Genomic DNA, 269,698 nt, shown 5'->3' on the forward strand with positions numbered 1-269,698 from the left:
CGATGGCACATAGAGTTGCTTTGGATGTAATGGTTATTTAGATCTATTCCCAATAGATTTAATTCTGAAATCTATTGGAAATCTGTTCCTAGTGTGTGGCACATCAGATAGATTACTGTCAGATTCGACTTGACAGGCATCTGACAGAAATCTGATGGTCGAATCTGCTGAAAATAAAAGCAGCCTACAATCAGCGGGACAGTTAGCTGCCCCCCCCCAATTTGGAATGATTGCACAGCAGACAATTTGCACCTCTCCCCCAAAAAACGGCTTTAGAGACTCAGTAAAGGTGGGTAGGTATCCAGGTATAGGTGCCCACAGTATAGGAAGTCAGGTGTAGGTGTCCATAGTATAAAAATCCAAGCATAGGTAATCCCAGTATAGGTAGCCAGTTATAGGTGACCCCAGTATAGGTAGCCAGACGTAGGTGCCCTCAGTATAGGCAGCCAGCTATAGGTGCCCCCACAAGCATGTGCTGGTGGCGGCTCACTCACCAGCTCCATGTGTTCCCGCGCTGTCTCCTCCCCCACTTCTCCGCCTCTGCTCCGGCGGAGGCAGAGCGAGAGGCAAAAAAACATACCTGAGGCTGCCCTGACACACTGAACTATAGCTTGCTGAAAGGACTTGGCTGGAACTAAACAAGACAGTCAATCAGTTCCTCAAGTAAAACATTGTGGCGCTGCCAGTAGTAAAATATTGGTAATATAAATTACAGATTTTAAATGACAAAAACAGATATTTTACTGTGCACTACCCAGCACCTATTCTAACCTCAAGCCTCTGCTCTAAGTGCATAACCCTTCCACCTAATACCTAACCCCACCCCTAGGTGCCTAACCCTAATGTGCCCACCTAATACGTAACCCTAGCCTCCCCTGTAAGTGCCTTAAAAGAAGGCCCCCTACCTAATGCCTCTCCCTCTTCTGTAAGAGCCTAGAATTAACCCCCCCCTGCCTATCCTTAATCCCCCCGGTGAGCAACACTAACCTAAAACCAGTCCCCCAAACGATAGACAGTTGTAGCCGACAATGTACAACCATTACTTTGTAGTAGGCGATCGACTACTACCTAGGCTAGACACCTGCCAATTGTAGTGCCCAATTGACCTGATCAATTTCCTGAGTCAGTCAGATGAAGCACCCCAGCTAATCCTGGAGCTGAACAAAGGTCTCCAGAAGCCCTTAAACATCCCCCAGTGAGCGACAGCAGGTGGTAGGTGCACACATCCCACATATACATACATTTATTGGCACAAAAATCACACACAGTGAAGGTCACCGATACACAAAACTCATAATTTCTTCCTATACAGAAAAAGCTGAAAGATAAAATTAAATATGAATTATGGTGTTGTGTTAAAAAGAACAAAAAGATATCCTGTCACTGTCCGAGAGCCACAGAAAAAGAAAGGCGAGAGCATGCATGGCTCTCATGTTGCTTGCCAGTCACAATATCACAAGTCACCACTGTACTCTGTCATAGCGGGGAGACCTCCGGCAGTCATAGTGTAGGTGCACAGAAAATGTAGAGCGACACCTACAGGCTCCTCATTGCCAAGAATTACCACAGGGTAAAAGCTCCTTGTGAGTATCACACTCTTCACCAATACTGAGAGGGGTTAAAGGTTTCAAAAGTCACCCCCATAGAATGGAAGCAAAAGGAACATAATGGCATTTCAATAAAAAGACGTTTAATTCATCGTCGGCCGTAACAGCAGCCCATGTGTCTCAGTTCTGGGGAGGAGTAGAATGATTTGTCACTTCAGGAAGTCCTCCAGCCGGGGCTGGTTTAAAGTGCTGGTAGATGTAGCGGGCGGTCTGGAAACCTTCTTCCTCTTCAGCTTTGGAGGTAAAGGCCGGATGTCAGACATAGAACTCTGTGGAGGGGAGTTATGGAAAGCAAAGTGTGCAAATACAAGCTGTACATACAGCATCTGAAATGTGACCGGGGGGGGGGTGGGGGGGCAATTCTCCAGCACAGATGGTTAGGATGGTAAATGAGATGCAAATAATCCCAAATTGCATGCAAATGTTATGATGCTGTGAGCTCCTAGGCCAAACGAAAAGCGACAGGAAGTGTTCTTGAATGGGTCAATTCTAAGCAGATACACGTTACATTACATTTGTAGGTAGGCCAAAATTAACCTCTTTGGGACTAAAAATTCCAGAGGCGCATAAAGTAGTGACAGTGTGTGTGAGTGTCTCTTACACCGTTATCTGCGTTTCGCAGGTCTGTCACCTGCTTCCTCAGGCAAAACTACAGGAAGAGTCTGAAGCCTACAAAAAAAAATACCTCCTTTTACTAGGCAGTCCTGTTCAACAATAAGGTCATAGCTGAAACACTGCATTGACGCGACAGAATGATCAATTAATACTCCCAAAATCCCCGGGGCAAAATTTGGTAGAGGCAGAAGTTTGTGCAGTAGCTCTGCTTGCAGTCATGTCAATCTCCGCCTCCTCCCGCCCATCTCAGTCTTCTTTCACTGAGAGGGGCAGGGAGAGGCGGAAATCCGCAGAGATTGACTGGAGAACTGGAGGCAGAGCTACAGCGCAAAGCCATGCCTCTCCCGGGCAGCAAAACCCACAACCTCCAGTGATGGAGGCTGCCTGTGCTGGGGACACATACCTAACCGGGGGACAACCTTGCCTGACTATCTATACAGGGAATACCTATCCCTGGCTATCTAAACCAGAGGGACCTGAGCCAGGCAAATGGCTCTGGTCCCGAAGGGGGATAAATTGGCCGGTCCCGAAGGGGGATAAATTGGCCGGTCCCCAAGTGGTTAGTGAGCATGGCATTGACCATCTCTAGAGATGATTCATGAGATGCTAGTTTTTCAGAGTTCATGCAAATGATGCTGCAATTTATATACAGGTTGAAATTGTACCGATGAAAATAGTCCGCCATTGCATTCAGCATACATAAATTGCAACCAGATTTGCATCAACTTGATAAAATTTGCATTTTCATGGCTCATCTCTATTCTAGCGAGAAAAGGAGTTACAGATTGCCCAGCAAGCTCATGGTGAACCAGAACTACCAGGAGTTTGTGAAGGGCTGAAAGAGACCAAAAAGCCTCCTTACTAAAATACTAAGCAAAACAGAAGTTTGCCTTCTTAAAACAGAAGGCATTTGCGATTATTCAGGTTGAAGTGAGTTATGAGACCTCCCACAATGCATCACTGCTGAATATGCAAATCATCTTTGTTGTCTCGGATAGCTGACTACACCTCCATGACCGCAGAAATGCAACGATATGTCAGCTTGTTAATATTACAGAGCCAAACTAATCCAACATGCCTCCTTTTTAATGGTATTTTGCCTTTTTTAATGTGTGTACTCTATTTGGATGTTTAACAATTAATAAAAGTTTTTTTATATTTTTCTAATAGGTTGTTTTTTTGCTTGGAGTATACGACCTGCCTTTTGCACCTCCTATATTGTCTAATCCAACATGCATACAGACTGCTTCGGACTGGTTGATCATCAGTACATGGCATGGATTAATATGTCTTTATGGGGTAGGACATTAAACACCTAGAGAGTTACAGATTGCTCAGCAATATAAAGGATACAGGCTGAATAAACTTTGTTCGCCCACCTAAACCATCAAATCCAGTCCTCACCTGGAAAAAGAAAAAAGCAAACAAACATGGAATTAGTGATAATACCCCAATTTTTTTAAGAAACAGATGCTCCCCCCCTTCATTAAAGAGAGCCCGAGGAGGGCTCATTAAAAAAAAAAAAAAAAGAAGAAAGAAAAAAAAAGTAGGCTAAGGGGGGCTGAGCGGGTCAGGTAGCAGCAAAAGCTGCAGCTATCCACAGCTCCTGTGGGCTGCAATGGCCCACTTTCACTTTCGTGACCTCTGGATCATGACGCTGGAATGAGAGACCGTCTCTCCTTCACAGCGTGCAGGGAGGCGGGGGAGTGGCAGGGGGCGCAGCCAGGGAGAGAACTGTGAAACCCTGTAGGAACACCCCTGGCGGGCCTGTTGAACAGGGATTCCCTCTCCCCTGTGTCTACCTCCAAGACGGCGACAAGTAATGTCAGCGTTTTGGGGCGGATGGGTTGCTCTGACTGAAGTCAGACTGGATTAGCTGCATGCTTGTTTCGGGTGTGAGATTCAGCCACTACTGCAGCCAAATAGACCAGCAGGGCTGCCAGGCAACTGGTATTGTTTAAGAAGAAACATCCATATCCCCTTTTAGTTAAAGAGAATCCGAGGTGGGAATTACTAATACTATTGGGGCACAGAGGCTGGTTGCGCACACTAAAACCAGCCTCTGTTGCCCCATCGTGTGCCTCCATGTCCCCCCTGCTCGCCGCTATAGACCCCGCAGTGCTGGCGACACGCAGCGTGTCGCCAGCACAATGTTTACCTTAGCGCTGTCAGTCAGCGCCGCTCCCCCGCCCGCGTCACTTCCCTCCTATCAGCGGAGGTCTCACAATACAATTTCAGCATACAGGTATGTGTCCTGAACTGACAGTACCCTCCCGAAGCCACCCCCCCCCCCGCAGTCTGTTGACACCCCGTTCTGCCCATAACACACCCCTTTCTGATGCATTACACACCCCTTTTATGCTCCTGTGACCTCTCCTCTTCAGCATGTGCCCCCCCACACAATCGGCACATTAAAGGAGTCATTAGGAAAATCCCGGCTCTACTTACTCAGGGCTTCCCCAAGCCTCTTGCAGCTGACATGTCCCACACTGCAGCTCTGCGCTCAGCTGTCGGCCCGGGGTCCCCGCTGGTGCAGAGCCCGACCTCTAGTGCGCCTGTGCGAGCACCGCTGTCAATCAAGTTAATGTTTGCAGGCAGGCACAGTACACCGTGGACTTGATTGACAGCAGCGCTCATGCAGGTGTAGTAGAGACGACCTCTCCCGGGGCGGCAGCTGAGCGCGGAGCTGCGGCGTGGGACATGTCAGCTGCAAGGGACTGGAGGAAGCCTCCAGTAAGTAGAGTGGGGGAATATTTTGTTTGCCTGATGACTCCTTTAAGTACTCGACTGGCTCCTCCCTTGAATATGAGCGATAAGGAAGAGGCAGTTTAAATCCTTAGTAAAGCAGAGAAGCTGTGCACAGGATACACTATGTCAGCTCACTGGAGTGCTCTAAGCCCAGAACAAGTTCATGAAAGTCTGCACAAAAGAGCAAGTGGCTGGGCAGATCCAGTGTAAAACGCCAATTTTCTTTTTCTGACGAACAGCGGACAATCGGGACACCAAAGGACAAAGAAAATGTGCGGTTTGAATCTACGGAAGGCAAGTATTCGTTGTAGGTGTTTGGTCGTTGTCACAGGAGCCCTCAGTGGCTGACCGCACTTAGCCTTCTAAACGATGCCAGCGCACAGATCGTGCGAACTCTGGTCGCAGTCAATGCGCAGGAACCGTTAAGAATTAGCCGCAGACAGCTCAGAAGGGAGCCTGTGTCAAGTATTTAACATTGTATTCTTTTTATATATCATGAATTTATATCTTTTGATTTATTCCTAACCCATAGTCTCAAAATTACTGTTGTATAACCAGTCTTATATCACGCATAGAGTGTAATGATGTGAAACTATTCTCATGTATTCCCACACTTGGTTTTTCTCATGCTGCAAATGACGTAACTAATAGCTGAAATATTTTAGCAAGTAGCTAATAGTTGGCAAGGTCTCCTAGAATGACTCATAAGATAGAAAGTGAAACCAAAAGCACATTACATCATCGGAATGAATTTCTGGAATGTGATGTGCTGACATACGCGTATGTTAATCAGTAGGAGGAGTTAGATTTCTTTCTTTGTTCTAACATTATAAAGATAGGTAACGAGAGAGAGATTTTTAGGCTGCTGCTCTTGCTTAATCGGTCTCTAGGAACTGGTATGTATCTCATGCAATATCTTTTTTGGTGGACCTTATAATATGTTAGCAGATATCTTAGTAATTGGCATCTTAATCATAACTTGCTTATATGTAATTTTTGTATATTCTCTGTATATTATCACAAGAATACATTATATTTAGTGATAATTCTCTTGTCTGCGTGTTCTGTTTATTTCAACCTGGGATATGCTAAAAACAAATATATGCAAGCTTTCAGTGGCTTAATACCCATTGATATTAACAGATTAAAGTAGTAACGCTAAATGAAGAGTTGCACTTCTTTCTGTTAATAATCCTGCCTAATGTGTAGGAGCTGGCACCTGTGAGACACGGGTGATTACAACGTCACCCACTGGTTCAGAGTAAACTGCCACCACCGCGGTTACTATGGGACCGTGGGGCCCACTAACTGACTGCCTAATCCTGCGAATAAAACGGTTAAACACACGGTATTCTGTCTAGCCAACAACAAACAAACAGTAGCGTATCTTCAGAGACCCGGGATCAGTTCTGTGTGTGCTGATAAGCAGGGTAGCGGAAAGTGAATGACTTGGAGAAAGTCGTTTATTCACGCAATATAAATAATTAATATATACAGACAATTATGAAAATCAACAATTATGAAAACAGTAATAGCCAGTATGAAAAATAAAAGAAGGGAGAAAAATACTTAGTTCCTGGAAAGATGTCCTGTTTGTGGGAAAAATCAGAGTTCTGGTTTCCAATCAAGTTCAAGCAAAACGGTTTCAAGTTCTTAGAGTTCTTTGTTCAGATGGGTCAGCAAAATGGCCACCAGCCCTATGTCCTCTGGCTGGCAGCAGATTGTCAAGAAGATGGTAAAGGGAGGAAGATCTTCTCAGGCAGCTCATTCACTTTTAATGGAGATGAGCTCAGAGGCGGGCTTCCAGAGTCGGCCCCCTAGGCCGGACTATGGTAATCACACCTGGGCAGGGGCTTTAGCAAACTCATAACCCTGACAGGTTCCCTAGGCCGACCTGCGCGGCCGGCACACAGATAATAATTACATATTCTCGATCCCCAGAACCTACCGATTAATATGATATCAAACTTGGGCATGTTTGCATGCCCGGTTACAAAACGGTGGAATTCCCAGCGTTCTGGTTAGGCTAGGGGCCCAAATTTAATATCAAAACACTCACAAGCTCCGGACCAGCAGAATGATATAACTTTCACATTTCTCCGATGTATGGTACTTCTAAAACATGCATAAAGATCATAACTCTATGTTTCCCTATCCTGGCTGAATGGTTCCGCTAAGTCTGCCCCCTGCTGGGATTAGCTTCCTTGGCTCTGAAAAGACTCCTGGTTTGTTAATTAACATCTCCATGAGATCAGCTAAGTGTCACCTGGTTCCCAGAGCCAAAAGGGAAATTGTGCCTTCCACAGGGAATATGTCCAAGCCAATTAACCCCTTCCCCCCAGGCTGTCATTTCAGCTAAGACAGATTTCCCAGCTGTTCCTAAGCAGAGGGATACTGCACATCAGATCTTGGTTTAACGATTTGTGTCGCAAAGCGACCGCAATCGCGTTTTGGCCGACTGGGCGTCGCCCGGCGTCACACCTCCCCTTCCTGACGCTGTGTAGGGGGTTGTCAGCAAGACATCCGCCGTAGCAGCCATTGGCGCTGCTGGGTCTAGTTCCCCCTGACACCGGGACAGCCCATCGGCGTTTTGGTGCCGGCTGCCCGCTTTGTGTTGGATCGTAAAGTCGTACTGTTGCAATGACAGGCTCCACCGTAGGAGCTTGCCATTGGTCCCAGCAGTACGGTTTAGCCAACTGAGGGGGTTATGGTCGGTAACGATCGTGAAAGAGCGGCCGTACAGATACGATTGTAGTTTCTGTAGGGCCCACACGATCGCTAGGCACTCCTTTTCAGTGGTGGAGTAGGCTACCTCTCGGGGCAGGAGCTTCCGGCTCAGGTAGAGGATAGGGTGTTCATCTCCCCTTCCATCCACCTGGCTGAGGACTGCGCCGAGACCGTAGTCAGAGGCATCGGTTTGCACAACAAACCGACGACTGAAATCCGGGGCTTGAAGCACAGGGGCACTCGCGAGTGCCTGCTTCAACGCTTGGAAGGCGTTCTCGCAAGCGGGGGTCCAGCTAACAACCTTGGGGTGTTTCTTGCTAGTGGCATCGGTCAGGGGCTTCGCCAGGGTACTATAGGCTGGAACAAATTTCCTATAGTAACCAGCGGTCCCCAGGAACGCCTGGACCTGCTTTTTCGTGATAGGCCGAGGCCATGCCAGGATGGCGTCAACCTTTCCCGTGTCAGGTTTCAGGGTGCTACCCCCCACCCGGTGACCTAAGTACTGCACCTCGGTCATACCAATCTGACACTTACTCGGCTTAACTGTCAGATTGGCTGCAGCCAGCCTCTCTAGTACCTGGGACAGGTGTTTGAGGTGTTCCTCCCAGGTGGGGCTGAACACCGCAATGTCATCCAAGTACGCTACAGCGAACCCTTGCAGTCCCTCCAGCAGGTCGTTTACGGCCCGCTGAAACGTGGCAGGAGCGTTCTTCATCCCAAAGGGCATCATCGTGAACTCGAAGAGGCCAAAAGGGGTGATGAAGGCCGACTTCTGCCTCGCGTCAGGTGCAAGTGGTATCTGCCAGTACCCCCGGCTCAGATCCATGATTGATAGGTACCTGGCGGACGCCAGCGTATCCAACAACTCATCGATGCGAGGCATGGGGTAGGCGTCTGTAGTGGTGATGGCGTTCAACTTCCTGTAGTCCACGCAGAACCGAGTTGTCTGGTCCTTCTTGGGGACCAGGACAACAGGGGCTGCCCAGGCACTACAGGACTTTTGAACCACCCCTAGCTCCAGCATCTCCCTCACCTCTTTCTGCATGTCCGCTTGCACCTCAGGGGAGACGCGGTAAGCGGATTGCCTGATGGGGGGATGGGTGCCCGTATCTACCCTATGCACTGCCAGACTGGTCCGCCCCGGGACACCGGAGAAGGTGTGCTGGTACGGACCCAGCACCTCCTGCAACTGCTCTTGCTGGGACGAGGAGAGTTGTGGGTTGACGCTTAGGTCGCTGTCCACATCTCGTATGTCAGCCAGCAGGTCTAACAGGGGGTCTGCCTCTCCCTGCTCTAACCGGCTGCACACTGGCAGCACATACTTGGTCCTGTCATGGTGGGCCTTCAGCATGTTGACATGAAAGCTTTTCTGTTTCCTGCCTCCCATGTTCACCAGATATGTCAGAGGGTTTAACCGTTGCACTATAGTGTAGGGTCCCTCCCAGGCCGCTTGCAGCTTGTTCTGCCTCACTGGAAGAAGGGCATACACTTTGTCACCTACTTCAAATGACCTCTCTCCAGCAGTGCGGTCATACCAGAGTTTTTGTTTGGCCTGAGCCTGGGCCATGTTTTCCGTTACCATTTCTGTGAGGGACTCCATCTTGTCCCTGAACCTGAGGACGTAATCAACTACAGAGACATCTGTGGGGTCCCCCTTGCCCTCCCACGTCTCCCGCATCAATTGTAGTGGTCCTCGGACATTCCTACCATACAGGAGCTCGAACGGGGAGAACCCGGTAGATTCCTGCGGCACCTCCCTGTATGCAAACAACAGATGAGGCAGGTATCGTTCCCAGTCCCCACCTTGCGACTCGACAAACGTGGTCAGCATTTGCTTCAGCGACCCGTTGAACCTTTCACACAGTCCATTGGTCTGCGGGTGGTAGGGACTGGAGACAATGTGCGTCATCTGTATCTTTTTGCACAGGGCCTCCATGAGTCCGGACATAAACTGGGTTCCCTGATCAGAGAGCATCTCCGCAGGGAACCCGACTCGGGAGAAAATGTTAAGTAGCGCATCGGCTACCTTGTCCGCCCTCAGGGAGGAAAGTGCCATGGCCTCAGGATAGCGGGTGGCGTAATCCACCACCGTCAGGATGTACCTTTTGCCACTGCTGCTGGGAGTGGGCAATGGTCCAATTATGTCGACCGCCACTCTGTGAAAGGGCTCACCTATGATTGGCAGTGGACACAAGGGAGCTTTGCGGGGATTCCCAGCCCTTTTTACCTTTTGGCAAATGGTACATGAGCGGCAGTAGTTCGTCACATCTATCCGCATTTGAGGCCAGTAGAAATGTCCCCGGATACGATCAAGTGTCCTGTGGATCCCCAAGTGCCCGGCCAGGGGAATGTCATGTGCGGACTTCAGCACATGCCCCCGGAAGGCACTAGGTACCACAAGCAACTTGGTACCCATCCCCATTTCACCTTCGGTGGGGTGTACAGGCTCACTGTACAACTTCCCACCTTCCCAGTATACCTTGAAGGTAGCCTTGTCTGTGAGGGGCTCAGAAGCCTGTTTTCTGAGGGCCTCGAGGCTAGGGTCAGTCTGGAGTGCTTGCACAAATGCAGCACTCTCACTCTCAGCCAGCTGGCCCGTGGCATATGAGGTTAGTGGCTGAAGGGTACCATCCCTGTGGTCAGAGGAGGGGGAGGAGGCCGGAACCTCCTCCACCTGTTCTGAGCCCAGGTTCTGAGCAGTACGGCTGCGTGTTACTGCTAGCACAGGTATACCTTCAGAATGGCACATATTGGCATCACCTACATCATTGTTACAAGCATTAATAACAGTAACAGGAACATTTTCATCACAGACAGTTTGTACATCAACCACAGGTTCCCTTGAACTGGGCACGTTCAACCCACCTCCCCCCTGTTCTTGCCCCTGGGTGCAAAGTACCTGGGTGTGGGCAGAGAGTCCGTCTCCGTTCTGGCATTCCACAGGGCTTGGTGCAGGTTCATAGTACGACACCAGCGTGCCCAAGTCGGTCCCCAGCAAAACAGGGACCGGCAGTTGGTCCAGGATCCCAACAACCTTCTCGTGGACCCCCACCCCCCAGTCGATGGACACCCGGGCTTGGGGAATGTGAGAAAGAGTGCCCCCCACTCCAGTGAGGGTGAGGTACTGGTCAGGGATGATGGCCTCTGCGGGGGACAAGGTGTGCACGCACCAGAGTGACATCTGCTCCGGTGTCACGGAAACCAGTGACAAGCTGGTCATTCACAGTAACCAGCTGGTGATTGCTTGTGATGGGGGAGTTCCCTGTCCCCTTTGCAAACATCAGGTTGGATGCGGCTCCTGGTTGGGGTACGCTGGCGGGTGGTGTCTGCCGCGGGCGAGGTGCGGGTGGTCCAGGTGCTGGGGTGGCCTGCCTCCGCTCCGGACAGGTGAACTTCATGTGTCCCGTCTTGTGGCAGTAGTGACAGGTGACCTCTCCAGGCGCTGCAGGCCTGGGTGCAGAAGCTGTGCTGGGTGGCCTCTGTGGCGGACGGCTCACAGGGGCAGGAGAGTCTGCCGAGGTATTGGGCTGACCTCCCCTCCAGCTGGATGGGACAGTCCTGCGGGTATCAGCCACCCGGGTAGTTGCAAAAGTCTCAGCAAGGTCTGCAGCGACAGTTGCTGAAGCCGGCTTGCGTTCTAGCACAAATTGTCGTACATCAGCAGGGCAAATGTTCAGAAATTGTTCCAGGACTATCAAGTCCTCCAGGACGCCATAAGACCCTTTGGTGAGGCCGAGTGTCCACTGGCGGAGTGTGGTGAGCAAGCTGCTGACCACATCTCGGTACGAATCAGAAGACTTTTTCTGCCAGGCCCTGAACTTTTTGCGATAGGCTTCTGGCGTCAGCTGGTACTTAGTAATGATAGCGTCTTTTATAGCATCATAATCATTATCCTTTTCCGCAGGCAATTCTGCGAAAGCATCAAGCGCTTTGTAGCGCAGCAAAGGTGTCAGATGTCTGGCCCACTGGTCTTGGGACAGACGATACTGACGGCATGCTTTTTCAAAAGACCGCAAAAACAAGTCAATGTCAGTGTCTTTTTCAATATTAGCAAATTTAAATTTTGCACTTACGGGTGCTGCAGCTCCTTCAGCAGGGAGGCTGGGCGGTGAACTCCGGCTGGCCTGTTGCACCTTTGCCATGTTGAGCTCATGCTGTCGTCTCTCCCGCGCCTCTGCGGCATCCCTCTCCGCGTGGCGTTCAGCAGCAGCAGCTTTGCGTTCTGCAGATTGGCGCTCCCGTTCCTCTCGTGCTTCCATGTACTGCATGTACTTGTCCAGGTCAGTCTCCATCAGCTTTTGTAATGCCTGCTGCATTACCGGGTCAGCACCCATGGACAGTCCAGTACTGGCCAGTTCCGGGCGAGTAATGTCAGAAACTCTGGGATTGGGGTCCATACTGACAGTCTCTGGCGTAACTGTTGCAACAGGGCCCGCAGGATGCTCAACCTCTGTACGCCTAAGATCTTCAGCCTCTGGTTCCCCTTGATTGTCAGATGGGCTGGTATCCACCTCAGCGGACACTCCCGGCTCCCGCAGTTGCTGGGCATCCCATCTGGACAAGTCTGCTATCAGGTCCCGTTTTGTCTTGCGGAGGATGCCAATGCCCCTCTCTTCGCAAAGATTTTCCAGGTCTGCTAGGCACATGTTCTGGTAGTTCCCGGACATTTCCATGCCAAATAAAATAAAACTTTGGGGAAGGGGTACTGGCTACACAGTCTCTCTGTATATATAAAAAATATATTGCCTTCCAGCTACACCAACGAATTAGTTCGTTTCTCGATAGCGCTAGCGCTATCGCAGATACTTTCAGCACAACACAGATCCCACCGCTGCCACCACTGTCACAGGAGCCCTCAGTGGCTGACCGCACTTAGCCTTCTAAACGATGCCAGCGCACAGATCGTGCGAACTCTGGTCGCAGTCAATGCGCAGGAACCGTTAAGAATTAGCCGCAGACAGCTCAGAAGGGAGCCTGTGAGACACGGGTGATTACAACTGATACATATATTTTGGAAACAAGCACCACTGTAATACAGGTGAAATAATGAGGTATGGGTGTGCTATAGGCTATGAAAATAGGCAAAATTCACAAAAGAAAAAAGGCAGCCTGACAAGCACCACACCATGCCAAGGTATATAATTATATAAAGGGTATAACTTTATTTAAACATCAAAGGATAAAAACATATAAAAACAAAACCATGAGTCTGGGGTCCCAGATGAATAAAGTAAATTTATGCACCAGCACTAGCAATACAAAACAGGATAATGGCACAGTGCATATATGGTTTGCAAAATGACAAAGACTCTCATCAGTGCCAGATGATGACCATAATGAACAACAATAATTCGATGTTCCAAGATATTGTATATAAAAATATGTGAACAATAGATTGTACTGTGCAAAATAGCAAAGAGGTAGTAGATATAACAATCAATAATACAAGGTAAAGTGATACGTGCAACAGTGAAAAAGATATATATATATATACAAATGTGTACATAAGTATATAACAAATATATGCACCTGTGCAAAATAGACAATACAATGATGAACTCCTGTGAGGGAAACAGAGATGAATCAATAATGAATGCGCCAAGGTGGCGTAGTATAACACAAAAGTGCAAAGGAACAACGAGATACTCACAAATGAATCGCACAAGAGAGAGAAACGGGAACCCCCAGACTCAGGGAACACCTTAGTGCACCTCGCGGGAAAACGCCCGCTTCTGAGGAGGCTAGTGAAATGAGCGTGTGATCTGCCCTATAACCTAACGGGGAAGGAAGTGACGTAGTCGCGAAAAAGAGCCCCAGACATGACGCGGCCGCGTCAAGACGCCGGGTACGCTGGGTTGCCAAGGCAACCCAGACGCAGCGGCGCTGTCAAGAAGAGCCGAATGCGGAGGAAGTGAAACTGGGGCATGCGCGTAATAGGTGGCATACATAAAAGGGCAGAGAAAGAGATGTATAAATAAAGATAAAAGAAATAAGTAAATAAATAAACAATACAATAGGAAGCACTAGAAGATATAAGCATATATACACATAGATCATTCTACTTTATTAAGTCATAGGGGTGGCGACACTGACACACCATGGTGAACACAAACAGCTACTAGAAAGACTGTCCATAAAATATATATGTGGATCAAATCATGCATCTTCAGTCCCAAAGCTCCTTCAATCTTCCATGCGTATATAAGGGCCCATCATCCTAGGAGGGTTGCAAGGAAAAAATAAGATGAAAAAGAGAGGAGAAAAGGGGAGAAAAAATGGGAGAAAAAATATATCATTAAATTGGCAATGCAAAACTCCTGAAAATTTGGCAAATATAAACAATTATATCTCTGCATCTATGGAGCCTCATAGGCAGCCGAAAGGCTACCAGAGAGGAAAAATGAAAGGAACAAACAGAAACCAGAGAGGGTACATGCGAAGGGGTGGTAGGAGATATCAGAAGAAGGCTAACCAGTTACGCACAATCCCCGAACAAAAAGAAAAGACCCTTGGGGAGTCCAGAGGCCAAGCGGTAGCAGAAGATTTACAAATCATCAATTTGTCTGACGAACCCCTCACATCTATTGAAACTAAGGTCTTGAGTAAAGGCTTATCTTTTTCTCCAACTAAAGAGTTTGATTTGTTTGAACTGGTCAAGGATCTTTATCTTTTTTGTCGTAAACTTACTTTAAAATATGCATACCATAACAAGAAGCAGTCGTCCCAGCAATTACAAGATGCTCTGTTTCTCCCTGAAGCAATAGACCGACAAGTCCTGCAAGATCTACTCGACTTGGTAAGTGAAAGTGACCCCTCGCAAGTGGATCGACCCCAGACTGGCTTTAGGTCCCCCTCATATTTTATGCCTTCCCTTGCACTATGTCCACAGGTCAAGGTCTTTTTTGAAATGATGCTTCAGGATCTAAAGAAGATCCAGAGAACTTCGAATACACAGGACAATTTGTCGAGAGATGAAAGGAAAGCACTACAGGTATTAAGAGCTCGGACAGATATAGTCATAAAGGAAGCGGATAAGGGGGGCAACATAGTGATCTGGCCGACCATTCTATATGAGAAAGAGGTCAATAAACAACTTGGCAATAATAAATTTTATCGCAGATTATATAACAATCCAACCAATTTGTTTAAGGATAAACTGGATCTTATTCTTAGGGATGCAAAACAGATGGGTCTTATTTCGCTTAGAGAGTGGCAGTTTCTGACAGTGAAGAATCCAATCACGCCCACATTGTATTTATTACCCAAGGTACACAAAAATAGGGAGGCACCGCCTGGGAGACCTATAGTAGCTGGTATTGGCAGCTTGTTAGAGCGTTGTTGTTCCTTTATTGACTTCTTTTTACAAGACCATGTGACCAGTTTGGATTCATATGTGAGGGATTCGTCTGATCTGATTACTAAATTAGATGATGTTGTTTTACCACCAGATTCTCTGCTCATCACCTGCGATGTCGAATCTTTATATACAAATATCGACCACAGAGATGCCCTATCGTCTGTTAGATACTTTCTCAGGACCACTTCAACTGTGAGGGATGATTTCAACACCTTTCTTCTTCAGCTACTGGATTATGTTCTTAAGCATAATTTCTTCACGTTTAACGGTAAATATTATTTACAAATCCATGGTGTTTCGATGGGGGCCAAGTGTGCCCCCTCAATCGCTAACCTTTTTTTAGGTTGGTGGGAAAGGGAACTAGTGTGGTCCTCACAAATGAAAGCGCATCATGATAACATCTTGGGCTATTTTAGATATGTGGATGACATACTGATATTATGGAATGGGAGTATGGAGAAGGCTCAAACATTTATCTCTGAACTAAATAACAATGACCATAACATCTTTTTGACGGCTTATTATTCTCGAAATGAGGTTAATTTTTTGGACTTGAAAATAACATTAAATGAGCAGGGTGTCATTTACACCTCATTGTATCGCAAGGAAACGGCTGTTAACAGCCTTTTACATTTCGACTCTTTCCATACAGATGCATTGAAACGTAACATTCCGGTTGGCCAATTTCTTCGCTTGAGACGAAATTGCACAAATCCATCCGATTTTGAGAGAGAGGCAGAGCAATTATCACAACGCTTCCAGAAGAGAGGATATCCCAAGAGCTCCATTAAAAGGGCATTATCCAGAGCAAGATCCAGCAAAAGAGTGGATTTACTGCAGCCCAAGGTAAAGAAAAAAGAGGAACTAGTTAGGTTCTGTACGATGTACAATAACCGATGGACCCAGATACGCAGTATCTTAAATAATCATTGGGCAATAATCCGCAGTGACCCAATAATGAGCGAATACACCACAGAACATGCTTCACTCACTGCAAGGAGAGCCCCCACCCTAAGAAATATAGTCTGCAGGAGCCATTATAGTAAGCAACAAAAATGTACAGTCAAAGTAAAAGGCAGCTATCCTTGCAACAGTTGTAACATCTGTCCAACAATGACTCCCACCAAACAAGTATGGAATGCCTCGCATACGAGATACTTTAATATAAAACAATTTATCAACTGTCTCACACCTGGTGTTATCTATTTATTAGAATGCCCTTGTGGCCTTAAATACATCGGCCAAACCAAAAATATGTTGAAACTACGTATACAGAAACACTTCTCGACTATTAGGCTTTCAGCTAAAGATCACTTGGAGGGTAAACAGATTACTCCTGTGGCCTCACATGCCCTCCTACACCATGACAGTAGTACAGTCGGTTGGAAAGTTACTGGCCTACAAAGGATTTTTGTCCCCGTACGAGGAGGAGATATTACCCAATCTTTACTCAGAGCAGAAGCGAGGTGGATCTTTGAAATGGGCACACAAGCACCTGGGGGCCTAAACGAAGATTTTTCGTTTAGTAGTTTTCTCCATTGATTCGCTTATTGAGCCCCTTTTGACCCCTTGTTCTATCTATAAATATGAGTATATGCATATATATATTATGCATACTCTTGATGGGGATATGTCCCACGTCCTGTGAGCGCACAAATTTCCATGTATTTATATGCTGGGTTGTGCGCCGCACATGTTGGATATCCACGCTCGCTCCCTCCTTCATGTGGGCTTTTGGTCTCTAATAATATCTTGTTCTATATCTTGTTCTGCTTCTTTTGGTCTCTAATAATATCTTGTCTGCGTCTTTTTCTTACTTTATAGGTGTCCGTTATCTTGGGATCACCCTTTGCTGCGTTTCTTTATGGTGCCATTTTTAGATGTAGTTTCTTGTTCTTTATGCCTTGGTGTTTTTCCATCTTCACCTGTATTACGTCTACTCACATGTGTGTATACGTATGTGCGGGCTTCCCCGCATATACACATGTATACACACCTTTTTCCATCTGGGCATTGGGCATGTACCCTCTCTGGTTTCTGTTTGTTCCTTTCATTTTTCCTCTCTGGTAGCCTTTCGGCTGCCTATGAGGCTCCATAGATGCAGAGATATAATTGTTTATATTTGCCAAATTTTCAGGAGTTTTGCATTGCCAATTTAATGATATATTTTTTCTCCCATTTTTTCTCCCCTTTTCTCCTCTCTTTTTCATCTTATTTTTTCCTTGCAACCCTCCTAGGATGATGGGCCCTTATATACGCATGGAAGATTGAAGGAGCTTTGGGACTGAAGATGCATGATTTGATCCACATATATATTTTATGGACAGTCTTTCTAGTAGCTGTTTGTGTTCACCATGGTGTGTCAGTGTCGCCACCCCTATGACTTAATAAAGTAGAATGATCTATGTGTATATATGCTTATATCTTCTAGTGCTTCCTATTGTATTGTTTATTTATTTACTTATTTCTTTTATCTTTATTTATACATCTCTTTCTCTGCCCTTTTATGTATGCCACCTATTACGCGCATGCCCCAGTTTCACTTCCTCCGCATTCGGCTCTTCTTGACAGCGCCGCTGCGTCTGGGTTGCCTTGGCAACCCAGCGTACCCGGCGTCTTGACGCGGCCGCGTCATGTCTGGGGCTCTTTTTCGCGACTACGTCACTTCCTTCCCCGTTAGGTTATAGGGCAGATCACACGCTCATTTCACTAGCCTCCTCAGAAGCGGGCGTTTTCCCGCGAGGTGCACTAAGGTGTTCCCTGAGTCTGGGGGTTCCCGTTTCTCTCTCTTGTGCGATTCATTTGTGAGTATCTCGTTGTTCCTTTGCACTTTTGTGTTATACTACGCCACCTTGGCGCATTCATTATTGATTCATCTCTGTTTCCCTCACAGGAGTTCATCATTGTATTGTCTATTTTGCACAGGTGCATATATTTGTTATATACTTATGTACACATTTGTATATATATATATATCTTTTTCACTGTTGCACGTATCACTTTACCTTGTATTATTGATTGTTATATCTACTACCTCTTTGCTATTTTGCACAGTACAATCTATTGTTCACATATTTTTATATACAATATCTTGGAACATCGAATTATTGTTGTTCATAATGGTCATCATCTGGCACTGATGAGAGTCTTTGTCATTTTGCAAACCATATATGCACTGTGCCATTATCCTGTTTTGTATTGCTAGTGCTGGTGCATAAATTTACTTTATTCATCTGGGACCCCAGACTCATGGTTTTGTTTTTATATGTTTTTATCCTTTGATGTTTAAATAAAGTTATACCCTTTATATAATTATATACCTTGGCATGGTGTGGTGCTTGTCAGGCTGCCTTTTTTCACGGGTGATTACAACGTCACCCACTGGTTCAGAGTAAACTGCCACCACCGCGGTTACTATGGGACCGTGGGGCCCACTAACTGACTGCCTAATCCTGCGAATAAAACGGTTAAACACACGGTATTCTGTCTAGCCAACAACAAACAAACAGTAGCGTATCTTCAGAGACCCGGGATCAGTTCTGTGTGTGCTGATAAGCAGGGTAGCGGAAAGTGAATGACTTGGAGAAAGTCGTTTATTCACGCAATATAAATAATTAATATATACAGACAATTATGAAAATCAACAATTATGAAAACAGTAATAGCCAGTATGAAAAATAAAAGAAGGGAGAAAAATACTTAGTTCCTGGAAAGATGTCCTGTTTGTGGGAAAAATCAGAGTTCTGGTTTCCAATCAAGTTCAAGCAAAACGGTTTCAAGTTCTTAGAGTTCTTTGTTCAGATGGGTCAGCAAAATGGCCACCAGCCCTATGTCCTCTGGCTGGCAGCAGATTGTCAAGAAGATGGTAAAGGGAGGAAGATCTTCTCAGGCAGCTCATTCACTTTTAATGGAGATGAGCTCAGAGGCGGGCTTCCAGAGTCGGCCCCCTAGGCCGGACTATGGTAATCACACCTGGGCAGGGGCTTTAGCAAACTCATAACCCTGACAGGTTCCCTAGGCCGACCTGCGCGGCCGGCACACAGATAATAATTACATATTCTCGATCCCCAGAACCTACCGATTAATATGATATCAAACTTGGGCATGTTTGCATGCCCGGTTACAAAACGGTGGAATTCCCAGCGTTCTGGTTAGGCTAGGGGCCCAAATTTAATATCAAAACACTCACAAGCTCCGGACCAGCAGAATGATATAACTTTCACATTTCTCCGATGTATGGTACTTCTAAAACATGCATAAAGATCATAACTCTATGTTTCCCTATCCTGGCTGAATGGTTCCGCTAAGTCTGCCCCCTGCTGGGATTAGCTTCCTTGGCTCTGAAAAGACTCCTGGTTTGTTAATTAACATCTCCATGAGATCAGCTAAGTGTCACCTGGTTCCCAGAGCCAAAAGGGAAATTGTGCCTTCCACAGGGAATATGTCCAAGCCAATTAACCCCTTCCCCCCAGGCTGTCATTTCAGCTAAGACAGATTTCCCAGCTGTTCCTAAGCAGAGGGATACTGCACATCAGATCTTGGTTTAACGATTTGTGTTGCAAAGCGACCGCAATCGCGTTTTGGCCGACTGGGCGTCGCCCGGCGTCACAGTCGTTTTTATTTTTTCAATTCAGGAGTACTTTACACCCTGCTCACATTGAATCTCCATCCACTTCTTATCCATGTTCCCCAACTTAACCAGTGCTGTGTATTGACCCAGTTTTCAAAAACTGACAAGAATATATTTCCATTAAATATTTCCATTGGCTCAATATTAAAGTGGACCTGAACTCTTGCACAAGGAAAACAGAGAATTGTACCCTGTATGTATTTAGTGAGTTTAGCCTGATTCCCCCTCATCTGTGACTAATCACAAGTTGTAATTTGATCTCTCCCCTGTGTCACCTGACTGCCATGGCAGACAGGCTCTTTTGAAAGCACAGGATGTTAATATGTCTGCTTCCATGAAAGCAGTAAGTAGAAACACTGCAGATTTATTGCAGGATTTATATCAGCTGTAACAAATGTTTTTCTTTAAAGGTTATTATGCTGTTGCATATCTTTTATAGCAGAGATGACGTTCTGAGTTCAGGTCCGCTTTAAAGCGAATACCTTTGGTGGGGAACGATCTTTCGATCACCCTTGCCTCTCCAGCAAACATGTATAAACTGCTAGAAAATTACTATTGCTTGCAGATACCTCACTAATCACTATTTACTGATTGAATTGCTAAATCAATTGTTTTAAAGAGACACTGAAGCGAAAAAAAATTATGATATTATGATTTGTATGTGTAGTACAGCTAAGAAATAAAACATTAAGATCAGACACATCAGTCTAATTGTTTCCAGTACAGGAAGAGTTAAAAAACTCCAGTTATCTCTATGCAAAAAAAGCCATTAATCTCTACGACTTTCAAAGTCGTGGAGAGGGCTGTTTTCTGACTTTTATTATCTCAACTGTTCCTGAACTATTTACTTTTTCTCTGCCAGAGGAGAGGTCATTAGTTCACAGACTGCTCTGAAAGAATCATTTTGAATGCTGAGTGTTGTGTAATATGCACATATTATAGAATGATGCAATGTTAGAAAAAAACACTATACCTGAAAATAACAATATGAGAATATTTTCTTTGCTGCTAATCTTCTAATAATTATTCATAGTACACAACCAATTCACTATATTATATTTTTTTTTCCGCTTCAGTGTCTCTTTAAATGTTGTAGCACCTGTTTTGTTTTGTTTTTTTAGCCCTTGTATGATGTATTAATATGTTATACTAATTTTTTTCTTTTTGAAATCACAATAAAAAGTAATAATAATAATAATAATAAATGTAGCATGTATCACCAGCTGTAGTGATTTGGGATCTGGTGATGGGGGTGGAGTGGGCGGAGAGATCAGCATAAAACGCAGCAGATTACAAGGAGATACTCACTACCCCAGTGTTGTGATGAGCTGATAACATGCTTCCGATGGGCTTCTTGCGCAGGAGCGAGTTCTTTATAAATGATGGCAAGACCGGCTCATCTTCCTCATATGTCTGGCAACACATGACAGATAAAGAGAAAGTCAAATAGACAACATAGCGGTACTACAGCTGTACTAAACACAACACAAGAAATCCTGTCTGAAGGAAAAGGGTTGAGGTTGGGGCTCTTTTTTTTTTAGCCTTCTCTGGCAGTAAAAGGCAGCCATGTATCACTAGCTCTTCTTGAAATTCAGATAAAATTAAGTTTAAAACTTCTCAGCCAAACATCCATTCTATCTGATTTCTTGGTGAGAAGTGATTAAAATGCTCCCTGGATTGAAAGCAATTTTTCTTAGCGCCTCACCAGTACTTGGACAATGTGAATGGCTCTCCCTGTGTGACCTGTGCAATTAGGTGCCCACTGCGACTCCCAGTGTCTCTGGCTCCCATGATCCTCTGCACACAATCACACCGTACACTACTCTGCATGTACTGGCACTGATGTACACACAGGCTACATTTGAGCTGTTGCACATGCAATACCACACCGCTTAATTGCCTACAAGCACATTTCATACTTCAGGACCACCTCTAGTTAAAACTACGCTGCATTTGTGGCTGCTTGTGCGGCGTAGATTTAACGCTGGTTGCTCCTATGCACGGGATGCAATACCGCATCTCAACTGAGTTCCATACATCCGTCAGTTTTCATTGGCTCCTGACCCCCTAATCACTGTAAGCCAATCACAATGGTCAGGAAGTAGAGAATTATAAAAAGGCTTTTAAAGTAGTTAAAGAGGAAGCATAGTGATAAATAGTAGAATGTAGTAAATTATTCAGGATACACAATTTTACATTATTTATCTTGGTTTTAAGATCAGAAATACTTCCTCTATGTATTAGGGCTCATTTCCACTATGCGTTTTTCACATGCAAATTCGCATAGCAATACAAGTGAATGGGACTGTTTCCACTTGTCAGGATTCCTTTGCGTTTTTCTGTGCAGAAAATATTCGCATGGCAGAGCCATCAGAATTTGCATACCGCTATGCGAATCGCATACAATGTATTTTATAGGAAATTCGCATGAGGTTTGGGTATGCAAATTTTCATGCGAATTCGCATAGAAACAATGGAAAAGCACACCAGTACTGCCATGGTTAAATTCGCATACATCGTCATCCATGCGAATGCGCATAAAAATTCGCATAGACCCGCATGCGAAATTTGCATCCGCATGCAAATTTTTACCACGGCGATTTGCACCGCACAAGTGGAAATGCAGCCTTACTGTATAGTGTATGAAATCCCACCCTCCCAGTGATGCTTAGTCTAGGCTGTTTAGTTATGCGTAATTATCCCCCTCAGAGCATTCTGGGAGGCCAGGAATTATTTGTACTAGCTTTCGGAAAACAGAGTATACAAACATTCCACAGAGCTGCACCTGACAGGAATAAAGAGGTCACCAATGGTGATAAATTTCAAAATGTGGCGCTACGTGATTCGGAGGCAGCAGCAATAATCGGGATTTTTCAACAGAGCTGACAAAACAAAAAGATTACATTTCTAAACTTATGGGAAACTCAACTCACCTTTATCCCTTTGGATTCCAGTAATGTGTTCTTAGCCGGACTTTTCACAGGGGAACTGTGAGCACAATTTATAAAAAAGAAAGAAGATGAAGAAACAGCATCAGACACAGATAAAGACCTGTTAGACAGACCATTATTACTTACACGCTCTGATCAAGCTTCAATCTCTTAAAGGGAGCGGTAACACTTTAAAGAGAACCCGAGGTGGGAATCTTAGAGTTAAATCTATACACAGAGGCTGGGTCTGGCTATAGTGCCCAGCCTCTGTTGCTAGTTGAATATTCCCTAAATCCCCCCTGCTCTCTGCACAAGCCCATAAATTACAGCCACGCTGGCGACACTGAGCGTGTCGCAGCAGGCTCTGTTTACCATTCTAGTGCCACTCATGCCGCTCCCCCGCCTCCTGCAGAGCGCCGATCCCCGCCCACGTCTCTTCCCTCGCCGCTGATTAGAGAGAAGGGACTCGGGCAGGGAACTGCGCTCTGCAGGAGGCGGGGGAGCAGCGTGAGTGACACTAGAAAAGTAAACAGAGCCAGACAGCGCGGCTGTAATTTATGGGCTCGTGCAGAGCACAGGGGGGATTTAGGGAATATTCAACTAGCAACAGAGGCTGGGCACTATAGCCAGACCCAGCCTCTGTGTATAGATTTAACTCTAAGATTCCCACCTCGGGTTCTCTTTAAAAGGTAGCCATACACTGGCTCGATTCCCGGCCGTTTCGACAGCAGATTCGATCCTGGGATCGAATCTGCTGCCAATCGTTCGCGGTAAACGCAGCCGCCGATCCGATTCCCTCCCGGAATCGGATCGGTCCGTCGATCGCGCCGTGCGGGAAATTACCCTCGATCGCCCGCGGGTAAAGTGCGCGTCGCTAGCGGCGGCCGATCCGATCAGGTATACATTACCTGAGGCTGGCTCCCGGGCATCTTCTCCGTGCTGCACGGCTCTGTTCCGGCTCCATCCATCCCGGCGCTTCCTGTGTCACTGCAGTGACCAGGAAGTTCTAATAGAGGGCGCTCTATTTGAACTTCCTGGTCACGGAGTAACACAGGAAGCACCGTAATGGATCCGGAACAGAGCCGTGCAATGCGGAGAAGATGCCCGGGAGCCAGCATCAGGTAATGTATACGGGGGGGACAGGCGGCAGGAGCAGCTCAGTAGATGGTGAATCGGTTTCAGGCTGAAATCGATTCACAATCTGTTTGCAGTAAAGGCAGCCATACGATCCCTCTCTGATCAGATTCGATCAGATAGGGATCTGTCAGCTGGTCGATCTAATGGCACATCGACCAGTGTATGGCTACCTTTAGGCAAGTTTGGTTCAGGTGTGTCAATATCAAAGGTGATGTCCAGATTAACATCATTACCCATCATTGGCGGGCGGAGTTTTGGTCTTTCCATACCAAGAGGGGCTGGGCTAATCGGGAAAAAAAAAATGAAAAGATGTATCAGGAATTCATTACATTACGACATAATACTCCGTGTTGCAGTTTGGTTGTGTATTCATGAATGAGTTGATTTCTGATACAGTCCGATTGAATTTCTTGCTCGATAAAGGCTTTTGATTTTTTAGGAAATCCATAAAATGGATGATTTTATGGTATCATGTGCGTCCGCCTTTACATACGGTGTTATCAGACACCAGGGGGCAGCACTGGTCCTCACCATTATTTCCTTGTCAGCGTTGTGCAGCTCCTTCTGGGAGGCGTTCAGCTCTTCTCTCACCTTCTGCAGTTCCAGCTCAGTTTTCTGGGCCTGGGAATGAAAGTGAAATGTTTAGATTGCATGAACGGAGTATGAATACAACTAAAGTTAATTCTTGTATTACAAAGTCCAGAAAGTGGACACACTGGGGTAACAGCGGGGAGGGGGTGAAAATATCAGGTCTGCTGTTAAATCTTCCACCCTCAGTGAGCTATTGGGCCTTAGAAAACCCTCGCTAGTAACAGAGGGCAAGGATGCCAAGTTGGAAATGCTAAAAATTATGGAGTACCTGTCTACTCACTTTAGCATCACTTTAAGAGCCCATTCCCACTTGAGCGTTTTGCCGGCGATTTCAGCAAAACGCTCAAACGCTAGTGCTTTTCAAAGCGCTAGTGTAATAAAAGTCTCTGGGCCTGTTCTTACTTGGGCAATTTGCGCTAATCGCCACAAAGCGGCCAAAACCACGAAACGCGAACGCGTCGCCTGCACCATTTTCAGGCGATTTGCATTTCAGTGCTATAGAAGCGCTAATTGCGATCGCGGAAAAACTGCCGCAGTGTTCAGCGATTTTTAAGTGTGAAATTGCGGAAAAATCACTCCTGCAAAACGCCGGCAAAAATCGCTGCCGTTTTGCAAACTCAAGTGTGATTGAGCCCTAAAGGACATAAACAGCAGAAGTCTGTATCCCAAGCTGCAATAGTGCTAATAGCTGTCTGCATTACTTTGAGCATGCAGTTTGTGAATTCGAAAATGGTCGCTTCCAGCAGATGGGAAGTAAGGGCCAGTTCACACGGGCGCTAAACGACAGCTATAGAGCTCGTTACTTAAGCACTGCCCATTCAAATGAATGTGCAAATGTCACGCTCGATCACGATTTTCCCATTGTCCCGTTTATTCATCAGTCAGTCAGCCAGCCTCCCAACATATTTGCACATTATTATGGCAGTTAGACTGAACAACTGCTGTTCAGTTTGAAAATAAAGGAAATCCTAAGGATCCCCCCATGAGGAGATGGACAAGTCCAAACCCTGTCAGCATTTTCCTAATTACTGTAAGTAATTTAAAGTGCCTGCAGAAATGCATATATTACACATATGTATAACAAGCATTTTACATTTTTAACTTTTTTTTGCGATCGTGGTCCTTTAAACTAGAATCAGGACAGCTATGCAATTCACGAAAAAAAAAAATAATCACCTAAACCAAAAACTAAAATGATTGTGCCGACCTTGTGGGTGGAGGAGAATAATTCCTTCTTCAGCTTCTCTGTCATTTCTGTGGTGGATCTGCGTGCCTCTTTCAGGTTCTCATACTCTCTGGGGAGAGAAGGTTCAGACGGGGTTAATAGCAGTTACATCCTCCTGGCCCCGGCTGCGTTCCATCCTACACACCTTGCTTCCGCTCTCTCTCACAGAGTATATGTGGATGGGATGTGAGCTTAGCGCTCTAATATAAATTATTTACTTAAACGAGGTTCTGGTGACCCCAGCGACCCCACAAGTGTCAGACACAAGTGTTTTATCGGGTGTCAGCGGCGAGGAAAGAACATAAACTGTTTATAGAGTGCAGTCTCGCCACCTGTATGCTGAACACACAGCAGAGACCAGCAGCATATAAACCTGGTAGAGTATATTTCTTGGTTATTATATTACACAGACACGGGCGCTGGCACACATGTGTGGCCTCCTATGTTATCCTCACAATCACTCACCAAAGATGAAACTCTCGAAAGTGCAAAAGAACATTCACAGCGTTTTCTAGAGCTTTACCTAAAGTCATCATCATAGCTCTAGCTTAGTGTTCACCAACCCTCTCCTCAAGGCCCACCTGCAAAGCATGTTTTGTGGAAATCCACAGAACTCCTAAAGTGAGAGGAATATGGAGGCTGAGGTGTTTATTTCCCTTTAGACAATGAAGATCGTTGTTCTACTGATCCTCTGCCTCTAATCCTTTTAGCCAATGACCCTGAACAAGCATGCAGTTCAGATCTTTCTGACTGGATTAGCTGCATGCTTGCTCCAGGTGTGTGATGCCAGAAAGCTCACCAGGCAGTTGGTATTGTTTGAATGAAAGAAATACGGCATGTGTGATATGACATGCCGTCAGGTCGTACCAGCGTGATATGACATGCCGTCAGGACGTGCCAGCGTGTAATACGCTGACAGCAGGTCACGTGATGCTATGTAGATGCTGGAATCGGCAATCAGGTGAGTTTTAACCCACTCATCGCCCGCTCGCAACTCTGCAGGGAGGGAGGAAAAGATAGTGCACCAGGGGTTGTAACCCCATCATCCCGTGGGCCATAATTTGCCCAGCGCTAGTGTAGATGTTCTGCAATAAGCCATCAAATAATTCACTTTTTAAAGTACCCGGTCAGGAGTCCTGGTCAGAGATTGCAATAAATCCCCCTAAAAGGGTTTTAACCTATTCTACAATGATCAAAACTACACACACCCATAACCCCCCCCCCCCCCCCCCCACACTCCTCATTGGCTTGCCTAGGCAAACTCTAAACGAATTCTGTGTGGAGTGACCCTTGAATGGCTATCTTATGCACTTTCATAAAATGCAGACATTACTGATTTATATCTGACTATAGAAAGCTGCCCTCTCCAGCCAGGATGGGAACAACCATAGCTTACTTCTTTAAAGGGAACCAGAGACGAAGCACCCTCATGTATTTTACCATAAAAATCAGTGGGAACATTAGAGAAAACATTTACTCTGCTCTCTGTTTCAGCCTCACTGCTAAAAGTGTCTGTTATCTTGCTGAGATAAGAATCCCGGACTGAGCATTGAGTCTGGCTTTGCTATAATGACTCAGCTATAATGATTCCTGAGCAGAGCCAGCAGGGGGCAGGCTTGGACTTGAAAAGACACCAAAGAACACAGTCTCAGCTATAATTATTCTGTAGCAAAGCCAGCTGACTGCTCAGTCGGGATTCTTATCAGAGGTGTTAACAGTCAGATAAAACAGAAATCAATGAAACAAAGAGCAGATTAGGTGTTTACTGTCATGTTCCCACTGATTTATAAGGTAAAATACATGAGGGTGCATTATCTCTGGTTCTCTTTAAAGACACGCAATATATGGCTAGTTGCTCCACCGCAGCTTGTCCGGACCCCATATTCCTAATCATCTCTTCCACTTCCTGCCGCCGAGACTGAAGCAGAACCTCAACGCTGAAATGAAATAAAGAAAGTACAAGTTACAGCTCGGATCATAACCCCCCATCCTACCAGTTGCTCTATCACACCTCTCGAGGGACCGCAGTTTATTTCGCAGTTTCCGGGCCTCTTCTTTGGCAGTTTCGGCCTCTATCTGCTGCAGATCGAAGAATTTCATTTGTTTCTAAAAGTGAATGGATCATATGAAAAGGTCAGTCAGGAAGGAAATAATAAAAGCAGCCCTCTCTATCTCCAAGCAACAAACCTTCAGCGATGTGCACAGCATTTCCAAGTCCCCAATCTTCTTCTCCAGACATTCTATGGTGACGTTTCTGACATCCAGCATGTCCCGAAGGGAGTCCACCAATGTCTGGCATTCTCGCTTCTCCTTTTCTGCCAGGAAATGGAAAGATGCATTTATTTCTTACATCTTGTGTCTAAATTCTTATGAAAATGAGTGCTAGTAACTTTATGGCGTATGTAATGGCTGGCTGGTTTAACCACTTGAGGGCCGCGGTGTTAAACCCCCCTAGTGACCAGGCCATTTTTTTACTAATTCGGCAACTGCAGCTTCAAGGGCTCACTGCAGGGCTGCACCACTCAGCACACAAGTGACTCACCCCCTTCCTTCTTTTCTCCCCACCAACAGAGCTCTCTGTTGGTGGTGTCTGATCGCTCCCTATTTTTTTTTTATTTATTTATAAATATCTGATGATTTTTTTAATAAATGTAACCTTTTTATTTTATTTTATATCCCACCCTCCCTCCCCCCACCAGCCAATCAGCGTGATCGACTGTCATAGGCATGCAGATTGGCTGTAGGGGGGAGGGATAGATATAAAATATCTACAGAGGGGCCTTAGAGTGCAGCGCTGTACAGGGTTATTAGACGGCGGTTTTGTCGTCTACCAGTCTCCGAGCGGAGATCGCTCCGCTTTCAAAGCAGAGATGCGCGCTGCAAGCCCTATAAACAGCCATTCACGCCAATCCGCTCACATGAGTTCTCACTTTAACCTTTTGGGGACAGCTGATCGTAAATCCTACGCCGCACTTAGGAGTTATACCACCTGCCATATCCACTCCCGACGTGATCGTGCGCACCCGAGAGGGGAGATTAAACTCTCATATGACAGCTGACATCTCCCCTCAGTGATCAGGAGCCATCGCGATTAGCTCATGATCACTCCGCTCTGGCCAGCATCCCCGTTCGCTCTGCATTAAGTGTCGAGTTCCGGCTTGATGACGTCATCAAGCTGCGACCCGGAACTTAACGGCGGTGCGAGCGAGGATGCCTGCCAGAGCGGAGGGGGCTAGAGCTGCACATTGCTGAAGCCTGGGAGGTAAGTAAAGGCTGCCGGCAATACGGGGGACACCCGGCCAAACTGGGGAAACCATGCCTAGCTAGCCATACTAGGGATCCGGCAGCCTGACTACCCCCCCCCCACCCAAATGAACCCCCCCACCCGCACATAAAAAGGCCTGGTTTTTAAGGGAAATTAGGCAGCCGGTCCCCAAAGGGTTAAAGTGAGAGGAATATGGAGACTGCCATCCTCATTCCCTTATAAACAACGCCAGCTGCCTGGCTGTCATGCTGAGAATTCAGCTTTAGTTGCATTTGATCTGCATGCCTATTCTGGACCAAGAACATAAAGTGAATGTGAAGCAACATGTGACATGATGACAAACATACTCACATGATACTAGCCCTACTAAGAAATTATGTGAAGTCCCTTTCTGTTTGCCAGTATAGGGAGTTAAAAATAAAAATTGGAGCGGTTATCTATGGAAAAAGAACTTCTATGATTTGTCGACCAACTTGGTTAACTTAGCCCCATTTTCCGAAGAGCTTAAACAGCCAAGAAACCATGCAACTTACCGTCAGGTAGAGGTGTCACATCGATAATTTCCGACAGGTCTGATCACTTTTCCGGTCAGTTCTATACAAAAGTCAATGAGAAAAATGATCAGACCTGTCGGAAATTATCGATTCACCCTTTTACCTGACGGGAAATTGCATGGTGTGCATCAGGCATGAGAGACCTCGAGATAAGGTTCTACTGCAGGAAAGTTCAAAGGGTCATTATTTCTGCTTTGCTTCACAGCTTAAAAAGAGTGAGTGTGGATTCTACGCTGCAACTGTAACAGTGATACAATGTTATGAATAAAGCTATAGAACTGAAAATACGACTTTTCTTTGCTACTAATGTTCTATTTATTATACGCACTACACATACAATTACTCTCAAGTTTATATTCACTTCAGATTTGCTTCCAACCTCCTCAGCGGTATGCCAGACACTGTTGGGCAAGAAAATGCAAAAAGTGATATCCCCGACAGTGTTGCGCATGCCGCTCAGGAAGTTTTGCGATGCACAGGTGTTCACCAGTAAAAGTTTCTTCATTGTAGGGGCTGAAGTAGATGTTAGCTAGTAATAGGCTATCTAGTATAGGTGCCCCCCACCCCTGATCCAGCCGCTACTCACCAAGCCTCCATCTAGTGATCACCGCAGACTCCAGTATTATTTATAGGGAGGGAGGATCGGTACTGTTTAAATCGATTGGGAATCGGCCTGCGGTATATGGGCAGCCGACCGATCTCTCTCTAATCAGATTCGATTAGAGAGAGATTTGTCTCTAGGTCGAACTCGATGGACGTGTGTCTTTTTTCGACCTGGGTAACTATGTAAAAAGATGTAAAAGCATCTGCCCATCATTGCTTGATGTAAGGCTACCTTTACATTCGGATTAGTGCAGGTTGAGCAGCTGCAGCTTGAAAGTATAAATAATCAGAGCTTTTGGGGAGTAATCTTGAAACTTAGTTTAGATTTTGTGTTTCGAGCTTTTATTAAACTCAAAATGTACACGAGACCCCTGCTTGACACATTTTGGTAAGTTACAAGAAAAAAGGTTATGAAAATTAATTGGATCACTTTTTGCACAGAAATCCAGCAGAAACTGAACGGCAGGGAGGTTATGTATTAGAAGCCGAGCATCAGCACAGAAGTCAGGCAACCGGCATTGTTTATTAGAGAATGACGATGGCAGCCTCTGTATTCCTCTCACTTCAGGTTCCTTTTTAGTGAGATTAAACTGCTCCGTCCACTTTGATGACACTTCCCTGGAGGGCTGGGGTGCGGCGACATAGCTAGCATAGCTGCCCCTGTATAGGAAGTTTAGTTACCCCAGTATGGCTAGTATAGTGCCCCAGTATAGCTAGCATAGTGTCCTAGTATAGCTAGCATAGTCCCAGTATAGGTAGGTAGTGCCCCAGTATAGCTAGTGTAGTGCCCAGTATGGGTAGGTAGTGCCCCAGTATAGCTAGTGCCCCAGTATAGCTAGTATCGTGCCCCAGTATGGGTTGGTAACCTCCAAGTATAGCCATCTCCCCCCCAGCCCCAACTGCTGTTACCTTAGCCAGCGGCCGCTTCCTCTATATTCCCTTCTACTGCCCGTGTTACTGATTCACAGCACGGCGGCTGCTGTGAGGAGGCAGGAAGCAGGGCAGCGGCTTCCTGTATCGCCGTTACTATGGGAACCGCTCTCTCCAGCTTCCTGCCTCCTCACAGCAGCCACGGGGCGCGCTGCTGTGAATCAGTTACACAGGCAGGAGAATGAAATATAGAGGAAGCGGCCGCTGGCTATGGTACCAACAGCGGCGACCGCGCGGGAGGGGGGTCAAGAGGACAGTCCTGTGGCCCAACTGCAAACGTCCCATGGAACAGCAGTGGGCCGTGAACCGGTGGTTGGGGACCCCTGCTTTAAGGAGCCATGTCTGCTCTGATACACGCGAGTTTTTGTGTATCCAGAGATGTCACAATAAAAATTGGACTTTTACTCGACCCCGCAGTGTAGCGGGATCCGGTATTTTTCCTTTTTTTTCAGCATTCACCAAACCCTGCTCGGTAGTACAGAAGTCTCTGCAGCAATCTTTGCAGAAATTCCTCTGTCTGTGACAGTTTAGAAGAGAGAAAAAGGCTTCATGGACCCCTTCAGATGTGCTTACATGACACTAGAAGCCACTTCTGCATAAACCTATATAGCCAATCCAAGAAGAGAAAGCTGTCCGGCACTATTCCAAATCTAATAAAACCTCTTTATTACAACATCTACTTCATTACAAAAAAGTCCATAAAAGCGTATACACATACCAGTTGTGATGATGAAACTGCGGGGCAGTTTGGCAGTAGAGCCCGCCTAACAAATGTTTCGCGTATCCTGCGTCTTCAGAGGCTTTGCAGTGGGGGACGCCATCCGTAATGGGTGTATTTATAATATAGACTCCCAACATCATGCGCCACACCCCGTCGCTCACTCAACTGCACTGCAAGAGACTTCCTGGTTAGATAACGTCTCTAACCAATAGCAGACTTGCTCATTTAATTACGTCATTACACGCACGTCCACGCTGGCTCCCCCTAGCGATGCATATCAACAAAGCCATGAGATGCATCGCTATAGGGTAGGCATACTAATGGGCCCGTCCACACATGGTTGCTTAGCAACCAGTCTGTCAAAACCGCTGCTCAAAAACAAAAGTATTTAAAACCATATGCTTCAGGAGGCTTAAAAAGTATTAATAAAAAAAAAAAAAAAAAAAAAAAAAAACGATTGCACACAATATGTCCCAAATCTTTGGGAAAAAGCTAACCGTGGCCATCTTGTGGGCAAATAAGGGAAGAACATTTTAAATATAAACCTGGATGGAATCCATTGCAAAATCCACCCATCCATCCACCCACGACATACCGCTCTTTGTTAAGTGATAGCAAGAAAAGAGGGGGGAGACAGAGCATTGGTTATTAAAAAAAAAGAAACAGAATGGCTCATAAAGGCAGATGCTATGGGTTTCTAAGGCCTAAATGACTATGTGGATTATGTCCTGTTTCCTAAATCTGTGAACTTCCTTAAAGGAACACAGTAGGGGGGAGTTCAATGCATTTTCTACGGGGGACCATAAGAAACCCCGGGTAAGTTCAACGCATTTTCCCCCGGCCCCTACAGTATTCCTTTAAGTTAGCGTGCAGTCTTAACAGAATCTTTAGCGAATATATGCCATGTATAAATACATAGAATTTGTGAAATTATGTGGATATAGGTATTGGATGTATTCACAAGTATGTGCTGGATCCTTTAATGCTGTGATATGGTTAGTCAGTCAATTTATGAGAAGGGATGAGGTCCTACACCTTGGAAAATATTGTTCATTGCATTTAAGGAGTAGTTAGGTTCATGTCATCTTAGGAGGAGTAGTGTGGTAGTGCCCTTTGACCCTATTCACATACTGAAGTAGTTCAAATGTATGTACTTAATCTTTATCCCCCCCCCACCCCCCATATTTGGTGGATGGCTGGGTGGATTTTGCAATGGATTCCATCCAGGTTTATATTTAACATGTTCTTCCCTTATTTGCCCACAAGATGGCCACAGTTAGCTTTTTCCCAAAGATTTGGGACATATTGTGTGCAATTGGTTTTATATAAAATACTTTTTTAGCCACCGGAAGCATACAGTTTTAAATACTTTTGTTTTGGAGCAGCGGTTTTGACAGAGAGCTACTAAGCAACCATGTGCGGACACGCCCATTAGTATGTATACCCTATAGTGATGAGTCTCGTGGCTTTGTTAAAACGCATCGCTGGGGAAGCCAGCTTGGACGTGCACGTAATGACGTAATTAAAGAGACACTGAAGCAAAAAAAAAATAAAATTATGATATGATGAATTGGTTGTGTAGTACGGATAATTACTAGAATATTAGTAGCAAAGAAAATATTCTTTTTTTTTTTATATAACATTGCATTATTCTCTAATATTTGCAGTTTACACGCTACTCAGCAGTCTACATGATTTTACAGAACAGGCCAGTGAACTTTTGAACTGTCCTCTGCAGAGAAAAAGAAAATAGACAGTTGAGATGAGCTTCAGAAGACAGAGCTCTCTGCAACTTTGAAAGTGGTGGAGCTCAATGGCTCTTTTGCATAGATAACTGGAGTTTAACTCTTCCTGTACTGGAAACAATATTAGACTTATGTCTCTATTCCTAATGTTTTATTTCTTATCTGTACTAATCATAATTTTTTTTTTATCGCTTCAGTGTCCCTTTAAAATGAATTAATCTGCTATTGTTAGAGATGCGATCTAACCAGGAAGTCTCTCGCAGTGCAGTTGAGTGAGCGACGGGGCGTGGCGCATGATGTTGGAGGGAGTCCAAAGTATAAATACACCCATTAGGGATTTCGCCCCGCTGCAAAGTCTCTGAAGACGCAGGATACGCGAAACATTTTTTAGGCGGGATCTACTGCCACGCTGCCCCGCAGTCTCATCACAACTGGTATGGTTTCCTGATTTTATGGACTTTTTGTACTGAATTATCAGCACTAAGCAGATTTTGTAATAAAGCAGTTTTATGAGAGGTGGAATAGTGCCGGACAGCTTTCTCTTCTTGGACTGGAAATGTTGATTACTTGCTACTGAGATCCTGAGCACAATCATCGACTCATAGGAGTAGAAGCACTGCCAGTTTGTTTACTACCCCTATCTAATCCACGTAGTTTGTTTTTCTGCGCCTCCTGCAGTGCCAGCTCTGTGCCCTCACTATTACCCATTCACTATAATCCTACATATAGCTGCCCAACTAAAGTGATGCAGAAAAGCCTGTCTCCTTCTCCTCTGCCGCTCGGAAGAACACGCCTTCCAGAGTGTTGGAGCAAATACAACAGAGAGTAGGGACACCAAGAGCCAAATATAGTGTAGTATGTACTGGTAGTTGAAATGAAGTATGACAGAGTAATAAGCTATAATCACAAAGCAGCGTTACCTCCAAGGCAACCACTGTAATAGCAGGTGGGGAGATTAGACCTGACCTCACTCAGAATTAAGAAGTCGCTCTCCGCAGATGAGGAAAAAAAGGGGGCAACACCCCTCCACCAGGGGTGGACTTAATATAGTGTAGTATGGATACAGAGGTGCCAAAAGTATAAGGCTAGTTACACACCGGGACGTTGCGTTATAGTGGACGTTATGGTCGCATAACGTCCCCTAACGCAACACCTGCCGGTGTTGGTAGAGGACGTTGAGTGAGCCGCGATAAGCGGCTCTTTCCGCATTAGGGCAGTGAGAGTGGCGCTGATTGGCCGGCGGGACCATGTGATCACGTGGTACCGCCAGCCAATCAGCGGCCACCAGTGCAGTGCATATTGAGTAGCCATGTGCGCGGCTACGTAGCGGCCTCTCCCCGTCTCCTCTCCGCCCCAACACTGAGCATGTGCAAACAGTCTAATGCGGCTTGAACGCTATAGTATGCTGCACGCTCTGAAGAACGTGCAGCGTTACATGTAACGCAACGTGGGCAGTGTGAACAGCACCATTGACTTTGTATTGCTGTGAGTTGGGGAGCGTTACAGGCTGCACTAACATGCGCCTGTAACGTCCCTGTGTGGAAGCAACCTTAAAGAATCTAAAAAGTTTAAAACATAAAGAGGCAGTGGTGGACCTACCCCCCCCCCCCCCCCCAAGCAGACAAAAACAAATTGCCAATGTGTTTGTCAAATACAACAAGTTTATTTACATACTCCGGAGGACAATGCAACGCATTTCGCAGGTTTGATCCCACTTCATCAGGCAATAACAACGGAGCAATAGCATATTTGGTCAGTAGAAGTGCCAGGCACCTTTGTCTTGTGTGTGTTGGAGCAAATAGGGTAAGGAGGATGTGGGGGAGGCTTTTCCTATTTGCTCTCTGTTGTCCATCATGTGCTAGCCAATGGTACTTGCTATTTTTCGATAGCTCAGAGCTGGAGGTAATTACCGAACATCTCTCCTGGCTTTACCGCATGTTCTAATCTTTATGAATTGACATTTACTGACGTGTTGAGGTATTCACCACAAGTCGGTAATTTACCTCACTGGTGGGAGATTTCAGCCTGCCATGCAGTAACAGCCTTAGTGAATCATTTACTGACTGATCTGTGAAATCAGCTGTTTTCTGCATTCCTGCAAGCAGTAAAGCTTTGTGAATGCTGGCTTTGTGTCTCCTCCCCTCCCATAATGATATATCCTTGCAGTTGTTTGTGTCTCCTCACATCCCGGAGATGAAGTTGTCCTGAAGTTACTTGAATCTTTACCTCTACTGCAATAAGATATCCCAGCAGTCTCATTCCTACCCGCACTGGTGAGAATTCCCTGCACTAGTTTGAGTCCCCTCCACTTCCTCAATGAAGAGATTACTCTGCAGTATTTTGAGTCTCCTCCCATCCCACGCTGGTGAAGTTTTCCTGCAGTAACGTATACCTTCACACCTTGGGCCACAAGTGTCAAACCTAGTACTCAAGGGTCACAGCCATGCCAGTGTTTAGGATGGAACGAGAAATGGAGATGTGTTCTACTTCATGAACAGCACCTTTCCTGATTCAGTCCCATCAATTTGAGTTGTGCCAAAAAAAAAAAAAGGCAAGGACTTCAGCCCTTGTGGACTGAAGTTTGACATCCCTGGCTTGGGGAATAATGAAATATCCCTGCACTAGTATGGGTATTTTCCCCGCCCACACGGTGAGATTTCCATGCTAGAGCCTGAATGTTGAAACCATAAAAAAATTTTACTCACCTTTTATGTGAAGACTGGCTTTCTCTCTGTCCACTTCATTCTGCAGCAAGAGAAGACAGCAGAACATGACTCCAAGGAAATCTAAAAGCACAACAGAATATACCACCTTCTTCATTGTAGTTAGGCTCAGTTCACATCGAGCTGGAACACAAACAGCATGTTCGGAGCGGACAGTGCAGTGTCTGCTCCAATGACATTGTGCAACTGCTTGCATTCAAGAGCAGATGCGTTTCTACCACAGGCTTCTGTGGGCCATGCATCCGCTGTTGCACGTTCCGTGCCTTTAAATTTGCCAGGAGGCTGTTCCCGACAGCAATGTATAAGGTAGGTGCTGCTTGGTAGTCAGCGCTTACCACTAGTTTGTAGTGAGAAATATCAGTATATGTGCTCCTGACATTGTTGGTGATTAGGAACATATTTTGAATAGCGACAGGTTCAATGTACAGCCTTAGTGACGGTTCACAATTGTTTTAAAAACGTATCCGTGTCTCTGTCTTTGGGCCCGGATCAAAACCGGAGACACGGATACCCATGTTAAAAATAGCAGCAGTCTTTACATACTTCAAAAACGGATCCGGATACAAAAACTGAACGGAGTGTCCCCAACTCGTGCAGACCTGGATCGATCCCTGATACACGGAGAAGTAGCGACGGGCAATGCAAAAACGGATCTCCCTCTACACAGAGAACTTTGCACACAAAACGGAGGGAGATCCACATTGCCTACTGCCTGCCCCTTCCCCCTATAAGTGTCCCGCCAGGTAGCCCGAGGGGGTAGCAGCCAGGATGGGGGGGGGGCTGCTGGCACAGCGGCGGGGAGGGGGTCGCCCCCCCGCCCCCAACTGTGCCCACCCATCCCCGCTCCCCCTCCAGCTATGTGCGGAAAAAGTAAAATAAGCGAGCAGGGAAGCACCTTACTTAGCTGGAAAAGGGCAACACAGATCCGTTTGCGTTCCGGTTTCTGAAAACAGGAGCCCGGACCACGGATTGCGTTCTGCAACCGGGTTTAGTGTGGACCGACCCATACCTTTCATGATGGGAAGCAGGGGGAACACTGACACAGAAACAAACTACAATAAGAACCATTACCTTCAGCGATTCCGCATCTAGCGTTGTCTCCTCCTCTAAGCCAACGTCAAAGAATAGTTTGTTGATAATTTGCCGGTTGCTCACCTACAATAATCAAACAACATTTGTTAAAGATGTTACGGCTGGTGAATTAGAAGCCCCATTTTTATTTTCTCAGTGCATTGTGGGAGGACAAAAGCATAACTGAAGGACTGACCAAATATGTTGTTTCCAAAAAGATCTTTTAGTGACTGCTGCCTAAAAGCCTCAGCTTCTCTTTACATTGTTCCTTTTACAAGAAAATTGCAGTTTCCACATCTACCATCATCAATGAAATGCTCATAATTTTGGCTTACATGCATATTTCATGTAAATCAGGGGTCTCAAACTCACGGCCCGCGGGCCATTTGCGGCCATCAATACAATATTTTGTGGCCCTCGCTGGCAAAAGCCTCCTTATAGTTCTCTTCAGTGCTCCCAAGTAATCCGCCGCATGCCCGCCGCTAAACGAGGGCTGCAGAGCCCCCAAATCGCCCGGGGGGCAATCCGCTGGCATTTCCTGTAAGGGGTAGAGCTTTCAGCTTCAGCTCTGCCCCTCCTGACGTCAATCGCCGCCTCTAACCGCCCCTCTCTGTGAAGGAGGAGTGAGAGGGGCGGGCAGAGGCGGCGATGCGCCGCGATTGTGAAATTCCTTATGTGGCCCAGCCTCATCCTGACTTTGCCTCCTGCGGCCCCCAGGTAAATTGAGTTTGAAACCCCTGATGTAATTTGTAAGCAGCTTGGTTGTAGGGCAATAAAAACAAACATTTTAGATTGGCCCAATTGCAAAATACAATTTACATTAACTCTGCATGCAAGCTGGAATTATCTGCGTCTCACTGACCACCTCTATCCCCACATAACATACTCTCTGGGAGGGGGATAAACTGGATTTTGAGAAATTCAGACCAGAGATTCTAGAGGATTTATTTCCACAGCCAGGTGAACTCTATGCGTTTCCTAAAGCTCGGCCAGAAATAATGGTATGCACACACTTGAAAGATTAATGAAAGATCTTAGACCAATTTTACCCCCTTTCATGTAGTATGAGAGCCATACTCTACACAGTCTATTCTATGGAGCTGAACTCCCCATCAGATAAAATTCTTTGCAAAATGCTGCACAAAAAGATGCTGTACACATGCAACAGATCAGTATCTGAAAAAGATCTGATCCTGTAAAAGATCCGTTCCTGCAAAATGCATTCATAGTCTATGAGATCTGCAGATCCTCATACACACCTTGTTTAACAGACATTCATCTGCAGATTACCTGCAGATCAGATCCACCAGGATGGATCTTCAGATCTGCAGATGAATATCTGTTAAACAAGGTGTGTATGAGGATCTGCAGATCTCAAAGACTATGAATGCATTTTGCAGGAACTGATCTTTTGCAGATACTGATCTGTTGCATGTGTACAGCATCTTTGTGTGCAGCTTTTTGCAAATATTTTTATCTGATGGGGAGTTCAGCTCCATAGAATAGACTGTGTAGAGTATGGCTCTCATACTACATGGAAGGGGGTAAAATTGGTCTAAGATCTTTCATTAATCTTTCAAGTGTGTATGTAGCATAAGTCTTCTGGGTATGGAATTACCTGAATTGCTTGGTCTCTGAATGGAGTCAATACCCCAGATTTGTAAAAATCCTGGGAGCCGAAGAAAGTCCAATAACAGACCAGTAGACAGAAATTGCTCCATTTCCAGTTAGAACTGAGGCTCCGTGAGTGAATAGGTATGTTTTTATGTTTAGTTTTTCACTAGAAACACCATTGAATAAAAACCTCCACCTTTCTCCTTGCATAGCAGGGTTGCAAACAATTATTGTACCCCTTTTACTATTACGTTCAAAATAAAATAAAGGGATACTTTATATATTCTCTGTAGTGGTAGAAGACACTTAACGAGAATCTGCAATAAAAAAAAAAAAAAAAAAAAAAATCACTCTGGGGGATAGTTACCTCTGGAGTGGGAAGCCTCTGGATCCTAAAGAGGCTTCCCCCGTCCCTCCGTTCAAGTGCCAGGGTCCCCCGAAGTGCGGTGAGGTAAATATTTACCCACCGTGATCCTGCCCAGGCGCACTAGCCGCTCTTCATTTGAGTTAAGGCGGAAATAGCTGAACCCCATTGATCCACTCTACTACACAGGTGCGAGTCCTTTTGCGTCTGCGCAGTAGAGAGGATACGATCGGGCTCAACTGTTTCCGCCTAGCCCGAACAAAGAGCTGCTACTGCACTGGATCCCAGAGAGGTAAATAAATCATTCCTTGTCAAGCTTGTTGGGGGAGGATTCCAGGAAGTCATCGCTGGATTCCCTGACTGTACAGGGGAGGGGGAAGCCTCAGTGAGACCCCGAGGCATCCTCCTCCACAGGTAAGTATCCCCCAGAGGGTTTTTTTTTTTATTTACAGAGTCTCTTTAAAGTGTACATGAGATCTCGTTACTGGGAGTATTTATACTTACCTGGGGTTTCCTCCAGCCCCATGAGGTGCGTCCTCTGTGGCCGCTCCTTTGCCTCGTAATCTCCTCCGGTAATCTGGCTAGTTGTGCGATTCTGCGCATGTGTGGCCATGCAAGCACAGAACGCGACAGTGGGTGTAAGCGCAGAAGAGCTGGCAAGATTTCCAGAGGAGATTACAAGGTAATGGAGCCACCGGGGAGGACGCATCTCATTGGGCTGGAGAAAGCTCCAGGTAAGTATAAATACCCCCAGTAACAAGATGCCAGATTCCCTCAGTGCAGACAATGAAAATATCACATCAAAACGCGATGCAATTACATTACAATGTCACTTTCACGCTGTAATGCTTGTGGTGTGGTGCATTCTGTCAGGATAATGCAGTGGTTGCACTGCGTTACCAGGCGAAGCACCCGATTCTGGGTGCGGTGCAAGCATAAGTCTATGGACTGTATGCTGCACTGTGTCACATCGCACTGAAGTTGTGTGATGCAACGTTACAGAATAGCTGCAATCCTAATTTTCTGCAACAGATCTAGTGTGAAGGTAGCTTTAGAGAGTCTTAGCTGAGATTTGAAGGAGGGTTGAAGGAGGAAGCATAGTCACTCAAAAGCTGGTGCTTTTCTGCACAACTCGGGTTACAACAGAAGAGGTGGAGAGCTGACAACTGCCGGGTGCTCACCATAGTCAGGTGGAGCACCCAGCTAAAAGAGCCTAGCGAGAACACTTATTTTTTTTTGGGGGGTGGAATCTTTGTGTACTCCCTGGCACTTGTATTTGTAACACAGGAATCATATCCAGGCTCCAACTAAAGATCCATAGTGAATCTGAATGAGGGAATATGGGCTTTTAATGGTAACCTGAAGTGATAAACAGTGCGTTACCATAACGCAACACATTACACCGTAAAGTGCGGTAAGCAACGTTATAAGACTTTATAGCGCTGGACCATATCATCCCACTGTGAGTCTAGCCTCAATGTTCTCTGCAAGGCGCAGTTGAGAAAGAGGATGGTCAGCACATAACCACAAGGGCTGCTTTATTTCTGGACACATCCAGGATCCCCACAAATCAGACAGCTCACATGTTTCGGACAATCTGGTCCTTAATCAGGAACTACGATTATGAACTAGATTGTCCGAAACATGTCATCTGTCTGATTTGTGTGGAACCTGGATACGTCCAGAAATAAAGCAGCCCTTGTGGTTATGTGCAGACCATCCTCTCTTTTGTACATTGCATAGGTTTTGCTGACCTGTTCAAGCATTGCCCTAGGATTGTTTGGGGAGAAGCGGTATTCCTTCTTCATCTAAGATGGCGCCGGATCCGGACGCCACGGCCACAGGGCTCCGGCTTCTTCCCTTTTTTTTCTAGTAAACTCTCACCTTTGCTCACTTCTGAGCCCATCTGCCACCAGGGTGAGATGCGGGGATCACAGGCATGCTCGTCTTCTCTTCACCAGCCATCGGCTCCAGCTGATCGGGACATCGGCGCACGGGGACCCGCGTGCTCTCCGGAATAGGAGGCTCACCACGTGGTCGGCTCAGCTGATGGCCCACATGGTTCCAGGTCTGCCATCGTTTCTGCCGGCACCGCCGTTCCAACTGTTCGCCTCCACCGCTGCCCTGTTCTCCGCTGCTGCCTGGGGACACCTTGCAGCTTGGGGATGCGCCCGCTCACTGCAGATGTGGATGGTCCACCAGATTGCCCCCTCGGCCTCTCTCCCCTGGCCCCTGCTCATCCCGGCCAGGGCTACAGCTCCAGCTGCCTGCTCATCCACCCACCAGCTGTCCCCTCTGCCCTTTGTTCTCCGGCTCTGTGGAAGCAGCCCGCTCCGGCTTGTATCATCCCTCCACTGCACGTGAGGCTGCCGGCCTCCTTTGGCAGACGTGCACCGGCACAAGCAGCTACACAGGGACAGGGACGAACGCCAGACCAGCAGCCGTGACCATGATGCCAGCAAGGGCACGTGGGACACACTCCACGTGCGGAGGAGGCCTAACTGCAGCAGCTTCCCCGGTCTCCATGGAAATGACCACGCTGCCACCACACAAATGGAGGGCCTGTTGCTGCCCCATCGCAGACACAGAGGAGGTATGCTGCCCCTGGCCTGTCCACTACTGCTGCCCAGCCAGGGTGCCCCCGGCCCTATGTCCACCAATGCTGCCCAGCCGAGGCCCCATGCCCACCACTGCTGCCCAGCCCGGTGGCCCCAGGCCCCACGTCCATCACTGCTGCCCAGCATAGGTGCCCACTGGCACCAAAGGGCCCCCCCACTGCGTCTGCACCCTCACTACTCACCGTCACTACTCAGCCGTGCGGACTTTTGGAATTAGGAGCGCTTCTCCTCAAGCAACCTGGCTTAAGTGAACTCTGCTGTCCACCTCCATCATGATCCCCCTCAGCTTTCTCTCTACTTTCGTGGACAATTGGTAGCACCTGTCTTGTTGGGAGCGTGTCGCTGTGTAGCGTCCAGTGCTGAAAATGGCAGCGCTCATATCAGCTCTCAGGCTGCTCCTCCAGTCCCACTCTTTTCTGTTCCTGCTATCAGTGTATGTTTTTTGCTATGTTTGTATTACGTTAACTGTTTGTGTATGCTGAAATGCTCTCTGTTTTTGCTTTTTATTTTGCTTCTATTGCTTATATGTATGTACCATGCTTAACTTTATACGTCGATCTGCTTAATTGTACGCACAAGCTGCAATGTTGTCTTATGTATGCCTGTCCCATGTCTACGTATGTACCATGCTTAACCGTGCTCTTTCTTGTTTTTCATCAACGACCCTGTATGCGCCAAAACCAATTCCGGGTACAACCCACCGTTGTATTTGGCGAAATAAATTCTGATTCTGATCTGCAGTTGGGAAAGCTGCACTAAAGTGTAAGCCAAGAACTGAAATAGAAGAAGCCATGTGTGAATCATAATTTATTTACCTGGATGCGACACTGTGGACATGTGCGGTTTGGAGCAGAGCTGAACCATTGCTGCAGACTGAAGAGGAAATAAATGTTACACTGGATGTCCAAATGCAATACACACAATTTCAGCAGTTATAATGGCTATGAAACAAAGCAAACCAAGAAGTGCAGCAAATAAAATAGCGCATGTGGTAACTTGTATATAAAAAGTCTATGGCTAAAAGTATTAGAGGCAAAGGATCGGCAGGACAGCCAGGGAACTAGTATTGTCTAGAGAGAAATAAATATGGCAGCCTCCATATTCATCTTGCTTCAGTTGTCCTTTAACGCCTAACCTTAACTTTCCCTCCCTCCACTGCTCCTAACCTTGGGGAGGAGGTTAGGGTTAAGTTTAGGAGTTAAGGAGGTGGTATTAGGGTTAGGATTAAGGAGAGGGACAGAGAGGATAAGGTTAGGAGTTAAGGGGGATAAGTTAAGGGTTAGGAGTTAAAGGGACACTTAAAGAGAACCCGAGGTGGGTTTGAAGAATATTATCTGCATACAGAGGCTGGATCTGCCTATACAGCCCAGCCTCTGTTGCTATCCCAAACCCCCCTAAGGTCCCCCTGCACTCTGCAATCCCTCATAAATCACAGCCACGCTGCTGACAAACAGCTTGTCAGAGCTGGCTGTGTTTATCTCTATAGTGTCAGTCTGCTGCTCTCCCCGCCTCCTGCAGAACTCCAGTCCCCGCCTGCATCCCTTCCCTCCCTGCTGATTGGAGGGAAGGGACGGGGGCAGGGACCGGAGCTATGCAGGAGGCGGGGGAGCAGCTGAGACTGACACTACAGATGTAAACACAGCCTCACAGCATGGCTGTGATTTATGAGGGATTGCAGAGTGCAGGGGGACCTTAGTGGGGTTTGGGATAGCAACAGAGGCTGGGCTGTATAGGCAGATACAGCCTCTGTATGCAGATAACATTCTTTAAACACACCTCGGGTTCTCTTTAAGCCAGAAATAAAAAAATAAATCAGTTTTACTTGCCTGGGGCTTCTACTACCCCCTCCAGCCATCCCGTGCCTTCACAGTCACTCACAGAGCCTCCGGTCCCCAGCTAGTTTCGTTTTCGCTGACAAGCCCGACAGGCCTGGCCACGCGTAATTTTCTTCGCATTCCTGTCCGCAACAGCGTCCTGCGCCTGTGCAGGATGTGATTGAGGATGGGAACATGAAGAAGGATATGCGTGGCCAGGCCTGCGCAGGCGCAGAAAGCCCGCTGACTCCCTGTCAAGGCCTGTCAGGGAAAACAAAACTAGCTGGCGGGCAGGGGACCGGAGGCTCCATGGGTGACTGCGAGGGCACAGGATGGCTGCAGGGGCTGGTAGAAGCCCCAGGCAAGTAAAACTGATTTTTTTATTCCTGGCTTAAGTGTCCCTTTAAGGAGGAGAGCTTAAGGGTTAGGGTTAAGTGTTAAGGAGGGGAGGCAAGGAGGTTAAGGTTAGGAGTTGAGGGGGAAGTAAAGGGTCAGGGCTAAAGTTAGTGGTTAAGGAGTGGGGAAGGTTAGGTGCTGAGAGGGGAGGTGAAGGGTTAGGGGTTAAGGTGGGGAAAGTTAAGGGGAAGGTTAAAGTTAGGAGTTAAGGAGGGGATGGGGGGTTAAGGGTTAAGGTTAGGAGTTGAGGAGGGGGAATGTGAAGGGTTAAGGTTAGGGGTTAATGGTTACTAATTTTACGTAAACTTTTTTTCCCCTGATACTTTAGTTATGTACTGTAATTTATTATGTAAGTAAATGTGTTCACTGTGCACAGCCACAGCAAGAAAAGAAAGATTCCAGGCTATAATCAGACATTGACGCCGAAGGGATTGAAACATTGTATACGCTTTTCCTGAGTGTGTAAGGGCCCGTTTCCACTTGTGCTGCGTGAGGCGGCTCCTCCTGGTCTGCGGGTAGGCAGATGAATCCCATCAGCCATGCCATGTAATTTGTTATGGGATTCCAGCCTCCAGCATGGAAACGGATGCCAATGTCGGCCGAATCGCAGAGGTGCCATCGTTTCCTATGGCAGTTTCCCCGCCTGAAATTACGGATTTGCAGCGGAAACCGCGCTAATGGAAACAGGCCCTAACTGCATGGACGGCATATTACGCAAGTACCTATACTAGTAATGGCAGACGTGCTCACAATGAATAAAATTCATAGTGTATATGGAAGCAGAGGCATAGCAATAGCCATAGCAACTGCTATGGGTCCCTGGAGCATAGGGGGCCAGGTGGTACTTAAAGCGAGCCTGAAGCGAAAAATAAAGAACAGATACTCACCTAAGGAAAGGGAAGGCTCTGGGTCCTATAGAGCCTTCCCGTTCTCTGCGTTCTCCCGCAGGCTCCCCCGTTAGCAGTCTGCAGCCAGTCCATTGTAGACTGCCCTTTTCTGCTTCCCCTGGGCTTCGGCAGTCTTCGGAAGCACTTGAGATTTCGAAGACAGGCCACTCTGTACTGCGCACACACAAACGCACTCTCTCGCTCACTCACACGTGCAGTACCGAGCCACCAGGCTTCAGGGGCTCGAGTGTTCCAAAGACTGCCGAAGTCTCCCGTGGCAGGAGATTCAAATGGGGGGGGGGGGGGGGGGCAACGGGGGAACGAGGACACTGTCAGGAGCCCGGGAAGGTTCTATAGGACTCCTTACCTCTCTTTAGGCATATCTTTTTTTTGAATTCCGCTTCAGACTCATACAAAGAGGGCCAAATTGTACAAAGGGACCTAGCTGTGAGACGTATTTGTACACTGGGACCTAGTCGTGGGCTAACTTCAAGGTCTACTGGCCACCTTTCTCCCTTATAAAGTTCTCTGGTGTCTAGTAGTCCTCCCTCCCCTATACAGTTCCCTGGTGTCTAGAGACCCCCACCCTCCCCTTTACAGTTTCCTAAGGTTTAGTGCTTTTCCCTAACCTCCTCATATGGCTTCCTAGTGTTCTAGTGCTTCACCTCCAATATAGTTTCCCTGGTTATGTAGAGCGGGCCAAGCATAATGCAAAGTGGGGAAACCACTTGAGGGCCAAATGTCATGGCTCTGAGCAGGGCTGTGGAGTCGGTCCAAAAATCCACCGACTCCGACTCCTCAGTTTAGGATTCCACCGACTCCGACTCCACGACTCTGACTCCTCTAATTTGCATATTACAATTTTGTTGATTAAAAGTATGTAACATGAAATTCGTCTCTTAACTGCCAACGCTTAGGAATTTTACAAAACAACTGAAGTGAGAAGGATATGTAGACTACTATATTTATTCCCTTTAGACTAAAACTAGTCCTTGGTAAGAGTACTTGTAAAATGTACAAACCGGAACAAAGAACATCTATCAGGCCCTAGGCAATGTAAGTGTAGGTACATGTAAGAATGATGTGCAGGTACTCTGCAGGGGAATGAGGAGATTGTAAACAGACAACACCTCTGTGTTCAATGTGCACAGCATTCTCAGTGGATTCCCTGCAGCTCTGTGGGGAGTGCATATGTAGAGTATAGTACTACTGTGTAACAAAGTAAACCTGAGACAGATGAGATTAAAGTTTTATACATACATGGGGCTTCCTCCAGCCGCCTTCAGGATAATCAGTCCCTCGTTGTCCTCCTCCACCACCTGGATCTTCTGCTATGAGTCCAGGTACTTGAGCCAGTCAGGCGTAGTGCGCATGCGCACACTCCGCCGCCAGGAGCATACTACACCTGTGCAGCACTATTGCGCAGGTGCAGAATGTTCCTGGCTGTGGGAGCGGCATGCGGCCGGACAGCGCTGACTGGCTGAATTACCAGGACTCATAGCAGAAGATCCAGGTGGTGGAGGACAGCGAGGGACTGATTAGCCTGAAGGGGGCTGGAGGAAGCCCCAGGTATGTATAAAACTTTACTTTTCATCCGTCTCAGTTACCCTTTAATTTGTAGTCACCAAACCAAATTTTAATAACATATCAAATTATTTGATTTCATCAGCAAAGTTAGTGCATACATTTGCATAATTCAGCATCAATGCAGAATTATTTCCATCTTGTTGACCATCTCTATTAGTGACACAGCTACACATCAGGCTTTATTCTTACAGCATAGATGTCATTTAGTATATATAAGAGATTCCTGTGTACACATCATATATACAGTCACAATCAGATATGTATATCTGACCTTAAAAATACGGGGACTGCTTTATTGAAGCAGCACAAGTAACTAATTTTGATTGGTTTATTTCATTTTTGTGGACTAAGCACAGTTATTACTGTATATATACTGTATATATACATTATTTTTAATGACTATTATCTGAGAAATAGAACGTTTTATCATATTTTCTATTTTAATTACAGTTACAAATTCATTAGGAGTCGGTGCATTTTTTCCCGACTCCAGGCACCCAAAATTGCCCGACTCCACGACTCCGACTCCACAGCCCTGGCTCTGAGGGACTGGAGTTTGAGATGTATGCTTTAATGTATTCACCATTACCTTTGCGTTCTTCCACCCCCCAACTTTTTCTCAGTTGATTATAAATTGCCCAATTAACTCATACCCATAGGGTAGGGGCAGGTGGCATTTCTTGAGAGTGCCTCCATCTGAGGGCACCATGAAAGTTTTGCTATGGGGCCCCATGATCTCTAGCTACCCCACTGTACAGAAGGATACATAATTTAATTCAGTGTTAAAGGAGTTCTATTGCGGTTTATAAAAACAAAAAGGGTCACTTATCTGGGGCTTCTAACGACATGACTGCCACAGCAGATAAGCTCATTTGAAAGCACTAGATGTTAAAGCGGACCTGAACTCAGAATGTCCTCTCTGCTTTAAAAGATACACAACAGCATAATAACCTTTAAAGGAATCATCAGGCTAAAAATAATCAGCTTTACTCACCTGGGGCTTTCTCCAGCCCCTTGCAGCAGACTGTCCCACACTGACCGCTCCACTCTGCACCACCGTCCCAGGCTCCCCGCACGGTGCAAAGGACAACCGTGAAGCGCCAGTGTCAATCAACGTGGCGTTGTCCGCAGCATTTTGTTTAAAGGAAACATCCAGGCTAAAAAATATACAATAATCAACTTACCTCGGGCTTCCTCCAGCCCCTGGCAGCCGTACCGTGTCCTCGCCGCAGCTCCGCTTCCCACCAGTGGCCCAGGCTCCCCTCTGGTATCACAGGCCATGCTGCGTTCCACTGTGTGTCTCACATCATCCGGACTGTACAGGCACAGTAGTTCTACGCATACGCAGTACAATCTGGATGACGTCAATGCGCCGCACATTAAAGCGCAAGTAGATGCGGACCCGGCGAGGTCGACATCTACATCAGAGGAGACTGGGAGCCACCGGAGCTGCGGCGAGGGCACATGACGGTTGCCAGGGGCTGGAGTAAGCGCGCGGTAAGTTGATTTTTGTTTATTTTATTTTTTGCCTGGCCACTCCCTTTAAAGAACGTTTGCTATTGTGTATCTTTTAGAGCAGAGGACGTTCTGAGTTCAGGTCCACTTTAAGGAAAAGTGTGCATTGGCACTGATAGAGCTACAGGTAGTGATGCCAAAAGGTTATAGCATATATGCATTGGAATACAATTTATACCAGTTACCCTCAGCGAATAAGGGATAGCATATAACAATAATGTATATACACACCTTCTCTTACACACGGAAACTGGGACACAACATGAATGAAAATAAAACAGAAAGCAATGCTTTGCAAACAATGGAAGAGATCTCTATATATACCACTGGTAGTGGAAGGTGTGCCCGCAGTGAATGGCCGCCACATCATGTTGGTGATCAAAGTAATCGGAACAGATGGTGCAGAGGGCAGATCGGCATAGCGCCGCCCTCCAGCAACTTCAGCCTCCACAATCGCGACTTTCCCGTTTGTATTTACCGCGATGTACAACCATCCATAGGAGTCATTACGTCAGGACGGCACAGAACGTCTCAAGCTATTGGTCAAAAAGAGTCGTCTATGTCCCGTACGCAAGCGCAGCAGCGACTGACAGACGACAGTAGTTCTCATTGCATAGGGAGGCGGAGTTATGAGGCTGGTGAATGGGAGCGTTACGCGCTGAGCGTGTATTGACAGGCTGAAAGGCGCGCAGCGCAGGCGCACATTTGTTACCACGGCGAGTACAGTACTACCTCACGCAGATTGGGACTGTCTTCATGGTGCAACTTTGTTGTGTCACCTCCAGATTGACTATCCTATATTCCATTTCGTTATGTGACGGAGGTAGTATGAAACGTGTCACTGCACTGGGAATTACATCAGATTGACCGTTTGTCACGTGTGCCTTTTGGTTTTGTCCGATGTCAGCACAAGAACTTCTGAATAGTGTTCAGACTGACTGAAAGTGTATCGGAAGTGCATAAAAAAAAAGGATAGATAGCTCAGTGGATAGTTCAGAGGCTTCTCAGATCTCCTTACGCCCCTCTGACCCTGCGCTGGGACCTTCTGAGGCAGGGAACACTCTACATGCGTTTTTGCGCGTTTTGCCGCGAACGGCATAACACGCACGATTTTAGAGGCTATTGAAATTAATAGCCTAGCGCAGGAAACGCTGTGGCGCATGCGTTTGTGCGCATGCGTTTGTGCGCGTTTGCGTTCGCGTTTTCAAAACACAGTTTTCTGCTTTTTCCCGCACGTTGCATGGCAGTACATGCCATGCAATCGCGGAAACGCACGCGGAAAAACGCACGCGTTAGATGCGACCGCAAAACCCAGAAACGCAGGGGAAAACGGCCCTGCAAGTGTGTTCCCTGCCTCTTCTACATCAATGTTGAATATTGCTGGCAGCCGTGTTTCACCTTTATGAGTAAGCGTGGCGAACAAGGTGCCGTCTGCGCAGTAGCACGGAACCACTTGTGCATGGCTTTTTCCTCTGCTACTGTGCATGTGCAAAAATGACTGGCGCCTCCGCAGTGTGGCCGTACTCTAACATGGAGGAATAGTAACTGGCCCACCAAACTTGAATTTGCCTGCTACACACTTTCAATTATAATTGGCCAGTCAAGCGATCACCTGCTCAGAAGCGTATTCAAAAATACGCTTCCGCGCAATGCATAAAACTTGCGTGGCTAACGTGACTTGCGTGGCTTCCGGTCCTCCGCAGGAACCGCGTGGTGACAAACGTATGCAGTCAAGTGAGGGCTGCAGCAAAAACGTCACTTCCGTCACATAAAGTCGCACTGCGTCAGTATAAAAAAAACGTATGTGGATGTAGTCCCTTTTTTTTTTTTTTTTTTTTTTTTTTGGGACCCATTGGATGGGAGACATCCCTGTTGCCAGTGACGCGCACCTCTCCCATCACACCCACATATCTACTTTTTATGACGAGTCAATTGCTATTTATACCCCCATATGTCTGTAGTTTTCACCTTATGGCGAGATATTTAGTTTTACAACCCACACGTAGTTTTACAACCCCCAGGCTACACAGATTCATTAAAGAAGTCTTGATCCTGAATATGTAGCCTAAATCTAATGAAAATTAGAAACGATGGCCCTTAACAGGCAAAACAGGCCAGAGCAATGTACCTGTGACTAATTTGCATAACCCCGCCTCCTCCTGATGCTACCCTGTGGATCTATATCAATACATCATGTTTGTTTTCACATGTTGCGTTGCTTGTCAGGATCTGGACAAATACCGGGGGCTTGATTCACAAAAGAGTGCTAACTGTTAGCACAGCCGTTTTCGCGCAAATTTTCACGTGTGTGCGCATTTTTGCGCGCAATTAAATGTTTTTGCGCGCATCGAAATCGTTATCGTTTTTGTGCGCAAACTCGAATTTGCGCGTGAAAACAATAGCGATTTCACGCGAAAATTCGCGATTGCGCGTGAAAACATTTAATTGCACGTGAAAATTCGCGATTGCGCGCAAGCGCGAAAATTTGTGCGAAAACGGCCGTGCTAACAGTTAGCACTCTTTTGTGATTCAAACCCATGGTGTATATAATCTATGTATGAATGAAATAATGATGGAGAAGGTACTTTTGTATTACGCGTCCAGCAGAGCGGCTGATGTAACTGAGCCTGTTACCGGGGCTCACCGCAGCTGAACGGCTGACTGCGGAAGGACGGCGTGGGACTTAGACGTGTTTATGGGGTGGGAGAAAGCCCCGGGTAACTATCAGAGTTTTAGTATTGTTCGTCTCTGAGTCTCTTTAAAGTCCTTCGACAGGAAGTTGCAAGGCCTCCTGGGATTTGACCTCGAAAAAATGCGATCTCCTTGCCTTTTTTGTATGCGATTTTCTAATGCAGTCACTACGATTGCAAGTTTCTAAAATCGCATCATACTACTGTGTACAATTCATCACAATTTTCATTATTTTTAACCACCTGAGCGGTCTGGACGAGCTCAGCTCGTCCAACACCGCCGGAGGCTGCCGCTCAGGCCCTGCTGGGCCGATTTTCATCAAATAAAAAGCAGCACACGCAGCCGGCACTTTGCCAGCCGCGTGTGCTGCCTGATCGCCGCCGCTTTGCGGCGATCCGCCGCGAGCGGCGGCGAAAGAGGGTCCCCCCAGCCGCCTGAGCCCAGCGTAGCCGGAACAAAAAGTTCCGGCCAGCGCTAAGGGCTGGATCGGAGGCGGCTGACGTCGATGACGTCACTCCGCTCGTCGCTATGGCGACGATGTAAGCAAAACAAGGAAGGCCGCTCATTGCGGCCTTCCTTGTTTATTCTGGGCGCCGGAGGCGATCGGAAGAACGCCTCCGGAGCGCCCTCTAGTGGGCTTTCATGCAGCCAACTTTCAGTTGGCTGCATGAAATAGTTTTTTTTTTATTTAAAAAAAACCCTCCCACAGCCACCCTGGCGATTTAATCAGAACGCCAGGGTGGTTAAAAAGGCTTTGCAATTGAAAAAAAATGCATGATGTTATAATAACACAGCGCAACGCAGTCTGTTTGTACAGCCCTAATGCACTAATCCTTAATCTGCACTGACAGCACATGTAAGGCTGGGTTCACATAGGACATAGCGTGAAACGCTGCGTTTTATGTCATGTTGTAAGTTAATGTTGTGTGCAGTGTTTGTGGTGCATTTGCAATGCATTTTCCATGTGTTTTAATGCGTTTGCATATACAAAACGCATATGCGTTTTTCATGCGTTTTTAGATTTCCTTTTATGCAAATCACTTGGAAGACAGCAAGAAACCAAAATACAGCAAAATAAAATATTTTGGGGAAAAAACGCATACCATTGCATTCCCATTGACTTTAATTTTGTGCGTTTTGTGGGTACGCATTACACACAGGGAGTCAGGAAGCCGCTACTGCCACACATCTAACCGAGCCTTTTCGAGCATGCCAGATTGATGCCAGTCTGAACGTAAATCAATCGGGCTTCCAAAGTGCAGTATTAGTCTCTGGCAAATTCAGGCCGGTTTCACTCTGAATGTTGGCGGAAGCCTGGCGGCCGCACTGCCGCCAGCATACTTCGGGGATTACTGTGTTAGTACGCAGTAACTCCTATCTGGCAGCCGGCAAAGCAGGAAATGACACTCACTTCCTATGGCCAAAGCGATTAGGGCTGAGCTCTCGGATTCCGAATTTCAAGTTTGCCATCAGAATTTGGCAGTTCTGAGTAAGCACTCAAAACTCGAAAATTCGGCAATTCCGAGTACCGAATTCGCGTTTACATTGAAGTCAATAGTGCTAAATTCCGAGGTTAATTGTCAAGCCCCCTTACATGCTATCATCACCAAATTTGGCATGTATATTAAGCAGATGAGTAGGAACATGGTAAAAAAAAATTTGTGAAAAGACCTTATAGTTTTTGAAATAAACGATTTTAAAGTTTCATAGGAAAAATGGTTTTTGAACTGTGTAAAATGACACTGCTGCAGTACAGGTTACTGCATTCCGAGTTCTGTATACATATTGTATACATTTCATGAAAATAGACAGTGTGGGGTCCCCCCTCCCAAGCCTCCTTAACCCCTTGTCCCCCATGCAGGCTGGGATAGCCAGAATGCGGAGTCCCGGCCACATGGGACTTCGCACCCTGAGCTATACCAGCCCGCATGGTCCTAGGTATGGGGGGGCTCTGGAGGAGAGGGGCGGCCAACCGCCCCCTCTCCCCCAGAGCCCTTGTCCAATCCATGGATAAGGGGCTCTTCCCCACCTCCGGTGCCCCAGGAGTAGGTGGGGGCCGCCGACGTCCTGGGGGGTTCATGGTGCCATCCAGGGTTCCCCTTTAACAAGCAGACTCCGGAAGCCGCCCCCTCCCCAGGAGAAATTTCAGCAGAGTTAAAAAAAGAAATAAAAACACGACAACGAAAAAAGTCCTTTACGCAGTGCGGCGCCAGGGGGGTGCTTGCACCCCCTAAATTTGTCCAAGCACCCCCAAAGCACAACCTGGCGTGAACTGACTTCAGGCGTCTAAGAGACGCCGAGTCAGTTCACAGCGGCAGCTCCGAAGCAGCAGAGCAGGGCTACGGTAAGATGGCCGCCCCAAGTCTGCAGTGCAGGGCTTCGGGCGGCCATTTTCCCGTAGCCCTGCTCGCCGGGTAATGCAGGCTGCAGGCAGGAAGTCAGGTGAAGGAAGAGGATCGTGGGAGCTGCGCGCCACAAGGAGGTCGGGAGAGGAGGAAGTCAGAACAGGAGGTCTTCTGACTAGGTGAGTAAATGGGTTTTTCTTTTCTTTTTCAGGTGGTGCTGCTGATTGTGGTCAGAACTGCTGAGCATTGTGCATATTGGGGTCAAATCTGCTGAGCATTGTGCATATTGAGGTCAGAACTGCTGAGCATTGTGTATATTGGGGTCAGAACTGCTGAGCATTGTGCATATTGGGGTCAGAACTGCTGAGCATTGTGCATATTGGGGTCAAATCTGCTGAGCATTGTGTATATTGGGGTCAGAACTGCTGAGCATTGTGCATATTGGGGTCAGAACTGCTGAGCATTGTGCATATTGGGGTCAGATCTGCTGAGGATTGTACATATTGGGGTCATATCTGATAACGATTGTGCATATTGGGGTCATATCTGATAACGGTTGTGCATATTGGGGTCATATCTGATAACGGTTGTGCATATTGGGGTCATATCTGATAACGGTTGTGCATATTGGGGTCATATCTTATAACGGATGTGCATATTGGGGTCATATCTGATAACGGATGTGCATATTGGGGTCATATCTGATAACGTTTGTGCATATTGGGGTCATATCTGATAACGATTGTGCATATTTGGGTTATTGAATGTGTTTTTTGTTCAAATCTGCTCACATATCGTGTATTTTCTTGAGAAAACCTGCACAATTATGTGAATTTTCTGGGGAAAGAGTCACCAAATCTTGGGCCCTCTGTCTTTGCGTTGCACTTTTAAAGGGAACCCGAGGTGAGAATAATATTGAGACTGCCATAGTTATCTCCTTTTAAGCAATACCAGCTGCCTGGCTGCCGTGTTGATCCTCTGCCTCTAATTCTTTCAACCATAGACCCTGAACAAGCATGCAGCAGGTCAGGGGTTTCTGACAATATTGTCAGAACTGACAAGATTAGCTGCATGCTTGTTTCTGGTGTAATTCAGTTCACTACTGCAGCCAAATAGATCAGCAGGGCTGCCAGGCAACTAGAATTGTTTAAAAGGAAATAAATATGGCATCCATCATATCACTCTCACCCTGGGCTCACTTTAAAGTACAGTTAGCCCCGCCCTCATCCGGTCATGACCACGCCCATTTTTCACCGCGGCGCACTTTGCGCGCCGCAGGTTGTAGCCTCACCCATTTTTTGCCGCGGCGCACTTTGCGCGCCACAGGTCGTCAGCTCCCCCAGAAATTGGTCCAGCACCTGCATAGCTCCCACTAAAAAAAATTCCTGGAGCCGCCACTGATCCCACGCCAGTATCCTCAGGAGTGGTCCCACGCCAGTATCCTCAGGAGTGGTCCCACGCCAGTATCCTCAGGAGTGGTCCCACGCCAGTATCCTCAGGAGTGGTCCCAGGCACCCGCCCAACTCCCGGGGCTGAATGGCTATAGACAGCCTCTGCAATCTGTATTGTATAAGCTAGAAACACGAAAATTGTTTGCTAAAACAAGAATTTTCGGCAAACAGTGTCATAAACAAAATGGCTGCTGGGGAATTCCCGTTCCCCGGAGGCCACCTCAGAGTGTCAGACTGAGCGTTATTTCACATAAATAGGTGGGTCCAGGGGACCAGGGCACCTCCTGCTCTGGTCACCTGGACCCACCATCTATGTGAAAAATGGCTGGTTTCGCCACTCTAGTGTGGCCTCCAGTGTTCCGGGATTTCCCAGTGGCCATTTTGGTCGCATCACTGTTTGCTGAAATTACCCCTATACTAATTTCTCCTGGGGGGGGGGGGGGGCGGCCTCCAGGGTCCGCTTGTTAAAGGGGAACCCCGAATGGCACCATGAACCCCTCAGGACGTCGGCGGCCCCCACCTCCTCCTGGGGCACCGGAGGTGGGGAAGAGACCCTTGTCCATGGATTGGACAAGGGCTCTGGGGGAGAAGGGGAGGTTGACCGCCCCTCTCCTCCAGAGCCCCCCCATACCATGGACCAGCTCATGGTGCGAAGCCCCACGTGGCCGGGACTCCGCATTCTGGCTATCCCAGCCTGCATGGGAGACAAGGAGTTAAGGAGGCTTGGAAGGGGGGGGACCCCATGCTGTCTGTTTTCATGAAATGTATACAATATGTATACAGAACTCAGAATGCAGTAACCTGTTCTGCAGCAGTGTCATTTTACACAGTTTAAAAACCATTTTTCCTATGAAACTTTGAAATCTATTTGCTCAAAAACGATAAGATGTTTTCACAAAATATTTTTTTACCATGTTCCTACTCACCTGCTTAATATACATGCCAAATTTGGTGATGATAGCATGTAAGGGGGCTTGACAATTAACCGCAGAAGTTGGCACTATTGACTTCAATAGAAATGCACTTGGAACACGAAAATTCGGAACACGAAATTCGGTTTTCGCATGCGGTACACGAAATTTCGACAAAATTGGAATTCAGCTGTTCCGATCAGCCCTACCAGTCACTGACCAATTTTACCACCTCCATGCGTTTGAGGGTCAGCAGTAAGTAGATTGTGTAGGTAAACTGTCATAATTATAATTGAAAGTGTGTACCAGGCTTTAACGTAGTAATACACCTGACGATTATGGGCAGATTCGACAAAGAGACAAATTCATCTCTAATCAAATCTGATAAGAGATAAATTTGTCTCTTTGTCAAAGCTGCCCATTTACTACAGGCCGATTCCCATCCTATTTCAGCATGAAATCTTCAGGGAATCGGCTGAGCCTGCCCCGTCCACCCCGCCGCTGCCCCCCAGTGTGTGCATTTATACATTACCTGTCCTGTAGTAGCCTCCAAGTGGTGTCCGTCCATATCTCCGGGTTCGAACAGCTGCATACATTTCGTAGACGTTGGCGCATAGCGTCTGATGTCAGACAAAATGCGCTGCCAGCGTGGATGCAGAACCCAGACAGACAGTGCAGAGGCTGCTACAGGACAAGTAATGTAAAAAATGCATACACTGGGAGGGCACATTTATACAATACAGTGGCAGCGCTGGGGTTTTCGTCGCTTGTTCCGAATCGGCTGCCGTACCACCGCAAACCCTACCAACCAACTTTGGCCCGACATCTTGCAGCATGTGTGATCGACAATGCGAACCAAAATTCGTTCCGAAGTTGGTTGCTTTTTCGGTTGGGCATGCACTTGGCGGAACCGGTTGATCGATCGGCTGCCAAGTCGCCTGATGTGTGGCCAACTTTAGTCTTTGCTTGACTAACAGATCTAAAGTGAAGTATCACATTGAAGAACAAGAGATTCTGCTTGGATGGGAAGAATTTGATATTCTTTGTTAGTTTACAGTACAGCTGAATTTCCATTTAGGGCCTGGTGGCGGTTTTCCAGACACTACATACATGTCTGCTGATGTTCCTCAATAAACGAATGCATAATTGCAAGCATAATTTGTTACGGAAACAGTACAAATAAAGTGAATCGGAACCATCTACACAAAACAAAAAAACAAAAACTGATACTTACCTAAGGAGAGGGAAGGCTCTGGGTCCTGTAGAGCCTTGCCTCTCCTCTCCTGGTGCCCTCGGTGCAGCGCTGGCTCCCGTGGTTAAATCCCCCGCCACGGGGGACTTTGGAAGTCTTCGGGAGCCGAGCCCTCCTGAACATAGGCGCTTCCATTCTGCGCACACGTGAGTGGGCGCTCGCACATGCGCAATATGGTGTGGCCCGTCTTCGGGAGCACTCGGGCTCCCGAAGACTTTCCGAAGCCCCCATCGGCAACGGAGAGAGCAGTATTTGACCAAATTGGTCAAATACTGCTTCCAGGGACAGCACTACACCGAGGTCACCAGGAGAGGACCTGGCTTTTCTTTTTTTTTTTTTTTTACACACTGTTCCCATTGACTTTAAAGGATACCCGAGGTGACATGTGACATGATGAGATGGACATGGGTATGTACAGGGCTAGCACACAAATAACTATGTTGTGTTCATTTTTTTCTTTCTGTGCCTAAAAGAGTTAAATATCAGGTATGTAAGTGGCTGACTCAGTCCTGACTCAGACAGGAAGTGACTACAGTGTGACCCTCACTGATAAGAAATTCCATCTATAAAACATTTTCCTAGCAGAAAATAGCTTATGAGAGCAGGAAAGAGATAAAAAGGGTCAATAGTTCATAGATTTTAGCTGTGGCATACTTCAATGAATGTGTCATTGAGCAAAAACTATAAAACAGTTAAAACTTCAAAAGTAGATTTAAACATAAAATAAAACTGTGGAATATCTTAAGTCATTTTTAGGAGAAGAACGATAGATATAATTGTTTATTTCATTCATTTATTTTCGCCTCGGGGTGTCCTTTAAGTATAATCCTGCAGCGCCAAAGGGAGAAGAACTATCAGCTCAGTTGTGCTGACATGACGCATTTATACTTTTTTTCTTGCTTGTATATTAAAGGGAACCAGAGACGCCGGAATCCTAAAAAGAAAAAAGATTTTATACATACCTGGGGCTTCTTCCAGCCCCATAAGCCTGCATCGCTCCCACGCCGCCATCCTCCGCTTCCTGGATCCCGTCACTTCCGGCGGACGCGGCCAAATGTCCGCATGAGCAGGGGCTCCCTCCATACCCTTACGCGTGCGGCTGCGCAGTATGCAGCGGCACGCGTACGGGTATGCCGGGAGCCCCTGTGATGCGGACAATTGTCCGCATGCTGCCGCCGACTGGTCGAAACTACGGGACCCGGTACAGCCGGATACAGGAAGCGGAGGAGGGCGGCATGGGAGCGATCCGCAAAACACATTATACTACTTCTCCTGAGTACGGCGGTACCACATGTGTGGCATTTTTTTGCACCTTAAGTGCGCTAAGGGGCCCAAAGTCCAATGAGTACCTTTAGGATTTCACAGGTCATTTTGCGACATTTGGTTTCAAGACTACTCCTCACGGTTTAGGGCCCCTAAAATGCCAGGGCAGTATAGGAACCCCACAAGTGACCCCATTTTAGAAAGAAGACACCCCAAGGTATTCTGTTAGGTGTATGATGAGTTCATAGAAGATTTTATTTTTTGTCTTCTTTCTGCCTTGGGGTGTCTTCTTTCTAAAATGGGGTCACTTGTAGGGTTCCTATACTGCCCTGGCATTTTAGGGGCCCTAAGCCGTGAGGAGTAGTCTAGAATCCAAATGCCTCAAAATGACCCGTGAATATTTCGTTAGGCCCCTTAGCGCACCTAGGTTGCAAAAAAGTGTCACACGTGGTATCGCCGTACTCAGAAGAAGTAGTATAATGTGTTTTGGGGTGTATTTTTATACATACCCATACTCGGAATACCTTGGGGTGTCTTCTTTCTAAAATGGGGTCATTTGTGGGGTTCCTATACTGCCCTGGCATTTTAGGGGCCCTAAACCGTGAGGAGTAGTCTTGAAACCAGGGCAGTATAGAATGCCAGGGCAGTATAGGAACCCCACAAATGACCCCATTTTAGAAAGAAGACACCCCAAGGTATTCCGTTAGGAGTATGGTGAGTTCATAGAAGATTTTATTTTTTGTCACAAGTTAGCGGAAAATGACACTTTGTGAAAAAACACAATTAAAATCAATATCCGCTAACTTGTGACGAAAAAAAAAAATCTTCTATGAACTCACCATACTCCTAACGGAATACCTTGGCGTGTCTTCTTTCTAAAATGGGGTCATTTGTGGGGTTCCTATACTGCCCTGGCATTTTAGGGGCCCTAAACCGTGAGGAGTAGTCTTGAAACCAAATGTCGCAAAATGACCTGTGAAATCCTAAAGGTACTCATTGGACTTTGGGCCCCTTAGCGCAGTTAGGGTGCAAAAAAGTGCCACACATGTGGTATCACCATACTCAGGAGAAGTAGTATAATGTGTTTTGGGGTGTATTTTTACACGTACCCATGCTGAGTGGGAGAAATATCTCTGTAAATAGACAATTGTGTGTAAAAGAAATAAAAAAATTGTCATTTACGGAGATATTTCTCCCACCCAGCATGGGTATGTGTAAAAATACACCCCAAAACACATTGTACTACTTCTCTTGAGTACGGCAATACCACATGTGTGGCACTTTTTTGCAGCCTAACTGCGCTAAGGGGCCCAAAGTCCAATGAGCATCTTTAGGCTTTACAGGGGTGCTTACAATTAGGCACCCCCCAAAATGCCAGGACAGTGAACACACCCCACAAATTACCCCATTTTGGAAAGTAGACACTTCAAGGTATTCAGAGAGGAGCATAGTGAGTCCGTGGCAGATTTCATTTTTTTTTTGTCGCAAGTTAGAAGAAATGGAAACTTTTTTTTTTGTCACAAAGTGTCATTTTCCGCTAACTTGTGACAAAAAATAAAATCTTCTATGAAATCACCATGCCTCTCACTGAATACTTTGGGATGTCTTCTTTCCAAAATGGGGTCATTTGGGGGATATTTGTACTATCCTGGAATTTTAGCCCCTCATGAAACATGACAGGGGGTCAGAATAGTCAGAGATGCTTGAAAATAGGAAAATTCACTTTTGGCACCATAGTTTGTAAACGCTATAACTTTTACCCAATCCAATAAATATACACTGAATGTTTTTTTTTTTTATCAAAGCCATGTAGCAGAATAACTTTCGCGCTCAAATGTATAGGAAATTGTACTTTATTTGAAAAATGTCAGCACAGAAAGTTAAAAAGGTCATTTTTTTTGACAAAATTCATGTCTTTTTTGATGAATATAATAAAAACTAAAACTCGCAGCAGCAATCAAATAGCACTAAAAGAAAGCTGTATTAGTGACAAGAAAAGGAGGTAAAATTCATTTAGGTGGTAGGTTGTATGACCGAGCGATAAACCATGAAAGCTGCAGTGGTCTGAATGGAAAAAAAGGCTCTGGTCCTTAAGGGGCGAAAAGACTGTGGTCCTCAAGTGGTTAAAGGATACCCAAGGTGACATGACATGATGAGGTAGACATGTCTAGTTACAGTGCCTAGCACATAAATAACTATGCTGTGTTCTTTTTTTTTTTTCCTTTTTCTTTCTCTGCCTGAAAGAGTTAAGTTAAAGAGAACCCGAGGTGGGATTTAATTATGCTAGTGGGGCACAGAGGCTGGTTGTGCACACTAACACCAGCCTCTGTTGCCCCATGGTGTGCCTCCAAGACCCCCCCTGCGTGCCGCTGTACCCCCCGCAGTGCTGGCGACACGCAGCGTGTCGCCAGCACAATGTTTACCTAAGCCTGTCTGTTAGCGCCGCTCCCCCGCCTCCTCTGTATCGGCGCTACCCGCCTGCGTCACTTCCCTCCAATCAGCGGGAGGGAACCTCGGGTTCTCTTTAAAGGAATACTATCGATACCCAAGTGTTCTAAAATGACAGTGTGCAAATAATGTCTTAAGTAGCTGTGTAAACATTTTCCTACTTTTCATGTTAAATATCAGAGGCAAAAGCTGTAATTTATTGAGGGTAGGATTTAGCTATATTGGGACAAATCAATTGCAGAAGGGGTGTCTGCTTCAAGCCTGGTGTGACAGACCCAACTCTAACTATAAACGCCTGCTTACGTGAACTACAGCAATGGATGAATGACAACTGGCTGAAACTAAATGCAGACAAAACTGAAGTCCTTCTGATTGGAGGGCAGAGCATGATAACAAAACAACTTAACTTGCAGTCTTCACCACTGGGAATAGGAGGCACGGATCTACGCAGCTCTGATCATGTGCGTAGCCTGGAAGTTCTAATTGATGGGGATTTAAACTTCAGAACTCAAATCTCTGCTGTGGTGAAATCATCCTATTTTCACCTGAAGAACATTGCAAAAATCAAGCACCTCATACCCCCAGAAGATCTGCCAACCTTAGTCCACGCCTTCATCACATCCTGACTGGACTACTGCAATGCTCTCTACACTGGCCTTCCAAAAAAGGCCTTGTACCGCCTACAGCTGATACAGAATACTGCTGCCAGACTGCTAACCAACCAACCCCGTCACTGCCACATAACGCCAGTCCTGCATTCCCTTCACTGGCTACCTATAGAATGGAGGGTCCTATTCAAGATCGGCCTACTGACATTTAAATCCCTGAATAATCTAGGCCCTGGATACATGAAAGATATGTTACAGCTGCGTAGCAATCCCCGCATTCTCAGATCCACAGGTTCTAATAATCTAGTCATACCCAGAGTCCACTTAGAAACTTTTGGTCCCAGAGCCTTCTGTCATGCTGCCCCTACGTTTTGGAACTCCTTACCTCAACAGATCAGGACAGCCCCATCCCTGGACGTGTTTAAATCCAGACTGAAAACCCACCTGTTCAGTCTGGCATTTGCAGAAATATAACTTTTGTTGTGTGAATACTTCATCCTACTAATTACTGAATCTGAGAGAGCCTAAGCGCTGAGTCCTATGGGAGAAAAGCGCTATAGAAATGTTATTGTATTGTATTGTATTGCTTCAATGCGCAGCCAGAGTTGCATATCAGACATATCAGACTACAGAAAGCAAATATCAAACATATCAAACTCTGAAAGCAAAAACAGTATGAAATGGTGTGACAATTAGTTACATTTCCTCTGCTCTCTTCAGACACGTCAGTCAGAAACACAAGACACAGGAGCTGCAGCTGTTGGGAGCTCTCTTCTCTGTCACACACAGAGCTACACATAGAGTTAACTGATCAAGTGTGAGGGGCTCAGTCAGCCGTCAGTTTTGGCGTCAGTAAACTTTGAAAGTATTTTGCTAACAGTAAACAAAGAAGTTGCTACTAAAATGTATACACCAGTACTTAGCAGCACTTCCCAAACAATTCCTGTGTCAATTGAAAAAAATATGTGAATCGATAGTATTCCTTTAAGTGGCAGTTCCTGTCTGAATCAGGACTGGGTCAGACTACAGTGTGACCCTCACTGATAAGAAATTAAAACTATAAAACACTTTCCTAGCAGAAAATGGCTTCTGAGAGCAGGTAAGAGATAAAAAGGGTCAGTAGTTCATAGATTTTAGCTCTGGCATACTTCAATGAATGTGTCATCGAGCAAAACAATATAACAGTAAAAACTTAAAAGTAAAAATTAAAACTGTGGAATATCTTAAAAAGTCGTTTTTAGGAGGAGGATAGATACAGTTGTTTATTTCATTAGTTTATTTTCACCTCGGGTGTCCTTTAACATTCCATTCAAATTTTATACTTCTAAAGAAGACAAAGACAAACACTTATATAGCGCTTTTCTCCTGGCGGACTCAAAGCGCCAGAGCTGCAGCCACTAGGACACACTCTATAGGCAGTAGCAGTGTTAGGGAGACTTGCCTAAGTTCTCCTGCTGAATAGGTGCTGGATTACTGAACAGGCAGAGCCGAGGTTCAAACCAGCCATTACACTATCCAGCCACACCTAGTGGAAGGAGCAGGAGGCAGATACATTATTATTATTTATTTATATAGTACTATCCTCTTTCATAGCACTGCAGTAAATAATTACAAAACAAGGGGTGCCTAAAGCAAGACGCACCAAAAATCGTTAGGTGTAATCGCAAAAGCTTAGTGATTTTGGTAGCGATTTGCAGTAGTGATTCTGGGCATGTGCCTAACGATTTCTTATTTATACTTAGCGATTTTGGAGCGTTGTGTTGTAGTGATTTTCTAGTTCTTGTAAACTTTGTTCTGAAAGTGAACAGCTTTTTGCAAAAAAACTTTTTGAAAATGCTCTTCAGCGCTTTTCAGAGCGATTTTCCACTTTTCCTATACTTGATACTAGACATTGAGGCATGATCGCCTCCAAAATGCTGTAGGGCCCGCGTTTGGGAAAACAAATCATAACGCTCTGGTGTGATCAATCCCATACAAACACATTAGCCTAGTGCTTTTCGAAGTGCTTGCGATTTTAAAAGCCCCCAGAAGCACTCTTGGTGTGTACCAGCCCAAAGCTAGTACAACGTAATTCAGGCAGGGATCATACTTGCATGCATTTTTCAACAATGTAATAACGTATGCAAAAATTACTAGAGGCGTGAAACCCACTAGGGCGTTTTTGGCAGCGTTTTGGGATTGTCAACGATTGCTGGCAATTCCCCAAAACACTTTGCCAATGTAAGTGAGTTAGGGGGAACCCATTAGCGTGATTGCGATTGGGGTAATCACAATTGCAGGACATGCAGCATTTAGAGTGCGTTAGCGCTCAATGCAAAGAATTCAAGCGCTGCATAAATCGCTTATCAAAGTGATTATGCAGCGCTTTGGGGGCCGAGCGATCGTGCTTTGAATAAAACTTTAAATACTTACCCGGTGTCTTGATTTCCTTCTTCTGTCCGTAGCTCCGCCCCTAAAGGAAAAGAAAGGTTACAGGCGCTTCTCTGATTGGACCTAGAGAATATGACTTCTTCCTTTAGGGGGCAGGCCTACGGATGGAAGAAGGACGACTAGTAAGTATAGTAAAGTTTTTTTTTATTAAAAAACGAAACAAAACAAATACACTTTACTATACAGCGCTTCCAAGCGCCTGGGAATCGCACGCACAATCGCCCTAGGAATTGCTGTTCACAGCGCTTAGAGAGATTTTAAAGTACTGCAGCGATTATTAGTGGCTTCCAGGCCTAATGCTTCCCTACGGAGATTTAAAGTAAATTGGGGAGTAATCGTGTGCATTTTGCTGACCTGGGTGCTTTTTATTTTTTCGAACACTGTGTTCGATTCCCTATTACCAGAAGTCAGCTGGCTGTCGGCCAAGTGTGCTGAGACTGCAAATGATCAGCTGTAGAAAAGAGCAGCAGTTTTCCGTGTACTCAAGTGGGATGCCTACCTCAGAAGATTACTACAGACTAGTGCCCTATAAATATACAGCAGCTGTAAGAAACAATTGTAAAGGGAGCCCTGATATTTCACAACGTATGTTTTGGATGGTGGTCATACTTGGAAATTAGCAGGGCCGGATTTAGGGCAAGGCCTCCTAGGCCATGGCCTAGGGCACCACAGGAGTAAGGGCACCAAAGCAGCAGGCTAAACTCATGCAAGCTTGCAAATTCTGCAATGCAGGGATATCAGTACTCTGCTGCCAGCGGCCTGTGCAGCAGCCTCCTTGCTCTCTGTGCATGTTTGCATTGTGGCCAGCGGCGATGGACTTGGGCAGCATTGGAGACGGAAAGAAAGAGGAAGCTTCTGCACTGGAGACGAGCGGAGAAATGAGTGACACTGATGGCTGCTGCGGTGTGAAGGAAAGCTGGCTACCTATACTGAAGGGGGGGGGGGTCGGGGGGTATTAAGGGAGTCATCTGGCTACCTATACTGGAGGGAAGGGGGAGGGGTCATCTGGCTACCTATACAGAAGGGGGGCGGCTGGTGACAGCGGCCTTAGGCGGTAAAGAGTACAAATCCGGCCCTGGAAATTAGTGAATAGATATATGCAGGAGAAAGGTCATGAAGAGCTTTGTAGGTTAGAGTTGGAAGTTTGAACTTGATCTGTTAGGCAAATCATAGCCAGTGGTGAGCTCGACAGTGCGGAGCAGAACTTGAGGAGTGAGAGGAGAGGTGGATGAGTAGTGCAGTCAGTTTCAGTATGGACTGAAGTTGTGCAATTCTCCGAGGAGGAAGGCCACAAAGCAGAAGTTGACTGTAATCAAGGTGGTATTATTATTTGGTATTTATATAGCGCCAACATCTTCTGCAGCACTGTACAGAGTATATTGTCTTGTCACTTACTGTAACTGTCCCTCAGAGGGGCTCACAATCTATTCCTTACCATAGTCATATGTCTATGTACCGTATATACTCGAATACAAGTTGACCTCGTGTATAAGTCGACTCCAATATTCAACCCACTTAAGCTGGATTTTTTTTATGAACTCTAAGTATAAGTCTATCCAGCAAAGTTAATGGCTGCACTTGGGGCCCAGGAGGGGTTAATGACTGCACTGCATACAGTATTGCAGCCATTAACCCCTCCTCTCCCTTAAGTGCAGCCAATAACTCCTCCAAGCCCCCAAGTGCTTCCATTATTCACTCCCTTTTATGTAGCCAAGTATTGCCCCCCCCCCCCCCCCCCCCAACCCTTTCTTTGTTAATTGTTGTGGCCAGGACTTTCAGACCTGTGTTTTCCTGGCATTTCCTCTCCTCAACATATCACTTACCACTAGGTAAATTGCTGCAAATGGGAATGTCGCTATTAGTACACACATAACTCAGTGTGCTCAGTGTTGCCTGTGACCCATGTAGAAGTCGACCCCTATACTTTTATGAAGTGAATCAGACCTACATTTCTAGACTTATACTCTAACATATACAGTATGTATCGTACTCTGGGGCTAATTTAGGGAGAAGCCAATTAACTTATCTGTATGTTTTTGGGATGTGGGAGGAAACCGAAGTGCCACGCAGACACAGGGAGAACATACAAACACCTTTCAGATAGCTCCAGCGCTGTAAGGTGAGAATGCTAACCACTACGCTACCGTGCTACCCCCATATAATGGTATATAACAATGTCATGGACTAGCATTTTGGTTGTCACATACGAAGAATGGACAAATGTAGGAAATGCTTTTAGGTTGAAGATAGCTAGATGTGAATAGTGACTGAAAGTGCAGTTTAACTTGAAGAGAAAAGTCAAACATAAGCCATTAGCAGCGTATTTGGTTAGCTGAAGTAATGTGTATATAATAAATATTTATTGATATTTCCCATAGAGAGATTGAAAGAGTGGGAAAATCATCATTTCCATTTTAAGTCGTACGTATTATAAAAAGTTTGACTGGACATGGTCTTTAAAGACGACTTCCAATTTATAATAGACAAGACAAATAACATTTATATTACGCTCTTCTCCTGATGGACTCAAAGCACCAGAGCTGAAGCCACTAGTGCATGCTCTATAGTCAGTAGCAGGGTCTTGCCCAAGGTCTCCTCACCGAATAGGTGCAGCTTATTGAACAGGAAGAGCCGAGATTTGAACCCAGGTCTCCTGTGTCAGAGGCCAAGTCACTACACTATCCAGCCACTACCCAGCCATAATAAAGAGCCTGCAATGTAAGGTTTTCTATTATGGCTGCACTGATCGTCAGGTGGTAGGGTTAATTACTCACCCCCTCACACGCAATTCATTCATGACAGAAACTCCACCCCCTCCAGTTGTAAGACTGCAGCAGCCATGTTTCCCGAAGCTCTGTGGCCACTCCCACCTGCTTGCCGTGGCCCTCCCCCAGCTCAGCAGCCATCAATTAGGCCCCCATGGCAGCATACATTGAAAAGAGCCACAGCCAAATTCGGCAGAGGGTGAAGCCGAAAGAGGTCTCACCCTGCACCCATTGAAACTCCCGGGTGGCATTAACGCTATTCCCTGTCTGTGTTGTAGCAACTCGGGGTGACACGTAATTTAGGCACTGGCTATTGCCGGCGGCCAAATTACCCTTTTAATATTTATGGGGGGTTAATTACAGCTCCACCCAAATTAGTCACTGAGAGCCATAACTCACATTGTAGCCTATGGGGGCACCCAAATCATCAGCGCTGTGCCGAAATTAGTTTGTCTCACCCACCGCAAGCAGGTGGGGGTGGCCACAGAGCTTCAGAAGATGTTAGACGACCCCCCCCCCCCCCCCCTTCCCATGGTGGCTTTGCTGAGGAGGGGGCAGAGTTTCTGTCATTAATGAATTCCAGGCCAGCGGGTGAGTAATTTACCCTACCAAACACCAATCCTGGCAGCAATAATGGAGAGCCTTACATTGCGGGTTCTCTATTTTATACTGGAAGTATATATAGTGCTAGTACTTTTTTTCACTGCACTTTTAAAGATAACATTGGTCTCCATTAGTTATTTGCTGTTGCATGTTTACTTTGCAGCTCCATGCATAGTACCATGCAGTTTTACCTGGAGTTTCATCGCAGCTAGAAACTTATGGAAGCTATCACAATGCATATGCAGTACTGGTAAGTTTTTAGAAATGCATATCTTCCTTGAACTGAGTATCAAATGCATCCTTATTTTCTGGTTACAAAATGTAATTTTTGATAACGCTTTATTTTGATTTCTTGTAATGATTACCATTTGAATCACTTTAAGGCCAGAAACCCACTAGGAGCGATTTTCCGAGCGCTTTGCGATTTGAAAACTCTTGCTAATGTAATGCTATGGGTGTAATCCCAATTGAGTTTCCTTCAATGGGTAGAAATACATAGGTCCGGCACAGCATCACTGGTGTAAAAAGAGCTTTATTTCTAATGGCTCTTTCAATAGGTAAAAGTACATTACGTTCCATCAGATGTTTAGCACATACCCGTGGTGGTCAGATGAGGTTGTGGGGCATGGTGGTGGTGGTAACGGCCCGCCTAACGTCCGTTTCGCTTTACAGCGTCTTCAGAGGCAGTGTGGCAAACGCGGCTATCCGTTTCCGGGTCTTATAGCAGGGGAAGAAACACTTCCGGTTCACTGCGCCGCATAACGCGTACGTAATTACGCATGCCGTCACTGACGTACGCATGCAAGCGCATTGGCGTCAGTGGCGGACACACCCTTGACAGGAATAAAAAGCGTCGTATCGCGTACGTAACTACGCATACCGCCAGTGATGTACGCATGGAGGCGCAATGCGTCAATGGAAGTTGCGTACCATGTATTGGGTTGCTTTCCCAGATCTTGGTTCAGCACTCCCACTACATGGCCACCAGGTGGCATACCAAACGGGTGTGTGCTAATATACAGCATAAAAAATAGGGAATAAACGTGTAGCATAAGGGGACATATTTCAACCTAGCTAACAGTGCTAGGAAGCCTAATGGAGCTATAAATGGGCGGAAAATCAGAGTTTAAAGAATTTTTAAGTTTAACCTCCTTAGCGGTAACCCCGTGCTGGACACGGGGTAAGCCGCCGGAGGGTGCCGCTCAAGCCCTGCTGGGCCGATTTTCATAATTTTTTTTTTGCTGGACGCAGCTAGCCGTTTGCTAGCTGCGCCAGCACTCTGATCGCCGCCGGCCCCCGCCCGATCGCCGCTATTTGCTGCGGCGCGCGCCCCCCCCCCCCCCCAGACCCCAGCGCTGCCTGGCCAATCAGTGCCAGGCAGCGCCGAGGGGTGGCCCGGGACTCCCAATGACGTCCCGATGACGGTGACGTCATCCCGCCCCGTCGCCATGGCGACGGGGGAAGCCCTCCAGGAAATCCCGTTCTATGAACGGGATTTCCTAATCGGAGATCGTCGAAGGCGATCGAAGCGGGCGGGGGGATGCCGCTCAGCAGCGGCTATCATGTAGCGAGCCCTCGGCTCGCTACATGATTAAAAAAAAAAAAAATTTAAAAAAAACTGCTGCGCTCCCTCCTGGCGGTATTTTTCATACCGCCAAGGAGGTTAATAGTGAATAATATTCAACAATTATTATAGATAGGTAGTAGAAAAATACCGCTTCATTCAGCTCCATTAACCACTTGAGGACCTAGGGCTTTACCCCCCTTAAGGACCGGCCACTTTTTTTCCATTCAGACCACTGCAGCTTTCACGGTTTATTGCTCGCTCATACAACCTACCACCTAAATGAATTTTGGCTCCTTTTCTTGTCACTAATAAAGCTTTCTTTTGATGCTATTTGATTGCTCCTGTGATTTTTACTTTTTATTATATTCATCAAAAAAGACATGAATTTTGGCAAAAAAATGATTTTTTTAACTTTCTGTGCTGACAGTTTTCAAATAAAGTAAAATTTCTGTATACATGCAGCGCGAAAAATGTGGACAAACATGTTTTTGATAAAAAAAAAACCATTCAGTGTATATTTATTGGTTTGGGTAAAAGTTATAGCGTTTACAAACTATGGTGCCAAAAGTGAATTTTCCCATTTTCAAGCATCTCTGACTTTTCTGACCCCCTGTCATGTTTCATGAGGGGCTAGAATTCCAGGATAGTATAAATACCCCCCAAATGACCCCATTTTGGAAAGAAGACATCCCAAAGTATTCACTGAGAGGCATAGTGAGTTCATAGAAGATATTATTTTTTGTCACAAGTAAGCGGAAAATGACACTTTGTGAGGAAAAAAAAAAAAAAAAAAAGTTTCCATTTCTTCTAACTTGCGACAAAAAAAAATGAAATCTGCCACGGACTCACCATGCCCCTCTCTGAATACCTTGAAGGGTCTACTTTCCAAAATGGGATCATTTGTGGGGTGTGTTTACTGTCCTGACATTTTGGGGGGTGCTAAATTGTAAGCACCCCTGTAAAGCCTAAAGGTGCTCATTGGACTTTGGACCCCTTAGCGCAGTTAGGCTGCAAAAAAGTGCCACACATGTGGTATTGCCGTACTCAGGAGAAGTAGTATAATGTGTTTTGGGGTGTATTTTTACACATACCCATGCTGGGTGGGAGAAATATCTCTGTAAATGACAATTTGTTAATTTTTTTTACACACAATTGTCCATTTACAGAGATATTTCTCCCACTCAGCATGGGTATGTGTAAAAATACACCACAAAACACATTATACTACTTCTCCTGAGTACGGCGATACCACATGTGTGGCACTTTTTTGCACCCTAACTGCGCTAAAGGGCCCAAAGTCCAATGAGTACCTTTAGGATTTCACAGGTCATTTTGAGAAATTTCGTTTCAAGACTACTCCTCACGGTTTAGGGCCCCTAAAATGCCAGGGCAGTATAGGAACCCCACAAATGACCCCATTTTAGAAAGAAGACACCCCAAGGTATTCCGTTAGTAGTATGGCGAGTTCATAGAAGATTTTATTTTTTGTCACAAGTTAGCGGAAAATGACACTTTGTGAAAAAACACAATTAAAATCAATTTCCGCTAACTTTTGACAAAAAATAAAATCTTCTATGAACTCACCATACTCCTAACGGAATACCTTGGGGTGTCTTCTTTCTAAAATGGGGTCATTTGTGGGGTTCCTATACTGCCCTGGCATTTTAGGGGCCCTAAACCGTGAGGAGTAGTCTTGAAACCAAATGTCGCAAAATGACCTGTGAAATCCTAAAGGTACTCATTGGACTTTGGGCCCTTTAGCGCAGTTAGGGTGCAAAAAAGTGCCACACATGTGGTATCACCGTACTCAGGAGAAGTAGTATAATGTGTTTTGTGGTGTATTTTTACACATACCCATGCTGGGTGGGAGAAATACCTCTGTAAATGGACAATTGTGTGTAAAAAAATCAAAAGATTGTCATTTACAGAGGTATTTCTCCCACCCAGCATGGGTATGTGTAAAAATACACCCCAAAACACATTGTACTACTTCTCCCGAGTACGGCGATACCACATGTGTGGCACTTTTTTGCACCCTAACTGCACTAAGGGGCCCAAAGTCCAATGAGTACCTTTAGGATTTCACAGGTCATTTTTGTTTCAAGACTACTCCTCAAGGTTTAGGGCCCCTAAAATGCCAGGGCAGTATAGGAACCCCACTAATGACCCCATTTTAGAAAGAAGACACCCCAAGGTATTCCGTTAGGAGTATGGTGAGTTCATAGAAGTTTTTATTTTTTTGTCACAAGTTAGCGGAAATTGATTTTAATAGTTTTTTTTCACAAAGTGTCATTTTCCGCTAACTTGTGACAAAAAATAAAATCTTCTATGAACTCACCATACTCCGTACGGAATACCTTTGGGTGTCTTCTTTCTAGAATGGGGTCATTTGTGGGGTTCCTATACTGCCCTGGCATTTTAGGGGCCCTAAACCGTGAGGAGTAGTCTTGAAACCAAATGTCGCAAAATGACCTGTGAAATCCTAAAGGTACTCATTGGACTTTGGGCCCCTTAGCGTACTTAGGGTGTAAAAAAGTGCCACACATGTGGTACCGCTGTACTCAGGAGAAGTAGTATAATGCGTTTTGGGGTGTATTTTTACACATACCCATGCTAAGTGGGAGAAATATCTCTGTAAATGACAATTGTTTGATTTTTTTACACACAATTGTCCATTTACATAGAAATTTCTCCCACCCAGCATGGGTATGTGTAAAAATACACCCCAAAACACATTATACTACTTTTCCTGAGTACGGCGGTACCACATGTGTGACACTTTTTTGCAGCCTAGGTGCGCTAAGGGGCCCAACGTCCTATTCACAGGTCATTTTGAAGCATTTGTTTTCTAGACTACTCCTCGCGGTTTAGGGCCCCTAAAATGCCAGGGCAGTATAGGAACCCCACAAGTGACCCCATTTTAGAAAGAAGACACCCCAAGGTATTCCGTTAGGTGTATGGCGAGTTCATAGAAGATTTTATTTTTTGTCACAAGTTAGTGAAAAATGACACTTTGTGAAAAAAAACCAATAAAAATTAATTTCCGCTAACTTTTGACAAAAAATTAAATCTTCTATGAACTCGTCATACACCTAACATAATACCTTGGGGTGTCTTTTTTTTCTAAAATGGGGTCACTTGTGGGGTTCCTATACCGCCCTGGCATTTTACAGGCCCAAAACCGTGAGTAGTCTGGAAACCAAATGTCTCAAAATGACTGTTCAGGGGTATAAGCATCTGCAAATTTTGATGACAGGTGGTCTATGAGGGGGCGAATTTTGTGGAACCGGTCATAAGCAGGGTGGCCTTTTAGATGACAGGTTGTATTGGGCCTGATCTGATGGATAGGAGTGCTAGGGGGGTGACAGGAGGTGATTGATGGGTGTCTCAGGGGGTGGTTAGAGGGGAAAATAGATGCAATCCATGCACTGGGGAGGTGATCGGAAGGGGGTCTGAGGGTTTGGCCGAGTGATCAGGAGCCCACACGGGGCAAATTGGGGCCTGATCTGATGGGTAGGTGTGCTAGGGGGTGACAGGAGGTGATTGATGGGTGTCAAGGTGTGATTAGAGGGGGGAATGGATGCAAGCAATGCACTGGCGAGGTGATCAGGGCTGGGGTCTGAGGGCATTCTGAGGGTGTGGGCGGGTGATTGAGTGCCCTAGGGGCAGATAGGGGTCTAATCTGATAGGTAGCAGTGACAGGGGGTGATTGATGGGTAATTAGTGGGTGTTTAGGGTAGAGAATAGATGGAAACACTGCGCTTGGGTGGTGATCTGATGTCGGATCTGCGGGCGATCTATTGGTGTGGGTGGGTGATCAGTTTGCCCGCAAGGGGCAGGTTAGGGGCTGATTGATGGGTGGCAGTGACAGCGGGTGATTGATGGGTGGCAGTGACAGGGGGTGATTGATGGGTGGCAGTGACAGGGGGTGATTGATGGGTGATTGATAGGTGATTGACAGGTAATCAGTGGGTTATTACAGGGGAGAACAGATGTAAATATTGCACTGGCGAATTGATAAGGGGGGGTCTGAGGGCAATCTGAGCGTGTAGGCGGGCGATTGGGTGCCCGCAAGGGGCAGATTAGGGTCTGATCTGATAGGTAACAGTGACAGGTGGTGATAGGGAGTGATTGATGGGTGATTGATGGGTAATTAGTGGGTGTTTAGAGGAGAGAATAGATGGAAACACTGCGCTTGGGTGGTGATCTGATGTCGGATCTGCGGGCGATCTATTGGTGTGGGTGGGTGATCAGATTGCCCGCAAGGGGCAGGTTAGGGGCTGATTGTTGGGTGGCAGTGACAGGGGGTGATTGATGGGTGATAGGCAGGTGATTGACAGGTGATCAGTGGGTTATTACAAGGAAGGACAGATGTAATTAATGCACTGGCGAATTGATAAGGGGGGGGGGGGGTCTGAGGGCAATCTGAGCGTGTGGGCGGGTGATTGGGTGCCCGCAAGGGGCAGATTAGGGTCTGATCTGATAGGTAACAGTGACAGGTGGTGATAGGGGGTGATTGATGGGTAATTAGTGGGTGTTTAGAGAAGATAACAGATGTAAACGATACATTTGGGAGGTAATCTGACGGCGGGTTTGCGGGCGATCTAATGGTGTGGGTGGGTGATCAGATTGCCCGCAAGGGGCAGGTTAGGGGCTGATTGATGGGTGGCAGTGACAGGGGGTGACAGGGGGTGATTGATGGGTGATAGGTGATTGGCAGGTGATTGACAGGTGATCAGTGGGTTATTACAGGGAAGAACAGATGTAATTAATGCACTGGTGAATTGATAAGGGGGGGTCAGAGGGCAATCTGAGCGTGTGGGCGGGTGATTGGGTGCCCGCAAGGGGCAGATTAGGGTCTGATCTGATAGGTAAAAGTGACAAGTGGTGATAGGGGGTGATTGATGGGTAATTAGTGGGTGTTTAGAGGAGAGAATAGATGTAAACAATGGATTTGGGAGGTGATCTGATGTCGGATCTGTGGGCGATCTATTGGTGTGGGGGGGTGATCAGATTGCCCGCAAGGGGCAGGTTAGGGGCTGATTGATGGGTGGCAGTGACAGGGGGTGATTGACGGGTGATTGATGGGTGATTGACGGGTGATTGACAGGTGATTGACAGGTGATTGACAGGTGATCAGGGAGATAGATGCATACAGTAAACAGGGGGGGGTGGTCTGGGGGGGGGGGGGGTCTGGGGAGAATCTGAGGGGTGGGGGGTGATCAGGAGGGGGCAGGGAGCAGGGGGGGGGATAAAAAAAAAATAGCGTTGACAGATAGTGACAGGGAGTGATTGATGGGTGATTAGGGGGGTGATTGGGTGCAAACAGGGGTCTGGGGGGTGGGCAGGGGGGGGGTCTGATGGGTGCTGTGGGCGATCTGGGGCAGGGGGGGGAGAAATCAGTGTGCTTGGGTGCAGACTAGGGTGGCTGCAGCCTGCCCTGGTGGTCCCTCGGACACTGGGACCACCAGGGCAGGAGGCAGCATGTATAATACACTTTGTAAACATTACAAAGTGTATTATACACTTTGTATGCGGCGATCGCGGGGTTAACATCCCGCCGGCGCTTCCGTATAGCCGGCGGGATGTTGCGGCGAGCGAGCGGTGACAGGCGCCGGCGGAGGATCGCGTCACGGATGACGCGATCGCTCCGCCCATGCCCTTAAATGGACCGCCGCCTCTGTGGGTGAGGCCGTCCTGTAGGGCTCCACTTCCCCGCCGCCCCTGTGTAGTGGGCGGTCGGGAAGTGGTTAACCACGTCCCAAAAATGCAGACGTATTACCCCACAACTTTAACGCGCTTACGGATAGCCGCGTTTGCCACACTGCCTCTGAAGACGCTGTAAAGCGAAACTGAGGTTAGGCGGGCCGTTACCACCACCACCATGCCCCACAACCTCATCTGACCACTACGGGTATGTGCTAAACATCTGATGGAACGTAATGTACTTTTACCTATTGAAAGAGCCATTAGAAATAAAGCTCTTTTTACACCAGTGATGCAGTGCCGGACCTATGTATTTCTACCCATTGAATGATCTTGATGCTTGTTTTTCTATCTGGATCCTGAGCACGCTGTGTTGGTACGTGCGACATACCCAGGAATTGCATTATCCACTGATTCATGATATAATATTGATTGCACGCTGCCGTAGTGCCAGTCCTTGTACGCCTTTTTGCCACACGTAATCCCAATTGAGCAATGTGGTTTTATAAAAATCCCCCATAGCATTGCATTAGCAAGAGCTTTTTCAAATCACTAGCGATTAGAAATCACTCATAGTGGGCTTCTGGCCTAATACCTGTTCTTAGATCAATGTCCAATTAGTAACCTTGCTGCACATTTCTGTTTGCACTGTGTCTGTACTATTGTAGTTTTCACTTGAGGTTAATGTTATAAATTAGCTAGGAATAAACTAATTGCTTTCATATTTACAGCCAACTTTGTTGTAATTATCTCTATACACATGGGGAACTATTGTGTATTGATTTCTATGCTTTGTTTCTGACACTCAAATCTTTAAAAAAAAAAAAAAAAACAGGGTTTGCAGCACACAAACGCTCTTTATTTGAGCCAAACAGCAAACAATGTAGCAACAGTTTCGGGTGTCCCCACCCTTTGTCAAGCTAACACATGACAGGAAATACAGGAGTATATATAGCCACCCCTACAGGAAATGTCCTCACAGTCGCCTGAGCAACAGGCTAAACAAAAAAAACAAACCCATATCCAGTGCACAAATGCAGTTGCAATGAATCACACTTATCTGTGTGTGTATGCAAACAGTCAATTCCAATCATATCTTGCAGATCCATGTCGGTGCGATACCAGTGGAGACCTATAAATCACAAAAACAAATGCAAATCAAAATCCCTATTTAAACCTGAAGGGGATAAAGTCCCTAATTTATTAATCCCAAAAAATTCACGTTGTTTCAATTTTGTGATCCTGCCTCCACCTCTCCGTGGTTTAGGAACATGATCGATGATGGGTGGGGACACCCGAAACTGTTGCTACATTGTTTGGTGTTTGGCTCAAATAAAGAGCGTTTGTGTGCTGCAAACCCTGCTGGACTTTTTGTTGTATCATTGAGGACGTGGGGAATCCTCTGTTTGCTTGCACACCTTCCCCACATTATCGGGGTTATTCTGTGGAGCTGCTGATCCCTTGAATATGAATATATATATATATATATATATACATACATACATACATACATACATACATACATACATACATACATACATACACACAAATAAAGAGAGGCTGCAGCACACAACAGGAAAACAGTGACGGGCTCTTGGTTACGCTTTAACGCGCTTAAAGTGAATGTTTACCTCTTTAAAAATAAAAAAGTCAGATACTCACCTAAGGAGAGGGAAGGCTCGGTCCTAATGAGCCTTCCCTCTCCTTCCGCAGCAGAAGGGAGCTTTCAGAAGCCTTCGGGAGCACTTGGGCTCCTGAAGACGGGCCGCTCCATACTACGCATGCGCGAGCGCCCTCTATGACGCACTCGCGCGTGCGTAGTATGGAGCGGCCCGTCTTCGGAAGCCCGAGTGCTTCCGAAGACCTCCGAAGTCCCTGCCGCGGCGAACGGGGGAGCCAGCACAGCACCGAGGGCATCGGGAGAGGAGAGGGAAGGCTCATTAGGACCGAGCCTTCCCTCTCCTTAGGTGAGTATCTGACTTTTTTATTTTTAGATTGGTAACCACTGGCTTTAAAGAGAATCTGTATTGTTAAAATCACACAAAAGTAAACATACCAGTGCGTTAGGGGACATCTCCTATTACCCTCTGTCACAATTTCGCCGCTCCCCGCCGCATTAAAAGTGGTTAAAAACTGTTTTAAAAAGTTTGTTTATAAACAAACAAAATGGCCACCAAAACAGGAAGTAGGTTGATGTACAGTATGTCCACACATAGAAAATACATCCATACACAAGCAGGCTGTATACAGCCTTCCTTTTGAATCTCAAGAGATCATTTGTGTGTTTCTTTCCCCCTGCATCTCTCATGCACTGAAGTTTCAGGCTGCTCTTTTCTTCCTGCAAACAGCTTTGCCCTTGTCTGTAATTCCTCACTATGTGAAAGCCCAGCCAGCTCAGAGGACGATTTATCCAGCTTGTAAAAGATAAGAGAGAAGAGAGAAGCTGCTCTACTCTAAATAACACACAGGCAGTGTGCACAGAGGGGCCTGGAGAGGGGAGATGCATCACAGAACCACAACACTGAAGAACTTGGCAGCCTTCCAGACACAGGCTGACAAGTCTGACAAGAGAGAGATAAGTTGATTTATTACAGAGATGGTGATAGTAGAACATGCTGCAGTAAGCCAGAACACATTAGAATAGCTTTTGGAACTTGTAGGATGCTAAAAAACAGGATGCAATTTTTGTTACGGAGTCTCTTTAAGATCACCAACTGCGCCAAAGTGTCCCCATGCAAAATGCCAGTTTTTATAAGCAGTCTAGTGGGAACTAATCCAAAAACCCAAGAGTCAACTAAATGGGAGAAAAGGAAATTAAAAACACCTCACCTTTCACTAGCTTCCAAATGAAAATCTCTGAGCAATCCACTCATTTATATGCTTAAGGAGACTCTGTAACAAAATTTTCAGCCTTAGTTCTTGTATCCTATACGTTCCTTTGCCTGTTCTAATGTGCTCTGGCTTACTGCAGCTTTTCCTAATTGCACAGTGGCTGTGTTATCTCTGTTATATGATCTAATCTGTTTTCTTCTGTCGGCACAGTCTGGCTAATGCTACGTACACACATGCGACAACGATCGTTCGTTATGAACGACGAACGAACTTTTAATTGAAGAAAGAACGACCTAAGTAAAATTAGTTGTAAAAGGTGTGTAACGATCTGATCGTTAAAACGAACGTTACAACAAATAAAGCAAAGATTGCGCTTGCGCATAAAAATGAAAAGTTCCATGGAGAAATAGTGAAATGCGCATGTCAAGCCTAGTACGAACGATCGTTTCCAACGATGTACTACTTTTGCAAACGATCGTCATTGGGAAAAATCCACCAAGCTAGATCATTCGTTTTGAACGATCTAGCTCGTCCGTCGTTAGACTTCATGGTCGTCGTTTGAAATGATCGGGGAACGATCATTTCAAACGACTATAGTCGCATGTGTGTACGCACCTTAAAGAGGAACTGTAACGACAAAACGGCCCCTGGGGGGTACTCACCTCGGGTGGGGGAAGCCTCAGGATCCTAATGAGGCTTCCCACGCCGTCCTGCGTCCCTCGGGGGTCTCGCTGTAGCCCTCCGTACAGCCGTGACGCAATATTTACCTTCCTGGCTCCTGCGCAGGCGCTCTGATGGCTGTCGGCGCCGAAGTAGGCGGAAATACCCGATCGCCGTCGGGTCTGCTCTACTGCGCAGGCGCAAGTTTCCGGCGCTTGCGCAGTAGAGCGGACCCGACGGAGATCGGGTATTTACGTCTATTTCCGTGCCGAAAGTCGCCACAGCGCCCCCGCTGGAGCCAGCAAAGGTAAATATTGAACTGACAGTCGGCACAGTCGCCGGCTGTTCGGAGGGCTGTGGCGAGACCCCGTGGGACAGAGGACGGCGTGGGAAGCCTCATTAGGATCCGGAGGCTTCCCCCACCCGAGGTGAGTACCCCCCATGGGAGGTTTTTGTTGTTACAGAGTCTCTTTAAGGCTGGAATGTGTGGAATGTGCAGGGCTGCTTGTGATTGGTAGAAGCTATACACACCCCCTGCAGGCTCTGTATGACTCACACACTCTGCTTATGTGAGCCTATCACAAGCTGGTTAGTTTGTTTGTAAACACTGCCTAAAACTGGCAATTACAAGCCAGGTTTGCAGCAGAGAGTGGCAGAAACAGCACAGAGGGGCCCAGGAGAACATATTGAATAGAATGGTATGCTTTTTGCTGTAAAAATTTTAGAGTACAGATTCTCTTTAACTGTGCTAGAGGTGGGCGTGGTTATGCAGGCACACAGGGAAAATTATAAATAAATACGGGGTGAGCAGCACAAACCAAATTTTATGCAATTCTATGCAAAGCATGCACGCAGCACTGGAGGTCCCCAGACTCCATAAGAAATATACAAATACAGAGGGGCTGCAGCACACAACAGGAAAACAGGGACAGGGGCTCTATATGTTGTATGGAGATATAAGTAGTTAGGTAAAGTGAGCAGATTCAGCTGAATCTGCTCACTGTACCTAACTACTTATATCTCCATACAACATATACTTGCACATTATATATTGTTTTCACTATAAGTATATACAATTCTCACCATAACACTAAGCAGCTTCAGCCCACATCAGCCAGCACCACCTCCCCCCTGTTACCCCTCCCCTCCTCCCTATCATGTTTACTAAATCACTTTGCACTCATTCTTTCTGTCAGTTAAATTGAATCTTGCCCTGCTATCCCTCCCCCCAATTCTTGTAATAACAACACCCGTCTCAATTTTTCACACCTAAAAAAACACACCACAACGTAAAAATTGTTTGAATATTTATGATGTTTGTCTGATCACATACCAATACGTGCCTTTTTGTTCTTAATAGTGTACTCCTATCTCCATTGCCTTATGAAGCGGGTATAGACCTGCGAAACGCGTTGTATAAAAACCTTGGAGTGTACTAATAAATTTATTGTTGTCGAACTACACAGTTTTTTGTGTCTGCTTGAAGGAGGTAAGTCCACCACTGCCTCCTAAGCAAATTTTAAGTATTTTAAATACTGTTTTTATCCTTTTGGCGCCTCTGTTCAGTTTACAATACAACACAAAGTGGTGTACACGTGAGAAGTGGAACAAAAATCATACATGATTCCAAACATTTTTTACAAATAAATAACTGCAAAGTGGTGTGTGCATAATTATTCGGCCCCCTTTGATCTGAGTGCAGTCAGTTGCCTATAGACATTGCCTGATGAGTGCTAATGACTAAATAGAGTGCACCTGTGTGTAATCTAATGTCAGTACAAATACAGCTGCTCTGTGAGGGCCTTGGAGGTTGTCTAAGAGAATATTGGGAGCAACAACACCGTGAAGTCCAAAGAACACACAAGACAGGTCCAAGACAGGTCAGGGATCAAGTTATTGAGAAATTTAAAGCAGGCTTAGGCTACAAAAAGATTTCCAAAGCCTTGAACATCCCAAGGAGCACTGTTCAAGCGATCATTCAGGAGTATGGCACAACTGTAAACCTACCAAGACAAGGCAATCCACCTAAACTCACAGGCCGAACAAAGGAGAGCGCTGATCAGAAATGCAGTCAAGAGGCCCATGGTGACTCTGGACGAGCTGCAGAGATCTACAGCTCAGGTGGGAGACTCTGTCCATAGGACTATTAGTCATGCACTGTACAAAGTTGGCCTTTATGGAAGAGTGGCAAGAAGAAAGGCATTGTTAACAGAAAGCATAAGAAGTCCCGTTTGCAGTTTGCCACAAGCCATGTGGGGGACACAGCAACCATGTGGAAGAAGGTGCTCTGGTCAGATGATACCAAAATGGAACTTTTTGGCCAAAATGCAAAACGCTATGTGTGGCAGAAAACTAACACTGCACATCATGTGAAGTGGAGAGAGTCGAGGCACTGCTGCAGTAAAAAAGAGGTACCTTTAATCCACGGTGTTCAGACACAGCGGGGTATACAGTGGGGGTGAGGGGATGCCTGACAGCTGTTTCGCTAAGAAAGCTTCTTCAGAGGCAGAGTGTAAGGAACACTTACACTTTGCCTCTGAAGAAGCTTTCTTAGCGAAACAGCTGTCAGGCATCCCCTCACCCCCACTGTATACCCCGCTGTGTCTGAACACCGTGGATTAAAGGTACCTCTTTTTTACTGCAGCAGTGCCTCGACTCTCTTCACTTCACATGATTACTGTTTGTCTCTGAGTGCACGCTGCAACATGGAGTACATAACCCGGTAAAACCCAGGACCTCTCTACCCGCATTTAGAGCCTGTCTTTCCTCCTCTCACTGCCGTAACACTGCACATCACTCTGAACACACCATCCCCACTGTCAAATGTGGTGGCAGCATCATGCTCGGGGGGTGCATCTCTTCAGCAGGGACAGGGAAGCTGGTCAGAGTTGATGGGAAGATGGATGGAGCCAAATACAGGGCAAACTTGGAAGAAAACCTCTTGGAGTCTGCAGAAGACTTGAGACTGGGGCGGAGGCTCACCTTCCAGCAGGACAACGACCCTAAACATAAAGCCAGGGCAACAATGGAATGGTTTAAAAAACAAAACATATCTATGGGCTCGTTTCCACTATTGCGGTGCCGAATCGCCTGGATTCCACCGCTGATGAAATCGCATGCAGATGCGATTCCGCACGCGTTTTTTGCCGCAAATTCGCATGCGAATTCGCATAGGTGAGGGTATATGCGATTTTAACCATGTCGCTGCCTGTGTGAATTTACATTGGTACCTATGCGAATTCGCGGCAAAAAACACATGGGGAAAACGCATGCGATTTCACTATTAAATACACTGTGTGCAATTCGCCTGCATTCCACACGCAGGCCAATTCTGCAGGGTGTTCCATGCAGATTTTTTCCGCACAATAAAACGCTCCCGCAGACGCATAAGTGGAAACAGGCCCATTCACTTATATTGTCTATTCGAATCCGCATACGCAAGACGCATGCGGATTCGCGATAGTGGAAACGAGGCCTTAGTGTTAGAATGGCCCAGTCAAAATCCAGATCTAAATCCAATCGAGAATCTGTGGCAAGATCTGAAAACTGCTGTTCACAAACCCTGTCCATCTAATCTGATTGAGCTGGAACTGTTTTGCAAAGAAGAATGGGCAAGGATTTCAGTCTCTAGATGTGCAAAGCTGGTAGAGACATACCCTAAAAGACTGGCAGCTGTAATTGCAGCAAAAGGTGGTTCTACAAAGTATTGACTCAGGGGGCCGAATAATTACGCACACCCCACTTTGCAGTTATTGATTTGTAAAAAATGTTTGGAATGATGTATGATTTTCGATCCACTTCTCACATGTACACCACTTTGTATTGGTCTTCCATGTGGAATTCCAATAAAATTGATGCATGTTTGTGGCAGTAATGTGACAAAATGTGGAAAACTTCAAGAGGGCCGAATACTTTTGCAACCCACTGTATATATATATATATATATATATATATATATATATATATATATATATATATATCTCAACATATTTCACATCAGAACAAAACACCCTAATAAACCATAATAACGTTCAGGACTTAAAGAAAACCTGAACTGAAAATTAAAAGTCAAAATAAGCATACACAAGTCATACTTGCCTCCAATGTAGTCTACTCCTCAGTGTCTTTCTCCTGTCCAGCGTCCTGTTTGTTCACTGTGATCAGGGGAATTTTCTGTCCTCCATTTTGAAAATGGCCTCTACCCATAACAGCTTTCTGGTCAGCACACAGTTAAACTGTAACATCGCCCACTTGAGCCATAGGGAAACATGGACATTACCTGGTACATCAGTTTTCCTCTCAGCTATAACTGACAGCAACTGATATTTTACTGACAGCAACTGATATATTTCAGATCTGACAAAATGTTGTCAGAACTGGAAGGGATTATTGGCAGAAGAAAATGGTGAGCTTCTGAGAGGAACTGATGGCCAGGTAACTGTAATGTTAATTTGAAGTTACCTCATGTGTTTATTTTAAATATTTTTACTCAGTTCAGGTTCTCTTTAAGGTCAAGAGTGTTATGAAAAATTTACCAGTGTATATGCTTAGATGTTTTGATTATTCTTTGATTACTGTTTAGGTGTTTGTTTTTGTGTTTTTGTTTTCATTGCAAGTACTTGATATACTTGGTATGTCTTGCCCTATTTTGAAAGTCCACCTGTCCTGGTTGGTGGAACTTGATCCTCCTCTGAAGTTTATCGTTTAACATGGGCATTTCCTCATGTAGGGTACTGGTATATGATGTCATGAGCTGCCAGTGTCCTTGAATACTGAATGTGAGAAAACCTTGTACCGCTTTGTTCTCTTTGTTTTGTAATTCGTTATTCTATTATCTGTTGAAAACTCAATAAAACTTTTTGAAGAGAAAAACTGACCAGTGTATAAACAAAAAGCTCAGCTACTGAGATCTTGAACCATAAGAAAAACAGATACTTACCGAAGAAGAGGGCAGCCTCTGGATGCTGTAGTGGCTTCTCATGTCCTCCTCTCTGCTGCCGCTCACCAGGACCCTCTGGAAGATTCCGGGCCGCCCCTCCTCTTCAGGTACTAGTGCAGTTATGCAGCACACGTGCCAGCATGGCCACGCCTGCCCAGAAGCACGAAGCCACTCGTTCACTCAGTACAGTTGCGCTTGTGCCTGAAGAGGAATGCGGCGCAGATCTTTAATCCTTAGTAAGCTCTTTACAGATTTCTTCAGAGTGTCTGCAAGCGGCAACAGAGAGTTGGAGGCTGGTGCTCTACAGGATCCAGAGGCTTCCCTCTTCTAAGTTAAGGATGTGTTTTGTACACTGTCTGCTCCTGCTGGCCGCACAAGATCCGGAGCAAGTGGGAACCGAGCCTAATGCTACGTACACACATGCGACAACGATCGTTCGTTAAGAACGACGAACAAACTTTTAATTGATGAAAGAACGACCTAAGTAAAGGTAGTTTTAAAATGTGTGTAACGATCTGATCGTTAGAACGAACGTTACATCACAGAAAGCAACTATTGCGCCTGCGCATAAAAATGAGAAGTTCCATGGAGAAATAGTGAAATGCGCATGTCAAGCCTAGTACGAACGATCGTTTCCAACGATGTACTACTTTTGCAAACAATCGTCGTTGGTTAAAATCCGCCGAGACAGAACTTTCTTTTGTAGCGATTTGGCTCGTTCGTCGTTTGCCTTAATAGTCGGTGGTTCGTTTTTTGTAACGATCGTCGTTGGTAAAGATCGGGGAACGATCGTTACAAACGACTATAGGCGCATGTGTGTACGCACCTTTACTCTCCAGTGCTCAAGATTCCACATACACTATTTATTGCTGCCATCTTCATTCAACAACTTGCTGACCGCCTAACGCAGATTGGCGACGGCAGAGTGGCTCTTTTGTTCCTCAGCTCGTGAGAAGCGTGATTGCGAACTCCGGTCGCAGCAATCAGCCTGCCAGCGGCTGATCAGTGCGTGCAGGTTGGTTTTAGTATTTATAATAATAAATGTATTTATATAGAGCTGACATCTTACGCAGCACTGTTCAGAGTATAGCCTTGTCACTTGGCTGTCCCTCGGAGGGACTCATGATCTAATCCCTGCTATAGTCATATGCCTATGTATGTAATGTGTAGTATATGTATTGTAGTGTAGGGCCAATTTAGGGGGAGGGGGGGGGGGAAGGGGGATAAATAAAATGCAAAAAAATTGCTCTCTTTTAAATAAAAAAAAATTACAAATTGCAGCAGCAATCAAATGGCGCCAAAAGAAAGTTTTATTTGTGAGAAGGAAAGGAGGTAAAATTCATTTGGGTGCCAAGCTGTATGACCGAGCAACAAACCGTTAAAGTTGTAAAGTGCCGAATTGTAAAAAATGGTCACTGGGGGTTATAAACCTCTGGTCCTCAAGTGGTTAACTCTGTTCACAGCCTAGTCATGTAAACGCACACAGAGGAGATTCCACACATATAGAACATAACACACTCAAAGGTGCATCCAAAGGGGATGATTTTGGTTTGTTCCATTCAGCGAGCATTTATACAGGAGTTGGGGCAGACAGCACTGGGCCGTATATGGACACAGTGGTTTATGAATTACAATCGCATGATTTAATTCAAGCGATTTTTAGATTATAATAATGGTCTACTGGACTGAAGAGCATACATTCAGTCCATTGTCTTTCAGTTGTGCTTGGATCGGTAGTACCCATAATGTACCACAAGATGTCAGTGTATCACTCACTGTTAGCGCTCAGCAGAGCCAGCCTGTAATGTATCTTATCAGCACATATGTTTTTGCCCCAAGGCCAAATCTGGTCCTAATTCAAACCCCTAGAGGTCAGAGAGTGCGCCTGATGGGGTCTTCACTTTCATCTTTCAGGGAAATGTCAGCTCACAGGGGTCTTTTTGTTAAGTGGCTAATGGGTTGCATCAGGGAGATGGCTTTGAGGAAGGAAAATGATGAGCCTTTTATGTAATAAAACCATTCGTCACTGTCTACATGATGCAGCAATTTATCACTGATAGGAAAACACAGGGGTATCTATCACCTATAACAGAAGACACGCAGCTCCATATCTCTGACTGTAAAACATGCAGCCGCCTGTCACATTTTACCTGACATCTGTCAGTAATCCTGATAAATTAACTTTCTTTACTGCAGCATCTGAAAGCAATCACTAACTCAAGGCTTAACCCTGGGAACTGCTCTAAACACCATATGAAAGCCTAGGGGCCTAGTTATTAAAGTAAAACTGAAGCATTTAAAATGAAATCAGATACTCGCCTATGGAGAGGGAAGGCTCTGTATCCTATAAAGCATTCCCTCTCCTTTCTCGGTCCCTTCGTTTCAGCGCTGTCACTCCCATTCCAGGTATTCGACCAACAGGTTGATTATGCCTTTGGGAGCCCTCGGAAGCTATAGTGTTTCTAAAGACAGGCGGCTCTATGGTTCGTATGCGCCAGAGCCAAGAAGTGGCTGTCTTTGGAAGCACTGTGGCACATGAGTGCTTCCAAGGCCTCCTGAAGGCGGCACATTTGAGCGGGGGACAGAGCTGAAACAATTAGACAGAGAGGACAGGGAAGGCTCTATAGAATCCAGAGCCTTCCCTCTCTATAGGTAAGTATCTAACTTTTTATTTAATGTGGCTACAGATTTGCTTTAAAAAGTGGCATATAACAGGGCTGTGGAGTCTGAGAAAGTTTGGGTACCTGGAGTCGGAATCAGTGGTTTCATAAGCTGAGGAGTCGGAAGATTTTTGTAGTAACTCAACAGCCCTGGTAAGTATTAGACTAAGGGCCCATTCACACTTGGGGAACGCGCGATTCCCGCCAATTGCTAAAGCGCTATAATTTTTTTAAAACGCTAGTGCTATTCTAGCCTATGGCTGGTGTTCTGACTGCCCTCGATTTGCGATGACTGTGGGCGTTTCGCGATTATTGCTAATCGCAAGCGCGTTACCTGCAGCATTTTTCTGGCAATTCTGGAGCGATCACGATTAGCATATATAGAACCGCTAATTGCAATCATTCCAAAAATATGTATTTGTCCACTGATTTTATTCCGTTTTAAATCACGGAAAAATCACCTGCGCAAAATGCTAGCGTTTGCGATTTTCTAGTGTGAATGGGCCCTAAGGAGTCGGAGTCTAGGAGTTGGAGCAATTTTGGGTACCTGGAGTTTCTGAAACTGAGGAGTCGGAATCAGATGATTTTTGAACCGACTCCACAGCCCTGTATAATAGCTGCCTCTTTCCAGTTCTTGTGTTTTGATAATACGCCATATAATACACTATAATTGTGCTATTTTTATAAAAGGGCAGTTATAAGAGTTTCCTTGATGTTCAGTGTCCTGATCGCTAGTACCATAATTCACGGAAACCGCTAATCCCCAGCCCCATTTACTTGAATAGAGTAATGAATTGCCAGCAGCGGCCATTATATCCTGCTAGCGTTAGTATCAGTAAGCCGTCTGACGATCTGTAAGGCTGGATGCCCAATTGCATTTGAAAAGTCATCCACAAAAATGCTGAGAGTGATTTTGCAACTTAAAAGTGAGCGATTCTGAAGTGATTTAGAGGAAAGTTATTTTGAACCATCAATTTCCTCTATTAGATCGCTCCAATCACGCAGGACTTGCAATTGCTATTTTGGCAAATCGCAGTCGCTCCGTGGGCTCCACTCCATTCACTTTAATTAGCCTAGCACATTTGGAATGCCCGGCGAGTGTCACACACAATACCAAGCTTTTTTTGATGACGTGATCTGAAAGAGCCCAGAGGACAAAGTTAACAGCAGGCTCTGTGGGTGGGATTTCTATAGCTGCTTAGCTCCTCCTCTTTATCCTGTTCAGGTTACTGGAGAAGGGGGTGGAGGCAAACATAGAGCTCTCTCAAAAAATCACAGTGCTCCCTCTCTCTATCGATTCCAAACCTCTAAGCCCCCTCGGGGCAAAAGTCAAATACTTTGCTCATGGATTACGTAGCAGAACTATTTGGAAGAAATATGTACCAGTGTTCTCCCCAGGATCTTTTAGCTGGGTGCTCCACCTGGCTAATTTTGGTGAGCACCCGGCTGTCATTGGCTCACCTCCTCATAATCCTCCTATGCGGTAAACAGATAAGCAGAAAAGCACCAGGCCCTGTATTCTCCCGCCCCTTGCGCCCCACCCGGCTACTTTTTTGTACCACCCGGCTGGAAAAAAATTATTGGGAGAACACTGTGTACACAGGGGGAGGAGGCCACACACCACACTATCTATGGATAATGGTGTTGGGGAGCAACGAGCAATGCAGAGCAATGCTGAAGTAGCCAGCACACTAGATCTGGTGTGTGTTTAAATTAGGTTTTGGGATGGGCTAGAGACAAAACCCATGCAAAATATGAGCAGAGAGCGTTGCTAGTTGCTTTCCATCCTAGCTTTGTAAACAAGAGTGATCTCTAATGCACTACACACCTATTGTGAGGACATTACTCTTGTTTGCAAAGCCATATGGCATCCTATAGCAGTTGGATTGCTTTGAGTTTAACAGTAGTATATGGTGGTGCTATCGATGGTCCTCCCCTGGTTGTTACAGTGGATGCTGGGCTCTGGCTGAAAACTGGATTGCAATATATTTTGGTAGGCTAAACCTTTCTGACATTAATATAATAATTACATAACTACTTTGTCATGGTTCTATCAATTTATTTACTGAGGTATAATCAAAAACCATGAGACCTCCCAGCAACAGAGGACCACCAAACCTAGGTAAAGCTGAGCCTTCCCAATGGATATGAGTACACCTAGTAATGTACAATTACATGCAGCATAATGCATACAGTACATGGACACAGATGTGTAATTATTCAGGGGCGTAGCAATGAGGGTGCAGAGGTAGCAATCGCATCAGGGCCCTTGTAGTACTGTCGTATTAGCTCTCTATTGGTCCTGTGCTCATAATAATCCCTTCTATAGATGCTTTGAATAGTGGTAATCCTTAACAAGCTGTTCACCGTCCCCTTCTTGCACCCCTGACACTGTAGTTGCCATTGGCAGGTTTTGGTGCTCCGCATTAATTGTTATGTATAGAGTGCTTGGGGGGGGGGGCCCATTGTAAAGCTTGCATTGGGCCCACAGCTCCTTAGCTACGCCACTGTAATTATTCATCTTATTTCAACATAAAATGGCTAGTGGTACAGAGTAAACCCCATCTGCTCCTAGTTCCCCATTGCAGTTGCTGTGGCTACTGCTTCTTCATACATCCCTATATGAATTATATCCAGCCTTTCTCTAGTGCAGGGTTTTTGTTATATATCTTGTGCTAGAGAATTTGAGCTTAAAATGACCCATCGTGTCAAAAATCCACTACAGCAGCTTGACACTACCTACCTTTACCTGCACTGCCTAATTGCCTAATTCCAGTCTGTTGCCAGACTGCTTCCCAGAGAGGACAAACACACATGCAGAATGGTCCCTATTCTGGGAAATCAGGGATCCATTCACACAGGTCCCTCTTCACCATGTCTGGGTTTGCCTGTTGCGTTTCCAAAAACACAAACCTGATCTGTACAACTTTCTCCTCAGTTTAGTAGAGATATCAGACACTGCTATGTACTGCAGGAATGGTACAGCTTGCCGATGTTGTATGGAAATGCTCTGTCAGAGCCGGATCATCCACTTGGCAACTTACGCTGGTGCCTAGGGTCTGGTGGATGTCCAGGGCCCTGACTGGCACTTTTCTGATCCCTAGTCCCTATCTTAACCCGCCGAATAAGCCAGGTGGCCAGTAGGGGGTCTAAATCTGCTATCTTGCCTAGGGTCCCATTTGACCTGAATCCCTCTCTGCTCCCGGTGCTGCCTTTTACTGGCATACAGTAAACCGGCCCTCAGTGAAACATAGGCCTCTGCTGCTCTCTGTAGAGTTTCTTAGACTTTCCTAAATCTTTCCTACATAAATAGATTAGAGGTTAAATTGCAGAAGTTCAAAACTGCTGCACATTCTAAAGAGAAACCACCCCTGAAGTCATGTATTGTAAAGCATGTGACGTGTTGACAGGCCTCGGTGGGATTGTGTCACAGGAAAAGCTGTAGTTCAGGCAGGGCATTGTCTGTAGCTGTGTGGGTTATTTGTAGCAAGGGGCTGCATCATCCTCCACTCAGCAGATTACCTGAGTAACTTGTGTCAGTATATTTCTCTACAAGGGCTTCAAAGGGCAGCTGTGACATCACAGGGCTGCCGCTGACAGACGTTCAGTCCGTCACCTGCGATAATTTCAGCCCAGATGTCTGTCTGACCAACTGACGTCACATAGAAAGCTCACCAGTGTCTGAGACTAGTGAACTCTGTGCATGGAGGATGGAAAAGCTGTACGCATGTACAGTATAGATTCCTATGCTCTGCAACCTCTTCTGGGAAATTCAAAGCAGAATTTCAATTTTGTTGCGGGGGAAGAACAAGTTTCCTTCAGGTCAGTAGTTTGTATTGCAGGGTTGTTACTATTAGTATTGTAGAGCTTGTAGAGAAGCACCCCGTCAGCTGAATGACGATGTGGATCACCAATCCAAACGCAACAGAAAGAAGCAGCCGACGCCATCCGTGTATTTATAGCTCTAAGTTTGCTTTATTCAGATTTGTCACATATAATTATTCTTACTGATTTATAAAGCGCCAACATATTCCATGGTGCTGTACAAAGTAAGTAACAAACATGGGGTACATAATAACACAAATAATGGTATACACCAAATAAAGACAGCGGTACAAAGTACAGAATTGGTCATTACAGTGACAAATGTAACATGATGAGTACAATCTATAACACTGCAACATGAATAACAAATTATAAGACAAAAGGATAATTGAGCCCTGCCCTTGAAAGCTTACAGTCTAATGGGGAGGGGGGGGGGGGGGACACAACAGGTGGGGTAGTATACAATATGAGTGGCGGTGTATTTGTAGGTTATCTAGTAAGGAGTACTACTTGGCCAGAGGTCAAAGGGGGAATGTCTTAAGTTAGAGCGTATGCTTGTCGGAAAAGGTGAGTTTGAGGGGAGTGGTTAAAGATTTCATAGGTTGGAGAGTGACTGATGTTTTGTGGAAGGGTATTCCAGAGGAGGGGAGCCGCAATTTAGAGGAGGCGGGGGAGGGCTGTGATGGTCAGCACAAAGATAAACAGCCTGCTAGCGACAAGGTGCATGTCGCTAGCACAGCGGCTTTATTTATGGGGGACAGCAGAGCGCCGGGGGGGGGGGGGGTACTGGGTGGACACTGTACAGACACAGAGGCTGGTGATAGTATGCAGAACCAGCCTCTGTGTCCTAATAGCATTCTTAAAACCCACCCCGGGTTCTCTTTCAGCCAATTAGGCTGCATTAGTTAAGTCTTAGAGGAAAAAGAGAAGCAAAAAAGGACAACCCAGAATGCCCTGCAACTTCCCTCTTTGTGTACCATATTTTGTGTGTACCAAATAAGAGTCAAGTAAATTGGGGAATGATCATTTATCAACAGGAAAAGTAAAGGGGCCCATACACTCAGCCGATTTTCTGGCCGACCGATCGATCAATCGATTGCAAATCGGTTGGCCAATCGACCGATCGATGGCCAATTTCGATCGATTTCGATGGATTTCCATTGAACTGGCAGGGTGGAAAATTTAGGTCGATCTGATGAGATTGCTTATCAGTTTGCATTGGCCTTAATGGAAATCTGATGGCAAAAAAATGCCATCAGATCGAATTTCAATAGATTTCAAACTGAAATCTATTGGAATTCTATCCTGGTAAAAAATGTTCTAAAAACACATCAGATAGATCATCAGATGCATTTCTTATCTATCTGCTGCCAATCTGACGAGTGTATGGGCACCTTAATAGTGATTTTTTTTTTTTTAACTGTTGGATTGCCTGATTAGCATCCTTATTACTTGTTTACCAGATAAAAATAAAGAATTGATTTTTGATTTTATGCCCGACAGTTACACTTTAAGAGGGAATAAATATCACTTCAGTTGTCCTTTAACTGCTGCAAATCATTAATATTTATTGTATTTATAAAGCGCCAACATTTATTATTTATAAAGCACAGAGCAACACAGTGTTGCACAATAGATAAATGGGTTAACATACAAGGTAGGACATACATGGAACTCACAACAAAAGAAGATCATGCAAACATGTTTGATAACAGTAGTTCAGTGTCTTTGATCAAAATAGAGGCTGTTCTAGTCCGCAAGAGGGGTGTCAGACAGTACGGCCCGGTTCACATTAGCGTTCGCTGTCCGGATTCGCCGGGTCGGATCCGGACCATATACTGTACAAACGGAACGGACGTAGCAATGCAAAGTCTATGCAGCCGTTCACACGCGTCCGTTCGGTACGGAACGGAGACGGATTGGATCCGGACTCCGGAAACTTTTCCAACATGCTCTATTTTTTGGATCCGGATCATCCGGCCGACGCACCCGGACCGGACCCTGACTGCACCATCCGGCAATAGAACCCAATGGGAAACTGAAAGCACAGAACACAATGGCTATAAAAACCGGATGTTCTACCCCACTTCCTATGCGTTTTCTAGAGGCCATTTTGGATGGGGACACATGGGCCCAGCATTTCTGGAGTGGAGCAGCAGTGACTTTGTGTTGGAGCTGTTTGGCAGTATGTGGGACGTGGAGGTGAGGCCCTACACAGCGGAGGACCTGATTCTACAGGTGCAGCTTCTGCTGACCTCCCAGACCCAAGGAATTTATAGTGTGTTATCTCTTAAAAAAAAACGGATCCGGATCGCAGCCGTATTCATATCTGATGATACGTATGCAAACGGACCGGATCTGATCCGGTCCGGGTATCTGGTCCGTTTTTTTCAAAAACGCAAGTGTGAACGGGGCCTAAGACTGCATAATCAAGTTGGAAACACTAGGGAGGAGGGCCCTGCCAGAGGCTTATAATCTAAAGAGTGGTTGTAGAGGCAATAGGTGGTTCTGTTGAGAGGGTGCCCAGCAGTATGTATTATGGTACTGACGCAGGGGGTTAGGCGAGGGCTCGTTTGAAGGTGTTAAAGGTGGGGGTGAGTTTGATGGCTGGTGGGAGAAAGTTCCAGAGAGTGGGGGCAGCCCTAGTGAAGTCCTGCAGTCATGCATGGGAGTGAGATATGCGCGGTGCAAACAGGCACAGTTTGCTGGAGGATCAGAGGGGGTGGGCTGGTATTTGCTTGTGGACAAGATCGGAGATGTAGATCGGGCAGGTCCTGTGCACTGTTTTGTAGGCAAAGCACTGAATTTTGAAGTTGATTCTGGAGCAGATGGGGAGCCAGTGGAGGGCTTTACAGAAGGGAGTTGTAGAGGCACTGTGATGAGAGGAGTTGATCAGCCTGGTAAAAGGGCTGCTTATACTGTATTTTCTTCAGGACTGCTGTGTATTGTTTGCCAATGTAGATAAATTATAAGCAGCATGCTCTGCCTCTCAGCTGGTATGTGACAGCTAGTTGTCCTCTAGGAGGGCATTTTGTGGATCAGAAAGCTGCATTTGATACCAGACTTGTGTGCTGTGATTCTGGCCTCTCCTCTGGGATAAGAGATGAAAGGCGGAATCTCAGATCCGCTGAGGACACAAGACAGGCTTCACACTATAGAATGGGGACGCTGAATGTGACCCCAGCCAGCAGGGACAGGGTAAACATGATCCGCTCTGTTGTTCTGAACCTTTTCCAAGACTCCCTCACCTGGCGTCTGTCCCCTCCCCCTCCGCCCGGGAAATAAAAGCCAGGTGTCAAGGATTTTTTCTGGCTGAATGGTCCCTTATAAGTTCTGCAATCTGTCTGTTCTTCTAAACACTCACTTCCTGATTATTCCCACATGGCTGGCAATACAGCACTGCTCTCCATGCTATAAACACATTGAAGAAATGGAAATTCTCTATTAATCCCATATGTGTCTGGAGAGGAGCAAGGCTACCTCCAAATTGTGCACCTTTTCCATTGTGCACCCCAAGACTGTATATTTCCCAGTGTGCACAACAAACCTGCACCTCTCCCTGTGTGCACCCCAAGCCTGCACCTCTCCCTGTGTGCACCCCAAGCCTGCACCTCTTCCTGTGTGCACCCCAAGCCTGCACCTCTCCCTGTGTGTACCCCAAGACTATACATCTCCCAGTGTGCACCCCAAGCCTGCACCTCTCCCTGTGTGCACCCCAAGCCTGCACCTCTTCCTGTGTGCACCCCAAGCCTGCACCTCTCCCTGTGTGTACCCCAAGACTATACATCTCCCAGTGTGCACCCCAAGCCTGCACCTCTCCCTGTGTGCACCCCAAAGCCTGCACCTCTCCCTGTGTGCACCCCAAGCCTGCATCTCTACCAGTGTTCACCCCATAGCCTGCACCTCTCCCTGTGTGCACACCAAAACTGCACCTCTCCCTGTGTGCACACCATAGCCTGCACCTCTCCCTGTGTGCACCCCAAGCCTGAATCTCTCCCTGTGTGCACCCCAAGCCTGCACCTCTCCCTGTGTGCACCCCAAGCCTGCACCTCTCCCTGTGTGCACCCCAAGCCTGCACCTCTCCCTGTGTGCACCCCAAAGCCTGCACCTCTCCCTGTGTGCACCCCAAGCCTGAATCTCTCCCTGTGTGCACCCCAAGCCTGCACCTCTCCCTGTGTGCACCCCAAGCCTGCACCTCTCCCTGTGTGCACCCCAAGCCTGCACCTCTCCCTGTGTGCGCCCCAAGCCTGAATCTCTCCCTGTGTGCACCCCAAGCCTGCACCTCTCCCTGTGTGCACCCCAAGCCTGCACCTCTCCATGTGTGCACCCCAAGCCTGCACCTCTCCATGTGTGCACCCCAAGCCTGCACCTTTCCCAGTGTGCACCCCAAGCCTGCACCTCTCCCTGTGTGCACCCCAAGCCTGCACCTCTCCCTGTATGCACCCCAAGCCTGCACCTCTCCCTGTGTGCACCCCAAGCCTGCACCTCTCCCAGTCTGCACCCCATAGCCTGAATCTCTCCCAGTGTGCACCCCAAGCCTGCACCTCTCCCTGTGTGTACCCCAAGACTATACATCTCCCAGTGTGCACCCCAAGCCTGCACCTCTCCCTGTGTGCACCCCAAGCCTGCACCTCTCCCTGTGTGCTCCCCAAACCTGCACCTCTCCCTGTGTGAACCCCAAGACTATACATCTCCCTGTGTGCACCCCAAGACTATACATCTCCCAGTGTGCACCCCAAGCCTGCACCTCTCCCTGTGTGCACCCCAAGCCTGCACCTCTCACTGTATGCACCCCAAGCCTGCACCTCTCCCTGTGTGCACCCCAAGCCTGCACCTCTCACTGTATGCACCCCAAGCCTGCACCTCTCCCTGTGTGCACCCCAAGCCTGCACCTCTCCCTGTGTGCACCCCAAGCCTGCACCTCTCACTGTATGCACCCCAAGCCTGCACCTCTCCCTGTGTGCACCCTAAGCCTGCACCTCTCCCTGTGTGCACCCCAAGACTGTACATCACCCTGTGTGCACCCCAAGCCTGCACCTCTCCCTGTGTGCACCCCAAGCCTGCACCTCTCCCTGTGAGCACCCCAAGCTTGCACCTCTCCCTGCGTGCACCCCAAGCCTGCACCTCTCCCTGTGTGCACCCCAAGCCTGCACCTCTCCCTGTGAGCACCCCAAGCTTGCACCTCTCCCTGTGAGCAACCCCAAGACTGTACATCACCCTGTGTGCACCCCAAGCCTGCACCTCTCCCTGTGTGCACCCCAAGCCTGCACCTCTCCCTGTGTGCACCCCAAGCCTGCACCTCTCCCAGTGTGCACCCCAAGCCTGCACCTCTCCCTGTGAGCACCCCAAGCCTGCACCTCTCCCTGTGTGCACCCCAAGCCTGCACCTCTCCCAGTGTGCACCCCAAGCCTGCACCTCTCCCTGTGTGCACCCCAAGCCTACACCTCTCCCTGTGTGCACCCCAAGACTGTACGTCTCCCAGTGCGCACCCCAAGCCTACACCTCTTCCTGTGAGCACCCCAAGCCTGCACCTCTCCCAGTGTGCATCCCAAGCCTGCACCTCTCCCAGTGTGCACCCCAAGCCTGCACCTCTCCCTGTGTGCACCCCAAGCCTGCACCTCTCCCTGTGTGCACCCCAAGACTGTACGTCTCCCTGTGTGCACCCCAAGCCTGCACCTCTCCCTGTGAGCACCCCAAGCCTGCACCTCTCCCTGTGTGCACCCCAAGCCTGCACCTCTCCCTGTGTGCACCCCAAGCCTGCACCTCTCCCTGTGAGCACCCCAAGCTTGCACCTCTCCCTGCGTGCACCCCAAGCCTGCACCTCTCCCAGTGTGCACCCCAAGCCTGCACCTCTCCCTGTGAGCACCCCAAGCTTGCACCTCTCCCTGCGTGCACCCCAAGCCTGCACCTCTCCCTGTGTGCACCCCAAGCCTGCACCTCTCCCTGTGAGCACCCCAAGCTTGCACCTCTCCCTGTGAGCAACCCCAAGACTGTACATCACCCTGTGTGCACCCCAAGCCTGCACCTCTCCCTGTGTGCACCCCAAGCCTGCACCTCTCCCTGTGTGCACCCCAAGCCTGCACCTCTCCCAGTGTGCACCCCAAGCCTGCACCTCTCCCTGTGAGCACCCCAAGCCTGCACCTCTCCCTGTGTGCACCCCAAGCCTGCACCTCTCCCAGTGTGCACCCCAAGCCTGCACCTCTCCCTGTGTGCACCCCAAGCCTACACCTCTCCCTGTGTGCACCCCAAGACTGTACGTCTCCCAGTGCGCACCCCAAGCCTACACCTCTTCCTGTGAGCACCCCAAGCCTGCACCTCTCCCAGTGTGCATCCCAAGCCTGCACCTCTCCCAGTGTGCACCCCAAGCCTGCACCTCTCCCTGTGTGCACCCCAAGCCTGCACCTCTCCCTGTGTGCACCCCAAGACTGTACGTCTCCCTGTGTGCACCCCAAGCCTGCACCTCTCCCTGTGAGCACCCCAAGCCTGCACCTCTCCCTGTGTGCACCCCAAGACTGTACGTCACCCGGTACGCACCCCAAGACTGGCCCCACAATTACTCTTTTCCACATGGCTTCCCAAGTTCCCAAGATTGTCCCTTTCCGTCAATCCAGACCAATTTTACCACTTTCTATCTGTAGAGCCCAAGATTGCCACTCTCAGTGTGACTGGCAGATAGTTGACCTCTGTTTTCCGCCAAACAATTGCAATGGTTTTTATAATGGTGCCTTGAGTGCCCAGACTTCCAATTCATCTCTTCATGCTGATTGGCCCACTTATGATTGCTTTGAATTGAGTTTAATTTTTTTTTTTTTTTACATTTTCTTAGCGTTTAGCTTGTTTTTTTTGTTTTTGTTTTTTTTTGTGTAATGCTTTCTTCCAAGCACCACATGCTTTCTGTCCCATGACTGAAAATATGTGAAGCAAGTGGTCTGCTTTCCTCTGTACTGCAGGAAGTAATGTAACAGATCGATTGTGAATGTATAAAGTGCAACCCACTCAGCATCATTATGGGCATATATTTCATAAAGTATTTCCCTAGAAATCATTGATGACCTTTTTCTTAATTTCAGCCACAATCATTGATTTATAGAATACCCAGATACCCCGGAACCACCAGGAAAGTACAGGATCTTCTCAAAAAATTAGCATATTGTGATAAAGTTCATTATTTTCTGTAGTGTACTGATAAACATTAGACTTTCATATATTTTAGATTCATTACACTACAACTGAAGTAGTCCAAGCCTTTTATTGTTTTAATATTGATGATTTTGGCATACAGCTCATGAAAACCCAAAATTCCTATCTTAAAAAATTAGCATATTTCATCTGACCAATAAAAGAAAAGTGTTTTTAAAACAAAAAAAGTCAACCTTCAAATAATTATGTTCAGTTATGCACTCAATACTTGGTCGGGAATCCTTTTGCAGAAATGACTGCTTCAATGTGGCGTGGCATGGAGGCAATCAGCCTGTGGCACTGCTCAGGTGTTATGGAGGCCTAGGATGCTTCGATAGCGGCCTTAAGCTCATCCAGAGTGTTGGGTCTTGCGTCTCTCAACTTTCTCTTCACAATACCCCACAGATTCTCTATGGGGTTCAGGTCAGGAGAGTTGGCAGGCCAATTGAGCACAGTAATACCATGGTCAGTAAACCATTTACCAGTGGTTTTGGCACTGTGAGCAGGTGCCAGGTCGTGCTGAAAAATGAAATCTTCATCTCCATAAAGCTTTTCAGCTGATGGAAGCATGAAGTGCTCCAAAATCTCCTGATAGCTAGCTGCATTGACCCTGCCCTTGATAAAACACAGTGGACCAACACCAGCAGCTGACATGGCACCCCAGACCATCACTGACTGTGGGTACTTGACACTGGACTTCAGGCATTTTGGCATTTCCCTTTTCCCAGTCTCCCTCCAGACTCTGGCACCTTGATTTCCGAATGACATGTAAAAGTTGCTTTCATCCGAAAAAAGTACTGGACCACTGAGCAACAGTCCAGTTGCTTCTCTGTAGCCCAGGTCAGGCGCCTCTATCGCTGTTTCTGGTTCAAAAGTGGGTTCATGCTTCCATCTGCTGAAAAGCTTTATGGAGATGAAGATTTCATTTTTCAGCACGACCTGGCACCTGCTCACAGTGCCAAAACCACTGGTAAATGGTTTACTGACAATGGTATTACTGTGCTCAATTGGCCTGCCAACTCTCCTGACCTGAACCCCATAGAGAATCTGTGGGGTATTGTGAAGAGAAAGTTGAGAGACGCAAGACCCAACACTCTGGATGAACTTAAGGCCGCTATCGAAGCATCCTGGGCCTCCATAACACCTGAGCAGTGCCACAGGCTGATTGCCTCCATGCCACGCCGCATTGAAGCAGTCATTTCTGCAAAAGGATTCCTAACCAAGTATTGAGTGCATAACTGAACATAATTATTTGAAGGTTGACTTTTTTTGTTTTAAAAACACTTTTCTTTTATTGGTCGGATGAAATATGCTAATTTTTTGAGATAGGAATTTTGAGTTTTCATGAGCTGTATGCCAAAATCATCAATATTAAAACAATAAAAGGCTTGAACTACTTCAGTTGTAGTGTAATGAATCTAAAATATATGAAAGTCTAATGTTTATCAGTACATTACAGAAAATAATGAACTTTATCACAATATGCTAATTTTTTGAGAAGATCCTGTATAAGGGGCTTAAAGAGACTGAAAAGCAACTCTGAATATAATTTTGCCTTCTGAAAACAGAAGGTATTTGCGAGAATTCAGTTTTAAGTGAGCAACTGTGATTTCCCAAGATGCATCACTCCCAAATGACCCTGGGAGCCAGACACAGAACTGCTGGTGTATAGGGAGCCTTTAGCTTATACATTTTACAAAGCCTCATCAATCCACCATGCATACAGCCTGTTTCCGACTCTCTGATCCTCCATGCATGGCAGGGTTTGATAGGGCGTTCTGGGATAGGGCTTGCTTTGTTTTTTTCAGTCTCTTTTAACCCCTTATACTTTCCTAGTGTTCCTGGATCACCATGATCTCTCTGTGTATTCTGTAGTACTGGTCCAAGCCCTGTCTCATAGAGTAATATCAGCCATACCATGCACTGATGAGGACCAGAAAGTTTGAAACAGGCTGTCTGCATTTTGGATTTAGGTGGCTTTGTAAATTATAATACGCTATAGGCTTGCGAGACAACAGCGGTTCAGAATGTGTGCCTGACTTTCTATGGCATAAAGAGATTATTTGCATATTCAGGTGTGATCAAACGAGCAACGTCGTACAAATGACTTTAACCCTGGACAAAGAGAAACAAGTCTTTCAAACGACCTTGTCCACACACTGATATTCCGAAACAATAGAGGCCATAATCTGCACGACATGGGAGCATGAATGACATTGTACACGTCTGGCCAACTGCACAATATCTGCCCAACAGTCACCTGAGTTGATCTGCTGGTTAGATTGGGCAAAATTTCTGATATCGTTTACTCAATGGCCTCAATTTACTAAGCAGTTTAGACTAGTCTACAGCTACTTGTTTGTGAATTGCATCTTTTGATCAATTCCCCAGCTTTACCCACCTAATTACCAAATGGTTTAGACCAGGTCTAAAAACAGGTCTAAACATTTGGTGATAGTGAATTCCCCTTTGATGCAACTGACCAAACCATCAGTAGACTAGTCTAAACTGCTTAGTGAATTGAGGCCATTGTTGTCGTTGAGGCGAAATGTGTTGTTCGTCGGACGTTTACAATGACTTCTGTATAGCAACTTTTCTTTTGCTAGCAAGTTCAAGATTGCTAGAAGAAATCATGAATTTGCCTTTTCGATGATGTTGCTTCTTTTATAGATGAATTTAGTGTTTTATATGCTATATTACACATAGAATCTTGTTGAAGTAAACTCTGATATAGTAAACATTTGGAAATAGTAAACTCAGTCCTCAGGTCCCAGCAAATGCATCTGTATAAATACACAATGTATGACCAATTCTGACACAGTAAACTTCTGATACAGTAAGCTAATTTTCCTGGTCCCTTGGAGTTTACTAGAAAGGGATTGTACTGTAATACAGTGGCTTGCAAAAGTATTCGGCCCCCTTGAAGTTTTCCACATTTTTTCACATTACTGCCACAAACATGAATTTATTTTATTGGAATTCCATGTAAAATACCAATACAAAGTGGTGTACACGTGAGAAGTGGAATGAAAATCGTACATGATTCCAAACATTTTTTTACAAATAAATAATTGCAAAGTGGGGTGTGCGTAATTATTCAGCCCCCTGAGTCAATACTTTGTAGAACCACCTTTTGCTGCAATTACAGCTGCCAGTCTTTTAGGGTATGTCTCTACCAGCTTTGCACATCTAGAGACTGAAATCCTTGCCCATTCTTTGCAAAACAGCTCCAGCTCAGTCAGATTAGATGGACAGCGTTTGTAAACAGCAGTTTTCAGATCTTGTCACAGATTCTCGATTGGATTTAGATCTGGACTTTGACTGGGCCATTCTAACACATAGATATGTTTTGTTTTAAACCATTTCATTGTTGCCCTGGCTTTATGTTTAGGGTCATTGTCCTGCTGGAAGGTGAACCTCCGCCCCAGTCTCAAGTCTTTTGCAGTCCCCAAGAGGTTTTCTTCCAAGTTTGCCCTGTATTTGGCTCCATCCATCTTCCCATCAACTCTGGCCAGCTTCCCTGTCCCTGCTGAAGAGATGCAACCCCAGAGCATGATGCTGCCACCACCATATTTGACAGTGGGGATGGTGTGTTCAGAGTGATGTGCAGTGTTAGTTTTCTGCCACACATAGCGTTTTGCATTTTGGCCAAAAAGTTCCATTTTGGTCTCATCTGACCAGAGCACCTTCTTCCACATGTTTGCTGTGTCCCCCACATGGCTTGTGGCAAACTGCAAACGGGACTTCTTATGCTTTTCTGTTAACGATGGCTTTCTTCTTGCCACTCTTCCATAAAGGCCAACTTTGTGCAGTGCACGACTAATAGTTGTCCTATGAACAGATTCCCCCACCTGAGCTGTAGATTTTTGCTGCTCGTCCAGAGTCACCATGGGCCTCTTGGCTGCATTTCTGTTCAGCGCTCTCCTTGTTCGGCCTGTGAGTTTAGGTGGACGGCCTTGTCTTGGTAGGTTTACAGTTGTGCCATACTCCTTCCATTTCTGAATGATCGCTTGAACAGTGCTCCGTGGGATGTTCAAGGCTTTGGAAATCTTTTTGTAGCCTAAGCCTGCTTTAAATTTCTCAATAACTTTATCCCTGACCTGTCTATTGTGTTCTTTGGACTTCATGGTGTTTTGCTCCCAATATTCTCTTAGACAGCTGTCACAGAGCAGCTGTACTGACATTAGATTAAACACAGGTGCACTCTATTAAGTCATTAGCACTCATCAGGCAATGTCTATGGGCAACTGACTGCACTCAGACCAAAGGGGGCTGAATAATTACGCACACCCCACTTTGCAGTTATTTATTTGTAAAAAATGTTTGGAATCATGTATGATTTTTGTTCCACTTCTCACATGTACACCACTTTGTATTGGTCCTTCACGTGAAATTCCAATAAAATTGATTCATGTTTGTGGCAGTAATGTGACAAAATGTGGAAAACTTCAAGGGCGCTAAATACTTTTGCAAGCCACTGTAGATGCTATTTTTAATCGCTTGGTGAAGCGTTGAAAAGAAAAAAAATCACTCCATATAACTGTCTGCTTTAAGATACAGTACTACAGTATTCTTTAAGTGCTTGAGTATGACAATTTCTGAATTAGTAAACTTCTGCTACAGTAAACTACTTTTCCCAATCCCTTGGGGTTTACTATAAAGGGATTCTACTGTACGGCCATAATTCAGAGCTGTGATCTGCTCAGCCAGAGACCCCCAACTCCAGTGAATCGTCTTCTGTTTCCCACTTTAGAAGAGAGCGGGCACATCCTCCCCTGACAGTGAGCGAGTGCAGATTTCCTGAATCCCCCCCCCTCCTCCACTCCAGGCCTGCTAACCATTATCCGTCTCCCCTGCTTCTTCTCCTGCCACTGTGAGAACAGCCAGCTACCCCGTCATTATTATTAATTTTTATCATCTATTTAGAGAGAGCCAGACATATTCCACAGCCTTATCCAAATTCTGAAAATTTCTCATATGTGACAAGCTGACGCTACTGACAGCCAATGCCGGGGATGGCGATCAGTAATCACAGTTATGAGAATTTATTTCCATTCTTCCTTCTCAGTGGACACTGACTGCTCTGTATATAATGCTGTCTGGCTGTTATGTGACTGTGCAGGAAAGAGGACGCCATATTACTTGGTGGTTTTGAGATGTGGGAACTCTTTGCTCCTTTACCCTCTGAACTTAACAGGAAAAGCATGGATGAGGAGGGCAAGAGGGCCATTGCCCTTAAGGCCAATCTTTTATTTGCACAGATGGGACTGCCACTGAGGACTGCTCCCTTCACTGGTGACCCCAGTCCAGTGACAGCAGCATGGCCTGTATGCTTGGGACCTCTACAGCCCAGTGGAATAGTCATATCACAAACTGACCACAGGAATTTTGGAGAGGAAATGGTCGTTGCTCATCTTGTGCTTTCCACAATCTCAATGAATGATGCAGACAGGATGACTGTCACCCAATCTGGCCAGAGTTACATCCATCTTTGGCTATATCTTACAACCATGGTTACAGACCATACTCTGTGCAATATTTTTAATTGATAACACATATCAATACAATATGGATCAAATCTAACAAACACCATTGAAAACCAAGGTGTAAGCAGTGGCGGCTCTAGCTTAAAATTTTCAGGGGGCACGATGGCTGGTTGGTGGGGCCTATTTGGGTGATCAAAATCGATGTTTGTATGACGAGCTTTAGAAATTTTTTTTAGCTTAATTCAGGTGATAAAATTAAAGCATCACCAACAAAACAGATTTTTGAGCATAGCAAATTGTCCAAATGATGGTGCTATTATTGAAGAAAAGTTACCTACAGATGTACTTGGCTAGTTTGCTGGCATGCGTTAATCCTTACTTGCTATCAAGCTGCTCCTGTGTGGACAGATCACAGACAAATCATTCCAGCCCCCAGCCTGTGTCTGATGACTCTACAACAGTGGTCCTCAAACTAAGGCCCTCGGGCCGAATGTGGCCCCTGAGGCTTTTTTACCGGCCCCCTACACAAAAAATGTATTACTTATAGATGCAGTCAGCTACATCTTTAAATATGGGTGGTCCGCATATAGAATAGCAGTGCTGGCACCACCCATCCACATGGAAGCCAGAAATCAGTAATTTGCTGGTTTCCAATCAAATTCCACATCAGGTGACACTGCTGTCCAATTGGACTGCAGGTTGTCACCTGGGTAAGCTTCACTGTCTGGTCTGCAAAGACTTCTACATCATTTTATGTATGTTCCGGCCCCCCAGCAGTCTGAAGTATGTTGACCCCTGGCCCTCAACCCAAAGTTTGGGGATCTCTGCTCTACAATCAAGGGGAGGGGGAAGAGGCAGGAGGAAGAGAAACACTGTGTGTGTGTGTAATTCCTTATCTTAGTAGCTAAGCATTGCTGGAGACTAGAGCTTGTATTGTACTATATTAGTATTATCCTTTTGCAAAACCTCCTGTCTGTAAAATACATGCTCTAGTTTATTGGCTAATTTAAAAGAAAAACAGTAAGCTTTCAACTTGCAAGCCTTCATCAGACTCTATTCCTGTTGACGAAAAATATTAGAACATACGGTCAGAAGGAGGGAGAAAGATTTCTTGGCAAATATAAGTGTCATCCAGATACATGAATTACAAGGCACCTTGCAAGGATTGTGAGGTATATATGGCAAATAGATAAGACCCTTCTACATAGACTTTGGCTGACATGGAGAGAGTTTCTATACATACCCTATCCTGTTCAGTGTCTGCTGCTGGAGGCTGGAAACAGTTAACTGTTGGTTACTGATTAGGGGAGTGATTCCCAAGGGGAGCCAGCGCCCCAGCGTGCCTCGATGTAGCTCCGCCCATGGGTGTAAGTAGAATGATCCTGATAGAATTATCAATAAAACATTATTTGGAGGGTTTTGTATGCATTGCATGCTGGGAGGTATGGTTGGGGAGGAGTTTCAACATCTGCCTGGCTGAGTATTTCATCACTTGACACAAAGCTAGTAGCAGTAGTGGTTTGATTGAGTCATTACTTATGATAATGGAGGTATTGATTGTTTGCCGTACCTGATATCTATTGCATAGTGTATGGCCGCATTCAGGTTTCCTTATCTTCTCACCCAGACAAGATTTACCTAAAAAAAAAAAAAAAAAAAAAAAGCCACTCCTCTTCTGCAAAGATGCATACAGAAAGATTAAGCATGACATTTTCTACAATAAATGTTCAAAAAGACATTATTTTTGCCTCTGTGATGTTATTTGGTGACTAGGCTGTGCTGGGCTGATTGAACTTTAACTTCTAGTGACCATTGTACCCTTTGCTAAGTAGTATTGGTACCATTAGCCATAATCAGACGAACTGGCCAAAAGCATTTTTTCCCCTCTTCTAGTGTGATGCACGATAATAGCCTCTCTTTCTAGATGTAATTTTGCCTTCTTTAAACAGGAGGTATTTGTGATAATTCAGGTTTAAATAAGCAATTATACACCAGCAGCGGTTCTGGATGCACAGCCTTGCTATCAGGGGCATAAAGAGATGATTTGCATATTCAGGAGTAATGCATCATGGGAAACAACCACAGATGCTCAGTCAAAACTGAATTATCTCAAATACCTTCTGTTTTAAGAAGGAAAATTACATCTAGCATTGCTTTTTGAAAAAGGCTTTTTGCCCTTTTACACCTTCCAGGTGGTTCTTGGTCACCATGACTTTCTTTAGCCTCTCTTTCTCTCCCAACTCCCCCCCCCCCCCCCTTGCCACCACATCTCAGTAAGGACACAGGATCAATATATATATATATATATATATATATATATATTATCTATAAACAGTGGAGGTGGAATGTCAGGATGTGGTGTGTCGGCGTACTTTACCTGTCTGGCTCTTATCTGGAAATGTTTATTTTGTGCTTTAGTGATGCTTTAATGATGGCTGCAATATCAGCAACATGAGAACCCCACAGTAAACTATGCTGGACTACAGAAAGGATAGTGTGTGAGGGTCAGTGGTGAGTGTGTGTGTGAGGGTCAGTGTTGAGTGTATGTGTGTGAAGGTCAGTGGTGAGTGTGTGTGTATGGTGTGTGAGGGTCAGTGGTGAGTGTGTGTGTGTGTGGTGTGTGAGGGTCAGTGGTGAGTGTGTGTGTGTGTGTGGTGTGTGAGGGTCAGTGGTGAGTGTGTGTGTGTGTGGTGTGTGAGGGTCAGTGGTGAGTGTGTGTGTGTGTGTGTGTGTGTGTGTGTGTGTGTGTGGGGGGTGTGTGAGGGTCAGTGGTGAGTGTGTGTGTGTGGTGTGTGAGGGTCAGTGGTGAGTGTGTGTGTGATGTGTGAGGGTCAGTGGTGAGTGTGTGTGTGGTGTGTGAGGGTCAGTGGTGTGTGTGTGTGGTGTGTGAGGGTCAGTGGTGAGTGTGTGGCGTGTGTGTGGTGTGTGAGGGTCAGTGGTGAGTGTGTGTGTGTGTGTGTGTGAGGGTCAGTGGTGAGTGGGTGTGTGGTGTGTGAGGGTCAGTGGTAAGTGTGTGTGTGTGTGGTGTGTGAGGGTCAGTGGTGAGTGTGTGTGTGAGGGTCAGTGGTGAGTGTGTGTGTGTGAGGGTCAGCGTTGAGTGTGTGTGTGAGGGTCAGTGGTGAGTGTGTGCGTGTGTGTGTGTGGTGTGTGAGGGTCAGTGGTGAGTGTGTGTGTGTGGTGTGTGAGGGTCAGTGGTGAGTGTGTGCGTGTGTGGTGTGTGAGGGTCAGTGGTGAGTGTGTGCGTGTGTGTGTGTGGTGTGTGAGGGTCAGTGGTGAGCGTGTGTGTGTGTGTGAAGGTCAGTGGTGAGTGTGTGTGTGTGGTGTGTGATGGTCAGTGCTGTGTGAGGGTCAGCGGTGAGTGTGTGTGTGGTGTGTGAGGGTCAATGGTGAGTGTGTGTGGTGTGTGATGGTCAGTGGTGAGTGTGTGTGTGGTGTGTGAGAGTCAGTGGTGAGTGTGTGTGTGAAGGTCAGTGGTGAGCGTGTGTGTGGTGTGTTAGGGTCAGTGGTGAGTGTGTGTGTGTGTGTGTGGTATGTGAGGGTCAGTGGTGAGTGTGTGTGTGAGGGTCAGTGGTGAGTGTGTGTGTGTGTGTGTGTGTGTGGGTCAGCGTTGAGTGTGTGTGTGTGAGGGTCAGAGGTGAGTGTGTGTGTGTGAGGGTCAGTGGTGTGTGTGTGTGAGGGTCAGTGTTGAGTGTGTGTGTGTGTGAGGGTCAGTGGTGAGTGTGTGTATGTGGTGTGTGACGGTCAGTGGTATGTGAGGGTCAGTGGTGAGTGTGTGTGTGGTGTGTGAGGGTCAGTGATGAGTGTGTGTGGTGTGTGAGGGTCAGTGGTGAGTGTGTGTGTGTGGTGTGTGAGGGTCAGTGGTGAGTGTGTTTGTGTGTGTGTGTGTGTGAAGGTCAGTGGTGAGTGTGTGTGTGTATGGTGTGTGAAGGTCAGTGGTGAGTGTGTGTGTATGGTGTGTGACGGTCAGTGGTGAATGTGTGTGTGGTGTGTGAGGGTCAGTGGTGAGTGTGTGTGTGAGGGTCAGTGGTGAGTGTGTGTGTGTGTGTGTGCAGGTCAGTGGTGAGTGTGTGTGTGAAGGTCAGTGGTGAGCGTGTGTGTGGTGTGTGAGGGTCAGTGGTGAGTGTGTGTGTGAGGGTCAGTGGTGAGCGTGTGTGTGTGTGTGTGAGGGTCAGTGTTGAGTGTGTGTGTGTGAGGGTCAGTGGTGAGTGTGTGTGTGTGGTGTGTGAGGGTCAGTGGTGAGTGTGTGTGTGTGTTGTGTGTGAGGGTCAGTGGTGAGTGTGTGTGTGAGGGTCAGTGGTGAGTGTGTGTGTAGTGTGTGAGGGTCAGTGGTGAGTATGTGTGTGTGAAGGTCAGTGATGAGTGAGTGTGTGTGTGGTGTGTGAGGGTCAGTGGTGAGTGTGTGTGGTGTGTGAAGGTCAGTGATGAGTGTGTGTGTGTGTGGTGTGTGAGGGTCAGTGGTGAGTGTGTGTGTGGTGTGTGAGGGTCAGTTGTGAGTGTGTATGTGATGTGTGATGGTCAGTGGGGAGAGTGTGTGTATGTCTGTAGACCTACTGGTGTAATGTAATGTACACAATATGCGTTTTTTTGGGTTGAATTCCGGTTCGATCGATTTTCGATTCGTTTTTCCGCTCGATTTCCCGCTCGATTCTCTTATCTTTTATCTTTTCTTATCAATTTCCTTTCACTTCTATGAGAAATCGAGCGGTAAAACGATTGAAAGTTATATCGAATATGACAGAAATTATCAATCAAATGCATCTATCGAATTAAAAAACGTAACGTGTGTACCTAGCATAACACCACAACGGTGTCAGTGAGTGTGGTCCTATAGCCCTTTGTGCAGACTTATCATCAGCTCTCTTGTGTAGCTGATAAGGTAAACCAATACACACCACCTGCAGAGCGAGTGGGAAGGGGGGCTGTGGTGTGCCCACTCCACACTGCAGCACCTAATCTTTCACCTCTGTGTCAATACTGACAGCTGCCCTATTGTCCTTATCATTGTGTCTATCTAATAGACTGCTACTCCACACTCTCAGAGCCCTTGTAAAAGTTGTCACTAACAACCCCTGACAGTAAAGACCTCATGCCAACTGCTGATCTTTCACAGTCTCTGGTTGGGAAACAGACAGGCAACCATGCACTTTTTAAATGTCTGTCACCCAAAATGATTGATTGTGATGATTTCAGGTGACCGTTTTGGAACAAGTGCTGTACAGATATGCTTGCGGCCGAGCACTGTACTGTGTTCTATGGAGAGGGAATATGAGTAGGGTAATGAGATGTTAATAATTGCAGCTTGCATGCAATTTGTATGCAGGTTGAAGTTGGGCTAATAAAATGCATATCCTGACAGTTTTGATTGGCCAAATTCCAATCTTGCTGTCTCTTTTTTAACACAGATATTTAAAGTGAGCGAACCTGTGAGTTTTTTGGGGGAAAGGATAAGATCCTTGCTCCTGTACAGGGATCCTTCAGAGGCTTCCCCTGTCTCCCTCCATCAGGCTGTTCCAGCATTGGGAATCCTGAAGCATCGCAGCTGTGATCCCGTACCAAAACGAGCGTGGCCGCACTGTGCAGGGCAGCTTGGACCTGCGCAGTCACACAGATCCGCCGCTTGTTCTTGGCAGAATAAGCAGAGCCTGTTCAGCTTTGTGATAATGCGCAGGCATGAACCGTCTGCACAGTGCGACTGAGCTCCATCGGCAAGCCCTTGGTGAGGTCCCAGAGCTAGGATGGTGAGGTTGAGGACGATAGAAGAATCCTCTGGATTATGCAGAGGCTTCTCTCTACTTGGGTAAGTACACAATTAGGGGACTTTTTTTTGCTACAAGTACACTTTAAGCTACATACATACACACTGCCACTAGCTGTTTTCCATAGGGATTTAGACCTGATTTCTAGGGTCATTGTTCCATGGAGAAGCTCCTACAGACATGCCCCTCGGCTACAGTGACGTTGAGGCCTCTTTCACACTACATGCGATTTTGATTTTGACGCAATTTTACATGCGATTCAGATTTGCTATTTTTAATCGCAAATTGGATTTGCAGTGTGCAGGGGGCCTTACTGTTGCTTCGGGGAGTGGAGTAGGGATGACAGTGCAGGGCATCACGGAGTGGCTTCCAGCAAATGGCGTAAGGAGGGAAACAATGCACTTACCCTTTCAGTGAGTTTAAGATCTGGTATACAGAATCTTTACACAAGCTCGGCGGACACCTGTACACATGCTGGATTCTTGGATGTGATTGCCCCAATCCGCCATCTTGGCCAAGGTCCGTCTACCAAGTGTACAAGGTCTTCTCCTTCTGGGCATCTCCTACCTTTCTCAATGTTGCCTCTACAGCCAAATCTCTGCTGTAGTCATATTTTCCTTCTTTCATCTGAAGAACATTGCAAAAATTAAACATCTCATTCCCCCAGAGGATCTCCCAACCCTAGTTCACACCTTCATCACATCATGGCTGGACTACTGCAATGCCCTCTATACAGTGGCGTAGCTAAGGAGCTGTGGGCCCCGATGCAAGTTTTACAATGGGGCCCCCCTAAGCACTCTATACATAGCAATTGATATGACTCACCAGAACCTTCCAATGACAACTACAGTGTCAGAGGTGCAAGAAGGGGATGGGGAACAGTGTGTTAATAATTACCACTATTCAAAGTATCTATAGAAGTGATTATTATGAGCACAGGACCAATAGAGAGCTAATACTGCAGTTAAGGGAGGGCCCTTCGGGGCCCCTCTGGCCCAAGGGCCCCGATGCGGTCGCAACCTCTGCAACCCCTATTGCTACTCCCCTGCCTCTATACAGGGCTCCCAAACAAGGACCGGTACCACCTGCAACTAGTACAGAATGCTGCTAACAGATTGCTAACAAACCAGCCTTGTCACTGTCACATTACACTGATTCTTCGCTCACTGCACTGGCTACCTGTAAAATGGAGAATACTCTTCAAGATTGGACTGTTGACATTCAAATCCCTACACAATTTTGGCCCTGGATACATGAAGGACTTGCTGAAACTTCACCACACCTCTCACAACCTCAGAAAAGAAGGATCCATAAACTTCACTCTCAGAGTGCACCTCAAAACCTTTGGAGCCATAGCTTTCTGTCTTACTTCCCCTACCCTTTGGAATTCCCTACCGCACCCAGTAAAGACAGCCCCATCCCTGTAGCTATTCAGATCAAGACTTAAAAGCCACCTGTTAAGCCTGACATTTGCAGACTTATAAAACTCTTCCTCTGTACCACAATTTACCAATCAACCAATTACTGGTCTAAGCCATGCTTATACGTCCTATGGGAGAAAAGCCCTATACAAATGTTGTTTGCTGCTGTTGTTGAATTTGTTGTATTTATCCAATATAGCTCTTTGCACACCTTGGAGTATGTCCACTGCACCTAAACAGGGCCCTACCCACCCTGAGTGAGTCAGACTCCTCATGTGCACTTTCAGTGGTAACTTGGTTTTGTGAGTACACATCGTTTTTGTATGATGTTTATCCATCTAGTTCCTAGCTACTACACTATATTTAGCTCTTGGTTGTTCACTGTTTCTTTTTGAGGTGTTCTGGTCTATGAGTTTTAAGGGGCCCATAAACTGGTTGATTTCAGCAATCGATCAATTCTAAAGAATCGATTGATCGATCAGAAATCGATTCTTTCTAATTCCCCAATCGATCGATTTTCGCCCGATTTCAATTGATTTTATCTATCTGACAGGATGGAAGATCTAGGTCGATCTGCTGCTGGCAGCAGATCGATGGTCCTAGAGTTGCATGGGATCTATTGGTCTAATAATGCATTTAGATCGATTTCCAATAGATTTCAGTCTGTAATCTATTGGAAATCTGTTCTTAAGCAGGCCATACACTGGCTCGATTCACGGCCGTTTCGACAGCAGATTAGATCCTGGGATCGAATCTGCTGCCAATCGTTCGCGGTAAACGCAGCCGCCGATCCGATTTCCTCCCGAAATCGGATCGGTCCGTCGATCGCGCCGTGCGGGAAATTACCCTCGATCGCCCGCGGGTAAAGTGCGCGTCGCTAGCGGCGGCCGATCCGATCAAGTATACATTACCTGAGGCTGGCTCCCGGGCGTCTTCTCCGCGCTGCACGGCTCTGTTCCGGCTCCATCCATCCCGGCGCTTCCTGTGTCACTGCAGTGACCAGGAAGTTCAAATAGAGGGCGCTCTATTTGAACTTCCTGGTCACGGAGTAACACAGGAAGCGCCGGGAAGGAGCCGGAACAGAGCCGTGCAATGCGGAGAAGATGCCCGGGAGCCAGCCTCAGGTAATGTATACCGGGGGGGACAGGCGGCAGGAGCAGCTCAGCAGATGGTGAATCGGTTTCAGGCTGAAATCGATTCACAATCTGTTTGCAGTAAAGGCAGCCATACGATCCCTCTCTGATCAGATTCGATCAGATAGGGATCTGTCAGCTGGTCGATCTAATGGCACATCGACCAGTGTATGGCCTCCTTTAAGCAGCCCATACACTCAGCCGATTTTCTGGCCGATCGATCGATCGATAGATCGATTGCAAATCGGTTGGCCAATCGACCGATCGACGGCCGATTTCGATCGATTTCGATGGATTTCCATCGAACTTGCAGGGTGGAAAATTTAGGTCGATCTGATGAGATTGCTTATCAGTTTGCATTGGCCTTAATGGAAATCTGATGGCAAAAAAATGCCATCAGATCGAATTTCAATAGATTTCAAACTGAAATCTATTGGAATTCTTTCCTGGTAAAAAATGTTCTAAAAACGCATCAGATAGATCATCAGATGCATTTCTTATCTATCTGCTGCCAATCTGACGAGTGTATGGGCACCTTTAGTGTGTGGCACACATCAGATAGATTCCTGTCAGATTGACTTGACAGGCATCTGCCAGATATCTGATGGCCGAATCTGCTGCAAATCTATAAGTGTATGGCCACCTTTAGTCTGTTTGAAAATAAGGTATGCTGACTAAAGACAATAGACTTATTCTGCTATCTGCAGTCTGTAATACTGTAAAATACTCATAATGTTCCCAGTCCCTACCAATGTTTTGATGTCTAGGCTCAAAAAGGAAGCCAAAGCTAAAAGCAACTTTTTTTTCATTGTTGTTACTGAGAGTAATAATGTGATTTTGTAACCGTACTTATATATGTACTCTGTAGATCTTTGGGATTTTAGGGATAAGTTTGCCTACAGTTCTGATGTTTCTCCTATAAAATATAACTTACTAGCCGACCCGCGTCGTAGCATACGCCGCATCTTCTATCTATCTAATAGAGTACGTGCCTCAACCTTGAAGCAAGAAGAATAAAGGTGGGTACACACATCAGATAAAAGTCTTTGGAAAATCAAAGATCACAGACCAATTTTACCCCCTTCCATGTAGTATGAGAGCCATACCTACACCGTTTATTCTATGGAGCTGCACTCCCCATCAGACAGAAATCTTTGCAAGATGCTGCACACACAGATGCTGCACACATGCAACAGATCAGTATCTGCAAAATATCAGTACCTACAAAATACATTCATAGTCTATATCTGCAGATCTCATACACACCTTGTTTAACGGACAATCATCTGCAGATCAGATCAACCAGGATGGATCTTTGGATCTGCAGATGATTGTCTGATCTGCAGATGAATGTCCATCAAACAAGGTGTGTATTATGCTGGGCATACATGGTACGTTTTCTACCGTGTAATCGAGCCGCTGGCTCGATTCCCGCTCGTCCCCGCGGGCGCCCGGATCGATTCCTGCGCGTCCCCGCGAGCACTTTCTTATTTTCCACTCGTTTCTTCTTTTGTCCTGCCCGCCGGTATCGAGCGCAGAATCGATCCGGCGGGGTATTGGGCACGTCGGAAATTATCAATCGAGCCATCAGCGGCTCGATTACATGGTAGAAAACATACCGTGTATGCCCAGCATGAGATCTGCAGATATCATAGACTATGAATGCATTTTGCAGAAACTGATTTTTTGCAGGAACAGATCTTTTGCAGATACTGATCTGTTGCATGTGTACAGCATCTTTGTGTGCAGCATCTTGCAAAAATGTTTATCTGATGGGGAGTTCAGCTCAATAGAATAGACTGTGTAGGTATGGCTCTCATACTACATGGAAGGGGGTAATATTGGTCTGTGATCTTTTATTTTCCAAAGACTTTTATCTGATGTGTGTACCCACCTTTCGGCTTTCCATTAGAAAATGTATGCGTGCTCAAACACCAAGTTTAACCCTAGCAAGTCTGGCTTTCCAAATCTGGCCTAATTGGCTATTCATGAGGCAATGCTCATGGAAATATGCATTTGCTTTCGCATGCCAAACTATGCAGGGTCAAAAAACCAATACTGCAAAGCGGTCGCCATGCGGGAATAAGTTCATGCTACATTAGCACTATCCAGGAGCGCCACGGGGAGGATTCCCAATGCCCCCCTTTTTTTTACAACCGGCACCCCGGAGGGGGAGGTTGGGTGGCGCAGCGCCCCCCCCCCCCCCCCCCAAGTGTGGCCAGCGCCAGGGAGAGCCGCCTGCACCCACCTCCCAATATTAAAAACAGGCACTTACCTTAACGTCCATTGCGTTCTGCTACATGCGCATTCATTTTCTCATGGAAAGCATTTATTGCAGTTTGTATCCTTTGGAGGCAGGTGGTGGATGGCTTGCTCCGGCGGTGTGAGCCCTGGAGTTAGTTGTCTGTGCTTGTCCTTCCCCTCAACCCCCCCCCCCCCCCCCCCCCCCCCCAGAGTGTTGTATGTGAGCCAGCCCTGAGCTCTAAAGCTTGGGGTGACCCATGCTTCACTCCTTTCTCATGTGGTGCCCCCAAGTTAATGCGCATGTAGCAGAACGCAATGGACGTTAAGGTAAGTGCCTGTTTCTAATATTGGGAGGTGGGTGCAGACGTCTCTCCCGGCGCTGGCCACGCTTGGGGGGGGGGGTGTCGCCTGCACCACTTAGCCTCCCCCTCCGGGGTGCCGCTGTGGTTCCAAGGCAATGAGAGAGCCTGGGACCCGCAGTCCCCCCGGTTGTATAAAAGGGGGGCATTGGGAATCCTCCCTGTGGTGCTCCTGGATAGTGCTAATGTAGCATGTTCGCATCGAAAATCCCGTTTTCGTTTTTGGCGAATTTTCACGAAAATCTTCAGAAATATTTGCGTTTTCGACCAGCATCGAAAATTCATTGTATGCGGATGCTTATGCCCTTATGCGGAAAAATGTCCACAATAATCCGCATGGAAATTCAGTCTATGCGGACGTTTATACGGAAAAATGTCCGAAATAATGCGCAGGAAACTTCTCTGAATGCGGACGCTAGTGCCCTTATGCGGAAAATGTCAGCAATAATACGCAAGTAACGTAAAAATGACTGGCATTAGGCGAAAATTAACGCGAAAAAATTAGATGGAAAATTTGCCTGTCAAAACGAAATTAGGCGAAAATTCGGCAAAAAATTGTCGAAACAAATTTTTGCATTTTCGCTCATCACTGGCATGTAGCAGGGCGACCGCTTTGCGGTATTGGTTTTTTGACCCTGCATAGTTTGGCACGCAAAAGCAAATTTGCATGAGCATTGCCTCATGAATAGCCAATTAAGCCAGATTTGCAAAGCCAGACTTGCTAGGGTAGGTCTCTTTTCCATGGACAGTTGATAGGCAGTAAAATGCCTCTCAAACTCTTACAACTGCTCACTACTGCCCGGTAACAGCTTGTTGCTGCCTGGTAACTGCTTGCTGCTGCCTGGTAACTGCTTGCTGCTGCCTGGTAACTGCTTGCTGCTGCCTGGTAACTGCTTGCTGCTGCCTGGTAACTGCTTGTTGCTGCCTGGTAACTGCTTGTTGCTGCCTGGTAACAGCTTGTTGCTGCCTGGTAACAGCTTGTTGCTGCCTGGTAACAGCTTGCTGCTGCCTGGTAACAGCTTGCTGCTGCCTGGTAATTGCTTGCTGCTGCCCGGTAACAGCTTTTTGCTGCCTGGTAACAGCTTGCTGCTGCCTGGTAACTGCTTGCTGCTGCCTGGTAACTGCTTGCTGCTGCCTGGTAACTGCTTGCTGCTGCCTGGTAACTGCTTGCTGCTGCCTGGTAACTGCTTGCTGCTGCCTGGTAACTTCTTACTGCTGCCTGGTAACTGCTTGCTGAGCACACAGCTCAACAGTCCGTGGAAAAGAGGCCTTAAACTTGGTGTTTGAGCACGCAGAAATTTTCTCATGCAAAGTACTTCTTCTTCTTGCTCGAAGGTTGAGGCACTTAGTCTATTATATATATAGATAGTGTATTTTCTAAAACCACTGGCTCAAAAAGGAATGTTTTTTTAATTGCTTTATCCACTGTCCTGAAATGGTGCATTATGGGTATTATGTTTCGTAAAAGGAGAAATGACCATGTGTTTATACCTGCTTTTTTTAGAAGGGTATTTCCATCCGTGTTTCCAATGGTAGTGATTGTGGGTCTTCTTAACTTAATTGGGTGCCCTATTTCGCTTGTGTAGTCTTGCATTACCAAATGCAGAATCCTACAAATCTATATTTTGAACTGATTAGGGGCAAATTCCATGCTTCTCAGCCTTTTGGTGGAGCTCAAATTAGGGGAAATCCGATTATCATCCTTTCTCCAATGGTATTGCATGGATAGCACTATTTTTTTTTTTTTGATAGCTTGAAACCACAAGCAGAGTATAGGGGGCTAAAAGAGACCAAAAGCCCTCCTACTAAAAAGAAATGCTTAGGTAGGCTGGAAAAAAGACATACTTCCATGCAGTTCAACCAGAAAATAAGGTACAACCCCCTCACAAATCTCAGTTGATCCGAAGAAAGGCAAAAAAACCCTTACAAGGCTTGAACCAATTAGCCCTATAAGGGAAAAAAAATCCAACTGTTGGATTGACTTGAGCTGCGTCTTATCAGTCATTGGTCGCCTCTTATCAGAGATAACGCCTTGTCGTTTGCACGTCCTTTACTTGACAAAAGTTGTCCAACTTCTTCAAGTTGTTTGATAATCGTGCATTTAAAAGACTTTTGTTGAGCGTGTGTATGAGCCTTAAGAATTCCATAAAGCACAGTGTGCGGAGAATAGGTCTGTGATTCCCCCTCATGCGGGTTTCACCCTAGGTATCTGTCTGGTTTGCTTATACCTGAAAACGGCACTGAGTGAGGCTTTTCATTCACTTAAGACAGTCGAGATTCTGCTTATAGAGAATTCCCACTACTGCCTCGGGAAGCCAGAATAAACGGCATTTGAGCAGTGGCTCATTCTAGCCACTATTATCTGCTGTGATTTGGCTATATCGTTAGTGCGGTTCTATTATTGAATTTGCCATTGCGATATATCCGTCCAGATTGACTGCCCTGCTGCAGCTGAGCCATGCGTGCTCCTGCCGCCTTCTGTTAGCCCAGAGATCAATAAATGGGAACACAGTTCCCATTCATTGATCTAAGTCCCCATATGAAAGACCGACACCGCAAGCGAGACCGCTCCGTCTTTCATAATTCCTCTTCTGCCCCATCCACGCTTTACTTCCGCTTGTGTAGTAATACTACGCGTGCAGAAGTAAGATCCAAGGGCATCTTGTGGCCAAATAGTAAAATTACATCTGGAAATAAAAAAAAAAAGATAATTACATTTTTTTTTCTGTTAAAATTTAGTCCCTTACTGCCCACACTCCCCAATAGCTACACAAAAAAAATGTTGTAAAAAGTAAAATAAAAATACAATAAAAAAAAAGTACATAAATAGTTACCTTAGGGACTAAACTTTTCTAATATGTATGTAGTAAGGTATATTACTGTTATTTTTTAAATTATGGGCTTGTAATAAGTGATGGATGCAAAACTGAAAAAATGCAACTTTATTTCCAAATAAAATATCACGCCATACATTGTGATAGGGACATAATTTAAACGGTGTAATAACCGGGACATGGGATTTAATTACGGTAGCATGTATTAATTTCAAACTATAATGGCCAAAAACTGAGAAATAATGAATTTTTTCCATTTCTTTCTTAATCTTCCTGTTAAAATGGATTTAGAATAAAATAATTCTTAGCAAGATGTACCACCCAAAGAAAGCCTAAATGGTGGCGGAAAAAACAAGATATAGATCATTTCAGTGTGATAAGTAGTGATAAAGTTATTGGCGAATGAATGGGAGGTGAAAGTTGCTCGGATGTATAAGGTGAAACAATACCGTTGGCTGAAGTGGTTAAAGAGAATTTTAGTTGAATTGTTCAATGAACCATGACAAATATAGACAGAACCCGCCCCCTTTCCCGAGCACCCAAACATTAACAGTTGGGCCCACAGAAACAAGTACAGAATGTGCATACAATGCGTTTGTCAATATAACTAAATAATGGGCAATAGATCTTGAACTATATCGTCCATTAGATACATACACAGTACTGTATATCATAGATTGCCATCTGCCACACTTGCATTAATATCCAAGTCCTGATATGCCACTAATACTTTCCAATCCCCTACTGATGGAACTTGAGGTAGTGCTCATTTAAAAAGGGATAAAACTCTGATATAACATTCAATAAAAATGTGTTTTCTTACTTTTTATTACCCATACAGTTATCATATTTGCTTTTGTGCACAAGTAATATTGTCTGTTTACAAATTCCAAAAATACAGTTTATCTGCTCTAAAAGCCACCATTGCATTTTAGTGCATAGCTGCTGTATTTATATATTGTGATCTATCTAGTGATCTCTTTTCAGCTCTTTCTGCTTCTCACTTTAGTATAGCTCAGTTTTGGCAGTTTGCTAATGTTTACTAAATGTATCTGACAAAGGAATGTCAACAACAGTTAGCATTATCACCTCTTCAGATGGGGCCAGAATCTGCCCACCGAAGCAAGGAGCTTTCCACTGAAGAACAAAGCTCTGTTTAACTGTGTGAATGCTGTTCTGCTAAAAAAATAAACAGAAAAGAAACATTTTTGGTAGTAGATTTTATAATCTGTAAATATTTTTTAGAACAAAGAGGAAATGCTTTCATACCATGTTAACTACCAGGCATTTCCTGGCATAAAAGAATACAAATCTCAAAAAAGTTTTATTGGGCTTACCGCTCGCTGCATTGTCAATAATGCTTCGAAGGAAAGAGTGACATCATGCTTGGCTAATCTGGCAGGTGCAAAGCCTGTCTGAGGAAATCATTTCATTTGTATTAATTCATCAGTAGAACTGATAACAGCAGACATATAGGACGTTTTCATACTCTCACAAACCAGAATCCACGGACTGCCACCTCACTTTAGCCTTAGCATTCCAGACCTTTAACACTGTAATCATAAGGAGATCCTTCTTTTATTGACTGTGTCATCCTCCTCTATGCAATAACAGCCTCTGGCTATAAGAGCTTCTTGTTGTGAGGGTTAATTTACCAACTCATCTTTTCAAAATTCCATCACATATGATCAGCAAACTTCCCAGGAAAGAATTATTATCAGAGCCCAACTGGAGCTAAATTTTCCAAATTACGTCGCTCCTCCAGCTATCATTCTTCTTGTATAGGGCAGACTGTAGAGGTATTCTGCTCGCTATATTATAATAGACTGTGTTACAACCTCATTCTTTACTGATGGATGTATTCTATTATGACTGGAAAATATGTCCACACAGAAATATCAGTGATCATTAATAATTACTGCCTATTTTTCATCCCACCAGAGACACTCTGAGAGGTTGAAGAGCACAGAGACGATGACTGCAAGGTTTTATGAGCAAAATCTACAGAAATGCGAAAGGTTAAGGTAAGACTTTATAGGACAAATGTACTTATGTTAAATCGACCGGACATTTCTCCCTGATCAATATTGTGATGCATTAATGAAAGCCACAGTAGGAAGGAATCATTAGGCATTCTATCCGCAGAAGCTGATGTCTTTGCAATGCATACATAACACATGGCAGTCTGGTAGATGCCAGAGAAAGATGACCAACCTGGTAGTCGATTTATGACACTAAGGGTAGGTACATACACTAAATTCAAGATCGTCTTGGAAATCTAGTCCAATTGGATTGAGGTTAAGTATCCTGCATATAAGAATCAGGTGGAGTGTAGCCAGGCAAACTTGTGAGTATGCCCCCCCCCTCCCCCGAATTGGAATGATCACATAGCTCCCGACAATTTGCACCGCATGTTATAGCTGCGGTGAGCCCCCCCAAACAACACTCTCAGTATAGGTAGGTAGCCAGCTATAAGTGCCCCCAGTATAGGTAGCTAGTTAGTTACCCCACTATAGGTTAGCCAGGTACAGTTGCCCCCAGTATAGGTTGGCCAGGCACTCTCTTCACTTCCAGTTCCTTGGTGCTGCCCCAGACTTCTACCTCCCGAGGAAGTTGCCTCACTTGGCATCATGGGCGGACCGGGCCTGAGTGTAGCATCATTGGAGGGAAGAAAAGCAGCAGGAAACACGGATGTTGGATGCCCAGCAGCTTCTGAAACTGCAGTAATAAAAATAGTATAAAATAGTAATAACAGTAATAAAAAGATTCCTGGAAGAAAGATTGATTTGGTCAGGTAAGTATGCTTTGTAAAAAAAAAAAATATATATATATAGCTAAAAAAGACCAAAAAAAACTCTACTAAATTGCTGTGCAAAACAGAAATTGGCATCTTAAAACAGAAAGTATTTGTGATTATTCCGATTGGAGTGAGCATATGAGGTCTCCCAAAATGCATCACTGCTGTATATGCAAAACAACAAAGGGATGATTTGCATATTCAGTAGTGATGCATTGTGGGAGACCTCATATGCTCGCTCGAACCTGAATAATAGCTAATACCTATGTTATATTTTAAGGTGTGTACACACCTTTGACTTATGTCGCCCGTCGAGGATCGGGACTCAATCCACTTGGGCATCCTGGGCCAGCCAGTATAGACGCGTGTCAGCTATGTAGCTAACTACATGTTCTGTTGCTATGTGGCGATGCAGATGGACGACAGAGCGGCACATGCATGGCAGGTGGGGGAGTGGGTTGAACAGTGAAGTTGGTTGTCAGTCAGGTGAGTTGATCCACTGGTTGGATTGCTCGCGGGTTGGTGGTCTGGGGCTGCAGTACACAGGCTTGGTTATCCACTGAGGCGGTTGTTATCGGCTGCCTCAGACGATTTTAGTCAAGTGTTTGTACGAGCCTTAAGACCTGAAAGGACAAATGAGGGGAAAAGAGGGACTTAGGGTGGCCATGCATCAGTCGATGTGCCACCAGATTGACCATTTGATAGATCCCTCTCTGATCGAATCTGATCGGAGAAGGATGTATTGCCTGCCTATACACTGCACACCGATTTTCAATAGATTCCAGTGGAGCAGACGCTCGCGGTGACAGTGGACACCGGAGGGGGCCAGGAGTCACGCCCGGCAGTGAATATTTAACAATGCGCACAAAGGAGACACATTCACTTGGGGGGGACACTGGCAGGGGGTCTTATCGGTCGAGCCCTTGCAGCCGAGATTTTCCATCATTCCCGATCCATCCATTTGACTGATTTCAGCCAGAAATCGATCCATAGATCGATTTGGGTGGTCATGTTTCGGCATAACTTATATTTAGTATTGTATGGGCAACATCAGTTCAACAATAGGGTACTGCCCTACACAAAAAAGAGGGACTGTTGTATATAGGTAGCTATGCAGTCTGCATTATTTTTTATATATTAGACGTTAGATCTTATATTGAGTGGTGCAAAGTGGTAGGCCACTGAAACAGTGAGGAAGTTATCGATCATATCCATGATCTATTGGTATATGGCCAGCTAATGTTATAAGTACAACTACCGGTATGGACTAAAGCTCCTGTATTGTTGCTGCTGTAAAGGTGGCCATACACTTATAGATTTTCAGCAGATTCGACCATCAGATTTCTGTCAGATGCCTGTCAAGTCAAATCTGACAGTAATCTATCTGATGTACCACACACTAGGAACAGATTTCCAATAGATTTCAGAATTAAATCTATTGGGAATAGATCTAAATAACCATTACATCCAAAGCAACTCTATGTGCCATCAATCTGCTGCCAGCAGCAGACCGATCTTAATTTTTCTATCGAGTTAGATAGATCAAATCGATCTAAATCAGCCGCAAATCGATGGATCGGCTGATTTGATATAATCTATTTCCAGTCGATCGATTCTATCAAATCGATCGATTGATGGCTGAAATCTGCCAGTGTATGGGCCCCTTAACTTTATGTGCTTGACTGCTTTCTTTATTTGATGTTAGTTCTGTTAATTCTCCCCCCATGTTGTAAAGTCAGAGCAGGCCCCATGCTTTTGCCTCTTGGAGGTCACACAATCATTGTGGCACACGCATAACACCCTGGATTGGCCAGACCTCCTCATCGCAGACGCTAGACCCAGAATAATAACAAAGGCTCAGTCATAATGACATAAAGCAAACACTGCAGTGCCGTGTCTGAGCGTGCTCTGTCTGTCTTCCTCTTTTTGAATCCTGACTCCCCCCATCACCCCTCCAAACATTGCCAACGTCTGCCTAAGTGCTGTGTGTGTTTGCTCAATAATTTATTTGCAATTCAAGTGGACTTTAACACACATGACTATTGTCTTGTTTAAATTTTCCGCCAGGAAAAAAAAAGGGAAGGAGAAGTATGATTATTGGCTGTGTGTTCTGCCATCTGTCAGCTCAGCCCACACCCACCTCTACCTGCCAGGCAGGGCCTCACCTGTGCTGACAAAGTGGAGGGTGCGGCAGCCATCTGCCCAGCACAAGAGGCAGTTAACCCTTTCTCACAGAAAGACGCTGCAGAGTCTGGACGCCCAGCCTGAAGATGCTGTGCAATGTATGTCCTAAGAGCTTGTCACTGCGAGTTCTAGGCCCCTGTGGATGTACTGCAGGCCACACTGTACAATCTACATATCAGACCTGAGTTAAAGTGGATCTGAGCTCTAGCTCAGGACAGAAGGAAAACATATAGAAATTCACCCTGTATGTATTTAGAGTTTAGCCTGTCTAATTCCCCCTCATCTGTGACTAATCACAAGTTGTAATTTTATCCATCATCTGTGTCCGCTACCTGCCATGCCAGAGAGCTAATTGGTAAATGCAGAATGTTGACAATATGTCTGATTCTGTGAAAAGCAGGAAGTAGACATACTACAGATTTATTGCAGGATTTGTATCAGCTGTAACAAAAAATGTTTTTCTAAAAGGTTATTATGCTGTTGTGTATCTTATAAAGCAGAAAGGAAGTTCTGAGTTCAGGTATCCTTTAAGTTAAAGTTTTGAAGCTATAGACACACATTCCAGTATTTCCCTCTGAAGGGATCATTGGGGATCGCTTTCCATGAACAAGTTCAGACTTTACAGATGTGTGGCTGGGTTCCCAGCCAAGCTGCATGTTCTGCTGTATGTAGAAGGTCCAGGGTAGGATGCAAAGAGCAGTGTCTACTGTATAAACATTAAAGGGATCATCAAGCTAATTAACATACCCCGCGATCTACTTACCTGGGGTTTCCTCCAGCCCCTTGCAGCTGTCGTCCCACGCTGCAGCTCCACTCTCAGCTGCCGGCCCGGGTTGCCCGCCAGTACAGAGGGCGACCTCAAGGTCGTCCTTTACTGCGCCTGCGCGAGCGCCGATGTAAATCAAGTCCGCGCTGTCCGGACTGTATTGCGCAGGCTCCGTAGTTCTGCGCCTGCGCAGTACAGTCCTGATAACGTGGACTTGATTGACAGTGGCGCTCGCGCAGTAGAGGACAGCCTGGCAAGACACTGTGCATGGGCCCCGGGCCAGCGGCTTACAGCGGAGCTGCGGCGTGGGACATGTCAGCTGCAAAGGGCTGGAGGAAGCCCCAGGTAGGTAGCTGAGGGGTAGGTTAGTCATTTAAGGTGGCCACTAACGGTCCAATTTCTAGCAAACAATCGGATTGGTTGTAAATAGTCTCCATTGGTGGACACAATCGATTATGAATGAGTGAAAAAAATGTCGCCCGAATGAATTTTCGTCGAACCAAAATTTTAATTTTCTTGTTGGTTGTGATAGATGGGAAGTAAAGATTGGTTCGTTGATGGTGTAGTGAACGATTTATTACAATATTTCACTTCCAATCAGAATTTCTGATCGCTCGAACGATTTTTCGCTAGAAATTGGACCGTTAGTAGCTACCTTAACAATCCATTCTTTTTGCTCGGCTTAGAGCTCGTTTCCAAATAGTGCACTTTCGTGCACCCATATGGAAACACGATCGCATGGACAGCAGACAGTGCATAGACTGCACTATCTGCCATTTCCATTCATGCATGACGATTCACCGCTGAATCGTCGCGCAAGGTTTGCTGCATTTCCGGGCGATTCAGTCCGCGATCCCATTTAGTTTAATGAAGGTGATCGCAAGTCCCACCCCCCGGCCGGGAGTGACATGCAACGCAGAGCCACAGCATGGAAACGAGCCCTTACACCTCCTTAGAAAGACAGGGTTTGTGGTCTGTACCAACATACAGTGCTGCGGGTTCAGTACAAGTATGCAAGAGATCTGAGACTGGGGCAAGCAATAGGCAAAAAATTCAGGATCTTAATGTGAAAAGTTTGTATAAACTTTCTCCAGACCTGCTGCTGTGATTGCTTTTTTTTTGTTGTTGTTTTTTTGGGGCTTTTAATGGTTTTTTGTTTGTTTTTAATAAACATATTTTATTGATGTTTTTGATTCATTTTTGAACGCTAATTTCTAATCAGAATATCTTCTGATTCAAACATCCTTTTAAATATTATGCGAGGGTTCAAACATTATTTGTTATACCTACTGTATATATTAATTTCAATGAATTTGGTAAGGTAAATGACTCATTGTGAGTGGTTTGGTGTATCCCGCTCAGGACTGTACTGGGAAGATGTGACAAGCATACTATTATGCTGCGCAATGTCCCATGTAGCTCTCTTCATATCTGGCGTTCATCCCCCCCCCCCCACCTCCTCCTCCCAGCCAAATCATCAACACTCAGGTTGTGCTCAGCGTGTTAGCCTATCTGTAATGCATTTCCTGCTTAGCTTCCTGCCTCTGCCTGGAGCAGATAAGAGGCTGTAGATTGTGACACAGCTCAGCGCAGCGGTGCTAACCCACGTCTGAGGAATTGCTAATAGGTCCCCTTAGATTGTGTTCTCTGCTATAGCTGTGAATGATATGGGGAGGGTTCAATCTGGGGCCCTTTTCAGCAGCGTTTCAGCATTTTACTGATCGCCAATGTAGTGAAATATTTTGAGACCCCGCAGATTTTGCAACTTGCCATTCAGCGCAAGCACGCTGTACGTACTGCACATAACTGCGCATGCCTGGCTTCTTTTCGTAATCCCGGCTGTAATTATTTGCAACTGATATTTTTTGTTTTTTGGGTGTGTGTGGATGGGAGTGGGGGTGGTTAAGGTTAGATGTTGGTTGGGAAATTTTAAGGTTAGGTGTTGGTGGCGAGCTCTTCTAAAACAGCGCAGGAGATTTGGCCGCAGCCGGCGCCACCATAGGCCATAATAGGAATTATGGCAATAGCAGCGCTCAGTGAGTAAAGGGGAATAGTAATTAACACCGCCAGGACTTGTACAGGAGCAGGGTAAGCTGTATATCGGCTTTATCTTGCGCCCAAAACTCCCAGCGGCAGATTCATAGGTATGTGTTACTGGGGAGGCGGTTAAGGTTAGGCATCAGCAGGGATGGGATGTGGCTAGGGTTATGCATAAATAATTGCAGCTGGTTGCAAAATCTGACAAAGTTGCAAAAATCTCCACTACACCAGCGATCAGCAAAGTGTTGTTTCAATGCATCCCTATGGGACCATTCTCACTGCAGCGTTTACGATTTGTATAAATGGCAAACAAAATCAAAACAAACAAGCAGAGCCTTCCTATGATGCAGCTGCGAGGACATTTGTATAGCTCATAAACTAAAGAAAAAAGTGTCCATGACATAATAAATATACTGTACATCAACACTGGGTAGTCAAAAATAGTAACACCGTTTATTAGGGACTTATCCCAAAAACATAAAAACATTAAAAACAAGCAGCGTCTGGTAATGAATATAATTTCACATCATATAGTATACAGTGGTTTGCAAAAGTATTCGGCCCCCTTGAAGTTTTCCACATTTTGTCACATTACTGCTACAAACATGAATCAATTTTATTGGAATTCCACGTGAAAGACCAATACAAAGTGGTGTGCATGTGAGAAGTGGAATGAAAATCATACATCATTCCAAACATTTTGTACAAATAAATAACTGCAAAGTGGGGTGTGCGTAATTATTCAGCCCCCTGAGTCAATACTTTGTAGAACCCCCTTTTGCTGCAATTACAGCTGCCAGTCTTTTAGGGTATGTCTCTACCAGCTTTGCACATCTACAGACTGAAATCCTTGCCCATTCTTCTTTGCAAAACAGCTCCAGCTCAGTCAGATTAGGTGGACAGCGTTTGTGAATAGCAGTTTTCAGATCTTGCCACAGATTCTCGATTGCATTTAGATCTGTTTTATATGCTATATTACACATAGAATCTTGTTAAAGTAAACTCTGATATAGTAAACATTTGGAAATAGTAAACTCAGTCCTCAGGTCCCAGCGAATGCATCTGTATAAATACACAATGTATGACCAATTCTGACACAGTAAACTTCTGATACAGTAAGCTAATTTTCCTGGTCCCTTGGAGTTTACTAGAAAGGGATTGTACTGTAATACAGTGGCTTGCAAAAGTATTCAGCCCCCTTGAAGTTTTCCATATTTTTTTACATTACTGCCACAAACATGAATTTATTTTATTGGAATTCCATGTAAAATACCAATACAAAGTGGTGTACACGTGAGAAGTGGAATGAAAATCGTACATGATTCCAAACATTTTTTTACAAATAAATAATTGCAAAGTGGGGTGTGCGTAATTATTCAGCCCCCTGAGTCAATACTTTGTAGAACCACCTTTTGCTGCAATTACAGCTGCCAGTCTTTTAGGGTATGTCTCTACCAGCTTTGCACATCTAGAGACTGAAATCCTTGCCCATTCTTTGCAAAACAGCTCCAGCTCAGTCAGATTAGATGGACAGCGTTTGTAAACAGCAGTTTTCAGATCTTGTCACAGATTCTCGATTGGATTTAGATCTGGACTTTGACTGGGCCATTCTAACACATAGATATGTTTTGTTTTAAACCATTTCATTGTTGCCCTGGCTTTATGTTTAGGGTCATTGTCCTGCTGGAAGGTGAACCTCCGCCCCAGTCTCAAGTCTTTTGCAGTCTCCAAGAGGTTTTCTTCCAAGTTTGCCCTGTATTTGGCTCCATCCATCTTCCCATCAACTCTGGCCAGCTTCCCTGTCCCTGCTGAAGAGAGGCACCCCCAGAGCATGATGCTGCCATCACCATATTTGACAGTGGGGATGATGTGTTCAGAGTGATCTGCAGTGTTAGTTTTCCGCCACACGTAGCGTTTTGCATTTTGGCCAAAAAGTTCCATTTTGGTCTCATCTGACCAGAGCACCTTCTTCCACATGTTTGCTGTGTCCCCCACATGGCTTGTGGCAAACTGCAAATGGGACTTCTTATGCTTTTCTGTTAACAATGCCTTTTTTTCCTGCCACTCTTCCATAAAGGCCAACTTTGTGCAGTGCACGACTAATAGTTGTCCTATAGACATATTCCCCCACCTGAGCTGTAGATCTCTGCTGCTCGTCCAGAGTCACCATGGGCCTCTTGACTGCATTTCTGTTCAGCGCTCTCCTTGTTCGGCCTGTGAGTTTAGGTGGACGGCCTTGTCTTGGTAGGTTTACAGTTGTGCCATACTCCCTGAATAGCAATCAGTGTGACAACTGGGGTGGAAGAGATGGAGGGCACACTTTAGTGTCTCAGCCTTGGGTGCTGGAGGACCTAGTCCTGGCTCTGGCGCCAGATTTTTGGTCCTGTTAATTTCGAAAGACTTGAACCAATGTAGCCCGCTGGCATTGCTAGAACCCCCCCAAGTTACTTTTGCCCCGGGGCCCTGTTGTAGCTAGAACCGGCCCTGCAGGGAGTATGCAATGGCATAATTCACAACCTTTTGGGATCAGAAAAGAGGGACGCTCCCCCAAAAAAAAGAGACAGTTGGGAGCTATGTGCAATGATGCACAAATGAGTGCTGCATGTGACTGTGTATACTGTATCTGCCATTATCAGGGATCAGTGGTGCAGCTCTGCGTATGGTGATATCTTCCCTCCCCCTGATAGGCAGCACAGGATGTGGTGAGCAGAAAACAGCCAAACATTGTTATTTCTTCTTTTTTTAAATAATGCTTCCTCTTCGACATTCTCTCTCTGCCTTCTAAAAGTTATTTCGTCACCATCTCAACGGCCAGAGAGACGCTTCCCGAATTCCTGTGTATATGTTCTCTGCTCCCCTTCCCCGTTCTGCAACTTTCTCCCGTATACCCCCATTGCCTCCCCCCACCCCACTTCCTCTGTAACTATATACAGTGGCAGACTTGCGCAGGCCGCCCGCAGGGTTACCCTGATTAGTAGCAGATGGGGAACCTCACTGCTGCCAGAGATAGCCTTTCCCTGCTCACTTCTCTCTCTATAAATGTATATCATTGTATATACACAGATATAGGTTTCTCATGCGGGAAGGGGAGAAGCTGAATTCACATAGCATGGCCCTCTGATTTATCACACAGTCACAGATGTAAATCTCCCCATATTTATGAAGTATGTTTCCCCCTCCATAATGAGACCCTAACATGTATCTTTATGGCTTTTTCTGTTGTACACACAGGTGAATCACATAGCGTAGCAGTAGTGGAGGTTGTCACTGCATCTGGGCCCCTGGACCATGAGAGGCCCTCAGATAACCACTGAAACTATAGTAGCAGCAATCACCTCTGTGTATTTTCAGTAGCGGTAACCATTATTATTATTTCGTATTTTTACAGTGCTTACTTCTTCCGCAGCGCTATACAGAGTATATTGTCCTGTCACATAACTGACCCTCTGAGGGGCTCACAGTCTAATCCCTCCCATTATTATTATTTAGCATTTATATAGTGCCGTAATATTACGCAGCGCTGTACAGAGTATATTGTCTTGTCACTTAACTGTCCCTCAGAGGGGCTCACAATCTAATCCCTACCATAATCATATGTCTGTGTGTATTATGTAGTGTATGTATCGTAATCTACAGTAGGGCCAATTTAGGGGGAAGCCAATTAACTTATCTATATGTTTTTAGGATGTGGGTGGAAACCGGAGTGCCCAGAGGAAACCCACGCAGACAGGGGGAGAACATACAAACCCAGTGCAGATAGTGCCTTGGTTGGGATTTGAGACAAGGCAAGAGTGCTAACCACTTTGCTGCCCAACCATTAATCTGTATAGTTGTGGTTATCAAGGCTAGGAACAGGAGTGTAACCACATTGCGTTGGGCAGCCAACCAAATGTCGGGCTGCGCAATTCTCGCTGTGATCACGTTTGGCTCCCAATGGGTAAACGGCGCAATTGCGGCTAGTGGAAATTGCTGCTTGCGCATGCGCACAGCAGCGCAATCACGGGCAGATGCGCAAGCAGCAGTGCAAAAGGGCCTCGAGGAGTGGTGGGGGGGCCTAATTTAAAATTGGTACTAGAGCAAATAGCTTTTTAACAAAACCACTAATCACAATCACAATGTGTCTTCACTGCATTTATATCCACCAATCACAATTTTCTGTACCTGAGATTGCCACACATTCAGCACATATTCCCACAGTCAGGTTCCTGAGCTTCCAGCAGCATGCACAACTCATCAGGCGCTTATTTAAAGACCACTACATTAGGGAGACCCAGGAGGGTAATCTGATCTTTATATATAGACTTCACAGGCTGAGAACAGTCTGCAGCCTTCCAGCTCTTGTGGAAATACATTGTTCAGCTGGAGGGCTGTCCAGTCACAACACAGTTTAAGGAATCTTCAAATAAGGCAAATTAAAGAACATGGACATGAAGTGCAGTAAAACATACTAACAAATCAGATTTTTATTATGATCACAGGGCTGCTAGTGGCATTACATAATCGGAATACACAATATAAAGGAACCCGAGGTGACAGACACATGAAGGCTGACATTATTTCCTTTTAAACAATGCACATTGCCTGGCTGTCCTGCTAATCCTCTGCCTACTTTTAGCCATAGACCCTGAACAAGCCTGTAGATCAGATGTTTCTAACAAAATTAGCTGCTTGTTTCATGTGTATGATTCAGACGCTACTGACCAAAAAGATCATCATAATGCCAGGCAACTGGTATTGCTTAAAAACTAGTTTGGGGCCGCGTGTAGTTAAAACTCATAGCTGCCTAAGCCTGATGCGGCATTAAACGTTTCAATGCCACCCGATCCCAAGCAAAGGACACAATAGCGTGTCCGCGCCGCCACAGAACTCAGCTGTCTAAAGACAGCTGAGCTCTATTACTCGATCAAGAGCCGTTTTAATTGGCTCCTGGCCACCTGATCACTGTGAGCCAATCACAGTGATCAGGAAGTATAAGAAGCCAAAAAAGGCCCCGTAAAGGAACCAGAGCCTGCAATCCGACAGGAGTTAAAAGGAAATAAATATTGCATCCTCCATATACTTATCACCTAGTATTTAGCCTTGTCAGTAGCTGTTCCTTAGCTGAAACAGTAAAAAGGGTGCCACTGAAGGCAGATATTAATAGCTGTAATTTAGGCCCGATAAAAAAGGGGTCGCCGGGGCCACCTGCTATTCAAACTGCGGCAACCAATCGAGCAGGGTGTCAAACTCAAACACAAAGTGGGCCGAAATTGTACACTGGGACCTATTTGCGGGCCGAATTGTACACTGGGACCTAGTAGCAGGCCATCCTCAATGTCTACTGGCCACCTTCCTACCTTATAAACTTCTCTGGTGTCTAGTGGTCCTCCCTCCCCTATACAGTTCCCTGGTGTCTAGAGACCCCCACCCTCCCTTATACAGTTCCCTAGTGTTTAGTGCTTTCCCCCTACCTCCCCATATGACTTCCCTGGTGTTCTAGGGCTTCACCTGCAAAATAGCTTCCCTGGTTGTCTACAGTGGGCCATATATAATGCAAGGTGGGGAAACCACTTGAGGGCCAAATTTAATGGCTCTGAGGGCCAAATTTGGCCCACGGGCTGGAGTTTGACATGTATGCAATAGAGCAGTGATGGCTAACCTTGGCACTCCAGCTTTGACAAAACTACAAATAGCATCATGCCTCTGCCTCCCTGAGTTACACTTAGAGCTGTCAGAGTATTGCAATGCCTCATGGGACTTGTAGTTCCACCACAGCTGGAGTGCCAAGGTTAGCCATCACTGCAATAGAGGATGCACTGGTACCCAAATTACCACTAATAGCTAATATGTATAGATTACCAATATTTTACTATTAAAATTATCTAGTAGAATATTGATAATTTTACTGATATTCTACTAGCGACTATCTCCAGAACTCTTTTTACCGCGGGGCCTTTTTACAGTATGCCCTCAGCTGGGGCTCACAATCCCTGCCACAGTTATATGTCCCGGCTGAAACAGGGCACTGCAGTGTCTAGGGGGCAAGCCTGCAGGTGGTGGGCATTTTGTAACCACACTAGACATCCACAGGAGCATTTTTTGCAATTTACAAAAGTCAGGCATTCTTTGTCATTATTATAGCTGATTTTCCCTGGATATGCTGGCCTTGTGTGCCTTTACCTATCTAGAGCCATATTAGTGACATTAATTGTTGGTGTTATTCTGTGGTTTTACCCAACGGCTGCCTCTTTCTGGTTTTGCATGCAACATAAGATTTGCTGAAGGCTGGGCTGCTGTTTTGCTTTTCATTGGCCAATTAGAATGGCACCCTTGGGCACGTAACTGTGGTAGAACCGCCCGGAGACGCTCAGCTAAGGATCCAATAAAGAAACTGGTAATTCCGAGTTGTAGAAACTGACTTTCTCAGGTACAGTATATAATGATAACGCTTGCAGACATTAGTATATGGCAGTGTTGTACATCTGTCACATGTGAGCAGGTTTGTCCACAAAATGCTAACAGACTCATCTAATGTCCACTACATGCTAACTAATAGAGAAAATGACAGGATAATTTGCAAATGGGGGGAGGTTGCACGTTGGGCTCCCAGTCGGACACATGTGAGGCGAGCTCCTGCCTGCGATCAGCTTTTAACCGGCTTTTGGGGGCAGATTGGAACGGTCAGCGGGACATCTTTAACTCTTCCACACATACTTGTGCATGCCAGGGAGAAGGAAGAGGTTCAAGTCTTCTTCCCAGTGTCTTGCTGCAATAGTTACCTATCCATGCAAGCAGGGCCGGGCCGAGGCATAGGCTGGAGAGGCTCCAGCCTCAGGGCGCAGTGTAGGAGGGGGCGCACAATTCATTCAGCTGTCATTCCTAATTGTGTATGAAGCAGAAAGAAATAAGAAAAGGGGATACATGGCAGTGACTGCAAGCCAGATAACTAGATATTAAGGTGTTAGGGAGGTTTTGGGCCCCGTGGCCCTCTTAGTCTAATAGAAATCAGTGTGTGACAGCTGGGGTGGAAGGGATGGAGGGATGCACTTTGGTGTCTCAGCCTTGGGTGCTGGAGGACCTTGTCCCGCCTCTGCATGCAAGTCGCCTGTGCAGTAGAGTGGACTTGATCAGGCTCGGCTATTTCTGGCGGGGCCCGAGGAGAAGCTTGTAGTAAACCTGCGCAGCCTCAGGGGAGGACTGGCCAGGGGGGAAAGGGGGAGATTTCCCCCAGGCTGCCTCTCATTTAATGATTTAGGGCTGGTACAGTGCCTGTTGCATTCAGGTTTTTGTATAAGGTAATGTAATACATTAGGCTGGCTGAGAGAAATAAAGGTGCAATTACGGAGCAATTAGAGGACGGGTAAGCTGGTAAATGTTCACAGCAAGATGCAGAGCAGAGGCTTGCCTACAGGGTCCATAGAAAAAAACCTCTGTCTCTGTGTGTGTGTGTGGGGGGGGGGGGGGGGGGGATCTTGGGGAATTAATATGGCCATACATCTGTTGTCTCAGCGATCAACCAACTGTTTTGATAATTACTATCGGATTAGGTGAAAATCGGTGCAGCAACAAGCATGCCCAATTGACCATTTTTACTGATTTTGGTCGGAAATTGGTTGAGTCTGAGATGCTGGGAAATCTCAGGCCGATGTGGTTGATTTGGTGCGCAGCGGTAACGACGTGCGATAATCACAAACGCCGGACACAATGGAAACCCTTTGCTGTCATCCCTCCAAATGTATTATGTGACCCCCGGTGCCTGTGCAGTTATACTTTACCTGTCACACTGCCCTGAAAGTGTCCTTGCTGTATTTCCACATGGGCGCCCCACATGACTACCAGCATGTAGCACGTGGTGTGCGTGTATGATGTCATTTGGGCTGGGGCTGCCATGGAAACGGGCCTCTAGTTGGTGTTTTCCCCCCAGGCTGAAAGGTCCCAGTCCTCCCCTGTGCGCAGGAGTGCAGATAGGTAAATATTGCAACGCTGAAGCCCCTACTGCACCAGTGCTGTCTGCCTACATGCTTATTGGCTCGTTTTAGTAGAGTGACAGCACTGGATCCCTGAGAGTGAAGAAGATGAGGAAGCCTCATTAGGATCCAGAGGCTTCCCGCTCCTGAGGTAAGTAGCCCATAGGGACACTGTTTTTCCTCACATTGTCTCTTTAAGAACTATCGCCCTTCTTTTCAGTATGGTAATTGGAGGCTAAATGATAGCCTCCTAGCTTCCGATTCTGAGTGCATTGGAATTGTTTCTGGCTACAGAGGACTATTTTTGTTTTAATTCTTCAGCTGTGGCGTCCCCAGGGGTGTTATGGGTGGCACATAGGCAAGCTCTAAGAGGACTCCTGATTTCTAAGGCAATTGCTGCTAAAAAGGCCAAAACTGGAAAAATAATTACTCTTACTAATCAGTTAGAGAGCATCTACAGGCAACATGGTCCCGGCCATTGGATTATTGTTGCAAAATAAAAGATCTGAACTAAATATATTGTTAATAAACTGGAGGAAGCATTAACATTTCTAAGGCCAGATTCTCATTGTATGGTCATAACCCTTCTCCAATGTTTACCCGTAAGCTTAACCAATCTAATAAGCCCCCCCCCCCCCCCCCCATAACTATAAGTTGCGTAATAGCGGTGGTCGCTTGGAAACATTGCCAAAGAGAGTTATTAAAATTTTTATACGGACCTCTTAAGCCGGGCAGTCAATGACAGAGTGGGTTTCATCCCCTGACCATCTTACTTTGACTTCCAAGTAACTGGAACTTTTTAATCAGCCGATATCCATGGTGGAAGTTTCTAGGACGATCAGCTCTTTGAGATTATCTTCCTTTCCTGGTCCGGATGAGTTTTCACCTAAATATTATAAAAACTTGCTTCTTATTTGGCCCCCCATCTAGTTCCCCTATTTAACAGTATTCTGGGTGATGATTAATTTCTCCCTGGCATGCTATCAGCCACCCTTTCCTGAATACGGAAGCCAGGTCCTGACCATACGCCCCCGAAAAATTTTAGGCCAATTTCGATCATTAACAATGATGCTAAACTGCTGTCAAAAATTCTGTCAACTTTGAGTATGGGATGGGCAGCCTGGTTAATCAGAAGCAGTATGGTTTTGTTCCCGGTCGTCATGACTACAACATCAGACTGGCTTTAAATTTTATTCAGGATTTAGAGCTTATGGACTCATGATTTTTTAATGTTAAGCCTTGCAATAAATAAGGCATTTGATTCTGTGGACTGTCAGTATTTACACGCTACTCTTCGGGCTTTTGGTCTGCAGGGCTCTTTCGTAGCTGCAATTTCTGCATTGTATGACTCTGCCACAATAATTAAAATACCTGGGGCTAGCTCAGATCCTATCACTTTGAAATGGGGCACAGGGCTGGGGTGCCCTTTATCTGCCCTGCTGTTTACCCTGGCTATGGAGCCTCTGGTTACTTCTATCGGACTACACCTGAATATCCATGGCTATGGCCCTCACAATCAGACATTGGTTCTATACGCGGATGACGTCCCTCTCTTTCTCTCTCTTCCAATTTTATTTCCATTATTGGAACTTTTTGATTAATTTTTGGGCGTGAGTGTGAATGCTGCCAAATCCTCTGCAATGCCTATAAACTTCCAAGGCAAGCATTTAAGCTTTTAGAAGCAAACTTTGAATTTCAGTGACAATTTCATAAATTTAAATACTTGGGGATTACCTTACCCCGGTTTTGGGTAAGCTGTATGAGGCAAACTATCCAAACTTCTTCAGTGGTATCTCCAAATACTTAAGACTGGGCTAAATATAAGATTTCCTGGTTCGGTCGTAACCTATCCTGTAAGATTATTTTGCCGCCTAAGTTATTTTTGTTTTGATCCCTCCCAATCCTTACCAGGGTTAGAGCCAGTGTCCTGTATAGGCATAATCTTCAGGGCCGGATTTGTACTTTTTACCGCCCAAGGCCGACTATTACCAGCCGCCCCAACCGAAACCGTATCTTACCACCTCTCTCCACACACACACCCATCCAAAAAATTTTGGGCCGATGGTGTCCACTATTGGGGCTAGTGCCGAGGTCTCCATGGCAACATGAAGTGAATCAATCATGTCACACGGGGGAACTGGTCAATCAAGTGATCTACAGGTGATGGGCGTGGTGGGAGCCGTCCACCACACACACATAGTCAAAAGTGGCTCACAATTGGACATTGGGTGGGGTCAGCAACACGTAAAAGTGAGTCCTGTCCCCACTGCTGTCTCCAGGATAACAGCGCTGGCCAATCAATTAAGAAATGGGTACTGTGAGAGGCTGCCTTCTGTATTCTGTACTATTTGCTGGTGCTGCCCCTGGTCCTTTCATCCCCCACACCAAGTGTGTGAGACCCGGCCTTCTGTAACTGCCTGGAGCTGCTGCTATGTTATTGGACAAGGTCTGGCTTTTTGCTAGTCACACACTGTTCACAAACGTTTGGTTAACGGACTGCAGCTGCCTGTAGCACAGCACAGGCAGATGCCAGCTGGTACTAATAGTGCAGTTATCCTGACCACTTTCATTTGTTTGGACACTTGCAAATAATGCCCTGCAAATAATGCCCACTGTGTGCAGGCCACCCCTTGTTTATCTGGTGCCCTAGGCCATGGCCTATGTGGCCTTGCCAGAAATCCGGCCATGATAATCTTACGGGTGGTATAGGGGTCCCTAATGTTTGGGTTGTATTATATTGCAGCCAGGCTTTCCCATATCTTGGACTGGAGCCCGGCCACTCCTGCTCCCCATTGGGCACTTTTTGAGGGTGAATCCATTGAGGCTGATCCACCACACCCGATCGAGCTCTTGCAACCAAGATTTTTTGTTGTGCTGATTTCAGCCAGAAATTAAAAGATCGATCAGGTGGTCATGTTGCAGCACCCATTCTCTTCTGATTCTATAAGATTATCAGATAGAGGACGGCCGATCGGCCTGCATATCTGAGTAAGGTATAGGCACCCTAATTCTTTGTTGATGCATTGAATACATTTGCTATATTTGAAGCTCTTACTGCCTCTTAGCTTGATCACAGGCTTTTGTAGGTGAGCTCAGGTTACACCTTGCTAATGATGTGTTGATTGAGAGAATCTCTGTATGTTGAGCCTTTTGCTGGCTACACATAAACACTGTTTAATGCAGTCCTCTTAAACAACTGATTTTAATCTGATCACAAAATACACGAGTTGACATGTGACATGATGGCATACACATGTGTATGTACAGTGCCAAGCACGCAAATAACTGTGCTGTGTTTCTTTCTTTCTTTCTCTGCCTAAAGAGTTAAAAATCAGGTATGTAAGTGACGGTTTCTGTCCAGGTCGGGACTGGGTTGGACTATAGCGTATCCCCTGCTGATAAGGAATTACAGCCATAAAACACGTTTATGGCAGAAAATAGCTTCTGAGAGCAGGAAAAAGACAAAAAGGGTCAATCGTTCATAGATTTTAGTTCTGGCATACTTCATTGCTTGAGTTATTGAGCAGAGTCAATGAAACAGTAAAAACTTAAAAATTATTAAAAATAAAACTGGGGGACATCTAAAGTCAATTTTAGGAGAAAGAGGATAGGTACAATTGTTTATCTCAGCAGTTTATTTTCACCTCGCGTTTTCTTTAAGCAACTAGTTTGAATCAATCCATTAGGCAGGAAGCCAGTTATTGTTCTTGGGTTTTGGAAGAAAACGCCCACAAACACCCAAATAACACAGAAGCTCCATGGAGATGGTGTCCTAGCCAGGATTTGAACCTAGGACTAGCTTTGTAAGTAGCTAGGATAGTTGTTGACTAAAATGATTGTTCCTTACGGTTTCAGGTGACAGTTTACGAGGAATTGCTGCATGTGGAGGACAAGCTGGAGGTATCCCAGTGCAAGGACAGAAGAAGACTGAGTAATCCAGCATTCCTGATCACTGGAGAAGAGGATATTGAGGTCAGGGAACTACTGTAAACACTGTAGACTTTCACCTGAAATAATCATGAACCATCCTTTCAGGATGCAAAAATATTAGGTGTTTATGTTGCTTTATGCAAGGAAGTTAATCGCTCAGTCACTGTGTGGCCTGTATGAAGCAGTGTTATTTCTGTGCATCGGTCCAGCTCTGATGTCATCCTCAATGCTTTACAGAGTACAACGAGCAACTCATCTAACTTAAAGGAGTTATCAGGCAAAAATATGGGTCCCCCACTCTACTTACCCAGGGCTTCCTCCAGCCCCTTGCAGATGAGACATCCCACGCCGCAGCTCCATGCTTATTCTTCGACCGGGTGTCCCCGCCGGTGCAGATGCGACATCCTCTAGTGCAGTGTTTCTCAACATTTTATTAGTATGGACCCCTTTTAAGGCCCTGTACTCACCAAGTACCCCCTAGCATAGTAAACATTATCACAAGTACCCCTTGACAAATATATAAGTAATCATAGTACATGCTAATTTGTTCTAAACAATTTCTAAGCATTTACTATTGCTTTTAATTAGCTAATATACTAAGTTGGTGTTGTTTAAATAAGATTTATCATTTTCTAAAACTCTAAATTTGTTATTCTTGGTTAAGTATATCAAGCCCGAGTACCCCCTGGAACCATCCGAAGTACCCCCTGGGGTACGCGTACCACACGTTGAGAACCTATGCTCTAGTGCACCTGCACGAGCGCTGCTGTCAATCAAGTCCATGTTGTCCGTGGTGTTGGGCTGCCTGTCTAGTGCCAGTAATAAGTGCTAACAAGTGCCTGGCCCTTGCTGGAGAGCAGCAGGCAGATGGGCTCTATTCACAAAACCTCTCATAAATGACTTATCAACTTATTGATAAAAAATAACCTTTCAGCACATTTACAAGCAAAATAATCACTCGAAGTACTTTATATACTCACGTATAAGCCTAATTTTTCATCACAAAAATGTGCTGAGAAGTTACCCCCTCCGCTTATGCGAGTCAGTGCAGTAGAACGGATGGTGAAGTAGGTTTTGTTACTGGCAGAGCATAAAGATCATGCACTAGTGATCTTGCTCTTTCCAGCTGGCTCCCTGCTGTGTCCGTGCCCCCCACCCCTGCAACATGGTGTGCAGAGTGCGCTGCACAAGACTACCTGCGTCCCCTGGCTTGTGGAGAGGAGCATGCCAGCAACTTGTCAGCGGTGCAATGATCAGGGATTCTTCCTGTGTGACAATCGCTGTGTCTCATATCTATGACACCATCTAGTGGCGTTTTGAGACACAGCTGTATCATCCTTGAGGCACATCTTGTTATGGGGAGAGGGGTGACTTGTACTGTGGGAACATCTGGCTATTTCTTGTGTGGAGGGGGCTATACTGGGAAGGGGGATTATATGTGAGTCAATAACTTTTTCCTGGTTTCTGATGGGAAAATTGGGTACCACGGCTTATACGCGGGTCAGCTTGCATGCCCATTGAATTCACCGCCTGTCAGTTGTCCATCTGAAACAGGCCTGATTGTTCCTCCTGAGGTCCCTATTATATTCATAGATATGTAGTTCTCTACAATAGTCTAGGACTAGTTTGGGTAGAAACCATTTAACTTAAAACAAGTTTTTTAGATATGAGTGGAAACAAGAGTGCCCGGAAAATACAGGGAGAAAAAACAAACTCTATGCAGAGAGTGTCCAGGCCTGGAATTGAACTATAGTCGAGATGATCAGTGAGATGCAAATAGTTCAAATTTGATGCAGGATTATGACAGTTATTAATGCAAATCTATGCAGCATAAATATGGACCTGCCAAATCCCGCTTAGGTGGGTTTCGATTGGTTCATTTTCAATCTACATGAATATGCATCATCCTACATTCACATTTGGAGTTATTTGCATCTCTTTGACCATCCCTAGACTCTTTGGTTATGGAAAGCAAGAGTGCCATCCACTTAAAGGGGAACTTCAGCCTAAACAAACATACTGTCATCAAGTTACATTAGTTATGGTAATTAGAATAGATAGGTAATATAATCTCTTACCCACCCTGTTTTAAAAGAACAGGCAAATGTTTGTGATTCATGGGGGCAGCCATCTTTTTGGTTGAAAGGAGGTGACACAAGGAGCAGGAGACACAGTTCCAACTGTCCTGTGTCCTGATTACCCCTCCCAGCTGCACACACTAGGCTTCAAATGTCAAATTCAAAGTGTAAAAAAAAAAAATTGCACCAAAGCAGCAGAAAGAGAACAACAACATCAGAAATCCCATCATGCTTTGCACAGCAACAGGAGAAAAAAGCCCGGGCAGTTTTCTTCTGTGCAGCTAAAAATGAGGTTTGTATAAGGGAAACAAAGTTCTGATGCTGTGAAACTGTTAAAGAAACACCAGGCCTTTTCAGTGCTGCTGAGTCGATTTTTAGTCTGGAGGTTCACTTTAAAGAGGAACTCCAGTGAAAATAAAGTCATATAAGTTGTTCATTTTTACAATAATTGTGTATAAATTATTTAGTCTTTGTTTACCCATTGTAAAATCTTTCCTCTCCCTGATTTACATTCTGACATTTACCACATGGTGACATTTTTACTGCCGGCAGGTGATATCAGTGAAAGAAGATGCTGCTTGCTTTTTTGGCAGTTGAACCCAGCTGTAAAGAGCTGTTATTTCCCACAATGCAATGAGGTTCACAGACAGGAAACTGTGGGAGGGGTTTCACCACAATATCAGCCATACAGAGCCCCCTGCTGATCCGTTTGTGAAAAAGAAAAGATTTCTCATGGGAAAGGGGGTATCAGCTACTGAATGGAATAAAGTTAAATTCTTGGTCACGGTTTCTCTTTAAGCCTGGTACACACATTAAATTTTGATTCACTGGCCAATTTTACCACCTCCATGTACAGATTTTGAACTACTATGAACAAATTGTGTAGGTAAGCTTTCATACTGCATGGAAGTGATAAAATCGGCCAATCAAAATTGGATGTGTGTTTCAGGCTTTAGTCACTATATTAGAGATGCTAATAATTCTGGAATGCATGAAAATGTAATGCAAATTGTTTGCAGCTTGGCATGGCACCAATCAAATCCACTTCCTGTCTGTTTGGATTGGACCAATTCCAAGCAGCACACAGTTAGCATGACATTTTCATGCAAGCCAGAAGTATTTGTGTCTTATTGACCGTAGTCACCAGGCTGTCCATGGGTAGTAGGATTGTACAGTGAGTCACTGACATCTGTTTACTGCTTCACTGGCCATCATCTGTAGAGATAGGGCTGGTGCACACCGAGCGGCTTTTTGGGCGTTTTCAGATCCGCTTGCGGCTGCGGATCTGCTTGGTCAATGTATCTCAATGGGGTGGTGCACACCAGAGCGGGAGGCATTTTGCAGAAACGAAAAATGCCTGGGTGAGGCATTTTTTGGATTTCGGATGCGTTTCTGCCTCAATGTTAAGTATAGGAAAAACGCAAACCGCTCTGAAAAACGCCTGTTCAGAGCGGTTTTGCCGGCGTTTTTGTTACAGAAGCTGTTCAGTAACAGCTTTACTGTAACAATATATGAAATCTACTATACTGAAAACCGCAGCAGCAATCCGCAAAATGCTAGCAAAACGCCTCATAAAAATAAAAAAAAGCGTTTAAAAATCTGCTAGCATTTTGCGGATCTGCTAGCGGGTTTTGGTGTGCACCAGCCCTAATAGCAGATTGTTATACTGTTATGTATTTCTGCCTGTTCTATCCAGGGATGCTTACACATTTTAAAGTAGATAACCATCCAGTTGTCCTGGGCTGGGATTTGATGGATTTGTTGCCCTTAAAGGACGCCTGAAATGGGAGAAGTAAGAGGCTGCCATCAGTGGCGGCACTACACTGGGGCACACTGAGGCACTGCCCCCCCCCCCCAATAATCAATGCCCCCCCCCCCCCCCAATGCTAAGTATACAGTGAACTGTTTACAGGCTCCAGCAGCATACACTGAACATGATACGGTCTGTTAAAAACTCTCCTTGTCAGCCTGAGTTTATGTAGGCTTAAAGAGAACCCGAGGTGGGTTTGAAGAATATTATCTGCATACAGAGGCTGGATCTGCCTATACAGCATAGCCTCTGTTGCTATCCCAAACCCCCCTAAGGTCCCCCTGCACTCTGCAATCCCTCATAAATCACAGCCACGCTGCTGACAAACAGCTTGTCAGAGCTGGCTGTGTTTATCTCTATAGTGTCAGTCTGATGCTCTCCCCGCCTCCTGCAGAACTCCAGTCCCCGCCTGCATCCCTTCCCTCCCTGCTGATTGGAGGGAAGGAATGGGGGCAGGGACCGGAGCTATGCAGGAGGCGGGGGAGCAGCTGAGACTGACACTACAGATGTAAACAAAGCCTCACAGCATGGCTGTGATTTATGAGGGATTGCAGAGTGCAGGGGGACCTTAGTGGGGTTTGGGATAGCAACAGAGGCTGGGCTGTATAGGCAGATCCAGCCTCTGTATGCAGATAACATTCTTTAAACACACCTCGGGTTCTCTTTAAGTAAACCAATGGACCTATCTATTCGCCATAAAGTCAGGAGACAAGACAAAACAAATAACATTTATATCGCGCTTTTCTCCTAGCGGACTCAAAGCGCCAGAGCTGCAGCCACTAGGACGCGCTCTATAGGCAGTAGCAGTGTTAGGGAGACTTGCCAAAGGTCTCCTACTGAATAGGTGCTGGCTTACTGAACAGGCAGAGCCGAGATTCTTTTAAATTAGCCAATAAATGATATTATCCTATTATGTTCTATCTAAATCTCGCCATACAAACATTGATTTTGATCACCCAAATGGGCCCCACCAGCCATCATGCCCCATTTGAATACCCAGCGACGTCCCGGACGAAGAGCACTTCCCGATCCATCTTCCTGCTGGCGGGTACACACAAGGTCACGTGATGGCACAGGACAGGCGCAGACGTGAAGTCAAGCGATTGCGGTACTTTGCGCTGAGTAGTCAGGGATCTTAAAGATTCCATCCCGCCATGACGGTCGTTATCGCCGTGCGTCGCCAAACATTGTTCACATATTGGCACTTGTACCCACATTGCGAGATTGCGGATACGATCGCTCGTCGTTGAAAAAAAAATCACCGGTTGTTGGAAATTTGTTGTAGAAATTACGTAGTGGGTACGGGTCTTAATACTTTTAGCCATAGACCCGGAACAAGCATGCCGATCAGGTGTTTCTGACTGAAGTCTGACTGGATTAGCTTCATGCTTGTTTCAGGTGTGTGATTCAGACACTACTGCAGCCAAGTAGATCAGCAGGATGGCCAAGCAACTGTTATTGTTTCAAAATAAATATGTCAGCCTCCATATCCCTTTCACTTTAGGTGTCCTTTAACCAGGGCCGTGCAGAGAGTCCTTAAGTGGGGGGTGCTCAAATTTAAAAAAGGGGCCTGGCAATGCCTTCGCCCCCATGCCCCCCCCCCCCCCCCTTCCTCATTTCTGGCTAGGGGGGTATTGATTGTCATGCTGCTGAATGCAGATGATGGGTGCCATGTGGGTTCTGGGTGTAAGTACTGAGTGTCGTGTGGGTTCTGGCTATGGTTGGATATCGAGTGTCATGCGGGTGTTGATTGCAAGAACTTAGTGCCATGTAAGATCTGGGTGCTTGTACTGGATGTCATGTGGGTGCTGGGTGCAGGTACCCAGTGTGACATATGTGCGAATACTTGGTGACATGCTGTACTGGGTGCTGGCTATGGGTGGGCTTTGGACATCACATTGGTTTTGAATGCAGGTACTTTGGGTGCGGGTATGGGTTAGGTGGCTACTTGGTGCAGATAGTGGGTGCCATGTGGGAGCTGTGTGCAGGTGTGAGTACTGGGTGCAATTTTAGGCCTAGGTGCAGATACTTGGTGTCATGTGAGTGTGAGTACTGGGTGCCAGATTTGAGGGAAAGGGGTGGCTGATGGGAAAAGTAGAGATCAGTGTGGGTGCTGCAGGAAGGGGCAGGGCCATGCAGAAGATAACCACGGGTGTGGTGCTCAAATTTGAAATCAATTAATCGTGCTAAATTGTGTATGTAATACCCCCTCTCCAGAAAGCATAAGGCAGTCTTAACCCCCCCCCCTCCCCCACACACCTTTATAGCAGTATCAGGCAGCCGCAGTGGGTTAGAGTGGGCACAGTGGAGCCCACTGTGGGGGCACAGACTCACCTTTCATTACTGGGACCTCTGTCCCTCTTGATCAGCACCCAAGCCTCTTTTCAGGCACACAAGTGGTTACCAATATGCAGTGGTTGCTAAGCATTAGTAGATGCAAAACTGCAGTAAGTGCCAAGGTGCAGTTGGTGCCAAGATGCAGTAGATGGTAAGACGCAAAGGTTCACTTTGTGGTAAGTTGCAGTGGGTGCTGAGATGCCAAAGTAAAGTCTGTGTCAAGCTGCTTTGGGTACCAAGGTCCAGTTGGTATTGGGTGTTTATTTGCAGTGGGTGCTATGCAGTATTGGGTGCTGAATGAGTAGCAGATGGTGATAAACCATAGTGGGTGCCATGTGAGTGCTAATTGGTACAGGGAGCCATGTGAGTGTTGGACATGAGTGAGTAGGGAGTGCCATGCATTGTCTGGATGTGTGCCATGGGAGTGTACTGTGTCTCATATGTGTTCGGACCAAGGATGGGTACTGGGTACTATTTGGGTGCTGGCCATGGACGGGTACTAGGTGCATATAATGGCTTTGGAACTCGGTGACGTGTGAGTACTGTGCCATGTGGGTGTTGATTATGGGGGTATGTGGGTCTTAGGTGCAAATACTGAGTGCCAAGTGGGTACTGGGAGTGAGTACATGGTGACATATGGGTGATGGGTGCTGGCTAGTGGGGTATTTGTTGTCATGTGGGTGCTAAAGGAAGATGCTGGGTGCCATGTGAGTTCTGGGTGCTGGCACAGGGTGTCATGTGGATTCTGGCTGTATGGGTGTGTATCAACCATCATGTAGGTGTTGATTGCAGGTACTCAGTCCCTTGTGAGTTCTGGGTGCAAGTACTGGATGTCATATGTGAGTGCTTGGTGTTTGTACTGGGCACTAAGTGGAGGCTTAGTGCAACTGTAACTACTGCAGATGAAACATGTGGGTGTTGGGTGCAGGTACTACTGGGTATCACATAGGTGCAAATACTTGGTGCCGTGCCTGCACTGGGTGCTAGCTCTGGGTGGGTGTTGTGTGTCACGTGGGTTCTGAGTGCAGGTACTTCGGGTGCTAGTACTGGTTATGTGAGTGGGTGCCATGTGGAGACTGTGTGCAGGTGTGAGTAGTGAGTGTATGTCAGAGCTGGGTGCAAGTACTGTGCCATGTAGGTGTAAGTACTGGGTGCCAGCTATAGGGTGAAGGGGTGCAGGTATTGGGTGTCATGTGGCTGTTTGATACAAGTACTAAGTGCCATATTGAGGCCGGATGTATTGGGTGCAGGGTGCTTGGTGCAAGTACTGGGTGCTTGCTATAGTGGGGGTTACTGGTTGAGTGTAATGTGGGTGCTGAATATTGGTGGGATTGCTGTGGGTGCAGGGAGTGGGAGGTCACTGTGGGTACTGCTATGAATGGCATAATTGCTGCTAGGGGAGGTCGAGGTCAGTGTGGTTGATGGGGAAGGGTAGGTCACTGTGGGTGCTGGGGGGAGAAGTAACTGTGGGTGCTGTGGAAAGTAGAGGTCAGTATGGGTGCTGGAGGAAAGGGAGGTCACTGTGGGTCCTTTGGGGGAGATCACTGTGGGTCTCGGGAGGTAGAGGTCATTGTGGGTGCAGAGGGTGGGAGGTCACTATGGGTGCTGCTATGAATGGCATAGTTGCTGCTACGGGAGTTAGAGGTCAGTGTGGGTGCTGGGGGAAGGGTAGGCCACTGTGGGTGCTGGGAGAAGTCAGTGTGGTTACTGGAGGAGGTAGTGGATGCTGGGTGTTGGGAGAAGCCACTGTGGGTGCTGGAAATGGGAGAGGTCACTGTAGGTGCTGCTTTTGGGATGGGAGGTCCCTGTGGGTGCTGCAGGGGACAGGAGGGTAGCCACTGGGGGAGAGAAACATCACTGTGGGTGCTGGGGGAGGAATAGGTCAGTGTGGGTGCTGGGGTAGGCAGGATCACTGCTAGAGCTGGCAGAGCCGGGACAAGGTCCTCCAGCACCCAAGGCTGAGACACCAAAGTGCGCCCCTCTATCCCTCCAGCCCAGCCGTCACACACTGATTGCTATTAAACTAAGAGGTGCCCAGGGCCCCTAACACCTTAACCTATTTTGGTTCCTGGACGTAGAAACTACTTCCAGGAACCATGCGCGTTCCCGCGGCCGATCGCGTGCATGCACGCGCGCTCCCGGCCCGTAGTTCGTTAGCCAGGTAATCAGTGAATCGGGCTATGGTGCCCGATCACTAATTCCTCTCCCCCGCTGAAAAAGCTACAGCTTCTCTCAGAAGCTGCGCCTTTTCTGGCTGTTAACTCCCCCATGCGTCACTCTAAGCGTGTGTTACGCTTAGAGTGACGTCATGTAAACAAACTCATGGCCCCCATCTTGTGGCCAAAAAGTAAAACTACAACTAAAAGTAAAAAAAAAATAAAAACCAACACACATTTACATTAAAAACCTATTGTTTCCATCCCACCTTCCCAAAAATACCCAAATAAAATGTTTAATATAAAAAAAAAAAACATGTAAATAAAAAAAAAAAAACATGTAAATAATTACCTAAGGGTCTAAACTTTTTAAATATCAATGTAAAGATGAAATATTTCTATATTTTTTTTTTATTTTAAACTTGTAAATAGTGATGGATGCAAAACGGAAAAAAATGCACCTTTATTTCCAAATAAAATATTGTCGCCATACATTGTGATAGGGACATAATTTTAACGGTGTAATAACCGGGACATATGGGCAAATACCATACGTGAGTTTTAATTATGGAGGCATGTATTATTTTAAAACTATAATGGCTGAGATTGAGAAATAATGAATTTTTTCAGTTTTTTTATTATTCTTCCTGTTAAAATGCATTTACAGTAAAGTGGCTCTTAGCCGTGTACCCCCCAAAGAAAGTCTAATTGGTGGCGGAAAAAAAAAAGATAGATCAGTTAATTGAGATAAGTAGTGATAAAGTTATAGGCTAATGAATGGGAGGTGAACATTTCTCAAGTGAAAACGACGGAACGCGAATGGGTTAATCTCTAGTTATCTGGCTTGTAGTCACTTCCATGTATCTCCTTTTCTTATTTCTTTCTGCTTCAAACACAATTAAGAATGACAGCTGAATGAATTGTGCCTCCCCTCCTACACTGCGCCCTGAGGCTGGAGCCTCTCCAGGCTATGCCTCGGCCCGGCCCTGAGAGCTGGGGAGGGAGAGGTCACTGTGGGTACTAGGTGGAGGGAGGGGTCACTATGGGTCCTAGGTGGAGGGAGAGATCACTGTGGGTGCTAGGTGGAGGGAGAGGTCACTGTGGGTGCTGGGGGAGGGAGAGGTCACTGTGGGTGCTGGGGGAGGGAGAGGTCACTGTGGGTCCCAGGTGGAGGGAGAGGTCACTGTGGGTGCTAGGTGGAGGGAGAGGTCACTGTGGGTGCTGGGGGAGGGAGAGGTCACTGTGGGTGCTAGGAAGGGAGGGAGAGGTAACTATGGGTCCCAGGTGGAGGGAGAGGTCACTGTGGGTGCTAGGTGGAGGGAGAGGTCACTGTGGGTGCTAGGTGGAGGGAGAGGAGGACACTGTGGATGCTAGGTGAAGGGAGATATCACTGTGGGTACTGGATAGGGAGAGGTCAGTATGGGTCCTAGGTGGAGGGAGAGGTCACTTTGAGTGCTAGGGAAGGGAGTGGTCACTAGGTACTAGGTGGAGGGGGAGGTCACTATGGGTGCTGGGGGAGGTAGAGGTCAGTATGGGTCCTAGGTGGAGGGAGAGGTCAGTATGGGTCCTAGGTGGAGGGAGAGGTTAGTATGCCACACTAGGATTCCTGTCTGGGCTTCTCTACTTGAAAATGTCCCAGGCGGGGGTGGAGCTTCCCGCGGGTGGGCGGGGCTTATCACTATCGGGGCGGGGCTTATTTCGCGCAGCGAGAGGGGCCTTTTTTGAAGATTTTAAAAAGGGGGGTGCCTGGGCACCCAGAGCACCCCCCTGTGCACGTGCCTGCCTCTAACTAATTCCTATTATTCAATCACAGCAGTGGCTTTCTCAAAAAAAAAAAAAAAAAAGTGTTCTGTGAAGACAATGAATGAAGTAACTGTGCGCGATGAGCAATATAATGAGCCACTTTTATTCCACATTCCCCATGACTGGAATCTCCTGATGTCTCGAGTTTGTAGCCATGTGATTATATTTATATAGAAGCTTGTGACCAACATGTAATTTTCCTCTGTACACAGTGCGGAGATCAGTGTTTCCAAACACACACAGGGCTCCATTACATACAACCGTCTCATCCAGGGCCTGGCAAAACTAGCAGTGCTATAATTGCGTTGTGGATTGGGATCGGTTTTTGCTTGCGTGTATACTGTATTTTCGTTAAAGTTCAGATACAGTTTGACCCTTAGACTGCCACCGACCTCTTTAGACGTTTCATAATTGCCGCAGACATTTAAAGATATTGCGCTAAAACTACTTTTGGCTGCCGCCGACGTCGTTAGATGTTGTGGAATTTCTGCGTCTATGACATCTAAAGGCATTTTTCGTAACTGCTGAATTTCCGATTTTCATTTTTTAGAATAACGGTATGCTTGCCTGTTGGATTCATGGACGTTGCTCCTGTAAGTCTTTTTTTATATGAATGATTGCACTTCACCACATTACACTGTAAAGGCCCGGACCCACCTTGCGATTTTCAGATGTTTTTCCCGGCAATTTATGGATCGATGAGCGGTAATTTCTGCGATCTCATGACGTGGGTACAGACGTGTGATCACATGAATGTCGTTTAGCATTCTGCCCAAGGTACCGCTTGAAGTCTCATTTGCGTCATCGCGTGCATAGGCAAACGCAGGGGGGGGGGGGTTACAGCTGCCCAGAATCCAGCCTCAGACCAGGGCTGTTGCCGTGTTTGAGACACCAGAATATCTGCAGGCATCCTGCAGCTCACAGCACTGCCCCCTTTCTTTCCCTGCTAGTTGACTGTGGATGGAGCAGAAGCGTGTGTACAGAGCATGGAGCAGCAGTGTGTGTACAGAGCATGGAGTGGCAGCATGTGTTCAGAGCATGTAACAGCAGCGTGTGTACAGAGCATGGAGCAGCTCTGGGGAACTTAAGAGTCAGGTATGATTACAGCCCTATGCCCTGCTGTGGAAATGCTTCACTTTGCCCTTCATTACCAGTGTCGGCTGTCCTCATTATTATCTGTATCCAAACTGCTCCTGATCCATCCCGTTGTGGATCGGGAGCAGATCGGACATTTAGGAAATAATTGTCAGATCCTGTCAGTCGGACGGGAAATTGCATTATGTGTACCCAGCATGATGTCCTTTCATATTACTATACTGTATTGTGCGTGGCTGAGGGAGACTTTTCAGGAAAACCCCCCTTGAAAATCCTGGGTTTGCCCCTGGCGTGATTGCTTGAAGTTTTGTTTGCGCCTGTCTCGTCCTGCTAGGAAGATGGATCAGGGAGCACTCATCGTCGTGGGAAGTGGCTGTGATGCATCTTCCTTCGTCACAAGGTGAGTATTCAGCTTTAGAAGTTGGGGTTCGAGCACTCTTTTCAACTAGCTAGAGATATGCAAATAAATTGGTGCAGAACTATGCAAATGTTGTTGAAAATCTATGCTAGTTTGAAAAAGGACCAATCTCATGCTTCCAAGATTGGATCAGCCCATTTACAAGATGCATAGATTTTCATCTGTGTCAAATCTCAATTGCTTGCCCTCGAACACAATCCCTACTTACTAATGTGGAACGTGTCAAAACATTCAGTCACCAGCATGCCAAAATAGCTGGCACAAGAGAGTAACTTTTTTTAAAAAAGAGCTGACAGTGTAAAAGTAAATACCCACTAGCAGATCATGGCAAGATGGATCAGGATCAGGGATCACCACCAACGAACAATCGTTCCTCAATCTATCTGGCTGAATCAGGAAGCATCGTTTGCATTGGTGGAAACTAACCATCGTGTAAATAACCATTTACCGTACATGATTATGGTATAACCTGCGCAAGTCAATGAGGATGGAAACGATCCTCAGTGACTTAATTGGACATGTCGGTCGTTCAAAAATGAACAATTGCCGTGTCATGCATTCTTATGCGTTGTTAACAAATTTTCGTTAAACGAGTTAAAAAAAAAAGAAATAGTTTGTTTGCAGAATAGTCCTCAAAAATCACTGGGTGGGTATGGGGCTTAAAGGTTAAAATATGTCAGTTGACCTCAAATTATGACTCCTGTATGTTGCACTGCATTGTGGACTACAGATAGTCCTTGAAATGGTTTTCATATAAAGACGAGTATTTTTAGGAGCTAATCTTTCATCGGATTGGTTTATAAATGGCATAATTTATGCCTAAATTTACATTCCCAGCCGTCATTTATCAGCTAGTAGCTCCATTCAATGTGAATTCCTGTTTATACAGTCCACGTCCTGCTGTAACTCTGCTTCTATAAATACTCTTGTGCTGTCAGACAGGGGATAAGCAGCAGCAGCAATCACCCCTCAGACATACATGTTACTGTCTGTTTTCTGTGTTACAGATAGCTGGTAACAAGGCCATCAGGTATCCTTGTAACAATATACAGCGACAGACTTCCCTGGCCAGACCACCTCTCCCCCCACTGTGTAGTTATATGTTCTGCAGTAGCAGATGGAGTGGATGGAGGCAGCAGGATTTGGGATATTGCCTATATTTGTGTAACCTTATACTGCATGTAGCAGGATCCTGGAAGTGCAGTGTGAGATGGGCCACTGACCTGCAGGGTATCAGCCATGAGGATGGGGAGGGGTCTGCCTCTAATATGTGACATATGGGCATGCATCCTCATAACCATCCAAAGGCAGGAAGTACTTACAACATCAAAGGCTGCCAGCTTCTGCTGCGCTCCATAAATATACTTCAGAGACAAAATATCCATCGTGTACAAACATAGGCTGATCAGGAAGGAGAGACGCTCCCAATGGAGACAGCTCCATTAATAGCCAGGGCAGGGACGGATCTAGAGCAAGTTGCCCCACGTTGCGCCTGGGGCAAGGTCAGGTTTTGGCGCCTAAACTGCCATTCCCCATCCAAATTTTTCCGCCTTTTTAAGAATTCAACAAACTGCGCCTGGGGCAAGAGACCCGCTTGCTCCCCCCTAGATCCGTCCCTGAGCCAGGGCATTGTGTTTGTAGTCCTGGCAGTGGACCCCAGGACTGGCACAGTGGTTGCAGTAAAGGGGGTGTTGGATTTTTATATCCATGCTTCTCACACTAAAAGTTAATAGGAACCTAAAAAAATTCAAACAAAGAGATACTTACCTATGGAGAGGGAAGACGCTGGGTCCTATAGAGCCTTCCATCCCCTCATACAGTCCCCTGGTTCCAGCGCTGTCGCCCCAAAAGCAGTATTCTACTGATCCTTCACATACAGCTCTCTGCTGCTGCAGGAGGCCTCTGAAGTCTTTGGGAGCCCAGCTGCTCCTGAAGATGGGCCGCTCTGTACTGCACCTGCGCAAGGGTGCTCTCTCACGCATGCGCAGTACGGAGCTACCCGACTTTGGGAGGACTCGACTCAGGCTAGTGTCAAATGTTCCCCCTGGTGCCCGTCTGTGAATACTTTACCTGGCGGTGTCCGCCGCTGGCTCTGGGTTCCGCCCTCATACACGCCCCACGAGGTTGCCAGGGTAACGTGGGCATGTGTATGTGACATCACACACGTGCCCACGTTATGCAGACGTTTGTATGTGGATGGAGCCCCGAGCCAGCGCCGGACACCAGCATGTAAAGTATTCACAAACGGGGCACATTTTATACTAAGGGGAACAGTGCCAGGGATTCCGTCGGGGATGTCCCACAATGTTATTTTATTTTAAAATCTACTTTTTAAGGTTTTACTATTTCATTGTTTCTGGTTATTACCATCATGCACCCGATTGAGCATGTCGACCCAACATTTAGTAGCATGTCCGATTGATACATTCCACCAATTTTGGCCCCAAATTGGTCACATCATTGATCGGGCGGCACTAATTTTAATTTAATTATAATCGAAACTGATAGTCGTCCGGCCGCCAAGTCGCTAGATGTATGGCCAGTCTGCCTTTAGAGTTTTGGAAAATTAGGTAAACCATTGATATCTGCAAACTAATACTCAGTCGGCTACCCGAGTCAGTACTGTTGCTGGCATTTTATTATTATTATTTATTATTATTTAGTATTTATATAGCGCCGACATATTACGCAGCACTGTACAGTATATATATATATTGTCTTGTCATTAACTGTCCCTCAAAGGAGCTCACAATCTAATCCCTACTATTATCATATGTCTATGTTTGTATTATGTAGTGTAAGTACTGTAGTCTAGGGCCAATTTTTTTAGGGATGAGCCAATTAACTTATCTGTATGTTTTTGGGATGTGGGAGGAAACCGGAGTACCCGGAGGAAACCCACGCAGACACGGGGAGAACATACAAACTCCTTGCAGATGGTGCCCTGGCTGGGATTCGAACCGGGGACCCAGCGCTGCAAGGCGAGAGTGCTAACCACTACGCCACCGTGCTGGCATAAAACACAGTCGGCTACCCGAGTCAGTTGCTGACATAAAACACATCCCAATGCAAGTGGAAGGTTTTTGCTTATCCCCCCCCCCCCTCCCAAAACACACACACACACACACGTACACACACACACACTATATACACACACACACGTACACACACACACACACACACACACACTATATACACACACACACGTTACACACACACACACGTACACACACACACGTTTCTTACTACCAGGGGTAAGGATGTGTGGGTGTAGCTATTCCCAATGCAAAATGGGTGTAAATATGTGTGCTGGACTGGAGGCTGGTTCCACTCAAGCACAACTTGGAACAGAGTAACCAGCAAATAGTAGAGTGAGAGTGTATTTAGAGTCAGTTGCAGCTTTAGCCTAAATTGGCTGTTCAGCTGCTATACCTCTCCTCTATGCTCGTCTAATGAGACCAGAGCTCTGACATGGGCTGTACATGCTGGAGGATGTTTTGATGTGGTGGTGGGATGCTCTGCTATTTTTTATTCTAGTTGACAACCACACTGTATATATGTATAGGCACAGCAATATATGTTATCACCCTTTGTCACCTCAGCATGTTCATCCCTTCTATGAAGGGTTGATTACTCTAAATCAGTCTTTCTCAACCAGGGTTCCATGGAACCCCGGGGTTCCTTGAGGACTCTGCATGGGTTCCTTGGCATTTTCCCCTATCGTGGAGGAAGTATAATAGAGCACATTATAATAGGAGGTACTGTAAAACGAAGCCTTATGCTGGGAATACACGTTTCGTTTTTGCCTTCGTTTTAGCCTTCGATTCGTTCAGTAAACGAATCGAGTGTTGAAAACGTATGTGAAAATAGTCATAATCTCATTATAGTTTCGATTAATAGACCCCAAAAACGAACGACTCGTGATCGAACATGTTTGATATTATCTCTCTTTATCCATCTAATCGAGCCATTGGTAGGCTTGATGGCTGTTCAGATCGATTATATGTTCGTTTATGTTAGTCCGTCCCTGTAAAAAGGGATTTTCGTTTCGTTTCTTTGCAGCCTTCGATTATTGGAAAAACGAAACCATCAGAATCGGAAAAAAAAAACGACACCGTGGGTGGTGATATTAACCGTACGTTCGATTATTTCGGGAACGAAAAGCACAAAATGCACAATCGAAACGAAGGCTAAAACGAAGGCAAAAACGAAACGTGTATTCCCAGCATAACACTGGGGGTCAGAATAATAATGAGCACAATATAATGAGTGGCAGTGTAATAGGAGTTAGTGAAATTAACAGCCTAACCTACTTTTTTTTTTTTTCAAAAATCAATTTTTATTGTTTTTCAAAACAGGTTTAGCATAACACAGATAATGAAACATTTGGCATTGAGGATGATACAGATGTCTAGGTATATATCTGACGTGTAGGGCACCATTAGAGTGGAAACAAAAGAGAAATATTGAGCAAACACAAGGTGTCACCGTTTAACACATTCATTTATATAATATTTCAGGTACGCCTAATTAGGATGGACCAATGTTATGGTGACCGAGATTGCTGGTGGCCTAACCAACCTTCCCTAACCTACTTTTAAAGGGAAGGTTCAGGTTCAGTTTCAGTTCTGTACAGTGCGGCCTGGCCAGGTCGGGTCGGCCACCGGGAGCCTGCGGAGCGGCGCCGAGGGCACCTCCTGCCTGCCACGGGCTGGAGGAAGCCCCAGGTAAGTGGATTCGGATTTTTATTTTTTACCAACTGTCCCTGAACCTTCCCTTTAAAGACCATGCCTCCAGAAAAATAAATGCAGGGGTTCCTCGAGATTAAAAATTTGTTTGCAGGGGTTCCTTGAGATCCAAATGTTATTTGCAGGGTTCCTCCAGGTTAAAAAGGTTGAGAAAGGCTGGTCTAAATAGACGAGCATAGAGGAGTATAGTAGAAGTATAGGGGGGGAGATAAGCAAAAACCTTCGGGGTGTGTTTTATGTCACACGGGCAACAATAGTTTAGGTCCTGACAGACAACATTTTATGAAACCATTGATATCTCCCTGATTTAGATATTCAACCAGATTTCAGCAGCAGTAGCAACAGTGCCTAATGGTAACTGGGATACCCAAGCCTCACCACAATCTGAGAGAAATCTATTATAGGAAAGATCATTCCATAAACAGGAGTGAGCTTTCCCACTAAAAGTATTGTACAGTCTCATAATGCACATGTTGTGGTGCCAAGTATTCATGAAACAGAGCTTTTCAAAAAGGAAATGGCCCCTGAGTCACTGACATTCTCCAAGGCTGGCGAACAGTGGAGAACTTAAGTGATCCTTCAAATCTAGGCTTAATTTGTAGAGAAGAAAAATAAAGCTAAAGTGAATAGGACCTGCCTATAAAAAAGAATGAACCAGATACGTACCCAAGGAGGGGCTATGGGTGCTATAGAGCCTTCCTGCTCCTCTCACCGATCCCTCGTTCCAGTACTGGCTCCCCCGGTATCATGATTTGACCAGATTGGTCAAATACTGCTTTCTGCCGCCGAAGGAGGCTCTAGAAGTCTTCGGGAGCCCGAGTGCTCCTGAAGACGGGCTGCTTCGTACTGCACCTGCGCGAGCACGCACTCTCACGTGCTCAGACAGGCATGTACAGGCAGGCAACAAAGAGCCGCCCACCAAACACCCCCCCCCCCTTTAGAATCTCCAGCCGGAGGAGGCTTCAGAAATCGTCTGGAGCACTCGGCTCCCAAAGACTTCTGAAGCCTCCTCCGGCGGGGGATTCTAACAGGGGAGCCAGCGTTGCAACGAGGGCACCGTGAGAGGAGCGGGAAGGCTCTGTAGGACCCAGAGCCTTCCCTCTTTGCAGGTAAGTATCTGGTTCTTGTTATTTTTAATCCCCATTCGCTTGAATGGGTGGCAAACATTTTCAACCTTGACCAAGTTCTTTGGAGCTCTTTAGGAGGATTGATGAAAGGTTAGAGAAATAGCAGTTATGTAGCCAGAGAGGTCTCTTGGGGGAAAAAATTGCTGCTATTAATAATAATTCCTTTTTTTGTATAGCGCCTTTCTCCTGTCGGACTCAAAGCGCTTGCGAGGCAGCCACTAGAGCGCACTCAGTAGGCAGTAGCAGTGTTAGGGAGACTTGCCCAATGAACTCCTTACTGAATAGGTGCTGGCTTACCGAGTCGGAAGAGCCAGGATTTGAACCCAGGACTCCTACATCAGAGGCAGAGCCCTTAACCATTACACTATCCAGCCACTATTAGTGCACCACATGTCCCAGGCAGCCCTCCTTTAACTTGTATGATAGGACTACAGGCCTCATCATTCACCATTACTGAACCACAAGTTCCTGCCAGCCCTCTTCCCATCCTGTATGTTGGCACTACATGCCCCATCAGCCCCTATTACTGCACCACAACTGCCAGCCCTCCTGTGTTCTGTATGGAGGCACTATATGTCCCAGCAGCCCCTGTTACTGGCCACTAGAACACCAGGAACAGCTGTATGGGTGGGTGCGACCAGGGAGCAATGATAACTAGATCACCAAAGATACCTCTACAATAGTACAACCCGATAAAATAGAATATTTTGACATACTAGACAAGACAAGACAAATAACATTTATATCACGCTTTTCTCCTGGCGGACTCAAAGCGCCAGAGCAGCAGCCACTAGGGCGCGCTCTATAGGCAGTAGCAGTGTTAGGGGACTTGCCAAAGGTCTCCTACTGAATAGGTGCTGGCTTACTGAACAGGCAGAGCCAAGATTCGAACCCAGGTCTCCTGTGTCAGAGGCAGAGCCCTTAACCATTACACCATCCATACTACCTCATCGATTGACTCTACCTGTTTAGACTGGGCAGTATTAATCGATGAAGTATAACACATCAAGGACCTCAGCCATATTAGAAGCAGGCTGGGCTAGGTAACCTCTGGGCTCTGTGCCCTCTACATAGTGCTAGGTCTGTACATGGGAGCAGAGGACCTCAGCCATATTGCAAGCAGACTGGGTTAGGTGAGCTCTAAGAGTGTCATATGGATCCTTTCATGTTTTAACTGGTATTAATACTCTTTCACCCCCTCTCCACTTCAGGAATAGAAGAGCTTTGAAGATAAGGAAATGTGCAAGATAAATGGCCCATCAGCGGAAGCTTCAGATGCGTATTAACTCCTTCCCCATCACACAGGAGGCTCAGGCACAGCTGGTAAGAGGCATTCAGTGATCATGGGTCATCTGCTGACATTGTATCAATCTGATGATATAAAGAAGATCCCACTGAAGAGTCAGAGGTCAGCTCTTCATCATTCTGGACATTGAGGTGCAATCTGTGACCCCACCAAGCGGCAGTACCGGGGCCCACGTCACGGGTCAGAGGTCTATTCGGCTCTGTCGCCAGGGGAAGGACAGGCTGTGCAGACCTCCTCAGGGACAATAGAATCCAGATTAGATTTCTCTTCATTTAAATAACAAAAACAGCTCAATCCATATCTGACCCTGATTATTATGCTCTTTCAGATGGCTGAGCACAGCCCCTCTCCACAGGAGACGAGAGGTCTGGCCAATGAGGGCAGCAATGCAGGGGTTAATGTGGTGCGTAGGCCCAGGGGTCATCTCTGATTATCATTTGAAGAGGGCAGATAAGGAGAGTGCTGGTCAGCCTGATGAAAAGGATTAGGCTGATCCTTTCAGCACTGCTAAAGTAGCTGTGATCGGCACACGCCTGTCAATTGGCACGAGCCAGACACAACAGCCAATTAAATGGAAGCCAGGCAGGCAGGTGCTGTCAATGCAGCTTATAGAACACTACAGGGCCTCTTTATGATGCAGATACCTGTTTTCTGTGGTAGAGCATCTGCTCAGGCAGAGACAGAGATGGATAGCCTTCATGCATGGGGAGAATGTAGTCATCAGGACTGGATTCATGCGTTCCGCCCTCCCAGGCCAACTGTCATGGACCACACTCCTTTTATTCATTTTACTATTCTTTATTGATTCAGCAGTAAGTAAATAGAACTCTACAGCAAAGAGCACAGAATACAATGAGGCCTTGTTAAACGGTGGAATAAGTAACAAGTGCATAACAGGTAATAATCAAGAATGTTTGGGTTGAGAGATCAATAATGTCAATTTAATAATTATGCGATCGTATATGGTGCTGTGCACTCCTGTGCAAATCGACGTGATGTGCAAGGAAATGGCCTCAGCAGCACGATGAGCTCCAATCGTGAATACATAGAAGTCATTCCGGCACAATCAATTTTATTTTGCTCTTTTTATTTATAATAAAGACATATATGACAACCTCCTTTATCAAGTTCTGTTACATGTCTAACATCTCATTTGAATGCTCACCTTATAAACTCACAAACTATAGAATTTAACCCATCAGACCGCTCTGTGTCGCCCGTGGCGACCAATCAGCTCTAGATCCCACTTTGCGGACCTGATTAGGTACTGAATACAACATTCAGATCTTCTATAGAGGCCTATATGGTCACCTGGCCCTCCCCTGCCTGGGAGACGCACGGGAGAAATGAAACGCCCACCCCACATACCGCACTTCCTGCTGACCAATGCAGCACAAACATCAGGCCACGCCCCCATCAGCGGAGGCGGGCCTGAGGGAGAACTGCTGCATTCAGGGTAAAGGGAGAAGCAACAAGTGACGTCCCTCAGCTGGCAAACTGTCAGGAGCGGGACGTGATAGGAGTCTCTGATCCCCTTGCTCAAATTAGAAAAAAAAATTGGTAATTTTGGCCGGCAGCACAAATTACATGTCCACACCAAGTTAGAACAACTCTGAAGAGGAATAGTATTGAATACGGCCCAGTGTTTCAGCAAGCAGGGTGAGCTGTCTTTCGTCTTTACCATGCGTGCAAATTTGCCCGCGGACATTTTAAATGTATGCGTAAAGATACACCTCTTAGATAAGAGTAATGGAGTACTTGGGAAGTAGGGGTGAAAAAAAAGAATTAACCAATGGGTGTAGCCAACAGAAGGGGGGGGGAGATTGGGTTGATATATGTTTTAAAGGTGAATCAAAGAGTAGAGGCCAATAGGGAATTCTGCTAAAAAAGGCAATAGTAGACCCATTCTATATTGCTAGTAGGTTACTACCTTTCTGCATATAGGTAAAAGTCTACTTTAAAGAGTACATGTGGGGTACTCCCAGCCAGTGTACGGGATCATGCCCTTTGCAAATGTCTTCTGTGCAAATACATGAGCGTAATCCTGAGTGGTGCAGCCGTGCACAGGTGCAGAAGATGCTGATCTGGCGAGGTCAGCATCTGCAACGGAGGGGACACCGGCTGGAAGCGAAGCTGCATTGAGTGACAGGCTGCCAGGGGCTGGAGGAACCCCCTGGTAAGTAGATCTTGTTGTTGTTGGTTTTTTTTGGGGGGGGGGGGGGGCAGGGGTTACCTCATACCCATCCTTTAAATAGGATGGACTAAATAGATGGAATGCCAGGGGTGTTACGATTTTACTATTCTAATTAGTATGTAATTATATAGAGCGCACATCTTCTACTCCACTTTACACAGTGCACGGTCATTCCATTAACTGTTCCTCAGAGGAACTCACAATCTAATCCCTACCATAGTCATTGCTCAATGTCCTACCATAGTCTAAGGCCAGTTTTGTAGGAAACGGTCAACAACATACTATGTGTTCCAGGGGGCTAGCCAGATCAGGTAGAGCATCTCACTGCCACTCCTGTGGCCAGCTATCAGTCAGTTTCATTTTTAGTGACCCTGGGGTCACAATTCTGCAGCTCGCCTCTCTGCTTCTCCTCACAGAGCAGGAGGTGGGGAGAGCCACAGAGGGCGGGATAGAGGAGGGATAGAGGCGGGGAAGAGGCTCCAGGAGGAGGAGAACGGGCGTTTTGCAGTAGTGCTTCTCCTGCTAGGGACTCCCCTTCCCCTAGTTATCTAGCGACAATCCTGCTGTCTGTATTTTCAGGGGCCCGCAGTGGAGAGAAGGGGAGGGGGGCGGAAAGCTGCACACATTGGACACAGGAGCATGTCATTAAGCAAAGAACATGCCTGTGTTTACCATTTGTTTTTACATATAACCTGTATTTCGGTAACAACTTGGTTTATAACTTTGTACATCAGCAAGACCTAAGATGTTTCATAATTTAAAAGCGTTCATTCCTTGTAAGAAAAATAATGCCAGATTTGTGAATATAGCCTTGAAAAAATGGATTCATTTATTTTCAGAAGTGATGGTTGGTTACACCCTATCCAACAATTTATCACATGTCAATTGATTAATGTAGCATACTTGCTGGAATTTCATTGGCTCCTGACCCCATAATTACTGCAAGCCAATCACAGTAATCACATCACAATGGAGGTCTGGATTTAGAGTCACACTCAAAATTAAAGTGGAAACAAACACTACAGGCTGATCCAATTTTGATGTAATGTCCTTAAAACAAGTCAGAATGAGGCTCAGTAGTATGTGTGGCCTCCACGTGCCTGTATGACCTCCCTACAAATGCCTAGGCATACTCCTGATGAGGTGGCGGATGGTCTCCTGAGGGATTTCCTCCCCGACCGGGACTAAAGCATCCACCAACTGCTGAACGGTCTGTGGTGCAACGTGGCGTAGGTGGATGGAGCGATACATGATGTTCCAGATGTGCTCAGTTGGATTCAGGTCTGGGGAACAGGCGGGCTAGTCCATAGCATCAATGCCTTCATCTCACAGGAACTGCTGACACACTCTAGCCACATGAGGTCTAGCATTGTCTTGCATTAGGAGGAACCCAGGGCCAACCGCACCAGCATATGGTCTCAAGGGGTTTGGAGATCTCATCTCGTTACCTAATGGCTGTCAGGCTAACTCTGATGAGCACATGGAGGGCTGTGCGGTCCCCCAAAGAAATGCCACCCCACACCATTACTGAGCCACTGCCAAACCATTCGTGCTGGAAGATGTTGCAGGCAGCAGAATGATCTTCACGGCATCTCCAGACTCTGTCACATGTGTTCAGTGTGAACCTGCTTTCATCTGTGAAGAGCACAGGGTGCCAGTGGCGAATTTGCCAATCTTGGTGTTCTATGGCAAATGCCAAATATCCTGCACGGTGTTGGGCTGTAAGCACATCTCCCACCTGTGGACCTTGGGCCCTCATACCATCCTCATGGAGTCTGTTTTTGACAATTTGAGCAGACACATGCACATTTGTGGCCCGTTGGAGGTCATTTTGCAAGGTTCTGGCAGTGCTCCTCCTGTTCCTCCTTGTACAAAGGCAGAGGTAGCAGCTGCTGGATTGTTGCTCTCCTATTGCCTCCTTCACGTCTCCTGATGTACTGGCCTGTCTCCTGGTAGCGCCTCCATGCTCTGAACATTACGCTGACAGACACATCAAACCTTCTTGCCACAGCTTGCATTGATGGGCCATCCTGGATGAGCTGCACTACCTGAGCCACTTGTGTGGGTTGTAGACTCCGTCTAATGCTACCACTATAGAGTGAGAGCACCTCCAGCATTCAGCAGCCAGAAAGTATAGGAACTGAGAAGTGGTCTGTGGTCATTACCTGCAGAAACACTTCTTTTTTGGGGATGTCTTGCTAATTACCTATAATTTCCACCTGTTGTCTATTCCATTTGCACAACAGCATGTGAAATTGACTGCCAATCAGTGTTGCTACCTAAGTGGACAGTTTGATTTCACATAAGTGTGATTGACCTGAAGTTGCATAGTGTTGTTTTAGTGTTTCTTTCATTTTTGTGTGCAGTGTATATTTCTTTTTCATTCAAGAATTACAATCATTTTTTTCTGATTTGATTGTAACATTTGAAATATCTGACCAATGTGCCACACCTGTGTTCAGTTTCTACCCAATTTTGAAAATAAATGATTAAAAACTCAGAGAAATTGACTGGGTCTTTAAACCAAGAGACTTACAATTTACCCAACACCAATCAATCTTAATAAAGATTGTTCAGAAAAATCTGCCACTCCCAGTGTTCTCCCCAGATTTTTTTTCCAGCTGGTTAGCATTAAAAATTAGCCAGCGTGGGGTGGGACAGACAGGGTTATACAGTGGCCGTTGCTTCCATAGGTGCAAAGCAGTTCCATAGGGGCAAACTGGGCAATTTCCCAGGGCCCCAGAGCCTGGCTAATGGGCCTCCAAGTCTTCCCCCCCCCCCCCCCCCAATTGATAGTGCTCCCTCAGAACCCTTGCAGAGTATCAGTGTGGTCTTCTGACACTTGATTGCTGGTTGTTGTACACACACACACACACACACACACACACACACGCAGCATAAGGAGAGGAGGCGGGGCCAGACAAGAAAGCAATTAATGATAATCGGAGGAATGCACACTCTTGCAGCTCTCCAGTCCGTGTGTCAGCAGCAGAGGGAGAGTGTTTGAGGAGATCATCCAATGTACCAGTGTACAGCGCTACTACATCCTAGAATTAGCTACCTGAATTATATGACTCAGGTTTGCATGGTGGTAATTCAGGCAGCAAACTCTAGGGGGCAGCAGCGCTGTACACTGGTACAGGAGACAATGTTTTTCTTTCCTGATCTGCTGGGACCAAAGAGCTGCATGTGTGTGATCCCACCTCTTAGTTATAATCCACTGCTCTGCTGGCTGGCCCCACCTCCTCAGTATGTGCTGCCCTCAGAGCCAAGACAGCCGGGCGCTCAGCAGAATTAGCCGGGTGAAGCACCCGGCTAATAGGTTTTGGGGGAAACACTGCACTCCCAATCAACTTTTATGGAAAAAAAAATTGGTCAGATTTCTCACACGAATAAGAAAAAAAAGCTATTGAATTTTCCGCACAACCGATTGTTTTTGTTGAATTGTCTTAAAATTGGATCATTTTAGAGTATCGTGTGTCACCACCTTGACAGGCTGTGAACATACTGCCGTCAGCTGTCCTGTGTGAAAGGGGCCTTACGAAGGCAAAATGGTATTGCTTCTACAGTATAAAGATAATTATAATGTCTTGTGACAGGACCACAGAGCATGGTGGTGCTTCTTAATAATAGCAATAATTGTGAGATACATCTAAAGGTGGCCATACACGATTTCATTTTTTAGGCTTTTTTGGACCAGAGAAGTATGATCAATTTTTCTGCTTGATTGAATAACCAGAAAAATCAAACCAACATACCATACACTTATGATCGTTTTTTTTTAAATATCAAACAGCCTGATTTTTCTAACGCATCCAATCAGATTTTATTTTATTTTTTAAATAGAAAAATTTATTGTTTTTTTTTTTTTTTTTTTTAAAGGCCCCTTCCCGCAGCGTAATTTTCCAGACGATTGCCGATATTTTGAGCAATGAGCGATTGTTTACGCAATCTCGTAACTTGGGTACTGGTGCAAATCACGCGAACGTCATTTCGCATCAAGCGGGGATAAACGACTGTCACTGATGACTCCGCGCAAAGTACAGCGATGGCTTGACTTCCCGCACATGCCTGTCGTGTGACATCATGTGACGATGCACATACCCACCGGCCGGAAGATGGATGAGGGCGAGCTTGTTGTCAGGGTGACGTTGCTGGATCCATCTTCCTCTGTCAATGTTGAGTATTCAACTTTAGTGGGAAAAAAAGTATTCTCTTCGATTTCATTTACAATCAACCATTTTCATCAGAAAAACTGAAAAATCAATCGATTTGATTCTATCTTGTATGGCCACCTTGATTGTTTCATGTGAGGTATTAGAAAAGATTGGATACGACATGACTTCAATGAGAGGCTTTCTCCAGTTGCAGCCATGTGTGATGATGCCAGCACCGCCCATGTGATCAGCGTTTCCTGCCTGTAATCCTGTAATGAATAGCAGAGCAGATCACACACCTGGGGGCAGCAGTGAACGGTGGAAGCCTCGGCTCAGATATGACCCTGCGTTTGATCACTAAGACAGGGATTTCACAAAAGGGGGCGACGGGCCTTTGAAGGTATCGGGGCCGGTTGGAGCCAGCACCGTCTACAGAGGGCCCCCTGGGCTCATTGAGATTGATACCATCCAGAAGCAGGAAATATGCTTTTTATCTGGACAGGGAAGGGGCAGCGCCAGGGCAGAGAGTAGGGCAAATAGGCAACAGATTGCACTTTCCACACTCTGGATTTCAGAAATAGAGTGTCACCTGGTGCGGGAGTGCCAAGGCCTCACGCCTGTCTGTGAACAAGCCCCTGGTCCTTGCCTGGAGGTGACAATGCTCTGCTCAGGGAAACATTTGTTCTGTAGGTGCTGAACACAAGGACAGAAGAAAAAGCTTCAAAGCAAGCTGATAATAGCACACTAACTCCAACCAATCAGATACACGTTATCTCAGTAATCTGGGGGTGTCACCCTGCTTCTAGCAAGGCCCCCATTTAGCATTAATTGTCCCCTAGGTGTAAACCAGGTAATGTGGGAGGTGCTTGTCTCCTAGGTGTAAACCAGGTAATTGCGGAGCTGCCCCACATCTCGGCGTCAAGTCTGGAGCCACCAAATGTGGACCTCAAATCATAGCCTCCTGTTTGCATGTCTTTCCGGGAATAGGGAAAGCTGATTAATTGATGTGCAGACATACTGAGGTGTTTTCTGATGCATCTCAGTAGATTGAATAGACATGCTTTCTTCTGTGTGTCATTGGTGCCGATGTGCACTGCTATAAAATGCAATTGAATCCATCCTGCTGCAAGTTGCTTTATTTTCTTCCACAGTCATTGGCATAAGTACATATGATGGAGCACCATTGCAAAATATGAATGGGGTCCACAGATCAAGGCACAATTAAGCAAAAACACCCTTCATCTTCCCACACGGCTGTTTATAGGCACGTAAAAGGCACAGGAGCTTCTACTGTCTTCCTCTCTGGTCACCTCTTCTCACTGCCACTTACAAGCTTTCTCTCAATCATCTCCCCTCCTCTGGAACTCCCTCCCTTAACACATCCACCACTTACCCACACTTTCTCCTTTTAGGCCCAACCTGAAAACTCACCTCTTTAGGCAAGCATACTCTCTCACATAGGACACTTTAACCACTGACCACCATTTTATCATCTTATACAGCTTCCTTTCACCTATTGTCCTGTCCCTTAAAGGAAACCTAAAAAGTTCCTAGTGTAACTTACCTAGGGCTTCTTCTAGCCCCCTATAGTCCTTCTGGTCCCTCGCTGATATTCTGTGCCGATCCATTCAGCAGCCTTCCCCTCCCAAAGCTGCATGCGCAGCCCCAGGCCACACGCAGTTTGCAAAAATTGCAACTGTGCATGTGCCAAATTCAATGTGGTTCAGGAAGCGCACAGCTGGGGCTGCGCATGCGCAGTAGCCTGTGACTGGCTTAGTCCGGCAGCTTTCAGAGGGGCACAGCTGCTGAATGGATCAGAGTGGGATGTTAGAGCAGGACAGTGAGACCTGAAAGACTACAGGGGGCTGGAAGAAGACCCAAGTAAGTTAAACTGGGCACCTTAGTTTCACTTTAGGTACCCTTTAACCCTTAATGGTAGCCATACATCTAGCGAATCCGATTCAGTCGACAAAGCGATCGACTTTATTGGGCAATTTACTGGTTGATTGAAAGTTTATGGACTAGTGGCCCACTTACTACAAGTGATATCTTATGCCATTCACCTTCACTAATCCATCTGATTGATGTTGTGCTTCCGTGCTCTGAATGCAAAAATGGATTCCGAGTGAATGGAATGACATGTGAACAGTGGCCAATTCCTGTACGATCGTCCGATATCTTGCATCCTGCTCCATTCACTAAGTTGGTTGATTCGACCTGATATTAGCCACTTTTCATCGATTGTACCGGAGCGCACTTGATTCTCTCTCGATTCGATAAAATGTATGAATCGAATGGTTGATCGTACAGTCAAATCGCTAGATGTATTGCCACCTTTATGCTGGGTACACACCATACAATTTTCCTTTTCGATTTTCCGTTAGATCAATTTTCTAATCGGTTTCCGATCGATTTCCGAATCGATTTCCATTCACTTCTATGAGAAATCGACCAGAAAAACGATCGAAAATAGGATCGAACATGACGGACATTATCTATTGAACCATCTATCTAACAGAAAATTGTATGGTGTGTACCTAGCATTAGACTCTATAAGCTCAACACACACAATACAATCTTGGTTGTACAGATTTATCAAATCTATGTAGTATAAGGGCCAACAGATTGAAAATACCTTGAATGATTGATTGGATAAGCTCTTATACTACATGAAAGTGGTAAGATTGAACAACCAAGATTGTATGATGTGTGTTGAGCTTAAAGGGGCCCATACACCTAACGATTTTCGCGATGATATACAGCAGATTCGATCACTGTGATCGAATCTGCTGTGAAATCATTGAGCAAACGCTTACAGAACAATCAATTTCCGTCCGAAATCAATCGTTCCTGTCGATTCCCGTCGAGCCGTCCGTGCGGAAGATTTCGCTCGATCGCCGGCGGGTCGGGAGTGCGTCGATAGCGGCGCTTGAATGCCTGATGACTGACGCTCCTGTCGATTCCCGTCGAGCCGTCCGTGCGGAAGATTTCGCTCGATCGCCGGCGGGTCGGGAGTGCGTCGATAGCGGCGCTTGAATGCCTGATGACCGACGCTAGCGGCAATACACTACCTACTCCGCTGGCACGAGTCCCCTGGTCTCCGCTGTCTTCTTCTCCGCTGGGCGCCCTCTACTGTTTAAACTTCCCCCGGCAGGAAGTTCAGTGAAGCTGGAGCCGAGCGTGGAGAAGTGACAGCGGAGACCAGGGGACACGCGCCGGCCAGATCAGGTAATGTAAGAAGGGGGGGCGGCGGCAGCTTCACAGATGGTGAATCGATTTCATGCTGAAATCGGTTCACCATCTGTTTGCAGTAAAGGCAGCCATACGATCACTCTCTGATCAGATTCAATCAGGGAGGGATCTATCTGTTGGTCAATCTGATGGCAAATCGACCAGTGTATGGCCACCTTAAGGCTGATTGGCCAGGGTTCTCTTTCACCTTTGTCCCCCTGTAAATAGCTGTAGTTGATTTGTTAACTGCATCAGCTGTGCTCCACCACTGTTTTTGTATTGTTTATTGTTGTGCTGTTTATATTGTATTGTTCTACCTTGTATTCTGCTGTACAGCGCTATATAAATCAAAAATAACAATAAAGAGCATGCAGCACGTGAACACAGAGTTGTTACCCTTCCCCTCCCAGGCTCTGCATCAGTGTACTCACTGATATCCCCAATCCCCACACTGCATAAATCCCTCATCCCCATCACTGGGCTCTACCGCTTGATTTAAATACAGGTGCCCGGCGGTCACAGCCAATTCTTAAACCTGAAGTGAGACAAATATGGAAGCAGCCATTGTTGACTTCCTTTTAAAAATGCTGATTGCCTGCCTGTTGTTCAGAGCTTCTGCTTTTAGAGTGGACCTACACTTTTTGCTGAGTGTTTGACACTGAGGTGAGGGGGTTAACTATCTTTTTATGGAAAAAAAAATGAATAAATAGTTAGTTTCCTGTTGCTGTTGCCATAGGTGTAGATTTCCCTGCAGTCACACTGTTAGCCTGTCACTCTCTTCTCTTTAGGCATTAGGAGAGGAGGAAAGTGTTAGGCACTGGGAGGGGGTTAGAGTTAGGCAGTAGGAGGGGGGTAGTGTTAGGCATTAGGAGGGAAGGTTAGTGTTAGGCATTAGAAGGGGGTTAGTGTTAGTCAGTAGGATTGTGAGTGGGAAGGGAGGGTACAGTTAGGCAATAGAAGGGTGGTTAGCATTAGGAGGAGGGGTTCAGTGTTAAGCAATAGGAGGAGGGGGGTTAGTGTTAGGCATTAGAATGGTGGTTAGTGTTAGGCATTTGTAGAGGGTTAGTGTTAGGCATTAGTAGGGGGTTAGTGTTAGGCATTAGGAGGGAAGTTAGTGTTAGGCATTAGGAGGGGGGTTAGTGTTAGGCATTAGTAGGGGGTTAGTGTTAGGCATTAGGAGGGGGTTAGTGTTAGGCATTAGGAGGGAAGTTAGTGTTAGGCATTAGGAGGGGGTTAGTGTTAGGCATTAGGAGGGGGTTAGTGTTAGGCATTAGGAGGGAAGTTAGTGTTAGGCATTAGGAGGGGGTTAGTGTTAGGCATTAGGAGGGGGTTAGTGTTAGGCCTTAGTAGGGGGTTAGTGTTGGGCCTTAGTAGGGGGTTAGTGTTGGGCCTTAGTAGGGGGTTAGTGTTAGGCATTAGTAGGGGGTTAGTGTTAGGCCTTAGTAGGGGGTTAGTGTTGGGCATTAGGAGGGGGTTAGTGTTAGGCCTTAGTAGGGGGTTAGTGTTGGGCCTTAGTAGGGGGTTAGTGTTGGGCCTTAGTAGGGGGTTAGTGTTAGGCATTAGTAGGGGGTTAGTGTTAGGCATTAGGAGGAGGAGGGTTAGTATTAGGCATTACGAGGAGGGGGGGGGGGGGTTAGTGCTAAGCATTAGGAGGAGGAGGTTAGTGTTAATTAACAACTTAACGACCGCCTAACGCCGATAGGCAGCGGCAGGTTGCAAGTAGAATTACATGGAAACATTCCATGTCAGTTCACGGAGGGTGTCTCCCTAAACAGCCTGCGAGCCTCCGATCGTGGCTCGCAGGCTAAATGTAAACACGCGGGGAAGAAATCCCCGGTGTTTACATCGCTATGCGCAACAGCGCCGTAAAGGAGATCGGCGATCCCCGGCCTCTGATTGGCCTGGGATCGCAGGCATCTGATAGGCTGAAGCCTATCAGAGGCGGTGCAGGACGGATCGCCGGCCTGTGCCACCCATGGGAAGGGGGGGAGGGAGGGAAAGAGAGGGAGGCTGAAAAACGCTGTGGAAGGGGGCTTTGAGGAGCCCCCCCGCTCGGCTACACAGAGCGGAGGCGATCAGACCCCCCCAGTAGGACATCCCCCTAGTGGGGAAAAAAGGGGGGAAGTCTGGTCGCCGTGGCTGCAATGTGATCTGTGCTGTGGGCTGGAGAGCCCACCCAGCACAGATCAAGCAGAATTAGGAGGGAGGTCAGTGTTAGGCATTAGGAGGGGGGTTAGTCTGAGAATAGGGGACCGAGTAGATCTATAGTAAAATATCAGTATTAGTATATTACTGATCTTTTAACTATTGGCATCCAGTGGTGCTGAATTCATACAACGCCTTCACAATACGTACTCCTCACGTTGGCCAAATTAGACCATAGGGCTGCCACTTATTTAATGACCTATTGCGTGACTACAGTCATGTACGCACACAATGAGAGCTTCTTTTTGTAATGAGGTCAAACCAGTTCCTTAATGGTCTCCAACCAATGAGAACATTAATAAATCTTGCCTAGGATGGTAGTAAGTTATGAATGCTTTAAACACAGACTGCACTTTATATCCCGTATTATTGTAAAACTGGCAGAAACTGAGCCTTTCAGCTGCAAAGGGTTAAAATCTCCCAGTAGGAACTCTTGCATGGTAGTGACCGTCTGCTGACGCATTTCACGTTCAGCATAATCAGGTTATGCGTTTAATTCAATATTGGCACTGACAGACCGATTAGTTGCTGCCACGCGTTTTGTCATCTGCAGCTGATCACTGAGGTCTCCTTGTGCTCGTGGTGGGGAAGATCTCAGTGAGGAATAGAGAGGAAGGGTGTGTGTTCTAATGTGTATGGCACAGATTGTGTATCCCTGGAATATGCTTTCTGCAGACACTGGCTGTTCTTGTCTTTATCAATGACACAATTGTGCTGTCTTTCTGCCCGCACACATGTATAGACTTGTGTCCTCACTGCTGCATTGTGCTACGTTGTGGCGGGATACAAAAGATTTCTATCATTGGCAGATCCTGACTTGGGGTTATGCTCACACATCGCTGGGCAGATTTGTGAGATGTGTGGTCGCATCCTCGACTGTGCAATGTTCTGTGCAGAAGGATTGTTCCCTAATGACCAGCCTTCTGTACTGTTTTCATAAAATATGAGCAAAGGTGCCAGATAATTGCAGATCGATGGTTCCAGGCAGTGGCATAGCTAATGCAAACCAAAGAAGTAGTGGAGAACACTTCACTCTATGCCTGATACACTTACTCATTTTGCTTTTTTCTCTCTGAGCATAATCAGTGGCATAACTAAGGACCTTTTGGCCCCAGTGCAAGTTTTACATTGGCCCCCCCTAAGCATTCTATATAATCCATATGGTGCAACCATACCTCTGAGGACATCCACAGTATAGCCTGGTATACACCATGCAATTTCCCGTCAGATAAATGGATTGAATAGATAATTTTGGGCAGGTCCGATCTGATTTCCGATCAATCTGATCTGATTTTCTGATCAATTTGCATAGAAGTGATCACAAAAACGATAGATCATTTCCGACAGATCCGATCAGATTTCCGAACGACCCATCTATCTGATGGGAAATTGCATGGTGTGTACCAGGCATAGGAGAGGAGATGTAAGCAGAGGGAGGGGAACAGTTTATAATGATTACCACTATTCAACGCATATATAGGAGATCATTACCAGCATAGCACCATTGAAGAGCCAATACTGTGGTTGAGAGAGTGCCCCTCTGGTTCAAGGGCCCCGATGCGGTCAAAACCACGGCAGCCACTGTTATTCGGTATGAATGGATGATACATTTTAGTAACAGAGATGGGTTTTTCTGGACTCCCCCAGCAGCTTTAACACTTTCCTCTCTAGAGTGACAGTACTGTCTGCATGAAGTTTGTATGTTCTCCCTGTGTCTGTGTGGGTTTTCTCTGGCCACTCTGGTTTACTCCCACTTCCCAAAGACATAAAGATAAGTTAATTTGCTTCCCTCCAAATTGGCCCTAGATTATGATGGACATAGAACTATGCAGGGATTAGATTGTGAGCCCCTCTGAGGGACAGTTAGTGGCATAACCAACTTATTCTGTAAAGTGCTGCGGAGGATGTCCGTGCTGTATACATAATAATAATAATAATAAACATCAGAATGTTCAGCACTGAAAGTTTGACAAATGGGAGCACAAAGATTCAGAGGCGTCACTAGGGTTGGTGTCACCCAGTGTGGAATCTCATGATGTCACCCCTCTATTATCCCATGAACCTCCTCTCCAGGCTAAACAAAACCAATAATGCTTTTTTGGAGTAATGTTACTTGTTAGTGTCATTTGTTGAAAATGGGTTTGAAAGGGGTTATACTGGACCCATTTGCTATAGGGGAGAGGAGTTGGGGTTAGGGATTGTTATACTGGTCACACTTTGCTATGGGTGGGTTCTGGCCATGCTTGCTGTGGGGAAAGAGGGAGGAGTATGGCACTGGACACACTTGATATTGTTGCTCAGAAGGGTTTATACACTTGCTGTGGGAGGAGGGCTTAATGATTGTTATGGTGGCCACATGCTGGGGGTAGTGGAGTCTGCGAATGTTTGCTGTGGGGGGTGAGGAAGGAGTACCATGCTGGACACACTTGCTATTGGGGAGGGGAGGAAAGGTGTGCATGGGACACCTTTGCTAAGGTTTGAATAGGGGGATATTAGAGTAATCTTCGCTTCGCCCTGGTAGCCTCTGTACTCCATTATCAGCTCATCATGTAGCTGCCAGAAGGGAGAAGAGCAGGACATCAGGTACTAGCCTGGTCTGTATTTACATAGCCTTGTACCATCCTCTTTTAGCCTGGAGCTTGGTGTCACCCCCTCAGCTGGTGACACATGATGTGGTCCGCAGCTACTGCACCCCCCTAATGACTGCAAAGATTACATCACTTCGTTTTTTTCTCATTGTTACAGAAGGCGTTATACTTGGGTTGTGTATATATACTATTAAGACTGTACAAAGTCATTAACCTGTTCTTTGTGCACAGAGGTCCTCTCACACCTGTGGTGCATCCCAGGTTGGTAACTTGACTTCTGCTCTTGAAAGCCAGGGCTGTCCCAACTCCAGTCCTCTGAGAGCCAAATCCATGCCAGTGTTTAGGCTGGACTGACAAATGGAGCCAGCCTTTCTACTTGATGAACTGCACCTTTCTAAGTTTAGTCCCATCAATTTATTTGAACTGTTACAAAAATCTGTGAGGACCTCACCCCGTGAGGAATGGAGTTGGACAGGTCTGTTGTAGGCTGTAGGGCTACAGGCCTGTTGTAGGTCACATGTTATGCCCATGTTTACCAGTAGGCTGCCAGTGCTATAGTTGTTTTGTCAGGGCTGTGGAGTCGGAGTCGAGGAGTCGGAGCAATTTTGGGTACCTGGAGTTGGAGTCGGGGTCGGTTGTTTCATAAACTGAGGAGTCTGTGTCGGATGATTTTTGTACCAAATGCACAGCCCTGGTAAGGAGTTGGAGTCGAGGAGTCGGAGCTATTTTGGGTACCTGGAGTTGGAGATGGAGTCGGAGTCAGTGGTTTCATAAACGGAGGAGTCGGAGTTGGAGACGAATGATTTTTGGACCGACTCCACAGCCCTGTGTATTGTACATACACTACTTGACTGTTTCAAGACCAGGCCTGGATTTACCATAAGGCACTGTAGACACGTGCCTATAGGTGCCTGATAATAGACAGGCAGCTCACTCCCCTCCCAGAGCACCTCCTTCCTTCCCTGTGCAGAGTCCTAATGAGTGTAAAATGAGAGGTTACTCACCCTGCTCTCGGCATTCCACTGATGAGATCTCCCTTCAATCAGCGGCACCTTTACTTTCTTAATACTGAGGTTCTTCTAGCTACCTAATACTTGAGGGCACCTCTAACGACTTAATATTGACAGTACTTCTGGCTAGCAGCTAGCTAATACTAAGGGGCACCTGTATCTTCCTATGCCGGGCAAGGAAAGTAAGGGAGAAGTCACAGCTGGGACAGCCAGCACACTTGCGGGGGGTTTGTAGGTTCATGGAGGGTGAAGTCTAAGGTGCCAGGACATCTTTGCCTATAGGTTCCTGTGAGGTAAATCCAGGCCTGTTCAAGACGAGACAGATAACATTTATATTGTGCTTTTCTCCTGGCGGATTCAAAGCACTTGAGCTGCCACCACTAGAGTGCCCTCAATAGGCAGTAGCAGTGTGTGTCTTGCTGCAAATCGCATTGTACGACCACATTTGTGCAGTTGTAGTCCTACAATCTATTTTATAATTCCATCAGATCCCTTTTGGTCAGTTTTTGATTGGTAGCGGCAGAACTTGCTTCCTAAATCTTTTCAAGTTTAGTGTAATCAAGCAAGATAATCGCCCTCTTTGCAGACAGCCATAGTGAAGGGGTTGGGCTGTAATTTGGACTGGTGTTGATTTCCTGTATTGGTGTAATGTTCTGCTGCTCAGATCTTTAGGCTGTCAGCTCTTCAGCCTCCATCAGACAAAGCCTAATACAATGCTGCATGGTGGGAGGGAACCAGCAATCGCCAGCCGGCTCTCTATAGCATCAAACAGGCCGCCACCAAAGCTGGGAGAGCAGCAGGGCCTAATCAAGAGCCTCACACCTCTCCCTGGCAGGTGATAAACAGGAATTCTACCATTCAGACACAACTGCTAATTAACTGGCATCATGGCCAGGAGTCTGCACAGGAGCTTCTGCAATGCTGCAAGTCTACCAAGGACTAGATCACCTCACTGCTACCGTACTCTGCTGGATAGTTACCCTATAAGATAAAAGTTAAATTTCACCTTAGATTACAGTTGAAGGATCTGTGCTGTGTTAAGGCCTGTACCCACTCCACAATTTTTACGGCATTTTTTTTTTCCACAAAGCCTTGTTGACCTATGTTGCACGACACAGCGTGTCACAGTGATCCGATCGCAAAGGATCGTTCCGATCGCCATAGACTTGTGGGCAAAAGTGCCGCAATTGAGTCGCACCTGTCGTGTGCCATCTGTGTACCCGCTGCGGAAGATGGATCAGGGAATGAGCGTTTGTGAATCGCGCGTCACCGGACTGTTCCCAGTCCATCTTTTGCAGTCCTCACGTGGGTACCTAGCTTCAGGAGCTTGCAGTTAAACTTGGCCAAGACAGAGCGAGTAAGGCATGGTTTGGTATTAGGCTACATTTCCACTAGTGCGTTGCGATTCTGTTGTGGAAAACGTGTAAACGAATTCGCATGCAGATGCGAATTCCTACGCGTTTGTATGCAAATTTTAATGCATTTTTGTAAGTATACGATTTTAACCATGTCTGTGTGCTTTTACATTAATTTTACATGAAAACGTACGTGAAGTCGCATGGTAAATTCTCATAACGAAAACGCATGTGATTTCCTATTAAATACATTACAGGCGAATCGCACGCGGTGTGTGCGGCAAGCAAATTCTGATGGCTCTGCTGTGCAGATTTTTTCTGCACAGTCCACCGCACAGATTTCCTGTAAAATAGAAACAGGCCCATTAAAGGGATACTGTAGGGGGGTCAGGGGAAAATGAGTTGAACTTACCCGGGGCTTCTAACGGTCCCCCGCAGACATCCTGTGTTGGCGCAGCCACTCACCGATGCTCCGGCCCCGCCTCCGGTTCACTTCTGGAATTTCAGACTTTAAAGTCTGACACTCCCTATGCATAATCTCTACATCCAAAAAATTTAACCTATGGGCATCATGATCCATCTTAAATTTAAGAGTCGAATGCTTCTGATTGAGGTCAGAAAAGAACAGGCGCCTGCGTAGGGAGTGTGAGGTAGTAACAAACTTATATAGAAAGGAGACCGACAAAAACTCCTATTTATCAGCAGATAGTTGTCATCCCCCCCCCCCCTTGTTCAAGGGCTCCCTAAGAGTCAATTTATTAGAGCTAGGAGGATTACATCTACAGATGAATTATATTTGGAACAGGCTCAGCTCCTCACTCAAGACTTTGTTGCTAGAGGCTACAATCAAAAGAGATGTGAGGAGATTTCAGCAGAGGTGTTGGAAATGGATAAAAAGGCACTAAGGAAGTATAGAATGGATACTGTGGCTGAGTCTAATGATGTGAATTTTATTACAACTTTTTGCAGTGAATCTAGGATACTTCAAGATATGGTTCTTAAATTCTGGCCTATTGTGGAGAGTGATCCCCAGCTTGTCCATGTGTGCAGGACCCCGCCGAGGTTTGTTTACAGACGGGGTAAGTCTTTGATGGACCACCTGGTGCGGGCAGATGTTGGCCGCACAAGGGGTAAAACAGATGTTTTTAGGTCCGAGAAAAGTAGGGACATTTCCATGTCTTAAGTGCCAACACTGTAATAGTATTATTAAGGGCCCGGAGGTACGCCATCCCAGTTCAGGGGTTTCCATTCCCCTTAAACATTATGCCACATGTGAAACCAAGGGGGTTATTTATCTCATTAAATGTCCATGTGGCCTGGCCTATGTAGGCCAGACCACGCGTGATATAAAAACAAGGCTCAATGAGCATAAAAGTACCATACAGAACCCAACAAAAGAGAAGGAAGGCGATAAACAGACTAAAAGGGATTCCCCTCTGGCACGTCACTATATTGAATTACGGCATAGAGTGACACAGATGAGGTGGCAGGTGCTGGAGGTGGTACAGTGTCAGGAAGGAAGGGATCAGAGGAATACCCTTCTGCGACGTGAGGCCTGCTGGATGGACATGCTGGGGACACAGTCTCCTGGAGGACTAAATGAAGATTTTAGTCTCAGATGCTTTCTGTGATCCATGTCCCTGCTCTTTCCCCATGTAAGGGGTATGTAACTTTAAGAACTGTGCCCGCCCCCTAGGAGGGGGGCGTGTTATTAGATTGCTATATATGTGTGAAAGAAAGATGTGAACTTCAGCATTTGATAAAGGGCCTAGTAGTTCCCCCCCCCATCCTTCCCCAATATAGCTTCCCTGGTACCTAGTAGTTTTACCCCTCCCTCCCCAATATAGCTTCCCTGGTGCCTACGGTAGTAGTCCCCCCCTCCACCCCCATAAAGCTTTCCTGGTGCTGTTAGTGGCCCTTCCCTCTCCATTATAGCTTTCCTGGTGCCTAGTAGTCCCCCCCTCCACCCCCATATAGCTTCCCTAGTGCTGTTAGTGGCCCCTCCCTCTCCAATATAGCTTCCCTTGTGCCTAGTAGTTGCCCCCCCCCCCCATTTAGCTTCCCTAGTGCTGTTATTGGCCCTTTCCTCTAGCTTCCCTGACGCCATGGTGTGGATTATAAGAGTGCAGAGCACTGGCAGAGTTCTGTAATGGGCTGCTTAACCTGCTGTTAGATCCACATGCTGTCATTGCATGGAAAGTCTGTCTCATGTATTGGTGAATGTTAGAGATGGTCAATGAGCAGTGTTGATATTCCAATTCTGCATAGCTGATTTAAAACACCTGAATAATCCTGAATGCCGGTGTTCAGCACTGAACAAGTGGACAGAGTCAGGAGAAGTTCACTAACATGCGAGTCACACCACGTCACATGTGACTTCGATGCCTCCTTTTTAATGACATGAAATGCGGTGTGGCATGCATGTGTGTGAACTCCTGACCTTGTCCGCTTGTTCAGTGCTGAACAGCGGCGGGCAGGAGTATTCGGGTCTTTGGAATTGGCTATAACACTATCAACGAGATGCTTAAAATTCAAAATTCCAGCTTTTATGAAAATGTAACGCAAATTGTGTGTAGCTTTGAACTGGCCAGGAAAATAGATGAGATGCTAATACTTTTGAGCTAATGAAATGTTATGTGAATTTTATGCATTTATACAGCTTGGAATTGGACTTAGCAAAATTATTGGACACATTTCGTTGGCTCAGTTCCAAGCTGCATAAGTTTGCATGCAAGCTGGACTTAGTTGCATCTCATTGACTAGTGGATATAAGCAAGTCCGTGTCACCCAACAAGTTCTTTTATCTCTCGGGATTCTGATTGAGTTTCCTCTGCTGTGTTCACAGCTCAAAGCTCATTTTCACCTATACCTGTGCCATATATTATGGGGGCACGCCACCACAGCTATTTAGATAACAGCAGGGTAGGGTGCACACAAAGATTTTTGTGACCCATAACTGTAAGATTTGAGGGATCCCTTTCTATAGTTACATATACAAAGTGAATCTTCTGCAACAGATCATGGGCTTGATTTACAAAACGGTGCTAACTTTAGCACTGGCCCTTAGCACGTCTAAACTCAGTTGAAATGTGAGAAGTAGTGATCGTGCGCAAAGTACCGCACGCAAAGTTTTGCGCGCGCACTGCACAGAGCGCAGGGCGCTCCGCGCAAAGTGCCCACTAAAGCCTATGGGACTTAGCGCGCGCATAGGAGTTTGCGTGCGGTACTTAGCGCACGATCTGATTGAGAAAACTGGTGCTAACCTACTTAGCACCCTGGTTAGCGCGCCTTAAGACTTTAGACGTGCTAAGTAGGTTAGCACCTCTTAGTAAATCAAGCCCCATATAGTCATGACACTATAGCCTTGTACACTTGCCAGATTATACTTGATTGAGGCAGCCTATAATGACCGCCTCTGCCAAGAATCTAGCATGTGTACAGCGATCCCCAATCCCACTTATCATGCTGGCAGAACTTGGCTATGTGCTGGCTGAGGGCATTCTTCTATTCACTTGCCCCGCCCCTCTGTTACATCCCTTGTGCGCCGTTCAAGTGGTACCGCCCACCCAATCCCACATAGCAAGGGAACCTGGAGGCTAGCGACACATCTGTACAGCCTCAATTTTGCATTGTGGCTCGAGGGATCAATTTCCAATCCTTGCTGGTCAATAGTCTTTGTAAGTGTGTACGAGGTTTAAAGTGGACCTGAACTCAGAATTTCCTCTCTGCTCTGAAAGATAAGCAACAGCATAATAACTTTTACAGAAAAACAGTAAACAATCTGCAGTGTGTCTATTTCCTGCTTTCATGGAAGCAGACATAGGGTTAACATCCTGTGTTTACAAATTAGCTGCTTTGCCCAGACAACCAGCTGACACAGCTGAGAGATCAAATTATAGTTGTGATTAGTCACATATGAGGGGGAATGAGACAGGCTAAACTCTCTAAATACATACAGGGTGCATTTCTCTGTTTTCCTTCTGGTCCACTTTAAAGAGTATTTGAGCCGAAGCTCGGGTACACAGCTTCAGATACTTACCTAAAGAGAGGAAAGCCTCAGGATCCGATTGAGGCTTCCCTTCCTGCTTTGTTGCTTCCCGTCGCTGAGCACGGCCCCCCAGAAGATTAGCGACTAATGCCTTTGAGTACCTAAATCAGCCCATACGCTATTCAATATTTTGCAAAATTCAACATTTAAACATCTAATTGGGTCGAAATCATGATTCCCCACCTTACCGCGATCGTCCCGCAGTTGACCTGAGGGCAACATCCCATGATTGGGATTGGCAGGTTTTTTTTTTGTGATTGACCCATGATACCAATTGTAATGTCCATCACAGGACAATGGATGCCACATGGGTATCTTTAGGACCATGGTACACTGATAATACCAATATTGCCACTGTTGGTATTGTATGTTTTATATGATATTCTGCATAGTGAGCTGCACACACAGTAGTAGCAGAATTTCTGGAGCTGGGGTGGGGGCTGGGGGGATGCATGATGCTGACTTCACTTTGAGTTGGAAAATGAGGGTAATGTCTAACATTGTACACTGGGAACAGTCAGGTTCTGTTCTGGGCCCCGGAACACAGGGATTGGGGGCTGTGGAAAAGGGGCTTTCAGCAGTATGGATATAAAGGAGATTTTGTGTCATTATTTATATCCAGCAGAAAACAAGAGATCTTCAGTGCAGGCGTCATCCATTACTTTTGATGGAGACCTCATGATGCACTGTGGGGGGGAGATGGGGGGTTTACTCTCATTCCACAGTGAGTGCCTGCAGGCCAGTGCTGAAAGACCATAAAAAGGAGTACAAATCCTATATTGTACCACATGTGTTCTCTGCCCTAAAGTCATTACTGTCTAGTCACAGGACTGTGCAAAAAGCTTCATTAAAATCCAATTAAATTACAGAATGCCAAACAACTCCTGACTGACTGGAGATGATGCTGGGGGCTGTGGACTGGCATAAAGGGGGGTCTCTGGAGAGGCATGTATACGGGACACAGGAAGGTTTGGTGAGAAGGAGATAAAGGGTGGTCTAGGATAAAGAGCTAATATTCTTATTGATTTATATATTCTATATATGACAATAGAATATGAACAATACCATAGTTAAAAATACAAGAAAATGGTGGAATACAGCTGATACAGTGAACAAATCAACTAAAGGTGACCATAGATCTAGACACAGAACATTTATATCGCGCTTTTCTCCTAACGAACCCAAAGCGCCAGAGCTGCAGCCACTAGGACGCACTCTATAGACAGTAGCAGTGTTAGGGAATCTTGCCCAGGGTCTACTAATGAATAGGTTCTCGCTTACTGAACAGAAAGAGCCGAGATTTGAACCCTAGTCTCCTGTGTCAGAGGCAGAGTCATTACCCATTACACTATCCAGCCACCAGTATACTATCCAGCCCCTAGCGATTTGGCTGTACGATCGACCATTCGATTCAATCATTTTATCGAATCAAGAGCGAATCGCGTGTATTCCAGTATGCCAAATCGATGAAAAGTGGCTGATACCATGTTGAATCGACCAGTGAAGAAAAGGTGAAGGAAACTGTATGAGATGGTAAAATAGTGGTCTGTGGCCAAAGTGTCCTACGTGAGAGAATATGGTTGACTGAAGAGGTGAGTTTTTAGGTTGTGTGGGTGAGTGGCTGATGTGTTGAGGGAAGGAGTTCCAGAGGAGGGGCAGGATCAAGAGAAATCTTGTAAGTGAGAGTGAGAAGAGGTGACAAGGCGTGCTGGATATGGGGGTCTGTCTGGGGAGACAGATACACACTGGCACACAGGGCCACCTATGCAGAGTGATGTGTTATCCTTTACAGCGCCTGCAGAGCGAGATGTGCACTGAAACACAGCAGGATGTATGATCAGTGATTTACCAAGAGAGCCACTGAGAAGTTTGTGAACAAAGTAAAGCAACACAACCAGTCAAGTTTCTACAAAGAATAGAACAAGAATTATGATGGGTAGCTCTCTTTTGCATCTCCACTTTTTATGACAGATCAGCCTCATTCGGGCATTTTGGATTTTTATTGGCTACCATGTCTGAGCTCCTCACTGCATTCCAGTATACAGTATGTGGGGCAGTGGTTGCTGCTCATGAGAAATTCTACTCAGACAGTGGATATTACATTTAAGAACACTCTAATAGTGCCCATTGAGGACATCTTGAATGTACAATCTTACTAAATCTATGTAGTAGAAGGATAAACTGATTGGATGTCCCTTTAATGGATACTTCAAGTAGTCCATCAATTTACATAGATGTGGTAAGATTGTACGAACAAGATTGTGTCATCAATGGGCTCCTTAACCAAACAACAGTGACAGTCGCAGACAAACTTGATGGGGGGGGGGGGGGGGGGAGGAATCTCATGCCCTGGGCTTCCACAACAGCCAATCAGTGGCTGGAAATGAGCAGAAAGATTGGATCTTATAGGGGAGGGGCGGGTGGACATGCTTGGAATACACTGCTCGATCTTCGAGCTCGATTCTACGCTAGATCGTTTTTCGCGCTCAATTCTGCGGGCAATTCTCTTATCTTTTGCTCGTTTTTTTAATCTTTTTCCATTGTCTCCTGTTCAGAATCGAGCACGGAAACGATCGGGCGGGAGATCGGACGTGTCGGAAATTATCAATCGAGCCATCTAAATGGCTCTGAATCGAGCCATGTATTCCCAGCATTAGGTAATGTATAGCTGTGTTGTAAGAGGACCTTACTGGTCATCAAGGACCCCCCTCCCAATTGACTAGAATGGTGCTAACCCTCTAAATCTTGAACTTTTTCTACCTCTCTGACCCAACTCTCTTCAAACTGTACAAACGCATGTACAGTATGTGCGGATGTTATATATATATATATATATATATATATATATATATATATATATATATATATATATAAATGTTATTGTATTGTATATTGTATTGTATATATTGACAGATATCAGATAGATACAAAGGTAGCATTTGAATGCATATAGGGATGGCACTGTGACGTAGTGGACAAGTAGTCTTGCAGGCAGCGCTGGGGTCCCCTGTTCAAAACTGTGTTTGCGTGTTTTCTCTGGGCACTCTGGTTTCCTTCCACATGCCAAAATCATACTGGATTCAATTCCCAAAACTTCCAAGTATTTTAGGGACATTAGACTGACTATGGTAGGGATTAGACAAGACACAGAATATTTATGTGAATACAGAGAATATTCCTGACTGTTTTACATACTGGCTTGAGCCGGGATTTGAACCCTGGTCAAAGGCTCAAATCCTAAATTGAAGGCAAGTCTTACCAGTGCGCTATCCAGCTGACCGATTAGATTTTGAGCTTTTCTATGTGACAGTCAGTGACATGACTCTGGAGGCTGTGGAAGTTGTCAGTGCTACACACAATAATAATACAGAAGAATGCAGATGATGAGTCAAATGATCCATCAGCCAGTGATTTATGTTGTTGATGATACACCCCTTACAATAAGGAACAAAAGTGTAATCAAGTTAACATTTACATGATTCTGAGTGCACTGTTGCCTACGGACTTATGAAGGAGAAAGCTTGTAACCATCCTGCGATTCTTCCGGCGACATGGGCGAGCTATTGATTCCACTATCTCGTAACATGGGTATGAGTGAATGATTAGACAGATGATGCTTTGCGATAAGGACCGTCACTGGCAGATCAGATCTAAGGACCAGGCTATGCTGCGCAGATCTGTGCTGCGTGGGCTCTCCAGCCCACAGCACAGATCGTGTAATAGCCAGGGCGACCAGACTTCCCCCCCCCCTTTTTTTTCCCACTAGGGGGATGTCCTGCTGGGGGGGGGGGGTCTGATCGCCGCTGGCTTGCTGCGTGTAGCGGGGGGCTCCTCAAAGCCCCCCTCTGCAGCGATTTCGGGCCTCCCTCTCTTTCCCTCCCTCCCCTCCTTCCTGCGCCCGGCCAATCAGAGGCCGGGCATCGCCGACCTCCTTTACGGCGCTGCTGGATTTTTTCCCCGCGTGTTTACATTTAGCCTGCAAGCTGCGATCGGAGGCTTGCAGGCTGTTCACGGAGACACCCTCCGTGAACTGACATGGAACGGCCGCTCGGACAAGCGGCCTTTTCCATGGGAAACCAATTGCGACCTGCCGACGCCTATCGGCGTTAGGCGGTCGTTAAGTGGTTAAGATCCTCGATGACTCCCGCACAAAGTGGCGCAATCGTTTGATCTCTTGTTTGCACCTGGCGTGTTCCTGTGGGCAGGAAGATGGATCGGGGAATGCTCATTGTCGGGGTATGTCGCTGTGATCCTTTATCAGGTGAGTATTTGCATTAGGTATCTGACAGGTTCTCTTTAGAGTTTTTTGTATATTGTGAGCCACGTGGTTTAGGCCATTGTCATATGGACAATCAGTTTATGACATGTGGGGCCAGCGGCTCTATCAGTGATGTAGAGACAGTTATACGTAGATGTGAGGAAAGGGTTAGCTGGTGATGTTGGGCTGTTCTCTTGTAGAACAATTTGTTATGTATTTAGAGTTAACTCTAACAGCCACAGCTGACACTGAGCCCCTGACGGGAGTTAATCCTTATCAGAAGCGGCTGTTTGCAGGAAATCTGCTCCCCTTCTCAGCACTTCCTCAGGAACCCCCCTCCCTCCCCTGCCCTTCTCCTGCTCCCCCTGCCTCTGGATTATCCCCCTCACTTCCTCCAGCCTCCTTCCCTGACCCCGGCTTCCTGCCTCTGGGAGGGGCTGCTTTCTGCATGTGTGACCGCTGGAATAAGATCTTTGGCTGTCTTCTCAACATTTACTTCTATCACTGTACAGAAACACCCGTACAATGTTATTTATTTGTTATTTGCTACATTGCTCTGAATCCTTGTATTATCACCGTTACTAGCATCTCATTGACCATCTCTATTGCTGATGCAACAGTAACAATAACAATAATTTTTATATAGCGCTTTTCTCCCTGGGGACTCAAAGCACTGTGACCCTGCATTATGCAGTCTCAAAGGTTAGGGAAAAGAGTTGAGTTTTTAGCCTTTTTTTAAAGCTGTCCAGAGAGGGAGCCTCTCGTACTGATTGTGGAAGTGAGTTCCATAGAGTAGGGGCTGCGTAGGAAAAGGCCCGAGCACCAAATGTTAAGTGTATCCTGGGAATAATCAGCTTCATCTTGTTGGCAAAGCGGAGGGTGCGTGGAGGGGCATAAAGTTCCAATAGATCCGCTATGTATTTGTTTCCCCATGTGCTTTAGAGCCCTCAATGTCAGCAGGCAGATCTTAAAATTGATTCTCCATTTTACTGGCAACCAGTGAAGAGTTTGCAGTACTAGGGTGATGTGTGATGCGGGGGGCATTGGCTAGGAGTCTGGCTGCAGCATTCTGTACTAGTTGTAAGGGGCACAGAACCTTTTCTGTAAGGTTAGGAGCGGCACACCTTTCCGTACAAAATCGGGTGCTGAACCTTGGATGCAAAGCCAACATCCAATCAATATAGTCAAGTCCAAGAGTAGGCTCGCACACCAGCTTCTCAATAGAGCAAAAAGTGTTGTTTAATAATCCATCATATGTCAAACACAAAGCATGACAGTTGTTTCAGGGCCACTAAGGGTCCCCTTCATCAGATAAGTGCAGACAAACATTTCATTATAATGTGCACACCAATAAATACCAGTGATACAGGGTCAACCCATTAAAGCAGGAAACGCCCACTCATTCCCATGTGTACAGGTAACAAACAGTAGATCAATACCATATATGCAAATTACTCAAACATCAACATACATTATAGATGTATTGTGTAATTCAGTGTTTCTCAACATTTTATTGGTATGTACCCCTTTTAAAACCCTGTACTCACCAAGTACCCCCTAGCATGGTAAACATTATCACACGTACCCCTTGACAAATATAGATTTAAGCCTAGTACATTATAACTGGCTCTAAACAATTTCCAAGCATTTACTATTGCTTTTAATTAGCTTAAATACTAATTTGGTGTTGTTTAAATAAGATTTATAATTTTCTAAAACTCTAAATGTGTTATTTTTGGTTAAGTATATCAAGCCCGAGTACCCCCTGGAACCCTCAGAAGTACCCCCTGGGGTACGCGTACCACACGTTGAGAACCTATGGTGTAATTCACAGCACGGTGGCGTAGTGGTTAGCTCTCTCGCCTTGCAGCGCTGGGTCCCTGGTTCGAATCCCAGCCAGGGCACTATCTGCAAAGAGTTTGTATGTTCTCTCCGTGTCTGCGTGGGTGTCCTCCGGGCACTCCGGTTTCCTCCCACATTCCAAAAACATACGGATAAGTTAATTGGCTTCCCCTAAAATTGGCCCTAGACTACAGTACTTACACTACATAATATAGACATATGGCAATGGTTGGGATTAGATTGTGAGCTCCTTTGAGGGACAGTTAGTGACAAGATATATATATATATACACTGTACAGCGCTGCGTAATATGTCGGCGCTATATAAATACTAAATAATAATAAATAATAATAATAATAATTCCTACAGTGGGTCTCATAGCAACCTTTGCTGTATGCATAAAAAAAGAAAAATGCTAAATAATCTACGCTGTCACTCACCACTAAATTCAAATCTATTGGCCGGCGCCGCCTGTATGGGACAACTCCCGCCTCCAGCAACCGTTAGAGAGAACCCTCTGATCGAGAGGGACATCAGCATCCTGCCCATTTCCGGCTAGCACGGCCGGACCAGCCGTAAGGTCCAACAGAGTTCGCCGGAGCGGAAGGGGCGTGGTCGAGCGTCGCGCCGCAAGATCCAATAGGAGACTGGATCATTCTGCGCAAGATGGCATGTCTGGCGTGAAGCATCGCCATGGCAACCACAACGGGGCCAAAAATATTGCTGATGCAGAACCACAGATGTTCAATTGCATACAAAACTGAGTGTTCCGCAGCACGTGCATAGCGCCAGTCCATCAGTGATTACCACAAGCCACGGCTGCAGCACATGCACAGCGCCAGTCCATCAGTGATTACCACAAGCCACGGCTGCAGCACATGCACAGCGCCAGTCCATCAGTGATTACCACAAGCCACGGCTGCAGCACATGCACAGCGCCAGTCCATCAGTGATAACCACAAGCCACGGCTGCAGCACATGCACAGCGCCAGTCCATCAGTGATTACCACAAGCCACGGCTGCAGCACATGCACATCGCCAGTCCATCAGTGATTACCACAAGCCACGGCTGCAGCACATGCACAGCGCCAGTCCATCAGTGTTTACCACAAGCCACGGCTGCAGCACATGCACAGCGCCAGTCCATCAGTGATCACCACAGGCCACAACTGCAGCACATGCACAGTGGCAGTCCATCAGTGATTACCACAAGCCACATCTACAGCACATGCACAGCGGCAGTCCATCAGTGATTACCACAAGCCACAACTGCAGCACATGCACAGCGGCAGTCCATCAGTGATTACCACAAGCCACAACTGCAGCACATGCACGGCGGCAGTCTATGAGTGATTACCACAAGCCACAGCTGCAGCACATGCACAGCGGCAGTCCATCAGTGATTACCACAAGCCACAACTGCAGCACATGCACAGCGTGGTCCATCAGTGATAACCACAAGCCACAACTGCAGCACATGCGCAGCGGCAGTCCATCAGTGATTACCACAAGCCACAGCTGCAGCACATGCACAGCGGCGGTCCATCAGTGATACCACAAGCCACAACTGCAGCACATGCACAGCAGCAGTCCATCAGTGATCACCACAAGCCTCAATTGCAGCACATGCACAGCAGCAGTCCATCAGTGATTACCACAAGCCACAACTGCAGCACATGCACAGCGGCAGTCCATCAGTGATTACCACAAGCCACAACTGCAGCACATGCACAGTGGCAGTCCATCAGTGATTACCACAAGCCACAGCTGCAGCACATGCACAGCAGCAGTCCATCAGTGATTACCACAAGCCACAACTGCAGCACATGCACAGCGGCGGTCCATCAGTGATTACCACAAGCCACAACTGCAGCACATGCACAGCGGCAGTCCATCAGTCATTACCACAAGCCACAACTGCAGCACATGCACAGCGGCAGTCCATCAGTGATTACCACAAGCCACAACTGCAGCACATGCACAGCAGCAGTCCATCAGTGATTACCACAAGCCACAACTGCAGCACATGCACAGCAGCAGTCCATCAGTGAGTACCACAAGCCACAACTGCAGCACATGCACAGCGGCGGTCCATCAGTGATTACCACAAGCCACAACTGCAGCACGTGCACAGCAGCAGTCCATCAGTGATTACTACATGCCACACCTGCAGTACATGCACAGCAGCAGTCCATCAGTGATTACCACAAGCCACTACTGCAGCACATGCCCAGCGGCAGTCCATCAGTGATTACCACAAGCCACAACTGGGCAGCACGGTGGCGTAGTGGTTAGCTCTCTTGCCTTGCAGCGCTGGGTCCCTGGTTCGAATCCCAGCCAGGGCACTATCTGCAAAGAGTTTGTATGTTCTCTCCGTGTCTGCGTGGGTTTCCTCCGGGCACCGGTTTCCTCCCACATTCCAAAAACATACGGATAAGTTAATTGGCTTCCCTAAAAATTGGCCCTAGACTACAGTACTTACACTACATAATATAGACATATGGCAATGGTAGGGATTAGATTGTGAGCTCCTTTGAGGGACAGTTAGTGACAAGATATATATATATATATATATATATATATATATATATATATATATATATATATATATATATATATATATACACTGTACAGCGCTGCGTAATATGTCGGCGCTATATAAATACTAAATAATAATAATAATAATAACTGCAGCACACACACAGCGGCAGTCCATCAGTGATTACCCCAAGCCACCAGTTAGTTACATGCATATCATAGAGTCCTCGAAAAGCCAAATACAACATTTACATTATCTGCTTACAATATCATGCTCCGTGTCCAGAAAAACGTTAATCAGCAATAGCTCCTAATTGTTTTAAATGTGTGGCTCCTCACCTTGCAACATCATAATCCTCTACAGTGCTGTGCAAAACTTCAGTACAGCATATGGCTGTCAAAGAGGGAGAGTACGACACATTCGTCATTCAAGCGGGTGGTGTCAGATTTACCCAGAAGTCCTTTGCGATTTACCTAATGGGCAACCCTGTCTGCAGAAGGCTTGTTGGCCAAAAGCTTAAGGCACCTCATCTAGTGATGTATGGGCAAATTGATCATGAGACAGATCTCTTTCTGATGAAATCAGAGAGGGATCTGTTGCCTGCCCATACACCGCAGGACGATTCCCATAGATTTAAGCATGAACTCTATCAGGAATTGGCCTAACCACGCCGCCTGCCTGGCATTATTGAAAGTAACTTAATGAACCAAATTGCTTTTTTTTTTTTTTACAAGATGAATGTAGAAATAATTTAGTTGATGTTTGCCCATTATCACAGGTGGTTACCTTTTTAGTCCTGTCAGGTGCAGCTCTGTGGAATGTTTGTTTACTGAGAGTTCTGAAGCCAATAGAAAATGCACCTGGTCTCCCAGAATGCTCTGGGAGAAGAATTCCACATAGCTTAAGCCTAGGCTAAGCATTACTGGTAGGGCGGAGCTACATACCAATATACAGCTATATTTAGATCTAGGAAGCAGAGCTGGATCATCCACAAGGCAATCCTAGGCAGTTGCCTAGGGCCTGGAGAGAGTCTAGGGCATACATGTCAATCTCCGGCACGCGGGCCAAATTTGGCCCTCAGAGCCATTCAATTTGGCCTTCAAGTGATTTCCCCACTTTGCATTATGTTTGGCCCACTCTAGACCACCAGGGAAGCTATATTAGAGGTGAAGCCCTAGAACCCCAGGGAAGCCATATGGGGAGGTAGGGGGGAAGCACTAAACACTAGGGAACTGTAAAGGGGAGGTGGGGGCCTCTAGATACCAAGGAACTGTATAGGGGAGGGAGGAGTACTAGACACCAGAGAACTTTATAAGGGAGGAAGGTGGCCAGTAGACATTGAGGTTGCCCGCAGCTAGGTCCCAGTGTACAATTTAAGCCCACTTTGTGTTTGAGTTTGACACCCCTGGTCTAGGGGGTCTAGAAAAAACTAGAGAACCATCTGCGGTTGGCAAAATATTCTATCTTGCCTAAGGCCCCTATTTCATCTTAATCCATTTCTGATAGGAAGTGTTTCTGATGCTGAAACCAGGATAATAAATGTAACAGTGGGTATCCTGAATAATTTACTGCATTCTACTATATGTCGCTACAGTGACTCTTTAACCACTTCAGGACGAGAGCAATTTTCACATATCAGCACTGCTCCCATTCTTTCACCAATAACTTTATTACTACTTATCACACCTAAATGATGTTTATATTGTTGTTGTTTTTTCAGGACAAATTGGGCTTTTAGTGAGTGATATTTTTGTTTTGTAGTTACCTTATTTTCTGTGAATTAGTAAGAATTTAATAAGTTAAACCCACAAATGTTATTTGCTTATCCATCCTGTTTATTACAAGATTTAGATTATGTTCCTAGCACAATATATGTTGACAATATTGTATTTTGACATTAAGGTGTCTTTTTTTCTGTTTTGTGCTTCTTGCTTTCTCATTGTACATTGTCGATGATTACAAGACCTTATTTGCAAAAATAGCAATAATATACCCTCATGGCATACATATTTAAAAAGCCAAGTTCCTAAGGTAACAATATAGTTTTTTTTTTATATTCTGTCACTTTGGTTTCATTTTGCAAGTCTTGGTTTTGGTATAGAATATATGAAAATGTTATTGCTTTTGATTTAGTTTTGTTACTAAAAGAATACACAAGACTAAAAGAATACACAAGCTCTTACCCCTAAAACACCTTAAAATCTATTCTACTGCTTATCACAGTTAAAATGTTACCACATATGCCTTGTGTAGTTTTACTAATACTTTTTCAAGTTTGATCATAATTTTGAAAAATAATTTTTATGTTCAGTTGAGTTTGTCCCTACCTATTTCTTATGTGACATGGGTCCAAGCTTTAAAATACACCAAAACCTATTCTATAACTTGTTCCGGTTAAAATGCCACATGTGCCTCATTTCGTAACAAGCTGGTGGTGCACTCTCCACAACTACACTGGGCGTGTATAGTCGTCCAGTTAGGCTGAAGTGGTTAAAGGAAACCAGAGATGAAATAGACAGCATTTATACTTACCTGGGTCTTCTTCCAGCCCCATGTCAGCTGTGGGCTTCATTGCCGTTGGCCTGGCCCTCTGTTCCTTTGCTGTGTCCTCCAGTATATAGCTCAGTTGCGTCCAGTCGTGGTTTACCGCACTTGTGCAGCCCGGCCAGGTGCATGCCCCTGTCTCGCGATCCCCTCGCCGCGAGTGTTCTGCGCCTGCACAGACACAGAGGCCCGGGTCACAGGGAAGAATGCGCAGTGATCCGCAACTGAGCTATATACCGGGGGACACAGCGGAGGGGCCCAGGAGAACAGCGATGGAGCCCACAGCTGGCATGAGGCTGGAGGAAGCCTCAGGTTAGTATAAAAGCTGCTTATTACATTATTTCTGGTAGACTTTAAGTCAAAACTGCAAGTACAATAAACGTGCATGTTTATTAGCATGCTGTCTCTACAGTGATGTGCTCTTCAAGGCAGTTTTACGTGAGAAGGTCTCTAATCTCAGTGTTTTTCTGTCAGTTTGGGGATCACTTGTGACAGATCTGGCAGGGCATAGTGGGACGTGTGGTTTCTGCTGCAGGGTGGTCTTCTATTGCATCTCAGCGTATATTATGCTCTGCTATTCTTAGCTAAAGCATAAAGAGCGGAAGAGGAAGTGACACACAGGAAGCCATGATAAGGTGTAAGTGCTCTGAGATGACATGGATCCTGGGTTTCTCTAGTCCAGCGCATATACTGCATATTCCATCACTGTTTACATCTCCAGTCCCCACATCTGTTTACTGAGTCACCGCACTGCAATGAGGAAGTGTTTATGCCAAAACATTGTTTCCAACTTCAGCAGCAACTCTATCTGTCCTAGCAGAGCTGGCTAGTGGTCCCTCCTTCACCACAAATCAGACCACACTTTGATATTCTGACTATGTCAGGTCTGACTTGTTATTGCGATCCTAAATGGTTTCTAATTGGGAAACTGATTCATTTAAGAGGAATTCTTCAAAAAAAATAAAAAAAACATATCCTTAATGCATTCCTGATTCTCCTTTTACACTGATTTTATTGCTCTTACTATTATTATGCATTTGTGTAGCACTCACATTTTCTGCAGCACTTTACAGACTACACTGAATGATTCATGTCATTAAGTGTCCCTCAATGGCTCACAATCTGAAGATGATGATAAAAGAAGGTAGGTGAGTATCTGGCTTTTTTTGTGTTACTACAGATTTGCTTTAAAATAGTTTTGAATATTCTGATGATATTATCTTTTTAGCCTTGCTACTAGCTACAGAGTTTTTGGGAGGGGTTTCTGCCTTCTCTGCCAACTGTATGTGGGACTACATTTCCCATGAATCCCTACGATGGCTGTCAGGTGACAAGGAAAGACTGGAATCACACTGACTTGACTAACATGTCCTGCCACTTCTAATATGTTTTTTGCACTGCCATAAAATGTAAAAAAAAGTATGTATGAATGAAATAAAAGCCTTAGATCTTGTGTAATCCAAAAAAGAAAAGTGCAGCCATATTGATTTTTTTTCAGCAACTTCTTTGGGGAATACAAGACAGAACAGACGAGCACATTTACATTTAAAATAACTTTTCAACACTTTGCAATTTAAAAAAGCAGGTTAAAAGGTAATATCAAAATTATTTTGTGCATTTTCTTGCTTGCTGGTCAAGTCAAGTCAAGTCTGGCCACATTGCTTTTCACTGTATCAAGTGATACAATAGCACAAGCTGATTAGATTTTTCCTGAAATACAATGGAGATCAAGTGATTCACGCTGGTACATTGGACACCTAATGCTCAATCTATTACTTGCCAGACCATTATTGTCATGTGTATGGCTAGCTTTATTCGGCCTTAAAGGGAACCTAAACTGAGAGGGAAATGGATGTTTCATTTTAAACAATACCAGTTGCCTGGCCTTGCTGCTGATCTCTTATGCTGGAAATACACGGTACGTTTCTGTACCGTGTATCGACCAGCTGATCCGGCCAGCTGATAATATTCATTTGGCCCAATCATGCCACTCGACTCCCACCCGCTCGATCCCCGCCGGCAGACAATGGCAGGGAAACGAGCGGCTCTAAGGAAGCGCCGGGAGGGGACGAGCGGCAATCGATCCGCGGACGAGCGGGGATGCGCCGGCATCGAGCCGCTGGCTCGATCCGGCGCATAAAATGTGCCGTGTATGCCCGGCATTAGGCTGCAGTAGTGGCTCAATAACACACCTGAAACAAGCATGCAGCTAATCCAGTCTGACTTCAGTCAGAGCACCTGATCTGCATGCTTGTTCAGGGGCTGTCACTAAAAGTATTAGAGACACAGGATCAGCAGCAGAGTCAGGCAACTGGTATTATTCTAAAAGGAAAAATCCATATCCTTCTCAGTTTTTAAAGTGGACCTGAACTCTTGCACAGGACAGAGGGAAAACAGAGAAATGCACCCTGTAAGTATTTAGAGAGTTTAGCCTGTCTAATTCCCCCTCATTTGGGACTAATCACAAGTTGTAATTTGATCCCTCGGCTGTGTCAGCTGACTGCTAAGGCAGAGGTCTCATTTGCAAACACAGGATGTTAACAATATGTCTGTTTCCATGAAAGCAGGAAGTAGACAACCTGCAGATCTATTGCAGGATTTGTATCAGCTGTAAATAAATGTTTTTCTTTAAAGGTTATTATGCTGTTTCTTATCTTTAGAGCAGAGAGGAAGTTCTGCGTTCAGGTCCGCTTTAAAGGGGTTCTTTCACAAAAAAAGTAGGCAGTTAAAAAATGTGACAGATGACAGGTTTTGGGCCAGTCCATATTTTTAAGGGGGATTCTCAGGCTTTCTTTGTTTTCAACAGCATTTCCTGAATAACAGTTGCAAAATTTAACTGACATAATAGTGTGCAAGTGATTGATTAGGGAGGCCGGCTGGTATCTTGCTATTTTGGCAGTTAAACTGTTGTTCAGGAAATGCTGTTGAAAGAAAAGAAAGCCCTGAGAATCCCCCTTAAAAAGATGGACTGGCCCAAAACCTGTCATCTGTCACATTTTTTAACTGCCTACTTTTTTCGCGAAAGAACCCCTTTAAGTAATTTCACTTGCATTGTCACTGACCTGTGCCTCTCTATCAATAATGACCCACATTACCCAATTACAAACGCTCCGTTCTGAGCACCCCTGAGCAAAGTATTCTGTGTGATCATGTGACTGTGTGATCAGCTAACCTGGCATTACAGAGTGCTGAGCCATACTGCCTACTGTACAAATTCTATTCATTTATTGTAACGTCACTGGTATCCTGCTATCTGCTATGCTGTGTTGTTCTTACAAGCTGTGTGGTATGGCTACACCCTATATTCAGCATTTTATTTACAAAACAAACTTTAAACACAAATAATAATAAAATATCAGATGATAATTTGTAAACATGTAAGGATTCTAGAGATATTAATTAAAATCGACTTGTAGTCACATAGATTTGTTCAAAGCAAACCTGAAGTGATAAAAAACCTCAGGATATATTGAATTATATGTGTATAGTAGTACGGATAATGAATAGAACATTAGTAGCAAAGAAAAGAGTCTCTTATTTTCTGTTGTATAGTTTTTGTTTTTTTTGTAACATTGCAAAGTTCTGTCATGTTTGCAGTTTAGAATCCACACTCTGTCTTTTAACTACTCTGCGACCGCATAACGATTGACGGACGCAGAGTGGCTCCCCAGAACCGCCTAATGCTGATTGGCGTCAGGTCCTGTAGGCGGGATTTATCAGGGAATGTGTGAGCGCATGCGTGCGCATTACCTGCCGGGACAGATAGCGGGGATCCGTGATCAGCCTACCAGCCGCGATCGGAGCTTGCAGACTGTTAAACACAACAATAGCTATTTACATTTGTACAGCACTGCGATCTAGCGCAGCGCTGTACAGGGGACAGCCCTGTCACTTAGCTGTCCTTCTGATTAGCTCACAGCCTAATCCCTCTCATAGGCTGATGCCTATGAGAGGGTACTGTAAAGCACGGGTTGCAGTCAGGGCCAATTTAGGGGGAAGGGAGGGTGAAGAAAAAAAAATACGCTTTTTTAATTAAAAAAAAAACTGTTTAAGTTAATAATAAAAAAAAATGGCAGCAGCGATCAGATACCACCAACAAAAAGCTCTGTTGGTGAGAAGAAAGGGAGGTAAGATTTGTTTGTGTGCTAAGTTGTATGGTAGTGCAATACACTGTCAAAGCTGCAGATAACTGAATTGTAAAAAAAAAAAAATCACCTGGTCACTGGGGTGTGTGTAAGCCTGTGGTCCTGTAGTGGTTAAGCTATAAAATGAAGCAGAAATAATGACCCTTTGAACTTTCCTGCAGTAAAACCTTATCACAAGCTGTCTCTTACTGTTTCTTGGCTGTTTATGTGTTTGGGACTCTATTCAGCCCAGTGGGTCAAATAGCTCTGAGAAGCTCTTTTGCATAGATAACTAAAGTTTCTTAACTCTTCCTGTACTTTTAAACAACATGAGACTTATATCTTTGCTACTAACGTTCTATTTCTTAGCTGTACTACACATACAATTCATTATCTCATAAGTTTGTTTTCACTTCAGGTGTGCTTAAAATGATACGTTTACCTATTCCAATTGTATGATTGTTTCATGTGCTTGTATACAGTATATTGTATTTATTATCATTGTGGCCATGGTGTGAACTGACTTGTTATTAAATAGTATTAGTGCTCTTTGGTCTCTACCCCAATGTGTATGTCTGCATCAGCTCTCCCCTTCCTCCTATCCATATGGCTGTGTTTACATGTAGTCTGAGCTTTACATGACCTGGGAATGTAATACTAATAATTCAGATCCATTGTCGTACTTTGGGGTGTTTAACACAGCTAACAGTCTGTCCATCCCACCAACTGTGAGCCGCCATTCCTCCAAATAAACACTCCAGCTGCAGATGTGGTGAAAGTAAACTGTATATAGCCTGAATATCTATATATTTCAGGGGTCCTGGCCACCTCTCTCCCCACTTCCTGCTTCCACTGACCTCCGTGCACTCTGGGAAAATGGACAAACGCGCGCACACACACTCACTCACACACACATACATGCACACACAGCACACACACAGCATTTCCCACAGCCCCTCTTAGCGAGCAGCTCCTTATCGGATATGGAACAATGCTCCATTCTCTATTGTGCCATAGAAATATTTTATAATAGGCTGTATAAAGCTGAAGGGTCTGATCTGGGTGTTAACCGTAATCTGGGTATAAATAGTGAATATACTGATCATAGAGTGGCACTGTTGCATCCAAGCTTTGTCTACTTTGTGTAACTTCCTATAGATACAGGTGAAGCTCAAAAAATTAGAATATTGTGAAAAAGTCCATTTATTTCAGTAATTCAACTTTAAAGGTGAAACTAATCTATGAAATACTGTAGACTCGTTACATGCAAAGCGAGATATTTCAAGTCTTTATTTGTTACTAGACCTAAGGTCCATTAACATGACAGGTGCTAGGCTTCCCTCCTAACCCCCCTGCCCTCCCGCCCCTGTCACCGCTGCATGTCAGCAAGCATGCGCATGCACGGCACGCGCACCATGCCCCCACACACACCTGCCCCCTGACCTCGTCGTCCTCATGCTCTAACGCCCACCCGCGTGCCACGCATGCGCGGTTACGGAAAAGCACGGGTTTTATTACGGTAGGTAGGATAATTTTGATGATTATAGGTTAGGGCTTATGAAAACCGCAAAATCTACATCTCAGACCATTAGAGAATTGTGAAAATGTTCAATATTCTAGACTCAGTGTCATATTCTAATCACCTAATTAATCCAAAACACCAACAAAGGGTTCATATTTCACCTTTCAGATTGAATTACTGAAATAAATGGACTTTTGCATGGTATTCTGATTTTTCGAGTTTCACCTGTATTGCGTGTTGTCTTTGACCCTGACTGTGTACTTTGTCTTTTTTATACTTCATTTTATTATGTGAGTTCTGTAAGATGCACTGTACAGTTTTAATGCTTGAAATTGACAGAAAACTTCCAACCATTGATTTTCATTCATTTCTTATGTAGTATTTGCTGAACTCACTGGGTTAAAGTGAAGCCCCGGCCTAAACTTTTCTTTTTAATTTCAGATAGGCTTCTAGTAATGCTATGAACAGGAAGTTCCCTAATCTAGGCTTGGAAGGATCGTTTCCTCCGGTAAGAATAGCCAGGACAATGGTCAGTAATGTATGGGACCCAAATGAGCAGTTTCAGCTGTGCTTTGGATTCGCCAGCAATTCCAAAAACGCTGGGCTAAGGAAAATCAATGGAGGTGATTCCACAGGGACAACTGCCATTTCCCCAAATCACAATTTCACATCCCGCAGCCCTTCAATATAAAATATTGCCACAAAATAGCTTTTCAATCTCTGTACAAAGTAATTTTGTAGTGAATTTACTACCCAGAACCACAAAATAAGAATAAAGGAAATCACAATTGCAGTGCAAAACACTAGCATTAATTTCAAAATTGCTTTAAAATCGCCAGAAATCACTCCAGAAAAGGCTGCTAAAATCACTACAAAAAGTGCTTAGCGATTGCGTTTTGCCATTTCTAGTGGGCCCAGCCTTTAAAGACATTGGACAACATTCATTGAAGGTAACCTTAAGTAAAAAAAAATTACTTTTACTCACCTGAGGCTTTCAATAGCCCCTTGCAGCTGTCCAGTTCCCTCGCCGTGTCCCTCCGATCCTCGTGTCCCCGCCGGTTTCGCCGTCAGGAGCCGACAGGCTGGGAACGCGAGTGATTCTTCCACAATATCTCCCCCTATGCTGCTATTGCGGCCTTCCTTGCCACAATAGCAGCATAGGGGGAGATATTGTGGATGGGAATGCAAAGAATCACTCTCGCATTCCCAGCCTGACGGACGGTGACGGCGAAACCGGAAATGGCCGCCGGCCGGGACAGGAGGATCGGAGGGACACGGCGAGGGCACCGATCTGCTGCAAGGGGCTGAGGAATGCCCCAGGTGAGTAAAACTCATTTTTTTTTTGACTTACCGTAAGTGTCACTTTAAAGATCATTGCTAGTGTGTTCATCAACTGAGCTTTGGTTGTAGTGTGACATTTTTTCTCCGGTATACATTCATGCCACTTTCCGTGTTAAAAAGGCAGTACAACCGCATCCCGGTTATCCGGAACTCTCCAGCAGTCTCAACCAACCAGCACAAAGTGGCAGCAGTACTCACAGTGGTGAAGGCCAACTTCGGAGGCTGTTTGTGGGCTCTGCTGTGCTTACAGACTGGGTTCCACACCTCCCCCATGGTTAATATACTTTCAGTTATTGTAATTTAATACAGAGTTCATGGTATATCTATAGAGTGGGGTATATAGTACTGCATTAGCTAGGCCTATTTTTAACATTGAGTCTCAAGCAACAGAAAGCACTCTTATCCGGCATCAGCTGATCCCCGTCGCTGCCGGATAACTGGTGCCGGAACGAACACTTGCCTGGAGAGATGATGTCAGAAGAGGTACATAACCCTAACAACCCCCCCTAATCCTCCATTAAGTCAGAGAGATAGAGCCCATTCTGTCAGTTTTACCTGAGGCACTCTTTTTAATGAATGTACTAAAGAGGCCATTTACAGCATTCAGGAGGCAGTTCATCTGCTAAAAATACAGTGACACCTCCAATAGTGTACCTCTAAGGACTGAACCAAGCAAGAAATAGGAAAACCTAGAAGGTATCACCACAAAAAAATGGCAAATACTTCGTGCAACACAGTTTACTAACTCTGCCTGTTGTCTTTAATGAATGATTGACAGTTGTTCTGGCAATTCTTTCAGGAGGTAAAGGTGCGTACACACGTCAGATAAAAGTCTTTGTAAAATGAAAGATCACAGACCAATTTTACCCCCTTCCATGTAGTATGAGAGCCATACTCTACACAGTCTATTCTATGGAGCTGAACTCCCCATCAGATAAAAATCTTTGCAAGATGCTGCACACAAAGATGCTGTACACATGCAACAGATCAGTATCTGCAAAAGATCAATCCCTGCAAAAGATCCATTCCTGCAAAATGCATTCATAGTCTATGACATCTGCAGATCCTCATACACACCTTGTTGAATGGACATTCATCTGCAGATCAGACAATTATCTGCCGATCTGAAGATCCAACCTGGTGGATCTGATCCACAGATAATTGTCCGTGAAACAAGGTGTGTATGAGATCTGCAGATATCATAGACTATGAATGCAGTTTGCAGGAACGGATCTTTTGCAGGAACAGATCTTTTGCAGATACTGATCTGTTGCATGTGTACAGCATCTTTGTGTGCAGCATTTTGCAAAGATTTTTTTCTGATGTGGAGTTCAGCTCCATAGAAAAGACTGTGTAGAGTATGGCTCTCATACTACATGAAAGGGGGTAAAATTGATCTGTGATCTTTCATTTTCCAAAGACTTTTATCTGACGTGTGTACCCACCCTAAGTCTCCTTACACTCCATTTGTATATTTAAAATATTTTATTCAGTCAGATCCTAAAAAACTCAATTTGTTTCCTTTAAGGAAGTTACGTTGAGGATCTATGAGGACATGGAGGAGGAACAGCTCGCATTCTTGAAGACAAATGTGCACAATTTGATAGATTATAGAGCCCATGGCGTAGGATAGAGACAACTTTTCTTTCTATCATTTTGTTATGTCCTAGGCAGAGCCGGATTTACCATAAGGCAACCTTGAGAGTTTGAAATCTGCCAAAGCCGTAGCTCGGTGTGTAATGATCCTGGGAGCAAGTCCCGTATTTTACTGAATATATGGGGCTTGATTCACAAAGCAGTGCTAACCTACTTAGCACGTACTTAGTCTTTAGACATGCTAACCATGGTGCTAAGTAGGTTAGCACTGGATTTCTCAATCAGATCGCGCGCTAAGTTTACGCGCGCAAAGTTTGACGCGCGCAAAGTCCTATGCGCGCACTAAGTCCCATAGGCTTTAATGGGCACTTCGCACGAAGCGCTCTGTGCAGTGTGCACGTAAAGTTTTACACGCATAAAGTTTTGCACACGTAAAGTTTTGCGTGCGAAAAGCTCCTTTAGACGTGCTAAGGGGGTTTTCACAGGCGCCTAACAGTTAGCACCGCTATGTGAATCAAGCCCATGGTATGTTCTGTCTGCTGATGAGGCTCTTTTTCATACGTTTACTTCAAAGCCTGCGAGCCTAGTATTGTGCCATTGCTGCTCCTTTTAGCTTGATGGGTTGTAATATCTTTTTGTAAAATCTTGAATAAAAATGCTTTTTTTTAATTATCTCCCCCCCCCCCCCCCCCCCCCAAAAAAAAGGACCCTCAGAATGTGACCTTGGACCTGGACCCACCAGGAGATCTGAATAGAGTCAGGTTTATTGTCTTCACCTACAATTAACTAGTAGTCACCTATCTGTTACTCCACTTGTAAGTATGTCATCTCGCACTCGCCCATGTTCAGATTGCAGTCTATAATGCTGCACTTAGAGGTTTCCAGGCCTTGAGAAGCTCAGGGTCTTGGTAAATTGTCCAGTTTGTCCTATTCAAACACCAGCCCTGACTGCAGGGATTTGGTATCGGGTTAATGGTTGATGTGGCTTAAGCCCCAGGCCTCACTCCTGAACAGAGAGCATCAAAGTGACATCATCTCACTGCAGCCTGAGGACTTTGGAGTATTGGATGGATTTCAAGTATGCTTTCTTTTTTTTTACTTCACATACTTAGACTTCAAAAGCATGAAGGACGTGGTTCAAAACAATGGGCGGCTACTTGCGCTACAATAATGTGCTGGCTATCAATTCCCAAGTGTAATGGTTGTTTTCTATATGGCTACTGTAGCATTCCAATTAAATTGTATGGGGGTGATTGAACAGTATGAAGATGAAATGTGTGTGAGAGGTGAAATGTGCGTAGATATATTGTTTTTTTTTAGTGTGTATGTGTATCATTATTATTATTTAGTATATGTATTATTATTATTATTATTATTCAATATTTATATAGCGCCGACATCTTCAGCAGCGCTGTACAGAGTATATTGTCTTATCACTAACTGCCCCTCATATGTCTATGTATGTATCATGTATGTATCATAGTCTAGGGCTAATTTAAGGGGATGCCAATTAACTTATCTCTATGTTTTTGGGATGTGGGAGGAAACCGGAGTGCCTGGGGGAAACCCACACAGACACAGTGAGAACTTACAAACTCTGTGCAGATAGTGTCCTGGCTGGGATTCAAACTGGGAACTCAGTGCTGCAAGGCAAGAGCGCTAACCACTACACATCCAACATCTTCTGCAGCGCTTTACAGGGTACATATTCATGTTGCTATATAAATTCTGTTTATCAGTGCACGCTTGGCTATAACCAACTTTTCCCATTTACAAATACTCAAATCCTGTTAATGTGCAACACAAGAAAAACATATGTTTGGGTGAGTCGCAGTCCAAATCCACCAGCATAGAAGTGTAGCCAAATTCAAGGGGAACAGAACTTTTGATCCTGCACTCACACATCCAGTGCTATGCTTTCACTTTGATCCTCCTTTTCGTATCAAAATACCCCCATAGAAGGAGAAAAAATACAAAGACCATATAGTGTGATACTGTAATAGACAAAGACAAACAACATTTATATAGCGCTTTTCTCCTGGCGGACTCAAAGCGCCAGAGCTGCAGCCACTAGGACACACTCTATAGGCAGTAGCAGTGTTAGGGAGACTTGTCTAAGGTCTCCTCATGAATAGGTGCTGACTTACTTAACAGGTAGAGCCAAGATTCAAACCCTGGTCTCCTGTGTCAGAGGCAGAGCCCTTAAGGCGTGTACACGCCGGATTTTTTTAAAATGCGGGTCGTCGAGTTATCTGACGACAGTTTACATGCGAGTACAGGCTGTTGTCAGGCTGATAAGGCAGATTTTGACTGATCTGCTGAGTGGATCAGTCAAAACCAGCCTTATCAGCCTGACGACAGCCTATACTCACATGCAAACTGTCATCAGAACAACCGCCACATGGGCGGGTCTGACGACCAGTAGTTTAAAAAAAAAATAAGGCGTGTGTATGCGCCTTTAACCATTACACTATCCAGTCACTAATAGTTTAGCATCTCGTGCTCCACTTGAAACTGTGGAAACCATCACCTGCTTCTACAGGTATCACAGCCTCTCACCCTCTTGACTGGCTGCCACACCACAAACGGCAACCAAGTTTTCTATATATGTTCCTTCACTGATCCACTCTAGAAACTTACTCCACCACTGCACACACCATGGCCTCTCACCTCATCAATTTGCCATCCACATTGAAAGACAGCTTGAATCACTCAATGCCTTATCTTTGCTTCTGCATACTCCAGTATGCACGTGGGTTGATAGGCAAGTGGACACGTCTTGTCAGTACATCCTAGTAACTCAGAGAGCTTATCATAGTGTAAACATCTATTTAATAAAATATTTAAAATAAGTGCACTCACATTGGTTTACAGGCATATCACAGTAAAAGCGGCTCCCTCTCATGCCACTTACTCCCGCCTCTTAGCTCCTAGCTACGTGTTTTGTACTGATGAGGTAAAGAGGAACTTTACCCAAATATAGTAGTAGGAGGAAAAAAAATATATCCAGACATTGCAAAGTGAGAGGTTAAAAAATAGAAGAAAGATCAAGAAATGATTAATATTTGCAGTGAAATACGTTCATGTTGTTTGATCCAGTGTGAGGCTGCAGTTTATCATCTTTACTGCTGGTAGACAAGAAAAAAGACAGAACCAACTGCCTTATCCATAAACACACCCATTCACAAAGTGATAGGCTATAAAATGTCTCCAACACCCTGTGCCACTGTGCTGCCTCCTGTGTCCCTGTGCCACATTCCATCCCCCTGTGCCCCTATGTGTATCCTTCTGTCACCCTCTGTGCTTCTTCCAATCCCCTGTGGCCCCGTCCATACTACTGTGTTTAGTATGGTGCCCCTGTGATTGTAATTGATATGGAGAACTGTGCTGTGCAGGATAGTATAATACTGATTGTATGTGCTACAGAATACCCAGTTTGATCATGGATAACCAGACCCGCTAGGATTTTTTGTTGAAGGCAAAAGGAACCAAAAAAGGCCCCTTATTGAAAACTTTACTAAATATAACTGTTCTTTCTGTTTGAGCATGGCAAAAATAATAGCAAAATCCTATGAGGGGCGCTGCAGAAATGTCAGATTACATTGCCGGAAGAGCGATCCAGCAGGAGTATCAGGAACTGAGTCTCTACATTCCTATTATTTGATGTCATGAAATACTGCTGCTTTCTCCCATTTGTTAATCCTGTCATTCCCTGCCTGGTGTAAGTGACCAGAGTATCCCTGAAGAACAGTGTTCAGCCTAGGAATTGAAGTGAAAGTGCTTGGAGCTGAGGCTTGAGTGGCAGATGTCCACTGCAGGAGGCTTAGCACCATATTGTGGGCCATTTGCTGTCACCCAGAGATGGACCTGTGTCCACCTCCTGTCATCTGCCTCTGATCATGTGTGGACACACAGTGATGGAATGCTCAGAGAGCATTCTGGGTAATGGGCAACCAGTGCTTTCACTTTGGCTGTATTGTGTCACAATAAAGGTACAAATAATTAGGCTGATGAGCAGTAACAAGACACTGAGCTAAGCTGAAAAGCTGGTTTAGCATTGCCTGAGTCCAGGGCTGTTTCTGACTATTTTGGCACCCCAGGCAAGGCACCATTTGTCTCCCTACCTAAATCTCGTGAGCAGGAAGATCATAACCTACAGCAATTAGTTTTGTAAGCACCAATAAGAAATTGAGTTTACATAGAAATAATGTTGTTTCTCAAAATAAATTTGCAAAGCATACATAAATGATTACCACTCACTGACCCAAATTCACTAAACCCATATAATAAACCCTTCCAATCATGGTTCTTAGGGATGTGTATCCAAATTATACAGTAGCAATAAAAAGTATGTGAACTCTTTGAAATTATATGGATTTCTGCACAAATTGGTCATAAAATATGATCTGATCTTCATCTAAGTCACAACAATAGATAATCACAGTCTGCACAGGGAGATCAAATTACAACTAGTGATTAGACACAAATGAGGAGGAATTAAAGTGGATCCGACAAGTAACTTGTCTATATATCTTATCTAAAGTTTAGATATTTTACACAGCAAATCTAGTTGCAAACAGCTTCAACAGTTTATGATTATTTATTCCTGTAATACAATGAGAGCAGCCATTTTCTGCTTGTCACATTACACACAGGCAGGCTGATCTGTATCTCCAGCCCTCAGCCTGTGAAAACTTCACTCCCCTCTCCTCCTCCCCTCTGCCTCTGAAATCTCTGGCTAGTAACCTCCTCCTGCCCAGAGTGAGCTCCCATAAGCCCATGCCACTAAGGCACAGAGTGCCAAGGCACTCTGGAGAAGCTGTGGGCGAGGATTGTTTCGTTTATAGGGAATTAGAGTATTAAAACAAAACAAACAAGTATTTGGCTTGAAGAATTCCCTATAAACTATATGAAAGGAACACAATTATGCAGTGAGTTTATCTCAGATCCACTTTAAATGTTTCTGTGTTTTTATTGTACACACCGTGTAAACATTCACAGTGCAGGTGGAAAAGGTATGTGAACCCTTGGATTTAATAATATTAAATCTAATTGCAATATTCTTGGAATGTCTGGTGTTAATCCCTTTCAAGTGAAAAGTATATTGCGCTGCAGCCGATGTAAACACACTCCAGGACCATCAGTCTGATGTCACACACAAAGTGCTGCTCTTTGGAGATGAGAATTGCAGCAGATCTAAATAAAAAGTCGAGCGCTCCATAGTGTAGTGAAGGTTTATTCATAAAATACAAGTTATATTCGCAAGATAAAAGTAAAATGACCGCATATCAAAACAACCCGACTCAACATCCCTGCGTCTCTCTTATAATCCGCCTGTGGCCAGCAGTGCGGTGATCAGTTGTCCAGGACTCTTAGCTTGCAAAGGGGATGGGCGGGTCCTACTTAGAACGTGCCTCCAGCGGCACCTGCAGGCCGCTACCCGCCGCAACCCAACCCGCATCCCGAATAGAAACAAAACAGGTACCCGACTTGCATTTCGGGTAACCCACGGGTACCTGACCCGATGCAGGCCTCTATTTTTGAGTCAATTAAACACATTTTTCAGTAGTAGTAAAAAATGCATATATTTGCACTGATCTGAACATCAACCTTGAAAGAGGGACAAATGAGGAAGAAAGAGGGACAAGGGTTCCCAAAGAGGGACAGTTGGGAGCTATGGATATTGTCAAAAAAAGCTCAGGAATTTTTATATGCAAAAGTTTTGCAAACACGTTGCAGTATTTGTGAAGAAGAAAAAAAAGGCCCAATAGCAGTTGCCCTCAATCAGTCGGGAGGCATAGCTAGAGCAGGCTGAGCAGTCACACTCCCCCAGTCATGCAGGACTGTGCTCACATGCTGCAGGACAGATTTATTGTTACACATAAAATATGGTTCCACAAGATAACCCTGTCTAGTCTCACACCAGCAGTGCTAACTCATAGATCTATTCATTTCTAAACACCCTGATTGATGATCGTAAATGCTGCAGATAATTCATCCCCAGTATAGGAACCAGCTTAAAAACAGTTAATAATAAGCTTCTGTGCTTGAGCCTCCATAAAAATAACTACCCACCAGGAGAAATATTACAGATGAACTGTAAACAAGGACTGAACTTAATTCCAATCAGTAGCTGATACCCTCTTTCCCACGAGAAATCTTTACCTTTTCTCAAATAGATCATCAGGGGGTTCTGTATGGCTGATATTGTGGGGAAACCCCTCCCACAGTGTATGTCTATATGGCTGATATTGTGGTGGAACCCCTCCCACAGTGGGATGTCATGACCAAGGTCCTGACAGATAGATTGCTGTCTGTGAACCTCATTGCTTTGTTTGGAATAACGACTTTTTCCAACTGCCAAATTAGTAGTATCTCCCTCTGTGTATAGAAGTCTAATGCTGGGTACACACGTTGCGTTCCCGCATCGAATGCACCGCTCGATTCCCGGCTATTCGATTATTTCCGAGCGCATTTCGATGATTTTTAGGTCGAATGCCATGTAAAGTATGGCAAATCGACCTAACGATCCATCGACCCGCGAATCGGACATGTCGGAAATAAACAAATCGACGGGAATCGAGCAGTGCATCAACGGGAATCGAGTGCGGGAACGCAACGTGTGTACCCAGCATTAGTAAGGAACGTTCCGTACAGATCACCTGGCAGAACTAAAGATGTCACCTCCAGTGATACATTCCAGAATTTAAATCAGGGAGAGGAACATTTTTACAATGGGCAAACACTGACTAAATAATCTATAAATTAATATTGTAAAAAAATAAGCAATTTTATGAATTATGTCATTTTTACTACAGGTCCTCTTTAAGTCCCAGCTTAGTCTAGTGAGCTGGTGCCCAGAACAAGCACTCTAATTGGTTGCTTAGATGAACTGCTCTACTTTTGCTTCAATTTTCAATGTACTGATTTGATAAATTTGCCCCAAGCTAACTACCGATATCATCTCTATTCAGAAAGTGCGGCTACATTGATTGTCATGCCAGCAAAACTGCCATGCTCAACCAGCACACAGCAAGAGTACCATGCGTTGCCAGCAGAGTACCGTGCGTTGCCAGCAGAGTACCATGGGTTGCCAGCAGAGGTACCGTGCATTGCCAGCAGAGTACCGTGCGTTGCCAGCAGAGTGCCGTGCATTGCCAGCAGAGTACCATGCGTTGCCAGCAGAGTACCGTGCGTTGCCAGCAGAGTATCGTGCGTTGCCAGCAGAGTACCGTGCATTGCCAGCAGAGTACCATGGGTTGCCACCAGAGGTACCGTGCATTGCCAGCAGAGTACCGTGCGTTGCCAGCAGAGTGCCGTGCATTGCCAGCAGAGTACCATGGGTTGCCAGCAGAGGTACCGTGCATTGCCAGCAGAGTACCGTTTGTTGCCAGCAGAGTACCATGCATTGCCAGCAGAGTACCATGGGTTGCCAGCAGAGGTACCGTGCATTGCCAGCAGAGTACCGTGCGTTGCCAGCAGAGTACCGTGCAATGCCAGCAGAGTACCGTGCGTTGCCAGCAGAGTACCGTGCATTGCCAGCAGAGTACCGTGCGTTGTGGGATTAGCGACTTGTAGATTTTGTTCTTCCAGATTCTTCATTTGCGGTCACTGGAGGAGAAAGAAGCACTGACAAATTTTCAGGATAAATAATAAAAGTTTATATACACTTACCCACTATGGGGTTGGGTCAGGTATTTTACGATTCCAGTAAAGCGTCTTCTCTCAGATGAAGCATTATTACCGGCACTGTCAAATGTGGTGGCCAGATGGCTCTGGTGTTTTGTATAAACATGTATGTATGTAAAGGGAACCTGAAGCAAGAAGAATATGGACGCTGCCATATTTATTTCCTTTTAAACAATATCAGTTGCCTGGCAGCCCTGCTGATCTATTTGGCTGCAGTAGAGTCTGAATCACACCAAAAACAAGCATGCAACTAAGCTTGTCAGATCTGACAATAATGTCAGAAATGTCTGATCTGCATGCTTGTTCAGGGTTTATAACTAAAAAGTATTAGAGGCAGAGGATCAGCAGGATAACCAAGCAGCTGGTATTGCTTAAAAGGAAATAAACATGGCAGTCTCCATATCCCTCTCACTAAAAGGGAACCTTAACTGAGAGGCATATGGATGTTTCCTTTTAAACAATGCCAGTTCCCTGTCCTGTTGATCTCTTTGGCTGCCGTAGTGGCTGAATCACAGACCTGAAACAAGCATGCAGCTAATCCAGTCTGACTTCAGTCAGAGCACCTGATCTGCATGCTTGTTCAAGGGCTGTGGCTGAAAGTATTAGAGACACAGGATCAGCAGGAGAGTCAGGCAACTGGTATTATTTTAAAAGGAAAAATCCATATCCTTCTCAGTTTAGGTTCCCTTTAAGGTGTCCTTTAACCAATTCACCACTGGGGTTTTTTTCCCCCTCGAGAACCAGTAATTTTCACCTTTCAGTCCTCCTTCCATTAATTCACCAATATCTTTATCACTACTTATTACAACAAAATTATCTATATCTTTTTTCGCCTCCAGTTAGGCTTTCTTTGGGTGGTACATTATGCTAAGAATTATTTTATTCTAAATGCAATTTAATGAGAAAAATAAGACATATTTGGAAAAAAAATCATTTTTCTCAGGTTTCAGTCATTATAGTTTTAAAATAATACATACTGTCATAATTAAAACCCAAGTATTTTATTTGCCAATTTGTCCCCGTTATTACACCATTTAAATTATGTAACTATCACAATGAATTGATTTGGAAATCAGTGTATTTTTTCAGTTTTGTGTCTGTCACTAATTACAAACCTTTATTTGCAAAAAAAAAAAAAAAAAAACCCTCAAAAACTGAACTATACATTCTTAACATACATAATAAAAAAAGTTAACTATTTCTGTATTTTTCTTGTCACTTTTGTTTAGTGGTTTTTATTTTGGTACTATGAGAGGCGAGGTAAGGAGTTAATGTATATTATATGTATTTTTGGGAACTTTTTAGGTGTAATTTTACTTTTTTTTTGATTACCGTATATACTCGCACATAAGCCGACCCGCTTATAAGCCGAGGTACCCACTTTTCCCTCAGAAACCAGGAAAAAGGGATTGACTCGCATATAAGCCCCCTCCAGAGTATCCCGCTGTGCCCCTAGTACAAGTCATTCCTTCTCCCCATAGCCAGATGAGCCCCAAGGATGATACAGCGATTGCCAAACAGGAAGAATCCCAACTCATTGCACCGCTGACATGTTGCTAGCACGCTCCGCTCTACAAGCCAGGGGACACAGGTAGTCTTGAGCAGCGCACTCTGGGGCACAGACACAGCTGGGTGCCAGCTGGCAAGAGCAGGATCACTAGTGCAAGATCCTTGCGCTCCTCTGCCAGTAACAAAACCTGCTCCACCATCCGTTCTGCTCAACTGACTCGCATATAAGCCGAGGGGGTAACTTTTTGGCACATTTTTGAGCTGATAAATTAGGCTTATACAAGAGTATATAAGGTATTTACTTTTGCCTGCATACATGCGTTACAGGAAGTAACACATATATGCTAACTTTCACTCTTCTCAATGAATGCCGGCATCTCATTGATATCAGGCACTTAGATCACTGAATGGGAACTGATCTGTACACTAATGGATCACCACAAGCACGGTGCGCGGGAGCTGATGGGAGCTCGCACAGCGGCGATCGTGGCAGTAGACTAATATCTATGTCCCTGGGACTTCTGATGAAGTCCTGCAGAGCATAGATATACCGCCCCCGATGCGGTAACTAGTTGAGTAATTGCACATATGATGGATCTCTAAATAAAGCTGTTAAGAGGAATATACAGTATATTGTGGGAATTATTGCTCATTGTGTTTATGTTTCAAATTAGTGATCGACTCTTGGTCTGGGGACAGTGAAAGGTCAAGCCTAGACTCAGATCCATCCCTGGAGGACCCCCATGGCCAGCTCTTTCTAACATGGGGGCAGCCAAGCCAAATGATTGGGTCATTCAAATCTACAATGTTGTGTCTGGTAAAAGTATGGATATCCAGAAAATCAGAGGAAAGCCATAAGTTAATATGTGCCGAACTGCATACTTGATCAGTTAAGTGATTTAGGGATTGATTCAAAAAATTCAAGCCATCTCGGGCAAGAATCTAGCGTGTGTCCAGGCAGTTTGGAAGTTGAATTGAGTGCATTCTTTGACGTAGTTCCTGTGGACACTTGGCACTGACAGCACCGAGACTTGTATCCATAACCAGATTTTTGGAAAGGCCACCAAGGACTGGGCTTTGTGCGGCAGCTAGCCAAGGGGTGGCTGGACATGGAAGAGGGATTGTTGCATATGGAAGAAGAGGCTGCAATGAGAATACAGAGGTTGCAAATAAGGAACAACATATGGGAATGGTGAGCTGCTGTCCAAAGGACCTGTATAAAACTGAAGGGGGCTGCTGTACATGAATGTTAACCATGGAATGGCTGCACAAGGAGTAGAAGGGAATGGAAGGGAAACTGCAAGAAAGTTGGCCTAGGGGTGGAGATAGTATAAATCCGGCCTTGCTTATATCAAAAGCTGGTCCTCCATTCTGAATCCATTACTGTGCTTTGTCCTGATTCCTTACTGTCAGAGACTCTATGACCCATATTTAATTCACTTTTTCTCCCAGAGGATATTTTAACACTAATGAATGCCTTCAATTCATGTCAATCAAATGCCTTTTAAGCTACCAGCAAGTAAAAAAATACTTAGAATAATTTGTACAGTACTTGTTCACCTATGTTTTGGTACTTTTTCAATTGCAGAGTGCTGAAAAGTTATTTTAAACAGAAAATGTTTAAAAAAATTGTCTCATAGAAGAAAACTTAGGAGAAAAATTGATTTGAATAAGGACTTTGAAATCGCTACGTTTGTGTGGTGCCTTGCAGGACATAGATTATATGTATACTATAGTGGCCTTCCTTATCATCTGTAAGGTCGGTTACCCACTTGCAATTGCAAAACTCTCTCAAAAACCAGGGCTGTGGAGTCGGAGTAATTTTGGTACCTGAGTCACAGTCATTGGTATCATAAACTGGAGAGTCGGATGATTTTTGTACCAACTCCGCAGCCCTCTCAAAAACACTAGCTATTTCAGAGTGATTTTGCCAAGCAATTTCAGGGAATGCAATTTAGGTCCCTGCATTCCCTGAATTAAATCGCTCCGAAAATGCTGCATGCACTGAAGAAAGCCATCGCTCCTGTAGGATCACAGCCATTGGGCCTGATTCACAAAGCGGTGCTAACAGTTAGCACGCTGGTGAAAAGCCCAGTTTAGGCATGATAAGTTTAGGCGTGATAAGTTTAGGTGTGATAAGTTTAGGTGTGATAAGTTTAGGCATGTTAAGTTTAGGTGTGATAAGTTTAGGTGTGATAAGTTTAGGTGTGATAAGTTTAGGTGGTGTGATAAGTTTAGGTGTGATAAGTTTAAGCACCAACTGGGTTAGCACCGCAGTGCACAGCTGATCAAAAGTTTTGCACTAGCAAAGTCTGGTGCACTTCGCAAAGAGTTTAATGGCGCTGCTTTGCATGCGGGACTTTGCGTGCGATCTAAACTTAGCATGCCTAAACTTATCACGCCTAAACTTATCACGCCTAAACTGGCTTTTCACCAGTGTGGTGCAATCGTTATCACGCCTAAAGGGCTTGATTCACCAAGCGGTGCAAAGTGTTTGCACGCTGGTGAAAAGGCCCTTATCACGCCTAAACTCACTTTAGGCATGATAAGAAGAAACTCGCGCGAAGTTACCGCGCGTACGCGCGTAAGTGCGCGCGCAGCACCCGACGCTTCGCGCGAAGCTCCCAATAAACCCTATGGGACTTTGCGCGCGCGCTCACGCGCGTACGCACGGTAACTTCGCGCGAAGAGCAGGAAAAAGCGGTGATAACTCAGTGGTGAAAAGGTCATCACGCCTAAAGTCTTTTAGGCGTGATAACTGGGTTATCACCGCTTTGTGAATCGAGCCCAAAGTCTCTAACTGGGTTAGCACCGCTTTGTGAATCGAGCCCATAGACTTTCAAAGCTACACTACCAGCTTGGGACATTCTGCTTCAGGTTTCAGGCTTGGGACGTTTCCTCTACAAGCTTGAGACACTGGAGCCTAAACAGACAAAGGAAGATAATATCAGGTAGGGATATTGGTTAGGGTTAGGCACTGATTAGGATGGTTAATATTAGGGGATAGGGTAGGGGGAAATTACTTTTAGTTGTTAAGAGTTAAAAGGGTGGAGTTAGAATCCCAAAAACATACGTTAATTGGCTTCCCCCTACAAAAAAATGCAGTACATGATACGATACAATAACATTTGTAAAGCGCTTTTCTCCCATAGGACTCAAAGCGCATGATACATATATACTGTACATAGAGGTGACTTTGATGAGGATTAGATTGTAAGCCCCTCTGAGGACAGTCAGTGACAGGGCCGGCCTTTGACCTGAGCGACCTGTGCGATCGCTCAGGGCGCCGGCTTCCAGGGGGCGCTCCTGCCGCCTGTATTTTAATGTGAACTTGCGAAGCTGCGGCCCCGGCTGGGTCCGTCTTGCTCCGCCCCTTGGTGCCGCTGCTGGGGGTGATGGCTGGGGGGCAAAGTTAGCAAACATGCCCGTGATAGAGCGGGAGCCGCGGGGAGGGCAGCCCGACCTCTCCCTCCCTTCCTCTCTGGGCCGCCCTCCGTGCTCCCCCTCCGATGCAGACTGCAAAGTGAACAACTCACCTCCCTCCCTGGTTCCGATCGCCGGCGCCTCTCACTTGCCGCTGGTCTCCTCTTCTACATTGTCACGGATGCACACTAAACTTCCTGCTTAACAGGAAGTTTAGTGTGCATCAGTGACAATGTAGAAGAGGAGACCAGCGGCAAGTGAGAGGCGCCGGCGATCGGAACCAGGGAGGGAGGTGAGTTGTTATCTCTGCAGCTTCTGCAGTCTGCATCGGATCGGAGGGGGGAGCACGGAGGGCGGCCCGGAGAGGAAGGGAGGGAGAGGTCGGGCTGCCCTTCCCGCGGCTCCCCCTCCACTATGAGGGGGAGGGGCACCTATCTATCTAGCCAATAGTGGGGGCACCTACTTATCTAATCTAAACTGGGGGCAGCTACCTATCTAGCCAATACTGGGGGCAGATACCTATCTAGCCAATACTGGGGGCACCTACCTATATAACCTATACTGGGGGCAGCTACCTATCTAACCTATACTGGGGGCACCTACCTATCTAACCTATACTGGGGGGCACCTACCTATCTAACCTATACTGGGGGGCACCTACCTATCTAATCTATACTGGGGGCAGCTACCTATCTAATCTATACTGGGGGCAGCAACCTATCTAATCTATACTGGGGGCAGCAACCTATCTAATCTATATTGGGGGCAGCTACCTATCTAACCTATACTGGGGGCAGCTACCTATCTAATCTATACTGGGGGCAGCAACCTATCTAACCTATACTGGGGGCAGCTACCTATCTAACCTATACTGGGGGCAGCTACCTATCTAACCTATACTGGGAGCAGCAACCGATCTAATCTATACTGGGGGCAGCTACCTATCTAATCTATACTGGGGGCAGCTACCTATCTAATCTATACTGGGGGCAGCTACCTATCTAATCTATACTGGGGGCAGCTACCTATCTAATCTATACTGGGGGCAGCTACCTATCTAATCTATACTGGGGGCAGCTACCTATCTAATCTATACCGGGGGCAGCTACCTATCTAATCTATACTGGGGGCAGCTACCTATCTAATCTATACCGGGGGCAGCTACCTATCTAATCTATACTGGGGGCAGCTACCTATCTAATCTATACTGGGGGCAGCTACCTATCTAATCTATACTGGGGGCAGCAACCTATCTAATCTATACCGGGGGCAGCTACCTATCTAATCTATACCGGGGGCAGCTACCTATCTAATCTATACTGGGGGCAGCTACCTATCTAATCTATACCGGGGGCAGCTACCTATCTAATCTATACTGGGGGCAGCCCCATTAGTGTATGTGTGTGGTGCGCTCACACACAAAGAGGATGAATTGGGGGGGGCGCCAAAATCTGGTTATGCTCAGGGCGCTGTGAAACCTAAGGCCGGCCCTGGTCAGTGACATCACTTTATACCCAGTCAAGCGCTGCAGAAGATGTTGGTGCTATATAAATGCGAAAAAATAATAATAATACAAGATAAGTTATGTGTGGGGAAAACCAATGAAAACACACTACATTGCAAAATAGTAGATTATCGGTAATTGCTTTAGCGATACTTATTGGCAGACGTCGCTAAACCAAACTGTGCCTAATCCATATGTTCCAGCATTATAGCCCATACTCACGGGCTACATTTGTGGCCTGTCGCCAGCACACGTGAGCGTGTGCGCGACAGGCCGGCGACAGCTCGTCACCAGGTCCCTCCGCGTACACACGCAGAAGAGGGATCAGCTGTGCGACGGAAGCTGTCACCGACGTTTCTCCCCCCAGCCGGAAACTCAGTTCTCTGGCTATCAGGTTGCTGTCGCTAGTCCGCATACACACGCAGACTAGCGACAGTTGCGGCGGCAACTGTCGCTAGGCGATTGACCGCGCCAATCGCCTGGCGACAGGAGCGACGGTTCGGGGTGCACGCCCGTGTTGCGCCTCATACTCCCATTAGACTTGACACGTTTCTGCTGTATTTCTTTTGCTGTGCTGTAGAGCTCACTTGGCAATGAGAACAGCGCTGCGCTTTCTATATTGGCTTTGTGATTTGTAATGAAGCTCATATGGTGAAAAGAATTCAATTCCACATCTGCAGCTCTGACCATAAATCTGCCCCCTCCCAAGGCGACTCATGTTATAGGCTTTCTGTGTTATTACAGTGAGGGTTATGTGACACTGTTAGTGATATCCTCCCACCATGGGGCACGTCTGCTCCAGTCTCCTGTTCTAGGTCACTGGCTGAGGAGTCAGGCCTGGCTCCACTAATTAGATGCAGCTCCAAATCTGAGCAGTTGTTTCATGCTGATCACTGACTGACTTCCTTATGGTGGTCTTACACTGCAGGAGATTGTTTTATGCTCAGCATTAGGTTGTCTGTGCTGCCTTGATAAAGGGGTTCTACATGATATCCTGGCTACATTTTAACACTGATGGACTAAAGATTTCCATGCATGTAGCATTGTATTGGCAGATCGATCAAGAGACAGATCTCCCTCTCTGATAGAATCTATCGGAGAGAAATCTGTTGCCTGGCCTTATACCGCAGGCCGATTCCAGATAAAATTCAGGTATTGGCCTAGTGACACCGCCTTCTCCTGCCTGCCCACCCCTCTCAGGTGTAAATATCTCAAAATCCATCCCCCTCCCAGTGCCCTTTGGTGTAAAATCTCACCTGTCCCACTGCCATGACTCCCAGCCTCCTTTGATGTTAAACCCCGAGCGCCACCACATGACACAGTGGTGACAATGGATGAGGCCAGGAGTTGCGGCAGCGAGACCGTTGAGATTTTACACTGCACAATCACTTTTCAGCATGTCCGATTGACGCATTGGGCTGATTTCGGCCCGAAATCAATCAAATCATTGACCAGACGTGCTTGTTGCACCACCGAATTCAATTTAATTCATTAAAATATACAAATCAGATGGTCAATCAGGCTGTAAAGTTGATAGATGTGTGGACACTTTGAAATTACATCACATCCAGTCTTCTGGGGTGCTAACTTAATCGTATGTCGGAAATCTTAGAACTGCTCATTTACCAATAAACTTTTTAATGGTTTTCTGTGACCCAGATGGATTTTAATGAATGTAGGCCAACTTTTTAGGCTCACTGGTGCATATTCACAAAAGTCCGGTAAAGTTACTATGCACAAGGAGCACATGGCAATTTTATTGGTAATTACACAGTGCTACCTGCTTTATCCAGGTGAGCCGAGTGTTGATAGAAGAGTAATGTGTGCTACGCAAGTTGCGTAACGCACATTGCCCTACCAATGCTTACATTACCTGGGTAACGCGGGTCATGCTAACTGCACAAAATGCACGGCGCACGATACCTTGTGAGCGAAATTAATGGTAACGTTGCCATGTGCTCACTGTGCATGGCAACATTATCAGACTTTTGCGAATATGCCCCATTGACTGGGTATAGAAAAAAATCAATCCCTATTTAATGCAAGTTATCACAGACAAGTTAAAACTATAAATCAACGATTCAGAAGAAAATAAACACTGAGATGGATAAAGAGTTACTCCTCTCCTAAAAAAATAAAAATAAAAAAAACCTCAATCAGGCACAACTAATTACCTTCTCCAATGCATACAAAATTAATTAGCTGTGACCAGCTATTCCTGGAGCATTGTTGGCAGTGCAACAGAAAGTAAACAATCAACGATGGATGGTAAAACACTGTAAAGAAAATGTCTGAGGGATAAAGTTAAGAACAAGTTTAAGTGATATGGATAAAAAAAATATTAAAGGTAATTTGACATTATTACAAAACCGTATATCTAGTGGAAAGCTCATACAGCTCACCAAAAAAACCCATACCTACAGTAAAGCATGGAGGTGATAGCATGCTGTTGTGGGGTGTTTCTCTGCAGCAGGGACTGGGGCACCTGACAGGATAGGGGGAAACATGAAAAGGTAAAATACTTTCCCTGAGCTAGAGCAGTTCTATAAAGCGAAGCAGGTAAAAAAGGCACTGCCATAAGCTCGGGATTACCTGATATGCAAACTGCAGCTACAAATAGTGGGCCCTAAGTGCCTACTATTAGTAGCTGAACTTTGCATAGCTGGTGGCCCCTGTGCCCGCTGTGTTATTTTTTGCCTCCAGCGCCCACGCTAATAGCTGGAATTAACATTGCCACCTTCAGTGATGGAAAAAAATATGGGCAGATAGGGGTGAGGTGGGGGTGGTTTCTGTAGGGCTAGGTGCTAGTGGCGGAGTGTTAGGTGTGTGGGGGGGGGGGGGGGGAGGTTAGGCTATGCCAGGGGAGTTTTAGGGTTGGGCAGCTCCAGGGGGGATCGTTTAGAATTAGTCATTGAGAGGGAGGGCTAGTGTTAGGGTAAGGTTAGGTCATAGTAAAAAATTTTAAAGATTAGTGATATTTTACTATCAGAATTAACTAGTAGAGTATGGGTAACTTTACCGATATTCTCATGTCCGGATTTACCTCACAGGAGCCTAAAGGCACATATGTCCTGGCACCTTAGACTTCACCCTCCATTAACTTACAAACACCCGCAGAACTGCAAAGCAAGTGTGCTGGCTGGCCCAGCTGTCATCTCTCCCTTACTTCTATTGCCTGTCATAGGTAGCTAGAGGTGCCCCCAAGTATTAGGTAGCAACAGGAACCACAGTATTAGTAGCTAGAGGTACCCTTGACTGAAGGGAAATCTCATCAGTGGAATGCCGAAAGCAGGGTGAGTAACCTCTCATTTACACTCTCATCGGAACTCTGCATAGAGAAGGAGGGAGGAAGGCACTGGGGAGGGAAATAAGCTGCCTTTGTATCATCAGGCGCCTGTAGGCATGTGCCTACAGTGCATTATGATAAATCCCTCCCTGGATTTACTAGCGGCTTTCTCCGACCCCCTTTATTTTATAAGACATGTTTACAGTTATACCTATAAAGTGCTTGTGAAATGTTTACACGGTAGAGAAGCATCCCAGCAGACCTAAAGCTGTATTTAATGCAAAATGTTATTCCACAAAGTAGTGACAGAGGTGGTGATTGTTTATCCATTTTAGTGATTCTGTTCTCTAGTTTTCTTCTGGACTGTTGCTATTATGCTTAGTACACACAATGCAATTTCCCGTCCGATTGATTGGTGATTGAAGATTATGTCTGATCTGGTTCTGATCATTAACGGGAACAATTTTCCAAGGTTATCATTGGCAAATTGATCTCATTATCAATCGGGAGCAGTTTGGACATGTACACATAATACAACTTCCCTTCAGGTTACCCATCGATTGGACAGGAGATTGAATTGTGTGTATCCAGCATTATATCTTTTATTTGGCTGTTATAAGTTGAATTGAGTAAATACACTGTATAGCTGGAATAATTATTTTCTTGAAAGTGACTTAATTTCAGGCAACAAAGAAACCAAATGTGACTCAGGGCTGGCGCACACTATAAGCGCTTCTGAGCGCTTTTTCAAACGCTAGTGCTTTCAAAAGCGCTTGGCTAATGTTTCTCTGGGATGGATCACACCAGAGCGATGTGATTTTTTCCAAAACGCAAACGCGGGTCCTGCAGCATTTCTGAGGTGAGTCACTCTCATTGTTAAGTATAGGAAAGTGGAAAATCGCTTTGAAAAGCGCTAGATCAGAGCTTGCAGCTCTACTGTTCATTAAAAAAAATGCTACACAAAAACGCTCCAAAAATCGCTAGGCATAATTTGAAATACATGCCTAGAATCGCTTAGAGAAATCACTTCTAAAAGTGCAGTGTTTGCGATTACTCTAGCGCTTTTAGGTGTGCACCGGCCCTCTTTTGAAAGGGCTGTTTCTTGTCTATATCTACTATAAGCTCTCTAATGATTTCCAACCCACTGGAGATTTTAGTAAATTAGGCTGAAGATGTCTCCCCATCTGCTGTGCACCATTTGTCGGAGGTGGAGCCATGACTTCCCTTTATGTGTGATAGCAGCTATAATGCAGGGACTTCCCATTTGCCAGGCTACATTACATGGCAGAGGCTGTACAGATGCTGCTCCTATGCGTGCAAGCAGGAGAGCGGCATGGGAGTGACATCATGTGGTGGGCAGGGTAAGGGTGAGGGGAGGAATGCTCTCTGTCGAAGCAATCCGCTAGGCCGAGAGGGGACTGGTTGCTGTACACACACTGGATTCTTCGCAAAGGCCTCGGCTGAGTTTCATCTTGCATGTAGGTAGGGATGCTCAAATTCGGCTTCGGGAGATATCCGGATTTTTGCTATCCGGATATCTCCCAGTAATGCTGTGCGGGCTGGGCGGGGGGGTCAAGCTTACCTCTCTGACGTCTTCTTCGGTCGTCCCTCAGCGCCTCCCACGATGCGCTCCAAGCGGCGGTCACCTGATTACAAACACTTCCTCCTTCCGGGTTGAAGGAGGAAGTGTTTGTAATCACGTGACGCGCATGGAGCGCATCGTGGGAGGCGCCGAGGGACGACCGAAGAAGACGTCAGAGAGGTAAGCTTGACCCCCCCGCCCAGCCCGCACAGCATTACTGGGAGATATCCGGATAGCAAAAATCCGGATATCTCCCGAAGCTAAATTTGAGCATCCCTACATGTAGGGTTGCCAGGTGTCCGGTTTTAGACCGGACAGTCCGGTTTTTGGCCGCTGTGTCCTGTCCAAAAAGGCATGTTAAACCGGACAATTAAGATGTCCGGTTTTATGCCTTTTGCCACTTGCCGCCACCCGTCCGCCAGCGCTGCGCGACCGCTGATTCGCTGCCTGGCTGTCAGTCAAAGGCACAGCCAGCCAGCTTACGCGGCGTAAGTTACGCCAGCTTAAGTACCGCCCCCGAGCCCGCGCTTCCCGACGTTGCTACGGCAACGCCAACGCTGCGTTGCCAACGCACGCATGACGTGCGTCACTCACGTCATTTGCAATGCGATTCTGCATCTGCGAAGGAAGCAAGGTAAGGTCAGGAGTCTGGAGATATGGTGAGTGAGTGACCCATAATTCTCTGGTTGTATTTCCGCTCTTTGTGTGCATTGGCTCCGCTCTATCTCCCCTCCGTATAGTCCAGGCGTGACTTTCAATCTCATTCAATCTCGCCTGAGCCCGCTGCTTACTATACTTTACACTTGAATTCATACTATTGTACAACACAATTTATACTGTTATACTGTTATATTTGTTATATTTGCTCAAAATGTGTACATACATGTATGCGCAGATTTATATTTTAACTTTATGCCTATGTATGTCCACTTTATTGTTCTCAATAAAAAATTTTGGTGGGAAAAAAAAAATAAATTTTAAAACTTCCCGCAAGAAATCGACCACTTCACTGTGCAAAAACGCCATAAATGCATTGCATTATTTGCATAGTTTTCCAGTTTTGTAATAGTTTTCTGCTCTGTCTCTTATTATGTGCATTTACTGGTGAAAAGCGGTCTCTTATTATGTGCATTTACTGGTGAAAAGTGGTCTCTTATGTGCATGTACTGGTGAGGACAGTTAGTGACATGGCTATGTACTCTGTAATGTGCTGCAGAAGATGTCAGTGCGATATAAATACTGTAAAAAACATTTTTTAAAAAGCCCATTGCTTAGCCCCACTCTACATAAAAGTGCGCTTCTGACTCCGCCCCTAACTCCACCCCCTGTCCGGTTTTCTCCATCAGCCGACCTGGCAACCCTACTTGCATGTGTGCGAAGCTTTACAGTGTACAGCATATTAATGATAGCTGGATGATCTGTGCAGTGCAACACCAGCAGTGCTCCCTTAGCCAGTATACAGCACTGGTGATGGCTGGATAATCTGTGCAGTGCAACACTAGCAGTGCTCCCCTATAGCCAGTGATACAGTACACAGTACTGGTGATGGCTGGTTGATCAGTGCAGGGACCATGCCTCTATACTGAATGTTAAACTAAGTTTCCACTGATCGCATGTGCATTTTCGACATCAGTGCTCTTGCATTGTAGCGCTGGGTCCCCTGTTCTTATCCCAGCCAGGGCACTTTTTGCACTGAGTTTGTATGTGCTCCCTGTGTCTGTGTGAGTATCATCTGGGCATTCTGCTTTCCTCCCATATCCCAAAAACACAGATAAATTAATTGGCTTCCCTCTAAATTGGCTGTTGACTGTGGTGGGCATATGACTATGGTAGGGATTAGATGGTGAACTCCTCTGAGGGACAGTTAGTGACAAGACAAACATACTCTGTACAGCGCAGTGGAAGATGTCAGCGCTAGATAAATACAACATAATAAAAATTATATCACTGGTGATAGTTGGATAATCTGTGTGTAGACGCCGCACTGGTGATAGCTGCATGATCAGTGCAGGGACAGATCTTTTTTTTTTTTGTCACCCATAGCAAGAAGATTATAGGTGCTGCTTATAAGTGAAGAGCATTGTCACTGTTGGTGTCACCAGGGTGTAAGGCCATTAGTGTGACCAGTGTCACTACATACTGGATGTCAGGTGGACTCTTTTAGCAAAGTTTATTCAGCTTGTGTTCCTGTGATGAGCAAATGTTTCCCCTGAGCCTGGTGCTAGCCATTCTCTGTCAGTAAACACATGGGACAGGCAGCCAGGAATTGCTAATCAAATTAGTCTATTAGTCACAGTGGCAATTGGCTCCCCAGGATGCAATTTTATTAGCGGTGTTAAATAATTTAAAATACAGCCAGACAACCTGCAGCCTTCAGGAGTCCCTCTATATGACATCCTAAAGCTGGCCATACACTATACTATATTTAAGCCCGAATAGACCATAAATTCGACAAAAATGGCTAAATGAGCAGAAATTAGGATTACCACAGTACTGCAGTTGTCCTGCGCTATTTAAAGCGCTAGTGCTATTCTAACCCTATGGCAGTGATCACACTGCCGCGATTGGTGCCGATTTCGGCCGATTAGTGCCAATCGTAAAACGTGTTACCTGCAGCATTTTGCTGTGATTCTGGTGCAATCACGGTACAGTGCTTAATAAACAGCTGATCGCGATTGCTCTGAATCGCGAAAGTGTACAGTGATTTTACCACGATTATCGCAGTAAAATCACATGCGCAAAATGGTTTTGCACTTTTGAGTGTGAATGGGCCCTTAACCACTTGCCGACCGCCCCCAGCCGATGGGCGGCGGCAAAGTCCGGGCCCAAACGACCGCAATACGCCCATCGGCGGGGGCGGCTGCGGGAGTGGCTATGCGGCGATCGCGTCATTCGTGACGCGATCAGCCGCCGGGGACTCGCTCCGCCCACCGCTCGTAGTAACCCGGCAGCCGTTCGGAAGCGCCGGCGGGTTACTAGCACCCGGATCGCCTCTGCACATATGTATAATAGGCTTTGTAATGTATACAAAGCCTATTATACTGGCTGCCTCCTGCCCTGGTGGTCCCAGTGTCCGAGGGACCACCAGGGCAGGCTGCAGCCACCCTAGTCTGCACCCAAGCACACTGATTTCCCCCCCCCCCTGCCCCCTGATCACCCACAGCACCCCTCAGACCCCCCCCCCCCCTCCCCACCCCCCAGACCACTGTTTGCACCCAGTCACCCCCCTAATCACCCATCAATCACTCCCTGTCACCATCTGTCAACGCTATTTTTTTTTATCCCCCCCCCCTGCCCACTGCCCCCTCCTGATCATCCCCCCACCCCTCAGATTCTCCCCAGACCCCCCCCCCCCCGTGTACTGTATGCATCTATCCCCCCTGATCACCTGTCAATCACCCGTCAATCACCCGTCAATCACCCCCTGTCACTGCTAGCCATCAATCAGCCCCTAACCTGCCCCTTGCGGGCAATCTGATCACCCACCCACACCAATAGATCGCCCGCAGATCCGACATCAGATCACCTCCCAAGTGCAGTGTTTACATCTCTTCTCTCCTCTAAACACCCACTAATTACCCATCAATCACCCATCAATCACCCACTATCACCACCTGTCACTGTTACCCATCAGATTAGACCCTAATCTACCCCTTGCAGGCACCCAATCACCCGCCCACACGCTCAGATTGCCCTCAGACCCCCCCTTATCAATTCGCCAGTGCAATATTTACATCTGTTATTCCCTGTAATAACCCACTGATCACCTGTCAATCACCTATCAATCACCCCCTGTCACTGCCACCCATCAATCACCCCCTGTCACTGCCACCAATCAATCAGCCCCTAACCTGCCCCTTGCGGGCAATCTGATCACCCACCCACACCAATAGATCGCCCGCAGATCCGACATCAGATCACCTCCCAAGTGCAGTGTATACATCTCTTCTCTCCTCTAAACACCCACTAATTACCCATCAATCACCACCTGTCACTGTTACCCATCAGATTAGACCCTAATCTGCCCCTTGCGGGCACCCAATCACCCGCCCACACGCTCAGATTGCCCTCAGACCCCCCCTTATCAATTCGCCAGTGCAATATTTACATCTGTTATTCCCTGTAATAACCCACTGATCACCTGTCAATCACCTATCAATCACCCCCTGTCACTGCCACCCATCAATCACCCCCTGTCACTGCCACCCATCAATCAGCCCCTAACCTGCCCCTTGCGGGCAATCTGATCACCCACCCACACCAATAGATCGCCCGCAGATCCGACATCAGATCACCTCCCAAGTGCAGTGTTTACATCTCTTCTCTCCTCTAAACACCCACTAATTACCCATCAATCACCCCCTATCACCACCTGTCACTGTTACCCATCAGATTAGACCCTAATCTGCCCCTTGCGGGCACCCAATCACCCGCCCACACGCTCAGATTGCCCTCAGACCCCCCCTTATCAATTCGCCAGTGCAATATTTACATCTGTTATTCCCTGTAATAACCCACTGATCACCTGTCAATCACCTATCAATCACCCCCTGTCACTGCCACCCATCAATCACCCCCTGTCACTGCCACCCATCAATCAGCCCCTAACCTGCCCCTTGCGGGCAATCTGATCACCCACCCACACCAATAGATCGCCCGCAGATCCGACATCAGATCACCTCCCAAGTGCAGTGTTTACATCTCTTCTCTCCTCTAAACACCCACTAATTACCCATCAATCACCCCCTATCACCACCTGTCACGGTTACCCATCAGATTAGACCCTAATCTGCCCCTTGCGGGCACCCAATCACCCGCCCACACCTCAGAACGTCCTCAGACCCCAGCCCTGATCACCTCGCTAGTGCATTGCTTGCATCTATTTCCCCCCTCTAATCACACCTTGAGACACCCATCAATCACCTCCTGTCACCCCCTAGCACACCTACCCATCAGATCAGGCCCTAATTTGCCCTGTGTGGGCTCCTGATCACTCGGCCAAACCCTCAGATCCCCCTCAGACCCCCTTCCAATCACCTCCCCAGTGCATTGATTGCATCTATTTTCCCCTCTAACCGCCCCCTGAGACACCCATCAATCACCTCTTGTCACCCCCCTAGCACTCCTATCCATCAGATCAGGCCCAAAACATCCTGTCATCTAAGAGGCCACCCTGCTTATGACCGGTTCCACAAAATTTGCCCCCTCATAGACCACCTGTCATCAAAATTTGCAGATGCTTATACCCCTGAACAGTCATTTTGAGAAATTTGCTTTCCAGACTACTCACAGTTTTGGGCCCGTAAAATGCCAGGGCAGTATAGGAACCCCACAAGTGACCCCATTTTAGAAAGAAGACACCCCAAGGTATTCTGTTAGGTGTATGATAAGTTCATAGAAGATTTTATTTTTTGTCAAAAGTTAGCGGAAATTGACAAAAAATAAAATCTTCTATGAACTCACCATACCCCTAACGGCATACCTTGGGGTGTCTTCTTTCTAAAATGGGGTCACTTGTGGGGTTCCTATACTGCCCTGGCATTTTAGGGGCCCTAAACCGTGAGGAGTAGTCTAGAAAACAAATGCCTCAAAATGACCTGTGAATAGGACGTTGGGCCCCTTAGCGCACCTAGGCTGCAAAAAAGTGTCACACATGTGGTATCGCCATACTCAGGAGAAGTAGTATAATGTGTTTTGTGGTGTATTTTTACACATACCCATGCTGGGTGGGAGAAATCTCTCTGTAAATGGACAATTGTGTGTAAAAAAAATCAAAAATGTGTCATTTACAGAGATATTTCTCCCACCCAGCATGGTTATATGTAAAAATACACCACAAAACACATTATACTACTTCTTCTGAGTACGGCGATACCACATGTGTGACACTTTTTTGCAGCCTAACTGTGCTAAGGGGCCCAAAGTCCAAAGAGTACCTTTAGGATTTCACAGGTCATTTTGAGACATTTGGGTTCAAGACTACTCCTCACGGTTTAGGGCCCCTAAAATGCCAGGGCAGTATAGGAACCCCACAAGTGACCCCATTTTAGAAAGAAGACACCCCAAGGTATTCTGTTAGGTGTATGATGAGTTCATAGAAGATTTTATTTTTTGTCACAAGTTAGCGGAAATTGATATGTATTGTTTTTTTTTTCACAAAGTGTCATTTTCCGCTAACTTGTGACAAAAAAAAAATCTTCTATGAACTCACCATACTCCTAACAGATTACCTTGGGGTGTCTTCTTTCTAAAATGGGGTCACTTGTGGGGTTCCTATACTGCCCTGGCATTTTAGGGGCCCTAAACCGTGAGCAGTAGTCTAGAATCCAAATGCCTCAAAATGACCTGTGAATAGGACGTTAGGCCCCTTAGCGCACCTAGGTTGCAAAAAAAGTGTCACACATGTGGTATCGCCGTACTCAGAAGAAGTAGTATATTGTGTTTTGGGGTGTATTTTTACACATACCCATGCTGGGTGGGAGAAATCTCTCTGTAAATGGACAATTGTGTGTAAAAAAAATCAAACAATTGTCATTTACAGAGATATTTCTCCCACCCAGCATGGGTATGTGTAAAAATACACCCCAAAACACATTATACTACTTCTCCTGAGTACGGCAGTACCACATGTGTGGCACTTTTTTGCACCCTAAGTGCGCTAAGAGGCCCAAAGTCCAATGAGTACCTTTAGGATTTCACAGGTCATTTTGCGACATTTGGTTTCAAGACTACTCCTCACGGTTTAGGGCCCCTAAAATGCCAGGGCAGTATAGGAACCACACAAATGACCCCATTTTAGAAAGAAGACACCCCAAGGTATTCCGTTAGGAGTATGGTGAGTTCATAGAAGATTTTATTTTTTGTCACAAGTTAGCGGAAAATGACACTTTGTGAAAAAAAAAATTAAAATCAATTTCCGCTAACTTGTGACAAAAAAAAAATCTTCTATGAACTCACCATCCTCCTAACGGAATACCTTGGGGTGTCTTCTTTCTAAAATGGGGTAATTTGTGGGGATCCTATACTGTCCTGGCATTTTAGGGGCCCTAAACCGTGAGGAGTAGTCTTGAAACGAAATTTCTCAAAATGACCTGTGAAATCCTAAAGGTACTCATTGAACTTTGGGCCCCTTAGCGCAGTTAGGGTGCAAAAAAAGTGCCACACATGTGGTATCGCCGTACTCAGAAGAAGTAGTATAATGTGTTTTGGGGTGTATTTTTCCACATACCCATGCTGAGTGGGAGAAATATCTCTTTAAATAGACAATTGTGTGTAAAAAAAATAAAACAATTGTCATTTACGGAGATATTTCTCCCACCCAGCATGGGTATGTGTAAAAATACACCCCAAAACACATTATACTACTTCTCCTGAGTACGGCAATACCACATGTGTGGCACTTTTTTGCAGCCTAACTGCGCTAAGGGGCCAAAAGTCCAATGAGCATCTTTAGGCTTTACAGGGGTGCTTACAATTAGGCACCCCCCAAAATGCCAGGACAGTGAACACACCCCACAAATGACCCCATTTTGGAAAGTAGACACTTCAAGGTATTCAGAGAGGAGCATAGTGAGTCCGTGGCAGATTTCATTTTTTTTTGTCGCAAGTTAGAAGAAATGGAAACTTTTTTTTTTTCTTTTTTTTGTCAGAAAGTGTCATTTTCCGCTAACTTGTGACAAAAAATAAAATCTTCTATGAACTCACCATGCCTCTCACTGAATACTTTGGGATGTCTTCTTTCCAAAATGGGGTCATTTGGGGGGTATTTGTACTATCCTGGAATTTTAGCCCCTCATGAAACCTGACAGGTGCGCAGAAAAGTCAGAGATGCTTGAAAATGGGAAAATTCACTTTTGGCACCATAGTTTGTAAACGCTATAACTTTTACCCAATCCAATAAATATACACTGAATGGTTTTTTTTCTATCAAAGACATGTAGCAGAATAACTTTCGCGCTCAAATGTATAGGAAATTTTACTTTATTTGAAAAATGTCAGCACAGCAAGTTAAAAAAGTCATTTTTTTGCCAAAATTCATGTCTTTTTTGATGAATATAATAAAAACTAAAACTCGCAGCAGCAATCAAATAGCAGCAAAAGAAACCTGTATTAGTGACAAGAAAAGGAGGTAAAATTCCTTTAGGTGGTAGGTTGTATGACCGAGCAATAAACCGTGAAAGCTGCAGTGGTCTGAATGGAGAAAAAGGCTCTGGTCCTTAAGGGGCGAAAAGACTGTGGCCCTTAAGTGGTTAAGCTTTGCAAATGACCCATATGGCATATTTTAGGTTGTGTACACACATACAATCTTGATTGGCCAATTTTACCACCTCCATGTAGTATGAGAGCCAACAGATTTTGAATACTTTTTAACAGATTATGTAGGTAAGCTCTCATACTTAAGTAGTAAAATTAACCATTTAAGATTGGATGTGGGTACTAGGATTAAACCACACCTGAACTGAGAGAGAGATGGAGGCTGACATATGTATTTCCAATGCAGATTGCCTGGCTGTCCTGCTGATCCTCTGCCTCCAATACTTTTAGCCATAAACCCTAAACAAGCATGCGGATCAGATGATTCTGACTGGATTAGCCACATGCTTTTTTCCGGTGTGTGGTGGCTGGATAGTGTACTGGCTAATGGCACCGTCTTTGACATGGGAGACCAGGGTTTGAATTCAGGTTGGGGTAGTACCAATTCAATAAGGAGTTCAAGGCAAGACTCCCTAACACTGCTGGGTGGCCTGCTGAGCGCGCCCTTAGTGGCTGAAGCTCTTGAGCGCTTTGAGTCCCACAGGAGAAAAGCGATAGCTAATCCGAACATTTATATTGATAAATGTTCGGATTAGGATTCTGACATTGCTGATGCATAGGAGATCAACAGGACAGCCAGGAAACTGGTATTGTTTACAAATAAATATGGCAGCCTCCATACCTTTCTCAGTTCAGGCTGCCAGAAATGAAACTAACTATACCCCCCCCCCCCCCCCTTCCCCCTCTTCCCCAAATACCCAAACTGAACTGCAGGCAAACACAAGGCACATTCTATCACATGGTGTGACCTTTGTTTTACTGTGCAGCAATACTGGATAGAAGTTCCCCAATTACTGTATATTGTTGTGAGATCAACAAAACCTCTTTTCTGCAAGACCTTTTTTCTAAAGATTATACCAGAGCTCGAGTTTGACAAGTTCCACAAATTAAAACTACACACAGTTTGGAATGATCTTGTTAGGAGTTGGATTCAGATCCTGGCTCCATCACTCAGGGACTGGGTTCCCGGGTTCATAACCCAGCTAGAGCACTATCTGCATAGAATTTGTATGTTTTCCCAGTGTCTTTGCGGGTTTCCTCCAGGCACTCCAGTTTCTTCCCACATCCCAAAAACATACAGATAACTTGACTTCCCTCTTAAAATTGGCCCTAAACTGCGATACGTGCACTATATGATCCATACATAGACATATGACTAGGGTAGGGATTAGATTGTGAGCTCCTCCGAGGGACAGTTCAGTGACAATACAATATACTCGGTACAGCGCTGCGGAAGATGTTAGCGCTATATAAATACTACAATAATACTAAATACTATTTCCCTACTGATAACCGAATTAGTTAGGGCAAGATGAAATTCGGACTCCAGCTATTGCTGGTGGCCAAATTACGACATTTATATCGTAATTTGAGCCCAAATTACCTGTCTCACACCCTTGCGCATACATATTGCTTAAAAGCAGTGCTTCCTATTTGTTTATCTAACCTTCCTTGATGCTATTAATCAACTATAAATTCGTATTCAGGTTAACCGCTTCTGGACCTTAGTAAAGCAGACCATACATTAGCCGACCAACCAACCAATCGATCATCCAATTCGACTATTATAATCGAATTGGATGAAAATTGGTGCTCCCAAGTGCATGCCCGACCGACAAAGTGACCAATTTCGGGACAGAATTGGCCGCACGGTCGATCGCGCATGCTGGAAGATTTCGGGCTGAAGTTGGTTGGCCAGGTGTACAGCAGTACGGCGGCCGAATTGCTAACGAGCGATGAGCCGACGTAACCCCCGCCGCTGACACTGCAATGTATAAATGTATGTGTGCATTTATACATTACCTGTCCAGTGTCAGCCTCCACACGGGTTCCGTCCATCTCGCCGGGTTCCGCATACGTGGCGGCGGCGCATGGCGCCTGACATCAGATGCTATTCACCGCTAGCTTGTATGCGGCTGTTACCCGGCGAGATGGATGGACACCGTGCGGAAGCTGCTACAGGACAAGTCCTATGGGAGAAAAGCCCTATAGAAATGGTTTTGTATTGTATAAATGCACACACTACATACATTTATACATTGCAGCGGCGGGGTGGACACGGTGGCTCAGCCGATTCCCGGATGATTTCATGCTGAAATCGGACGGGAATCAGCCTGTAGTGTATGGGCAGATTCGACCAAGAGACAAATTTATCTCTAATCAGATTTGATTAGAGATAAATTTGTCTCTTCGTCGAATCTGCCCATAACCTTCTAATGTATGGGCCACCTTTAGTGAAATCTATTCCCTGTTTGAGAGCTGTTATCCCTGCCAGGGAGTAGATTTCAATCATTCCCGCTGCTCTCCGTGGCGCTGTAACCGCTTGCTCTGCTGCAGTGGCGTAGCTTAGGAGCTGTGGGCCCCGATGCAAGTTTTACATGGGGCCCCCCAAGCACTCTGTACATAATAAATGATATGGCGCACCAAAACCTGCCAATGGCAACTACAGTGTCAGAGGTGCAATAAGGGGATGGGGAACAGTTTGTTAATGATTACCACTATTCGAAGTATCTATAGAACTGATTATTATGAGCACAAGACCAATAGAGAGCGAATGCTGAAGTTCAGGGAGGGCCCTACGGGGCCCCGATGCGGTCGCTACCTCTGCACCCCCTATTGCTACGCCCCTGCTCTGCTGTCAGGCTGACAGCAGAGCTTTCATATATCGCGCAGGAACCAATTTCATTGGCTTCTGACCCTGTGATTGTTGTGAGCCAATCACAGCCTAGCTGAAGTCCCTCCTAGGGTACGTGTACCAGGTGTTGAGAACCTAGGATGTAAATTCATCTTTATCATTATTGTCTGTAACCTTATGTTGGCGCTTTATGAATACAATAAATAAATAAAATAACTTTATATAGGGCCAACATATTCCGTGGTGCTGTACAAAGTGAGAAACAAACATGGGGTATATAATAATACAGATAATGGTTTACACCAATATACAAAATACAGAGTTGGTACAAAATACAGAACTGGTAATTAAAGTGACAAAAGTAACAAATTCCAAGACACAAAAGGGGGAGAGAGCCCTGCCCTTGCAAGCTTACTATAAAAAGGGCTTACTATATTGCATTGCAATAGAAAGGAAGCATTTTGATGCTTTGAGGCGTATTGCTGATATTAGTGAATGATTGGATTAAAGGTTTCATTGCATTGTAATCCAGTTTAAGTCTTTAGAGTAGATCAGTGGACATATTTGTCACAGCGCCTCCTATGCTAGAGTCAGTAATCCTGGCTGCTGTCCCCCTGTTCACCCATTAACAGATGGAGATGAGTTCCTTCCAGGACAGGAGTTGGGTGTATTTTGGATGGAGTGACAGACGTGCTCAGCAGCTGAGAATCCCTCTTTTACTGCCTGGACAGCAGTAAACCGAATACTGACTGACTGGGAGGGGCTGGGTCATCATTTTTAATAAACCCAAAAATATACATGGTATTAATAATGTATAAAGTCACTGGTAAGAACGCACTGTGAATATGGGGGACAGGTTTATACAGTGCACTATAAAGCCAGCCATACACAGGCCAATACTGCCCTGATTATACCTGAAATCTCTACCTCCTGATCACAAATTGTAATTATTCTAAATATACAAGTCCATGCAGAGTACCAATATAAATCCACACTTTTTAAGATGAGAAAGAGCATCATCATTTGGACAGACACATGCCCATCACCCCACCAGTCACACTATTTCAAATCCCTAGTCATGCCCCCATCACACGATCAGTCATACCTCCTCCACACTTCCAGTCACACTCCCACCCTACAGTCATGCCTCCTCCACACTTCCAGTCACACTCCCACCCTCCAGTCATACCTCCTCCACACTTCCAGTCACACTCCCACCCTCCAGTCATACCTCCTCCACACTTCCAGTCACACTCCCACCCTCCAGTCATACCTCCTCCACACTTCCAGTCACACTCCCACCCTCCAGTCATACCTCCTCCACACTTCCAGTCATACCTCCTCCACACTTCCAGTCACACTCCCACCCTCCAGTCATACCTCCTCCACACTTCCATGCAGAGTACCAATATAAATCCACACTTTTTAAGATGAGAAAGAGCATCATCATTTGGACAGACACATGCCCATCACCCCACCAGTCACACTATTTCAAATCCCTAGTCATGCCCCCATCACACGATCAGTCATACCTCCTCCACACTTCCAGTCACACTCCCACCCTCCAGTCATACCTCCTCCACACTTCCAGTCACACTCCCACCCTCCAGTCATACCTCCTCCACACTACCAGTCACACTCCCACCCTCCAGTCATACCTCCTCCACACTTCCAGTCACACTCCCACCCTCCAGTCATACCTCCTCCACACTTCCAGTCACACTCCCACCCTCCAGTCATGCCTTCATATTTTTTGTAAATCTTCAAGTATGACGGCACCAGTGGATTATGACGTGCAGGGATCACCCCTGGAGTATGCAGGGAACGGTTACCAATAAGGTGTCAGGATTCGCATCATCTAAAATCTTCATTTATTTATAGCTCATTTAAAAATCCAGGACAAAGATTTAAAAAAGTGTGTGCCGGGTCGCCTGCACGTCATAATCCATATTTTTGGGACATTTATACAAAAAGTGTGCCCCATCACACCTTGAGTCAGGCTGTACCACACACCCAGTCGTGTCACTACCACACTTTTGTCACGTTGTGACCCAACCCATTATGCCCCCACCACACTACCAGTCCTGCCACAGCTCTAGCCATGAGCCCACTACTACTCCAATCATTCTCCAACCACACTCATCAGTCGTTGTCTCACTACACCCCCAGTCATCTTCCCAACCTACCCCCAGACATGCTATTACCACACGCCCTTCCTGCTCCCACTCCACCCTTAGGGCTCGTACACATGTCCAACAAAGTGCATGACCAACACCACAACATGACTGACCGAACTGACACAACTTGTATTTTTCATGCACCATCCAACTAAACAACCAACTCACATACTGCGTGCAAGCGAAATGACGGACTACATGACATGGCCGCATTTTAAACAAGTACGTAGTTCAACCAATGTTGTACACATGTGGGCAACAGCACTGTATCAGCCCAGCAGTTGTGTAAGTTGATCTGCCAGATGGATTGGACAAACCACCTGTTATCAGTCGCTCGTCTAGTCTTTGCCGCGCTTACACAAGCCTGGTCCAAGAGACCAAAATCAAATGACAACCGGGCAGTTTGGATGTGCGTGTGTACAGGCCTTTAGTCAAGCCTCTATCACACCTTCAGTCTATCCATCCCCCAGTGATGCTCCTACCCCTTCCTCAGTCATGCCTTCACCACCACTCCGCAGCCATTCCCTTACTACACATCCAGTCATGCTCTTGTCATTGCAACTGCCACATCCACAGTCATGCAGACTGAAAAAGATTTGTGCAAAAGACAGTTTCATTTTTCACATTACACTGGTACTATTTTTTAACTTATATTTTGGAATTAGATTTATATTAACTTGAAGATGAGCGTAAAAATGTGCCTGCTATTTACACTTTCTTTTTTAGTAGATACTCCTCCTCCTTTTGTGTCCTACCTGATCATGCACCTCCATTACTGTGCACCCATGCTATGCATTTGAGTGAACCTAACTTGCCTATAATCTCCATGCTTCATCCAGTGACTGACTAAGCATTACCTGGTACTCATACTGTGCTGTGTGATCTGGTTTTCTTGTATTCCTGTATTGTCATATTGCTGTTTGTCACCCCTAAATATTGTCTGTAACCTAAATTAATGTCCAGCGCTGCGTAATATGTTGGCGCTTTATAAATACAATAAATAATAATAATACATGCATTGAATTATATATATCTGTAAATAAAACTTGAAAGAGGAACAAATGAGTCAGAAACCAGGACATAGGAATTTGGTTCCTAAAGAGGGATGGTCTCACCAATACGAAGACAATTGTAAACTATGAGCCCAACTGTAAATCTGATTGTAGGATTACTTACTGTGAAAATTTGAGAGATTACAAGTGTTACCAGCTGGGGGGAACGGGCAGAAGGCTCCTCCAGCAGACCGGTGAGGAGATTACTGGTTTGATGCCACAGGCAGGCTGTCAAGCCTCTGATGGACATGTTGTCCTTTTAATCTTTTTTAAAATAGAGAAGAGGCTTTTTTTTTACCACAGTGGTGTCGGCCTCCTTGCTACGTTTGTTCCAATTTTGATCCCATGGTGCAGAGATCATAGACTTGGGCACACCTATACCTCCTGCTTGCTTGAGTGGTACTCCATTGCCATAGTCTCCAGGTGAAAACAGGAATATATATTTGAGAGAGGTGCTGAAGGAGTTCTTCTGGTCAGAATAAGAGCATACAGGTAAGAAGACTAGTAGAGCAGTCCTTGAAATCAGAATAGGAGCAGACAGGTGAGAAGACTGGTAAAGGAGTTCTTGAGATCAGAATAGGAGCAGGCAGGCAAGAAGACGTTCTTCAGGTTAGGATGGGAGCAGACAGGTGAGAAGACTAGTGGAGACAGGTGAGAAGAGGAGGAATTCAAAGATCAGAACAGAAGCATATGTTGGGGGAAATGAATGACGAGAAGAGAAGACTGGTGGTGGAGAAGTTCTTCAGGTCAGAATAGGAGCAGAATGGTGAGAAGACTGGTGGAGAAGTTCTTCAGGTCGGGATAGGAGCAGACAGATGAGAGGATCAGTAGAGGAGTTCTTGAGACCAGATTAGGAGCAGGCAGGTGAGAAGACTGGTGGAGACAGGTGAGAAGAGGAGGAATTCAAAGATCAGAACAGAAGCATATGTTGGGGGAAATGAATGAAAGCCCTCCACAGGTTTCTGCAGGAGATACACAGGTCAGTACAGGAGCAAATAATTAAGAAGTCTACTGGAGGAACTCCACAGCTCAGAGAAGACAAAGGGTGAGGAGGTTGCTGGAGGAACTCCAGAGGTCAGAATAGGGGCAGACTGGCAAGGAACTTCATGCATGTCTTCTTCAACCCACTGCTTTATCCAATCTGGGGGTTGGGAGAAATCTCCGCTGGACCAGATCAACTAGTGTTAATGAGAGAATCAACTTGGTGGAAAATGTGAAGGTTGAGGGGGTCTATATGGGTTTTCTTTCAGCCTTGTTGACAATATAACTATTTTAATAGCCGGGATGGGGGTGGGGAGCATGGCCTAGCGCTTCCCCCTCTGACAGATTAGTCTGGAGCTTGGCTTACATCTCTTTATCTGCACATTGCTAGATTTATTTCACACTCCAGGAAATGGGTTTATTCAGTAACTGGAGACTTAGACAAATATTTTGCCATGTGGCTAGGCAGGCAGTGTGAAGACATCAGGGAGGCAGTGCTGCTACTGCGGCGAGGCATGTCTATCTGTTTGTTTTCCACACATTAAAACTAAGAAAAACTATTTCTACAGCTTCAACCTGTGATGACACTCCACACAGTGACAGGGACTTGCAGAACTGTCACCAGGCAGCAGCTGGAGAGTAGAGCTCCCTTCCTGACCAATAACTGAAGGTGTGTGTCAGGCAATGGTACCGCTAGCAGATACAAGCCAAATGCTGCTCCTTCTGTTCTGCTAAAGAGGACCTGTCACAGAAGTCTGTGTTCACAAAAGTTGCTTATACAAATTATTATATGATCAAAAGAATCATAACAATCATCTAAGTACATGAAAAAGCAAGAAGTTTTGAATCAGGATGATACCATGTATTAACTAACTTAAAAAAATAATAAGCCGAAAGCTTACTGTACTCTAATAATGGTACCATCCTGATTTAAAACATGTTTTTACTGATGGCTAACACAGTACAATGATCTACTAAGTACATGAAGGAATTAATCATGCATGATGTAATAGGAAAAGTAATCCATTCAGTGTATAAAGATCAATAAATATCAGTGAGTAAACAAACCTCATGCAATATATATTACACTAAAACACCAATTAATAATTAAGACTATGCAATAAACCACATAGAAAAGTAAAGTGCTTTTGAGACTGTTATTCAGTAAAGTGCAATCAGCAATAAGTAAGGTGCATTACTTATTGCTGATTGCACTTCACAGAATAACAGCACTTTATTTCTCTATAGTAGTAGCAGTAGAGTGTTGTACCGTGTTAGCCATCAGTAAAAGCAAGACGTTTCTAATCCAGGTGATAAATGATACCATTTATTGGTTACCGGTAACTTAAAAGAAAAGGAGTGAGCTGATCTACAGGAATTGAGTCTGAAGAAGGCTGAAGGCTTACTCTTTTTTTTTTTTTATGTTAGCCAATAAATGGATTCACCCTGATTCAAAACTTATTTTTTTTCTCTATGGCCTCAATTCACTTATGGCCAGCTGGTAATTAAAACCGTTTGGGAAAATATCGCACTGATTCTAAACTTTATAATCATCCTTTAAATCAGTGGTCCTCAAACTAAGGCCCGCGGGCCGAATGTGGCCCCTGAGGCTTTTTTACGGCCCCCCCCCCCCCCCCCCCCACACACAAAATGTATTACTTATAGATGCGGCCAGCTACATCTTTAAATATTGGTGGTCCGCATATTCCAATCACATTCCACATCAGGTGACACTGCTGTCCAATTGGAATGCAGGTTGTCACATGGGTATGCTTCACTGTCTGGCCCGCAAAGACTTCTACATCATTTTATGTATACTCCGGCCCCGCAGCAGTCTGAAGTATATTGACCCAGCCCTCGACCCAAAACATTTGGGGACCCCTGGTTTAAATTAATATATTTTTTACCTTCAGATTTTATTATGGAATAAAACTAATGATAGAAAGGACCAGTGCAGTTTGAATGCTAAGACTACCGGTACATCTTTTGCTTATGAATTCTTTGTGATATGATTGACCTGGGGTATGACTTAAAGTGTCCCTCTTTCTTTACTCTATTGCTAAGTACACACTATGAGATTGTCTGGCAGATTTACTGTCAGATGGATTATTTCTAACATGTCCGATCTGATTTCCGATAGATTTCAGATCGATTTCCAATGGAAGTGGATGGAAAACAGTCGGAAATCAGATCGGACATGTTGAAAATAATAAACTGCAAATGACTGTAAATCTGCCAGAAAATCTCATAGTGTGTCCCTAGCATCAAAGTTGTGAGGTATGGCTTACTATTTGTGCTGCAGCCCATGTAACATGAAATAATAGGGGTGTAACGATCGGTGGGCGCAGAGAGTATCTGATTACCGGTGATCTGCAGTATCACCGGAAATACAGATATATACCAGATTATAAGTGAACTGCAGTCTCACCGATAATCCGATATACAAACTAACCTCTGATCACCTGAATAGAGTGTAGTGTTTGGTGTAACTGTAACACTAAGAGGACAAGGCCTCAATGCAGTAAGGAGTACTGCACAGATTCCTTCCGCAGACCTGAGCTCTCCAAGACGGGAGGAGTCAGACTGACAGTAGGAATGGATATCTGAAAGTGACCCTCAGGAGGAAGGATCGCTAACAGAGCGAGGAACCGCCTCTAACGGTAAGGTCGGTTCTCGAGGTCGGACAAGCCAGGTCGTACACACACGGACAGATAAAGTACAGGATCAGGAGGCAAAGGCAGAGTCAGAGTACAGGCAGGGTTCAGCAACGGGGTATCAGAAATATCGGGGTACAAAATCAGGAGGCAGAAGCAGAGTCAAAGTACGAGCCGGGGTTCGGCAACAGAGTATCAGAAATATCGAGGTGCAAGATCAGAGTTCAGGAGGATAGTCAAGGCAGGCAAAACTCATAACAGATAATCACAATCAAACTAGTACTTTAGCTATCAACAGAATCTAGCTTAGTGTAGGATTACAGCTCCAGCTGGTCCCGGCACACTAACGGATCTAACTACGGATCTGGGTGCTCCCACATATGTGAACGCAACGCCAGACAAGGAGCAAGTGAACAACTAGCAGTATATATACTCTAGGACCTTTCCAGGACCTCCCTAATTGCTGGTCCAATGGGAGCAGTGGAATTTGTCAGCTGACCCAGCTGGTCAGCCGACACCCTTCTAACTGCTATTTAAATTCTGCCTCAGTGCTCGCGCGCGTGTAAGTCTGAATCTTGGTGGACTATCAGTCCCAGCCACACCAGTACTGTTTTGCAATGTATCTAATGCGGGGGTCGCCTCTGATGTGGATTCCGCCGTTACCAATGTGGATTCCGCCGCACTGCCCATGCGGCATGCGGCGTTTTTTCCGCGTTGTGACGCCATGCTGGACGCGGAAACAGCCGCCTCACCTCGAGAGACGGCGGCTTTTCCGCGTTTCCTCACAGTACCCCCCTCCCGAGGAGTGGACTCCGGACAACTCCCACCAGGTTTCTCGGGATGTACAGCATGAAATTCCTTCACTAACTCGTCCGCATGCATGCGGTTCCTAGGTACCCATTGCCTCTCCTCAATCCCGTACCCCTTCCAATGTACGAGGTACTGTACCGAGTTCTGTACAGTACGTGAATCTATGATCTTCTCCACTTCGTACTCGGGTTGGGTATCCACCAACACGGGAGGAAGAGGAGTGGGACCCACCTGGACTGCTGGTTTAAGAAGGGATACGTGGAAAGACCTCACCCCCCGCATGCTGGTGGGAAGGTCAATGGAATAAGTAACATTATTAATCTTCTTGGTCACGGAAAATGGGCCCACAAACCTGGGACCCAGTTTGGCAGATGGCTGCTTCAGGGTCAAGTGACGCGTGGACACCCAGACTAGATCCCCTGGCCGAAACTTCCATTCCACGGACCGTCTCTTATCTGCTTGACCCTTCTGACTCTGGAACGCCTTCTGTAAATTCCCCTTAACAATTCCCCAATTGTCCCTGAGTGATCTCTGCTAATCTTCCAGTGCTGGAAATGGAGACGAGAAAACTGGAAAAGGGGAAAATTTGGGTGACCTCCCTGTTACAATCTGAAATGGGGAAAACCCAGACGAGGAATTCTTTAAATTATTTTGAGCGAATTCCGCGAAGGGCAAAAATTTCACCCAGTCACTCTGCGCCTCAGCAACGTAGCATCTCAGGAATTGCTCCAGGGATTGGTTAATGCGTTCTGTCTGCCCATTGGTCTGTGGGTGGTAGCCTGACGAGAAAGACAATTTCATGCCCATTTGGTGGCAAAATGCCCTCCAGAATCCAGACACAAACTGGACTCCCCTATCAGACACGATGTCTTCCGGAATGCCATGCAGCCGGAAGATGTGAATGATAAACAATTCAGCCAGTTCTTGAGCCGAGGGGAGTCCTTTCAGGGGCACAAAATGGGCCATTTTGCTAAACCGATCGACTACCACCCAAATGACCGACATGCCTTCAGACCTGGGCAATTCCCCCACAAAATCCATGGACAAGTGGGTCCATGGCTCACTCGGGGTGGGCAAAGGCTGCAACCTTCCTACAGGTGCCAGCCGGGAGGGCTTACTCTGGGCGCACACCGCACACTCCCTAACATACTCCTTGCAATCTGTTGCCAAGGAAGGCCACCAAGCACACCTGGCAATCAGATCCTGCGTTCTGGCAGCTCCAGGATGACCAGCATTCTTATGGGCGTGAAAGAGTTGCAGAACCTGTAACCGGAATGGTAGTGGTATGAACAAGACCCCTTCGGGTTTCCCTTCAGGAACCTCCTGCTGAAAGGGACCCAAGATCTCTGTCCACTCTTCCCAAGACTCCGTGGCGGCTAACACCAGTTTCTGCGGAATGATGGATTCAGGAGTGGGGGGCTGTGCTGTCTCAGGTTCGAAACACCTGGAGAGGGCATCTGCCTTGATGTTTTTGCTACCTGGAGTGTATGTGATTATAAACCTGAATCTCGTAAAAAACAAGGACCACCGGGCCTGACGGGGACTAAGCCTCTTAGCCCCCTCGATGTACTCCAAGTTTTTGTGGTCGGTGTAAACAGTGATCATGTGCTCTGCCCCCTCCAACCAGTGGCGCCACTCCTCAAATGCCAATTTAATGGCCAGGAGCTCTCTGTTGCCTATATCGTAGTTTCTCTCCGCCGGAGAGAACCTACGGGAAAAGTACGCACAGGGATGTAGTCTTCCCTGTAACCCTGATCGCTGAGACAGCACAGCCCCTACCCCGACCTCCGAGGCATCGACCTCAACAATGAACGGATAAGCGGTGTCGACATGTCTCAGGATTGGTGCGGAACAAAACAATTTTTTCAGACTAGAAAATGCATTCTGAGCCTCCGGAGACCAGTGGGTAGTATCTGCCCCCTTTTTTGTAAGACTGGTAAGGGGTGCAATGATTGTGGAGTACCCTTTTATAAACCTCCTATAATAATTTGCAAAACCCAGGAATCTCTGGAGGGCTTTCAGACCCACAGGTTGCGGCCATTCTAGGACAGCTGTGACTTTAGCGGGGTCCATTGACAGACCTGAGGTAGAAATCACATACCCCAGAAACGTGACGGATGTCACCTCAAAAATACACTTTTCTAACTTGGCATAGAGTCTATTCTGTCTTAATTTGTTTAGGACAAATTTCACATGGACCCTGTGTTCGGGGAGGTTATTGGAATAAATTAATATATCATCGAGATATACCAGTACGAATTTACCCAATACCTCCCGGAATACCTCATTGATTAGTTCCTGGAAGACGGCGGGCGCATTGCACAACCCGAAGGGCATCACCAAGTATTCGTAATGCCCGTCGGGTGTGTTAAAGGCCGTCTTCCATTGATCGCCCCTTCTAATGCGGATTAGGTTGTATGCCCCCCTCAGATCTAACTTAGAAAAGATCTTTGCAGTAGTGACCTGCGTGAATAAGTCGTCTATCAATGGTAACGGATAGCGATTTTTTACCGTGATTTTATTGAGACCTCGGTAGTCGATACAAGGTCGAAGACCCCCGTCTTTTTTCTTAACAAAAAAGAAATTGGCCCCAGCAGGTGACCGAGAGGGCCGAATAAACCCCTTGGCCAGGTTGTCACGAATGTAATCCTGCATGGCCAACTTCTCGGGACCGGGCAAGTTATACAGGTGACCCCTAGGGGGCATACAACCAGCACGGAGATCAATGGGGCAATCGAACGGGCGATGAGGAGGTAATTGATCAGCAGACTTGGGACAAAAGACATCAGAAAAATCGGAATACACCTCGGGAACACCCTCCACGTACACCTTGGTCTGACCCAATGTCACCTTTCCTAGACACTGTTGGTGACAACGATCAGACCATCTGGTTACCTGACCCGTGGCCCAGTCGATTTGTGGAGAGTGGGCCTGTAACCAAGGCATGCCTAAGATAATAGTGGAGGTTGACATGTTCAAAACGAAAAACTGTAGCTGTTCCCCATGCAATACCCCTATCGTAACCCTCACCTGCGGAGTCTGAGACAGGGGACGATCCCGTTGCAGCGGGGAATCGTCTACTGCCGTTACCTGAATGGGGGGACTTACTGGAGTGAGAGGAATACCCAACTCCCGAGCAAATTCAAGGTTCATAAAATTGGCCGCTGAGCCAGAGTCAATAAAAGCTTCAGTGTCCACAGACTTATCATCCCACGTAATAGTACAGGGGAGAAGTAACTTCTTCTCTTTTTGGGGTGAGAATGAAGTGCCTAGGGTGTCACCCCCCACTACTCCTAGGCAGACCCGTTTCCCGACTTGTTAGGGCAGTTTCGCACCCTGTGCCCTGCTTCTGCACAATACAGGCACAGTTGTTCTGTTATTCTCCGCCTACGTTCCACCTGGGTCAATCTTGATCGACCAATTTGCATGGGTTCGGGTGGTGGTGAGGCTGGAGAGGGTGACACCGGTGGAGATGCCGTTACTGCGGGTGTACCAGAAGGTGCCACATACGAAGTCACCCTGACCCGGTGACTGCCCCTAGTCTGCCTCTGATGGCGTAGTCGACGATCGACTCTGATGGCCGATGATATGGCCTCATCGACTGTTGCGGGCTCGGGTAAGGTTAGCATCAAATCAGAGACCTCCTCCGACAACCCAGATAGAAAATAATCCATCAGAGCAAAATTGTCGAATCTGGCGGTAACAGACCACCTACGAAATTCTGCTGCGTAATCCTCGACCGACCCTCTGCCTTGCCGCAAAAGTTTGAGCTTCCACTCTGAAGTTGCCGCAAGGTCAGGGTCGTCGTATATTACGGCCATAGCCTTAAAAAATTCCTCGACTGAGGTCAGAGCTAAATTAGTGGGGGACAGGTTGTATGCCCAGGACTGGGAATCACCAGTTAACAGTGTTTTAATGAAAATGACCCGTTGGGTCTCAGTCCCCGAGGATCGGGGTCTTAACTCGAAGTATGACAACACTCTACTCTTGAAATTCCGGAAGTCAGACTTGTGGCCGGAAAATTTATCAGGTACAGGCATACGTATGTCATCACTAGGAGGGGATCGCACTGAATCAACTGACGTCTGGAGGGTTTGCACAGAGCCTGAAAGGGCATCAATCAAAGCTTTGTGCTGGCCCAGTGCTTGATGGAGGTTATCCACCGAAGTGGCAAGCATACCCAGACGACCAGTGTTTGCGTCCATTTTGTTTTTTGGTCTGGCGTTCTGTAACGATCGGTGGGCGCAGAGAGTATCTGATTACCGGGGATCTGCAGTATCACCGGAAATACAGATATATACCAGATTATAAGTGAACTGCAGTCTCACCGATAATCCGATATACAAACTAACCTCTGATCACCTGAATAGAGTGTAGTGTTTGGTGTAACTGTAACACTAAGAGGACAAGGCCTCAATGCAGTAAGGAGTACTGCACAGATTCCTTCCGCAGACCTGAGCTCTCCAAGACGGGAGGAGTCAGACTGACAGTAGGAAGGGATATCTGAAAGTGATCCTCAGGAGGAAGGATCGCTAACAGAGCGAGGAACCGCCTCTAACGGTAAGGTCGGTTCTCGAGGTCGGACAAGCCAGGTCGTACACACACGGACAGATAAAGTACAGGATCAGGAGGCAAAGGCAGAGTCAGAGTACAGGCAGGGTTCAGCAACGGGGTATCAGAAATATCGGGGTACAAAATCAGGAGGCAGAAGCAGAGTCAAAGTACGAGCCGGGGTTCGGCAACAGAGTATCAGAAATATCGAGGTGCAAGATCAGAGTTCAGGAGGATAGTCAAGGCAGGCAAAAGTCATAACAGATAATCACAATCAAACTAGTACTTTAGCTATCAACAGAATCTAGCTTAGTGTAGGATTACAGCTCCAGCTGGTCCCGGCACACTAACGGATCTAACTACGGATCTGGGTGCTCCCACATATGTGAACGCAACGCCAGACAAGGAGCAAGTGAACAACCAGCAGTATATATACTCTAGGACCTTTCCAGGACCTCCCTAATTGCTGGTCCAATGGGAGCAGTGGAATTTGTCAGCTGACCCAGCTGGTCAGCCGACACCCTTCTAACTGCTATTTAAATTCTGCCTCAGTGCTCGCGCGCGTGTAAGTCTGAATCTTGGTGGACTATCAGTCCCAGCCACACCAGTACTGTTTTGCAATGTATCTAATGCGGGGGTCGCCTCTGATGTGGATTCCGCCGTTACCAATGCGGATTCCGCCGCACTGCCCATGTGGCATGCGGCGTTTTTTCCGCGTTGTGACGCCATGCTGGACGCGGAAACAGCCGCCTCACCTCGAGAGACGGCGGCTTTTCCGCGTTTCCTCACAAGGGGTAATTTTTCCCTGAGGGATATAACTTCCCGACAGGGACCAGCTGGTCTACTCTCTGTTGGGAAATCCCAACTGCACATGCCCACTTTCACTTTTGTGATTTTTAAGTTCATGTCAGAATAATTACCAAACATTTTAGACCAGGTCTAAAACATTTGGTAAAACGTATGGCTCTGGCATATTCCATAGCACTGTACAGAGATCACAGAGCCATTCTCTTCAGACTCTGCAGCTGAGATGCTTGGACTGTGATGTCCCCTCGGGCCAGGTAGACTATTGCTGTGGTCTGTTGTCCTTTATTACAGAGTGGCAGTGATCATCTCTATTCCAGTAATGCGTTCTCCTGATACCATCTTAGGTATAACTCTCCAGGCAGATTTGGCCATGGCTGTCTTTGTCACAACATGTCCAGCATCCTCTCCAGGCAACATCCTCTGGCTTGGCAATCAGGAGGACCTGCTTCTCTACAAATGGCTCCTATCTTTCCATTGCAGGAAAGATAGAAGCCATGCTGGTTTATGCCAGTATTAGGTGTTTTGTAGATCAAATTCAGTTGCTACTTCACCAGGCTATATTGGGAGGGAGGGGGGAAGCATTAGGCACGATGGAAGCTATATGGGGAAAGGAGGAGGAGCCACTAAACATTACAAAAGCCATATGGGGGATGAAGGAGGAACCACTAGACACCAGGGAATTGTATAGGGGTGGGGAGATCCACTGGACACCAGTGAAGGGGTGGTGGGGACACTGGACATCAGGGAACAGTATGGGGGAGGGAGGGGGCGCACACTGCATGCAAAATTGGGCTGTGGCAGGAGGGGGTCTTGGGGTTACTTTTTTCTGGCTCCAAAGGTTGGTAGATATGTTTATGTGGTAAGTGTTGGTGGTTTGGATCAGCATTGTAGTAGCATAGTGGTGTGGTCCATGTTGGTGGTTTAGATCAGTATGGGTGTAGCACAGAGTATATTTGATGAGTACAGTACTGGAAATTTTGATTAGAACGCTGTTGCATAGTGTAGATGCAGTTAGTGTTGGGGTTTTGGATCAGTATGGTTCAGCATAGTATAGATCCAGTTAGCATTGGTAAATTTGATCCATATGGTTCTGTATAGTGTAGATGTGGTCCTTGTTGATGGTTTGGATCAGTAAGGTTTGGCATAGTGTAGCTGTGGTCACTGTTGGTGGTTTGGATCAATATGAGTTAGTACAGAGTAAATGTGGTCAGGGCTGGTGATTTTGATCCATTTGATTCCACATAGTGTTGGTTGTTTAGATCAGTATGGTGAACTTTGTGTCGATGTTGTCAATGTTGGTGGCTTGGATCAGTTTGGTGTAGCACAGTGTAGATGTGGTTGGTATTGGTGGTTTGGATCAGTTTGGTGTAGCACAGTGTAGATGTGGTTGGTATTGGTGGTTTGGATCAGTTTGGTGTAGCACAGTGTAGATGTGGTTGGTATTGGTGGTTTGGATCAGTTTGGTGTAGCACAGTGTAGATGTGGTTGGTATTGGTGGTTTGGATCAGTTTGGTGTAGCACAGTGTAGATGTGGTTGGTATTGGCGGCTTAGATCAGTTTGGTGTAGCACAGTGTAGAAGTGGTTGGTATTGGTGGTTTGGATCAGTATGGTGTAGCATAGTGTAGATGTTGTAAGTGTTGGTGGTTTGGATCAGTTTGGTGTAGCACAGTGTAGATGTGGTTGGTGTTGATGATATGTATTAGTTTGGTGTAGTATAATGTAGTGTTGGTCAGTGTTGGTGGTTTAGATCAGTATGGTTCAGAGTAATGTGAATGTGGTCAGTGTTGATGGTTTGGATCAGTTTGGTGTAGCACAGTGTGGATATGATTGGTATTGGTGGTTTGGATCAGTATGGCGTAGATGTGGTTGGTGTTGATGGTTTGGATCAGTTTGGTGTAGCACAGTGTGATTATGGTTGGTGTTGATGGTATGTATCAGTTTGGTGTAGTATAGTGTAGATATGATCAGTGTTGGTGGTGTAGATCAGTATGGTTCAGAATAGTGTACACGTGGTCAGTGTTAGTGGTATGGATCAGTATGACTCAGAATTGTGTTGACGTGGTCAGTGTTGATAGTTTGGATCAGTTAAGTGTAGTATAGTCTGTAATTAGTCAGTGTTTGGGGTTTGGCTCACTTTGCCTCAGAATACAGTAGTGTAGATGTGGTCAGTATTGATGTTTGGATCAGTTAGGTATAATACAGAGTGAGTGTCATCAAATTTGTTGACTTAAATCATTATGGTGTATCATAGCATAGACGTGATAATTGGGGAATTTGATCAGCACAGCCTCCCATTAAACAGGGCTGGATTTACCATAAGGCACTGTAGGCAGGTACCTGATGATGGAAAGGCAGAGTACTAAGCGTGTAGATGAGAGGTTACTCACCTGGGTCTCGGCATTCCACTGACCAGATCTCCCTTCAGTTGGGGGCAACTCTAGCTACGTAATGCTGAGAATATCTCTGGCTACGTAACACTAAGCGGCACCTGTAGCTACCTATGACAGGCAAGGGAATTAAGGGGGAAGTGACAGCTGGCCCAGCCAGCACATTTGCGGTGCAATGCAGTTCAGTGGGTATTTGTAGGTTCATGGAGTGCAAAGTCTAGGGTTCCAAGGCATTTGTGTTAATAGGCTCCTGTGATGTAAATCTGGGCCTGCTTCCATAGTCTAGATTTGGTTATATGTTGGTAATAAGATGTGGACAGTGTATGTGCTCTGGATCAGCATAGTACATGGCAGGGTGGCCGGTTCACATTTGTGCGGAGGCAGAATGGAAAAGGTAAGCGAATCCACTAGGCGGATATGTTCCGTACATTCTGCATCCACATGCAACAAAATACTGAACTGTTTCATGTCCGCATGGATCATGTCCACCCGCACACATCGCCGCTCACCTGTCCTGCCGCTCGGTCCCTTCACTGCCCGCAGGCCAGCAAAAGCATGGGGCTCTCCATAGGCTGCAGCAGGCCAATTCTCCCTAGCAACAGGGAGAATTTCCATTGGTCCAACATGAACTAATGAGATTTCTCCCTGTTGCTGAGGCTTCCCATTGGTCTTTTGTTGCCCAATGGAGATCCCCAGACCACAAATGACCAAGCGGCGACAATGGGTGGCGGAACATGTGAGTATGACATCACGGTGGCAACGTGAATATGGGTGACGCGGCAACTAACCTAGTGAGAGCGGTCAGTGTCTATTCTCATAGGCTTTCATTGGACACATTTACCCGTCCGGTCTGGAAAAATGTGCAAGTTGGGACACTATGTTTCATCTCGCGTTCCACGGCACACGGATCTGTGTACGATCTATGTGTTTAACATAAGATCCGCTTCCTTTGTTTAAGCGGAGCTTTAAAAATGGATCGCGCGGATGTGTTTTTAAAGCAAGTGTGAACCTGCCCTTATGTGCGCTAAAGAGTGGATCATTTTGGGTTGCCATATAGTGTGGTGCTTAGCTCTCTTCTCTACAACAGGTCTGGCCCTTATCTCCCAGCCGCCTGTCAGAGGGTTAATTACCTCTCTACAGCAGGAAGCAGCTTATTATGACTCCTTATTCTAGAGATAGAGTGCAGACACAAGCTGAGGTGTGAAGCACAAACTCACCAGCACCATCCTGACACTGAAATCCCATTCAGCAAGATTTATATTTCTGTGTTATTCCGCTAACTGCTTACTGCCAAGGCTGGTCTCACACACAAAACACATGCTAGAAATGCAGACCTTCCACTGCAAGCAGGACACAGCCATCAGTCACTGATTTATAGTAACTACAGAAAAGGCAAAACAGAAGCCAGCTACGTATCTGCTGTGCTGATTATTTCATTAATAAGGCTTAAAGGTTGCATTTATGTGGAGGTAAAGTTGTTTAAAGCAACAGAGACAGCCATACTATCCCAGGAAAAAAAACACATATATAAGTAGATAAATACTTGTTCTACTTGCATAACATTTGAATTGTACTGTCAAAGTTTTGATTTCAGTGAATTTTATATAATAAATAAAGAGTAAACTGTTCCAGGCATTTTCCATCTTTACTACCTCTGACTGTAGCCAATCCTGATGTTATTTCCTCTCCTACTCTTTTTTTTCTTTGCCTAGAAACTGCACTGTCATATCTAGCTTGCTTTGTACACACATGAGCACAGCGTAGATTGTATTTCGGTAGCTTCTGCAGAGGAGTGAGGTGTATTTCCCTTCTCAGCCTTTTAAACTGAACTGCCCTCAGCCAATCAGTGAGGAGCAGGAGTGTGGGCAATGTACCAGAAGAGAGCCAAGCTGACTGAGGTAAGATTCATTACAGCAGAAACATTTATGATTATATTGGAATGCGTGCAATGCAGACTGCATGTAGACTTCCTAATAAACACAGAGCAGTGGTGCTGTACAGATGGATATATTGTTTGATTTTGTTTACTATAAAATGGGAGGCTCTGCCGTGGTTGGAGAAAGTGGTAGTAAAGAGGAGAGAGTGTAGGATTGGTAAAGGAGTCATAGATAAGAAAGGAGCAGTCTGTGTTGGATGCTTGGGAAGATACGTAGACATCCAGAGAAGTACTTTGCCTGTCTAACAATAATTGCAGTGTTCAAATTATAGAGTTTAGCTTTGTACTTGAGGAAGTCACTACTGAGGCCAGATTTCCTCCGCTTGCATTCAGCTGCATGAGCGGCTTTTTGCAGACATCTTGGGCCTTATATTAACGCTTTCTCCTGAGTTTTTTTACTAGGAGATACATTTTCATCCTCTCTATAAAATAACTTTTCAGCCCTTTTCAGTGGACGAAGTGCCATAAAGTAGGTGAAAAGGTACTATCAAAATTAGTATGTTCTTAAAAGGCATTTTATTGATAACTAGCTGATTGCCCGGCGTTGCCCGGGCATGTATTTGGCTGGTGTTGGCCCCGACCACTTTTTCTAACCCGAACACACAAACACTCAATGACCAAGTTTGTGAGGTTTGTGGTCTTTGGCATCAATAATTTGCATTGAAATGAAAAAATCTGATTGGCTTTTTGTGGCTCCACACACTTTTCTGAATTTCAACCCCAGTCACCCAATGACCAACTGTACCAGGTTTGAGGCCTGTGCCATTAACAGTGCAAGAATGGTAGCAATTAAATATTCCCCTTGAAAATCAATAGGTGAATTTTGATTGGATGTTGTAGGCTCCACCCACATTTCTGAATATTAATCCCAGTCACCCAGTGACCACGTTTGCAAAGTTTAAGAACCCTTCTATTAACAGTGTAAGAATGGCTGCAGTTTACATTTACCCAGTGAAATTTGTATTTGTCTCCACCCACTGATGACCCGGCATTGCCCGTGTATGTTGGCTCCGCCCGCTTTTCATTTCCGCCCGCTTTTTCTAACCCTAACGCACAAACACTCAATGACCAAGTTTGTTAGCTTTGGGGTCCTTGGCATCAATCATTTGTATATTTCCATAGAAATTAAGCAAATCAGATTGGCTGTTTGTGGCTTCACCCCCTCTCCAGCATTTGAACCCCAGTCACCCAATGACCAACTGTAGCAGGTTTGAGGCATCTGCTATTAACAGTGTAAAAATGGCAGCAATTTAAATATTCCCCTTGAAAATCAACAGGTGAATTTTGATTGGCTATTATAGGCTCCACCCATTTCCCTGAATATTAATCTCAGTCACCCAGTGACCATCTGGGCAAAGTTTTGGAACCCTGCCATAAATAGTGTAAGAAGGGTTGCAGTTTACATTTTCCCAGTGAAATTATTTTTTGCTCCGCCCACTTTTTGTAACCTGGGCACACAGTCACTACTCAATGACCAATTTTGTGAGCTTTGAGGTCCTTGGCATCAATAATTTGTATTTTCCCATGAAATGAAACAAATCTGATTCACTGTTTGTGGCTCTGTCCCCTTTTCTGAATTTGAACCCCAGTGACCCAATGACCTAGAGTACCAGGTTTGAGGCTTGTGCCATTAACAGTGCAAGGCAATTTTAATTTTCCCCTTGAAAAGCAACATGTGATTTTTGATTGGCTTTTTTAGGCCCCATCCACTTTTCTAAATATTAATCCCAGTCACCCAGTAACCAGCTGTGCAAAGTTTGCGAACCCTGCCATTAACAGTGAAGAAAGGCTGCAGTTTACAATTTCCCAGAAAAATCTGTTTTCAACTCCACCCACTTTTTGCAACCTTGACACACAGTCACTACTCAATGATCAAGTTTGTGAGCTTTTGGGTTCCTGGCATCAAAATTGTGCTAATGGAAGCAGTTTATCCAGCAAAGAAATCTGGCTGTTTTTGGTTCCGTCCTTTTACTGAATTTGAACCCCAGTCACTTAATGGCTGACTGTAGCAGGTTTGAGGCCTCTGCCATTAACAGTGTAAGAATGGCTGCAGTTTCAATATTCCCCTTCAAAATCAATAGGTGAATTTTGATTGACTCTTGTAGGCTCCACCTACTTTTCCGGATATTAATCCTAGTCACTCAGTGACCAACTGTGTCAAGTTTGAGAACCCTGCCATTGTAAGAAAAGCTGCAGTTTATATTTTCCCATGTAAAAAGTTAGTTGTTTTTGGCGCAGCCCACTGTTTCTAACCTTGACATATAGTCACTCAATGACCAATTTTATGAGTTGTGGGGTCTTTGGCATAAATAAGTTGCATTTTACCACTGAAATTAAACAAATCTGATGGCTGTTTTTGGCCCGCCCCCTTTTCGGAATTTAAACCCCAGTCTCCCAGTGACTGACTGTACCAGATTTGAGGCCTCTGCCATTAAGAGTGTATGAATGGCAGCAATGTAAATATTCCCCTTGAAAATCAAAAGGTGAATTTTGATTGGCTGTTGTAGGCTCCACCCACTTTCCTGAATCTTAGTCCCAGTCACCCAGTAGCCAACTGTGTCACATTTGAGAACCCTGCCAATAACAGAATGGTTGAAATCAATCTAACAAATCTGATTGGCTGTTTGTGGCTCCACCCCCTTTAGTGAATTTGGACCCCAGTCACCCAATGACTGACTGTATCAGGTTTGAGGCCTCTGCCATTAACAGTGTAAGAATGGTAGCAATGTAAATATTCCCCTTGAAAATCAATAGGTGAATTTTGATTGGCTGTTGTAGGCTCCATCCACATTTCTGAATATTAATCCCAGTCACCCAGTGGCCAATTGTGTCAAGTTTGGGAACCCAAGTTGTTGGCACCGCCCACTTTTTCTAACCTTGACATACAGTCACTCAATTATCAAGTTTATCGGCTTTGGGGTCTTTGGTATCAATACTTTGTATATTCCCATTGAAAAATAAACAAATCTGATTGGCTGTTTGTGGCTCCGCCCCCTTTCTGAATTTGACCCCTAGTCACCCAGTGACCAACTGTACCAGGTTTGAGGCATCTCCTATTAACAGTATAAGAATGGTAGCAGCTTAAATATTCCCTTTGAAAATCAAAAGGTGCATTTTTATTGGCTGTTGTAGGCTCCACCCACTTTCCAAAATCTTAATCTCATTCACCCAGTGACCAACTGTGCAAAGTTTGAGAACCCTGCCATTAACTGTTTAAGAATGGCTGCAGTTTTCCCAGTAAAATGTTTTTGGCTCCGCCCACTTTTTGTAACCTTGATGCACAGTCCCTCAATCACCAAGTTTGTGAGCTTTCAGGTTCCTGGCATCAAAAATGTGTGAATGGAAGCAGTTTATCCACCAAGGAAATCTGATTGGCTGTATGTGGCCCTGCCCCTTTAGTGATTTTGGACCCGTCACCCAATGACCGACTGTAGCAAGTTTGAAGCCTTTGCCATTAACAGTGTAAGAATTGCAGCAGTTAAAATATTCCCCTTGAAAATCAATAGGTGAATTTTGATTGGCTGTTGTAGGCTCCACCCACTTTCTTGAATCTTCATCACATTCACCCTATTACCAACTGTCTCAAGTTTTAGACCCTTGCGATTAACAGTCTAAGAATGGCTGCAGTTTACATTTTCCCATTTAAAATGAATGGCTGAAATTTGATTGGCTGTTTTATGCTCCGCCCACTTTTCCTGGATTTGTAACCTCGGTCACCAAGTGACCATCTGTGCCAAGTGTGGGGACTCTGGCTTGATTACTGTGAGAAGGGCAGCCTTTTACATTTTTTCCATTGACATGAATGGGTGAAATCTGATTTGCTGTTTGTAGCTCCGCCCAGGTGTGCAGGAGGGACGCGAGACCCCCAGAACATATCATCCTAGGTAGTAAGGGATCTGCATACCAAGTTTTGTTCAAATCGGTCAAGGAGTTTTCGAGTGATCGACAACACACCCACTTTTATACAGTATATATATATATATATATATATATATATATATATATTTGTTCAAATATCACCTGAGAAAACTAAATCTCAGGAGAAAAAGTGAATTAAATAAGGTCCCATAGAGTCTCTGACAGCAAGCAATCAAGTCAAAATACAGTAATGGATTCAGAATAGAGGCCCATCTTTTGATGCAGGGCCTCCCAAAAAGTAGTTGAAAAAGTACTATCAAGATTATTTTGAGTACTTTCTTGCTTTAAAAGTAATTTTATTGACAAGGGCCGAATGAAATTGAGTTTTTCTCCTGACTTATCTCCTAGGAGATGTGTTCAGACCTTGTCAGTAAAATGCCTTTTCAACCACCAACAAGCAGGAAAATACAATAATTTTGAAAGTATTTATCAGCTACTTTTTGGTACATTTTTGTACGTTAATTGCATATGAGGTCTTGTGTGATTGTTGTGCCATAACCTAGAGTTAGTAGGTTGGGGGAAACAGAATGTGACAACTTTTTTCAAAGCCAACAATAAAGCTCAGGAATATAAGGAAGCAGCTAGGTCAGTAAAGATGAGATTAAAAAATTAAAAAGAGGTGATTAAAAAGAGTGTAGCACCGTTAAAAAAAGACTAACTGACGCCACATTAACTATGCTCAATGCAGACATCTCCCTAGAGGAACTTCACCAAGCGATTAAAAAGACTAAGCGCTCAAAGGCTCCCGGACCAGACGGCCTAACGGCCCTTTATTACAAAAAATTTGAGACAACTCTTTCACCCCACTTACTTAAATTCTATAATCATATTCTGAAAGGCAATACTCCCCCATCCGAATTCCTATCCTCGGCAATTGTCGTCATTCCAAAACCCCAGAGAGACCCACTACTCCCCAAAAACTATCGTCCTATCTCCCTTTTGGGAGTGGACTACAAAATTTTTACCTCCATCCTAGCAGAGAGAATCAACAAAATTTTGCCAGCACTTATTAATAGGGATCAAGTAGGCTTCATCCCAATGAGACAAGCACCTGACAATATCAGGAAAATTGTCAACTTACAACACTTTTGTAAACGAACGGCAACATGTATGGCCACCCTATCTTTAGATATGGAAAAGGCCTTTGACCTTATTAAGTGGCCATACATGTTGGCGGTATTGCAACAGTACGGAATTGGGGGAAACTACCTAAACGCGATAAGGGCCCTATACTCTTCCCCCTCGGCTGCCCTCAAAATGCCTGCCTCTTTGAGAACCACATTCCCAATCCAGAGAGGTACAAGGCAGGGATGTCCTCTCTCCCCAGGGATCTTTGCACTGGTCATGGAGCCTTTGGCGGAGAAAATAAGGAGAACACCTGAGATCTCGGGGGTGAAAATCAAATCAAAGGAATACAAACTATCACTCTTCGCCGACGATATACTCCTGACCTTGACGTCTCCTCATACGTCAATCCCAAAACTTATAGACGAAATAAAGCACTTTTCGACCTTCTCCGGATTTAAATTAAATTTAGACAAATCCGAATTAATGATGTCCCACACCCCCCAAGCCCAGGCAACAGCTTTGGCAAACTCTTTCGGACTCACCTATCAACCTAAATACATTAATTACCTGGGCATTAAATTAACAGTAGATCCACAAAATTTATATCCTACTAATTATCCACCCATGTATACTAAATTAGCCAAGGACTTGGAGACCTGGACTGACTATCCCCTTTCAATGTTGGGAAGAGTAGCAGCGGTCAGGATGACATTATTACCAAGATTGTTGTACCTCTTTAGAACCATACCTATCTCAATTACGAAAGGACCGATACAACGTTTGCAAACATTAATTCAACGTTTCATCTGGAGAAACCGAAAGGCCAGGATCAAGTACATAACTTTGGCTAGATCCAGGGATCTCGGGGGCCTGAATGCCCCACTACTCTTTAACTACTATAAAGCAGCGAGACTCACCCAGCTAGCAAGTGTCAATGTCCCCACAGAGGTGGCTCCTCTATGGGTCGAAATAGAATCTCTTTTGGTGGCCCCCTCATCCATGGCAGGACTCATGTGGGCGCGCACCATTCCCTTACATAAGATTGCTAAAGCCTCCCCTATCTCAGCATATGCCCTAAGTCTATGGTCTAAATCCAGACACATATACACTTTACAATCACAGGTCTCTTGCATGACTAGTATTATATCTAACCCTGATTTCCCTCCAGGCCTAAAACCAGCTCAATATAAATGGTGGATCCAAAATGGGCTGACCAGGGTGGGAAAATTCTTATTAGCTTTTAAGATATGCACACCGAGACAATTCTGTGAAAAATATGGAATCCCTAAGGCAGAGTTGGACAGGCTTTATGAGATCTTTAAATATCTGAACACCTTAGATCCTCACAAGACTATTTTAACATACTCGCCATTTGAAATCAGGTGTAAAAATCGACCCATGGATAGAGGATTCATATCAGACGTATATTCCATGCTCTCTCACCCGGTCCTGGATGGCAAACTTAAGCCCCAGCTTGACTGGGAGAGAGAGTGTGGATTCGAGCTCACTGAAGCTAGATGGGCCCACTGCTGTACCTCATTGATGCGAGGCTCCTTGTTCTACTCGTCAATCGAGACATCCCTGAAGCTGCTCCACAGAGTTTATCTTACTCCTTATAAGCTAAATCTTTTTAATCCTTCCTCCACGGATCTATGCTTTCGCAAATGCAATCAAACTGGAGATCTATGGCACACTTGGTGGGCCTGCCCAAAAGCACAACAATTTTGGAAGGGTGTGTGGTCTAAGATCAAATTAATCACCAAAATCCAAACAGATCTAGACCCCTCCGTCCTACTGCTTGGAAATAGACCTGCTGCGCTTAAATATGCCACACATAAATTCATTCAATATACTGCAGCACAGGCTAAAAGGCATTTAGCACGTAATTGGAGGAAAAAATGCTTATCGGTGGAAGCAGTCTTCAGGGAACTCAACAACACCATGGCATCGGAGCACATACGGGCTAAGATCTTTGACACCCTAGAAAACTTTTATAAAGTGTGGGATCCATGGATTGACTGGCAGGAGAATCTTGGCCTTTTCCATGTTCTCCATACATTCTAATGTCCTATACACTCTCGTTGGAGTTATAAATTTTACTAATATGCTTTTCCTCTGACAGAATGGGGGCGTTGCTTCCTGTTGGGGGCACGGGGGGTGGCATGTCGGCAATGTGATTACAGTTGGAATAACATGCTTTCTCAACTCACTCTTTCCCTACCCCTTCTCTACCCTTTTCTATCCTGGGGTGTCACCTATGGCATGATGTGGACTTCCACCCTAGGTGCATCCCTATATTCCCCATCCCTCCCCACCCTCAGCTCTTCCTCCCTTCTCCCCACCCATTCTTCCCCTTTTCCATGTTCATAAAGACGAAAAATTTAGAATCTTACAATCAACATTTAGATTTGATATATTCATTACTTTTTAACTTGAAAGTTTTTGATTGGCAATGGTTAGTTCACGTGATAAGCAATTATTTGAAACTCCCCGCATGTGGGGAATATACGATCTCACCTGTATTGCCATGTGATTTTTCTTAATAAACACCCTTGAGACGAAAAAGAGTGTAGCAGCCAGAGTCTGAAATTATGTGTGGTTTAGGTTGTAAAGGTCTCGCTACCATTCACCTGATCTAAGAGGGGTCGATGGTGGTCAGGATGTAGAGATGTAAATATAAGGTGTGGTTAAAAAGTGGGGTGAGGTACAAAGTTTAGGGGTGATGAGCTAAAGTGTGTGCCCAGCAAAGTGTGTGGAACATTATATATATTCTACTGTAGACCATAGGAGCCAGTGATAGAGGGCACCTTTGCTGGAAGGAAGGGGGGGGGGGGGTTATAGTGTTGTCCATTTAAAGCCAGCAAGGATCATAGTGGGCAAGCCATGTGGAAGAATTTGTGGGGCATAAGAGAATGGGGCAACAAGGCAGGGAACCAGCAGACAACACTAAGTTTAAAGAAGAGAAGGATAACCTTTTCCTCATCAAAACAGCTGCAAATGATAATGTTATCAGTATCAATGTGGACATAAAGTATCCAACAAGGATGGCTAGCATGCAGGTAACAGCTAGAAATTCATTTCATACAGTCGCCCAGGGTAAAGCATGACACCAGCAGCGTAGCAATAGGCATTGTAGATGTTGTGGTAACACCTGGACCTGGAAGGCCCACCTAGGGATCTCCTTCAGCTGCTGAATCAGTTTTTTATGAAAGTTTGACTGGTAATGACAATCATATGTGCTTTAAATAGTGCTAATCGTTAATGTTCTCCTTCTGCTTACACATATGCCATAGTGTGGATGATAGTAAAAAATGTGTTTTGGGGGTCATTATCATGCAGTTTATATATAAAGTTCTGAGGAGGCCCACTGTACAAGTTTTACTGATGTTCGTGGTGCTGTAGCTGTTCCACCGGTTTACAGATTCATTCAAACTTACATTCAACTACAGACTGCCTGGAAAACTGGGGGTTAATCCCTCACATTGCAGCGCTGAGTCCCCAGATACTGAGTTTTTCATGTGCAGCGCTGCGTAATATGTTGGCACTTTATAAATACAATAATAAATGTTCTCCCCGTGTCTGCATGGGTCTCATCTAGGTACTCGAGTTTTCTCCCATATCCCAAAAACATACAGATAAGTTAATTGGCCACTCCCTAAAGGGGCCCATACACTGGTCGATTTCAGCCATCGATCAAATCTATAAAATAAATCGATTGGAAATTGTTTTTCTATTGATTTGCGATTGATTTCAAACAATTTGATCTATCGAACAGGATGGAAAATCTAGTTCGATCTGCTGCCACCCTAACATCAACCCTAACCTCAACCCTAACTTCAACCCTAACCTTCAACTCTAACCTCAACCCTAACCCTAACTTCAACCCTAACCTCAACCCTATCTTCAACCCTAACCTTCAACCCTAACCTCAACCTGAACTTCAACCTGTCTTACATGACAAGTTAGGGTTAAGCATAAATCCTGTTTGCAGAGTCCTAGGGGCCCCAAATTCGGAGGGTATGTAGCTCTATATTTCTTCTACCAGCATGCCGAATATCAAGAGCCTGGCTGGTTCCTAAAAGAAAAGGCCTCCAACCCAATCTTCCCGTTTGGAGTGCGATATCTCAGATTCTTGGGGGGATAATGTCACACCGATTATGTCCATATATAGCCAGGAACCCATGCTACACACACCTGAAATTTGGGGTCTCTGGGGCAAAGGGCCCCAGAGATACAGCCTCCCAAAGAGGGGGTAACCTGGATCAGGAAACGTGCTCCACAGTGCCACCTGATGGCCATAGGCGGTATAGAAAAGCATCAAAGAATCACTTTCTTCGTTTCCCCTATAACCCTGTGGAGCGTGGCAAGCTGGCCCAAAATACTTGTAAAAATTTCCTAAGTCCCAATCCTAACCTCAACCCTAACCTCTACCCTAAAGTCTACCCTAACCTCAACCCTAACTTCAACCCTAACCTCAACCCTAACCCTAACTTCAACCCTAACCTTCAACCATAACCTCAACCCTAACCCTAACTTCAACCCTAACCTCAACCCTATCTTCAACCCTAACCTTCAACCCTAACCTCAACCCAAACTTCAACCTGTCTTACATGACAAGTTAGGGTAAAGCATAAATCCTGTTTGCAGAGTCCTAGGGGCCCATAGAGTTGCATTGGATCTAATGGTGCAATAATGCATTTAGATAGATTTCCAATAGATTTAATTTTGAAATCTATTGGAAATCTGTTCCTAATGTGTGGCACACATCAGATAGATTTCTGTCAGATTTGACTTGACAGGCATCTGACAGAAATCTATCTGATGGTTGAATCTGCTGAACATCTATAAGTGTTTGCAATGGATATTTGACTGTGGTTCGAGAGGGGCCCGTGGGCAGAATGCGGCCCCCTAAGGCTTTTTCACTGGCCCCCACACACAAAATGTATTACTTATATACTTATAGATGTCGCCCGCTGCATTTTTAAATATTGGTTGCCCACATATAGAATAGCAGTGTTGGCACCACCCTTCCACATGGAAGCCAAAAAGCCGTGTTGGGGGGCATACTATCTGCACATGCTGTGTTGGTGGTATAATATCGGCTCTGGATAAATGGGAGACGTGAGGGCTGCCCATGTTAATAGGCGCTGTCTACAATATCTAGTTCAATGTAAAGTTTTTCTACATCACTTTATGTATTTTCCAACCCCCCAGCAGTCTGAAGTATGTTGACCCGGCCCTTGATCGAAAAAGTTTGGGGACCCCTTAATTAGAGAGAAAGAAATTAGATAAGGCTTTCTTAACCAGGGTTCCTGGAGGACATTGCAGGGGTTCCCTGGCATTTCCCCTCCGGTGAGACTGGCCCCAGTTGGTGGGGTGAAAAAGTACCCTCTTGGCTTCTCTATAAAAAAAAGGGCTAAATTGGGAATCCGTATAATAAGGAGCGCAGTAATAAAAAACTGATAGTGAAGCAGTATGATAATGAGGAACTATAATAAGAAATATTAATACAGGCTATTAAAATATGGAGCACTACAGAAGAGAAACAAGGAATGGGGACTTAAAGAGGAACTCCAGTGAAAATAATGTAATAAAAAAGTGCTTCATTTTTACAATAATTATATATAAATGATTTAGTCAGTGTTTGCCCATTGTAAAATCTTTTAAATCCCTGATTTACATTCTGACATTTATTACATAGTGACATTTTTACTGATGGCAGGTGATGTAGCTGCTGCATGCTTTTTTGACAGTTGGAAACAGCTGTAAACAGCTATTTCCCACAATGCAGCAAGGTTCACAGACAGGAAACTGCCAAGAGTACTTACTTTTCTTGTTTCTTGTGGGAGGGGTTTCACCACAATATCAGCCATACAGCGCCCTATGATGGTCTGTTTGTGAAAAGGAATAGATTTCTCATGTAAAAGGGGGTATCAGCTACTGATTGGGATAAAGTTCAATTATTGGTCGGAGTTTCTCTTTAAGAAGGAGACTGTTACAGTTAAAGCTTTTAGCCACCCCTTCGTTTAAAGACTGTGACACCTGCAAAATAAATCCCCACTCCCTCCGGTAGTGCAGGGGTTCCCTGAGATCCATAAATGATTCGAAAGAGCTCCTCCAGGCTCCAGGGTAAAAAAGGTTAACCTCCTGAGCGTTACGCCGCTCAAAAGGTTTTGTAGCCTCAGAGTCCCACAGGAGAAATGTATTCGATTAAATGTCTGCCGAACATGTTAGCTAGCACTAGGCTAGCTAGTTCAGGCAAATTTTCCTCAGCACATCTAGACATACAGCTGGATTCATGTCTCTAAAATGAGGCTGGTCCTGTGCTACACACTAACACATCTGAATGGACATATGGATAAATTGCTAAATATTTAGGCTGCACCTGTGCTATACATCAGTTCAACTAGATGGTCAGTTGGATAAATGATTAGGCTGTAGCTGTGCTATAAATCATCACATCTGGATGTACAGTTGGATAAATTGCCCAATATATAGGCTGATTCTGTTCTAAACATCATCACATCTGGATGTACAGTTGGATAAATTGCCCAATATATAGGCTGATTCTGTTCTAAACATCATCACATCTGGATGTACTGTTGGAAAAAAAGACTATACATTTAGAATGGATTTGTTATTTACTCCAAGACATCTGGCTGGGCAGTGGGACAAATGGTCCTATACCTCGTATTATACACCAGGGAATCTGACAATGATGGGGATCACTCAGAATGAATTGTGTTGCACCGCCAGCACTTTCTCAGCTGTTGTCCTGTATTGTGTGGTAGATTGACACTTGCACCTCATATGGTGATCTGTGGTGTTGCTATTCTTGGCCAATCAATACCCTATAACCGTCTCCTTGTCTCCTATTAATAGATATCACAGGAGGCGGATTCAACACTGGGTGAGCCTTTGTCTCCATGCTGGCTGCTGCCGCCTATTGTCCTCTCCCTATTGTTGTGGCCATGTGTGTGCTTCCAATGGTTCCCCACCCACTTCCAGGGCTACTGCTCAGCTCTGGGCTCATCTCTGAGCTCCGTGTTCTGCATTATATTATTATTATTTATTGGATTTATATAGCGCCAACATATTACGCAGCGCTGTACAATAAATAGGATTACAGACAATGATAACAGGGGTGACAGCACAATACAGGTAATAGACAATAGCTACAACAATACAGGTAATAAGCAATACGATACACAACACAATGCAGATAGTAGTACAATGCAGATAGTAGTACAATGCCAGATCATACACTGGAGTGGTAGTGGTAAAAATTACACGTTCCAAATTCTGGGTAAAGTGCACACAGTCAAGTATGATACGCAAGGGGACAGGGCCCTGCCAAAGGCTTACAATCTAGAGGGAGGGGTTGGTGACACAAAAGGAGGGAGTGCAAAAAGAAGTTCTTGGCAGAAAGGATTAGGGCAGTGTTGAGTTGATGTAGGCCTCCTTAAAGAAGTGAGTTTTGAGTGCTTTTTTGAAGGTGGGAGCGAGCCTGATGGGCAGTGGAAGAGCGTTCCACAGGATGGGGGCATCTCTAGTGAAGTCCTGCAGTCGTGCATGGGAGTGCGAGATGCGTGGGGAGGTTTAATTGTAGATATTAGACTGTACAGAAATCTCCTTCCTATGTGAATGTATCATCAGGAGATGGAAGGGCACTAATGCTGCATCTACCCTGGGGGATAAGAATAACGGCTATAAAGTTGACCTGAACTCTTGCACAGGACAGAAGAACAACCTAGAGAAATGCGCCCTGTATGTATTTAGAGAGTTTAGCCTGTCTAATTCCCTCTCATCTGTGTCTAACCACAAGTTGTAATTTGATCCCTCAACTGTGTCACGTGACTGCCACGGCAGATAGGCTTATTTATAAACACAGGATGTTAACAATATGTGTGCTTCCATGAAAGCAAGAAGTAGACACACTGCAGATTTATTGCAGGATTCGGATCAGCTGTAACAAAGAAAAGTTTTTCTTTAAAGGCTATTATTATTATTATTCATCTATGAAGCGCCAACATATTCCCGTAGCATTGTACAAAGTAAGAAACAAACCTGGGGTACAGAATAATTCAGACAATGGTATCTTTTAGAACAGAGCTTTGTGTATTAGCCTTCCTAAAACAGAAGAAAATCTGCAATAAGTGAACATTTGTGGTTACCCACAATGCACTACTACTGAATATGCAAATTATATCAAACCCACATATGGCTGTGTAAAATTTAAAGCTATAGGCTTGCTATACCCCAGCGGTTCTGGATGCTTGCTTGGCTTAACAAGGGCGAAAATGGATAATTTGCATATTCAGTAGTAGCGCATTTTGGGTAACCACAAATGTTCACTTATAGCTGAATTATTGCAGATTTCCTTCTGTTTTAAGAAGGCAAATACACCAAGCTTTGCTTTTTTTAGTTGGAGGGCTTTTTGGTCTTTTTTTATCCCCCTAAACATTCCTAGTAGTTTGGGTCACCCTGCGCTGCTTGGTTACTCTGTTTCAGAACAGAGAAGCAGTTCTGAGTTCAGGTCCGCTTTAAGACGGATACACACAATGTAATTTCCCGTCAGATCGATAATTTCCGGCATATCCAATCTATTCCTGATAGAGTACAGGATCGTTTTTGTGCAGTACTAATCTGAAGATTAATCCTGTTCTCCACCAGGAGCAGATCGGGCACGTCGGATATTATTGATTCGACCAGTCTATCTAATGGGAAATTGCGTTGTGTGTATCTGCCTCATGAGGAGTCATGGTTTGCTTGGAGTCACAAGTAAAGGCTCATACACACGCTCAACACAAGTCTCTTAAGGGCACAATTATCAAACAACTTGAAACAACCCAAAAAAGTTGTTTGCTATTGTTCAAACAACTGATAAGACGTCAATCCTAGTGTTGGATTGACTTGAGCTGCGTCTTATCCGTTGTTTGAACAATAGCAAACAACTTTTTTGGTTGTTTCAAGTTGTTTGATAATCGTGCATTTAAAAGACTTTTGTTGAGCGTGTGTATGGGGGTTAAAGGCTCGTACACACGTCATACTGATGCCAACATCGGGTCCGTCGGCACCTCCTGCTGGGCGGGTTTTCAGCAGACAGTACAGCGTGTGTACAGTCTGTCGGTGGACTGATAAGGCTGTTTCTGAGCAATCCGGCGGATCGCTCAGAAACCGCCTTATCAGTCCACCGACAGACTGTACACACGCTGTAATGTCTGCTGAAAACCCGCCCAGCGGGAGGTGCCGACGGACCCGTCGTCGGCTTCAGTATGGCGTGTGTACGAGCCTTAAGATTCTGATGGAAGCCTGGCTTCAGGGGCATAAAGAGATCATTTGCATATTCAGGAGTGATGCATCATGGGAAACCACAGTTGCGCACTTTTGCTTGGTACACACGGTGCAACTTCTCGTCAGATCGACTGGTCACACCGATTATTTTGGATTTTTTTTATCTCACAATTGATAACAGGGTTGGTTTAGTGAAGTAATGATCTGAAAATCGATCCCATTATTGATCGGAAGCAGTTTGGACATGTACACACGATGCAACTTTCAGACAGGGAATTGTATTGGGTGTACCTAGCATTAAGGCTGAATTATTGTATACACATATACATTGCTTCTTAGTAAGAGGGCTTTTTTGTCTCTTGTAACCTCTTATACTTTCCTAGTTGTTCTGGGTCACCGTGAGCTATTTGGGTATTCTAAAGTAAAAATTGGGGCATTTGATCCTGGCAATCAGCAGCTGCATGTAACAACGTTGCCTAAAACTTTATACATAACTCTACTGTACAACGCACTCTACAATCTCTCTCCATTGTACATCTCCTCACTAGCTTCTAGATACCAACCCAGTCGTAATCTCAGATCTGCACATGACCTTCTTTTATCTTCCTCTAGAATCAACTCCAGTCCTCGCATTCATGAATATAAGATTTCACACGTGCTTCACCCCTCCTCTGGAATGCCCTTCCACAACACAGCCGTCACTCTCCAACCTTTGATATATTCAAATTTGCCCTCAAAACTCACCTTTTCTGTCAAGCATACGCTCTACCTTTGGCCAGTTCCCCTTTTCACCTCTGGGCAAGTTGTACTCCTACCGTACTAGATGACCTAAACCCCACTGCCTCTAGGTAGGAATATTGTATACTACCCCACCTCTTGTGCCAAACACCCCCCCCCCCCATCCATATACCTTTAGATTGTAAGCTCGCAAGGGCCGAGCTCTCTTACCCTTTTGTGTCTTGGAAATTGTTACACATTTATTCATATTACTGTCACTGTAATTACCAATTCTGTATTCTGTACCGTTTTATACCATCTCTGTATTTCATATATTGGTCCATTGTCTGTATTATTTTGTACCTCATGTTTGTTTCTTACTTTGTACAGCGCCATGGAATCAATAATAATATATATACACTCACCTAAAGGATTATTAGGAACACCTGTTCAATTTCTCATTAATGCAATTATCTAATCAACCAATCACATGGCAGTTGCTTCAATGCATTTAGGGGTGTGGTCCTGGTCAAGACAATCTCCTGAACTCCAAACTGAATGTCAGAATGGGAAAGAAGGGTGATTTAAGCAATTTTGAGCATGGCATGGTTGTTGGTGCCAGACGCGCCTATCTGAGTATTTCACAATCTGCTTAGTTACTGGGATTTTCCCGCACAACCATTTCTAGGGTTTACAAAGAATGGTGTGAAAAGGGAAAAACATCCAGTATGCAGCAGTCCTATGGGTGAAAATGCCTTGTTGATGCTAGAGGTCAGAGTAGAATGGGCCGACTGATTCAAGTTGATAGAAGAACAACGTTGACTGAAATAACCACTCGTTACAACTGAGGTATGCAGCAAAGCATTTGTGAAACCACAACACGCACAACGTTGAGGTGGATAGGCTACAACAACAGAAGACCCCACTGGGTACCCCTCATCTCCACTACAAATAGGAAAGAGAGGCTACAATTTGCACAGTTGAAGACTGGAAAAATGTTGCCTGGTCTGATGAGTCTCCATAGAGTCAAAATTTGGCGTAAACAAAAAGAGAACATGGATCCATCATGCCTTGTTACCACTGTGCAGGCTGGTGGTGGTGGTGGTATAATGGTGTGGGGGATGTTTTCTTGGCACACTTTACACCCCTTAGTGCCAATTCGGCATCGTTTAAATGCCATGGGCTACCTGAGCATTGTTTCTGACCATGTCCATCCCTCATGACCACCATGTACCCATCCTCTGATAGCTACTTCCAGCAGGATAATGCACCATGTCACAAAGCTCGAATCATTTCAAATTGGTTTCTTGAACATGACAATGAGTTCACTGCACTAAAATGGCCCCCACAGTCACCAGATCTCAACCCAATAGAGCATCTTTTGGATATGATGGAACAGGAGCTTTGTGCCCTGGATGTGCATCCCACAAATCTCCATCAACTGCAAGATGCTATCCTATCAATATGGGCCAACATTTCTAAAGAATGCTTTCAGCACCTTGTTGAATCAATGCCACGTAGAATTAAGGCAGTTCTGAAGGCGAAAGGGGGTCAAACACCATATTAGCATATTAGGCCTCTTGCTCCCTGATCCATCTCCCTGCGGACGGGTACACGATGGGTGCAAACAGGAAGTCAACCGTCCACTGTGACAGTCGTTATTGCTGCATGTTGCTAAACATCGTTTGCTTAATCACACACCTGTACCCAGCCAGTGTCCCAATGAGACTTCCCCCATCCCCATAGCTGCAGGCAATCCAACGGTGGCTCCCTCGAAGCGTCCCACAATCCTTGCTCGACAAGCCTGACAAGGCTTGATATATTTACCTTTCCTGGCTCCAGCGAGGGCACTGTTGCGGCTCTCCGCACGGAGATAGGCGGAAATAGCCGATCTCTGTCGGGTCCGCTCTACTACACAGGCACAGGAGACTTGCGCCTGCGCAGTAGAGCGGACCGACAGCGATCAGCTATTTCCGCCGAGCTTAGAGCGATACTGCGCCTGCGCTTGAGTCAGGAAGGTGAATATTTACATCCCGCTGTTCGGAGGGGCACAGCGAGACTGCTGCGGGACACAGGAGGACGGGGGAAGCCTCGATAGAGTCCGGAGGTTTCCCCCATCCGAGGTGAGTACCCCCAGGGGAACTTTTGTTAGTTACAGGTTTTCTCTAAAGGGCTCCTCACAGAAGAGCTGAAAGCCTTGTACACATGTAAGGCAATCTTCAGTTGGGATGGAAGTTTGGCGCTATCTTGGCCGATAATCTAGTGTGTGTACATCTGCCGCCATCATAGTTTTGGTGAATGAGTACTCTGTTTTTCCTATCTAACCTCACCCTCATATACCTCCTGCTACTTCCTCCTCCCCCTCCATTTAGCAGTACAGTAGTGCTCAGCTGTCACTGAGAAGCATGTCCGTACAGTGCTTGTACCCTTTACGGCCCTTACACACTAGATGTGTTGCGTTACAGCAGCGTTCAAAAAAAGTTGCAGCGCAACAAAGTACCAAAAAGTCGTATGCGGTACATTACAAAATCCCCTCCATATATGTGAATGTGCCTTGTCACTTCGGGTGGGAAAGGCGCATGCCAGAAATAAGTATCTGTCGCTTTCACAAAAGGCGCATGTGCGATGTGATTAAAAGTAACTTTTTTTTAAGGCAAACTTGCGTTGTCTTTTGTTATTATTAGTGTGTCATGGTGCACGTTGATGCATAACACACGGCACACTGAGTGTTAGTTTGCTAGGTACGCTTTTGACGCATCACAATTCAGTAGGTGTGGGCTGCTATTTGGAAAAAGTCGCATTCAAACAGGAAAAAAAAGTTGCATTATGTTACTGCGTTAGTTAGAATGCAATTTTACACAACTTGACGAATTCGGTGTATAAGGGCACTTACTAGCCACCCAACAAACCAGTCTTAAAGTAACGACAGTGCCTTTAGTATTTTTCTGCTCAATTTCCTCCAAAAATAAACTCTTGCTTAGCTGAGCTACAGGCATGGATGAATGATAACTGGTTAAAACTGAATGCTGACAAAACTGAAGTCCTCTTTGTCCAAAGCCAATGCTCGCCATCAAAACAGCTCTATCCTAAAGCAACACCAAACAAGATTGGGAATTCAGACATAAACAGCTCCAACCTTGTGCGCAGCCTTGGCGTACTAATCGATGGGGATTTGAGTTTCAGAAACCAAATTTCATCTGTAGTCAAATCTTCCTACTTTCATCTGAAGAACATTGCAAAGATTAAACATCTGATTCCCCCAGAGGATCTTCCAACCCTAGTTCACGCCTTCATCACATCACGGCTGGTTTACTGCAATGCCCTTTATGCTGGCCTCCCCAAAAAGGACCTGCGTCGCCTGCAATTAGCGCAGAATGCTGCTGCCAGATTGCTAACAAACCAGCCTCGCCACTGTCACATTACACCGATCCTTCGCTCACTGCACTGGCTACCAGTAGAATGGAGAATACTCTTCAAGATTGGACTGCTGACATTCAAATCCCTGCACAATCTGGGCCCTGGATACATGAAGGACCTGCTGAAGCTGCACCACACCTCTCACAACCTCAGATCAGCAAGTTCTATAAACTTGGTCACCCCCAGAGTGCACCTCAAAAAATCTGGAGATAGAGCCTTCTGTCATGCTGCCCCTACTCTTTGGAACTCCCTACCACACCCAGTAAAGACAGCACCATCCCTGGAGCTATTCAAATCCAGACTGAAAAGCCACCTGTCTAGCCTGGCGTTTCCGGACTTATAAAATTCTTCCTCTGTACCACGATGGTCTGAGCCATGCTTATGCGCTTTGAGTCCTATGGGAGAAAAGCGCTCTACAAATGTTATTTGTTGTTGTTGTTGTTATTCTCTATTCTTATCAATTTCCATTTACTTCTATGAGAAATCAACCAGAAAAACGATCAAAAATATTATCGGACATGATGGAAATTATCTATCGAACCATCTACAGTATCTAACACAAAATTGTATGGTGTGTACCTAGCATTAGACTGGGAGCTTCATTGAGAAGCAGTGAATAGTGAGGACATTATCTGTATGCTATTCCCATGTTTGCATAGATTTCTTCTGAGCACTGACTCCTCCCTCATCCCACAAACATACTGGTAAGTGCATTGATTTTCTACAAAAACTGACCTTAGACTATGGAATGGACATTAGACTATGACTATAGTAGGGGTTGCATTGTTAACTCCTTTGAGGACAATTTGTGACATCACTATGTACTCTGTAAAGTCCTGCAGAAGATGTCACTACCCATACATCAAAAAAGGGAGCCTGGGAATTTGAGCGTTCAGGAAAGCCTATAGTAGAATATCTGTAAATTTACTGATATTCTGCTATTAAAGAATAAAAACGATATTTATATTACAGATATTTTACTATAGCTAAACCTAAGCCTATTCTCACAATGAACCCTCCCACTCCCGATGCCTAACCTTAACCACAACACCCCCGCACCCACGGCTAACCTTAACCACCCACAGCTAACCTTACCCTCCCCCATGGCTAACCTTGACCACCCACGAATAAACTTATTTTTTCCCCCGACACCATAAATCCCTCTGTCGAACCCCCAGCACCACGGCTAACTTTTACTGTCCCCACTGGGGGGCCAAAGCTAACCACAAACAACCACCCCACTTAACCTTAACTGTTCATGGTGTGCGCAAGCAATCCCCCCAACCTTAACTGTAGCTGCCGATGCAACACCCCCCTCCCCCCCCCCCAAAAAAAACACAAAAAGCATCAATTTTTGCAGGCCCTGACTCACAATATTTATCAGTGCTCTAATTTCCCCTCAACATTCAATTCAATGGGCCCCTATTAGGCCTGAACGATTTTAGGAAGAGATTGAATTGCACGATTTCTGTCAGAAATTGCGATTTTTATTCGATTTATGATTTTCAATATACGTGATGGATCAGTACACCAATGGTGAGTATGAGTGCCCCCAGTATAGGTAGCCAAGTATATGTGCCTCCAGTATAGTTTAGCCAGCTTTAGGTGCCCTGTACAGGTGAGCCAGTATAGGTGTCGCAGTACAGGTTAGCCAATATAGGAGTCGCAGAACAGGTTAGCCAGCATAGGTGTTGCAGTACAGATTAGATAGATAGTCTCCCCCTCGCCTCAGCTGCTCTGGCTCCCAGCCTCCTCCTCCAGAAAGTCTTGAAGCGCATTGCTGTGCTGTGTGAAGAGCAAATAAGTGTTCGCCCAGTAACAGCGGGGCCTGTAACAGGAAGTGACATCACATCACTTCCTGGCAGCTGTCATTACTGGGCAACTGGTTGCCACTTCACAGAGGCTTACCGCACGGTAATGCGGCAAGGCAGATCGGGACATTCAGGAGGGGGCAGAGCAGCAAACTGCAGTTTTAAAGTTCTCAAGATCCTCTTGCCCCATTGCAATTTTGGTTTAAAAAACTAAAATCGTTCAGCCCTAGCCCCTATGGTGGCGCTCTAAATGTTGCTGCTAGTGGGCACCCAAATTTCCTACTTTTGTCACTGTTATGTAAATACACAATAATAATTGGTCCAATGTTCTGTGTACGACAATGAAGAAAACCCCTGTGTCCACAAGAAGAGCTCATTTAATGCACACCATCAATAAATTCATTAAATGTACAGAAGTATGCAGCTTCTTCAAACATTGGGTAGGGTACCACCAGCACAAACAAAATGAAAACTGTGGATATCTGATGAAGCGAGTGTGTTCCCTTGGGAAACGCATCAGTTAGCATGCATTTTATTCATTTGAAACAAAAGTTAACCTCAAAGAATCTTGGTCGCTGGACATCCATTTTCGAACATGGAAAGTCCAAACTGGACCTGGGGGTGAGCCTTAATAGCCTCCTTACCAGTTACCCAGAAGAGAGAAATGTCAGGACGAGACAATCGATTTCCAGATGCAAGCCTTGTAATGCTGTATAACACCACCAAGTGATATTAGCTGATTAGTCAGTATTGACTCTGTCAGCCACAACATAAGGTGAACGACTCTCTATCAGAGGTAAGAAACATCTGATAAGTTTTAGACACAAGAATGCACTGAGTACAGCATTGTGTTTATGTCCACGTCACACAATCATTAGAATGAAATTACCGTTATTACTATTATGTGTTTATATAGCCCTGACATAATCTGCAGAGCTTTATTTAGTACCCTGAACAATAGGACTCCCTCTCCCATTGGGACTCTAAAACAGTAACAGATTTTACATAACTGCTCAAATCTTCATTGTTCTGTTGTTTTTGTTGTTGCTTTTTTAACCATAATTGATTCCAGCCAAACCTGATGGAATCTGTTATATTCAGTTGCGGGAAGTTGTGGTTCCTCTTGAGTTGTGCATGGGGGATGGGGACAATGGTAGTACCAAGATAGCTGCACTGATCTCTGCAGCCTTTCCTCAGATGTGGTGCGCATGCATCCTGACTGCCATGCCAGCACTATGGAGCATGTTGTGGCATTACCTGCTTCTGTGATGTGATGTCAGTCTCATGCTCCCCTCATCTCATTCTGATCTGTCCCCCATGGGCATGATTGTTTTATGATGTCCCTCTATATGTATGACAGAGTAACCTGTAATGAACATTTCTGTGAAGATGACCGATGGTTATGTCACGGTCGGAGAACTCATAGAGAAGCATGTGATTTGTTTGATCAGCTGATAAATTTGCAAAGCTCTGATTTGTTATCACATCCTCCTTTAGCACATGACCATTACCAGCAAATCAGAGACTTCCATATGTATCACCTGACCAAACTGATCACATGCTTATCCACTGAGAGGAGTACTAGACATACCATCACTAGTGAGGATAGGAGAGGAAGGGCATTCGCTCCAGGTGCTCCAAGTCTAGGGTGTTTCTCCTAGCAGAAACTGGTATATTGACCCAAAGAAGCGGGTAAGGCCCACGAAATGCGTTGTGTCCAATAAATATCTTTTACAATCCATTCCTCATCCGAGGTAAGACCATTTAGTGTTTCAAACAGCTTACAGGAGCAATATCTACCCTAGGGCACCTCCCACTCATTGTATTCTCTATCCTAGGGTACAACCCCGTGATTTTATCCAAGGGTATTTTTGTTTTGTTTGGAGAGTGACTGACCACTTTGTAGAGAAGAACCAAGATCTATCTGTGTGCAGATGGATTTTTCCACAGGCTTTCTCTTGTGGTTGCCTCTAGCAACCCATCCTTGTAAGTAGCATTCTAACTGCCTTTTATACCGTTGATTTCATATCCTACACTATATTAACATTCCTGTTTTTTTTTTGTTGTTGTTTTTTCCACTTTTTGGTTCTGGAGTTCATCTATGGAGAGCTCTTCACCAGATACATCAATTACTGTTGACTGATAATAAAACAGTAGTATATATATAAGTAATAGGTCATTTGCCACAGCTTGTTTTGTGAGTGCACAAGTCTGCAAGGGGAGTCACAGATACGCTGTCAGAGGTACTACAAGAGGAAGCGGTGAGAGGTGGAGGGGTAATGGGATGTTGGGAATACCGAAATATTGGCACACTGCAAAATAGTATTGGGACCAAAACAGATGAGAGGCTGTGGGTGGGATTCAGGGCAGGCAGAGATAATGGCCAAAGTGATACTGGGGAGAATTAGACTAAGCCATTGGTGGGCTTCAAGGCAGACCGAGATAATGGCGCACAAGTAATTCAAGGGTACCTGAGATGGGCACAATGGATTGGCCACTGGGCAGACAGTGGCACAACGTATTATTATAACACGGTGGAAATTGGTAGAAGTTTGATGGGATCGTGTATGCGGATGGATAGAAAGTTTATGGGGATGAGTAGGGGTCACATAGAAAGTTAATGGAAATTAGGTGGAGACAGATAGTAGGGGGATGGGAACATGGCGGGTATGGATATAATGTTGATGGGGAGGGGTGGGGCAAATAGAGGGATGATGGGAAAGGAGGACAGATTGATAGAACATTGGTGGGGATGGGGGTAGATAGAGGGTTGATGGGGACAGGGTGGGAATGGACAAAACATTGATGGGACAGATAAAGGGTTGATGGAGATCGATAGAAGGTTGATGGGGTGGAGGCAGATAGAGGGTTGATGGAGTGGGGATGGATAGAATAGAGGGTTGATGGGGAAGAATTGGAGATGGATAGAATGTTGATGGGGCAGGGCAGGTAGAGGTGCGATGGTAAGGAGTGTGAACACAACTTTACATTGCACAGATTTTACCAGCCTGGCTTCCTTTCACCAGTGCCAGGACTTCATCACAAACGTCTGTAAGCCAGATTTAAATTAGCAGAATAAAAGGCATTTAGGAATGGAAAATGATAGCTGTTCATCTCCATGCATGCCTCCCTGCAGAGAGGATGTTGTGGATAGAACTGACATGTGAGGGTGCGTGTCACTGTGTGTGTCTGACCAGTCTGTGTGTGTGTGTGTGTGTGTGTGTGTGTGTGTGTTCAGGACATGTGAAGGTGCGTGTCACTGTGTGTGTTTGTTTAGGACATGTGCAGATGCCTGTCACTGTGTGTGTCTGACCTGTGTGTGTGTTCAGGACATGTGAAGGTGCGTGTCACTGTGTGTGTGTGTTCAGGACATGTGCAGATGCCTGTCACTGTGTGTGTCTGACCTGTGTGTGTGTTCAGGACATGTGAGGGTGCGTGTCACTGTGTGTGTCGGACCAGTGTGTGTGTGTTCAGGACATGTGAAGGTGCATGTCACTGTGTGTGTCTGACCTGTGTGTGTGTGTTCAAGACATGTGTAGGTGCGTGTCGCTGTGTGTGTTCAGGACATGTGAAGGTGCATGTCACTGTGTGTGTCTGACCTGTGTGTGTGTGTTCAAGACATGTGTAGGTGCGTGTCGCTGTGTGTGTGTCTGACCATTGTGTGTGTTCAGGACATATGAAGGTGCGTGTCGCTGTGTGTGTCTGACCAGTGTGTGTGTTCAGGACATGTGAAGGTGCGTGTCACTGTGTGTGTCTGACCAGTGTGTGTGTGTGTGTTCAGGACATGTGAAAGTGTGTATCTGACCTGTGTGTGTGTGTGTTCAGGACATGTGTAGGTGTGTGTCTGACCAGTGTGTGTGTGTCTGACCAGTGTGTGTGTGTGTTCAGGACATGTGAAGGTGCGTGTCACTGTGTGTGTCTGACCAGTGTGTGTGTGTGTGTTCAGGACATGTGAAAGTGCGTGTCACTGTGTGTGGCTGACCAGTGTGTGTGTGTGTGTGTTCAGGACACGTGAAGGTGCGTGCCGCTGTGTGTGGCTGACCAGTGTGTGTGTGTGTGTGTGTGTTCAGGACATGTGAAGGTGCGTGTCACAGTGTGTGTCTGACCAGTGTGTGTGTGTGTGTGTTCAGGACACGTGAAGGTGCGTGCCGCTGTGTGTGTCTGACCAGTGTGTGTGTGTGTGTTCAGGACATGTGAAGGTGCGTGTCACTGTGTGTGTGTGTGTGTTCAGGACATGTGAAAGTGCGTGCCGCTGTGTGTGTCTGAGCTGTGTGTGTGTGTTCATGACATGTGAAAGTGCGTGCCGCTGTGTGTGTCTGACCAGTGTGTGTGTTCAGGACATGTGAAGGTGCGTGTCACTGTGTGTCTGACCAGTGTGTGTGTTCAGGACATGTGAAGGTGCGTGTCACTGTGTGTGTCTGACCAGTGTGTGTGTTCAGGTCATGTGAAGGTGCGTGTCGCTGTGTGTGTCTGACCAGTGTATGCGTGTGTGTGTTCAGGACATGTGAAGGTGCGTGTCGCTGTGTGTGTCTGACCAGTGTGTGTGTTCAGGACATGTGAAGGTGCGTGTCACTGTGTGTGTCTCACCTGTGTGTGTGTTCAGGACATGTGTAAGTGTGTTACTGTGTGTGTCTGACCAGTGTGTGTGTGTGTGTTCAGGACATGTGAAGGTGCGTGTCACTGTGTGTGTGTGTGTGTTCAGGACATGTGAAAGTGCGTGCCGCTGTGTGTGTCTGAGCTGTGTGTGTGTGTTCATGACATGTGAAAGTGCGTGCCGCTGTGTGTGTCTGACCAGTGTGTGTGTTCAGGACATGTGAAGGTGCGTGTCACTGTGTGTCTGACCAGTGTGTGTGTTCAGGACATGTAAAGGTGCGTGTCGCTGTGTGTGTCTGACCAGTGTGTGTGTTCAGGACATGTGAAGGTGCGTGTCACTGTGTGTGTCTGACCAGTGTGTGTGTTCAGGTCATGTGAAGGTGCGTGTCGCTGTGTGTGTCTGACCAGTATATGTGTGTGTGTGTTCAGGACATGTGAAGGTGCGTGTCGCTGTGTGTGTCTGACCAGTGTGTGTGTTCAGGACATGTGAAGGTGCGTGTCACTGTGTGTGTCTCACCTGTGTGTGTGTTCAGGACATGTAAAGGTGCGTGTCGCTGTGTGTGTGTCTGACCAGTGTGTGTGTGTGTGTGTGTTCAGGACACGTGAAGGTGCGTGTCGCTGTGTGTGTCTGACCAGTGTGTGTGTGTGTGTTCAGGACATGTGAAGGTGCGTGTCACTGTGTGTTTCTGACCAGTGTGTGTGTGTTCAGGACATGTGAAGGTGCGTGTCACTGTGTGTTTCTGACCTGTGTGTGTGTGTGTGTTCAGGACATGTGAAGGTGCGTGTCACTGTGTGTGTCTGACCAGTATGTGTGTGTGTCTGACCAGTGTGTATGTGTGTTCAGGACATGTGAAGGTGCGTGTCGCTGTGTGTGTCTGACCTGTGTATGTGTTCAGGACATGTGAAGGTGCGTATCATTGTGTGTGTCTGACCTGTGTGTGTGTTTTCAGGACATGTGAAGGTGCGTGTCACTGTGTGTGTCTGACCAGTGTTTGTGTGTGTGTGTGTGTGTGTGTGTATGTGTGTTCAGGACATGTGAAGGTGCGTGTAACTGTGTGTGTCTGACCAGTGTGTGTGTGTTCAGGACATGTGAAGGTGCGTGTAACCGTGTGTGTCTGACCAGTGTGTGTGTGTGTGTGTGTGTGTTCAGGACATGTGAAGGTGCGTGTCGCTGTGTGTGTCTGACCTGTGTGTGTTCAGGACATGTGAAGGTGTGTGTCACTGTGTGTGTATGTGTGTGTGTTCAGGACATGTGAAGGTGCGTGTCACTGTGTGTGTCTGACATGTGAAGGTGCGTGTCACTGTGTATGTCTGACCAGTGTGTGTGTTCAGGACATGTGTAGGTGCATGTCTGACCAGTGTGTGTGTTCAGGACATGTGAAGGTACGTGTCACTGTGTGTGTCTGACCTGTGTGTGTGTGTGTCTGACCAGTGTGTGTGTTCAGGACACGTGAAGGTGCGTGTCACTGTGTGTGTTCAGGACATGTGAAGGTGCGTGTCACTGTGTGTGTCTGACCAGTGTGTGTGTGTGTGTGTGTTCAGGACATGTGAAGGTGCGTGTAACTGTGTGTGTCTGACCAGTGTGTGTGTGTTCAGGACATGTGAAGGTGCGTGTAACCGTGTGTGTCTGACCAGTGTGTGTGTGTGTGTGTGTGTTCAGGACATGTGAAGGTGCGTGTCGCTGTGTGTGTCTGACCTGTGTGTGTTCAGGACATGTGAAGGTGTGTGTCACTGTGTGTGTGTGTTCAGGACATGTGAAGGTGCGTGTCACTGTGTGTGTCTGACATGTGACGGTACGTGTCACTGTGTATGTCTGACCAGTGTGTGTGTTCAGGACATGTGTAGGTGCGTGTCTGACCAGTGTGTGTGTTCAGGACATGTGAAGGTACGTGTCACTGTGTGTGTCTGACCTGTGTGTGTGTGTGTCTGACCAGTGTGTGTGTTCAGGACACGTGAAGGTGCGTGTCACTGTGTGTGTTCAGGACATGTGAAGGTGCGTGTCACTGTGTGTGTCTGACCAGTATGTGTGTGTGTTCAGGACAGTCACACAGGAAGGAGCAGATCATTTCCCATATCAGTGGGGTCTATATTGTAAGGAGAAGGGTTAATATGTAATCATGACTGTCCCAGCTGCCGCCATCCCCTCCTGATCCTCCGACCATCCGAGCGCAGTGACTCTTTGTCTGCAATATGATCCTATATAGCCGAGGGCAGCATGCAGCTTAGTGTCCCTTACCATATTCCAGCACTGACAATATCCACAAGTGACATCTCTGGCTGCACTAAGGGACAATGACGGTTTATCCTGGCCCAGCGACTGAAGGTTTTGTGACCATAGATTTTTGGGGGGAAGAATTTGGAAAAAGTGACATGTAATATGTGTTGTGTTTGCTCATGAATGGATGACTTTTATGTGATGACTACAGCAGAGATTTGTGTTTATAGTCACTGGCTTGTTTTTATATTGTCAGAGTCAGCGTGGCATCCCGCATGACAAGGAAACGTGAGCTGTTTTAAGAGCTGAATCTTTGGTCTATCCAGATATAATCAGAGCAGAGCTAATCCTCGTGCAGATGTACAATAGGACCATTTGTGCTTGTTTTACGCATTGGTGCATGTACAATCATGCAGCTGGACTCCCTGCTGAGCAGTCTGCGATGTCCTTTGGTTCATGTGTGTGTAATAGATAAAGACCCTTCTGCAACATCACCTAATCCATGGCAGATGCAATGTAAAAGCAACAAACCTGACACCACAGTAGCAAACTCTGTAGTGTTGGTGTCTGAATTTGGCACATCTGATTCTAAACACCCAGAGACTCCTGTCAGCACACAACGAGCAGACATGGTCAGGAGAAACATTAAAGCACCTCATAAATCTGTGAAGCTAGTATAACGGCACTTCACCACAGAGGAGGGGTGCACTTGGTGTGGAGTGCCATTATACTAGCATCACAGATTTATGAGATGCTTTAAGGAACTGACTGTATATGTGCCTCTGTAGAAGTGGTTGTTTACCACAAAACTGGCAGGCCATTACTTGGAACTCTGCATGTGAATGTTATTCCTTGATCTGTATGGATTTAACCCTCCTGGCGGTAACCCCGACCTACACTCGGGGTAGCCGCCGCAGAGGATTTCTTTGCC

The 269,698-nt window shown here is 45.6% G+C and overlaps 1 long non-coding RNA gene and 1 pseudogene across 3 annotated transcripts; one reads left to right on the forward strand and one right to left on the reverse strand.

Moving 5' to 3' along the window:
• Positions 1-1,231: 1,231 nt before the first annotated feature.
• LOC137532445 (E3 ubiquitin-protein ligase TRAIP-like) lies at positions 1,232-48,414 on the reverse strand (annotated as a pseudogene).
• Positions 48,415-48,578: 164 nt separating this feature from the next.
• Positions 48,579-194,533, forward strand: LOC137532446 (uncharacterized). Of its 3 annotated transcripts, XR_011023930.1 has the most exons (8): positions 48,700-48,797; positions 66,905-66,991; positions 78,867-78,995; positions 117,284-117,366; positions 134,931-135,047; positions 153,789-153,900; positions 191,942-192,008; positions 194,370-194,533. It is a non-coding gene; the product is annotated as an uncharacterized lncRNA (long non-coding RNA). The 3 variants fall into 3 exon arrangements; XR_011023931.1 differs by lacking the exons at positions 48,700-48,797; positions 194,370-194,533 and adding an exon at positions 48,579-48,690 and having other exon boundaries at positions 191,942-192,208; XR_011023929.1 differs by lacking the exon at positions 194,370-194,533 and having other exon boundaries at positions 191,942-192,208.
• Positions 194,534-269,698: the final 75,165 nt, after the last annotated feature.

This window comes from Hyperolius riggenbachi, chromosome 9 (assembly GCF_040937935.1).
Source record: "Hyperolius riggenbachi isolate aHypRig1 chromosome 9, aHypRig1.pri, whole genome shotgun sequence".
NCBI classification, from domain to species: Eukaryota; Metazoa; Chordata; class Amphibia; order Anura; family Hyperoliidae; genus Hyperolius; species Hyperolius riggenbachi.